The 285,558-nt window shown below is 39.2% G+C and overlaps 19 protein-coding genes, 1 long non-coding RNA gene and 4 pseudogenes across 33 annotated transcripts; 8 read left to right on the top strand and 16 right to left on the bottom strand.

Moving 5' to 3' along the window:
- Positions 1–12,462: 12,462 nt before the first annotated feature.
- Positions 12,463–17,744, bottom strand: LOC143851970 (LRR receptor-like serine/threonine-protein kinase EFR). 2 transcript variants are annotated; one of them, XM_077361485.1, is made up of 2 exons: positions 14,998–17,744; positions 12,463–13,134 (listed from the first exon to the last, which is right to left on the bottom strand). In XM_077361485.1, exons 1-2 carry the CDS (start codon positions 17,681–17,683, stop codon positions 12,887–12,889), a joined length of 2,934 nt encoding a protein of 977 aa, XP_077217600.1. In that variant the 5' UTR covers positions 17,684–17,744; the 3' UTR covers positions 12,463–12,886. The 2 variants fall into 2 exon arrangements, with proteins under 2 accessions (XP_077217600.1, XP_077217601.1); XM_077361486.1 differs by having other exon boundaries at positions 12,882–13,175.
- A 948-nt stretch (positions 17,745–18,692) lies between these two features.
- Positions 18,693–27,401, top strand: LOC143851147 (uncharacterized). The gene is made up of 2 exons (XR_013236224.1): positions 18,693–19,375; positions 26,829–27,401. It is a non-coding gene; the product is annotated as an uncharacterized LOC143851147 (long non-coding RNA).
- Positions 27,402–34,121: 6,720 nt separating this feature from the next.
- Positions 34,122–43,703, bottom strand: LOC143851781 (receptor kinase-like protein Xa21). The gene is made up of 2 exons (XM_077361263.1): positions 40,971–43,703; positions 34,122–34,784 (listed from the first exon to the last, which is right to left on the bottom strand). The coding sequence occupies exons 1-2, from the start codon at positions 43,657–43,659 to the stop codon at positions 34,339–34,341; spliced, it is 3,135 nt and encodes a 1,044-aa protein (XP_077217378.1). The 5' UTR covers positions 43,660–43,703; the 3' UTR covers positions 34,122–34,338.
- Positions 43,704–52,898: 9,195 nt separating this feature from the next.
- LOC143850020 (putative receptor-like protein kinase At3g47110) lies at positions 52,899–82,801 on the bottom strand. The gene is made up of 5 exons (XM_077359355.1): positions 80,139–82,801; positions 77,536–77,976; positions 56,546–57,349; positions 55,093–56,070; positions 52,899–53,389 (listed from the first exon to the last, which is right to left on the bottom strand). The coding sequence occupies exons 1-5, from the start codon at positions 82,738–82,740 to the stop codon at positions 52,953–52,955; spliced, it is 5,262 nt and encodes a 1,753-aa protein (XP_077215470.1). The 5' UTR covers positions 82,741–82,801; the 3' UTR covers positions 52,899–52,952.
- LOC143851507 (putative germin-like protein 2-2) lies at positions 63,842–65,118 on the top strand. The gene has a single exon (XM_077360965.1). The coding sequence runs from the start codon at positions 64,346–64,348 to the stop codon at positions 64,877–64,879; it is 534 nt and encodes a 177-aa protein (XP_077217080.1). The 5' UTR covers positions 63,842–64,345; the 3' UTR covers positions 64,880–65,118.
- A 15,579-nt stretch (positions 82,802–98,380) lies between the features above and the next one.
- On the bottom strand, positions 98,381–104,458 carry LOC143850019 (LRR receptor-like serine/threonine-protein kinase EFR pseudogene; annotated as a pseudogene).
- Positions 104,459–114,869: 10,411 nt separating this feature from the next.
- Positions 114,870–115,839, top strand: LOC143850006 (pleckstrin homology domain-containing protein 1 pseudogene; annotated as a pseudogene).
- A 7,459-nt stretch (positions 115,840–123,298) lies between these two features.
- On the bottom strand, positions 123,299–129,425 carry LOC143851602 (putative receptor-like protein kinase At3g47110). 2 transcript variants are annotated; one of them, XM_077361079.1, is made up of 3 exons: positions 128,496–129,425; positions 126,726–128,366; positions 123,299–123,953 (listed from the first exon to the last, which is right to left on the bottom strand). In XM_077361079.1, exons 1-3 carry the CDS (start codon positions 129,253–129,255, stop codon positions 123,508–123,510), a joined length of 2,847 nt encoding a protein of 948 aa, XP_077217194.1. In that variant the 5' UTR covers positions 129,256–129,425; the 3' UTR covers positions 123,299–123,507. The 2 variants fall into 2 exon arrangements, with proteins under 2 accessions (XP_077217194.1, XP_077217193.1); XM_077361078.1 differs by having other exon boundaries at positions 126,726–129,425.
- Positions 129,426–143,976: 14,551 nt separating this feature from the next.
- On the bottom strand, positions 143,977–149,267 carry LOC143851208 (putative receptor-like protein kinase At3g47110). Of its 3 annotated transcripts, none has more exons than XM_077360554.1 (3): positions 148,406–149,267; positions 146,501–148,273; positions 143,977–144,624 (listed from the first exon to the last, which is right to left on the bottom strand). In XM_077360554.1, exons 1-3 carry the CDS (start codon positions 149,163–149,165, stop codon positions 144,179–144,181), a joined length of 2,979 nt encoding a protein of 992 aa, XP_077216669.1. In that variant the 5' UTR covers positions 149,166–149,267; the 3' UTR covers positions 143,977–144,178. The 3 variants fall into 3 exon arrangements, with proteins under 3 accessions (XP_077216669.1, XP_077216670.1, XP_077216668.1); XM_077360555.1 differs by having other exon boundaries at positions 146,501–148,258; XM_077360553.1 differs by having other exon boundaries at positions 146,501–149,266.
- Positions 149,268–151,117: 1,850 nt separating this feature from the next.
- LOC143849936 (uncharacterized) lies at positions 151,118–155,763 on the top strand. 2 transcript variants are annotated; one of them, XM_077359242.1, is made up of 5 exons: positions 151,118–151,432; positions 153,175–153,214; positions 153,309–153,469; positions 153,552–154,016; positions 154,772–155,763. In XM_077359242.1, the coding sequence occupies exons 1-5, from the start codon at positions 151,205–151,207 to the stop codon at positions 155,369–155,371; spliced, it is 1,494 nt and encodes a 497-aa protein (XP_077215357.1). In that variant the 5' UTR covers positions 151,118–151,204; the 3' UTR covers positions 155,372–155,763. The 2 variants fall into 2 exon arrangements, with proteins under 2 accessions (XP_077215357.1, XP_077215358.1); XM_077359243.1 differs by having other exon boundaries at positions 151,356–151,432; positions 153,162–153,214.
- Positions 153,045–165,944, bottom strand: LOC143849937 (cold-responsive protein kinase 1-like). Of its 5 annotated transcripts, XR_013235913.1 has the most exons (11): positions 165,504–165,944; positions 164,984–165,135; positions 163,365–163,477; positions 162,616–162,826; positions 162,138–162,375; positions 161,491–161,641; positions 160,689–161,050; positions 159,885–159,943; positions 159,121–159,217; positions 154,736–157,628; positions 153,061–154,224 (listed from the first exon to the last, which is right to left on the bottom strand). XR_013235913.1 is itself a non-coding variant. In XM_077359244.1 (8 exons), exons 2-8 carry the CDS (start codon positions 165,054–165,056, stop codon positions 159,901–159,903), a joined length of 1,191 nt encoding a protein of 396 aa, XP_077215359.1. In that variant the 5' UTR covers positions 165,057–165,135; positions 165,504–165,944; the 3' UTR covers positions 159,647–159,900. The 5 variants fall into 5 exon arrangements, 2 of the variants coding, with proteins under 2 accessions (XP_077215359.1, XP_077215360.1); XR_013235912.1 differs by having other exon boundaries at positions 153,045–154,224; positions 154,736–159,267; XR_013235911.1 differs by having other exon boundaries at positions 153,045–154,224; positions 154,736–159,217.
- On the top strand, positions 156,156–159,136 carry LOC143849938 (clathrin light chain 2-like). Of its 2 annotated transcripts, none has more exons than XM_077359247.1 (2): positions 156,156–156,295; positions 158,543–159,134. In XM_077359247.1, the coding sequence occupies exons 1-2, from the start codon at positions 156,287–156,289 to the stop codon at positions 158,876–158,878; spliced, it is 345 nt and encodes a 114-aa protein (XP_077215362.1). In that variant the 5' UTR covers positions 156,156–156,286; the 3' UTR covers positions 158,879–159,134. The 2 variants fall into 2 exon arrangements, with proteins under 2 accessions (XP_077215362.1, XP_077215361.1); XM_077359246.1 differs by lacking the exon at positions 156,156–156,295 and adding an exon at positions 156,299–158,081 and having other exon boundaries at positions 158,543–159,136.
- Positions 165,945–180,585: 14,641 nt separating the features above from the next.
- LOC143851193 (uncharacterized) lies at positions 180,586–190,935 on the bottom strand. Its single transcript, XM_077360540.1, has 5 exons — positions 190,188–190,935; positions 189,287–189,395; positions 183,450–183,564; positions 181,225–182,169; positions 180,586–181,121 (listed from the first exon to the last, which is right to left on the bottom strand). Exons 1-5 carry the CDS (start codon positions 190,369–190,371, stop codon positions 180,795–180,797), a joined length of 1,680 nt encoding a protein of 559 aa, XP_077216655.1. The 5' UTR covers positions 190,372–190,935; the 3' UTR covers positions 180,586–180,794.
- Positions 190,936–199,978: 9,043 nt separating this feature from the next.
- Positions 199,979–206,604, bottom strand: LOC143849431 (protein yippee-like). 2 transcript variants are annotated; one of them, XM_077358430.1, is made up of 5 exons: positions 206,407–206,604; positions 201,222–201,265; positions 200,429–200,537; positions 200,287–200,342; positions 199,979–200,195 (listed from the first exon to the last, which is right to left on the bottom strand). In XM_077358430.1, exons 1-5 carry the CDS (start codon positions 206,500–206,502, stop codon positions 200,111–200,113), a joined length of 390 nt encoding a protein of 129 aa, XP_077214545.1. In that variant the 5' UTR covers positions 206,503–206,604; the 3' UTR covers positions 199,979–200,110. The 2 variants fall into 2 exon arrangements, with proteins under 2 accessions (XP_077214545.1, XP_077214546.1); XM_077358431.1 differs by lacking the exon at positions 201,222–201,265 and having other exon boundaries at positions 206,407–206,561.
- Positions 206,605–207,962: 1,358 nt separating this feature from the next.
- On the top strand, positions 207,963–214,195 carry LOC143849430 (Ribosomal protein S5 domain 2-like superfamily protein). Its single transcript, XM_077358429.1, has 4 exons — positions 207,963–208,698; positions 212,691–213,131; positions 213,284–213,364; positions 213,807–214,195. The coding sequence occupies exons 1-4, from the start codon at positions 207,981–207,983 to the stop codon at positions 213,896–213,898; spliced, it is 1,332 nt and encodes a 443-aa protein (XP_077214544.1). The 5' UTR covers positions 207,963–207,980; the 3' UTR covers positions 213,899–214,195.
- A 1,794-nt stretch (positions 214,196–215,989) lies between these two features.
- LOC143851731 (Peptidase S24/S26A/S26B/S26C family protein) lies at positions 215,990–226,688 on the bottom strand. The gene is made up of 5 exons (XM_077361218.1): positions 226,361–226,688; positions 220,230–220,445; positions 220,055–220,127; positions 219,589–219,754; positions 215,990–216,477 (listed from the first exon to the last, which is right to left on the bottom strand). The coding sequence occupies exons 2-5, from the start codon at positions 220,393–220,395 to the stop codon at positions 216,370–216,372; spliced, it is 513 nt and encodes a 170-aa protein (XP_077217333.1). The 5' UTR covers positions 220,396–220,445; positions 226,361–226,688; the 3' UTR covers positions 215,990–216,369.
- A 5,595-nt stretch (positions 226,689–232,283) lies between these two features.
- LOC143849924 (E3 ubiquitin-protein ligase AIRP2-like) lies at positions 232,284–236,131 on the bottom strand. The gene is made up of 5 exons (XM_077359225.1): positions 235,898–236,131; positions 234,040–234,190; positions 233,849–233,915; positions 233,305–233,539; positions 232,284–232,702 (listed from the first exon to the last, which is right to left on the bottom strand). The coding sequence occupies exons 1-5, from the start codon at positions 235,960–235,962 to the stop codon at positions 232,507–232,509; spliced, it is 714 nt and encodes a 237-aa protein (XP_077215340.1). The 5' UTR covers positions 235,963–236,131; the 3' UTR covers positions 232,284–232,506.
- Positions 236,132–239,798: 3,667 nt separating this feature from the next.
- LOC143851578 (vacuolar cation/proton exchanger 1a-like) lies at positions 239,799–244,563 on the bottom strand. Of its 3 annotated transcripts, none has more exons than XM_077361052.1 (11): positions 244,274–244,563; positions 243,385–243,452; positions 243,243–243,271; positions 242,764–242,960; positions 242,467–242,679; positions 241,757–241,885; positions 241,536–241,652; positions 241,400–241,453; positions 241,204–241,320; positions 240,535–240,625; positions 239,799–240,422 (listed from the first exon to the last, which is right to left on the bottom strand). In XM_077361052.1, exons 1-11 carry the CDS (start codon positions 244,421–244,423, stop codon positions 240,367–240,369), a joined length of 1,221 nt encoding a protein of 406 aa, XP_077217167.1. In that variant the 5' UTR covers positions 244,424–244,563; the 3' UTR covers positions 239,799–240,366. The 3 variants fall into 3 exon arrangements, with proteins under 3 accessions (XP_077217167.1, XP_077217166.1, XP_077217168.1); XM_077361051.1 differs by having other exon boundaries at positions 239,799–240,417; XM_077361053.1 differs by having other exon boundaries at positions 239,799–240,417; positions 242,554–242,679.
- Positions 244,564–246,278: 1,715 nt separating this feature from the next.
- On the bottom strand, positions 246,279–251,722 carry LOC143850017 (vacuolar cation/proton exchanger 1a-like). The gene is made up of 7 exons (XM_077359354.1): positions 251,716–251,722; positions 248,256–248,482; positions 248,044–248,160; positions 247,908–247,961; positions 247,706–247,822; positions 246,738–246,828; positions 246,279–246,614 (listed from the first exon to the last, which is right to left on the bottom strand). Exons 1-6 carry the CDS (start codon positions 251,720–251,722, stop codon positions 246,748–246,750), a joined length of 603 nt encoding a protein of 200 aa, XP_077215469.1. The 3' UTR covers positions 246,279–246,614; positions 246,738–246,747.
- A 331-nt stretch (positions 251,723–252,053) lies between these two features.
- On the top strand, positions 252,054–267,826 carry ATH9 (ABC2 homolog 9). Its single transcript, XM_077358896.1, has 13 exons — positions 252,054–252,184; positions 252,305–252,496; positions 254,903–255,057; positions 255,876–256,001; positions 256,294–256,389; positions 261,044–261,144; positions 261,349–261,385; positions 262,844–263,062; positions 263,490–263,601; positions 264,325–264,416; positions 264,521–264,700; positions 266,427–266,540; positions 267,388–267,826. The coding sequence occupies exons 2-13, from the start codon at positions 252,313–252,315 to the stop codon at positions 267,580–267,582; spliced, it is 1,611 nt and encodes a 536-aa protein (XP_077215011.1). The 5' UTR covers positions 252,054–252,184; positions 252,305–252,312; the 3' UTR covers positions 267,583–267,826.
- Positions 267,827–270,000: 2,174 nt separating this feature from the next.
- On the bottom strand, positions 270,001–275,737 carry MIK (pfkB-like carbohydrate kinase family protein). Its single transcript, XM_077361113.1, has 2 exons — positions 274,393–275,737; positions 270,001–270,558 (listed from the first exon to the last, which is right to left on the bottom strand). Exons 1-2 carry the CDS (start codon positions 275,248–275,250, stop codon positions 270,235–270,237), a joined length of 1,182 nt encoding a protein of 393 aa, XP_077217228.1. The 5' UTR covers positions 275,251–275,737; the 3' UTR covers positions 270,001–270,234.
- Positions 275,634–276,221, top strand: LOC143850016 (pentatricopeptide repeat-containing protein At3g26782, mitochondrial pseudogene; annotated as a pseudogene).
- Positions 276,222–276,268: 47 nt separating this feature from the next.
- Positions 276,269–277,574, bottom strand: LOC143851637 (pentatricopeptide repeat-containing protein At4g16470 pseudogene; annotated as a pseudogene).
- A 592-nt stretch (positions 277,575–278,166) lies between these two features.
- LOC143851636 (putative ABC1 protein At2g40090) lies at positions 278,167–284,602 on the bottom strand. Its single transcript, XM_077361114.1, has 8 exons — positions 284,496–284,602; positions 284,257–284,293; positions 282,579–282,797; positions 282,040–282,151; positions 281,225–281,316; positions 280,941–281,120; positions 279,494–279,607; positions 278,167–278,644 (listed from the first exon to the last, which is right to left on the bottom strand). Exons 1-8 carry the CDS (start codon positions 284,579–284,581, stop codon positions 278,450–278,452), a joined length of 1,035 nt encoding a protein of 344 aa, XP_077217229.1. The 5' UTR covers positions 284,582–284,602; the 3' UTR covers positions 278,167–278,449.
- Between the last annotated feature and the right edge of the window lie 956 nt (positions 284,603–285,558).

The raw sequence follows: 285,558 nt of genomic DNA, 5'->3' as shown, positions 1-285,558 counted from the left end.
GCTACGCGTCGTCAAACATTAGTAGGGCTTCCCTACTAGGCTTCATTGTATCTTGGAGGCAATTCGCGGATCCCCTTGGCACACTACTAGTGGGGGCGAATCTTGTCTTAAGGAAAGTGATATCACTCCTTGAAGCAACAAGTTTCTGTTTTCTATCAACAACAGTACACTAAATTTTTTCCAACAATCTTAAGATAAGATTATCTACTGTTGTTTCAATGGCACTTTATTTGGTTCATCAAATGACCGTTGGAGATGAAACGGTTTTGCAACTTTAATAGGTGTTGCCATTATAAAAAAAAATGTTTAGCAATTAATGGGATAAAATGGAAACCGTTTTGGGCATTAAAAATATTTTTTTTTTCATTTAAACCCAAAAAAACACTCAAAAGTCACTAGCTTTTGAAATAAGAGGGAAACCAAATTTTGAATCTTTTCCTCTAAATTTTAAAGACAAGGCAAAAGCAGTTTTGATTTTTCAAATTCTTTAAAATTTCCGACACATAATACATGAGATGATCTCACAATTGCCGTGAATCTCGCACTAATACTCACTCTTCTTGCCCAGATAAAGTTGTCGTCTCTCAAACCTTTCAGTGTAGGGTTTATTTTATCCTTGAATAGGCTTGTTATAATCGGTTTATATCCGGAACAACCCCAGTGGGTAGTGTGTAGTGTTTACTGTACAAGTGGGGCAGCCAATCCCAAAGGTTTTTTCAAGATAAGAGTTATCCAAGAATAGTGGTCAATCCAAAAACTTATCCAAGGATTTCTATCCCCATGGAGAACAAGCCCAAAATTATATCATGACATAGTACATGAGATGATCATACAATTGCCGTGAATCTCGCACGAAACTCCCTCGTCTTCTCGCCCAAATAAACTAGTTTTCTCGCAAACCTTTCAGTCTATCTTCGTTAAAGTCAAGATGCCATGCTTTAATGCCGTCCAATATCTTCCACCACACCATTTAAACTGAGAGTCCCACTAGTCCCCATAGTCCAAATTGAATGAACTACAGTGACTGATTGTCACTGGTCATTTTGGTGAGGACCAGAATGGAGAGCCATTTGATGAACTTTGGGTATCTTGGATTTTTCCAGGCTAACTCATTTTCCATGGAAACGTTTTTGAAAATCAGCTAATTTTACTGTTTTCAAAGACAATTGCAACCGGGTTACCAACCAGGTTTGGGATTGAGCCTCTAGGTCAAAGGTAAAGGCTTTGCTCTTCAACCTAGAGGTCGTAGGTTCAATCCCAGCTTACCTTCCAATAAATAAATAAATAAATAAAGATTGCAACCATGTTAGACCCCTTAATCCCTTTTTCCATGGAATAACTTTTCCATAGAAAATAAAATTTCACCAAGTTTTTTTCAACCTTTAGATCCAAACAGCCCCTTCGTGTGCAACCCACTTAGGGTGGCCATTGGACTGTACTCAAAACATTCATTTCTCTAATAAAAGAATGGGCATAAATCCAACACAAGTTTGTGCCGATTGGATGGATAGAATCTTCTAGTTTATAATAGTTTATCTGTATGGTAGTCGAGGTTAGAAATCTTATTTGTTTTTCCTAACATGAATGAAATCCTATTTGTTTTTCCTAACATGAAAGATGGACACCTAAATATTACAAAGAGTCGTAAAATGCTAAACGGATTAATGGGCTCAAATTTAAACTTACCAATAATAGGTTTGGCGCTCACAATCGGTTGTCGTAATCTTAAATGAATAGGGCCTTAGGTCCTGTTCGACCAACCGATCGGGAGTCCAAAACCAGTTATTGGACTCAATTTTATGTTTAATTTTGAGTCCAATAATTGGTTTTGGACTCACGATCGATTGTCATAATCTCAAATGAACAGGGCCTTAGTCTTACGATTATGATACAATTTTTGATGAGATTTAAATGGATTATTGAGTAAGTTACAACTGGTTAGGCTTTACGAATTAGGATACCTTCAGGACTTTTCTAAGCCTAGGACAGACTTCTATGGCTGGAAGTCATAATTTTACGTGAGGAAATCTACCTTTGGGTCCCAAGACCAGCAAAGGGGCAATATCTAGATTCTTTTCGATATTTTTTTTTGAAATAGCGATTTGTATTAAATGAGAAGGCAGCACCCAAGAAGGGACAACCCAGAGAACAAAAACAAGAAAGAAGAAACAAGAACAACAAAAATTACAATATTATACTACGGGGGAAGATGATCGAACCAGAGATTCTTTTAGATTTTTCTTTCCTCCAACATCATCCAATGTATATGCTTAACATAGGGCCAAGAACAACACTCCCTGCTTTGGCTCATACGACAAGCCACGTCAAAAAAAAAAGCTAGAACCACCGGTTTATGACACAATTTTTAACATTTTAGTTTCACCACAGGTTTATGATGCAATTTTTGACAAGATTTAAGTAGTTATTGATTAAGTTTAATATGGTTAGGCTTAAAGAATTAGGATGCCTTTCCGGACTTTTCTATACGTAGGTCAATTTATGGCTGGAAGTAGTCATTTTACGTGTGGAAATCTACATTCATTGTGATGGGACATAAATACGGCGTTACTCTCAGATCTCGCCACGTGTCGTCCATGCACCAATAAAGCCTAACCATCATAAAGAAAGGCGTTGGGAAATGGCAAGACCATACGATCACGACGCGTGTCGCTCTCTCGCCGTCCAGGCCTCATCATCACAAGTTATGGAGGGAAATATCCGGCAAAGCCACGCGCACCGGCGGAGCAGGGGAACAGCCCAATCCTACAAATGAAGGTTTTCTCTCCATAATGATGAAAAGGTCCGCGCGCCTCCCTTTAAAAGGGAGGGAAGGGAAGAAGAGAGGGATCCACGACGTCTTTGAAAAGACATCATTTTTCTCAGCTCCCGCATAACAACCAGAAAAAGAGGCGAGGCAACAACAGAGGAGACTAGGAACTTAATCCCACTCTCCCTGCTAGTCCCCTCCGACCCACTCATCCGCACACCCAGAAAAGAACCCGTGCCTTGGTCCTGGTAAACCTGATCGAACCCCCTCCTCTTCTCGCTGTCCTTTATATTGATTGGTCAAAGGATCTGACTTGGGTGTCGAAGTGGTCGTCCGGGACCCACCCCGGACCCCCTGACCCCCTTTGTTTGTGATTGCAAACCCCGCGGAGGCCCTCTACCGACCGCGCGATCGTAGACCCGGATTCAGACGCCATCATATTGGCGCCATCTGTGGGACTCGTCGAGTACTGAACGTCTTATGGCGATGAGAAACCACACCCAACAGCAAGAAATAGGGGTAATGACCAGGAGCCAGGCTCAACGCGCACCAACCCACACCTCAAGCTCCTGGGAGCCCAACTCACCGCTCTCGGGCCGACACCAGCCCTCCTCCAGCACACCGCAGATGGTCCCCACCATGAAAATGTTCAACGAACTCCGCCGAGAACTACTCCAATGCTTGCCTCCGCCGAGAACTACTCCAACGCTTGCCTCCGCCGGAACCTTCCGCCCCGGGGAGGCCCCTGACAACGCAGGACCAGACGGAAGCCTACGACGAAAGTGACGAGGAACAGCCGGGGAGCGTCATCCCAGGCGAAGACGAGCACCGGCCCGCCGGACGCCGTCCCCATCGGCAAATAGCCCTTTGCCCCCCACAGCTAGGGGACACCAGCGAGACGACGGAAAGCAAGCTACGCTAAGCCGAACTCCCCCTGTCTGGGCTGCTCGTTTCTAGGAACCGCCCCCAGCTCGGGCGGAGGAGGTAGCAGCCTCAGCGCAACCCCCCAGTATGGATCCGATAGCCGACCTGCAAAGACAAATCCGAGAAGTAAAACTGGAAATGAAAAAGCCCTATGCCAACGGCATCCTCGACGAATGGGAGAGGGAAACGACATCCCCGTTCACCTCTGAAGTCTTAAAAACCCTAGTAGAAGCGGGAATAGACCTCTCCCGTTTCGGTCTGTACGATGGAAGCACAGACCCCCTCGAGTTCCTCCAAACTTTCAATAGGGTAATGACGCTCCGGGGCACGTCGGACGGATTTATGTGCAGAGCCTTTGCCTCCCTATTAAGAAAGACCGCTAACGACTGGTACATGAGATTGGAGCCCGACTCTATCGTATCCTTCCACGAATTCGGAAGGAAGTTCAGCGCAAGGTTCGCCAACAACCGCCTCCGCCACGATCCAGCGGACGCCCTCTTAGCCCTCCGACAAAGAAGAAACGAGACCCTAAGAGACTTCAAGTTAAAATTCAACGCCGAATTGGCCCAGCTTTCTAACATAGACGTCCAAATAGCGGTCGCAACACTGAAGCATGCCACCACCGACCCAAATCTCAAGCTGCATCTTACCCTCAAGCCACCACGGGACCTGCAGGAACTTGAATCCAAGGCTGACAAGTTCGTACGAGCAGAAGAAGCCTGCGCCCAAGAGCAGGGCCAAGCTAGCCCTGATGAAAGAAAAAGCAACGACGGCCGAAGGGCCATGAGGCCACGGGCCGAGGAAAAACAGGCGAGCCGGAACCCCGTCCCCGTCTTCGAAAGACTGGGAAGTGCCCCACTGAAGGTTCCCCTCTCCCATGTCCTGCTAGCTATCAGAGATCAAGGTCTCCTGACCCCCCCAAGAGAATGGCCACGGACCCAAAGAAGCGGTCCACAAAAAAGTTCTGCGAATTCCACGGGGACCATGGCCACGAAACTGACCATTGTTTCCACCTCCACCTCCAGCTAGAAAAGCTGGCCGAGGAAGGGCACCTAAATCAATATCTCAAGAGCCATGGTGAAAACTTGCACGCGGCCCAACATCCGCCTGACGAACCCAGAGGTAGGCGTCAGTCACACAGTAGGCGCCGGTCCAGCAGCCGCCGCCGATCCACAAGCCGACACCGATCCCCGAGCAGGCATCACTCCCGAAGCAGACGTCGATCCCGCAACAGACACGACACACGCCGCCACCAGCGTCCCAAGAGAGAAGAGCCCCCCTGAACAGTCGCAGGCCCGCGAACAGCCGCCTACCATTATAGGGAAAATCAATATCATCACGGGCGGGCCGGCGGCGGGAGGGTCGACAACAGCTGGTCAGCGGGCGTATGCAGAGCGGGTGTTTTCCATGGAAATGCCTTCTAAAAAGGCCCGGACGGATCCGCCCCATGAAGATTAGGTAGGGGTGGCAACGGGGCGGGGCGGGGACGGATGTTGGGGTCCCCTTCCCCTTCCCCTCTGCGGGGAATTTTCCCCCTCCCCTTCCCCTTCCCCTCTGCGGGGATGGTAGGGAATCCCCCTCCCCTCCCCGCGGGGAATATCTAATCCCCTTCCCCTTCCCCTCCCCGCATCCTTCGGGGACAAAATCCCCGCCCTGCCCCCTCTTTGGAACCCAATCAAACCAGCAAACAGAGCTTCTTTCTTCTACGTCCATTACAGACAATATTGTGATGAATGCTATGATTCTATTCATGTGTGCAACAAACAGATGGACAAAATCAGAAATGCATGGATGAGACAACAAACATAAATAACAACAGGACCTCATCTTTCAGCAATTTTCTGCATAAATTATGGAATGATAAATAGGAAATGAGCACCAGGATTACCTTCATTAACAGACAGCCAATGTGCAAAAAGTAACTATTTCAGTAGTCACAATGAACTTTAAAAGTCCATAAGTGGGCGCTCACACACGCAAAATAATGTTCATTAGTTCATTCTGTATAGCATGTTAACCCCCAGATGAGCATGAGAAATGAGAATGGAGAAGAGAACAAAATCAACAAATGACTTATTTCTTTAACTGCAATTCAGTCTAGTGCTGACATGAAACAAATTTCTAGTAGCTAAATTTTTCTTGTTGAAAATTAAAACCTGCAATCCAACCCTAAAATTTTGTTGGCACTACGATTTTTTGATAATTGCATACACTCAGCGTCTCAGGCTCTCAGCTTGTCTTTATTATTTCAACATCTGTGAAAAGGTTATTATAGTTCCCAAAATGCTCTCAGAAGCTAATTAAAAGGAAAAGACAAGCTAAGTTTATGTTTGGGGGAATCTTGTAGCCGATCCACAGAGTTTCTAGTAGTTTTCCTTAAAAAAAACACTTAAAAATTTACAAAAAATGGCATTGATTAGCGGGGCGGGGCGGGGCGGGGCGGGGACAACTCCATCCCCTTCCCCTTCCCCTCCCCGCACCGGGGAATTTTTATAATCCCCTTCCCCTTCCCCTTCCCCTTTCAAATCGGGGAATCCCCTCCCCAAACGGGGCGGGGCGGGGCGGATCCCCGCTTTTTCGGGTGAAATTGCCAGCCCTAAGATTAGGTCATCACTTTCTCCCACGAAGACCTTGACGGACTACAAATCCCGCATGACGATGCACTGGTCGTCAAGCTAGTCGTCGCCAACTTCGACATAGGAAAAATCCTAGTTGACACGGGAAGCTCCGTCAATGTGTTACACCTCAGAACCTTCGAAGAGATGAAACTGGGCAAAGAGAGGCTAGGACCTGCGGAGTATTCCATCTACGGGTTCTCCGGGGTATCCGTACTGGTCAATGGCAAAATCGACTTACCCGTGACCTTTGGGACGTACCCCATCCAAAAAACCATCCTGACCACCTTCATGGTCGTAGACATACCTTTCACCTATAGCGCCATCATAGGGCGCCCCGCTCTAAGAGACTTGGGAGCGGTAGTCTCCACCCCCCACCTCAAGATGAAATTCCCCACTCCAACCGGAGTAGGGGAAGTCCGGGGGAGCAGATGATAGCACGCCAGTGCTACGCGGCAAGCCTAAGAGGAACCAATGCCCCGGCCGAGAACTTCACGATCGGTAGTGAAGACCCCCGGCAGCTGGCCCGCACGATCAGAGGAGAGCCCGCCGAGGAGCTAGACTCCATCCCCATAGCCCCAGATCAGCCGGAGAGACAAGTCCGGATTAGTTCCCTGCTAAAAGGCACCTTGCGAGACCAAATGATCGACTTCCTCAGAACCAACAAAGACGTGTTCGCATGGTCCGCTAAGGACATGCCCGGGATACCCAAGGAATTGGCCGTTCACAGGCTAAACGTGAATCCAACCCTGAAACCCGTCCGACAGAAAAAGAGAAACTTCGCGGTAGAACGACAAGCTCACATAAAAGCCGAAGTGGAGAAACTGCTACAAGCCGGATTTATCAGAGAGATCCGGTACCCCGAGTGGCTATCAAATATGGTCATGGTCAAAAAAGCCAGTGGGGGCTGGCGAGCCTGTATAGACTTCACAGACCTAAACCGGGCCTGCCCAAAGGACCCCTACCCCCTCCCGCGCATAGATCAGCTCATCGACGCCACATCTGGGCACGAGCTCCTCACCTTCTTGGATGCCTTCTCGGGTTACAATCAGGTGAAAATGCATGAACCAGACATCCCGAAAACAGTGTTCATCACCGATCAGGGCGTCTACTGTTACACCGTCATGCCCTTCGGGTTAAAAAATACGGGGGCCACCTACCAGTGGCTCGTAAACAAGCTAATTTGAGCACAGATCGGAAGAAACGTGGAGGTGTATGTCGACGACATGCTAGTAAAAAGCTTGGAAGCCTCCAAACACATCTCTGACCTTCACGAAACCTTTGACACCCTGCGACGAGCCCGGATGAAGCTGAACCCCGCAAAATGCGCCTTCGGGGTGCCTTCGGGGTGACTTCTGGGAAGTTCTTAGGGTTCATGGTTAGCCAGAGAGGCATCGAGGCCAACCTCGAAAAAATCCAGGCCATCCTGGACATGGAGCCCCCGACAACAGCGATAGAGGTGCAGAGGCTTGCAGGGAGAATCACCGCCCTCAGCCGTTTCATGCCCAAGTCGGTCGAGAAATGTCAGCCCTTCTTCAAATAGCTAAAGAACATACGAGAATTCGAGTGGACCCCGGCCTGCCAGGAAGCCTTCGACGCCTTGAAACAATAGCTTCAGACACCGCCCGTACTAGCCAAACCTGAGCCGGGGGAAGAACTATTTTTATATCTGGCCATCAGCCCGACGGCGGTAAGTGCAGTATTGGCCAAGCAAAGCGACAAGAAGGAACACCCGGTGTATTATGTGAGCAAGACTCTCCACGGTGCGGAGGTCCGGTACCTAAACATAGAGAAATTCGCCCTCGCAGTCGTCAGCGCTGCCTGGAAACTCCGCCCCTACTTCCAGGCCCACCCCATAGTGCGTCTGATTGACCAGCCCCTGAGGAGAATTCTCTAAAAACCGGAGACCTCGGGCAGGATGGTAAGCTGGGCCGTCGAGTTGGGAGAGTTTGACATACAGGTCCGACCGAGGCCGGCCATTAAATCCCAGGCCCTCGCCGACTTTATAGTGGAATCTATAGCCCCTGCCACTGAACCAACAATAATGGAAAATGACAGGGGCTCCACTGAACAGACGGCTCGCGAAGACATAAGGCCAGGCTCGGCGGAACAGAGCAGTGAGATTCACTGGACCCTGCACGTTGATGGCTCAGCAGGTAAAATGGGGCACGAGGCGGGAGTGGTCCTCCACGGCCCCGAAGGATTCACACTAGAATACGCCCTCCGGCTAGATTTCAAAGCCTCCAACAACGAGGCTGAATACGAGGCCCTACTAGCAGGACTAAGCCTAGCCACGAAGCTCGGCGCAGAAAAATTAAAAATCTATAGCGATTCCTAGCTCGTCGTCAATCAAGTAAACGGGACATACGAGGCCAAGGGCCCCAGGATGAAGCGATACCTCCAGAAGGTAAAAGAAAAGCTGCAGAGAATGAGGGAAGTCGAGATCCTCCAGGTACCGTGAGACATGAATAACCGAGCAGATGCATTGTCAAAAATGGCCTCCGAGGAAACTCATGACTTCGGCAGCGTGCTCACAGAGATACTGTCCCACCCCAGCATCGATGAGGTACAAGTCTTGGAAATTCCGCCAGGACCAAACTGGATGGATCCCATCATGCGATACCTGAAAGATGGGATACTACCCGAAGACAAGCTGGAAGCCCGACGCCTAACCGCAAGAGCCGCCTACTATGTGGTCTACGGACCCAGGCTGTACAAACGGTCATACACATGGCCGTACCTCCGATGAATGGTACCCTCCGAATCAGAATATGCACTACGAGAGGTACATGAAGGGATCTGCGGAGACCACGGAGGCGGCAGGATCCTAGCTTAGAAAATCGTAAGGCACGGCTACTTTTGGCCTACGATCCTCAGGGACGCCAAGAAGTTCGTCAAGAAATGCAGCCCGTGCCAGAGGTACGCAACCACCCCCCGTCAACCGGCCACACCATACACCGCGATGGCAGGGCCCCTGCCTTTCGCCATGTGAGGCATGGACCTGCTCGGACCATTCCCAAAAGCCCCCAGGGGGCACACCAAGCCCTAGTAGATTGGAGAGATTCTGAGCTAAATTAATCTTGCTGGGGTCAATGTTCTCCTTCTTTAACTCTTCGAAACAGGTTTCTGCAGGTGTGTCCTTGAACAGAAATGTTAAATCCGGTGCCCGAGTGACTACCCTAGCTGCCATCCATTAACAGTTTGAACACCCTGTTTCTGTGGCTGGAATCCTAGGTAGAAAGAATCAACAAACATCAAAGATGATGGGCTTTGAAGAGGCTCTCTATGGATACAAATTCTCGATGGCCGAATGAACTCGTGAAATTCACATCATGAAGAACCGGACCTTGCACTTGCCCCCGACCCAATTCTTGCTGTGAATCGCCGTGTCTGGTCGAATGAATACACTTGTGGAATTCACATGAAGAACCGGACCTTGCACTTTCCACCAATCCAATTCTTGCACTCGCTGACAAGTGTAGGGAGGCAAAACCGAAGGGATTGAGGAAAATAGAGAGGAGGGTTTTTTTTTTTTTTTTTTTGTGAGTGGGCAGGTGGCGTGGGCCATAGACTGGCCAGCTGCTATTGAGGAAGAAATCAGACGTCTAAAACTCCTCCCAAGGCTCCCCTCTTTTGGTTTTTATAGGGAGGGTAAAGGGCTTTTAAGTAGTTTGCAAAAGTATGTTCATATTTTTAAGGGAATTGCTAGCGTCAGGCATTTCGTGGCTGGTCGGTCTGTTGCACGTCAGACCAGCCACCTCTTGAATGGAGACAGCTTTGCGGTGGAGTAGCAAATCCCTATTTTTAATTAGTTATGTGTAGGTCCTAGGTGATGCAGATAAACCCACATCTATACTAAAAATGCATCAATAATAGAAATAAATCCTAACTGATCAAGTCTCTCAAAACAAGCTAAATCAACTATAGTGGCCGGATCACATCAAGGAGGAAGGAGAAACCAGCCAAACAACCTTTGGAGAAGAGGGATTAGTTAAACTTGTAAGGGTGAGAGCAAAACAAGAGATGTGAGAATATACAAGACTAGAGCTTGAGAAGAGCTTTCACATGGAAGGATCGAGAAGGAATGGAGAAATTTGGAGGGTTATCTTTATTACCCGGTTCTGTTTCGTGATGGGGACCAAATATCAGTATCCAAAGGTAGTGGAATTAAAGAAAGAGGCAGAGCCATGAGATAAGAAATAGGAATTGGTTTGGAAGAAAAATGGTTATTTTTATTCATTTATTATTCAAGATGGGGAGCGATGACTGTTCGTTAATGGTGTCAGAGACATAAGATCACCTGATTCGTTTTTTCTTTCTAACGTGGATTGTGGATCAGATTCAGAGTTGGTGGATACACTTACAAAGAGGGAGATTCCTGGCGACACTACCCATGGTTCTTGACACTACCCATGGTTCGTGGCGGTCGACCAGATGCATTGACTACTGGGCAGTGGCCGTTCGAACTTCTCATGGTCGATCGGACCAGTAACATTTTCCAAACTTGTTAAAGGTCTTTGCTGTATTTGGGGGACTCCTTGTCCCCTTGTACTGGTTGTGTTTGCATTAATAAAATCTTGTCATCTTATCAATTTTTTTTTAAAAAAAATTGAAATGATTGGGCGGGGTGAAGTTTTTTCGACCCCGCCCAAGGTCAGTGGAGTTCAACCGGACAGGGGCCTGTGCTTCGCATTCCGCCAGGGCAATTTTGGTCTCTTTGAAATTTGGGCGTTTTGAAACTGGTTTAGCTGGATTTTTTTGGCTACTTTTCCATGTAAAATGCTTTCTTTGAGGGTCCTCTAAGGTCTTTGGGTCATCACCTTCCGCTCTGGATTCAAGAAGCACGATTGGACTCATCATCGGAGTGCCAGGATTGTGTTCGGTCTAGGGGTGCAACTCGGGTTGGGTTGGGTCGGTTGAGGCCAACCCGACCCAACCCGAGGAACCCGTTTTCCCTCAACCCAACCCGAGTTTCAACCCGGCGGGGTTCAACCCGACCCAATCTAAGGAACAATTTCCTCAACCCGACCGACCCCATTTCCATATTGAATCGTGTTTAGACCATCTAAATATGTTGGCTCCACTTGTACTTTTGCTTCCAGTATGCTTCCTCATAAAATATGAACGGATGTCATATAATTCATCTAATTAAGACACTAATGGATCAAATATAGAAAGTTAGAAATGACAGGTCAATGATATAGTGATGCACTAGTTTCTAGTTAAGACACTAATGAGCTCAATATAGAAAGTTAGAAATTAGGTGCATAATTGTAGATAGAACACTACCGAGAGTGCAAGTGGCATTCTGTAATTTAAAAGTCTAAAACCGTAAATATTACTAAATTTTGAAAAAAAAAAAAAAAAAACTTAGCAGAAAATGGTAGGGGTTACAATTCGGGTTGGGTTGCCCGATACCCCAACCCGACCCGACCCAATTTTCAGTCGGGTTATAAATTCCCAACCCGCAACCCAACCCACCCAAAAATTGGATTGAACCCATTGGGTTTGGGTTGAACCCGACATGAGTTGCACCCCTAGTTCGGTCGCATCCCATGCGAAATGAGATGTCAACTGAATCCCTTCTTTTTTACATACCACTCGACCTTGCATGAGTGTGATCTACTTAGTTCATTCAATATTCAAAAGAATTCTAAAAAACCCGAGGCCGTGGTGCCTTAAGAAGCATCACTTTTGCAGTTTTGCTTGCTGGGGACCGTGAAGGAAAGGATTGACGCCGCTGAGTAAATCATTAACAGAATCTCTCTAGTGTTAATCCCATCCTAATTATTTGCTCTTTCTCAGAAATAGTAGAAAAGCTTCCTAGTATTCCTTCAAATTGTATATAATCATAAAAAAAATAACATAAAAACTGTCTTCATTTCATATGGCTTTGTTGTTTTTTCCTACTTGGCTTTTCTCTTTTGTTGAAACTCCAATTCTTTATAAAGAAACCATCACCATAGGTCATCAAGTGAGTTCAACAATATTTTGTGAATGCCATTTATCAATAATAAGATGCAAAGATAGGTGTAGTGTATAGAGGAGGCCCAGTCTCGGGAATGAGCCGACACTCAGAACAAGCTTGGCATGTAAATAGGAGGCAAAGATACAAATTTGAGAAAACTAGAATATTATTGAATGGATGGATGCATATATGAGTAAAATACAAATGACCATTCCAAAAAAAGAAGAAGAGTAAAATACAAATGTTGCAGATCCACAACACAAATCTAACTTCGCATTACATTACAAGCTTACAACACAAACTTAAAAAAAAATTTACTTATTTTTTCACAGATATACATGAAAGTTATCACACATATGGGTATTCCATAGAAAGCATCACACTAGTGAAATGTATATTTTTCAAGATGTATACCAGTAATTAGTGAGATAAGAGGAACCTTCACCGAGTGGTGAGGCCCTATTTCTTCTCTCCTTGGATCCTAAAACCAAGATATACGTCTCTAATTGCATTCATTTCCTTTGCAACATCTCCCATATTCATTCGTTCTCTTGGCAATTCTGCATAACACAGAACTCCAATCCTCACAATAGATGCTAAACTCTCTTGTAATCAACTTTTCTTATCTGTGTTGTTTCTAAAGCTGGTGGTAGCTATTTCTTCCTCGTCTCCTAAAAGAAGTAGTGGGTCAACAGCCTCCATCAGTCGTTCAAACGAAGCCATCTTAGCAAATTTGTGAAGGGTTAGTCCATCCATAAACATGTCATCTGTGGGGCTCTTTCCAGTGAATATCTCCAATAAAAGAATCCCAAAACTATACACATCTCCTGCCATGGACACATGACTACCTGTCCCATATTCTGCAGTTTCACACATCTCTTAAGCGTGTGAAAATGAAGCCCTGATTTTTAAAAAGAAAAAGGGAAATTTTACTTGATAAAATGAGAAACAATTGAATGATCTCTAAAAACCTTGGTAGCATGGAAATAGTTTGGTATTGAGAGAAACATTTATGCCCTGGTCGTTTCATATTGTCACAACCAATGGTGAGGGCCCCAACTGATTATTGGCCCAAAATTAAGCTAATAAAGATTAAACACAATGGAAAACCTTTGACCATTCATGCAATGGAAACACCATGGAGTCGCCATGTCCGAATACTTTCTCATCTAAAATAATAGTCCATGCTTTACGAAGGGTAAAATAGGTAGTAAAATATTTCAGGTCACTATTGATTTTTGTAAGGGCAGTGATAAATTCACCCTCTAAATTCCTCCATTCACCCCTTTAAACTGTGACAGCCAAGTGGATTACTCCCTGAGGTAAGCAGTCGGTAATCCTTAGACATATTTTAAAGTTAAAAGTTCTTCTTATAATCCTCATGCACCCACACTCCTTGCTAAAACCGTGCATTGTAAAATTAATGGAGGAACAAATCTCTTTTTCATTATATACACAATTCATCCATATTGGCTTGTATTGTGAGTTGGATGCATTGTTTCGATCAAGTGTTATGGACTGGTAAAGAGATGAAGGAATGTGGCAGTTACATTTTTTTTTTTTTTTTTTTTTGTGAATGTTTGAGTTTCATGGTCTTAAAAGAGGATGGAAAAAAGATTCTAGTTGGAAGGATTACGTGGTTGCGAGAAAGTGTTGAGTTTTCTTGTGTTAAGATGCATTTTATTTGAGTGAAATTTTAACGGGCTTCAAGTTTTTGTTGGAATTTGTAGATGTTTGTTGTTTTGTGAGAAGTCGTGGTGATGTTCTAGGGTAGTTATTATGTATTGAAAATGGAGAAGCAAGAGAGAAGAAGTTGTAGAGATATAGAAAGAAGATGAATGCCAAGTCTGTTGTAAGTGTTATAATATATAAAAGTTTATGTTTTGGTGTTTATCTACATGGGCTTTTGACCAGGTATCTTCTCCCTAGCTCCCTTACCTTGTTCTTATGAATTACAACGCTGCATAATCGATCCATTCAATCTGGCCCAACAAAGTGTAAAGAACATATATGAAATATCAATTGCCTCTACCTTCGAAGGTAATCCACTTGCCCATCACCGTTTAGAGGGGAAAATGAGGAAATTTAGGGGCTGAATTTACCAGCTACTTTTAGTAATTACCCAAATTTGCTGGTTTTTCACGAAGAAATTTTAATAAGGGGGTTTTGCTAATTTTCCTTATATTTTATGTATTTTTTACCCCAAAATATCTCAATTATTTTTATAATACAAAAGAGTTTATGGAGTCTTTGAATAATTATCTCACCATATTTTTTCCAATTCCAAATTTTGTAAGTATTTACATTACTCCCATATAGAAATAGTTTCATGGATACACAAATATTTATATATTTTTAAGGTGACTTGATGATCTTCATACGCAAGTCTACGTTTTGCATTACGTGGATAAAACTCTTATCTTTGAGATTTTTAGAGTAATGTTTACATTTTGACAAATGTACAACTATTTATCAATTGATTATTTTGGTTGGAAGTTGTGACCCTGCCCATTTTGAGTTTTTAGATTTGATTTTGTGTCCAAAACTAACTATTGGGCTCAAAACTAAATGCAATTTAGAGTCCAATAATCAATTTTAGAATCAAATCAATTCCTCAAGTCCAAAATCTTTAGGTTTGTCGTACTACCGTGCCATTTTAAATTATGAAATATAAATACTCATCTGAAAGTAAAAAAGGTGAAGAAAACTGTTGATAATATTACCTGGAGCGATGTAACCAACAGTTCCCTTTAACCTAGCCGTGCTGCTTTGACCTTCAGAGGAGTTACGAACGTTCCTTGAATGGAAACTGGCCAACCCAAAATCACCTACATGGGCATTCATGTCTTCATCAAGAAGAATGTTGCTTGGCTTTACATCACAATGAGCGATCGGTGTATGACAGTGATGGTGAAGATAATCCAACGCAGAAGCAATGTTGATTGCTATGTTTAGTCTCTTAATGAAGCTCAAACTATTCAACTGATGTTTCCCATGTACGTTTGAATGCAACCACTTCTCTAGACTCCCATTCGGCATGAACTCAAATACGAGAGCTTTGAAATCATTACCTTCAAAATCCGTACTTGAGCAAGAAGTTATGATCTTGACAAGATTTCGATGACGAGTGTTTTTCAATGCTGCGCATTCAGCCATGAAACTCTTGGAAGCTTGACGTAATTGAAGGTTGAGGACCTTCACAGCAACAACATTCTTATCGCGCCCAAGAATTCCCTTATATACCGATCCATAACTTCCTTCACCTATCAAATTGGCTGGAGAGAAAGCATCGGTTGCTTTATAGAGCTCTACGTAAGAAACCTTTAAGTGTCGACCCTCAGTAGAAGTCGCAGAAGATGGATTCTCCCGTGAATATCTTATCCAATAAAGAAAGGCAATGACACAGAACAAGAAGATCAAACATAAAGCTGAACTTATTGTCGGGATGATTACTCCAGAAACAAGAGATTTTCCTTGTTTGTCATTAGCTAAAATGGGGCATGCAGGTAATTGTAATTCCGGGATTCCGCCGCAAAGATTGACATTTCCAGCGATTGAAATAGCACTTGCATTTCTAAAGACACCTTGTTTTGGTACTTCACCTTCGAAATTATTGAAAGACAAGTTAAGATATTTCAAAAATTGGAACCTCTCTAGATATTTTGGAATCTTCCCTGAGAAGTTATTGTTTGAAAGATCCAGAGCTTCAACTGCTGTTAAAGAAGTGAAAACAGGAGGAATAGTTCCATCAAAGATGTTACCTTGCATATAAAGTCCTACCAAGCCCCTACAGTTTCCAAGGGCGGTTGGAATTTCACCTGATAATTTGTTCTTAGAAACATCGAGTATCCCTAAATTTTCTAACATGCCCACTTCCAAAGGGAGGGGTCCAGTCAAGAAATTTAGAGATAAGTTGAGTAATATTGATAGGGAAGAAAGGCTGATAACTTGTTTTGGTATAGTTCCATGAAGGCTATTTTGAGCAAACGACAATAATATAATATTTTGATAGTTGCCAAGGGTTGAAGGTATGCTTCCTTGCAGGTTGTTTTGTTCTAACCAGAGTTCACTTAATTGGGTAATATTGCCGATGGAGGATGGGATTTGCCCCGACAACATATTTGAGCTCAAGTTGAACTGCTGCAATCTCCAAAGTTTCCCAATTGAATCAGGAATCGTACCCGTGATGTAGTTGAATTCCAAACCCAATGCCTGTAGATTGAAGAGATTCCCAATCTCACTAGGTATGTTTCCAACAATTTGATTTTCTCCCATTGAGAGCGTACTCAATTGAGTCGAAAGATTGACTATGGATCTGGGCAATACTCCTCCAAAATGATTTGTGTGTACCCCCAACTTTTTTAGATGACTACAATTGGTCAAAGAAGTGATAAAGCCCAAGTCATCATCTCTCCCAGTTCCCAATTGATTACCCCATATTCCAAGTCGATCCAAATCCTTTAGACTTCCAAGATTTGAAGGCACCGATCCACTAAAGTAGTTATGTGCTAACACAAGTATTTTCAGCTGTGTAGCGTTGGATAATGACTCTGGAAAGTGTCCTGTAAATTGATTGTATGCTAAAAATATATTTTGCAGATTAGGAAGAGAGAGTCCTATGTCATTTGGAAGGGTCCCATATAGTTTGTTTTCATATATGGTAATTGTCTCAATAGACGAGAGGTTATAAAGAGAGGGAGGAACCACACCTGATAGATTATTTGTAGAAAAACCAAAGTATTTCAAGCTCTCGATTTGGGTGATGGAATCAGGGATGCTTCCCTCCAAATGATTTCTACTTAGAGAAAGACGGGTGAGAGATGAAAGGTTCCCCAAAGAAGGTGGGATTTGTTCAGTAATATCATTAACATCTAGATTCAACCATTGGAGCTTCGAAAGAGTGCTAAGTTCGTCAGGAACTTTCCCTGTCAGTTCATTGTACTCCAAATCAATAACTAGGAGATCCCTACAACTGGTGAGATTGGCTAGAACATCCCCTCCAAGGCTATTGTGGCTCATATTAAGATATCGTAGTCTGAATAGAAGACCGATTTCTTGTGATATTTGGCCGTTGAAGCTATTTTCTTGGAGGTGTATTTCCCTGACGAAGGTGAGGTTGGATATGGAGGGAGACAAAGAGCCCTCCAATTCCTGCTTACTAAGGTCCAATACAGTGACCCTATGATGTATGTGACTGCATGTGACTCCTTTCCACTCGCAGAAATGAAGAGTATGATTCCATGAATTCAAGGCTCCAAGAGGATCGATTTTTATATCAGCCTTGAATGCGAGCAAAGCCATTCGATCAGTTTCGTTTCCTAGTACAGAGGCAGTTGAGGAGGTGCAAAAGATGAGATTTGCAGAGAGAATGAATGACCAAAACACACAAAGAGAACACGGTAACTCCATCTGTGCTGGTGCTCTTCTTGCCGAGAGAATGCACGGTTTCGTACTCAGAATTTCATTTCATTTTCCCCCTCCTTATTCATATATAGAAATAAATGGACATGCAGTTCCTCAATCCCTATCAGTTGTCACTTGAGCTGTCGTGTGAGCCAGGGCAAATAGTGTTGATATTTGTGATATGTTGTCATGCATAAATTGGAGGATGTTGAGGAGAGAAAAATCTGAGGGAGTCTAAATGCTTGAAAATTGACCCTTTATTTGGCAAATATATGTAATTGGCACAAACTGTTGGGGGGTTCCACGGACAGCAAAATAGTCCCACATCGGAAAAGTATAACGATGTGGATGGGCTTATAAGGGAATGGGTTCCCTGCCCTTAACAGCTAGCTTTTGAGGGCGAGTTCTACCCGGGTCCCAACACAAACTTTGTTGGATTTAAGCACATTCTTTTATTAGGAAAATGAATGTTTTGAGCAAATAACCCCGCTAAATGGGTTCCAAACGAATGGGCTTGTTTGGAAGGGGTTAAAAAAAAAAAAAAAAAAGCTTGGTGAAATTTTATTTTCAATGGAAAATGTTCTCGAATGGAAAAGGGATTCAGGGGTCTAGCAAGTTCACAATTGTCTATGAAACTATAAAAAAAAAATTGCGGATTTTGGAAAATTTTTCCATCAAATATGAGTAAGCAAATGTTGGAAAACTCATTTTCCATGGAAAAAGAAAATCCAAGATAAAATACCCCCACATCCCAAAGTTCATCAAGTGACCCTCTGTTCTGGGCATCTGTGGACTATGCAGATTGGTGTCACTCTCATCTTTAATGGAAGACATCGGAATGCATTATGACATGTCATCTTGACTTTATCACAGATATAGACTGAAAGGTTTGCCAAAGGACAAAGTTTATTTGGACCCTCCCTCAGCTTCCATCTACTTCATTAATTTCATCCTGGATTTACTTGTTTGCTCAGGGTGTTCGTGTGAGATTCACAGCAACTGCATGATTATCTCATTTATTATATTTTGACCTAATTTTGGGCATGTTCTCCACAGGGATAGATATCCTTGGATGGGTTTTTCTAGAGATTAGCCATCCTGCTTGGATAATTCTATCTCGAAGTCTCTTTGTTGGCCATCAATATTCAACAAACGCCCACCCTGATCTCACCTTTATGGTTAGTAGGGGTGCAACTTGGGTCTGGTCGGATTGAACTTTTGCTAAAAATGAATTGAAATCAACCTGAACCCCGACCCAATTTTATGATAAAAGCTCAATTAACCCGAATTGTCAAGAATCGACCAGAGTTGCATCCCTAGTTGATGCAATGTGTTAGCACATGCACCCTTAACCTAGTTCTTTGGTTTGTTCAAGGAATTTTACTTATGTAGAGAAGACAGGGTGAGGCCCATATAAATGAGGACCATAGATATGGAGAGGCCCATCTAAAATAACTCACAAATAAAATAAGGAGAGAGAGAGAGAGAGAGAGAGAGAGAGAGAGAGAGAGAGAGAGAGAGAGAGAGAGAGAGAGAGAGCTCTCCCTCTCAAGTCCGACGATCTTACTGCTGGTGTCTGAGTTCTGCTCCATTGTTCAGCACTCTCCTTCCGTTACCGAAGTGAAAGTAAGAGAGGAATCGGATGCATTCGGGATGGTCGGGTTTCTCTGATTCCGGTCGGATCGGTCTGTATATTAGGTATGCATCGTCTTGTCCATCTTTGTATCTACTTAGGGAGAAATTATATGATGGGTGGCCGTGAAAACACGTGAAGTCTAAAAAAAGTAGGTACGGCCCACTTTTTTTGATGATCCAAACCGTTCATCTGTTTGGGCACAACTTAAATAGGTTGTGCCTAAAAATTCATTTACATAGGATGATCCTAGCCCTCCGATCTGTAGAAGACTCCATAAATGATTTTTGGAAATCTCCATTTTCAGATCATTTCAGATCGGAGGGTTAGGTTCATCCTATAGAAATGATTTTTGGGGTACTACCTATCTACGTTGTGCGCAAACATATGAACGGCTTGGATTATCAAAAAAAGTGGGCCGTACCTACTTTTTTAGACTTCACGTGTTTTCACGGCCACCCATCATATAAATTCTCCTAATTAAGGATTTCTTTTACTTGTCATTGTTTTTATGATTTTCTTTTGTTATCCCTCCATATTTTTAGATCTGTAGAGAGGGCTGCTTTAGTAATTTCATTCCGATGTTTATACAACTCTGTTTTCTGTGGTTCTTTATTTTATTTTATTTTTCATTATTTTCTACGTTTTTTAAAGACTTTGCTTACTTGTCAGCCTCCTATTTGCGTCTCACCTTGAGAGAAAAAAAGATCTCTGCCAGATATTTTAGAGATTTTCTTTCGATATTTTCTCTCTCTTTCTCTCTCGATATTTTCATTTTACCATATAATACACATAGGTTTTACAAATGCTAATTTCACACGTGTGTTTGGCATACCGTTTGAAATAGCATTTAAAACGCCGTTTTGCAAAACGGTGTTTTGGTTCAAAACGGAATTTTGCCAAACAGCGTTTTCATGTTTGGTTCGCCAGATCAAATCGACATTTTAAACGGCAAATGGAGGTATTGTGTGTTTGGTTGCAAATGCATCAAAACGGAGTTTTAGTGGTAAAATGACCAAAAATGGCATTGTTTGGTTGGCCTCAATGTAACTCAACTACTCTCTCATTAGGTTCAATATTAAAAGGTCATTAGGATCTCATTCAAACACTATGTGTATTAAAAGGTCATTATGACATGGAGCGTCGTTGCCAAAAAAAAAGAAGAGGCTATACCTTTGGGGTTCTTCTCCTTCTTCTTCTTAACGGCCGGATTTGATGGATGAGTGGAGGCGCTGAGGCAGTGAGGCAGACGAGTGAGTTTGTTTGCAAAGTAGATGAAGAAAGTAAGAAACTAGGGTTTCTTTTAATTCTTTTGTCTTTAAAAAATCAAAATTAAAAGATCATATAATGATATCAGCAGCCCCATTGTTTTGAATTAAATATTAACAATTTAACAAATTTGTGTCCCCAAGAATGATATTAATACCCCCACTTTTTGGTATTTGACGTAACGCATAGAGTCGCACGCATAAATGTAAAAATGGGTTTTGGTGAGGGCAAACACGTAAAAACCCACAGCTCAAAAACTCCGTTCAAAACGGCGTTTTGCAAACACACCTCCCCCCTCCATTTGCAAAAAGCCGTTTTGAGGGTTCAAAACGGTGTTTCAAACGGTGGCTGCGCACCCAAACACTCCCAAACCGCCGTTTGGCCTCAAAACGGTATTTCAAACGCCAAATGGTGTTTTAAACGGTACGCCAAACAAGCACTAAGTCTAAACAATTCTACCTAAGAGACTTCCAGCAAATGACACTTTTGCCCGTTCCTAAAGACTTCTGCTTCTTTACAAATGTACACTCTAGTTAGGGCATAACCCAAATACCGATCAATGTATATAAAATAAATGAATAAGACAAATAAACATCTCAGAATCTTTTTTTTTTTTTGTATTAGTGAATCTTTATTACCACGACTAAGATAGTCATTGATCAAAGATCAAATACAAGATCTCAGTCATGGCCTACAGATTCTGTAGGTAATGTTTTTGGCTGACAAAAGTCTTTGAAAAACACTCTTTTGTCAATGAGTTAGGTTCACCAATTTTGGAGGGATTCACTAGTATCACATGCTCTCTGGCCCATGCTAAACTGAGTCTTAAATGATATTTTAATTTAAAAATATTTTTACTTTTAATATAAAAAATATGAAGTTGACTCAAAATACAATTGTTAGGTAAAAAGTTTTTTTTTTTATTATTCAAAAGGCACTTGTTTTACATGAAAGGGTGTTTTCATAAATTTTTATTTTCTATGAAAGATTGAAAGGAGACTAAGGATCTCATTTCAAATAATAATTTTAATTTTCTATAAAAGAAGACTTAGAATCTCATTTCAAATAATCATTTAGAATTGTCTAGGATTTCTAATATATGTTGTGTCATGCCTCGTCCCCTTCGTTCCATCAAAGTGTGGGTACACCAGTTTGCTATTGAACATGGAAAACAGACCTAGATACACAAGTTGAGGGCATTGTAATCTCAAGACCTTATTTTCATGTAGCCAAATGCATAAGTGGGAAAATGAAAGTTTTTAAGATAAAGCCATAATTTGCTTGCCTTGCCCAATTTTCTTATATTCTATCTTATTTTTCATTATTTCATTATGTATCCTATCTTTAATCAGTTTGCATCTCCATGATTTGATCATTCATATAGTACAAAGTTGGGCCAACATGTCCACTATTTTCCAAGTCCTCGTCGCCATAAAGTCTATAATTGGACTCGATCACAAGCAACAAAAAAGCACAACACAATGACTAGTTGTTTTTTTATTTGATTGATAACTTTTATAGATTTATATTTGTGGCTAACCCAATTCCTTATTCAACTCCAGTGGGACCTATCATGGATTGGCCATAACCCAAAAATCACATAGAATAAGTATTCAACCAGCTGGCTTTCTCGTAAAGAATTCTAACCCACTCTATAATCATCATATACCTTTCAAATATATGGATAAGACCTATTAATCAGTTGATTTTTTGGCAGTGGTCTGTCTTACAGTAGAGCTCACAAGATAAGGTCCTGTTCGTTTAAGATTATGACAACCGATTGTGAGTGTGGAGCCAATTATTGGACTCAAAATTCTGTCTTATTTGATTTAAAGTGCATTCTATAGAGGAACGCCATGGCCTTCATTCAAAGGTACTGCCTAGCTGAGAGAGAGAGAGAGAGAGAGAGAGAGAGAGAGAGAGAGAGAGAGAGAGAGAGAGAGTCTTGCACGTAAGCTCTTATTAGAGAGCATTGTCTTTCACATAAGCTCGCATTTAATGTAAGACCCTTTTTTCCACTTAAGCTCTACCCGCAAGAAAACTCTCATTCAAAAGGTAGATAAAATGATTTCTTTTTGGGGTTGGGCCTATACCCCAATGGTTGAGGCTTTTATCTCAACCTTGAGGTCGCAGGTTCGACACCAGCTTACCTACCAGAAAAGGAATGACTTGTTTATAATAAAAGAAGAGTTAATAATAAAAGAGGTAAACACAATATGCAATAATAAAATCGAATGTCACACTTGACACAACACAAAAACGTGTCCACACAGCCAAATTAAGTCTAACACTTATAGCAGTACATTTAAAAGTGTCCAAAGGAGTGTCGACATAGGTGGACATGCGTGTCGTGTCGGACACGGCAGGACACGTGTGTCGGCAATAAATTCGAAGTGTAGACTAAATCATAGCATATGTATAACTCAATAAGTGGCAGGTATTTTTTGGACCCTTCAATTTTCATAAGATTCGTTTTCTTTTCATGGACCCTTATGTCTTGGTGACAAAAAAGTCTTATGTCTTAAGGATAACTATAAAAAAGTGCCCTTGGGTAAAACTTTTCAACAACAAACCCCAAAATTTTTAGATAAATATCAAAATCACTGGTCATTTTCATAAAATTATTCTACTTTTCTTACCCTTAGTAACAATAAAGACCCAAAATATAGAAGCCAATAAGATTAAACAATATTGGAATACCCTTTGATAAAATAGAAATGTTACTATTTTTTTATAATACAGTCACCGGAATATCCATTTCTCAAATAGTGAAGCTAAAGTTTACACTAACGCAAGATTTCCAAACAAGTAGAGGAAGAACAAACACCAACAAGATGTACTCTAATATATGATAAAAGAACAATACTACAAGATTGTTTAAAGATCAGAACAATCGAAAAAAAATTTCAAACTCAACTCAACTCAATTCAACAAAGCCTTTGTCCCAAACTAGTTGGGGTCGGCTAAATGAATCCTTTAGAAAAATTTAATGAAGAAGGTGAAAAAAAAACCTTATGGATAAAATTGGACAGGTTGGCTCTTTGCTTCAAATCACAAGCTTGCATACAATGGAGCTTAAATAAAGGTTGTTGAAAATCTCTACAAAAATCGTCCAGGTAAATGGATACAGGATTAGCCAATGAAAAATAGAGTAAATGCCTTACAGAAGTGGCGGTGGGTATAAAAAAGTGGAGACTTAATTGTTTAGTGAAGTAGTAGTGGCTTTAGAGTTTCAAGTAGTCTGGATTTGAAATAGGAAGGAAGTGGAAAGATTGAGGAAAAGATGGAGCAAATATATGGGACACACATGTGCAAGCTAAGCAAACAAAATGCCCTTGGATACAAGAATTACATTTTTATCCTCACTACATCTTTCAAAACTAAAATAAAATAAAACTGAACTGAACAAAATTAACTTCCAAAAAATACGCCTTAAAATTTAACAAGATTTGCCTTTGTCTAGTGTTCCACTAGTACTTTGGTCCTTTGCCACCACTGTGTTTGAATGAACATGTCATTGATCTATACCTTAATCAAATTATCATATCAAGGTGAGGCCAAAGCCAATATGCCATACTAGTGTTGGTCCACAAAAACATTGAACATCATCCCCAGGAAGTGCCCCATGTACGGTGTGTTTGTTAACGAAAAAAAAGGCAATATAATTTTTCACCACTAGCAACCCTGTTTGTTAAACAACTATGTATCGATTCACTAATTTTCCAGTAGCCACAAGCCACTGACGAAAGCACTTTTGGAAACAATATTTGGATGTGGGCCCAGATTTGTTTGCAATATATTTGGGAAATATATTCTAGTTTTATTTTTTTGATGGCGTGGTAACCAGAAAATGCTTAGTCTTCTTGTGTCAAGGTGCATTTTATTCCAGTAAACATCGCAGAATTATCGGTTGCTTACCTCCTATGGCAATTCACTTAGGCAGCACCGTGTAGAGGGGCAGATGGTGAAATTTAGGGGGCGAATTTATCCTGGCCTTTTTAGTGATTACCCAAATTTTGGTGGTTTTTTCATAGAAAAATTTCATTCAAGAGGGTTTTAATAATTTTCCTTTTATGTTCCTAATTTTTCTTTTCAAAATTTCTCAATTATTTTAACATTACCAAATACTTCATTAATTATTTGAATAATTCTCTCAATTGATTTTTTCCAAATTCAAACTTTGTAACTATTTGCATAACTTGCAAATAGAAATTGTTGTCATAGATACCAAAAAAGTTGCATATTTGTTAGGTTTACACCAATGGTCGTCATATGCAAGTCTACTTAGCACTCCTATCATTGAAATTTTTCGAATTATGCGTGCAGTTTGACAAATGCACAACCACTTATCAACTGATTAATTATTTTGTCTGAAAGCTATGGTCCTGTTCATTTTGGATTTCAAAATTAATTTTAGTCCAAAGATGATTATTGGACTCAAAATTAAACACAATATTAAGTCCAATAATCAACTTTGGACAAAAAATCAAAATCTCAAAATAAAAAACATTTAGGGATATTTGTTTATTAAATTGCTTTTTTAAATATGATTCAGATACTCACGAAAAAGTAAAAAAGAAGAGAAAAAACTAGTAAAGCTATTACCTGAGCGATGTACCCAATAGTTCCCTTTAACCCAATCGTGCTGCTTTGATCTTTAGAGTAGGTACGAACAATCCTTGAATGGAACCTTGCTAACCCAAAATCACCCAAGCAGGTATTCATGTCATCATGAAGAAGAATGTTGCTTGGCTTTAGATCGCAGTGAGTGATCAGTGTATGGCAATGATGGTGAAGATAATCCCACGCAGAAGCCACATCAATTGCTATGTTTAGTCTCTTTATAAGGTTTAAATTGTTCAATTATGTTGTCCATTCATGTTTGGATGCAACCACTTCTCTAGACTTCCATTCGGCATAAACTCAAACACGAGAGCTTTGAAATCATTTCCCCTAAAATCAATACTTGAGCAAGAAGTAATGATCTTGACAAGATTTCAGTGATGAATGTTTCTCAATGCTTCGTATTCAGCAATGAAACTCTTGGAGGCTCTACGTAATTGAAGGTTTAGGACCTTCACAGCAACAACATTCTCATCGGGCCCCAGAATCCCCTTATATACTGATCCATAGGTTCCTGCACCTATCAAATTGACTGAAGAGAACCCATCTGTTGCTTTAAAGAGCTCTGCGTAAGAAACCTTTAAATGCCGACCCTCCATAGAGGATGTGGTAGATGGTTTTTTCTTTGAATTTCTTATCCAATAAAGAGTGGCAATGACACACAACAAGAAAATCAAACATAAAGCCGAACTTATTGGGATGATCACTCTAGAAGCAAGAGATTTTCCTTGTTTCTCATTACTTAGGATCGGGCAATCGGGTAAATTTAATTCTGGGATACCACCACAAAGCTTGTCATTTCTGATATCCGAAATTACACTTGCATTTCTAAACACACCTTGGTTTGTTACTTCACCCTCGAGATTATTGAAAGACAAGTTAAGATATTTCAAAAGGTGAAACCTCTCTAGGTATTTTGGAATCTTCCCAGAGAACTTATTGTTTGAAAGATCAAGAATTTCAATAGCGGTTAAAGAACTTAAAGGAGGAGGAATAGTTCCTTCAAATATGTTCCCTTGCACATAAAGTTCTGTCAAGCTCCGACAGTTTCCAAGAGTAGTTGAAATTTCACCTAACAATTTGTTCTAAATAACGTCCAGTATCCCTAAATTTTCTAACTTATCCACTTCCAAAGGGATGGGTCCAGTTAATGAATTTTGAGATAAGTTAGAGTAATATTGATAGGGAAGAAATGTTGATAACTTGTTTTGGTATCGTCCCAGTCCAGTTAATGAATTTTGAGATAAGTTAGAGTTATATTGATATGGAAGAAATGTTGATAACTTGTTTTGGTATCGTCCCATGAAGATTATTTTGAGCATGTTAAAATATGTGGGATCCAACGGTTGGATTGGGTTAAGATCTCACCGTTGGATCATCTTGGAGGTAGATTGGGTATGTGGCTAAATGAAGCAACTAGATAAATTAGCCAAGTGGATTAGAAGAGGCAAGCAAGAGAGATTAGGAAAGTAGATTTGATTAGGTTAGATTAGAATATTCTTGTGTTATCTCTTTCCATTTGTCTTGATTTATTTCTATGTTTATTATGTAAGTGCTCTATAAAAGCACCAAATAGATTCTCTTTGTAAGCATCCAAGATTAATATAATTTTCTATTATTTTACAGAGCAAGCGACATAAATAGAAGATTTTGACAATTTCCAATGGTTGAAGTCATGCTTCCTTGCAGGTTGTTATTGTCTATCCAAATTATACTTAATTGGGTTATATTGCCGATGGAGGATGAGATATTCCCTGACAATCTATTATTGGCCAAGGCTAACTGGTGCAATCTCCGAAGTTTCCCAATTGAAGTGGGAATTGTACCTGTGATGAAGTTGGAGTCCATCCCTAATAACTCTATGTTGAAGAGATTGCCAATGTCATTAGGGATGCTTCCAAAAATTTGGTTTTCTCCAATAGAAAGCCATACCAGGTGAGTGGAGAGATTGACTATGGATCTGGGCAATACTCCTCCTAAATGATTTATGCCCGATTGCAAAACGTTTAGATGACTACAATTGGTCAATGATGTGATAAATCCTAAGTCATCATGTTTGCCCGTTCCCAGTTGATTACCCCATATTAAAAGCCGTTTCAAATCCTTTAGGGTTCCAAGATTTGTAGGCACTAATCCGCTGAAATAGTTTTCTGATAAAGCAAGTAATTTAAGTCTTGAAGCATTGGATATTGACTCGAATGCATTCGTCCTATAAATTGATTGCCTCCTAAGGATATAGCTTGAAGATAAGGGTATCAATTTTGGATCGGGCTCAGAAGCTCGCTCGAGCTCAGCTTGGTAAAAGCTCGGCTCGAATCCTTACCGAGCAGAGCTGAGCTAGTTGGCTAGGCTCGGCACGGCTCATTAAGGCTCGTTAAGGATTTAATATACTGAAATATATATTATATGTTAATATATACACTAAAAGGGTTGTCTAGGGAGTTAAAGGAGGAGGCAAAATATGTCACTTCTTTTTTGGAACTCCATTTGTTACTTGGACCACCCCCTGAGGTGTAAAAAGAGTAGTCAAATTACACTAGATAGGGGTGTCCAGGGAAGTTGAGGGGTGTGAATATATCATTGCCCTTAATATAACCCGAGCTCGGTAAGGCTCGCGAGCCTGGCCGAGCCGAGCCCGAGCCGAGCTTTTGAGCTTAACGAGCCGAGCTGGGCCAAGCTCAGCTCGTCTCGGCTCGTTTACACCCCTACTTGGAGATTAGGAAGAGAGAGTCCTATGTCAGGGGGGAGCCTCCCAGTTATCCGTCATGAAAATAGACATACTAGATGCGAGGTTATAAAGAGAGGGAGGAACCCGTACCTGTCAATTTATTTAAAGAAAAACGAAGGTCTTTCAAGCTCTCAATTTGGGTTATGGTATCAGTGATGCTTCCCTCTAAATGATTTCTAGTTAGAGTAAGCACGATGAGAGATGAAAGGTTCCCCAACGAAGGTGGGATTTGTCCTGTAATATCATTGACATCCAGATTTAACCGTTGGAGCTTCGACAGAGTGCCAAGCTTGTCAGGAATCTTCCCTGTCAGTCAGTTTGTTGAACTGCAAATCGATGGCTAGAAGGTCCATACAGAAGGTGAGATTGGGTAGAATATCCCCTCGAAGGGAATTATAGCTTGTGACTCCTTTCCACTCACAGAACTGAAGAGTATGGTTCCATGAACTCAAGGCTCCAAGAGGATCGCTTCTTATCCCATCCTTGAAGGCCAGCAAAGCGATTTGATCAGTTTTGTAGATAGAAAAATGACCTGAAAACGCAGAGAATCGTAGCTGGTAGCTCCATTTGGGCTGGAACTCTTCCTGTGACAAATAAATACATCAATGTCTTACTCTCAATTTAGTTTCATGCCTATCTTCCTTTAATCATATAAATGAGCACGCATTTCCTCCTTACGCGGATCCTTGCGGCACAAAGAAACCAGTGTCTCTTTTGTCTTGACTTGGGTTGTTGTGTGAGCCAAAGCAGGGAGTGTTGTTCTTCGCCATATGGAGGAAAGCAAAGTCTAATTGAATCTAGATATTGTCCCTCGTCAATAGTCTGTCCTGCGCATAGAAAATCCCGAAAGGTATCCCTAATTCTTAATTCCTAACTAACTTAATCAATAAGCAACATGAACCGTTGGTGGGCCCAACAATGAATTTGTTGAAATCTCGAACAAGGTAGGCCCTACACATAGGATGATCCAAACCGTCTAGGGCCACAACATAAATAGGTTGCGCCCCAAAATATCATTTCCATAGGATGATCCTTGCCCTCCGATCTAAAGAGAAACTGCATGGAATCCTCTATGAATTGGAGGGTTGCGATCATCCTATGGAAATGATTTTTGGGGCACAACCTATTTACATTGTGGCCCATCAAATGGATGGTTTGGATCATCCTATGGTGTGGGTCGTACAGTAACATCAAGGCCCAATTGTAGTACCCACCCATATTTTTTGAAAACTGTACGATCCACACCATAGGATGATCCAAGATGTCCATTTGATGGGCCAAAACTTAAATAGGTTGTTGCCCCAAAATCATTTCCATAGGATGGTGTGGACCCCGATCCCGAGGACGGTGGGCGAGGGACACGAGATCCCACGCCGGTCCTCTAAGATCTCCACAATGTGAAGGAGAGCTCTACCAAGGAACTCTCGAAATGATGCAACTCACAGCATGGGTGGCGATATAAATGAGATACCTCTCGATTCAAGGACCAGCCCGGAACCAAGATGTACCTATAACAAAGAAGAGTCACCATGCGAGGAAGTAGGCCCTGGATCCCATGAAATACTCTGTTGCAACGGATAACCACAGATACAAAAGTTCGTGCTTGATGACGAATGGGGAAGGTATTAAGCGCCCCCAATTCGCCCAAGTGCAAGCACCTGGTCTCTTATGCCATTTTAAATTAATTTTGAAGAGTTTTGGGCTAAAATCAAGTGAAATGGGAACGAGTATCCCCGAAGAAACGTCTATCTAAGCATGCATGACCCGGGGATGGGCAAAAGAAAATAAACATCCAAATCCTAACTCACCGCATCTACTCATAACCCATCACATCTAGGAAAGCAATAACCTCCGCATGCACAGCTACAGCTAAGCAAGTAATAGCAGATATGATAAGCAGAAAAGCAGTAAATATCTACAGCTAAGCATGTGAAACTAAACATACAAGGAATAAGCAAGCTGAAAGTAAACACACAAGGAACCAAAGACAAACACACAATAAACTAAAAAATGCGAGGGAAGAAAGGAATCAGAAAATAGACGGTATGAGTAAACCCAAAATGCAAGGGAAAAGAAAATGGGACATACGATAAACTCAGGGAGTGATTCTAAAGGAATCGAGCTCAGTGATCCTGATCCGCTAAAGATCGGACAAGTCTCGCGATCGTCATAGCCTATCGTTGGGCTCAGCGAGGACAATCTCTGTTAAGGGGCCACGCTACGTCGTCGCCCATCCCAAAACCCGATAAAACGTCAGAAAATCGATAAAACCGGCAAACCATGGTCAAAATCGGAAATGAAATGAAAAGAAGGCTCCGAGTGACCTGGCAATCACCATCTTTGCCCATTTTGGTTTTTGTATTTTTGGGAAAAGCTTGAAAGATATTTTTAGATGCTGAAATGATTTTTTTGAAGGGTTTATATGATTTTATTGAAAAGTTTGACTGAACTTGGGATGAGAATCCCAAGCTGCCTACGTACCCTGTGGAAAGGGATCAAGCCAATGTAGTTCGAAACGGCTTTTCGAAAAACATTTTGTTGTTTTTTTATGTTTTTGTTGTTTTTGGATTTTTATGTATTTTTTATCCCTTTTGATTGAAAGGGGGGTTTTGGCTCAAGAGGTTGCCGTCCGTCATCGCCTAAACCCGACGAGAGTGTTCCTGTAATCGAGGGAATCCCGAAGCTCGAAAAGGATCTCGAGAAACATAAGGAGAATGACTCTGAATGCAAAAGAAACCCGAGAAAATGCCCCTTATAGAAGACAAGGTAGAGCTGCAATTAGCTAGATACAATTGGTTTGATATCACAGGTTAGATTCATCCAAGAAATGTTAATGCTACAGTTCTCCCAAAACTGCCCCAACTCAACCTGTCTTTTATCACAACAGTTGTGTATAACCAATACCATCTAAGAGGAATGGGGATTAGGCAAACTGAGTTAATGCAATTCACAGAACATGGTTAACATCTCAGGCTAACATAAACCATATGACTGCATGGCATCCACAAATAATAAAACAGGAGGAAGGGAATCACCTTGGTTATTGACAGATATTGACAGAGTTTTTTTTATTCGAGGTGAATTCCAAAGCCGCGGCCAATGAATTGTAGCCGAAGAAAATGGCGCTGCTGGTCGGAAATTGCCGGATTCCGCGGAGTTGCCAGAAATGATTTGCTGAAGATGTAATATCTCACGCCAAGGCTTGGGTTGCAGATAATTAGAATTGGGCTTAAGAGGGTTTAAAATGGTTCAGATATGTTCCAATGGGTAAAAATAAGTGGGTTTGAGATCTTGGGAAGAAGGGCTGTAGAGACGATGGAATGGGTTTTAAGAGGAGGGAATGATAGTGGCTGAGGTTAATTAGAGGTGGTGATGGTTTGGCTGAATTTTGACCGCCGGAGAAGATGGAAGTTGAGATGGGTTTGGGTCGACGGCAAGGTGGGGTCGAGCTTTAAAGGTGGCCGGAGTCCTTAGTGATGGAGATGACTAATGTGGGTTTTGATGGTTGTTGTGGTGGGGTTGCTGAAATTACAGAGCAAGGTGAAGGTGGCTGGTAATAGAGGTAATGGTGTTAGGGTGGTCGGATTGCAAAGAGGGTTTGGTGATGGTTTGAATGAAGAAGAAGGTGGGTTTGGATTATAAAATGGTGGCTGTGAAGAAGAGGGAATGGTGGAAATGGGTTCGGTTTTGGAGGTGGTGGTTGGAGAAGGGTGGAAGAGGAAGAGGGTTTGGGTTGGTTTGGTCGGATTCCGATGGGGTTGGGTTTGGTCGGATTCCGGCAAGTTTGCCGGAATCAATGGAGATGGTGGCGGAGATGAAGAAATGGTGGTGGTAAAGGAGATTGTGATGGTGGAGGCAATGGAGGGGGTTATGGTGGCCGGTGGTGATGGTCTTGGGCTCGCCGGATTCCGGCAAGGTTGCCGGAATCAATGGAAAAGGGAAGAAAAAATGGGAAGTGGGAAAAGAAGGTGGGATGGGGTTAGAGTTGGGGAAGAGATGGGTATGGTCGGTGGGGAAGTGGCCTCTCCTCTCCCTCTCCCTTTTTTTAATTTTATTTTATTAGCTGCCTATGGGGCTCCCCTGTTGGTAGAAAAAAAATGAAGAAAACCCCTTTTCTTGCTCTCCCCTCTTTCCCCCTCTTGCGGTTGTCCATCCGGCTCCCTTAAGCCCTAATTCATTTCGCACTTAAGAGGGGAAATGAATAAATTCGCGCCCCTATTCTTGCCTTGAACAGCCCCTACAAGTGTGTTGCTCACTCTCTTTGCAAAGTGGGGTGGGCTGTCCCTAGAAATAAAAGGGGGCGAATGTATTATTCTCTTTGTATATATAGGGCTTTGATATTGGCACTCTTTATCTCGCTATACCACACCCCTTGTCCTTGTCTAGCTAGAAAAATGAAATTAACACCTCCAAGCTTGGTTTTTGCATGGTCTTTTCTTCACTTTGTAACAAGATACAGTTAACCATCTTGTAACAAGATACAGTTAACCATCTTCAGTGATCTTACCAAAGAAAGGTGTATTGCCTATGACTGATCGATCCATCGCTCCATCCTGAGTATATATCGGCCGATCAAGAGCAAACACACCACACGGAACGGAATGAACCACTCCTTTTTCCTCATAGAAATCGAAATTCTTCCTTATCTCCCCCTTATTATATAGTACGCGACCGGCTTCGGTCGGTGAGGAAGATGAGACTTAGGGGGGAATAAGAAATTCTATCTCATAGGCCCTATTGAGTAAATGCAAGTGGAGCCCCCCCTACCTATATTAAGCGTAAAGACTTGACCGAATCGGGCCAATGCTTTCTTTCTTTCTTGTATTGGGTAGAGCGTGCTTCCTTACCCACCTACTCGCAGATCAAGCTTTGGCCTGAGTGTACCGGTCCACGGCCATCATTAACCGGTGTCCCAACGGTGTGGGGCTCGAAGGCACCCGGATCCGAATCAATTACACTCTGATCCAGCATCGAACCCCGCAGGCGGACTGTTTTCACAACAAATTCGTGTGCAAATGAACATCGGGACTCACATAAAGGGGTGTTAATACCAAAGTTTTGGGCATTTTGTAATTTTTCTCAATTTCTTGCAAAAAATGAACAAAACTGAGGTAACTAAATAGGGAGACCTAATGAGGTTTGGGAGGCACTTGGGCTTCCAAAAGATTTCAAAATGATATGCGAATGGGCATTTTCGGGCTCTTTTGCATTTTAGGACTCGATTCTTCGGGAATTTTTGGGATTCGGTTTCGGAACTTTATTCGGTTTTCGGGAATTTATTCGATTTTGGGAATTAGGGTCTGGTCAAAATGGGGTGTCTACAGATGGTCGCAACCCTCCAATTTTAGTTTTGAATCTAAATAATTGAGAAATATTTGACATTGGAATCTTATAAATATCTTATTGTCCTGCTCAACTGTTTTTAAGGCAATAACCTCAGGGCTTTAGTTTTTGAGTTCATCAAGAGAAGTTGTTGTGTCATCCACAAGTGGATGGGATGCACAGTGTCGCGGAGTTTGTCCCTTACTCATAGGTTAACAAAACCATTGATGTGCCTTATGCAATTTTTTACCTTCATGATTGTTTTCAAAAGCCAATTGCTATACTAGTTACGCTTGTTTTTCAACTTGATGATAATTTTGTATAGCTTGCATATAATGGTAGAAGCTTATTTTAATTTTGCCAATCAAATAAAATGAAATAATATTCAATGGACCAATTAAAAAATGTTCACATGTAAAAATAAAAAAGAAATAAAATCTCAAACAAGAGGAAGCTAACATGATGCAAATACTATACTCAACTCAACTCAACTCAACTCAACTACGCCTTTGTCCCAAACTAGTTGGGGCAAATACTATGATTAAGTGTATTATAATTATTGAGGGAAATATCACCAACATATATATTAACAAAATGTAAGCTTCTGGGGTGTGACGAAGTTATGGAAAACACTTTTCATAAAAATATTCTTTTCCTTTTTCCCAAAGCTCAAATATCCTTTTTGTTCTTAAGAATCTGAACTATTTCTTTCTTTGCCATCTCTGTGTTTCTTGAGGTGCACCGGTGGTGGCTACCAGATGGGTCCAAGAAGACACGGCATCAAGATCAAGGAGGCTAAGATAAAATTGAGAAAACAAAAATATTTTTTGAATGGTTACATCCATTCATCATTTTTAAGATTTGAGAAGAATGTTGTAATGATAGGTGTAATAGCATTAACCACAATAGAAATATAATCTCATATTAAGTCACAAACAACACAAACTTAAAAATAAAACTGCTAATTGTTTTACAGAAATACAGGAAAGATGTCATGCATGTAGGCATTCCATGGAAAGAATCACCCCAATACAAAACAAAAGAAAATTATACACTAATAAAAAACAGTTTGTTTCAATAATTATCTCAATAACCAGAGAGGTAAGATGGACCTTCACCGAGCAGTGACACCCTATTTCGTCTCTCCCCTTGGATCTGACCAGCAAGATATATGTCTCTAATCGCATTCATTTCCTTTGCAACATCTCCCATCTTCATTCTTTCTCTTGGTGATTCTGCAGAACACACAATTCCAATCCTCAATATAGACATCAAACACTCCTGCAATCGACTTATCTTATCTCCGTCATTTCCAGCACTACTTGTAGCTCTTTCTTCCTCATCTTTTAAAAGGAGTGGGTCAACAACCTCCATTTGCCGTTCAAGCAAAGCCGTCTTAACAAATTTGTGAAGGGTTAGGCCATCCTTAAACATATCATCTGTGGGGCGCTTTCTAGTGAATATCTCCAATAAAAGAATCCCAAAACTATAAACGTCTCCTTCCATAGACACACGACCACCTGTCCCATATTCTGCAATTTCACACATCTCTTATACTTCTGTTATGAAAAAGGAAGATTTGAATTTGGAAAGAAAAATGGGACATTTTCCTCAAGACAACTGATTGTATGTTCTCTTCATATTTAGAAATCTTGGTAGCATGCAAAGAGCTGGAGAATGAGCAAACTCAGACTAAACAGAACCGATTCAGCTCAATAAAACAAAAGCCAATATTTATTGTCAATCAATTATTAGATGGACAAGGTTTCATTACACTGAAGTGCAATTTAATTTCATTGCTCTGACCAAGAATTCAGTTCATCAAGGGAAGACCAAGCATATTGAGATTTGTTATCATTTCATTATACAACTAAAGAAAAAGTGGATATAAAGCATTGCAATATTGAAGATCAACTGGCGAATATTTTCACAAAAGAATTGCCGGAAGAAAAATTAAAGAAATTCCGTTACATGATGGGAGTATAGCCATCCAGACAACTTGAATTAAGGCGGAATGTTACAACACATAATTCAAATGTGCAGGGCCCATCCCAAGTTAATCTTTATCTTTTTAGTCTTACAGAGGCTATTTTGTTTTCGGTGTGTGAAGGGCTGCAAGATTATTCATATCCTTTTAGTTTGTTCTATTTTTGTTTTTTCTCTTAAAAATATTTAGAGAGGGGCGTTGATCACGATGAAACATAAAGGAGGTGAAGGAAGAGACTCTAACATTTTGCTTTAGAAAAATTAGATTTATTTTGACTAAATTATTAATGCAAACAGGGGATTTGCTAGGGACCATCACAAGGAAGAGAAAAAAATTAGATTTATTTTGACTAAATTATTAACACAACTAAGGGATTTGCTAGGGACCATCACAAGGAAGAGACTGACATACCGCCCTTGATATTCGACCAACAGCAGACCACATTTTAAGAGGCTGTTGTTGGATCAAATATCAAGGATGGTACTTCCATCGTACCACCTACAAGGGACTTGACGGTAGGCCACCATATAATTTCTCCAACTTTTCATACCCTCTCCTCAGGAAGAGACCCAAAATATAGAAGCCAATAATGGAAAACCTTTTGGTAAAATAAAAATGCTACTACTTTTTTTTTCTCCTACCATTGTATTGTCGGCGGGCAGGGATCAACTTCACCCAGTAGCAGTGTATCATGACTGCAGAGGGGCTGATGTACTTCACATCAGAAGGATTCAACGGATTTGATTGCCACGTACACTACAGTTGGGTGTCCCATGTGATGTAAAAGGGCGCATCTATCATTTCCCTAAATTTAGGGGGCAAATTAAGTTCTCAATGCCTTTTAATAATAACCCAAATTTTTGTGTATTTTTGTAAAATAAATTTTAATCAAGGGAGGTGTTTGATAATTTTCCTTATGTGTTCTCAATGTTTCTTCAAAATTTCTCAATTACTTTAACAATACAAAAAGGGAAATGTTATCAGCACTACTGTATTTTGATGAGGGCACTCCTCATTTTATTAAAAGTATGGTATAGCCCGCATCATAGGATGATCCAAACCATCCATTAGATGGGCCACAGCCTAAATAGGTTGTGCCCCAAAAATCATTTCCATAGGTTGATCCTAACCCTCCGATTTGAATGTTAGAGGGTTGACCCTAACCGTCTATAGATCGGAGGGTTAGGATCAACCTATGAAAATATTTTTTGGGGCACAACCTATTTAGGCTGTGGCCCATCTAATGGACCTTTTGGATCATCCTATGGGGCGGGCCATACCGTACTTTTAATAAAGTGAGGAGTGCCCTCATCAAAATACAGTAGTGCTGATAACATTTCCCTACAAAAAAACTTTATTGATTCTTGGAAAAATTGTTAGAAAAATGCAAAGTTTTGGTTAAATTGTCAAGTAAGGGTACGTTCTTTTTATTTGTGAAATAGGGGCTGTCAGTGAAAGAAGATGGCTTTTAGGACAAATATACCCCTCCTACCTCTTTTTTCTTTCCACCTTTTTGCACCTATCCCTATGCACTTATTACCTTCTCACCTACCACCTTCTTCTTCCTCAAGACTTTTCTAACGTGGAAAACTCCATGGAAGGGTTTGAAGGTTGCCATTTACAACAGGGTTTGGTAATCATGAGAGAGAGAGAGAGAGAGAGAGAGAGAGAGAGAGAGAGAGAGAGAGAGAGAGAGAGAGAGAGAGAGAGTTGGACTCTTGGAACAGGGTTTGGTAATCATGAAGGTTGCCATTTACAACAGGGTTTGGTAATCCATTTTCTTTGCATTTTTTTATTCTAAAACATCAAAATAAAGCTTCAATTTATAGTTGCCTGCATGACACTAAGATCACAATGTATATCCCTATTATCCTTCGAATTTTTACTCAATTTGAAAATAAAAAAATTTGGAACTATCCCTATTCTATTGGCTTCCGTCGTAAGTCCGAACAAAACTTCGGACTTCCGAATGGAAGCCAGTATACATAACCAAAATATGCGTTCCATTCGGAAGTCTGAAGGTTTGTTCGGACTTCCGAGTCGAACTTTTGAATAAACGTTCGGACTTTTGACGGAAGACAGTCAAACTTTATAGTTCGGTAATTGTCATATGTAAGTGCATCCTTTTGGTATTTTTTTCGTAATTTTTAATACGTTGCTTCCATTTTTTCGTAATTTTTCATTTAAAACTTAGCACTTCAGCCACAAATCCGTAATGATTACTATTTTTTTGCAAGTAATGATTACTATTTTTTGCAATTATGCTTTTGCTAGCCACCTTTGCACCCATATTACTTCTGCCAATCTTTGCATCAAAGGATGGGCCACAAGTCGAGAAGTTGCCTCGGCAAAGGTGGCTAGCAAATTTCCATACAAAAAAAGGGAAATGTTATCCACACTACTGTGTTTTGATGAGGGCACTCCTCATTTAATTAAAAGTACGGTATGGCCCCCCATAGGATGATCCAAAGCGTCAATTAGATGGGCCACAGCCTAAATTGGTTGTGTCCCAAAAATCATTTCCATAGGTTTATCCTAACCCTCCGATCGATAGAGGGTTAGGATAAACCTACGGAAAGGCTTTTTGGGGCACAACCTATTTAGGCTGTGGCCCATCTAATGAACGGTTTGGATCATCCTATGGTGCGGGCCATACCGTACTTTTAATAAAGTGAGGAGTGTCCTCATCAAAATACGATAGTGCGGATAACATTTCCCAAAAACATCTTAAAAAATACGGCAAAAATCTGGGTGACACGCGGGTCGACCCGGCCCGTACGGGCCCGGCGTGGGAACCACATTTTCTACCCCGGAACCACTAGGGAACCAAATTTTATACCTCGGAACCAATAGGGAACCACATTTTATACCCCGGAACCACTAGGGAACCACATTTTCTACCCTGGAACCACTAGAGAACCACATTTTATACGCCGGAACCACTAGGGAACCACATTTTATACCTCGGAACCACTATGGAACCACATTTTATACCTCAAAACCATTACATAACCACATTTTATAACTCGAAACTATTATGGAACCACATTTTATACCACGGAACCACTAGGGAACCACATTTTATACCCTCGAACCACTATCGAACCACATTTTATGCCTCAGAACCACTAGGGAACCACATTTTCTACTCCGGAACAACTATGGAACCACATTTTCTACTCCAAGACCACTAGGGAACCACATTTTCTACCCCGGAACCACTAGGGAACCACATTTTATACCTCAGAACCACTAAGGAACCACATTTTATACCTTGGAACCACTACGGAACTACATTCTATACTCCGGAACCACTACAGAACCACATTTTATACCCCGGAACCACTAGGGAACCACATTTTATACCCCGGAACTATTAGGGAACCACATTTTATACCCCGGAACCATTACGGAACCACAATTTATACGCCGAAAACACTAGGGAACCACATTTTCTACCCCGGAACCACTACGGAACCACATTTTATACCCCGGAACCACTACGAAACCACATTTTATACCTCAGAACCACTAAGGAACCACATTTTATAACCTGAAACCACTAGAGAACCACATTTTCTACTCCGGAACCACTAGGGAACCACATTTTATACTCCGGAACCACTAGGGAACCACATTTTATACCCCGACACTACTAGGGAACCACATTTTCTACCCCGGAACCACTACGGAACCACATTTTATACCTTGGAACCACTAGGGAACCACATTTTATACCCCGGAACTATTAGGGAATCACATTTTATACCCCGGAACCACTAGGGAACCACACTTTATACATAGCAACCACTAGCGAACCACATTTTATACCTCAGAACAGCTAGGGAACCACATTTTATACCCCGGAACCACTAGGGAACCACATTTTATACCCCAGAACCACTACGGAACCAGATTTTATACCCCAGAACCACTACAGAACCACATTTTATACCTCATAACCACTAGGGAACCAGATTTTCTACCCCGAAACCACTACAGAACCACATTTTATACCTCGAAACCACTAGGGAACAAGATTTTCTATCCCGGAACCACTACAGAACCACATTTTCTACCCCTGAACCACTATAGAACCACATTTTCTACCACAGAATCACTAGGAAACCACATTTTATACCTCGGAACCACTAGGGAACCACTAGGGAACCACAATTTCTACCCCGTAACCACTTGGGAACCACATTTTATACTAGGGAACCACATTTTATACCTCAAAACCACTAGAGAACCACATTTTATACCCTAGAACCACTATGGAAGCACCATTTATACCTCGGAACCACTAGGGAACCCCATTTACACCCCGGAACCACCAGGGAATCACATTTTATACCTCGGAACCACTAGGGAACCACATTTTATTCTCCGGAACCACTAGGGAACCACATTTTATACCCCGGAACCACTACGGAACCGCATTTTATACCTCAGAACCACTACGGAACCACATTTTATATCCCGGAACCATTACGGAACCACATTTTCTACCACAGAACCACTAGGGAACCACATTTTATACCTCGGAACCACTAGGGAACCACAATTTCTACCTCGGAACCACTTGGGAACCACATTTTATACCTCGGAACCACTAGGGAACCACATTTAATACCCTAGAACCACTATGGAAGCACCATTTATACCTCAGAACCACTAGGGAACCCCATTTACACCCCGGAACCACCAGGGAATCACATTTTATACCTCGGAACCACTAGGGAACCACATTTTATTCCCCGGAACCACTAGGGAACCACATTTTATACCCCGGAACCACTACGAAACCACATTTTATACCCCAGAACCACTACGGAACCACATTTTATACCCTGGAACTACTACGGAACCACATTTTCTACCACAGAACCACTAGGGAACCACATTTTATACCTCGGAACCACTAGGGAACCACAATTTGTACCCCAGAACCACTTGGGAACCACATTTTATACTAGGGAACCACATTTTATACCTCAGAACCACTAGGGAACCACATTTTATACCCTAGAACCACTATTGAACCACCATTTACACCTTGGAACCACTAGGGAACCCCATTTACACCCCGGAACCACTAGGGAACCACATTTTATACCCCGGAACCACTAGGGAACCACATTTTATACCCCGGAACCGTTAGGGAAGTGAGCTAAAAAGGTGATAGGGTAGGTGAAAATGCATAGGGAAGGGAGCTAAAATGGTAAAGGGAAAAAGAGAAGAAAGGGTATTCTTGTCCTTTGGGCTTTCTAAAAGCACTGACAGCACCTATTTCATAAATAAAAAGAAAGTACCCTTACTTGACAATTTAACCAAAAATTTTCATTTTTCTAACAATTTTTCCTTGATTCTTTGAAAAATTATCTTACCAGATTTATTTCAAGTCTAAACTTTGTAAGTATTTGAAATGCTCACAAATACTTACAAATTTTGAGTCCAATAATCAATATGGGACTCAAAATAAATAAAAAACATTTAGGAATATTTTCCACTGGGCGATGATATTTTCACCCCCTGCAGTACACATTCGCCCCCCTTTAACATAATTTGACGTCAAAAAGCGTTAAAGTTGCCCACTGTTCACATTATAAGCGGGGCGAATGCGTACTTCGGGGGTGAAAATATCATCGCCCTTTCCATTTTAAATTGTGAAATATTTCACAGTCATCTGAAAGTGAAAGGCATGAAAAAGGATTAGTAAAACAATTACCTGGAGCGATGTAGCCAATGGTTCCCTTTAATCCAATCGTGCTACTTTGTTCTTTGGAGGACTCGGGAACGATCCTTGAATGGAATCTGGCTAACCCAAAATCACCCACGTGGGCATTCATGTCTTCATCAAGAAGAATGTTGCCTGGCTTCAGATCACAGTGAGCAATTGGCATATGACAATAATGGTGAAGATAATCGAACGCAGAAGCCACGCCAATTGCTATGTTTAGTCTCCTAGTGAGATTTAAGCGGTTCAATCGACGTTGTCTATTCATGTTTGGATGCAACCACTTCTCTAGACTCCCATTCTTCATGAACTCAAACACGAGAGCTTTGAAATCATTTCCTCTAAAATCCTTACTTGAACAACAAGTTATGATCTTGACAAGATTTCGATGACGAATGTTTCTTAATGCTTCACATTCGGCCATGAAACTCTTGGAAGATCTACGTAATTGAAGGTTGAAGACCTTCACAGCAACAACATTCTCATCGGGCCCAAGAATTCCCTTATACACTGATCCGCAGCTTCCTGCACCTTTCAAATTGGCTAAAGAGAACCCATCAGTTGCTTCAAAGAGCTCTGCATAAGAAACCTTCAAATGCCGACCCTCCATAGAAGATGTGGGAGATGGTTTCTTCCTTGAATTTCTTATCCAATAAAGAGCGGAAATGGAACACAAGAAGAAAATCAAACATAACGCTGAACTCATTATTGGGATGATAACTCTAGAAACAAGAGATTTTTCTTGTTTCTCATTAGCTAGGATGGGGCATGCAGGTAATTTTAATTCTGGGATACCACCACAAAGATTGCCATTTCCGATGACTGAAAAAAAACTTGCATGGCTAAAGATACCTTGTTTTGGTACTTCACCTTCAAGATTATTCAAAGACAAGTTAAGATATTTTAAAAACAGAAACCCCTGTAGATAATTTGGAATGTTCCCTGAAAAGTTATTGTTTGAAAGATCAAGAACTTCAATAGCAGTTAAGGAACTCAAAAATGGAGGAATAGTTCCTTCAAATTTGTTCCCTTGCATATAAAGTTCTGCCAAGGTTTGACACTTTCCAAGAGTAATTGGAATTTCACCGGACAATTTGTTCTCAGAAACATCCAGTATCCCTAAAATGTGAATATCACCCTTTTCCCAAGGGAGGTATCCAGGAAAGGAATTTTGAGATGGGTTGGGTAATTCTGGTAAAGAAGAAAGGCAGATAACTTCCGTTGGTATCGTTCCATTAAGGTTATTTTGAGCAAGCATCAACTGCTTAAGATTCTGGCAGTTACCAAGGTTTGCAGGTATGCTTCCTTGCAGGTTGTTTTGTTCTAACGAGAGTACGATTAATTGAGTCAAATTGGCGATGGAGGATGGGATTTGCCCTGACAACATATTTATGCTCAAGTATAACTGTAGCAACCTACAAAGTTCACCAATTGAATGAGGAATTGTGCCTGTGATGTAGTTGTATCCCAAACCCAATCGCTGTAGGTTGAAGAGATTACCAATCTGACTAGGTATGCTTCCAACAATTTGGTTCTGTCCTAAACTGAGCATACTAAGGTCAGTCGAGAGATTAACTATTGATCTAGGCAGTACTCCAAAACCATTTTGGCTCGCAACCAACCATGTCAGATGACTACAATTGGTCAAAGAAGTGATAAAGCCCAAGTCATCATCTGTACCAGTGCCCAATTGATTACCCCATATTTCAAGTCCTTGCAAATACTCTAGACTTCCAAGATTTGAAGGCATCGGTCCCCTAAAGTCGTTTATTGTGAAATTAAGTATTTTGAGCCGTGAAGAATTGGATATTGACTCTGGAAAGCGTCTTGTAAATTGATTGTCTGCTAATAATATAGATTGGAGATTAGGAAGAAAGAGTTCTATGTTGGAGGGAAGGCTCCCATATAATTGGTTAACCGCCATGGTAATTACCTTAATAGATGAGAGGTTATAAAGAGAGGGAGGAACCGCACCTGATAGTTTATTTATAGAAAGAAGGAAATATTCCAAGCCCTCAATTCGGGTGATGGCATCCGGGATGCTTCCTTCCAAATTATTTTTCCTTAGAACAAGATGGGTGAGAGATGAAAGGTTCCCCAACGAAGGTGGGATTCGTCCTGTAATATCATTAGTATTCAGATTCAACCGGAGGAGCTTGGACAGAGTGCTGAGCTCTTCAGGAATTTTTCCTGTCAGTTGGTTGTACTCCAAATCAATGACTAAGAGGTTCGAACAACGGCTGAGATTGACTGGAATATGGCCTCCAAGGCTATTGTGGCTCATATTAAGAAATCGTAGTCTGAATAGACGACCGATTTCTTGCGATATTTCACTATTGAAGCTATTTTCTTGGAGGTGAATTTCCCTAAGGAAGGTGAGGTTGGATATAAAGGGAGACAGAGAGCCCTCCAACTTCTGCTTACTAAGGTCCAATACAGTGACCCTTTGATGTATGTGACTGCATGTGACTCCTTCCCACTCGCAGAAATGGAGAGTATGATTCCATGAATTCAAGGCTCCAAGAGGATCGCTTTTTATATCAGCCTTGAAGGCCAGCAAAGCCATTCGATCAGTTTCATTTCCTAGTACAGAGGCAGTTGTGGTGGTGCAAAATATGAGATTTGCAGAAAGAATAAATGACCAAAACACACAAAGAGTGGTGGTACACGGTAGCTCCATCTGTGCTAGAGCTCTTCTTGCTGAGAGAATGCTCGGTTTCTTACTTAGAATTTCATTTCATTTTACCCCTCAATCATATATATAGAAATAAATGTACATGCAGTTCCTCAATCCCTATCAGTTGTCACCTGAGTTGTCGTGTGAGCCAAGGCAAAAAGTGTTGATATTTGTGATATGTCGTTATGCATAAATTGGAGGATCTTGAGGAAAGAAAAATCTGAGGGAGTTTAAATGTGAAAATTGACCCTTTATTTGGCAAATATATGTTTTTTAGTACAATCTAATAGGCACAAACTGTGTTGGATTTAGGCATATTCTTTTATTAGGAAAATGAAGTGAACGAGTCACCACCGACTCGCTTTGAGAGTTTTTGTTTTTTTTTTTAATTTGGTTTTCCGGAACCGTTGTGGATAGCTATTAGGGAGTTGTGATTATGTTGGACTACTAGTAGCTTAGGTTAAAAGACTTGTTATCTATCTAATCGAGATTTTATATGGTGTCAGGGTTTACAACAATAAGGTAGGGGTACCGCCCTTGATATTTGATCCAACAGCAGATCACTTATTGAGTTTTTTGAGGAGCTGCTGTTGGATCAAATGTCAAGGTGGTACTTCCACCGTACGGCCTTGTTGCTGTAAGCCCTTACACCATATAATTTCTCCTATCTAGGATATTTAGATGATTTCTCTTTATCTAGGATAGGTAGAAGGAGTTCGAGAAGCATAGGATAACTAGGTTGGAGTTATCTGACGAAACTACTTTTTCTTTATATATTGTAACCCTGGTTTAAAATTTCGACCGAAATCCGAAATTTCGGTTACCGGTGGGGACCAAAACCAGAATTTTCCGAAATTCCATTTTTCGCCCTTTATTTCGGATTTCGGTAATTTCGGTTTAATGAAATTATTTATTAAAAAAAAAGTGTTACAAAATTTCGGCTGAAATTTCGAAATTTGGGTCTGGAATTTGGAACCAAATTACCAAATTTCGGCTTTTGGTGAGGTCTGAAACGGTTACCGAAACCGAAATTTTAAACCTTGATTGTAACTATATATAAAAAGTAGATGTGTGAATAGAAGTTGGTTTTTCCACGTTATTTTTCAGAAGTGCTTTCAGTGCTTTACTGCTTTACATATGGTGTGTTGCATGGTTTTTATATAGCAGTTAGTACCTCTCTTTTGTTAATCCTAACATCATATTTCTTCCTAAACACCAAAGAAGGTTTACAAGTGGTATCAGAGCAGGTGTTCGATCGGAATACTGATTTTAAAAGATCCCACATCGGAAAGGGAGGAAAAGTTACTGGGCTATATATGTGGATTTCCTCTTCCCTTTCTAGACGCGTTTTCTGTGGAAAAACAAAACCGAGGAGGGCTGCGGCCTAGAACCGGACAATATCTACATGGTGGCATTGGCGTTACAAATATGGTATCAGTGCCGTATCTCCTCTAGTACGGTATGCCGGCGAGGACGCTGGGCCCTAAGGGGGGTGGATTATGAGATCCGACATCGGAAATGGAGGAAAAGTTACTGGGCTATATATGTGGATTTCTCCTCTCCCTATGTAGACGTGTTTTCTGCAGAAAAACAAAATCGGGGAGGGTTGGACCCAGAACCGGACGATATCTACACAGCGGGGCCGGGGCATGACATAATGGTATCAGAGCGGGACCTCCCATCCAGAACGGTGTACCAGCGAGGAAGCTGGGCCCTAAGGGGGGGTGGATTGATAGATCCCACAGCGGAAAGGGAGGAAAAGTTACTGGGCTATATATATATATATATATATATATATATATATATGTGGATTTCTCCTCTCCCTATGTAGACGTGTTTGCAGCATCTCCAAGGGGCGAGTCCTGCGGAGTGGGTCGTGCACGGTTAGTACTGCTGGAAAACAAAACCGAGGAGGGTAGATGACCCAGAACCTGACAATATCTACACAGTGAGGTCGGGACGTGATATAATGGTATCAGAGCGGGACCTCCCATCCAGTACAGTGTGCCAGCAAGGACGCTGGGCTCTAAGGAGGGTGGATTGAAAGATCCCATATCGGAAAGGGAGGAAAAGCTACTGGGCTATATATGTGGATTTCCCCTTCCCTTTGTAGATGCGGGCGGGCCCCGTGGAGTGGGTCGGGCACGGTTAGTGTTGCTGGAAAACAAAACAGGGGAGGGTAGATGACCCAGAATCAGACAATATCTACACAGTGGGGTCGGGGCGTGACAGGTTTGTTCTTGAGTTTGCTTCGAGGGGATATCGAAGTGGGAATACCGGTTTGTTCTTTGGTTGCTTCGAGGTGATATCGACGTTGATTATCCGTGGTTTGAGGCTTGAGTTTAGCGGTTTTATTACTGCTATTCGTGGTTGGTCAACGCAACTCTCTCTCCTAGAGTTGGAGTATCTCTTGATTAATCAAGAGATGTTGGCAAGGCAGATGACCGGATTGTCTGTGAAAGAAAGTGAGGAAGCGCTTGCGGTGAATAGCAAGCGGAAGTGGCAGAAAAATAAGAAGCGAAAGGATGGCGATAAGAAAGCTAATCGGGCTAATAATAATGAAAAATCACAAGAAAAATGTGATTTTTATTGTTATGGATGTGGCAAGCTGGTCATATTAGAAGAAATTGTCGGGCTAGGATTGAGACCAATACTGGGAATTTTATCGTCGAATCCAAAGAGAAGGAGGATGATAAGGATGGTGAATGGGATATGCAAGCTTCTTTTGCTTGTGATGTGGCAGTAGAAGAGACTGCTACGGAACTTGACTTTGAGGGGGAGACTTCTTTTGCACTGGATGTTACAGAATCCCCTATTATGAAAAGTCAAGTGTGTGCAACAAGTTCTTTGAGAAGGAAGACTATTGATTATGAGAACGATTGATTGATTGATTCTGGATGTTCGCACCACATGACGAAAAATCGAAATAAGTTTGTGGTTGCGAAAATATGATGGAAATCATGCGGTTGTCACGGCGGATAATTCTGTCCATAATATGACGGTTGGCTCACGGTGTGGTGAGGGAAATAACATCCTCAAAGATGTATATCACGTACAGGGTATGGCGAAGAATATAGTGTCGGTAGCGCAGATCACATCAGCGGGCAGATATGTGCTATTTGGACCTGATGATGTAAAGGTGTTCGAGAAAGTGGATGTTTCTGGCAATCCGATCATGCATGGGAAACGTATGGAGACGATGTATGTATTATCACCAGGAACATCATATGTTGATAAAGCTCGCTGTAATGAAACTCCAGAGTTGTGGCATGCGTGCTTTGCTCATGTCGCATATGACAAGTTAAAAATTATGGCGAAACGAAACCTTGTCAGAGGTTTACCACTTCTCGAGAATGGCGGAGATACGGTTTGTGCTGGATGTCCGTTTGGAAAAGCACATCGTCAACCTTTTCCTCGATCAGAGTTTCTCTCAAAACGACCAATGGAGTTGGTTCACTCTGATGTGTGCGGTCCAATGAAGCAGAAATATGTAAGTGGAAACCATTATTTTCTTATATTCGTTGATGATTTTTCGAGATACGTGTGGGTGTATTTTCTACAGGAGAAATCTGAAGTCTTTGAAAAGATCAAATATTTTTGTGCACGTGTAGAAGCTGAAACGGGATTTAAGATCAGTTGTTTGAGAACCAATAATGGTGGAGAATACACTTCTCAGATTCTTTCCACCTATTTGAGGGATCACAAAATTAAAAGGCAATTTACTTGTCATGGAACTCCACAGTAGAACGGAGTTGCAGAAAGGAAGAACAGGCACTTAGTTGAGACGTGTCGGAGTATGTTACATGGGAGGAATGGTCGTCCTCAACGTTGGGTGGAGTGTATACGCGCGGCCGTATATGTACCTAATCGTCTTCCGCAACACCGACTTGGTTATGAGTCGCCTTACCAAAAGCTCACCGGAAAAAAAGGCTGTCAGTTAGACACTTTAAAGTGTTTGGTTGTGTTTGCTATATGCTTGTACCAAAGCAAATGAGGACAAAGATAGAGAAAACGGCGGTTCGAGCTATGTTCATTGGTTATGATGAACAAAGGAAAGGGTGGAGATGCTTGGATCCATGTACGAAAAGGGTCTATGTGTCAAGAGATGTGGTGTTCAATGAAACGTCATCTTGGTGGTCCATGGAAAACATCGCAATGCCGGACTCAACAGATTTGATTGGTAGTTTGAAAGAGAGATTGGATTCGATTGTGCTACCATAGGAAAATTATGGTGTAGCAACTCCGGATTCGATCCAAAGGGTGAAAAGCACGGTTGATCTCTCACAGATGAATGGAGATGTGTTAGAGTCAGAACAGGAGGCGTCGCGTCAAAGTTCGACTGCAACCCCACAAAATGGCAGTTCGACGAGCAAGAGCTCTAGTCCATGGAGGACTGGAAAAAGTCCATCGCGTGAAAAAGATGTTCCAGCTTCACCAGAAGAGTTGCGACCATCGCAACTTGAAGATTTTGAGGAGCGTGAGTTTAGTGCATCTAAGCCATGGAGATCGACGCGTATTCCAAAGGCGAATCCAAAGTACACAAATTTGGCGTGTTTTTGTAAGGTGGAGGATTCAGCATATTTTGATGATACAAAAGACGTCAAGGAGTGGCGAATTGATAGATCGCGAAAATTTTCTCGGAAGGAACTTAGTGTGACTAGTGAAGAGTTACCGATGAAGGGGAGTGCTAGAGTCACACTGATTCATGCACGGTGTCGAAGGGGTCGGGCCGACGGGGTTGATTCATAATGGGTGTGAGTAGTTTGGCGAGTCGGTGTTGAGGGGGAGAATTGTGAACGTGTCACCACCAACTCTCTTTGAGAGTTTTTTTTTTTTTTTTTTTAATTAGGTTTTCCGGAACCGTTGTGGATAGCTATTAAGGAGTTGTGATTATGTTGGACTTCTAGTAGCTTAGGTTAAAAGACTTGTTATCTATCTAGGATATTTAGATGATTTCTCTTTATCTAGGATAGCTACGAGGAGCTCGAGAAGCATAGGATAGCTAGGTTAGAGTTAACTGACGAAACTACTTCTTCTTTATATATTGTAACTATATATAAAAAGTAGACGTGTGAATAGAAGTTGGTTTTTCCACGTTATTTTTCAGAAGTGCTTTCACATATGGTGTGTTGCACGGTTTTGATATAGCAGTTAGTACCTCTCTTTTGTTATTCCTAACCATGGTTTAAAATTTCGATTTCTGTAACCGGTTTCAGACATTCGGAAACTGAAATTTCGACCGAAATTCTGAAATTTCCGTCGAAATTTGGTACTCCGGTTCGAAATTCCGGACAGAAATTTTAAATTTTGGACCGAAATTTTGTAACCTTTTTTAAAAATAAAAAATAAAAAATGCATTTTCTTGAAATTAGATTTCGGACCGAAATTACCGAAATTCCGAAATTTGGTAAATGGCGAAATATTTAATTTCGCCAAATACCGGTTTCGGTCCCACCGAAATCCGGATTTCGGTCGAAATTTTAAACCATGATCCTAACATCATATTTCTTCCTAAACACCAAAGAGGTTTACAAATGAATGTTTTGAGCACAGTTCAATGAACCCCCTAAATGGGTTGCCAACGAATGGGCTGGTTTGGAAGGTAAACAAAAAAAAAAAAAAAAAATTGGTGAAATTTTATTTTCGGTGGAAAATGTTCTCAAAGGGAAAAGGGATTCAGGGGTCTAGCAAGTTCGCAATTGTCTATAAAATAGAAAAAAAAATTGCGGATTTTGGAAAAATTTTCCATCAAATTTGAGTTAGCAAATGTTGGAAAACTCATTTTCCATGGAAAAAGAAAATCCACATCCCAAAGTTCATCAAGTGACCCTCTGTTCTGGCCTCTGGGCATCTGTGGACTATGCAGATTGGTGTCACTCTCATCTTTAATGGTAATAGAAGACATCGGATGGCATTACGACATGTCAACTTGACTTTATCACAGAGATAAGGTTTGCCAGAGGACAAAGTTTATTTGGACCCTCAACTTCCATCTACTTCATTAATTTCATCCTGGATTTACTTGTTTGCTCAGGGTGTTCGTGTGAGATTCACAGCAACTGCATGAATATCTCATTTATTATGTTTTGACCAAATTTTTGGCATGTTCTCCACGGGGATAGATATCATTGGATGGTTTTTTCTAAAGATTAGCCATCCTGCTTGGATAATTCTATATTGAATAAATCTTTGGGATTGGTTGCCCTACTTGTATAGCAAACGCTAGATAGCATGCTATTCAAGGATAAAATAAACCCCATCTTGCTAATGCCCAGGAGAACAATCCCTTTGGCTGTGTTTTGATAGCCGGCAACAGGAATTGGAATCGGTGTCCAAAGTAATGGTTCAGTGTATAAGGGAATTATTAATCCTCTTGTCAAAACAATGATTCCAGTGAAGTCACCTAACCTTCAATGTGGTTCTTTAGTTTTGAATCTAAATAATTGAGAAATATTTGCCATTGGAATCTTGTCAACATCTTATTGTCCTGCTCAACTGTTGATTTTTAAGCCAATAACATCAGGGCTTTAGTTTTTGAGTTCATATCTAACTGAAGGATAGGGAAACTGTTGCATCATCCACAAGTGGAGGGGATACACTGTGTCGAGGAGTTTTTCCCTTACTCATAGGTTAGCAAAGCCATTGATGTGCCTACACAATTTTTTATCTTCACATTTTTTTTTTCAAAAGCCAATCACTATACCTTTGGTGTGCCTTACACAATGGTAGATTTCTTGTTCGATGACATAGGGTATCACCATCCCAATTTTTAGGGCGAGACCACCACCCCAATTTTTAGGGCGGGACTATCCCCTACGGATGCGCGCAATCACTCCAAAATCACTCCAAAACCACGCGCATCGGGTAAGCCTAGGGAATTCGAACTCACGTTAATGTGGAGCATTCCCATGACTTTAAGCAAAAGAGCCACACCTGTACGGGTTTTTTTTTTTCCAATCAAATAAAATGAAACAATATTCAATGGACCAATTAAAATATGTTCATAAGTACAAAAAGGAAAAAAAAAAATCTCAAACAAGAGGAAGCTTACATGATGCTAATACCACGAGTAAGTGCATTATAATTATTAAGAGAAATTACGCCAATGTATATTAACAAAAGTAAGCTTCTTGGTTGTGACGAAATTATGGAACACACTTTTCATAAAAATATTCTTTTTCTTTGTCCCAAAGCTCAAATCTCCTTTCTTTGCTGTAATTAGATTCTGAGTTATTACTTTCTTTGCCATTTCTGTGTTTCTTGAAGTGCACCAGTGGACCAGTGGTGGGTACTGCATGGGTCCAAGAAAACACAACATGGAGGAGGCTAAGATAAAAATATGAGAAAGCCAAAATATTTTTTGAATGGTTACATCCATTCATCAGTTTTAAGTTCTGAGAAGGATGCTGTAAGAGGAGAAATATAGATATGAGTAATATGCAACAGTAATTAGTAATAGCACTAACGACAACAGAAACAAAATCTCACATTAAGTCAAACTTACAATACAAAATTAAAAGAAAACTGCTAATTGTTTTGTAGAAATACACGAAAGATATCACACATGTAGGTAAGGGTGTCAATTTTGGCTCGGGCTCGGAGGCTCGCTCGAGCTCGGCTCGAATCCTTAACGAGCCGAGCCCAATTTAGGCCAGGCTCGGCTCGGCTCGGTTCGTTAAGGCTCGTTAAGAATTTAATATATTTAAATATATATATATATATATATATATATATATATATATATATATATAAAATATATTAATCTATACATTTAAAGGGTTGTCCAGGGAGTGAAAGGGGGGGGGCAAAATATGTCACTTCATTTTTGGAACCCCATTTGTTACTAGGACCACCTCCCATAGTGTAAAAAAAGTAGTCAAATTACACTAGTAGGGCTGTCCACGGAAGATGAGGGGTGTGAACACAATATAACCCGAGCTCGGTAAGGCTCGCGAGCCTGGCCGAGCCGAGCCGAGCTTTTGAGCTTAACGAGCCGAGCCGAGCTTGGCCAAGCTCGGCTCGGCTCGGCTCGTTTACACCCCTACATGTAGGCATTCCATGGAAAGGATTACCCCAATGAGAAACAAAAGAAAACTGTACAGTATGTTAAATTTTAAAGTGTATTTTTTGGGTAGCTTTATTTTATTTTTATTTTGAGTGATGTAGTGAGGACAAAATTGTACTTTTGTGTCCATGGGCATGTTGGCCTTTTTGCCTAACTTGCACATGTGTGAGCCACACATGTTTGCTATAACTTTTTCCACTACCTACCTATTTCAAATTCAAACCATTACTTGGAACTCCAAACCCACTACTTCCCTAAGCATTTAAGACAGCACTTTCCCATACCTACTACCACCTACCAAAGCTATTACTTCTCTTTACTTTCCTTGACCAAGCCTATTCTCATTATTTCACTTTTGTAGAGATTCTCCACTACCTAGACCTCCATTGAAGCTATTGAAGCTCTCTTGTGTGCTAGCTAGTGTTTGAAGCTTTCTTATCTCTTTTTGTTCTTGTCTTGTATTGTGTTCTTCCATCATATATATTGGATTACATCTTGTTTGGGCATTGTTCTTCTTGTACTTTGGTTGTTGATTTTGGGCTAGTGTAAACTTTGGTTTCACTATTTGAGGAGAGGATTTTCCGGTGTTGCGAAATCCGTCTTTCTCTATACAGTATTAGAAAAACATTTTGTTTCAATAATTATTTTATTAATTAGTGAGGTAAGACGGACCTTCACCAAGTAGTGAGGCCCTATTTCATCTCTCTCCTTGTATCCGAACACCGAGATCGTGCAATTCTTAGAGATTGACGGTGCGTCAGGCTGTTGCATTCTAGGGTGAATGTGGCCAGTAATATGCTGCATTAGAATGAGTTTCCACAGATGCGAAATTCAGCTTAAAGAGAGCGACATAGTCTGTGCCTCATCTCGCCGCATTGAAAAAGGTTTTCGTATCTCATCTATTTTTTGTTTTTCACAAAAATCAGTTACGCCATATTTCATTTTGGGGGAAAAATCATCAACAAGAAGAATGTTATAATAATAGGAAAAGAGAATACATATATGAGTAAAATGCAACAATTGAAAGTAATAGCACTAACGGGAACAAAAATATATTCTCACATTAAGTCACGTGCTTACAACACAAGCTTTGAAAGAAAACTGCTAATTGTTTTAATTATAGAAATACAGGAAAGACATCACAAATGTAGGCATTCTATAGAAAGTATCACCCTAATGAGAAACAGAAAAATTTGCACACTACTGAAAAGCATTTTCTTCAATAATTATGTCAGTAATTACTGAGGTGAGATGGACCGTCACCGATATTTCGCCTCTCTCCTTGGATACGTACACCAAGATATATGTCTCTAATCACATTCATTTCCTTTACAACATCTCCCATCTTCATTCGTTCTCTTGGTGATTCGGCAGAACACACAACTCCAATCCTCAATATAGACATCAAACACTCATGAAATCGACTTATCTTATCTCTGCCATTTCTAGCACTAGTTGTAGCTCTTTCTTCCTCATCTTCTAAAAGTAGTAGTAGGTTAACAATCTCTATCAATTGTTCAAGCAAAGCCATCTCAGCAAATTTGTGAAGGGTTAGGCCATCCTTAAACATGTCATCTGTAGGGCTCTTTCCCGTGAATATCTCCAATAAAAGAATCCCAAATCTATACACATCTCCTTCCACAGACACGTGACCACCTGTCCCATATTCTGCAATTTCACACATCTCTTATACTTTTGTTATGAATAATTAAGGAAGACCTTATTTTGAAAAAGAAAAGGGATAAATTTTCCTCGAGACAACTGAATGTTCTCTTCATATTTAAAAACCTTGGTAGCATGGAGAGAGCCAGAGAATGCACAAACTATGGACTAAAAAGAACTGATTTACCCTAATCAAACAAAAGCCAATATTTATTGCCCATCAATTATTAGATGGCCAAGGTTTCATGACACTAAAGTGCAATTTAATTCCATTGGTTTGACCAAGAATTAAGTTCATCAAGGGGGGACCAAGCATATTGAGATTTGTCATCATTTCATTAAAGAAATCCCAGCTAAAGTAAAAATGGATACAAAGCATTGCGACACTAAAGAAAAATTCAAGAAATTTCGTTACATGATGGCAGTACAGCCAGCCAAACAACTTCAATTAAGGGGGAATGTTACAACACGTAATTCAAATGTGTAGATCCCACCCCGGGTTATTCATTATCTTTTGTCTTTTAGAAGGTATTTGGTTTTGGATGTGTTGAAGGCTGCTAGATTATCAATATTCTTTTTAGTTTGCTTTGTTTTGCTTTTTTCTTCTTCTTAAAAACCAGCAAAGATGTGGGTTGATCACAATGAAATAAAAAGGTGAGAGAAGAAACACTGAGGCCATGTCTGGCAGCCATGATATATTTTTTTTCATGATAAATTATTTCTCCAAGTGGTAAGAGAGGGGTAGGATACGTGGGTGGGAGAAGGAGACTCGAGAGGGAACGATGAGTTGAGGGTTAGAGTGGGAGGGAACGATGAGTTGAGGGTTAGAGGGGGCTGAAAAATCAGGAAAAAGTCGATCAAATTTTGAGTGGAGTTTTGTTTCCTGGTTTTTCAGGCTTTTCTTGCTTTCTGCCCACTCAGTCCCTCTCATGTCTATTCCACTCCCACTGTCCCTCACCATTGGATAAGCTAATATTCCAGGAAAAGTTATTTGTGCCCTCTTAACAATTACCCAAAATTTTGTGATTTTGTGTAAAGAAATTTTAATCAAGGTGATGTTTGGTAATTTTCGTAATATGTTCTCAAATTTTTTTTTGAAAGATAACAGCAACTTTATTCCAATTATCGAAGATTACAGGAGGGGACACGTGGTCCCCATAAGTAAAACGATAACAAGCTAGGGTATAACACCCCCCAAAACCGAATATGTTCTTAATTTTTATTTCAAAATTTCTCAATTATTTTAACAGAGATTTTATATGGTGCCCGAATGTGAAGTCGAATGTAGGCAGTGTAGACAGTACTGCCCTTGATATTTGATCCAACAGCAACCCACTTTTTAAGAGGTGTTGGGTCAAATATTAAGGGTAGTCCTTTTGTCGTAAGGCTTACACTCAACTTCACGCTCGGGCACCATATAATCTCATTTTAACAATACCAAAGACTTTATTTTATTTTTTGAAATGGCAATAACAAAGACTTTATTGATTCTTTGAAAACTATCTGACCGGATTTTTCTCGAAACCAATCTTTGTAAGTATTTGGAATACTTACAGATACTTAAAAATTTGAGTCCAATAACCAGTATTGGACTCGGAATAATCTCAAAATCCAAAACATTTTGGAATATTTTCCATTTTAAAGTGTGAAATATTTCACACTCATCTGAAAGTAAAAGGCATGAAAAAAAAATCTGGTAAATCTGTTACCTGGAGCGATGTAACCAATAGTTCCCTTTAACCCAATCGTGTTGCTTTGATTATTGGAGGCGTTATGAACGATCCTTGACTGGAACCTGGCTAACCCAAAATCACCCACGTGGGCATTCATGTCTTCATCAAGAAGAATGTTGCTTGGCTTTAGATCACAGTGAGAGATTGGCATATGGTAATGATGGTGAAGATAATCCAACGCAGAAGCCACGTCAATTGCTATGTTTAGTCTCTTAATGAAGTTTAAACTGTTCAGTTGATGTTGTCGATTCATGTTTAGATGCAACCACTTCTCTAGACTTCCATTCGGCATGAACTCAAACACCAGTGCTTTGAAATCATTACCACTAAAGTCCATACTTGAGCAAGAAGTTATGATCTTGACAAGATTTCGATGCCGAATGTTTCTCAATGCTTCGCATTCAGCCATGAAACTCTTGGAGGCTCTACGTAATTGAAGGTTGCGGACCTTCACAGCAATAACATTCTCATCAGGCCCAAGAATTCCCTTATACACCGATCCATAAGTTCCTGTACCTATTAGATTGGCCGGAGAGAACCCATCTGTTGCTTTAAATAGCTCTGGGAAAGAAACCTTTAAAAGCTGGCCCTCCATTGTAGATGTGTGAGATGGTTTCTTCCTTGAATTTCTTATCCAATAAAGAGCGGCAATGACACACAACAAGAAAATCAAACATAAGGTTGAACTTATTACTCTAGAAACAGCAGATTTTCTTTGTTTCCTCTTAGCTGGGATAGGGCATGCAGGTAAATGTAATTCTGGGATACCACCACAAAGATTGTCATTTCCGATCACTAAAATAGCACTTGCATTTCTAAAAATACCTTGTTTTGGTACTTCACCTTCGAGATTATTGAAAGACAAGTTAAGATATTTTAAGAACTGAAACGTCTCTAGGTATTTTGGAATCTTCCCTGAGAAGTTATTAATTGAAAGGTCATGAGCATCAATAGCTGTCAAAGAACTGAAAAGAGAAGGAATAGTTCCTTCAAAGATGTTCCCTTGCATATAAAGGCTTACCAGACTGCAACAGTTTCCAAGAGTAGTCGGAATTTCCCCCGACAGATTGTTCATTGAAACATACAGGCACCCTAAATTTTCCAAGTTATCCACTTCCCTTGCATATAATGGGAGGGATCCACTCAAGGAATTTTGATTCAAGTCGAGTTTTAGTGATAGGGAGGAAATTTTGAAAATTTGTTTTGGTATTGTTCCATGAAGGTTACTTTGATCAAGTCTCAACGCTTGAAGATTTTGACAATTTCCAAGTGTTGAAGGTATGCTTCCTTGCAGGTTATTTCTTTGTAACGAGTGTGTTTAATTGTGTAATATTGCCGATGGAGGATGGGATTTGTCCTGACAATCTATTTGAGCCCAAGTATAATTGTTGCAATCTCATAAGCTTCCCAATTGAAGTCGGAATTATACCTGTCGTGAAGTTGACTTCCAAACCAAAACTCTGTAAGTTAAAAAGATTCCTAATTTGACTCGGTATGCTTCCAACAATTTGGTTTTGTCCTGTTGCGAGGAAACTCAGCTCAGTGGAGAGATTGACTATGGATCTGGGCAATACTCCTCCAAAACCATTTATGCTTGCATCCAATGTTCTCAGATGACTGCAATTGGTCAAAGAGGTGATAAAGCCCAAGTCATCTTCTTTTCCAGCTCCCAGTTGATTACCCCATATATTAAGTAGTTCCAAATTCTTTAGGTTTCCAGGATTTACAGGCACCGATCCGATCAAGTAGTTAGCATCTAAATCAAGACTGTTAAGCTGTGAAGCATTGGATAATGACACCGGAATGCGTCCCCCAAATAGATTTTGTCCTAGATATAAACCTTGGATGTTGGGAACAAAGACACCCATGTCAGGGGGAAGGGTCCCATATAATAGGTTATCCGTTAACTCAATTATCTCATTAGACGAGAGGTTATAAAGAGAGGGAGGAACCATACCTGATAGATTATTTGTATAAAGAATTAAGTATTTCAAGCTCTCGATTTGGGTGATGGTATCAGGGATGCTTCCCTCTAGATGATTTCTATTTAGAGAAAGAAGGGTGTGAGATGAAATGTTCCCCAAAGAAGGTGGGATTTGCCCTGTAATATCATTGACATTCAAATTCAACCAGAAGAGCTTCGGCAGAGTGCTAAGCTCTTCAGGAATCTTCCCTGTCAGTTTGTTGTAGTTAAAATCGATGGCTAGAAGGTCCATACATCGAGTGAGATTGGCTAGAAGGTCCATACATCGAGGGAATTATAGCTCATATTAAGATGCTGCAATCTGAATATACGGCCGATTTCTTGGGGTATTTGACCGTTGAAGTTGTTTTCTTGGAGGTGTATTTCCCTAAGAAAGGTGAGGCAAACCCCCTCTACTCGTCAGGCCCAAGACCCTTCTCTTACTACATCCCCAACCAAGGCCCAAACCCCTTCACAAAATTCAAACGGCAGCCCCATTGCCCCCAGTGAAATTAAGCCTTCTTCTTCTGGACCTGGTACCCAACCTCAGCCATTTAACCCTCTTCCCAGACCAAACAGCTCCCAACCCCCAGCCCCCATCACGGATAATCATGATGTCTCTGGTGGATTGCCAGTCCCAGCCGATTCGAGGTCTGAGAAGGAACAAAGTGAACCTTGTCATAGTAAGGAGGAGGCAATTAGGCCTGAAACAGAGTACTCCTTCAAAGAAGAGTCGGAAATGAAAGCTGATGAAGAACACCCCCATGTGAAGAAAAAAGAAACCCTCCATCAAAGGAAAACTAAATCTTCTAAGGTTCAGAAGCTGAGGAAGAGCCAGAGACCAAGGTATTTTAGCTAGAAGATGAAAGACGCCTTGGATCATTAGTGGCTTAATCATGAGGACCGGCTCTAGATTTCACATGTTTTCTCTGTTCTCTTTCTTGTTTTGTTATCAAGGGTATTATTATCTTTGTTGTTTCCCCCTCCCTTAGTCATTGTTCTCAGGATTGGGGAGTGGTCTTGTTTCTTTCATTGTAATGTCTTTCTTTTATTAATACACTGGTAGGGGTCCGCCTATCCCCAGCTTACCGATAAAAAAAAAAGAAAAAAAGAAAAAAAAGAAGGGTGAGGTTCGAAATGGCGGGAGATATAGAACCCTCCAATTCCTGCCCACTAAGGTTCAATCTGGTGACCCTTTGATGCCGGCGTCCGCATTTGACTCCTTTCCACTTGCAGAAATGAAGAGTATGGTTCCATGAACTCAAGGCTCCAAGAGGATCGCTTCTTATCCTGCCCTTGAAGTCGAACAAAGCCATTCGATCAGTTTCATTTCCTAGTAAGGAGGCAGTACTGCAAAAGATGAGATTTGCAGACGGAATAAATGAGCAAACCATGCAAAGAATCATAGCGCGTGGCTCCATTTGGCTTGGAGTTCTTTTTTTTTTTTTTTTGATGCCATAGGGTATCCCCACCCCACTTCGTGGGGCGGGACTAGTCCCTAGGGATGCACGCAGGCACTCGGTAGACCACGCGCATCAGTTGAACAAGGGGGGATTCGAACGCTTGTCACTGGGGAGCATACCCATGACTTTACGCCAAAGAGCCACACCCTCCCGAGTTCTTTTGCCAAGTAAATACACGAATTTCTTACTCTCAATTTTGTTCCATCTCACTCTTCCTTTAATCATACATATATATATGGAAAGAAAGCGCGTGCATTTCCTCCTCGATCATTCCTATCCCAACGGCACAAGAACCAGTAGTCCTTGCTTTCTCTTGACTTTAGTTGTCGCGTGAGTAGAGGCAGGGACTGTTTTTCCATCTGCAGGTCTTGTTCAATGAAAGTCAGTCCCCACAACGTAGAAAAGTCCTGCTTAAGTAGAATTAAACAAGATTTCACTTTACTGTGATTCTCTAAAAGCGGAAAGTCAAACGATTCTATCGAGGTAATCTTCTAACCTCGACTATATTGGAAAAAGGAATCCATGGAAAACAGGATTCACGGGTCTAGCAAGGTTGCAATTGTCTTTGAAAACATAAAAAACGATGAAGATTTTCTCATTTTCCGTGGAAAAAATAGAAGAAAACTTACCCCCACATCCCAAAGTTCATCAAATGGGACTCAGCTTAAAATGCATGGGTTTAAAACGGGATCCCGTTTTAGAAGTGTTTTCCATAAGAGGAGTGCTAGACTGAGGGAGCCCTTGAAGGGCTCCCCCATTGGCTGCACGTCACTCTAAAAGGTTATTATAGTTCTCCAAAAGCTCTTTGAAGCCAATTAAAAAGAGAAGACAAGCTGAGTTTGTGCAATTTTCAGAACATGGTTGTGCCAATATCAATGGCCTTCTTTTACGGAGTAAAATGAATTTTTTGAGTACAATCCAAGGACTCCTTTGAATGAATGTTTTGAGATGAATTTATCAGTGGAGATGTGGATCCAATGGAGATGCCCTTTCATCCCCTTTTTGCAAGGGTGCCCCTCAGTTTAGCATTCCTCATGTTTTAAAACTTGGAATTTATCAATTTTGGAAAACCCATTTTCCATGGAAAAAGTTCCAGATAAATTTCACCCTGCATCCAAAAGTTCATAAAATAGCCCCCCATTTTGAGGCTCACTGTAATTCATGCAATTGGGACTATGCAGATTGGTGGGACTCTTAGTTTTAATGTACTGGAAGATATTAATTGGGCGGCATTAAGCCAGGCGACTTGACTTCAAGATATAGAGTGAAAGGTTTGCCAAGCGAAAAGTTTATCAGTTGACTTGACTTCATTGACCTCATCATGACTTCTTGTGCAAGAAGAGGACCGCCATTGCATGATCATGTCACCTAATGTGTTTGGACTGAAGGGTGCAACTTGGGTCGAGTCGGGTTGAGCTTTTACTAAAAGATGAATAGGAATCAACCTGAACCCGACCCGATTTCAAGGTAAAAGCTCAACCTGAATTCCAAAAAATCGACCCAAGTTGCACCCCTAGTTTGGCAGGATTTGCAAGGCAATTTCGCGAAAAGCCATTTCACGGCTGACATTTGCATGAGAGAACTGCCAGACAAGCCTGCTTTTTAATTAGAAGATTTTGTCTTTCATCTAAGGTGGAAGTTTTCTCATGCAAAAGTCAGCCGTGAAATGGCTTTAGGCAAGATTGCATAACAAATCTCATGTTTTTGTTTCATTTTGGGCTTGTTGTCCATGGGATTGGCTACCCCACTAGTAAACCCTGCCCAATGGGGTTGTTCTCAATACCAGTGGAGGATAGCAAGCTATTCAAGAATAAAATAAACCCCAGCTTTCTGTCCCCATGGAGAACAATCCTTTATGTTATATAACATGGCTCACTCGAGCCTTAGATAGATTTGATTGTCTATCCCTTGGCATCGGTTTAATGCCATAGAAAAAATATAAATTCTTATCCTTTTGTCATATCTTATTCATATTTTTGGAGACTTGGAGCTTCTATTTTGAATAGATTCATTCATTGATAGACTCACCTATAGCATGTGAATGTGATATTGGAAGAGAATGACTTCAATGGTTTTCTTTTGAGAATTCTATGTATAAATCTGTTTTGAGTGGCCGAAATTGAGACAATGGCATCATCAGAGCTACTAGTAGAATGATCTTTTCCGGTGGGTGGGTCATTGTAAATAGGTGGTCTGGGGATGGGCTTGCAATTGTTTGATCACGGTGACCAGTTCTTCATGTTGCTGTGCTTGAGTAAGACGTCATTCGTTGAGTTGTTGCTGGTGGAGCTTGAATTGCTCGTCGATTTTGGATTGTGCGCGAGTATTATCAGCCATTGTAACTGATAGAGGACTCAATGAAAGTGCCAATGATACACCTCAAGAACTGAGAGGGAGAGTTCCAGCAAGTTGCAGAGAAAAATGGGAAGAGAAGAGGGAGAAGAGGAAGAAGAAGACGAGAGAAAAGGAAGAAAAGAGATATTTCATTCGTTGATTCTTTTTGGTAGTGCTGACCCTATAAAAAAGGAATAAGTCACCATCAGTTTGGTAGCGCATGGGGATCAATACTAGCATTATTACTAACTGGTGCAGAACAGTTATAAACAAACAACAGAAATCTGAAATATTATTGCTGGCATTGATTCAAATAAAAAGGGATTTGGAATACAGATATTGATGTCCTATTGTAGGACAGTTGTAATACTTTCAAGGTCTACTGTGGCCAGGTCATTTCAGGGCAAGCATCATTTAGCATAAAGAGGATGAGCTTCAAGAGAATGATTCAGAGTTATTGTAGAGTGGAACCATAAAGAGGATGAGCTTCAAGAGATTTATACGGATGGAAAAAGATGTTGATGCTAAGGAGATACCCAATCAAGAATTTGATTGCTATGGAGATATGGCATCCCCTATCGCTTCCTTCAATCTTCGTGCTAGGAATTTAGCTAAGATTTTATAAAGGCTATGCACTAGGCTAATAGGTTGGAAGTCCTTGATTTCAATGGCTCCTTTTTTGGGTATTAATGTAATAAAGGCCAAGTTTGTTTTCTTTCCCCATTTTCTCCCCTCATAGAAGTCCTTAAAGACCATTACTATTTCATCCTTAATTTATTCCAATAACTTTTGGTAAAATACCATCGAAAAATATCTAGGTCGAGAGCCATATCTCTCTTAATGCTAAACACCTCTTGACGTATCTCACTTTCATCAAATTCTTTTTCTAATCATTCCTTCTCTTTGGCTTGCATCACTTTGGGCTCCAATGCTTCTCTTCAGCATATGGTGTTTTGAAATAATGCGTAATGGCCACCTTAATTTCCTCTTTTTCTTCCAACATGAGCCCCCCATTGTTGGATGCAATCAATTGCATTAATCCCTCTTGCATTTCCCATTCTACGACGGAATGCCCTGTTTTTATCTCTGTCTTTGAGCCATATCAATGTTCGTCTCCAGGTAATACCTCTAGTGGAGAAACAGAGTAGAAGATAGTATTAACAAGGCTCCGACATCGCACCAAAGTATCCTGGGGCATTCAAAAGAAATCAGGGATTTGGTAAAAGTAATTCGTCCCAAAATTACTCACAGGAGGCGACCTGCAAACGAAAAGGCAGATGCTTTGGGTAAAGAAGGAGTCTTTATTGAGTCGATGGCTTTAGTCACACCATCTGTGGTGCGAGAGGGGCTGTAGTATGTTCAATGTATTTCCTGTCACCATGATGTACTATGAATATTACTCCGGGGGACATCTTGCCCCTATGGATGTATTATCATAGGACAAGTGGATCCTCATGAGATTCTCCTTCTGTAAGATCAACACCCACAAAAATCAACCGTTTAGATTCTTTTGATGGCCTTCGAAAGTGGCCTTATTTGCTCAGCCCCTGTTTGTTTTGGGTTTTAAAACTCAATTGAGTTCAAAACTGATTATTGGACTCAAAATAAAAAGGGCCTTAAGGTTATTTTATAATTTAATTATGGTGGAGCAACTGGAATATTCTACAATTTGGTTATCTAAGGCCCTGTTTCTTTTTTGATTTTGAGAACCGATAGTTGAGTCCAAAACTGATTATTGGACTTAAATTTACATTTAATTGAGAATCACAGTCGGTTCTCAAAATCCAAAGGCACTGATTGGTTTAGATTTTGAGAACCGATTGTTGAGTCCAAAGTTGATTACTGGACTCAAATTTACATTTAATTGTGCGTCCAACTGTCAACTTATGGAGTCACAATCGGTTCTCAAAATCGAAAGGCCCAGTTTGGTTTAGATTTTGGGAAGCAATTGTGAGTCCAAAACTGATTATTGGACAAGTCCAATAATCAGTTTTGGACTCAACAATCGGTTCTCAAAACTCATTATCAAAACATGGGAGTGTCGGATTACATTTCCAAGGTATAGATTATAAGTAAGTCATTTTAAAGGGAAACTGATATTTCCACCCTTTCCGGGCTTCTATTCCCTTGTTTGTGTCTTGCGGAAAATGTCTTCACTTTCTCACGCGTTTCCTTGTCATTTTTACAAAAAAACAAACAAACAGAGATGCAAATGCTCTGAAAAGGATGTAGATATCATTTCCCTAATCATAAATTTAGAAGATAATAGTAAAGACAAGCATTTTAGACAAGTTGTGTTGGCTTTAGCATAAACTACATAGATTTATTAACATAAATACATTACAGTTGGAGGTGGCTAAAGTATTCATTTAAGAAATTAAACCAAGGAGATCCCATGTGTCAAAAGAGTAAGCCAATTGAAGTAGAGTATGGCCGTCCTGAAGTACTACTTGGAAACTATGAATGAAGAAAGAAAGAGACCCTTTCAACGGATTGGACGGCAAAATATCCGGTCTTGTATTTCATTAGCATTCTCACATGAATATGAGAAAAGTACTTACTCCCTCTAATCTCTATATATATGGAAATCTAGCCATGCATGTTTCATAACTCGACATACTTCAAGTATTCAGCTATTTAGCTCTTTCTTGTTTTCTATTAGTAGAGACTTTTAAAGGTAGGGTTTTAGGATGGCCACCCCAATTTTCCAATTAGTTCTCCTTGCTCTCATTTTCTCTATTGCTTTACCCTCTCATGCAAGTACTTTGCAAGACTTTTGTGTGGCCAACCCCACCACCCAAGGTACTAATTCTCTCTCTCTCTCTCTCTCTCTCTCTCTCTCTCTCTCTCTCTCTCTCTCTCTCTCTCTCTCAAGTTTTCTAAAAGTGAGAAATTTGAAAATGAACAAGAGAAAGAAACTCTGTTTTATTTATTTTCTCAAAACCCTTCATTGCTAAGGAGTATCTCTCCCCTCCAGATATGCTTTGTCTATTCCCTTTTTGGTCTTTTCCTTTTTTGTTTCTCATTTTTTCTGGGCTACCCCTTGTAGTGTAAAAAGAGTAGTCATTGATACCGAGGAAGAAGTGGGGGAGAATTTGTCACTTCCCTTTTCCTTTTTGTATCACATTTTCCTTTTTGCCACTTTTGGTTGTTGATAACATTCATTAAGTTCAAGCAAAATAGATGTTTTTCAAATTCTCCTCTTTGATGAAATTTTAATTGTAGATAGTGCTAAATCCTGAAGAAAAAAATATTCATAAATCAGACCCTTCTCCTCCCATTTCTCCAACCACTGGGTCAGACCATGTGTAGCCTATGGCTCGAAAATCACACAAATTTGACAATCCAAACCTTTTGGTCAATGAACTTCTTATTCCAAATACTAGTCATTGCTACCTACTACTACTCTACATAATATTACCATGGAAACCCATTCCCTCATTTGATTTGTAATCTGTTTGCAGGGCTAATGAATGGTGATGCCTGCAAGGATCTCAAGCTTGTTGAAGCAAACGATTTCTTCTTCACGGGGCTTCACCTAGCGGGCAACACATCAAACCCACTCGGATCCAAAGTCACCCCAGTCTTTGTGGACCAGTTACCAGGACTCAACACCCTTGGCATCTCTGTGGCCCGGCTAGACTATGCACCAAGGGGTCTCAACCCTCCCCACACCCACCCTCGGGCCTCCGAGATCTTCACCGTCATAGAGGGTACCTTCTACGTCGGCTTCGTAACCTCGAACCCTGAAAATCGCCTAGTTTCAAAGATGCTTTACAAGGGTGATGTCTTTGTCTTCCCTCAAGGTCTCATCCACTTCGAATACAATATGGGACCATACAACGCCATTGCTATGGCCGCTTTGAGTAGTGAGAACCCTGGTGTCATTGTCATGGCTAGTGCTCTCTTTGGATCGAAACCGCCCATCTCTGGTGATGTTCTTGCTAAGGCCTTCCAAGTGGACAACAAAGTAGTCCAGGGTCTCCAGTATAAGTTCTATTGAGGTATGCAACAATATATAAGAGGAGAAAGGCAGAGGTTAAAGACATGAAGAAAACCTTCTGTCTAATGACTGGAGCATTTGTTATATTAGTTCCTTTTGCAGTGCAAGAGTCTAAATGATTTGTCATTGTGTGATTTGGAATGTGGTGTGATTGTGTTTGATCGTTGTGCGATTTCATTTTTTCTTTATGAACTTTGTGTCTCGCAGTTGTTTGTTACTCCTTGTTATTCATTATTAATTGAATTTTAAGAGTTGTGTTTGACAATCAACATCTCATCGTTTGATATTTTGGAGTGTTACTCTCTCTCTCTCTCTCTCTCTCTCTCTCTCTGGTTAAAGATATATTAGGCTTATTATTCACCAAAGTAGACTATAAAAAAAACATTGTTATGCTTTTTTAACCAGCAGGCAAAAGCTGGTACAAATCCCAAGAAAGCTCTCTGCAGCCAATTTGTAAAACTATGAGATTCCTTCCGTTTTGAAAACATGGTCGGTCATCATATAAGTTCTCAAACTATTGAAGTAAAAATGATTAAATAACACCACCTCCAACAGCTTAAGCTTTTGTAATAATTAGTTGTTTTCACATGGTATCATCAGGGCATGTCTTGGGTTCTAATAAAGGGTCTGTGATCGTTAGAATTGAAGAGATGTAAAGCTTATGATATGTTTAATGTTCAATGTTGCCTGAGAAAACAATTTTAGATGGCATGTTTTCAATGCAAAAAGTTGATTTTCCAATGCAATGGTCATTGGATTTAGGTAGAAATTAGACTAAGAGGACCCCTACACCTGTGTTTGGTGAGATGCATGTCTATTAAGTTTGTTTGTCATGTGACCTAAGACTCGTTTATTACGTTCCAATTTTACTGCTGACACGTTTTCTTTCCTTTATTACGTTCCAATTTTAGTTTCTTTTATTACGTTCTATTAATTTTTTTCGATTCTGATGATTTCTGTGCTTGTTCATCTATTGTAATGTTTTACTATTGCATATGTTTCTGTTTCTTCTTCTTTTGTTAGCTGTGGTTGGAAGTTGTGAGTTGGAAATATTTTATTCGAGGAAAATAATGAAAAAATAAATAGGGCAATGATAAATCGCACCCCCAGTAGGATTATTCGCACCCCTGCTAACGTGATTTGACATTAAAAAGCGTTCAAAAGTCTGCCTCAATTTACATCAAAAGGGGTGCGAATCATCCTACAGGGGGTGCGAATTTATCATTGCCCAATAAATAGTAGTAACAGTCATATGAAATGGTGACATAACAATGAGAGGTAAGTGGTGTAGGATGTGATAAAGTAACAACCATAATTGAAAGTTTTCTCTCTTCTAGGAGTAAAAAAATAGGACAAGTGATCTTTGAAAACAGAACATTTAGCCTTAATATGGGTTAATTTGAATTTTATGTTGATGTTCATATGTACTCCATTCATTTCATCTTTTCTTCAACATGAATATCAAAGGATTTGTTTCTTTCTATTTTATGTTTATTGTCAAAGCATTTTATTTTTCTTTTGTCTTCTGTCTTCTTTTTAATTTCTTGAGATTGTTAAGACTATCATGAGCAGTAAATAAATTGACTTTTACAAAAATCTAGAACAAGTAGAATCTCATCAAGTGTATCACAATCCAAAAATATGTTAAATTTAAATGGATGCCTCGGCTCCTAAGGCACTACCTCATATTATTCATTCTCATTTAGCATCAGGCATATTCGTTCTTTTTATATTATGTAAGGCTCAGGCGTGTTCTTAAATTACGGAATTTTGATAGAAAACTAATTAGTTCGAGAAAAAAGACTAAATAACTAACATCATGCCATGAACTAAAGGGCTCGGAGGTCATGCCTAACATGAAGCTGAATAGTGTAGTGTCTGATGCAAGCGCTCATCCTGATGCCAGCAATCCCGTGATGGTGTTCACATAATGATGTCCTTGATAATGATCTACACGTGCCAGTATATGTACCATTTTAAGCCGTTTTTGGCATTTTTTTAATGTTTTTATATCATTCATGTGTGATATTCGAGAAATGTTTACCTAGATCCATTTGTGTAGGTTTATTCTGTCTGTTTTATAATTTGTTCTTTTTTACTCATATTTTTACTATTGAACATATTAGTTCTTGTGCATTTTATGTTAGTGTTTTGCCCATAGTTTCAAAACTCCTTTGCCCATTTTATGTTAGTGTTTTGGCCCGAGTCTGTATTTTTCCCAACAAAGTCAATCAAAACTCCTTTGACTCTCCCGAGTTATGACCGCGTCAAGTGAGTACTCAGCCACATTGACCGAGTACTTGGCGGCGCTGCGCCGAGTTGACTAGGGTTTACTTTGGCCGCATTTGGCCATCATACGCGTCTTAAAACACTGGTTTTGCTTGCTTTTATTGTTTATTTGATCATTTCTTTAGTTTAAATACTTGTTTTACAATGTTTGTTAAAAGTAGCAACAAAAAAAACCTTAACAAACAGGAAAACATCCGGGAAACAGATATTCTTGGCAGTATACTCAACTCAACTCAACTAAGCCTTTGTCCCAAACTAGTTGAGGTCAGCATGCTTGGCAGTGTAATACCAAGATTTAAAAAATAATGTTAAAATTATCCGGTAATAGTTTATATTTGAAGTAAATATGCAAAATATTATAAAAAATAAAATACTCACCAAAAGGTGGCTGATAATTGCTATAGATCTGACTGATACACACTATTGATACGGCCGATACATATCGTTTTTTACTTCTGCCGATATGTTGATAGCTTATTCTTATCAATGGTAGGCTTGTATGTTTTACTCCAGCAAACTCTTTTTTCCATCTCCTGCTGTTATCATTTCTTTGTTTTTCCGGTTTGGAAGAGGACCCCATCCGAGATTCTCATATAGTGATGGGAGGCCACACAACCTTTTGTAAAGTGCCGGACAAAACAATAGTTCATCGTAGAAGTTGAGGAGTATGATTAACCATCCCGGGTTTTCATTTTTTTTCCTTTCATACATAATGGTCACAGACACAGGATATCTCCAATGTGAATAAAGTAGGCAACTAGCGCAGCTTGTAGTAAATGACATATCCACTATTGAAGATTGTGAAGATGCCAAGTCCCTTTGTTTCGTTGTAATGATGGGCCGTATATGATTGTGATTTTGTTTCAAAGGGGACTATGGTCACCCACAAAAATTTTGTCATATATGCAATACGTTGTGAGCTGCACTATGTTGCCCAGCATTATAGCTTCATTGCATGGTCTTGTAATGAGGTGATAATTGATGCGAAGAAACATGATGACTAACACATTGCCACTGATTCTCTACAGCCTATCTCTCTTACGATTCTATGAAAATACATAGGTCATTTAACCCAAAATTGTCAATGGAAGGATGACGTTTGAAGAAAGAATTTTTTTTTTATGAATTTTAAATAATTTTTGTTTAATTTTAGAAAGTCCATGTTTTAGGATAAGATGGGGTTGTTTGAAAGTTGTAGAGTTTTTATTTTGAATTGAGTAGGTTAAAGTTGAAGTAGGAATTCCCCCATGGAAAACGTGATGGAACCTCGTTTTCCCTTAGAGGCCCTATCCTGCAATGTGATCATTACATCAGCACACATCCCCCTCTGTGGTTGTGCCCTCTCCTGCCACAGACCTTACTCTAGGATTAGGGGACGGTGTTGAAGGTAGGGTTGCAACTCGGGTCGGGTTGAGGCCAACCCTAACCCTACCCGAGATAGCATTCGCTCAACCCTAACCCAACCCAACCCGAGCCTCGGGTTGAGGATGGTCAACCCTAACCCAACCCGCCTCCAAAGCGGGTCGGTTGAGTCGGGTTGGGTTCGGGTTCATCTAGCGCCAAATAGAAAAATACAAGAAAAAATAGCATAATCCTGGTAGATCATGTGAAAATTGTAGGACGAAGATCGGGTTCAGGTCGGTTCAGGTTGCCAAGGCCTCAACCCTAACCCAACACAAACAACATCCACCCCTTCACAACCTTATCAAATTTGAGCTGTATGATGTATTTCGTCAAAGCCCCACAACTCTAAAGACTCATCTAATAATCTTGTGTGTTAACCGTAATCTATTCCCAATGCTTCCTTGCAACTGTCCTATTGTGTGCAAGTTCTGTACACCATAAAGGCCTGTATGTTTGACCTCTTTGGTCTTTGCGTACATCATGGGCTTCACTTGCAATTGGATCTCTCTCTCGATATCCAGTCTCTCAAGATCTCCCTGTTTAATACTTGACTACTTGTGGTAATTATTCTTTTGAAGGTTGTGGCTGGTTTCAAGTTCTTCAAACCCTTCATTATCTGCATGTTCTTGGCTTCTTGCAAATGGTGGATAAGAAGATTTCACCGATTTCACTGATATCGATGCATCTTTAAGATCAATTTTCTGCTTAGAATCTCCTTGCCAAGGAGTCGACTACCTCATTAGCTGCCTTTAATTCGTGATTGTAGGACACATCTTTAAGATCAATTATCTCACGAAGAATGTGGATTAATCTCTGGGTCTCTACTCTTGAAACATAGGAAACCATATTAGATCCACGCTGACCATTAACTTATGGGAAAGACTTCCCGAAAGATCTTAAGTCCCTATCAAAAGAGCTCTAGCCTCGGATTCTCAATATCATTGAACTGCTAATGGAACTGAGAATATCTTCCCGTTATCTCCTTTAATTTATTTTGTAACTACTACCTATCCCATCTAGCTAAGTTTCCAATTGACATCCCATCAAAAGTAAAATATACTATATCCGTTAGTGGTTAGGGCTGCAACTCGAGCCGGGTTTTACCCGACCCGCATCGACCCGACCCGAAAATAGCTTGGCCGGGTTGGGTTCAGGTTTCATGGGTTTCGGGTCGAGCCGGGTTGAGCATTCAAAAGCCCGCATGAATCTCGGGTCGAGCCGGGTTTGAAGGGGCCCGACCCGATCCAAGTTACATAAGTTATAGTATGTACATTTTTTTTCTATTGTTAGTTAAAAGTTAAAAGTGAAAACCCACGCACCCACTGTTATTGTATGTGAGTGTAATTTCTGCTTCTATGAGTTGAGTTGATTCAAGTGTTTGATTCAGTATTGTTTGATTGTAATTACAACATTGTTTGATTATAGCCTTGTTTGATTCAGGTGTAATGTGAGTGTAATTACATCATTGTTTGATTCAAGTGTAATGTGAGTGTAATTTCTGCTTCTATGAGTTGAGTTGCCTTGCCAAACAAGAATATTCCTTAAAAAATTGCGTCAACGTGAAAAAACCCGACCCGACCCGACCCGAGATTTATCATGGGTAGGGCCGGGTTTGGGAATCGTGGGTTTTCCGAAAAAAAACCCAACCCGACCCGACCTGAGATATTTCTCGAGTAGGGTTGGGTTCTCCAAAACCTAACCCGCCCGACCCGAGTTGCAGCCCTATTAGTGGTGTAACCCATCCTGCTACTATTTTATTAATTTATTTTTGTAAAATCTAAGTGAGAAAATTTGTGGTACATTTTTGAAAAAATGACAATCCTTACCTTATCATACGAGTATAAGATTGTCATTTTTTTATTGGTGATTTTTTATTTATTGTCTTGAGTTGCCCACTTCTCCTATTTATGACTAAAAACAAAAAGTGAAACAGTAACCATGTAATCAATTGGAAAGGTGGGATGCTTCCAGTAAGACCATTAGCACCAAGAGCCAAAAGAATGACCTAGACAAATAGCTAAGCTCGACAGGTACAAGATTGCTATTAGCTAAACCGATGACTCTAAGGTGGAAGCAGGAGGTAAGATTAGCTGGAATTTCCCCTTCCAATGAATTCCATCTCAGATTGAGATGTTGAAGTTGGAAAAAAGGACCGATATCTTTGCAGATTCCTCAATGGAAGCTCTGTTGTTTCGGAAATTGATCATCTCAAGGAAGGTGAGATTTGCTATAAGGGAGAAGTGGAACTTTCCAAGCTCTTCGAAGTCCAGTTCAAAGAAGAAGAAAAAAAAGCCAAGCTCTTCAAAGTTGGGTCTAAAACCATGACCCTTCTGTGCCGGAGACTGCACGGTGTTCTTTGGCACGGGCAGAAATGAAGAGTATCTTCAGTTATGAGGTCTAGGTGCCAAGAGTGTCATCAGTTATTTGATTCTTGGAGGCAAGCAAAGTGAATTGATCAATTTAAATAAGTAATCATTTGTCATCCTAATGTGTCAAAGAAACTCGATTTTGGCTTGATCTCACCAATCAATTTAACGTAAAATCATTGACATAATAGGTTTTGACAATATTGATTAAAACAAACCCACCGAGGCGTTGGCTCTTCGGCATAAAGTCATGGGTTTGCTCCCTGTTGACGAGTGTTCGAATCTCGCCCCCAACTTACCTGAGACACGTGGTGAGTGGGTCGTTGCGTGTATCCGTAGGGACTAGTCCTACTCCCGAAGGGGGTGGGGACATCCTACGTCATAAAAAATAATAATAATAATAAAAAAATTTGATTAAAACAATTCCAATCAATTAATTGTATAGTCAATTTAAAAATTATTCACTCAATTAATGCTATAGTCAACCATGTCATGATAAAGAAGCTCCCACTATTCTAAAGAATGACCCGATGATCTAAATCTAGTGTGTATGATTAGTGCACAACTTAGTTGGATGTGATTTGTTTTCTATGTGATCCAACTATCTTGTTGTGTAATCCGAGGGCTCTAGTCTAATTCAATAGTATACACTCAATCTTGATAAAGATCACATTTTCATACAAATGTACTGAATTAGAATGAGACATGTACTTGAAATCAAGACCGTTGATCTTTTAGAACATAATGAGACAGCCCACATGGCCTTTGTCCCATCCTAAGAGACATCTCATTCTTAAGATAATGGTCTACAAAAATCAACTGTTTCACTTTTCTTGTGGTGCCCTAAATAAGGATTGGTCTCAAGGTCGAAGGATTTTTAGGACCGTAACAGGATCACCCAATCAATTGTGTTCTCAATGTTGTTTTGCCACACATGTATTTAGTTCCGATAAATGGACCAATCATGTACAAGCAAGGCAGTTATAATAACTATCTTCTTAGGGTAGTAAACCAATCGCCAGTTTAAACATATCAAAGAAAGTGTACTTTTTAATCTTATGGCAGAGGAAGCACTTGCACAGGTCTAGCAACACCGCCATTGAAGGATTTCATATTCTGGCCCATATGCTGCTAAAGCATGGAATTAGTGACACAATAAATATTGTACCAAGGATCTTAAGTTTCCAACTTGAATTTCTACATCACCCAGGTTTTTAGAAGGCCTTAGTTACAGAACCAAAGGTCAAATGTGATACAGATTCTCGGTGACACAGAGAAGTGAGGATTTAAACCTTTAGTTTAGGAAGAAAAATAATAAGCCGGAGATAATGACGAAGATTACATTAACAACACAATTTTTTTTTTTTTTGAGGATAGCATATGTAGAAATGAAGTGAAACTTCTCGCAGCATATATAATGACATTTATGTGGGCCTTATGTGAAGTCTAATTCCATGTACAGGTTAACCGATGGCCATGGCCTTCACCAACTCTGACCGGGATTTTACAAATGTTGTCTCCCTTTTTCTTAAGGGAAAAAAAAAACAGTTACTGTTTCTTTTTAATATGTCTTTACAACCGTTTTGGAACATGGAAGGTCGCAACCCACCATGGTGCCCTTTGAAATTTGAATAATGTGTAATTGTATTTATACTAGTTGCAGTCCCGTGCGATGCACAGGGCGGCCAAAAAAATTAAATTAATAATAAAATTTATTAAAAGCATATAGGAGTGCAAGAAGAAAATGAACAAATTGCTTAATGAATACCATAATGAAACATGGAAATGTTGGAAAGCTAAGAGATGTTTCAGAAGAAAACTATTGGATTATCCCTATGTGGCACCACCACAGCTTAGATTAATTTGCCTTATTGATGTTATTTTTTATTATAGAGGAAAAATAGGCATTAAAGGGTTAGAGGAAATAGGCGTAGAATAGAGATTCATTAGGCAAGGAAAATGAAAAATTCGGTTTAGTTTTTTTTTAGTCGGTACGTTTGGACCATATGAAATAACAAAAGGGAAATGAAAAAATAAATAAATTACCTGGCAATAATTTGTTGTGGGAAGAGAGATTTAGGGCAACGAAGAGTGAAAGAGAGATTTTAGGAATATTTGTGATACGTTTTGGATTTCTTTCTATCTATATAAAGACTCTTTATTTACATTCTAAACATTGGAATAGAACGTTTGTGACGTTTTGGATTTATGATATGTTTGTGACGTTTGAAATCGGTAACCGAATAAAACGGTTATTAGAAACTTGGTTGAATGCGTAAGAAAAATAAGGGCTGAATGCGGTTTGCAAAGGGGGTGCCACGTGGCACACCCTCAGTGTACCACATCCAGCTTTATATAGATAGTATAGATAGATATGCATGCCCTCATTTGTATATTTTTCAGTTTTGATGAGGGGTTGTATGCAACGGTCATCTTATCCAAAGACACCTTTGAGTTTTTTTTTCAGGTTTGAGGAATATATAGGAAACTTCAATTTTCCTTGCTACTTTAAACCAGACAAAAATGTTCCCAGAAGGCTCTCTTTGAAAACAGACCACTAAATCTATATTGATTATAATCATATGGACTGGATGATTTTTGGGTTTTTCATCATGAAAGAGGCTTGCTTCATTTGGAATCATAGAATAGTGTGTCGTTACAGGTCAAAGATGGTTAACCTCTATTCATTGGTTAACCATATCAGAATTCGTAACATGCATTCGGTTAGATTTATTGCTATTCTAAATTATTATAATAGTATCTACTACTAAGGAAACAAGATATAGAAGACGCAAGCACAAGGCTTAACATAGATAAAAACAATCATCAATTAACATAGCTTGTAGGAACTTTAGAGGATTGAAAACACAAAAAAGATATACGGAAATAATTGCGTACCTCTTTTATCAGATTCTAGCAAAAAAATCTCGAAGCCAATTTGATCTGATTACTCACATACTTGATTAAGCGTGTTGATCACAGCTTTGCACCGAAATACACAATGTATCCCCCAAATAGAGAATGATAAAAAATCTTTAAATTGTTGGAAGAATTGGTATAATGAATGATCATATGGTATGGAGATTCAAATGATCAAATAGGAACACAACATGATTATGAAAAAGAACACAACATGGACAGTCCGAATCCGAACCTTAATAAATGGGATCTAGGCACATGAGAAGGATCCATGGACATATTATGTATCATCTTCGTAAGATCCGAAAATTTTTGGAACGTGATCAAGACATGGCAGAAAAATTCGATGGATAGTCACGATCCGAAATCTTTTACTAAAATACCCTCAAAATATTTCTTATATTAATACTTAAAGGAGGGGTATTTTCATAAAAATGAACTAAATATTACTTGGCCTACAACTTTCAACTTCCCCCTTTTCCAGGCATATTTTTCTCTTCCTATGCTCAATCGTTTTTTCTTCCTGTAAACTTGCCACTCACCTTCAACAAGGATTAGCTACTCAAAAGTTTGATCATCGCGCAGCCTTGAACATTGGAGTTCTTTTCAACAATAAATCCTATTCTTCATTAAAATCATGGGTTATTATTAGATATAGTGACTAATTCTTTTCTGAATTGAGGAAGATTAAGAGTTCATTTCAAATGAAGAAGGCTGAGATTTTTTGTTGTTTTGTAAGTAGTATCTACTAGGACACTCCAATGGACTGTTCGATTTGAAATTGATCGTGACCGGGACACAAGAAGTAGGATCCAATGAACACTCCGAATCCGATCTGACCGATAAGGGATTTGAATGGATCGTGACTAGGACATAGGTGGATCCGATCCGAAGTGGATCCGTTGACACCCCTAAATTTGAACCATTGTATGGGATTTCTCTTCGACGGTTGATATCACCCACAATGAGGAGCGACGTAAGACAAAAGTAATGCTCTTGAGACTTGAACCCATGACCTTTAATAGAAAATCAAAATACTAACTAATATACCCAATCATTTTTTTCTTGAATAAATCAGGCAATACTTGTAATTTTAAAATGATATTTTTGAATATACCCCAACAATTTTATCCCATCCTTGAAGGCGAGCAAAGACATTCGATCAGTTTAGTTTTGTTTCCTAGCAAGGATGCAGTACTGCAAAAGATGAGATTTGCAGAGAGGATAAATGACGAGAAGACATAAAGAATCTTAGCTGGTAGCTCCATTTGGGCTGGAGCTCTTCCCATGACAAATGAATTCACCAATTTCTTACTCTCAATTTCATTTCATGTCTATCTTCCTCTAATCATATACATGCAAAGAAAAGAGCACGCATTTCCTCCTCATGCAGATCCTTATGGACTTGGGTTGTCGTGTCAGCCAAAGCAGTGAGTGTTGTTCTTGGTCATATGGCATTGCATACGTTGGACGATGTCGGAGGAAAGCAAAATCTAATGGAATCTAGATATTGTCCCTCTGTTACTCTTGGTCAATAGTCTGTCCTACGCATAGAAAATACCAAAAGGTATCCTAATTTTTAAAAGGGAAATGCTATCCCCCCACCCTAAACGGATACCCCGCCTCCTTTAACAGTTTGTTTGGTTGCTTGTAGATGGCTGGGAGATTAGGAGGAGAAGTTAAAGAGAAGTAGACAAGCATGGAAGATGGGAAGAAGATTAGGGGAAAGATTTGTGAGTAGTGTTTGGTTGCGCAAGAAGATTTGTGGAAGATGTAGGGTGTCGTTACCAAAATATAGGGCGGAAGGGAGAGAAAGAGAGAAAAAGAATAAGACGAGAATCTTCTCCTAATTCCCCACACAAATTTCACCATTTTGGTGAAAAAAGGAGGGAAGATTAGGGGGAGAAACATTGCCACCACATAAGAAAAAAAGTAATAATGATGTCTAGAAGTTATCTTGGGCATATCTTTGGAAGATCATCTTCCGATGATCTCCCCAAAATAAGCAACTAACCAGGCCATTAACAAATGACATTCGGGGGGGGGGGGGGGGGGGGGGGGGGGGGGTGTATTTTATCCGTCACAGGAGGAAAATATCATTTCCCTTCTTAAATCTTAACCAAACCTAACTTAATCAATAAGCCATTTAAATCGGGCAACATAAACAACTCGTGGGTCCAACAATTAATTTGTTGATATCTTTGAACAAGGTAGGCCCTACATCCAAACCATCCAGGGCAACAACGTAAATAGTTTGTGCCCCAAATTATCATTTCCATAGGATGATCCTAGCCCTCCGTTCTAAAGAGAACCTGTATAGATTGGAGGGTTGTGATCATCCTATGGAAATGATTTTTGGGGCACAACCTATTTAGGTTGTGGCCCATCAAATGGATGGTTTGGATCATCCTATGGTGTGGGTCGTACAGTAACATTAAGGCCCAATTTTAGTCCCTCCCATATTTATCGAAAAGTGTACGGTCCACACCATGGGATGATCCAAGATGTCCATTTGATGGGCAACAACGTAAATAGGTTGTTTCCCCAAAATAATTTCCATAGGATGATGGCAACCCTCCTATCTATAGAGGATTCCTTTTAAGTCACATAACCTTCGAGGTTCTTTAGTTTTGAATCTAAATAATTGAGAAATATTTGACATTGGAATCTTAAATATATCTTATTGTCCTGCTCAACTGTTTTTAAGGCAATAACCTCAGGGCTATAGTTTTTGAGTTCATAAAGAGAAGAAGCTGCATCATCCACAAGTGGATGGGATGCACAGTGTCGAGGAGTTTGTCCGCGTCATAGGTTAACAAAACCATTGATGTGCCTTATGCAATTTTTTACCTTCATGATTGTTTTCAAAAGCCAATCACTGTACTATTTGCGCTTGTTTTTCAACATGATGATAATTTTGTATAGCTTGCATATAATGGTAGAAGCTTATTTTAATTTTGCCAATCAAATAAAATGAAATAATATTCAATGGACCAATTAAAAAATGTCCACATGTAAAAATAAAAAAGAAATAAAATCTCAAACAAGAGGATGCTAACATGATGCAAATACTAAACTCAACTCAACTAAGCCTTCGTCCCAAACTAGTTGGGGCAAATACTATGATTAAGTGTATCATAATTATTAAGTGAAATTGCACCAACATATATTAACAAAAGGTAAGCTTCTGGGTTGTGACAATATTATGGAAAACACTTTTCATAAAAAATTTCTTTTTCTTTGTCCCAAAGCTCAAATATCCTTTTTGTGCTTAAGAATCTGAACTATTTCTTTCTTTGCCATCTCTGTGTTTCTTGAGGTGCACCGGTGGTGGCTACCAGATGGGTCCAAGAAGACACGGCATGCAGATCAAGGTGGCTAAGATGAAATTGAGAAAACCAAACTATTTTTTGAATCAGTTTTAAGATTTGAGAAGAGTTTTAAGATTTGAGAAGAATGTTCTTATGATAGGTGTAATAGCATTAACCACAATAGAAATATAATCTCATATTAAGTCACAAAATTACAACTCAAACTTTAAAAAAAACTGCTAATTGTCTTAAAGAAATACAGGAAAGATATCATCATGTAGGCATTCTATGGAAAGAATCACCCCAATAAGAACAAAAGAAAATTATACACTATTAAAAAACATTTTGTTTCAATAATTATCTCAATAATTAGAGAAGTAAGATGGACCTTCACCGAGCAGTGACACCCTATTTCGTCTCTCCCCTTGGATCCGAACAGCAAGATATATGTCTCTAATCACATTCATTTCCTTTGCAACATCTCCCATCTCCATTCTTTCTCTTGGTGATTCCGCGGAACACACAACTCCAATCCTCAATATAGACGTCAAACACTCTTGCAATCGACTTATCTTATCTCCGTCATTTCCAGCACTACTTGTAGCTCTTTCTTCCTCATCTTTTAAAAGGAGTGGGTCAACAACCTCCATTTGCCGTTCAGGCAAAGCCGTCTCAACAAATTTGTGAAGGGTTAGGCCATCCTTAAACATATCATCAATCGGGCGCTTTCCAGTGAATATCTCCAATAAAAGAATCCCAAAACTATACACGTCTCCTTCCATAGACACGCGACCACCTGTCCCATATTCTGCAATTTCACACATCTCTTATACTATTGTTATGAAAAAGGAAGATTTGATTTTGGAAAGAAAAAGCGGAAATTTTCCTCAAGACAACTGAATGTTCTCTTTATATTTAGAAATCTTGGTAGCATGGAGAGAGCTGGAGAATGAACAAACTATGGACTAAATAGAACCGATTCAGCTTAATAAAACAAAAGCCAATATTTATTGTCTATCAATTATTAGATGGACAAGGTTTCATTACACTGAAGTGCAATTGAATTTCATTGCTTTGACCGCTAATTCAGTTAATCAAGGGAGGACCAAGCATATTGAGATTTGTTATCATTTCATTCAAGAAATCACAACTAAAGAAAAATTGGATAAAAAGCATTGCAATACTGAAAATCAACTGGCGAATATTTTCACAAAAGAATTGCCGGAAGAAAAATTAAAGAAATTTCGTTACATGATGGGAGTATAGCCAGCCAGACAACTTGAATTAAGGCGGAATGTTACAACACATAATTCAATTGTGCAGGGCCCATCCCAAGTTAATCTTCAACTTTTTAGTCTTATAGATGTTATTTGGTTTTAGGTGTGTGAAGGGCTGCTAGATTATTCATATCCTTTTTAATTTGTTCTGTTTTGTTTTTATCTTAAAAATAAGTAGAGACGTAGGTTGATCGCGATGAAACAAAAAGGAGGTGAAGAAAGAGACTCTAAAATTTTGCTTTAAAAAAATTAGATTTATTTTGACTAAATTATTAATACAAACATGGGCTTTGCTAGGGACCATCACAATGAAGAGACTCTAACTTTTTCCTTTAAAAAATTAGATTAATTTTGACTAAATTATTAATACAAACAAGGGATTTGCTAGGGAACATCACTGAAGGCATTTCACGGACCGGCTGTTGCATGTGAGAGCAGTCACCTCAGTTGAATTAAATAAATAAGACAGAATCAGCTGAAAAGTGAAAAGTGAGCAGTAACTTCACTTTTCAACATAATTTTTCTTATTCATTTAATTCAGTTAAGGTGACTGCTCTACATGGAAAGCCAGCCGCGAAATGCCATCCTGCAAAAGTCCGTAGCAAATCCCATTTCAAATAAATACTAAAATCACCCGTCATTTTCATATAATTATTAAAAATATTCACATTTCGAGTTTTTATACGGTGTACGAACGGTCATATACCACGGTAGCGGTACCGCTCTTGATATTTGATCCAATAGCAGACCACATCTTAAGAGGCTGCTGTTGGATCGAATATCAAGGATGGTACTTCCATCGTACCACCTACAAGGGACTTGACGGTCGGCCACCATATAATTTCTCCTACTTTTCTTACCCTCTCCTTAGTACACTAAGACCCAAAATATAGAAGCCAATAAAGATTAAACAATGGACAACATTTTGGTAAAATAGAAATGCTACTATTGTTTATTTTATAATAGGGTCTAGTCCATCTTAAATAATAAATATGACACTTCGTGGTGAGTTGTGCGTTGTGCGTTGATCTGGTGTGAAACTATTATTTTGGACGGACCAAAAGCCAACAGGCCATACAAGTGGTGTTCCACCAAAATGGTGGAACTCCATCCCCACAAAGTGCCTCATGTAAGGTGCGCGTTAAGAAAAAAGAAAAGAAAAAGGGAACACAACTTTGCCCTACTAGCAACCCTGTTAAACAATTATGGATCACCTTATTATTGGGTTTCTCTCCTACCATTGTATTGTCGGCAAGCAGGGATCAACGAGTGCAGTGTAAGAAATGACAATTTGAGAGTGGGCCCAGTTTCAATTTCATATATCGTCCAACAGTAGATGGGCATCTAACGACGACGGATAAATTTAGGGGGCAAATTAAGCTACAATGCCTTTATAATAATAACCCAATTTTTTGTGTTTTTTTCTAAAAGAAATTTTAATCAAGGGAGGTGTTAGGTAATTTTCCTTATAGGTTCTCAATTTTTCTTCAAAATTTCTCAATTATTTTGAGAAATTTCGTAAGTATTTGAAGTACTCTCAAATACTAACAAATTTTGAGTCCAATAATCAGTATGGGACTCAAAATAATCACAAAATCCAAAACATTTAGGAATATTTTCCATTTTAAATTGTGAAATATTTCACACTCATCTGAAAGTAAAAGGCATGAAAAAAGACTAGTAAAACTATTACCTGGAGCGATGTAGCCAATAGTTCCCTTTAATCCAATCGTGCTACTTTGTTCTTTGGAGGACTCAGGAACGATCCTTGAATGGAATCTGGCTAACCCAAAATCAGCCACGTGGGCATTCATGTCTTCATCAAGAAGAATGTTGCCTGGCTTCAGATCACAGTGAGCAATTGGCATATGACAATGATGGTGAAGATAATCCAACGCAGAAGCCACGTCAATTGCTATGTTTAGTCTCTTAATGAAATTTAAGTGGTTCAATCGACGTTGTCGATTCATCTTTGGATGCAACCACTTCTCTAGACTCCCATTCTTCATCAACTCAAACACGAGAGCTTTGAAATCATTTCCTCTAAAATCGATACTTGAACAACAAGTTATGATCTTGACAAGATTCCGATGACGAATGTTTCTTAATGCTTCACATTCGGCCATGAAACTCTTGGAAGATCTACGTAATTGAAGGTTGAAGACCTTCACAGCAACAACATTCTCATCGGGCCCAAGAATTCCCTTATACACTGATCCGTAACTTCCTGCACCTATCAAATTTGCTGAAGAGAACCCATCGGTTGCTTCAAAGAGCTCTGCATAAGAAACCTTCAAATGCCGACCGTCCATAGAAGATGTGGGAGATGGCTTCTTCCTTGAATTTCTTATCCAATAAAGAGCGAAAATGGAACACAACAAGAAAATCAAACATAAAGCTGAACTCATTATTGGGATGATTACTCTAGAAACAAGAGATTTTTCTTGTTTCTCATTAGCTAGGATGGGGCATGCAGGTAATTGTAATTTTGGGATACCACCACAAAGATTGTCATTTCCGATGACTGAAAAAGCACTAGCATCTCTAAAGATACCTTGTTTAGGTACTTCACCTTCAAGATTATTGAAAGACAAGTTAAGATAAGTCAAAGAATGAAACCCCTGTAGATAATTTGGAATGTTCCCTGAGAAGTTATTGTTTGAAAGATCAAGAACTTCAATAGCTGTTAAGGAACTAAAAAATGGAGGAATAGTTCCTTCAAATTTGTTCCCTTGCATATAAAGTTCTGCCAAGGTTTGACACTTTCCAAGAGTAATTGGAATTTCACCGGACAATTTGTTCTCAGAAACATCCAGCATCCCTAATTTGTCTGAATAACTCACTTCCCAAGGGAGATATCCAGGCAAGGAATTTTGAGATGGGTTGGGTAATTTTGGTAAGGAAGAAAGGCAGATAACTTCCTTTGGTATCGTTCCATTAAGGTTATTTTGAGCAAGCATCAACAGTGTAAGATTTTGGCAGTTACCAAGGGTTGAAGGAATGCTACCTTGCAGGTTGTTTTGTCCTAACCCGAGTTGGCTTAATTGAGTAAGATTGCCGATTGAATCAGGAATTGTGCCTGTGATGTTGTTGAATCCCAAACTCAATATTTGTAGGTTGAAGAGATTACCAATCTGACTAGGTATGCTTCCAACAATTTGGTTATGTCCTAAACTGAGAATACGAAGTTGAGTCGAGAGATTGACTATTGATCTAGGCAGTACTCCTCCAAAACGATTTTGCCTCGCAACCAACAATGTCAGATGACTACAATTGGTCAATGAAGTGATAAAGCCCAAGTCATCATCTTTGCCAGTTCCCAATTGATTACCCCATACTCCAAGTCTTTGCAAATACACTAGACTTCCAAGATTTGCAGGCATCGGTCCCGTGAAATTGTTCATTGCGAAATTGAGCATTTTGAGCCGTGAAGCATTGGATAATGACTCTGGAAAGCGTCCTGTAAATTGATTGTCTGCTAATAATATATGTTGGAGATTAGGAAGAAAGAGTCCTATGTTGGAGGGAAGGCTCCCATATAATTGGTTACCCGTCATGGCAATTACCTTAATAGATGAGACGTTATAAAGAGAGGGAGGAACCGTACCTGATAATTTATTTAAAGAAAGATCAAAATATTCCAAGCCCTCAATTCGGGTGATGGCATCCGGAATGCTTCCTTCCAAATTATTTTCCATTAGAACAAGATGGGTGAGAGATGAAAGGTTCCCCAACGAAGGTGGGATGCGTCCTGTAATATCATTAGTTTTCAGATTTAACCAGAGAAGCTTCGACAGCGTGCTAAGCTCTTCAGGAATTTTTCCTGTCAGTTGGTTGTCCTCCAAATCAATGACTATGAGGTTCGAACAACGGGTGAGATTGACTGGAACATGGCCTCCAAGGAGATTATAGCTCATATTAAGATGGCTCAATCTGAATAGACGGCTGATTTCTTGGGGTATTTGGCCGCTGAAGCTGTTTTCTTGGAGGTGTATTTCCCTAAGGAAGGAGAGGTTGGATATGGCAGGAGATATAGAACCCTCCACTTGCTGCCCACTAAGGTCCAATACAGTGACCCTTTTATGCCGGCGACCGCATCTGACTCCTTTCCACTCGCACAAATGAAGAGTACGGTTCCATGAGCTCAAGGCTCCAAGAGGATCGCTGCTTATCCCGCCCTTGAAGGTGAACAAAGCCATTCGATCAGTTTCTAAGGAGGCAGTACTGCAAAAGATGAGATTTGCAGATAGAATAAATGAGCATACCACGCAAAGAATCGTAGCTGCTAGCTCCATTTGGGCTAGAGTTGTTCTTGTGGCAAGTAGACACAGAATTTCTTAGTATCAATTTCGTTTCATCTCATCCTTCGTTTAATCATTATATATATGGAAAGAAAATCTAGGAATCTAGTCCTTCGCGATTCCCTTTTCTGGACTTGGTCAATGAAAGCCAGACCCAATAATGAGTTAGATTTCCACCCGTAAAATGACTGACTTCCAGCCATACATTAGTCTGTCCTAATTTTTAAAGAGTAACCAAATCTAACTTAATCAATTAGCCATTTAAATCTGGTAAAAAATTGTATCATAATCCTCTGGTAAAACTAAGCCCCACTTCGTGTAAGATTACGACACCAGATTGTGAGTGCCAAACCTATTATTGGTAGGTTTAAATTCGAGTGCAATAATCCGTTTAGCATTTTACATCTCTTTGTAATAATTAGGTGTACATCATTCATGTACGGAGAAACAAATAGGTTTTCACTTTACTGTATTATCTATTCTATTATATTATAGCAGGATGGCAGTTTCACTGTTCACGCTGATGTGGACAGTCCCCCCATCCGGCTTAAGATCCTATTATATTATAGCAGGATGGGGTTTCACTGTTCACGCTGATGTGGACAGTCCCCAATCCGGCTTGAGATCCTACGTGGCATCCCTTAAAATGCCAAAAATAAACCCTAAAAAATTTTATAAACCGTATTGGTCTCATATGCTATTTTATCTCTCTCCAAAAATTTCCCAAGTTTGAAAATGTAGATAAAATCTTCATGATTCCCATTTCCAAAAAATTACTCCACTACCTATTAGGGGTGGACATGGTTCCGGTTCGAACCGAGGAACCGAACCGAACCGGCACATATGGTTCGGTCCGGTTCGGTTCCATAGTTATATGGTTCGGTTCCGGTTCTAATAACCTGGAACCGATGGAAATTCGGTTCGGTTCTGGGTTTGGGATCCCGGAACCGAGAACCGACCCACCTTAAAACCCTTAAATATGCTTGTTTTTACTTGGATTTGGTGAAGGACTGAGTCGTAGTCCCCTTTCGATCAAGAGTCAAATATCATGTAATCCATGTCTTGATGACAAATGAGAAAAAAGTGAAAGATAGCATTCTACCAATCAAAAGCATGTTTTAAAAATCTCATGTATAACGCCCCCACAAAGTAATATTCATCAGCTCATTACAGACTTTTGTGCTCTGCTTTTCCCATCAATGATAGGCTGGAAACAAAAAGTTATTCTATCTCAAGAAAAAAAAACCGAACATTCAAACACAAGGAGGGAAACTGTTGTGAATAAATTCCGTTGATTTGGTGAAGGTCGGGTAAACCCAGAACCGAACCGAACCGAACCGATTATATATGGTTCTGGTTCGGTTCCAAACATATATGGTTCTGGTTCGGTTCCAATTTTAGGGAACCGATTATATATGGTTCGGTTCTGGGTATACCCCAAAACCGAACCGAACCGAACCATGTCCACCCCTACTACCTATCCCGACTTTTCATCCTTCCTATGTATAAAAATTTCCCATTGGTCGTTTCTAAAATCTTCTCCATAGGATGATACTAACCGTATGTATGATAGAAACCTCCATGGAATGGAGGATTAGGATCATCTGATGGAGAAAAAAACTGGGTCATAGCCCATCAAATAAATGATTTAGATCACCCAAGGAGTGTTTTCCTATTGCCCAAAAATCCAACAATGCAATCTCAACATCTACGGAAGGAGGAATGCTTTATTAGCGTGGGGGCTTGAATACAATCTAACGTGGAGCACAGATTAGTAGGTCCCACAATCAATTGATCTGATCCGTCTATTTGATGGGCCATGCTTTGGATATCCTGTGACTTGAAAATCACGTCAATCATCTAATCCTAACCTTTCAATCACATGTGCTTTTTATTATATTGAAATGGAGGGCCAAAAAAGCATATAGACAAGGATCCACAGACAGTATTAGAGGATATAATTTGTTGAAAAGAATGTCCCCCTTACAAAAATGAATGGCTAATTTGACATTTGTGGTGGTATTCATCCTAATCTCGCTTTTACTACGTACAGTGATCTGAATATTCTTTTATCAGTACGAAAATCCTTCAACCAAAGTCTTCGTTTTTATGAGTCTGATGGATCTTTAAATAAATAATCTTTGGGAAATTGCATTCAAGTATCTAAGGGTGCAACTAGGGTTGGGTTGGATCAGGTTGATGCCAACCGTAATCCAACAACCGTTAGATTCCATCAAATATAACCCGGCCAAACCTGAGGTTCGGGTCAAGGATGGTCAACCCCAATCAAACTTACCTCTAAATCTCTCAACACTATACCAACCAGTCTAACCTGTTCTTTCCAAATCCAGTTGGGTTGGGTTCGCATTAACCAAAGTCAAAAAACACAAAAAAATAAAATAAATCATGATATTTATATGTAAATGTCATATGTTTTGTGTTATTTCAGTTTTGTTGAAAACTAGTAAAAATGCACGTGCGATGCACGTCCTATCCATTTAAATTATTCATTTAAAATTGTACAGACCACATCATAGGTTGATCTAAACCATCCATGTGATGAAACACAACATCAATCGGTTATGCCCGTAAAATCATTTCCATAGGTTGATCCTAGCCCTCTGATTTATAGAGGTTTTCATGATTGTTGTTCCTCTCAAGGTACCCAGAATTCGTCAATATTTTTACAGGTGTCTTGCATTCGTAATATCAACATTTCTGTAATTTGACCCGCACATAGTGAATAAGGAAAAGTAGTTTTTTCGTCATCGTTAGGGGTGCAACTTGGGTGGCAACCCGACCCAGTTCGGGTTGGGTTGGGTCGGGCTGACCTGATTTGATATGGTACAAATTGTTGACCACCTCAACTCAAGCCGGGTTGTTTTGAATTTTGAGAACCAATAACGAGTCACCAATAATCAGTTTTTAACTCACAATCGGTTCTCAAAATCCAAACCAAACAGGGACTAACTATTAACAAAGGGAAATATTATCCGCACTACTATATTTTGATGATCAGACTCACTTTATTCAAGTACGGTATGGCCCGCACCATAGGATGATCCAAACCGTCCATTGTGGATTGTGGAGACTATTTCAATGTTGAAAAAGAAAAACACAAATATACAGAACTTCTTCAGATGGAACCCAAATTCGGGATTCGGGTCGAGTCGAGTTGCCCGACAGCCCAACCTGATTTCCAATTGGGGTTGATTTTCCCCAACCCAACCCAACCTGATTTGCGAAAAAGCTTAACCCGACCCAACCCAAATTCGGGTTGAACCCAACCTGCGTGGGAACATCCAAGTAACAACGACGGTTTGAAATTATATATAGTGCTAATGTCCTCACTACCATATTTTATAATGGCACTATTCACCGTATTTTGATGATCGTACTCCTCTCTATTAAATTGTACAGTATGGCCCGTACCCTGTGTCGGTACTTTTCGTATGTAGATTACGATTTTACCATGAAATAATTTCTCATAGAGATAGATGTTAGATATCAGCAAAGGGGTTAATGGTAAAAGAGTAATGCTGATGTGTAAATCCCAGATAAAAAGAAAAGAAATTTCTTTTGGATGTGCCACTTCCTACATAGGTTGTGCTTCAAAAATAATTTTCATACGTTGATCCGAACCCTCCAATCTATAGAGGGTTATAGGTTGATCTAAACCGTCCATGTGATGGAACACAACATCAATCGGTTGTACCCATAAAACCATTTCCATAGGTTGATCCTAGCCCTCCAATCGATATAGGCTGATCCTAGCCCTCCAATAGATATGGGTTTTCATAATTGTTGTTCCTCTTTAGGTGCCCTGAATCCATCAATATTTTGCAAGTGTCCTGCATGAGTAATATAAAGTAGTTCTTTCGTCATTGTCATATGTCTTTACCTCTTCTTAGTAGTTTTTTGCCGTAATTGTCATAGACAGGTACCCTGTGTTGGTACTTTTCGTATGTAGATTATGATTTTACCCTCAAATAATTTCTCATAGAGACAAATGTTAGATATCAGCAAAGGGGTTAATGATAAAAGAGTAATGCTGACGTGTGGATCAAAAGGTGGGACACAAGCGAAAATAACGGCAAATGACACAAATGCCCTTACATGTGGGATACAATTGAAATTATGGCAGTGGGACGCAAGTGAAAATAACGGCAAAGGGTGGAACACATTAACCCATCATTTTGCCTTTATATATATAATAGTTAGATAGATTAGGTTAGATTGGGACTCTGTTGATTTACGATTGACCGAGCACGATAATGACTCAATTGTTATATTATTTGTTCATCTTTGTGTATCCTGCCAATGTCATGTCATGTCACATCATGTTTATAACTTTATATGTCATGTCATGGCTTTTCAATGTCTTTGATTGTTTTATGAAAATTCGAAGACAGACTTGAGAAAGAAAAACCTCGACTTAGACTTAGTCTGTTATTGATTGTGTCTAACTTTCCTAGCAACAATTAAGTTCTTTTTTTGTTATTTTTGTGGTCTATGACAATAATTCCTTATCAAATTACCATGGGATTTAAGGACTTTTTTTCTTTGATGTTTTCTATTATGTCTGAGGTATATCAATCTCAACTGTACTCTATCTATCAAAAGCTTCGGTAAAGAATTGAAATCTGTCATTTTAGGCTTTTGTGATTAACATACTAAGTTCGAACACTACCATTTTAAGCTCCTTTTTGAAACGTCTATAAATTATCTATCAAATTTATAGAAAGGATGCCAAGATGCAGCTGAATAGATGATAGGCTCCTAATTTCCTCAACCATATAAGCTTGTGAAAGTAGTCGAGAATTGACTCCACCACCTTATTCGAGTACATAAAGAAAATATCAACCTAAGCTACTAGCCTGATAGCCTTACCTGACATTTATTCTTATTGATATTTTATAAGTAAAGATTTTCTCTTTTTCATTTTATTTTTCTTTAATTCTGTATTCTCAATAAATTTCTTTTGATTGTTGTTGCCAATGCCAAGGACTTTTTGACCCTTAAGTTGTTTATTATTATTATTTTGCGTTATCCATGTTATATTTTCTCAAAGCTAACAAGAGTCTATTAGAATATGTCAATGTTAATCATAAAATCTTCTTTCTGAACTTTAATTTTTACCATTGACCCCCTCTTTATTTTCTTTGCTCTGTGCATCGCACAGGTTGTCACACTAGTTACTCTTAAGTGGAAAAGGATGGTAATCTTCTAGCCTCGACTACCATACATATGATAATTATAAACTAGAAGATTATATCCATCCAATCGACAAAAACTGTGTTGGACTCGGGCCCATTCTTTTTTTAGGAAATGAATGTTTTGAGTACAGTCCAGTGGTCACCTGATGCAGGTGCATCTCGATGGATTGCACGATCACTAGATCAACGGCTAACGTTATTTTAGGAGTTTCAATTTGTATAGGATTTTAGAAGATTGAGTTGGACAAATCTTAATATCTTTTAGGGGTGAGTTCTACCCGTTTAAATTCCCTACAAAAACAAATCTTCACACCAAAAATCTCTAAATTTATGTCGTCAAGTGTGTAAATTTGGATACTTCATATTTTGTATTTGGATTTGTAATTGACTTTTTGAATACAAAAAGAATAGATCCGGCAGCTCATGTTGAGGGAGACAGAGAAGGAAGGGGGTACTTCCTAGTAGAGGGGAGAGGTTGAGGAGCAAAGAGGGTGAACGAAACTGCCAGATCTGTGGATTTCCAATTATATTTCTTATTTCCACAGCAAATTTGGAAATCTGATATTTTTACTGCCGGTCGCTGATTTGGAAATCAAAGGATTTGATCCGGATCCAAATCAAAACACAAAAAAGGGCTATAAATGTGAGAAATCCAAATCAAAATCTTGTCGGCATCCAAACGGGCCCTAAATGTTTTTTCTCTAATGCACTGTTTTGTTAATTCAGCGATGTTCTTTCCTTTTTCTTGTCCAATTTACTATGTTTTTATCTATGTATCGAGATTTGACAATGGAGATTTGGTGAGTGTCTGCTTGCATGTTACTATGTTTCTTGGTCGCTTCTACTTTTTTATCTAATATTCTATGGACCAACTAGAATTTGTTCATATGTAAAAAATAAAAAAGAAAAAAAATTCCCAAACAAGAGAGAGCTAGCATGATGCTAATACTAACAGAAGTTACGATTCTTGGCTGTGACCAAATTATTGAACACACTTTTCATAAAAATATTCTTTTTTCTTTATCCCAAAAGGTATCCTAATTCTTAAAGCCTAACCAAATCTAACTTAATCAATAAGCCTTTTAAATCTTGTCAAAATTTGTATCATAAACCAGTGGTAAAACTAAAATGTTAGTACTTTCACGTTGTAATACAAAGCTGTGGTAAAACTAAAAAATTGTCTCATAAACCTCTGGTTCTAGCTTTTCTTTGACTTGGGTTGTCGTATGAGTTAATGCAGGGAGTGTTGTTCTTGTCCTTATGTTATGCATACATTGGATGATGTTGGTGGAAAGAAAAATCTAAAGGAATCTAGATATTGTCCCTTTGGTCTTCGTTAATGAAAGCCAGACCCAACAATGAAGGTAGATTTACACGTAAAATTATGACTTCGAGACTGGTGGGACTCTCAATTTAAATGGTAGTGAAAGATATTGGACGGCATTACAGCATGGCATCTTGACTTTAATGAAGATAAACTGAAAGGTTTGCGAGACGGCAAGTTTATTTGGGCAAGAAGCTGAAGATCTCTTGTATTTATGTCAGGATATTATATACTAGTAAAAAACCCGTGCGATGCACGGGCCGACAAAGAACCGTACGGACCACGTCATAGGTTGATCCAAACCCTCCATGTGATGGAACACAACATAAATAGGTTGTGCCCCAAAAATCATTTCCATAGGCTGATCCTAGCCCTCCAATCTATATTCCTCTTAAATCGGATGGTTAAGATCACGTTATAGATTTTTTATTAAAAAACCATAAATGAGGGGGGTAAGATTGAAATTATAGGCTTTAATGGGTGCCTTTGTTAACACTATAAATGAGGGGTAGGATTGAAATTATATGAGTTGAATGGGTGCGTTTGTTCAAAAAATCAAAAAATATGACGTGTAATTCTCATGTAATTTTCAAAAAAATGAAAAAAACTCTCTCTTTTCATCCCAGCTTATTGTATTAGATGTATTAGATTAGATATATTTTGCCTCCGTTAGTATTGGTCGATGAAAGCAAAACCCAATAGTGAAGATAGATTTCCACACTTATAATTATGACTTCCAGCCGTACATGTCTGTCCTACCCTTTCTTCTGTCTCTCTCACATCCTCTGTCTCTCTCACACATCTCAATCCCTCTTTCGTCACAGTAAGAAAGAACGTACTGGCTGGCTCACCAAACAGGGCGAGCTCATCAAAACATTGCAGCAAACGTCACAGAAAGCATTTCGTGAGCCGGCAGTTGTATGAGGTTGCAACCACCTCAAATAAATTAAATGAATAAGACAAAAGCGTTTGAAAAGTGAGCCCGCGATAAATGCTTTCTGGAATGGTCCCTAGCAAATCCCTTGACATTGGTTTAATGCCATAGAAAAATCTAAGTTCTTATTCTTTGGCCATATCGCGCTCATATTTTTCGAGACTTTGAAGTTTGAATGTATAGACTCATTCATTGATAGACTCAATAGCATGGTGCATGTGATATTGGATGAGAAGAGTTCAATAGTTTTCGTGTAAAAAATCTACATAGATTTATCTTGACATGAGATTTTTCGTCAAAATAAGTAGTTTCTTCTCCCTTTTTTATTCTTCGAGTAGTTTCAAATAAGTTAGATCTCTGGTGGGTCTTTGATGATGGGATATGTGTGGAAGCAGGTCACTTTCTTTGAGAGAAGTGACCATTGGGCACTCCAATATTATTTAGCCTATAATCTTGGACCCAAGACTTCTTTATTTTACGACGTACTCTCCTTCCTTCTTAATTAGAGGCATTTTCAGGCTATGATTTTCTTCATTAGCCTATGCATGTGAGTTGAATAATCAAGCTAAAGGTTTAGAGAACCATCTATCATGGCGAGATCCCTTGATACTCTTGGAAGTTGTCTTGACTTTAAAGTAAACCTAAACCTTATGTCATGAGTACCACATCATAATAGTGCAACTAATAAGTATATAATCCTCTTAGATTTGTGTTAAGGACACTAGATGAATTTAACGTTCTTTTAAAGTATTGAGGATAGTGAGAGTGCATAAGGTTCCATATTTTCTCGTCTTCTCTTAAAAAATATATATATGATCTATTATGTCTGTTAGTCTAATATGTACTTTTCTTAGAGATGTCGCTGAGTATAGACCTAGTTAAAACTGAGATTATGTCTCAGTGTGAGCTTCCATGTATTTTCTAATAAAATCTCTTTGTTAGTGTGAGTGTCTCTTATTGTTGACATTAGTAAGAGAGTTCTACCATTAGTAAGAGACACGGTTGAAATAGTTGTCTAGAACTTGCGAACGAACAAGCCCTTAATGCTCATTCTCCAACTCAAAAGAATTCAGGGTATGTTTGGTTGCACAAATGCTCGGCATTCATTGGAATTTCAAATGCCAGTGAATGCCGATTCCTTGTTTGGTTGCCAAAATTGCAATGAGATTCTACTTGACCCCTCAACATACGTGGCACTTATGTGGCGATGTCCCCCTACTCATCTTACAACCAAATTCTATCAAAATGGTAAAATTTTGGTAGAAGAATAGTGGAAAAGATTGTCTTTTCTTTCTTCCTTCTTTCTCTCTTTTCTGATCTCTCTTCACTCTCTAGATTGGTAATAACCCCCTGCTTTATCTACTACTCTCCGAGAAGACTAGCGCACAACCAAACAATACTTACCACTATTCCACTATTCTCCGGGTGGCAATTCTAGACATCTTCTATACTTGTCTCTTCTCTTTTGACTTCTTATTCCACTACTCTCTGAGCCACCCCGCACAACCGAACATAGCCCAGTAAAGGAGAGTAGGGTGAAAAAAGGATAAGAATGTATTCTTTCTCTTCATCCCAATGATGGAAGTATTTTTGTTTTTTTTGGAAAAAAAGTGCCACTACTGCTAAGCAAGCATGAAAATCTTTAAATGAGATTTAAAAAGTAGAAGCCGTAAAGAACGTGTCTTCAAACTAAGGGTGCAATTTGAAAGTTTAGAGATGTCTGATTTAGAAAGTGTAGATGATTAGTTAATTATACAATATTCAATGAATTAAAATTGAATGGCGAAATAATTGGAAGTTGAAAAGAGTCCTAGAAGTCTGTCTGGTCATTTTGATCATAATGACTGTGCACCTTTTGACGATCTCACATCCCGAAGTCTCTTTGTTGGCCATCAATATTCAAAACACGCTCCCCTTGATCTCACCTTTATGCTTAGTATGGGTGCAACTTGGGTCAGGTTGGGTTTTAACTTTTGCTAAAAATGAATTGAAATCAACCCAAACCCACCCGATTTGATGGTTCAAGCTCAACCCGTAGAATCAGCCCGAGTTGCATCCCTAATTAATACAATGTGTTAGCACATGCACCCTTAACCTATTTCTTCAGTTTGTTCAAGGAACTTTTCTTATGTATAGAGGAGATAGAGTGAGGCCCATATAAATGAGGACCATATAAAATGAGCAGATATAGAGGCCCATCTAAAATGACACACAAATGAGAGAGAGAGAGAGAGAGGTCCATCTAAGATGAGGCTCATATTAAATGAGGAGACCGAAAAATAAGAGGCCCATGTAAATGGGGAGTGATGCTGGCCCATCTAAAATGAGAGCCACATATAGGGGTGTAAACGAGCCGAGTCGAGCTTGGCCAGGCTCGGCTCGGCTCGTTAAGCTCAAAAACTCGGCTCGGGCTCGAACCAGGCTCGGGCTCGGCTCGGCTCGCGAGCCTTACCGAGCTCAGGTTATATTAAGTTCACACCCCTCATCTTCCCTGGACAGCCCTATCTAGTGTAATTTGACTACTTTTTTCACACTATGGGGGGTGGTCCAAGTAACAAATGGCGTTCCAAAAATGAAGTGACATATTTTGCCTTCCCCTTTCACTCACTGGACAACCCTTTTAGTGTATATATTAATATATAATATATATATTTAAATATATTAAATTCGTAACGAACTTTAACGAGCCGAACCGAGCCGAGCCTGGCCTAAATCGGGCTCGGCTCGTTAAGCTTAACGAGCCTGGTGAGCCGGCTCGGCTCGGCTCGTTAAGGATTCGAGCCGAGCTTGAGCCGAGCTTTTTTCGCCCGAGCCAAAATTGACACCCTTAGCCACATACACATACAGTGGGGCCCATCTCGTGACCAATCCATTCACTCGTCTACCGGTTTCCGCTCTACCCTTCTGTCTGACAACGCACCCAACGCACCTTAGCAAAACCCAGAAAACAGACACAAATAGTTACTTTCCCCCAATTTCCCAAATGCTCCAAAACTACCACAACCCCGCGAAACGTACCGGCAAAACAACAATTGCAAGCGATTTTACCGCTGGTTCTGCTCCATTGTTCAGCACTCTCCTTCCGTTGCCGATTCCGAAGTCGTCGATTACTGAGAGCAAGAGAGGAATCGGATGGATTTGGGATGGTCAGGTTTTTCTGATTCCTGTCGGATCGGTCTGTATATTCTGTATGCATCGTCTTGTTGATCTTTGATCTTTGTATCTAATTAGGGATTTCTTGTACTTGTAATTGTTTTATGATGTTCTTTGTCATCACTCTATAATTTTAGATCTGTCGACAAGGCTGATTTAGTAATCTTAATTCCGATGTTTATACAACTCTGTTTTCTTTGAATCTTTATTTTATTTTTCATTATTTTCCATATAGTTTTGGATCCCTTTAAACTTTCTAGAAGTACACCATAATATGTGTAACATACTACACATATTCTAGCCCATTACCTACATATACAGGATCCATCCATGTTCTTGTTATCACACGGTAAGCGAGTCTTGCACCCTCAGCAATCCTTCACCTTGATAGAGAGAGAGAGAGAGAGAGTTAAACTTTGGTGATCTCTACCTTTTTTTTTTTGATAGGCAAACTGGGGTTAGGCCACGCCCCTACCGGAATGAATAAGAAAACATAAAACATAAGAAAACATAAGTGTGTATAGGTTAAGATAGGTTGAGAGTTTTATTCCTAGTCGGAGTTTACATTAGAAGTTTGAGTTGGTAAAGAATTCAAAGAAGGAACACTTTCGAGGTAGTATACTAAACTTACATTGAATTGTTGGATAATATTGAGTTTATGATTTTTCTCTTTATCTTTCCCTCGTGGACTCAAGGTTTGCTCCAAGGTATAGACATTGATTTCTTTTTCTTCAGCTTCGTCAGAGGAAATCACTTTCGAGGCTTCCATTAGAGGATCAATAATCTAAAGATTTTTTATGTGGAGATCCTTGAAGCCTTTGATGACTTCTTTTCAACTAATTTGATGGTGTCCACAAAAGTTATGGTACGGTGTAGAAGGGAATTATTAATCATCTTAGCAAAACAATGATTACAGTGAAGTCACTTAAGCTTCAAAGAGGTTCTTTTGTTTTGAATCTAAATAATTGAGGAATATGACATCAGAATCTTGTACCATTCCAAAAAAAAAAAAAAAAAGAAATCAGAATCTTGTCAATATCTTATTGTCCTGTTCAACCGTGTATTTTTAAGGCAATAACTTCAAGGCTCTAGCTTTTCTAGCTTTTTAGTTCACCTAAATGGAGGATTGAGAAGTTGTTCTATAATCCACAGGTGGAGGGAATACATTGTGTCAAGGAGTTTGTCCCTTGCTCATAGTTTAAGAAAGCCATTGATGTGCGTAATGCAATTTTTTTGTGATCGAAACGGCCTAATATTATTTATCCTACAATCTTGGACCTAAGACTTCCTTCTTTTATGGCCGAATGGCGTACCCTCTTTTCTTCTTAATTAGCTGGAATTTTGAGGGGGAAGTGATATATCCGCCCCTTTTGATTACTAGGGACACCCAGCTCCAGTGTACATGGCAATCAGGCCCATTAAATTCTTCTGACATCAAGTACATCAGCCCCACTTTAGTCATTGATACACCGGCTCTGGGTGGCCCTGGTAATCCAAAGGGGTGGATATATCACTTTAGGCTATGATTTTCTTCAGTAGCCTATGCATGTGAGTTGAATAATCAAGCTACAGGTTTAGAGAACCATCTATCATCGATACTCTTAGAAGATGTCTCGACTTTAAAGTAAACCTAAACCTTAGGTCATGATTACCACTAGACCTGGCAAAAGTGACCCGTGCCCGCGGGTTGACCCGGCCCACCCGCAAATTTGCGGGCACAAAAATCAACCCGCGGGTGACCCAACCCGCAAAAACACGGGTCGGGTCGGGTCAACCCGTGGGCACCCGCATTTTTACAGTATGTTTAAATTTTTGTGAGAATGTTATCGTCACTCACGCTGTTTGTTTTTTTATGAGGGAACTCCTCACTTTATAAAAAGTACGGTATGTCCGGCACCCTAGGATTATCCAAACCGTCCATTAGATGGGCCGTACCCTAAATAGGTTATGCTCCAAAATTATTTCCATCGGTTGATTCTAACCCTCCGATCTATAGAGGGTTAGGATCAACCCTCTAACATCAAGATTGGAGGGATAGGATCATCCTATGGAAATGATTTTTGGAGCATAACCTATTTAGGCTATGGCCCATCTAATGGACGGTTTGGATCATCCTATGGTGTGGGCCATACCATACTTTTAATAAAGTGAGAGTGCCCAGTAGTGTTGTTAACATTTCAATGTGATTTTTATTTTATTATAATTTGCTATCAAGCTTCTCTTTTGGCAATTTCTCGGCAAGTGGGCATTGTGGGTGCACATATACGCTCATCGAAAATGTTGGTAGCAAATGTAAAAAGGTAAAAAAAAGTAATCAACACGAGAAAAAAGTAAAATAGCGAAACTATAAAGTGTTAAATGAAAAATTATGTAGAAATGGTGATAGATTGTAAAATTACCAAAAAAATACAAATAACCTGTAGAATGTTATGACAATTACAGGAAAATTATATGCTGTCAAATCAAAATAGTGATTACAATCCCATATTTGCGGCATATTCGCGCGGGTCACGAGAATTTTGACCCGCAAAAATGCGGGTCATTTGATAACCCGACCCGTATGACCCGCACCCGCATCACCCGCGGGTTGACCCGGCCAGGCCCACCCGTTTGCCAGGTCTAATTACCACATCATAATAGTGCAGCTAATAAGTATATAATCCTCTTAGATTTGTGTTTTGGACACTAGATGAATTTGACGTTCTTTTGAAGTATTGAGAATAATGAGAGTGCCTAATGTTCCATATTTTCTACTAAGAGACACTGTTAAAATAGTTGTCTAGAACTTGCAAATGAACAAGCTGTTAATGCTCATTCTCCAACTCAAAATAATTCAGGGTATGTTTGGTTGCACAAATGCTGGGCATTCATTGGAATTTCAAATGCCGGTGAATGCCAATTCCTTGTTTGGTTGCCAAAATTGCAATAAAATTCTACTTGACTCTTCATCATGTTTGAGACATCATAATTGCTTTTTTCCCCATGTGACGCATAGGTTGCACTAATGTCCCCTTACTCATCTTACAACCAAATTCTATCAAAATGGTAAAATTTTGGTAGAAGAATAGGAAAAGATTTTGTCTTTTCTCTCTTCTCCCTATCTCTCTCTTCACTCTCTATATATTGGTAATGACACCCTACTTTTTCTACTACTGTCCGAGAAGACTAGTGCGCAACCAAACACTACTTACCGCTATTCCACTATTCTCCGGGTGGCAATTCTAGACATCTTCTATGTTTGTTGCCTCTCTTTTGACTTCTGATCCCACTACTCTCCGAGCCACCCGCACAACCAAACATAGCCAGTAATGGAGAGTAGGGTGGAAAAAGATAAGAATGCATTCTTTCTCTTCAACCCAAACCCACCCGATTTTATGGTAAAAGCTCAACCCGAATTCCCAAGAATCAGCCCGAGTTGCATCCCTAATTAATACAATGTGTTAGCACATGCAAGGTGACCGAAATCCGAAATTTCGGATTTCGGTCAAGAACGAAACCGAAATCACATATAGTCGAAACGGTATTAAATTTTGAAATTTCGTCTTCCCAAAAATTTCGGCCTAAATTTAAGGGATTTCGACCAAAAATCTGGTTTATTTATTTATTTATTTATTGTTATCCTGAAATTTCAGCCGAAATTTCAGAAATTTCGATCGAAATAAAATACGAGGAAAAATAGCTGTTTTAGATCGCTTTGAACTTTCTAGAAGTTATGGATCTTTAGATTATTTTTCTAGTGTTCTGACGTAATCAAGTGACACATAGTTTTAGATCGCTTTGAACTTTCTAGAAGTACACCAATAATGTGTTTAACATACTACACATATTCTAGCCCATTGTTCTCTTCTCTTTCCCTTGTGGACTCAACGTTTGCTCCAAGGTAAAGACATTGATCTTTCTTTTTCTTCAGCTTCATCAGAGGAAATCACTTTCTAGGTTTACATTAGAGGATCAATAATCTAAAGATTTCTTATCTGGAGATCCTTAAAGCCTTTGATGAGTTCTTTCAACTAATTAAATGGTGTCCAAAGTTATGGTCCGGTGTAGAAGGGAATTATTAATCATCTTAGCAAAACAATGATTGCAATGAAGTCACTTAGCCTTCAAAGAGCTTCTTTGGTTTGTCCTTTACTCGTAGGTTAAGAAAGCCATTGATGTGCCTTGTGCAATTTTTAATCTTCATGATTTTTTTCCCAGAAGCCAATCATTATACTATTTAAGGCTATTTTTTCAACTAGATGATAATTCTGTGTAGCTCGCAAATAATGGTTCAAGCTTATTTTTATATTTCCAATCAAATAAAATGAATCATTAATATTCTATGGATCAATTAGAATTTATCCATATGTAAAAATTAAAAAGGAAAAGCATCCTCAAACAAGAGTGAGGTAACATGATGCATATACTATGAGCAAGCGTATTATAATTATTAAGAGAATTTGCACCAACATATCCTAACAGAAGTTTAGATTCTTGGTTGTGACCAAATTATGGGACATACTTTTCAAAAAAATGTTCTTTTTCTTTTTTCCAAGGCTCAAATCTTCTTTTTTTCTCTTTAGAATTTGAACTATTTCTTTCTTTGCCATATCTATATTTCTTGAGGTGTACCAGTGGTGGCCAGTACATGGGTCCAAGAAGACACGACTACATGGGTCCAAGAAGACACAACACAGAGGAGGTGGCTAGGATGAAAATATGAGAAAACCAAAATATTCTTTGGATACTTACATCCATTCATCAGTTTTAAGATATAAGAAGAATGATGTAATAATAAGAAGGGAGAATATACAGATATGAGTAAAATGCAACAGTTGAAAGTAATAGCACTAACGATGACAGGAATATAATCTCACAGCAGTAAGTCACGAGCATACAACACAAGCTTTCCAAAGGAAAGCTGCTAATTGTTTTATAGAAATACAGATAAGCCATCACAAATGTAGGCATTCTATAGAAACTATCACCCTGCACACTAGTGAAAAGCATTTTGCTTCAATAATTATCTCAGTAATTAGTGAGGTAAGATGGACCTTCACCGATATCTCGCCTCTCTCGTCGGATCTGAACTCCAAGATATATGTCTCTAATCACATTCATTTCCTTTGCAACGTCTTCCATGTTCATTCGATCTCTTGGTGATTCGGCAGAACACACAACTCCAATCCTCAATACAGACAACAAACACTCCTGCAATCGAATTATCTTATCTTCGTCATTTCTGGCACTAGTTTTATCTATTTCTTCCTCATCTTCTAAAAGAAGTAGTGGGTCAACAACCTCCATTAGTCGTTCAAGCAAAGCCATCTCAGTAAATTTGTGAAGGGTTAGGCCATCCTTAAACATGTCATCTGTGGGGCTCCTTCCAGTGAATATCTCCAATAAAAGAATCCCAAAACTATACACATCTCCTTCCACAGACACGCGACCCGCGACCGCCTGTCCCATATTCTGCAATTTCACAGATATCTTATACTTTTGTAATGAAAAAGGAAGATTTGATTTTGAAAAAGAAAAAGGGAAAATTTTCCTCAATAAAATGACAGTCAACTGAATGATCTCTACATATTTAGAATCCTTTGAAGCTTGGAGAGAATTTAATATTGAGAGAAACATATAATAAGTAGGGTTGCAACTCGAGTTGGGCGGGTCGGGTTTTCAAGAACCCAAGCCTACCCGATAAACTATCTCGGGTCGGATTTATTTTTGGAACCCACAATTCATAAGCCCAGCCCTACCGGTCGGGCCGGGTCAGGTTTTTCCACATTGTCGCCTTAGCTACGTTTATTTCTTCTCTGGAATTAGCAGACCCTAAAATGGAATATTAAATCTGTCACAAGCACAATCAGACATTATCCCTAGCTACACTCAATTCATTTAATAAATTCTTATTTGTTGATCACTAAGATAAATAAAAAAATAGACTAAGTTCCTGTTTTTTTACAAACGAGAATAGGTGAATATCGAAGTAAAAACTATCCCTCCTGATAACCCAAACAACAAAGTTGTAAATGTGCCAAAAAAAAAAAACATATCGGTCATCCAGTCACTTAGATCGATATCAACAGTAGATGCTTATGTTTTATGTGAAACATTTACATACCTCAAACTAACACAGAACATGTAATCAGTAGAAGCAGATTAATAATAAGTGGTTTAGACATTAGAACATCAACAGTACCCAAACACAATCAAAATTTAATCACCCTGTATTTTTATATGAAGTAGCACTCCACTTATCAGGATTAGAAAAACTGGAGTTGCAACTCGGGTTGGGCGGGTCAAGTTTTCCAAAACCCCACCCCATACTAGAAGCTATCTCGGGTTGGGTTGGTTTTTTTTGTAAAAACTCAAGATTCCTAAACCCGGCCCATGGTTTTTTTGGGTCTGGTCGATACGGGTTGATGCAGGTCGGGTAAAACCCGACCCAAGTTGCAACCCTAATAATAAGGCCTAAGCATGCGCAAACTATGAAGTACAAAGAAATGATTTAGCTCAATAAAACAAAAGCTAATATTTACTACCAATTAATGAGTAGATGGCCAAGGTTTCATGACATTGAAGTGGAATTTAATTTAGCTGAAAAAGAACATTTCATCCAAGTACCTTTTAATCATTGAATATTTATAGAGCCTTCAAAATTTTAGATTTTTATAATAAAATTCTAATGTGCATTCTGTAGCGTGTCTAATCCCATCCTGCTAATCCTAATCTCACATCCAGCTTTGAGAAAGAGGTTCCAATTTCCATTAGAAGGCCCTCATCATGATTTTGTGTGTATGTGCGTCATGCAGGGAGGGAGGGAAATGGTGGTGGGTGGTGGGTTTAGAGTTTCAAGTAGAGTTTGATTTTGAAATAGGACGGTAGTGGGAAGATTAAGGAAAAGATGGAGCAACAATTAACTTCCAAAATATAAAATTAAAATAAACTGAACAAAATTAAAATTAACTTCCAAAATTACATTTTTATCCTCCCTACATCTCTCAAAAATAAAATAAAATAAAATAAAACTAAAATGAACAAAATTAACTTCCAAAAAATACACCGTAAAATTTAACAAGATGTGCATTTATCTAGTGTTCCACACGTACTTTGGTCCATTGCCTTCGGTACCACTGTATTTGTCTGAATATGTCAAGGTTAGGCCAAATCCAATAGGCGATACTAGTGGTGGCCCACAAACTTCAGGCCAAAGCCTGGCCATACTAGCGGTGGCCCACAAACATCGAACACCATCCCCACTAAGTGCCCTCTGTACAGGGTGTGTTAACAAAAAAAAATGGTAATATAATTTTTCCCCACTAGAAACCCTGTTACACAACTATGTATCAATTCACTAAATTTCCAGTAGCCACAAGCCACTGACAAGAAAAGTAGGAAACAATATTTGGGTGTGCGCCCAGATTTGTTGAGTTCGAGTCCTCTTGGAGTTACCCCTCGGGTGATTGCATGTATCCATAGTGATTAGTCTCACCCTATGTCATAAAAAAAAAAAAATTTGGAAAATAGATTTTTATTTTTTTTATTTTTTTTGAAATGGCGAAAATATATCATAAAATAGATTCTAGTTTTATTTTTTGACGACGCTGTACCCAGAAAATGGCCACTCTTCTTGTGTCAAGGTGCATTTTATTTCAGTAAAGTTTACAGTGATGTAACTTTTGTAAACATCGAAGAATTATCAGTTGCTTACCATTGACGGTAATCCACTTGGTAATCACCATTTAGAGGAGAGGAAGGGATTTTATTTTTTTTACATGGGGGGGGGGGGGGGGGGGGGGGGGGGGGGGTTGAATTTAACAACGCCTTTTTAATCAAGTAGGGTTTTTTATAGTTTTCCTTATTGTTCTAAATTTTTCTTTTATAGTTTTCTCAAATATTTTTAACAATACCAATAATTCATTAATTCTTGGAATAATTTTTTTTTGAAAATGAAATTCTTGGAATAATTATCACATTGGATTTTTTCCACATCCAAATTTTTTTTTTCCAAATCCAAAATAGAAATTGTTGTCATAGATATGTGCAAGACTACTTTTTGCACTAGGTGGATAGCACTCCTATATTTGAGATTTTTCGAATTATGCGTGCAGCATGACAAATACACAACCACTTATCAACTAATTATTTTGGTTGAAAGCTATGTCCGTGGTCGTTTTGGATTTTCAAATTTGATTTTGAATCCAAAGATGATTATTGGACTCAAAATTAATGCAATTTTGAGTCCAATAGTCAGTTTTGAACTACAAATCAATCACAAAAACCAAAACATTTTTGAATATTTGTTGTACTGACTTACCATTTTAAACTGTGTTTCACATACTGACCATAAATTTAAAAGGATTAAAAACTAGTAAAATATTACCTGGAGCGATGTACCCAATAGTTCCCTTTAACCAAATCGTGCTGCTTTGATCTTTGGAGGAGTTACGAACAACCCTTGAATGGAACCTGGCTAACCCAAAATCACCCACGTGGGCATTCATGTCTTCATCAAGAAGAATGTTGCTTGGCTTTAGATCACAATGAGCTATTGGCGTATGACAATGATGGTGAAGATAATCCAAGGCAGAAGCCACGTCAATTGATATGTTTAGTCTTCTAATGAGGTTTAAATTGTTCAATTGATGTTGTACATTAATGTTTGGATGCAACCACTTCTCTAGACTCCCATTCGGCATGAACTCAAACACAAGAGCTTTGAATTCATTTCGTCTGAAATCCATACTTGAGCAAGAAGTTATAATCTTGACAAGATTTCGATGACGAATGTTTCTTAATGCTTTGCATTCAGCCGTGAAACTCTTGAAAGCTCTACTTAATTGAAGGTTGAGCACCTTCACAGCAACAACATTCTCATCGGACCCAAGAATCCCCTTATACACTGATCCGTAGCTTCCTGCACCTATCAAATTGGCTGGAGAGAACCCATCCGTTGCTTTAAAGAGCTGTGCATAAGAAACCTTGAAATGCTGACCCTCCATAGAAGATGAGGGAGATGATTTCTTCCTTGAATTTCTTATCCAATAAAGAGCAGCAATGACACACAACAAAAAAATCAAACATAATGCCGAACTTATAATTAGGATGATTAATCTAGAAACATGAGATTTTCCTTGTTTCTCATTAGCTGGGATGGGGCATGCTGGCAATTGTAATTCTGGGATACCACCACAAAGATTGGCATTTCCTATGACGGAAATAGTACTTGCACTTCTGAAGACACCTTGTTTTGGTACTTCACCTTCGAGATTGTTGAAAGACAAGTTAAGATATTTCAAAAACAGAATCCTCTCTAGATATTTTGGAATCGCCCCTGAGAAGTTATTGTTTCAAAGGTCAAGAGCTTCAATAGCTGTTAAAGAACTGAAAAGAGGCGGAATTGTTCCTTCAAAGATGTTCCCTTGCATATAAAGTCTTTCCAAACTGCGACAGTTTCCAAGAGTAGTTGGAATTTCCCCTAACAATTTGTTCTCAGAAACATCCAGTATCTCTAAATATACCAGCTTACCCACTTCCAATGGGACGGATCCAGTCAAGGAATTTCGAGATAAGTCAAGGAATATTGAAAGGGAAGAAATGTTGAGAACTTGTTTTGGTATCGTTCCACGAAGGTTATTTTGAGAAAGGCTTAATAATTGAAGATTTTGACAGTTTCCAAGGGTTGAAGGTATGCTTCCTTGCAGGTTGTTTTCTGCTAACCAGAGTATGTTTAATTGTGTAATATTGCCGAAGGAGGATGGGATTTGCCCTGACAATCTATTTGAGTTCAAGAATATCTCTTGCAATCTCCAAAGTTTCACTATTGAAGTGGGAATTGTACTCGTCATGAAGTTGTTTGCCAAATTCAATACTTGTAAGTTAAAGAGATTCCCAATCTCACTGGGGATGCTTCCAACAATTTGGTTTCGTCCGATTGCAAGGATAGTCAGCTGAGTCGAGAGATTGACTATGGATCTGGGCAATACTCCACCAAAACCATTTTGGCTCGCATCCAACCAATTCAGATGACTACAATTGGTCAAAGAAGCGATAAAGCCCAAGTCATCATCTTTGCCAGCTCCCAGCTGATTACCCCATATATTAAGTCCCTCCAAATCCTTTAGGCTTCCAAGATTTGTAGGCACCGATCCGCTCAAGTAGTTTTTAGCTAAATCAAGACGTATAAGCTGTGAAGCATTGGATATGAACACTGGAAAGCGTCCTCTAAATAGATTTTTTCCTAAATATAGATGTCGGATAATAGGAAGAAAGACTCCCATGTCAGGTGGAAGGCTCCCATATAATTGGTTATCCGTTATGGACATTATCTCAATAGAGGAGAGGTTATAAAGAGAGGGAGGAACAGTACCTGATAGATTATTTGAAGAAAGATCAAAAAGTTGCATGCTCTCAATTCGGGTGATGGCATTCGGAATGCTTCCCTCTAAATGATTTCTAGTTATAGAAAGACTGGTAAGAGATGAAAGGTTCCCCAACGAAGGTGGGATTCGTCCTGTAATATCATTGACACCCAGATTCAACAAGAGGAGCTTCGACAGAATGCTAAGCTCTTCAGGAATTTTCCCTGTCAGTTGGTTGTGCTCCAAATCAACTACCAAAAGTTCCATACATTGGGTGAGATTGGCTAGGATATCCCCTCCAAGGGAATTATGGCTCATATTAAGGCGCCGCAGTCTGAAGAGACGACCTATTTCTTGAGATATTTGGCCGTTTAAGCTGTTTTCTTGTAGGTATAATCTCCTAAGGAATGTGAGGTTGGATATGGCGGGAGACAGAGAACCCTCCAATTTCTGTCCTCTAAGGTCCAATATGGTGACCCTTTGATGCCTGCGACCACATGTGACTCCTTTCCACTGGCAGAAATGAAGAGTCTGGTTCCACGAACTCAAGGCTTCAAGAGGATCACTTCTTATCGCATCCTTGAAGGCGAGCAAAGCCATTCGATCAGTTTCATTTCCGAGTAAGGAGGCAGTACTGCAAACGATTAGATTTGCTGATAGAATAAATGAGCAAATGGAGCAAAGGATCATAGCTGGTTGCTCCATTAATTGGGGTTGAGTTCTTGAGCCAAGTAAATTTACGAATTTCTTATTCTCAATAATGTTTCAGCTCATTCTTCCTTCAATCATATGTATGGAAAGAATAGCGCGTGCATTTCCCTACAGCGTATGAGAACACCATGCTTTTCTCTTGACTTAATTGGCAGGGAGTTTTGTTCCCTTTGCTTGTCTTGGTCGATTAAAGCCAGACATAACGAATCAACATCGAAGGTAGATTTTCACACTTACAGAGGGTTAAACCATTCTATCGAGGTAATCTTCAAACTTCAGAGGGCACAATTTAGATGCGCGATGTTTCCAAATTATTAAAAGTAGAAGATTCTATCAATCAAATCGGCAAGGTTGCAAATTGTCTTTGATAATAAAAAACTCACATTTCCATAGAAAAAATAGAAGATAAGTCACCCCCACATCCCAGAGTTCACCAGATGGTATTCAGCTTAAAACGCATGGGCGTAAAACGGGATCCCGTGCTGAAAAAAGTTCGATGTCCTCTTTATATTGGCACTACTATGTTTTGGTAATTGCACAAACTTATCTTGTCGTTTATTATTTAAACTATTGCTAAAGGTTTATAGTTCCCAAAAAGCTCTCCGAAGCTAATTAAAAACAAAAGACAGGTTCAGTTCGTGAAATTACCAAAATGGTTGTGCCAATATCAGTAGCATTTCTTTTACTGGGTAAAATGAATGTTTTGAGTACAATCCATGGTCTCCTTTAAATGAATGTTTTGAAAACTTGGAAACTTGTCAATTTTGGAAAAGTTTCTACCCAAAATAAGTTGGCCAAATGCAGGAAAACTATTTTCCATGGAAAAAGTTCCCAAATAAATTGCACCATGCATGCAGAAGTTCATAAAAATAAAAAAATAGCCCTCCATATTGGGACTGACTGTAATTCATCCATGCAATTTGTGTTGGGACCCGGGTAGAACTCACCCTTAAAAGCTAGCTGTTAAGGGGAGGGCGTCCAAGCCCTTATAAACCCATCTACATCCTTTACCTAATCCGATGGGGGATCTTTTGCTTTTGTGTGGAACCCTTGGGGGATTTTCTATCCTAGGAAGCACAACGGGGTTACCAAGATCTTCCCCGAGGGACTTTCACCGTCCTCGGAGGCGCACACCAAGGTTACCATGCCCCTGCTCTGATATCACTTGTTAGGACTCGGGTAGAACTCACCCTTAAAAGCTAGCCGTTAAGGAGGGGTTGCCCAAAACCTTATAAACCCATCCACATCCTTTACCTTAACCGATGTGGGATAATTTGCTTTTGCGTGGAACCCCCAACCATTTGGACTATGTGGATTGGAGGGACTCTCACTTTTAATGTAGTGGAAGATATTGGACGGCATTAAGCCACGGCCACTTGACTTTAAACAAAGAGATGAGAGTGGCGCGCTTGCCAGTCGAAAAGTTTAAATGGGCCCTTTACCCACATCTTTGTAAATAAATATCAGTGGTCTTGACTTAATTGGCCTCATCATGCCTTTACTTGTTTATTGTGCATGAAGAGGACCGCCATTGCGTGATCATGTCACCTAATTTGTTTTGAGGGATTTGCTAGATAATTTGGCGGAAGGATTTGCTACTGCCCATCGCACAAGGCATTCAACGATGGGCTATTGCATGTGAGAGCTTGTACACATGCTCACTTTTCAGCAGATTCTGTCTTCATTAACGAGGTGGCCATGGTCCTCAGTCCTCACCTCGTTAGTGAAGGAGGAATTGTGCCTGTGATGGAGTTGGATTCCAAATCCAATACCTGTAAGTTGAAGAGATTCCCAATATCACTAGGGCAAACTTGATGGACCAATACCTGTAATCTTTTTTTTGAAAAGGGCAACAGATTATATATATATATATATATGTAAAAACAGAACCGAGGTGGTCCTGAAGGAACAAAGATAATACAAAGATAGCAGTACAATAATTCAAGGAGGTAGATAGTCAAAGCACTCAAACGCGGCCCGAAAGACTCCTTTCTTGGCAAGGGAGTCTGCTTCCGCATTGGCTGATCTCCTGACATGGCGAAAAACTATTGAGGAGCCCTTAGCCCTGTCCTCTATTTCCTCTAAGAGAGGCAAAAATCGCCAAGGGGGAGAAGCGTTACCCGAAAGCCAGCGAATAACATTTAAGGAATCCCCTTCGACGATAATTTTGTCGCACTCTAGACGAGGCATCGAGAGAAGCCCGCTATGAACGGCTCGTACCTCTGCCTCGTTTGAGTCTGCCACTCCGATAGGTCCCGAGTAGACCCAGAGGACTTCCCCTTTGTGGTTTCTACATAACCCCCCTACTCCTGCCATTCCTGGATTGCCGATAGACGATCCGTCAAAGTTAAGTTTCAGGGATCCCGGAGGAGGAGGAATCCAGGAGGGGAGGATTTTCACTTTGGTAGCCGATTCCAAGCATATGATTGACCATCCTTCCCAGAGGTCGAAAGCTGAAACAAAACGAAACAGAGGAAGGCTTCGAGCCCAGGATATGACCGCAGCTATCAACTGAATATAAATCCAATAGGGAGATCTAGCCTTCCCTTCAAAGATACGAGCATTCCTCTCTTTCCACAAGAACCACCATGAGGCCAGGAGACACATCTTCCACAGCGTTCTGCCTTTCCTTTTCCAAGGAGTCCAGGCCCAACTCTGAATGAATTCAGCCATAGAGTTGGAGGGGACCAAACTGATTCCAAAACGAGAAAAAATAAGACCCCAAATATGGCGAGCAACCTTACAGTGTATGAAAAGGTGGTCAATGGATTCCCCAGCGGATAAACATAGAGGACAGTGATCTACCAACCACATTCCTCGTTTCCTCAAAAAATCCATAGTTTGAATGCGGCCCCAGCTAACCGACCACCCAAAGAAAGCAACTCTCGGAGGGCAAGATTGTCTCCAAAACGAGGAGGACACATGCTCCACTGAAGAAGGGATCAGATGGTTATAAAAAGATTTGACTGAAAATATCCCCGAAGGATTCCAAATCCAAATCCGACGATCTACGCCCGAAGACTTGATGAAGCAAGAATCCAATAAGGAGAGGAGGGCGTTGTAAGAGTTTAACTCCCTAACAAAGAAGTCTCTGCGAAACTTAAGAGACCAAGCCACCTTCCCATGTTCCCTTACAAAACATTCCGACACCCAGACCTCTTTCTGAGATGAAACGATGAATAAGTCAGGAAACATCACTTGAAGAGGATCGTCCGAACACCAAGGATCCTGCCAGAACCGAATCCGATCCCCCCTATATACTCTGAATCGGACGCCAGGAGCAAATAACGACTTCAACTTCAAGATGTCCCTCCAAGCCGTGAGACCTTTGAGTTTAAAATTATCAACAGAGTCCCAATGCCCATGATCTGAACCATACTTACTTCCAATGACCCGGACCCACAAAGAGGATTGTTCTTCGCCAAATCTCCACAGCCACTTGCCCATAAGGGCCTGGTTAAAACTCTGAACCCTCCTGATACCCAAACCTCCATTTTTAGTAGGCAAGCAGACCATACTCCATTTAATCAGGGAGACCCCCTTGGAAGACCCTGATCCGCCCCACAGGAAGCGTCTCTGAATTTGTTCGATGCGTTTAGCAACCGAGGCGGGACATTGAAAAAGAGATAGAAAATATATCGGCATATTGGATAGAACGGCCTTTATAAGCACCAATCTACCTCCTTTGGAAACCAACCGGCGCTTCCAGGTGGCCAAACGTCGCTCAATCCTTTGAATAATAGGAGCCCATAGGTTGTGTTTCGGTCGACCCACACCAAGAGGAAGACCCAGATAGGTTGCTGGAAAGACATCTAAATCACACCCCATAATTCCGGCGAAAAAGGATGCATCGTTCTCAGAAACGTTGATCGCGAACAACCGAGATTTTGCGAAATTAGATCTTTGACCCGAAACCATCTCATAACAACGAAGCATAGCTTTAAGGTTAAGAATCTGGGATATGACCGGAGAACAGAACAGAAGAGTGTCATCCGCAAACTGAAGAAGCGATACTTCCACCTTGCTCTCGCCAATAAGGAACCCTTGATATAGCCCCAACTCACTTCCTTTTTTCAGCAGTCTGCACAGTGATTCGGCCACAATCAGGAAAAGAAAAGGAGAGAGAGGATCGCCCTGCCGCAATCCTCTAGAAGATTTGAAGAATCCTTTTGCTGATCCGTTGATGAGGACAGAAAACCAGGCGGACGATAAGCAGTTCCGGATCCACCCTCTCCACCTTCCCCCAAAGCCCATACGACCCATGAGAAAATCTAATGCTGCCCAATCCACTCGGTCATATGCCTTCTCCATGTCAAGCTTGCATAGAATGCCGCCTTCCCCCTTCCTCCGATAATAGTCAATGGCTTCATTGGCTGTTAAAGAACAATCAAGAATTTGCCGGTTGCTTATGAAGGCACTTTGACAGACCGATATAATTGAAGGAAGAACCACTTTGATACGATCCGCCAGAACCTTTGCGAGGACTTTGTAAAGGCTGCCCACCAAGCTAATCGGGCGAAAATCCGAGCTTTTTGTTGCTCCTTCAATTTTTGGAATGAGGACGAGAAAAGTTGCACCTGTCCCTTTGTCAAGGATGGCTCCCTCAAAAAATTCTATGAAGAATCGAAGAATATCCGATTTTACTGTTTCCCAACAAGTTTGAAAGAAAGCCAAACAAAAACCATCGGGTCCAGGGGCTTTATCTTTTGCCAGAGAAAATAGTGCTGATCGGATTTCCACCTCAGAGAAAGGGATTTCCAATCCGGCTGAGGCTTCCAGGCTTAAGCTAGCAAAACAAATGTCTTGAGGAATTGGGCGTAACATCCCATCAGCTGAGTATAAAGATCTGTAGAATTCAATAATTTCTTCAATAATTCGCTCCTTGTCAGATACAATCTCCCCCTCCACTTCTAAGGATTCAATTCTGTTCCTTCTTCTGCGAGCACTAGCCATGGCATGGAAGAAGGCTGTGTTTTTATCTCCCTCCAACAACCACTTGACTCGAGATCTTTGGCGCCAAGAGATTTCTTTAAGCATCAACAACTCTTTATGCTCTTGAATTAATCTTCCTTGTTGCTCATAATCCTCCGCCGAGGCCAAACCACTCTCTGCCAATGTATTTATCTCCATCAATCTGTCCTCAAGAATCCTCTTCCTGCCTTGGTCCACTTCTTTCTGCTCCTTATCCCACTCTTTTAATTTCCCCTTAATGAAGCGTAATTTTTTGCCTATAACTACGTCCCCTGGACCTTCAAAGACGCTTTCAGACCACCATCGGACTAAGAGAGCCTCCATTTGGGGATTTTCCAGCCAAGCTAATTCAAATCTGAAGGGGGGCGGGCCCCAGAACTCCATTTTAGGAGACAAAAGGAGAGGGCAATGGTCGGAAACTGAATGGGGTAAAGCCTGCTGATAGACTTCAGAAAGAATTGCCAACCAGTCACCCGAGAGAAGAAATCGGTCAAGCCGACTCCGGTTCGAACCTCTGGCCCAGGTGAAAGAGGAGCCACCCAAAGGTAAATCTGCGAGCTCGTTGATTGCGATGAAATCAGCGAAAGATCTCATGCCCGCAGTGACTCGCTGACCCCCAAGTCGATCTCTTGATCCTAGAACTTCATTGAAATCCCCCCCGATACACCAAGGAGCGGAACATAGGCGACGCGTCTGATTTAATTCTTCCCAAAAAAGACACTTCTCAGAGGATGACAAAGGACCATAGACACCTGAGAAGAACCAGACTGAATTATCATTGCATTTACGGAAAGCAACGGAGAGAGAGAAAACTCCACGCCAAACATCTGTGCTGGCCCACAAGACTGAATCCCAAGCCACCAAGATGCCCCCTGAAGCTCCTTTGGATGCTAAGAAAGCAAAATTCCAGTCAGTATTGAACCCCATGCTTCTCATATCTATGTTACGGATTTGCTCCATCTTTGTTTCCTGGAGACAAACAACCTCAGGGCGCCGATGTTTAACTAATGCTTTGATTTGAATTCTTTTCTCCAGAGAGCCCAAGCCGTTTATATTCCAGGATAAAATCTTCATTAACAACTATATTCCGATGAATTCCTCCCCGCCCTGATACCAGACTTTCTTCCTTTTTTCTGGGATGTGAGACCTTTGCTATGCGATCCAGAATCATAATTGATATCCGATTGAAGTCTCACCAATTCGCGCTCCGTGCGTTTCAGGTTTACTTCGGATATGGAGACTGGAGATGACACTCCAGCGACCTCTCGTAGTTCTGCCTCCTTTATGCTAGACCTATATTCCTCAACGGGACCCGGAAATATTAGACCCAGATGAGAACTAATGTGCATGGTATGATCCACCATCAATTCAAGCACCTGTTGGGAAGAAACCAAGCCCGAGTCATTCCGTGGAGGGACATAAGATAGTTCTGAGTCACAAGGCAGGAGCTGAAAATCCGCCTTGCTACACCATCTCAGTGGACAAAGATGGGAGAAACTTCCAAGCGATACCCTGACGAGCGAGCGAAAAGACCACTCCCTAACTTCACCAGAGAATAAATGCTTTATACCTCCCAAACCACTATAATCAATGATCACCTTCCTTTGCCCCACCCGGCACTGAATGAAGAAACGGTCATCACGAGAGATAAGGATACATCTACTCTTGTGACTTTGCAGACTATGCCCCCACACCCGGTTGTCACCGAGCTCCTCCTCAGTCTCAGAATACGTGAGAGTAGCGCCCATTGTGCTTGAGTCGTGGATGAGGCTCTCCTCCTGGTTCCCAGGACTCGCCAGTGGAGAAGCCCAAAGGTCCTCTGAAGCAACTTCTCTTTCAGAAAATTCCATTGGACCCGAATCGGGCACGTAGATTACATCTACTCGAGGAGAGTCGCTGTGGTGCGGAGGGGATAAGGCTGAGATAATATCTTCAAAGCTGTTGACCTTAGAGTAAGGAGTAGCTGTTGCTGATGAGTCTTGAATAGGACCAGCTCCACTGGACCACCTGTATGCATGTGAGGGACCCTCTTTTTGAAATTCAGCATTTTTGCCAGGTGAGATGCTGCTAACCGGTGCCGCTTTCTGCGCACAATAGGCTGAATGTGAAGGAATCTCCGACTCCACCAACCCGACGACCCCAGCATTTATCTCCGGCACCGACAGCAATGATGAGGTTTCATTGATGGCATTGAAGACATCATAGATTGCAGTTATGGGATGGTGAACTACTTCAGCTTCACTTACCCCTTCAGTAGGAATATTTAAAGGAAGACCCAACTCTTCTTCGGAAACCATCTGCCCAGCCGGAGAAGGAGAGGAGATTTTTGCAAAGTCGTCGTCAACTCTTTCCCGGGAGGCTAGAATCCAACGAATTGTGCCATCGATAGAGCTTTGGAGAGATAGTTCACTTCCGGGGCGTCCTTCAGACATGATCAGCATCCTACCCACTTCATATCCGAAACCCGCATAACACGACAAATCTACCTCCACCACCTGGCCTATTTTCCTCCCTATACGCTGAAAATTATCGGCGCACCATGCTTCAGGCGGAACTCCTTCTATTTTCCACCAGGAAGGCTTCCCCGCCTTAGGAAATTTTGTATCCCACTTCTGTAGATCTTCCAGAGGAGAATGGGATGGAGAGCACCAATCTCTGATTAAGTGGGATCGATTAGCGCCCGCTGGGATGGAAATTTGGATTTCTAAAGGAGCAATTTTATACACCACAGCTTTAGTCCTGTTATTGCGAGAGAGCCAGTCTTCCAGCGCATCCAGATCACCATCCCACCCTTCCTTCATCTTCCCCCATAAGCCTAAGTCTGCATTACTAATAGACTTAAGGGGGACTACTTCAAGGTTGAAAGCTACACCTTCCGAAGTTGCAGGAAGCAACGGCTCCATTCTAACATTCTCTGCTTGAGGCGCTGTTGGTTTAGGAACAAGCCCCCTCCTCACCATCGGATCCGCTGACTGTTCTTGGTGCCCTGGAAAATTGAAGTCCGAACTGGACCAGACTTTATGACACTTCCAACATCTAACCCTCCTTCGAAAATTCCTGAAAGCACATCTGCAACATCTCCAATCTCCCAGTTCTCTATTCTTTCTTTTGTGGAAGGCACTCTCCATTCGTCTTCCCTTCTTGCTTCGGACGGGTAGCCACTCCTCCTCTTCATATCGGTGAGGCCAATTTCTCTGCCCAACTGCCGGCTCAGAGCCAAACTTCTTCCAACCTCCTACAGAATCGCCCAAAAGGCCTGCTTCGGGGTTGATCCGCCGGACCCCAAGAGGGATCAAATTCGCCCCACTGGCCCATCTAGGGCGATCTCCCCCAACACCTCTCACCCCGACGGAGGTCATAATTGTCACGGAATCCTCCTCCGCTCTGCAAAATGTGCCGACCACCGAGCCGTGAGAATCCACCGGATTCTGGATCGGAAACCCACGCGGAGACCGAGATGGAGGAAGACACCGAATCTGAAGGAGCTGAAGAAGAAGAGGTAGAGGATACAGATGAGAAGAAGATCCCTCTCCCTGCAAAATTATCCTTGTGCGAGAATCTTTCTGTAGATGGCGACCAGATTTAATGTCGTGAGGTCCACCTGGCCGGGTGCATAGTTACTTGTATGCTGTGACTATCGTCCAGCATACGAACTATGTCCGTTTTACACACAAGGTGTCCAGGTGTTGAGATACTAACGGTGCGGTGGCACTAGAAGGCGGGTATAGCCCTCACGGCTCCTACTTATAGTATCTCTCCGAGAGTAACTTGTATTGATTGATTCCTGAATGACCGTCGACAATCCGTGGTGCAATCGGCTGAGATTGGTGATGATGAATGGGCTATATAAAGACCGAAAATGGAAGAGATTATATGGGTTTACGCTATGCCCCTTCGCAATATAGTTCGCATAGACGTTTCTTCAAACACCCGGTGGGCATCACTGCTGGAATGTCCCTGCAAACAATAGTTGGCAAGTCTCTTTGAGGCATTTCATCGAACATCAAGGAGGCGTAATTGCAAGAGCATTTCGGCAACTAAACTGCCAAAGAGACCTATACCACAGAACCGTGCCCTTCACGAATGGTCTCTGCAAAGAGACCTATACCACAGAACCACAAAATTGATTCCCAACAAAGACCCAAAACCTCAAAGTTTTCACATACCCCAACTCAAACCCACTTACAGAAAAGTAGAAGCAGAGGGAGAAAGCACCTGTTCCCAAACTCCAAAAGGGCAAGAAATAAAGCTATCCTTCAAAAACCCCCAAAACCCATCTCAACCGATCTGGTGTTGCAATTGAAATATCTTTGAGCGGAGAAAACTGAACATTCTGTACATCTCCTTTTGGGGCTTCAAGAAACTATCTAGAGAAGAAGGGTACTTCTTTTTTCAAGAAACTATCTAGAGAAGAAGGGTACTTCTTTTTTCGGATAAGATTGTGCCATCGTATTTCTCAATATTCAACCCAATTGGAGTCAGATCTTCCTTCCACTGCAACCAGATCTCCCTTTTCACAAATCGATCATCATCGTCACTGGTTCTGCTGTGAGAAACGGGAACTAGAAGAAACGCAGATCGATGCCCCTGAAACGGCAGCCATTAAAGATCTGATAAAATTCGAAACCCTAAAACAGATCTGGAGAGAGCTGAGGCTCCCACTTCTATATGGAAGAAGAGATGAATCGTCCACAACCTTTTTCAGCAATATACCTGTAATCTTGTACTCTAGACTTCTCTATTTTTTGATGTACCCTCTTCTCTTCTTCATTTGCTAAGGCTATGAGTACCCTCTTCTCTTCTTCATTTGCTATGATGTACCCTCTTCTCTTCTTCATTTGCTAAGGCATAAGGTTCCATGTTTTCTTGTCTTCTTTAAAAAAAAATATGACCTATTGTGTCAGTGAGTCTAATTTGTACTTTTCTTAGAGATGTCTTTGAATTTACAGATAGTTAAAAATGAGATTGTGTCTCCGTTTGAGCTTCCATGTATTTTCTATACAAAATTTCTTTGTTAATAATTGATTCCTACCGAATATGCCAATGGATGGTGGGAGTGTTCCACTAGTTGCTAGTAATAGTGGTAAAGAACGTGTATTCTAACTCTATGAATACAATTTGGAAGTTTCGAGATGTCTAATTTAGAAAGTGTAGGTGATTAGTTCAAGCATATTTATACAATATTCAATGAATTAAAGGTAAATGATAAAACAATTGAAGTTCGAAATCTAGTTGAAAAGATTCTTAGCCATTAATATTTAACACTTGTTCACTCTGATCTTACCTTCATGGTTAATACAATGTGTTAGCACATGCATAAATTTCGGCCCGGTCATCTTCACACTGTTAACCTAGTTCTTTGGTTTGTTTGAGGAACTCTTCATATGTAGAGGAGACACTGAGGCTCATACTAAATGAGGAGACAGAGAGAGGGAGAGGCCCATGCAAAATGAGGAGAGAGAAATAAGAGGCCCATGTAAATAGGGAGAGATACTGGCCCATCTAAAATGAGACCCACATACAATGGAACCTTCTGTCGACAACGCACCCAGCGCACCTTAGCAAAACCCAGAAAACCACCACAACCCCAGAAAACCCAGCAGCAAAACATCAACAGCAAGCGACAAAAACGAAACGAAACGAACAAAAAAATCTCTCTTTTACTCCCCCTCTCCTATTTTAATCTGTCTCGACAAGTATGATGGCTAGCCTCTGGCAAGCCGCGGTGGGGACCACCGCCACCGACGATCTAACCGCCGGGGTCGAGTTCTGGTCGAACCCAGAACGCACCGGGTGGCTCACCAAACAAGGCGAATACATCAAAACATGGAGACGCCGTTGGTTCGTTCTCAAACAAGGCAAGCTCTTCTGGTTCAAGGAATCCCACATCACACGTGCTTCCAAGCCACGTGGCGTCATCCCTGTGGGCACGTGCCTCACCGTCAAAGGAGCCGATGACGTCCTCAACAAGCAATTCGCTTTCGAGCTCTCCACCAGCACCGACACCTTGTATTTCATCGCTGATTCCGAAAAGGAGAAGGAGGAATGGATTAATTCCATCGGACGCTCCATCGTTCAGCATTCTCGTTCCGTTACCGATTCCGAAGTCGTCGATTACTGATTGATTTGGATCTGGCGAGAGGTTTGATTTATTTATCTCAGATCTGATGTTTATTCAACTCTGTTTTTCTGTGGATCTTTATATGAGCTTTTGCTTTTTCTTGTATTTTTAATTATTTCTAGGGTTCTGCTTTGATCTTTGTTGTGTTGTTGTGGTTTAATTCTGGTTCCGTTGTATGTTGATTCATAACTAGGGTTTTAAGCATGTGTAATCTTTTCACTGTGATTATAATTGGTGAGGATTCCAATCACATGGTTTGCATTCTCATCATCCTGAGGTTAGTTGAGGAGAATTGCGTCTGTGAATGTGATTTATTACTTGCATCTCAAATTATTTCTTATCTACATGATGTATTGCATTGATTTTTCTTTTTTTAGAATGATGCAGACCATTCTACACATAACTTATCAATAAAACGAATTTGATCTTCCAATCCTCCACGATATCGAGCCTGTTCATCTTATGGTTGATTGTGCTGTGCTCAACTGTAGAAATGAATTCTCATCCAACTCATTTTGATGCCCATTGGTTCTTCTTAGTGCTTTGCCTTTTTCACCTCTTTAGCGTTTCCAGCTTTGGATGCTTCTGGTCTACTTTCTCCTGCTGTGTTTCTGTTCATAGGTTGATCTCAATGCTAGGTATTGGATTTTTTTTTTAAAGGTAACGAATTAAATTAGAAATCAGGGGACAAGATGTCCCACAAGTTGAAACACTACAGAGTGCATGGGCACCAAATGGCCCCAAAATCATACTGAATTACATCGCATTCTCATCCGCAGAAGGGTATACTACCCTTGGCTCCGTTAAGAAAACTCCCGCCTTAGCCAAAGCATCTGCGTTTGAGTTTGCAGATCGGTGCTTGTGGTTAAGCAGCGGTTTTAAAACCCGAATCAAATCTCTAATTTCGTCTATAATCTGATATAGACGCCATGGACCGCCACATCTCCCTTGTGCCCATGCGATGACATTGCTGGAATCGCCCTCGATCATCAGCGGCCCAAGATTGTTCATTGCAAACCACTTTCATCCAAATAGGAGGCCCTTCGCTTCAGCTTCATTTGCGTCGCAAATCCCCGCCGAACTCGCATACGTCATTATGGTTCTACCATCCGGGTCTCTGATTATCCCGCCAAAACCCGCCAATCCCGGATTGCCTAACAAACTACCGTCGAAATTAAGCTTTAGCCATCCGCAGGGGGGAGGGGACCGCATAGGTTTGATACAAGAATTACTTTTTTTTTCGGACATCACCTGATTCCAGTTTCTAAGGATGATGCTAACCGGATAGGGAAGTCCACCCTTAGCCTTTATCCAAGCAATCAGTGAAAGTTTTACTTCTAACGCGATATGATAGAATCCCCTACTTTTGTTTAAGAAGATTCGGTTGTTCCTCTCCCTCCATAAGTGCCACAATACAGCTATAGGGATTGTCTTCCATAAAGATTGACCCAAACAACCATTAAGACTACCACGCCAATTCAGCACTATATCGCATATGCTTCCTTGGAACACCCAACAGCATCCGAACGATCTCATGATGCCCATCCACAATCTATAATCATACGGGCACCAAATAAATAGATGATCGATGCATTCATCCGCCTTATTGCATAAGACGCACCTACTCGCCATCTGGATTCCCCTTCTTTTCAATCTTTCAGAAGTGTTAATACAACCAGATACCACGGTCCACGCAAATGCAGCAACTCTAGGAGGGACCGTTGTGAGCCATACACGTGCCTTCTTAGATTGATTGTCACTGCCTTCGTTCATCGATTTAAAAAAGGAGCGAACCGAGAATACCCCATCAGCATCAGGGATCCATATCCACACGTCCTCGTGGAAAGGAGATAAGTAACATTTTGACAAGGTGCTCAGTAAGCTTGCGAAATGGACGATTTCATCATCTTTTAAATTCCGACGCATTCTGATATCCCAGAATATTTTAGAGGAGCCAATATCACGCACCACATAATCAGCAATTGCTGCATTTGGATTAACGGCCAATCGGAACAAATTCGAATATTCCTCCAATAGAAGACGCTCCACACACCATAGATCACACCAGAATCTAACCTTGGTGCCAATACCCACTTTAAATCTGAAGTTTCTGTGGAATTGATCCCGCGAAGAGGTGATAGATTTCCAAGCTCCTGAGCCCTTCCCCGCCACCGCACTATTACAGTTCCATTCTCCCCAACTACAACCGTATTTTTCTTTTATTAATTGGTGCCATAGCGCTTTCTTCTCCACCTCAAATCTCCACAGCCATTTACCGAGTAGGGCTATATTACGACACCTAATCTTTCCAATGCCCAGCCTCCCATTCCGACGAGCTCTACATACCTTTTCCCACTTCAATAAGTGCTTCAATCTATTTCCCTGCTCCTTTCCTTCCCAAAGAAAATCTCTCTGAAGCTTTTCAATTCTTCTAGCAATCTTAACCGGAATTCTGAAGATAGACATAAAGTATACCGGCATATTGCTTAGGGCTGCCTTGATGAGGGTGATTCTTCCCCCAAAGGATAAGTATTGTTTTTTCCAAGTGCTAAGCTTTTTCTTCACCCTTTCCACAACAGAATCCCACAATGATGCTTTTGGAATACCGAGACCCAGGGGCAGCCCCAGGTATTTAATAGGTAAATCAACATGCAAACAACCCATCACTGAGACATATTCATTAATACGACCCGGGTCCATATTGATACCTGCCACACCACTTTTTTTTAAGTTGATCTTCAATCCCGATATAATCTCGAACCACCAAAAAATTCTTCTGATATTAACTATCTGCTCAGGTCCATCCTCCATTAATAAGATGGTGTCATCAGCAAATTGAAGATGAGATATTGAGGAGACATTTGTGCATGGTTTGAGGCCCTTGATATAGCCCTTCAATTCAGCACAAGATATGAGGAGGCTTAACACTTCAGTGATCATGATGAATAAGTACGGTGATAACGGGTCTCCCTGTCTTAAACCACGGGAACTTTGGAAAAACCCGCCGGAGATCCATTAATTAGTATAGAGAAAGCTGCCGACGAGATGCACCCCTTCATCCACATACGCCATCGCTCCCCAAATCCCATCCTTCCCAGCACGTAACCCCAATCGACATGGTCATATGCCTTTTCCAAGTCCACCCGCACAATTAATCCGTTCAAACCATTTCTTTTTGAAGAGTCCAGCACTTCGTTGGCGATAAGAATTCCGTCGAGGATTTGGCGATTGTTGACGAAGGCACCTTGGAATTTAGATATAATGTCCCCCATGACAGAAGATAATCTACGAGCCAATATCTTGGACAGCAACTTATACATACCGTGGATCAAACTGATAGGACGGAAATCCTTGATTTCAACCGCTCCATCGATCTTAGGAATAAGTGTAATGAAGGTAGTATTGGCCTCCTTATTGATTACACCTCTCTCGTAGAATTCAGCGATGAAGTCCGCCACATCGTTTTTTATAACATCCCAATGTTGCACATAGAATGCAACCGGAAAACCATCCGGGCCAGGTGCTTTATCCTTTTTAAGGTCTTTCAGGGCCTCTTCAATTTCTTCCAATGTAAAGGCACGTTCCAACCATTCCTTCCTATCAGCAGATAGAGTCTTGAATTGGATTCCATTAATTTTCGGCCTCCAAGAATCAGACTTTGAGTAGAGCTTCTTGTAGTACTCCACAATGATTTCCTTGATGCGATCCGGTTCTTCCACCAGAGACTCCTCCACCCGAAGACAATTAATCTGATTCGTCTGCCTCCTAGCACTCGCCATTCGATGGAAGAATTTCGTATTATTGTCTCCTTCATTTGGCCACACGGCACGGGATTTCTGTCTCCAGGAGATTTCCTCCCGCGTAATGATATCCTCAAGTTCCGTTTTTAACTCTGCCCTTTGTTGTTGATTCTCTTCCCCCAATACACTTTCCTCTTCCATTGCCTCCAATTCACCCAGTTTCGACATTATTTCCTCCTTTCTTTTAGCTTTAGATATCCTTGATGCCTTTACCCATTCACGGATTTTTTCCTTTAACAATTTCAGCTTGCGACAGAGGATAAATCCCTTCCATCCAGATACAGCAAACTCCTTCCACCATAGACCAATCTTATCATTAAGATCAGATTCGTCACTCCAGGCCATGTCAAACTTGAACGGTTTCGGTCCTCCCTTCAAATCAGAAAGCTGTAACATGATTGGATTGTGATCCGATATCGGTCTAGGAAGAGCACGCTGGAAAATGAGAGGGAATAAGTCTCCCCAATCCTTAGAGATAAGAGCCCGGTCCAATCTACTCAAAACCAATCAATCCTGTTGATTTGTCCATGTGTATTTAGCACCCAATGGCAATCTACTCAAAACCAATGCTAGGTATTGGATTTCTATGTCAGTCTACAATATTTTGGACCAAATCCAATGGCAATCCATCACTTTGCTTCTGTTTCACCAACACTACTGCATTCTTACAATTGTTGACAGCCATAGAGTTGAAATGCAATTGGTGTAGCCCATGGGGATCAGAACTAGCATTATTACCAAATGGTGCAGAAAAGTTATCAACAAACCGCAGCAATCTGAAATATTTTGCTGGATTAATTCAAATAAAAAATAATCTGGGGTACAGAGATGGAAAATGTCCTATTGTAGGACAGTTGTAATCCTTTCAAGTTCTACAACCACATATAAAAATAAAATCTGTTCCTAATTCCAGCAAAAAGACAATATACACCTCCCCAAAACCTAAAATTAAGAAGTGGGTCAGGGCTGGAATAGTGGTGCACATTCCTAACAAGTTCCAAACAGATTTGCTTACGTTTGAGGTAGCACCCCCACTTAATGATTGGTCTGCTAGTTCACACAAATCCAAAGAAGTCATCACCGATGAGCCACATGCAAGGAAACTTGTAATCTATTTGATTGTATCGAAAGGCCCAATGAATGGGGATTTCCCTACTGGGGCCAGGTCATTTCAGGGCAAGCATCATTTATCATAAAGAGGATGAGCTTCAGGAGAATGACTCGGAGTTATTGCAACGTCGATCGATGCGTATCAAACACGAGATAGATCTTGATAAAGGATCCCCTTGTTGAATCCCTACAGAACTACTAAAAAACCCTGTCAGTAGGCCATTTTTAAGGATGTAAAAAGATGTTAATAAAAGCAGCCCTCATCCATTGTCTACACTCTACACACTGTTCAGAACCCCATCTTGTCTTTAAGGAGATCCAAGAGATCCCACTACATGGTCATTATCCTTCTCCATGTTTTTCTTACAAATTATGCCCTGGTTACCATTCCTCTTTCTAGTGTCCAAACATTCATCTGCTATCAATACCCATCCAGAATTTGCTTTCCTTTTACAAAAGTTCCGTGCTTTGGAGATTTGACATCCCCTATTACTTCCTTCATTGTTCATATTCGGAATTTAGCTAATATTCACAAAGGCTACACAGTAGGCTAATAGTTTGGAGGTCTTTGATTTCAATGGCTCCTTTTTTGGGTATAAATGTAATAAATGTCGAATTTGTTTTCTTTCCCCATTTCCCTATCATACAAGTCCTTGAAGACCATTACTATTTCATCCTTAAATTATTCCAAAAACTGTTGGTAAAATAACATCGAAAACCATCCAGATCGAGGGCCTTTTCTCTCTTAATGCTAAACTCCTCCTGACGCATCTCCTTTTCATCAAATTCTTTTTCTAATCATTCATTCGTTTTCTCTTGCATTACTTTGAAAGAGAGACTATCCAATTTTGGATTCCAATGCTTCTCTTTAGTGTATAGTGTTTTGAAATAATGCCTAATGGCCACCTTAATTTCCTCTTTTTCTTCCGACAAAAGCCCCTCTTGTTGGATGCAATGAATTGCATTAATCCTCATCGCATTTTCCATTTCATGAAGGAATATCCTGTTTTTTTTATCTCCTCCTTTGAGACATATCGATGTTTGTCTCCAGCTTATTTCCTCCCATTTTAGTATTGTTTTCATACTCATTCTTCCTTCACATTTTTCAAGAGTTGGCTCTTCATCCAAAGGCTCCACCTCCTCCCTTTTATCAATTTCTTAAAGTTTTTAAAGTAGCTCCTCTTCTTTCTATGTTTTGCTCTTCCACATGGGACGTTTTCAAGTCCATTTTTTACTTCACTTCTTTTAACTTCCTGTTGAATTGAAAACCCTTCCGCTCCTCTACCTTTCCCTCCCGTCATCACTTTTTTTTTTGGTGGGTAAGCTGGCTTGAACCCGCCACTCATGGTTTCCACCCAAAGGACCTTTCAACTGAGATATGGATCACTCCATAACTTCCTCCAAAATATCCTCACTTCTCTGGGGAAACCTGGGACTTATAGCCATGCTAAATCCATTCTAAATGCTTGTGGACCCTCGTCCAGCTTGATGATTCCAGAATTAGTGTGTTTTTATCTGAAATCAGTTTTGGGAGGGCGCTGCTTGGTTGTCTTCCCAATCTTTGGAGATCAAGAACCTATCAAGTCTTCAGAGATTAAAGAACCTATCAACTTTGGATAGTGCTTCTCCCAATCTTTGGAGATTAAGAACCTATCAAGTTCTGTCACGATTAGGCGCTGCTTGGTTGTTTTCCCATTTATATTTAATAGATCTTGTAATTGTAGATCCATAAGTTTCACAAGAATCCTAACTTTGGATAAAGCCTGAAAATCTCCGCATGCTGGGCCATCAAATGGATGGTTTGGATCATCCTATGGTGTGGGTCGAACGAAAACATTAAGGCCCAATTTCAGTCCCCACCCATAATTTTCAAAATGATGTGTATGGTCCACACCATAGGATGATCCAAGCTGTCCATTTGATGAGCCACAACGTAAATAGGTTGTTCCCCCAAAATCATTTCCATAGGATGATCGCAACCCTCCGATCTATAAAGGATTCCTTTTAAGTCAGTTAACCTTCAATGAGGTTCTTTAGTTTTGAATCTAAATAATTGAGAAATATTTGACATTGGAATCTTTTCAATATCTTATTGTCCTGCTCAACTGTTTTTAAGGCAATAACCTCAGGGCTTTAGTTTTTGAGTTCATAAATAGAAGTTGTTGCATCATCCACAAGTGGATGGGATGCACAGTGTCGAGGGGTTTGTCCCTTACTCATAGGTTAACAAAACCATTGATGTTCCTTATGCAATTTTTTACCTTCATAATTGTTTTCAAAAGCCAATCACTATACTATTTAAGCTTGTTTTTCAACTTGATGATAATTTTGTATAGCTTGCATATAATGGTATAAGCTTATTTTAATTTTGCCAATCAAATAAAATGAAATAATATTCATTGGACCAATTAAAAGTTGTTCACATGTAAAAATAAAAAAAGGAATAAAATCTCAAACAAGAGGATGCTAACATGATGCAAATACTCAACTCAACTCAACTAAGCCTTTGTCCTAAACTAGTTGGGGCAAATTCTATGATTAAGTGTAAAATAATTATTAAGGGAAATTGCACCAACATATATATTAACAAAAGGCAAGCTTCTGGGTTGTGACCAAATTATGGAAAACCCTTTTCATAAAAATATTCTTTTTCTTTGTCCCAAAGCTCAAATATCCTTTTAGTTCTTAAGAATTTGAACTATTTCTTTCGTTGCCATCTCTGTGTTTCTTGAGGTGCACCGGTGGTGGCTACCATATCGGTCCAAGAAGTCACGGCATGCAGATCAAGGAGGCTAAGATAAAACTGAGATAACCAAATATTTTTTGAATGGTTACATCCATTCATCAGTTTTAAGATTTGAGAAGAATGTTGTTATGATAGGTGTAATAGCATTAACCACAATAGAAATATAATCTCATATTAAGTCACAAACTTACAACTCAAACTTTAAAATAAAACTGCTAATTGTCTTATAGAAATACAGGAAAGCTATGATGCATTGTATGGAAAGAATCACCCAAATAAGAAACGAAAAAAAATTATAAACTATTAAAAAACATATTGTTTCCATAATTATTTTAATAATTAGAGAGGTAAGATGGACCTTCACCGAGCAGTGACACCCTATTTCGTCTCTCCCCTTGGATCCGAACAGCAAGATATATGTCTCTAATCGCATTCATTTCCTTTGCAACATCTCCCATCTCCATTCTTTCTTTTGGTGATTCCGCAGAACACACAACTCCAATCCTCAATATAGACATCAAACACTCCTGCAATCGACTTATCTTATCTTCGTCATTTCCAGCACTACTTGCAGCTCTTTCTTCCTCATCTTTTAAAAGGAGTGGGTCAACAACCTCCATTTGCCGTTCAATCAAAGCCATCTCAACAAATTTGCGAAGGGTTAGGCCATCCTTAAACATATTATCTGTGGGGCGCTTTCTAGTGAATATCTCCAATAAAAGAATCCCAAAACTATACACGTCTCCTTCCATAGACACACGACCACCTGTCCCATATTCTGCAATTTCACACATCTCTTATACTTTTGTTATGAAAAAGGAAGATTTAATTTTGGAAAGAAAAATGGGAAATTTTTCTCAAGACAACTAAATGTTCTCTTCATATTTAGAAATCTTGGTAGCATGGAGAGAGCTGGAGAATGAACAAACTATGGACTAAATAGAACCGATTCAGCTCAATAAAACGAAAGCTAAAAATTTATTGTGAATCAATTATAAGATGGACAAGGTTTCATTACACTGGAGTGCAATTTAATTTTATTGCTTTGACCAATAATGTAGTTCATCAAGGGAGGACCAAGCATATTGAGATTTGTTATCATTTCATTAAATAAATCACAACTAAAGAAAAAGTGGATATAAAGCATTCCAATACTAAAGATCAACCGGCTAATATTTCCACAAAAGAATTGCGGGAAGAAAAATTAAAGAAATTTCGTTACATCATGGGAGTATAGCCAGCCAGACAACTTGAATTAAGGCAGAATGTAACAACTTCTAATTCAAATGTGTAGGTCCCATCCCAAGTTAATCATTATCTTTTTAGTCTTACAGAGGTTATTTGGTTTTATGTGTGTGAAGGGCTGCTACATTATTCATATTCTTTTTAGTTTGTTCTGTTTTTGTTTATTCTCTTAAAAATAAGTAGAGAGGTGGGTTGATCATGATGAAACAAAAAAAAGGTGTAGGAAGAGACTCTAACATTTTGCTTTAAAAAAAATAGATTTATTCTGACTAAATTATTAATACAAACAAGGGATTTGCTAGAGACCATCACAAGGAAGAGAAAAAAAATAGATTTATTCTGACTAAATTATTAATACAAACAAGGAATTTGCTAGGGACCATCACAAGGAAGGGACTCCAACATTTTGCTTTAAAATTTTAGATTTATTTTGACTAAATTAAGGAGGTGAAGGAAGAGACTAAAATTTTGCTTTCAAAAAATTAGATTTATTTTGACTAAATTATTAATACAAGGGATTTGCTAGGGACCATCACAAGGAAGAGACTCTTACATTTTGCTTTAAAAATTACATTTATTTTCCATTTCAAAAAAAAAAAAAAATTAGATTTATTTTGACTAAATTATTAGGGAAATGATATTTCCCCCACGCCTCCTAACGGTCGGTTTCTATTAGAATGGTTCACTGCTTTGAGGATAAATTCAACACCCCCTTTAACGTTTTTCTTTCCCTTTAAAACTTAACAAATAACATTAAAAGGGGGTATTTTATCTGCGCGCGCAGGGGGGGGGGGTGTATCAGTCCCCAATTATTGATACAAGGAAAAATTGCCGATGGAGGACACAAAAAAGCTGGGATTGCCAACGCGGGACACAATTTTGAAAAATTGTTAAAGAGGGTAGATAACCTCCTTTTGAGAGTTTGATAACCCCATTTAGCGTGTTGATAACCCTTGTAGGGACTTGATGACCCCCATTTCGTCCCTCTGTAACATTTTTCAAAATTGTGTCCCCCTTTGTCTATTCTCATATTTTGGTGTCCCCCATTAGCAATTTTTCCTTAATACAAACAAGGAATTTGCTAGGGAACATTGCAGAAGGCATTTCATAGACTGGCTGTTGCATGTGAGAGCAGTCACCTCAGTTGAATTAAATTAAGACAAAATCAGCCGAAAAGTGAAAAGCGACTGCTCTACTTGCAACAGCCAGAAGCGAAGGCAAAAGTCTGTAGTAAATCCCATTTCAAATAAGGGCGATGATATTGTCACCCCCCCTGCGTACGCATTCGCCCCCCTTATTAATGCTTTTTGACGTCAAATCAAGCCAAAAGGGGAGCGAATGCGTAATTTAGGGGGGGTGACAATATCATCGCCCTTCAAATAAATAGTAAAATCACCCGTCATTTTCATATACTCATTAAAATTATGCTACTTTTCGAGTTTTTATATGGTGCCGAACCGTCATGTACCGTGCTAGCGATACCGCCCTTGATATTCGATCCAACAGCAGACCACATTTTAAGAAGCTGCTGTTGGATCAAATATCAAGGATGGTAATTCCCTCGTACCACCTACAAGGGACTTGACGGTAGGCCACCATATAATTTCTCTTCACTACACTAAAACCCAAAATATAGAAGCCAATAAAGATTAAAGAACAGAAAACCTTTTGTTAAACTAGTATTTTGGACGGACCAAAAGCCAACAGGCCACTCAAGTGGTGGGTCACCAAAACATTGGAACTCCATCCCCACAAAGTGCTTCATGTGATGAAAAAGGGGGCAAATTAAGTTATCAACGCCTTTTTAATAATAACCCAAATTTTTCTGTATTTTTGTAAAAGAAATTTTAATCAAGGGAGGTGTTTGGTAATTTTCCTTATATGTTCTCAATTTTTCTTCAAAATTTCTCAATTATTTTAACAATACAAAAAACTTTATTTATTCTTTGAATAATTATCTTACCGGATTTATTTCAAGTCTAAACTTTGTAAGTATTTGTAAGTATTTGAAATACTTACAAATTTTGAGTCGAATAATCAATATGGGACTCAAAATCCAAAACATTTAGAAATATTTTCCACTGGGCGATGATATTTTCACCCCCTGCAGTACACATGCGCCCCCCTTTTAACATAATTTGACGTCAAAAACCGTTAAAATTGCCCACTGTTGACGTTATAAGCGAGGCGAATGCGTACTTCGAGGGGGTGTGGAAATGTCATCCCCGTATCCATTTTAAATTGTGAAATATTTCACACTCATCTGAAAGTGAAAGGCATGAAAAAGGACTAGTAAAACAATTACCCGGAGCGATGTAGCCAATGGTTCCCTTTAATCCAATCGTGCTACTTTGTTCTTTGGAGGACTCGGGAACGATCCTTGAATGGAATCTGGCTAACCCAAAATCAGCTACGTGGGGATTCATGTCTTCATCAAGAAGAATGTTGCCTGGCTTCAGATCACAGTGAGCAATTGGCATATTGCAATGATGGTGAAGATAATCCAACGCAGAAGCCACGCCAATTGCTATGTTTAGTCTCTTAATGAAATTTAAGCGGTTCAATCGACGTTGTCGATTCATGTTTGGATGCAACCACTTCTCTAGACTCCCATTCTTCATGAACTCAAACACGAGAGCTTTGAAATCATTTCCTCTAAAATCCATACTTGAACAACAAGTTATGATCTTGACAAGATTTCGATGACGGATGTTTCTTAATGCTTCACATTCGGCCATGAAACTCTTGGAAGATCTACGTAACTGAAGGTTGAAGACCTTCACGGCAACAACATTCTCATCGGGCCCAAGAATTCCCTTATACACTGATCCGTAACTTCCTGCACCTATCAAATTTGCTGAAGAGAACCCATCGGTTGCTTCAAAGAGCTCTGCATAAGAAACCTTCAAATGCCGACCCTCCATAGAAGATGTGGGAGATGGTTTCTTCCTTGACTTTCTTATCCAATATAGAGCGGAAATGGAACACAACAAGAAAATCAAACATAAAGCTGAACTCATTATTGGGATGATTACTCTAGAAACAAGAGATTTTTCTTGTTTCCCATTAGCTAGGGTGGAGCATGCATGTAATTTTAATTCTGAGATACCACCACAAAGATTGTCATTTCCGATGACTGAAAAATCACTTGCATTTCTAAAGATACCTTGTCTTGGTACTTCACCTTCAAGATTATTGAAAGACAAGTTAAGATAATTCAAAGAATGAAACCCCTGTAGATAATTTGGAATCTTCCCTGAGAAGTTATTGTTTGAAAGATCGAGAGCTTCAATAGCTGTTAAGGAACTAAAAAATGGAGGAATAGTTCCTTCAAATTTGTTCCCTTGCATATAAAGTTCTCGCAAGCCTGGACAATTTCCAAGATTAATTGGAATTTCTCCGGACAATTTGTTCTCAGAAACATCCAGTGTCCCTAATTTACCTGAATCACTCGCTTCCCAAGAGAGGTATCCAGGCAAGGAATTTTGAGATGGGTTGGGTAATTTTGGTAAGGAAGAAAGGCAAATAACTTCCTTTGGTATCGGTCCATTAAGGTTATTTTGAGCAAGCATCAACAGTAAAAGATTTTGGCAGTTACCAAGGGTCGAAGGTATGCTACCTTGCAGGTTGTTTTGATCTAACCAGAGTTTGCTTAATTGAGTAAGATTGCCGATTGAGTTAGGAATTGTGCCTGTGATGTAGTTGAATCCCAAACTCAATATTTGTAGATTGAAGAGATTACCAATCTGACTAGGTAAGCTTCCAACAATTTGGTTCTGTCCTAAACTGAGAGTACGAAGTTCAGTCGAGAGATTGACTATTGATCTAGGCAGTACTCCTCCAAAACGATTTCCGCTCGCAGCCAACCATGTCAGATCACTACAATTGGTCAATGAAGTGATAAAGTCCAAGTCATCATCTTTGCCAGTTCCCAATTGATTGTCTCCTAATAATATATATTGGAGATTAGGAAGTAAGAGTCCTATGTTGGAGGGAAGGCTCCCATATAATTGGTTAGCCGCCATGGCAATTGCCTCAATAGATGAGAGGTTATAAAGAGAGAGAGGAACCGTACCTGATAGTTTATTTACAGAAAGAACAAAAAATCTCAAGCCCTCAATTCGGGTGATGGCATCCGGGATGCTTCCTTCCAAATTATTTCGACTAAGAGAAAGATGGGTGAGAGATGAAAGGTTCCCCAACGAAGGTGGGATTCGTCCTGTAATATCATTACCACCCAGATACAACAAGAAGAGCTTGGACAGAGTGCTAAGCTCTTCAGGAATTTTTCCTGTCAGTTGGTTGTACGCCAAATGAATCACTAAGAGGTTGGAACAACGGGTGATATTGACTAGAAAATGGCCTCCAAGGAGATTATAGCTCATATTAAGATGCCGCAATCTGAATAGACGGCCGATTTCTTGGGGTATTTGAGCGTTGAAGCTGTTTTCTTGGAGGTGTATTTCCCTAAGGAAGGTGAGGTTGGATATGGCAGGAGATATAGAACCCTCCAATTGCTGCCCATTAAGGTCTAATACGGTGACCCTTTGATGCCGGCGACCGCAAGTGACTCCTTCCCACTCGCAGAAATGAAGAGTATGGTTCCATGAGCTCAAGGCTCCAAGAGGATCGTTTCTTATCCCGCGCTTGAAGGTGAGCAAGGCCATTCGATCAGTTTCGTTTCCTAGTAAGGAGGCAGTACTGGAAAAGATAAGATTTGCACATAGAATAAATGAGCAAACCAAGCAAAGACTCGTAGCTAATAGCTCCATTTGGGCTGGAGTTCTTCGTGTGCCAAGCAAATACACGAATTTCTTATTCTCAATGTCATTCATCTCACCATTCCTTTAATCATATCATATATGTATATATGGAAAGAAAAGTGCATACAGTTCTTCCGTACCCCTATCCTTTCGGCACAAGAACGAATAGCCCTCCAGCTTTTCTCTTGACTTGGGTCGTCGTGTGAGTTAAAGCAGGGTGTGCTGTTCTTGGCCATATGTCATGCATACATTGGATGATGTTGGAGGAAAGATGATTCGTCATGATATTTTGCCTCTAATTATTACCATGACTTCCAGCCGTACACATGGAAAATTCCAGCCGGTCGTGAAAAACGGAAAAACAAAAAACTGAAACTACTCTCCAGACGAGCCAACACAAGTATGATGGCGAGCCTCTGGCACGCCGCGGTGGGGACCACCTCCACCGACGATCTAATCGAACCGGGGTCGAGTTCTGGTCCAATGACTTTTGGTAAAATACCATTACTATTTCATCTAGATCGAGGGCCATGTCTCTCTTAATCCTAAACACTTCTTGACGTATCTCCTTTTCATCAGATTCTTTTTCTAATCATTCCTTCCCTTTGGCTTGCATCACTTTGAAAGTGAGACTGTCCAATTTTGGGCTACAATGCTTCTCTTTAGTGTATGGTGTTTTGAAATAATGCGTAATGTCCACTTAATTTCCTCTTTTTCTTCCAACAAGAGCCCCCCATTGTTGGATGCAATGAATTGCATTAATCCTTCTTGCATTTACCATTCTACAACGGAATTCCTTGTTTTTATCTGTCTCTGAGCTATATCAATGTTCGTCTCCAGCTAATTTCCTCCCCTTTTAGTATTTTTTTGTACTCATTCTTTACTTTACATTTTTTCAAGAGTTGGCTCTTAATCCAAAGGCTCCACCTCCTCCCTTTTCTAAATTTCTTCAAGTTTCAAAAGTAGCTCCTCTTCTTTTTTGCTCTTCCACATGGGACTTTTTCAACTCCATTTTTTGCTTCACTTCTTTTAGCTTCTTGTTGAATTGAAAACCCTTCCGCTCCCCTACCTTTGCCTCCCTTCACCATCTCCTATTTCTGAGGAGGTAAGCTGGTCTGAACTCGCATTCTCATGCAAATGAAGCTTGCAAATCTAGATCTCATCAAATTTTCCATGGATGGTCAAAAATGCCTCGCATAGCCCGGGGGGCTGCAAGATGCGACACTAATGGTTTTCCAAATATTCGCCCAAGCAAATGATCGAAGCAGGTGGTGTTGTGTAGGGTCTTTGGTACCCCTTTGTTTGTCGCGGTCTAGAGGGCTGGTTGTTTGCCCTCCTCTTGTATTGTGCCTTCAATAAATAATATGCAGAGGCCCGCCCCGGGGTCGAATTCCTTTCCGGGTTAAAAAAAAAAAAAAAAAAAAACTCGCATTCTCGTGGTTTCCACCCAAAGGACCTTTCAACTGAGATATGGATCACTCCATTACTTCCTCCACAACATCCTCTCTTCATTGGAGAAATCTGGGACTTACACCCATGCTAAATCCATTCTAAACGGTTATGAATTAGTGGGTTATGATCCGAAATCAGTTTTTGGAGGGCCCTGCTTAGTTGTTTTCCTAATCTTTGGAGATTAAGAACCGATCAAATAAATAAATAAAAAAGAACGTATCATGTCTTCGGAGACCAAGAACTTATAAACTTTGGATATTGCTCGGCCCAATCTTTGGAGATTAATAACCTATCAAGTCTTCTCATAATTAGCGTCGCTTGGTTGTTTTCCCATTTATATTTATCGTGTAATTGTAGATCCATAAGTTTCAAAAGAATCACTACTTAGGATAAAGCCTGAATATCTCTGCTTGCTGGTCGTGATTCTTCCACTGCGATTCTTCTCACGCGGATGTCTATTGTCTAATAGTATTGAAATCACCCCTGGCTACCATGGACCATTCCAATCATTTTCTACATCCTTTAGTTTCTGCCATAATCGTGTTAACCTTGTATTTATTGGGCTATATACCCATTAACATCAATCTGGAACTGTCTTCAAAATTCATCTACTCCAATGACAGAGAGAACTCCCCTCTGCATATTCAATCACATCTAATGTGTCTTTCATCATCATCCCTCCTGCTGTGCCTTTTGCTTGAAGAAAACCCCAATCTCTTCCACTATGCTCCCCTGATCTGAGTGAGTGATCTCACTATCCGAAACCTCTGCCAGATTTGATTCCGTAATGAAAAGAATGTCTGGCATTTTCCCTGTTACCTGGTGGAGGATTGCTTGCTTATTCCCATTCATTCTAAGCCCCCTTATATTCCAAGTGATTATCTTCATGGATTAAGGGTTAACTATCCCCACCCGCCCTCCGGTAGCTTCATCTCTAACAGTCTCCTATTTTTCATTTTTCAGAGGTAAGTTATGTTGGAAAATTTGTTGAGGGTACTGTTGATGATAGAAAACAGAAACTTGTTGCTTCAAAGCGTGATATCACTTTCCTTAAGACAAGATTCGCCCCCACTAGTAGTGTGCAAAGGGGATCCGCGAATTGCCTCCAAGATACAATGAAGCCTAGTAGGGAAGCCCTACTAATGTTTAATAACGCGTAGCACTAGCGGAATCAAACACGAAATGCCCTTCCGAAATCTCAAGCCTTAGAGAAATCTCTAGATTCTGTTTCTGCAGAAAAACAGTATCTAGAACAGTAAACAAAAGAAAAACAGTATGTAGAAATACTTGGGGATTTTTGTAGGAGTGTAGAAGAGAGTGTAAAATCAGTCAGAATTGCCAATTCGATTTCTATTTTAAATGACTGAAGTTTGCACATATTTTATAGACCATCTGGTGTCTTTTCAGTGTGAAAAACACCTCTACAGGGCACCTTTCCAGAATGTTTGAAATCTGACCGTTAGATCGCACCCATTGATATTGAATGGTCCTGATCGATTCTAGAGGTGACTGTTGGTTTGAGTAAAACCTCTCTCCAACCCAGTCATCGTTAGATCAACCATCTATGGTGTGGATCGCACCCCCTTGGCACATGACCGTTGGGGGAAGGGACACAACCCATTTGATCACACCCTTTGACCGTTGGAGTCATGGGCCCGTTGGGCCGACCGTTAGGCCCGAACCGAAGCCCAACCCAACTGAACCATTCGGCTTGATGGGCCTGCGAACCATTTGACCGATCCACCTTCATCTTGATCCAACGGTGCAGATCAAAGTGCGCCTAAAAAAGCGCCACTATGCGCCCTATAGCCCATTGCCCACGCCGCCCGCGCGTGCGCGTGTGCGAACGGTGCGTTGCACCGTCCCGCGGGTCCAACCATGGGTTCAACCCAATGTGCAATTAACAAGAGTTAGAAAAGGTAGTGCTTTATAAGTCCTTCTCTTTCTTTTCTCTCATCCGATGTGGAACTATCTTTTCAACTACACTTCTACATCCTTTTGTAAAAGCAAATATTTCCAAGAAAACATTTTCTTTTTCCCAAACGCTTTTGATAAAACATTTTCCAAAACACTAAAACATGTAATATACATGATTTTGAAAATGCAAAATCACTAACAATCCCCCACCATTTTCAAAATCAAAGAAAATTTTCTCATCAGGCTTGGAAATCTTATGCATAGATGAAGGTATCTCTCGATTTGAACCTTCACTTAGTGAGGACATATCAAAGTTAACCAGAATTGCATAGTAGACGTATCTTTGAACTAGCTATTCTATATGATTAACCGGATACGTCTCACACACAAGATTTCACCTCTTTGGGCAATTTCTAAAACCGACACATGAACTGGCCTTGTGTCTATATCTTGGTTTCATGAGCGCTCTAGAGACTAGCCAGGTCTCATAGGAAGCGGCACCACTCCCACACTCACATAGGTAGGCTTATCAAGAGTGCCCCTGTAACTAAGACACTCCAACATTATGTTATAAGCCTATTACGAGTTTAAATACTCAGCCTTCTCCTTTTAAACATTACAGGTACCAAGCACTTTACCTTGGGATGGCAAATAATACAGATTATAGTGCTTGCAATCACTCCATATGATGTACTTGGACTCATTGAACTCAAGACTTGATGTTTATTCAAGTGTTGAGTTGATGTTCCATCATTGGTGACTATTGGTTAATGGCTTTAACCCCATCCCTAATGATGTTTTACACACCAGATCTCTTGCAAGAGCTTTAGTGAATGGATCGGCCAAGTTTTGGCTCGATCTCACAAAATCAATAGTTACTACTCCATTAGTAAGTAACTCTCTTATAGCACTATGTCTAAGTCCTATATGTCTGGACTTACCATTATAAACATGATTATATGCCCTTGATAGTGTGGCCTGACTATCACAATGGACATAAATCGAAGGCATTGGTTTAGACCATAACGAAATTTCCAATAACAAATTCCGAAGCCATTCCGCCTCTTTACAGCATGCTGCCAGAGCTATAAACTCTGCTTCCATAGTTGAAGTTGTTATGCATGTCTGTTTCTTAGAGGCCCAGGAGACTGCTCCCCCACCAAGGGTGAAAATCCACCCACTGGTTGATAAATGGTCTATACGCTCAGTTATCCAACTAGCATCAGAGTATCCTTCTATTACAGTTGGATACCCACTATAACATAAACCATAGTCTATAGTTTTCTTTAAATATTTTAAAACTCTATAGACTGCATTCCAATGAGAAAAACTAGGATTACTGGTAAACCTACTAAGTTTACCTACAGCATATGCTATGTCTGGCCTAGTACAAGTCATAGCATACATAAGACTACCAATTACACTAGCATACCCTAGTTGAGAGATAGTCCTACCAGTATTAAGATACAACTTTATATTTGAGTCAAAAGGTGTTGAAATTGGTGAACATTCAAAATGGTTAAACTTTTTAAGAACTTTCTCAATATAATGTGATTGTGTTAGAATAAGACCATTGCCCTGTCTTATGATTCTAATACCCAAAATCACATCAGCTTCACCCATATCTTTCATATCAAAGTTTTGAGAAAGATATGATTTAGTACTTTGAATGTTTTCAATATCGGTACTAAAAATTAACATGTCATCAACATATAAACAAATAACAACACCTTTGCCACCCTTAAATTTACTGTATATACATTTATCTGACTCATGTATCTTATAACCATTTGACACTAAGACTTTATCAAATCTTTCATGCCATTGTTTAGGGGCTTGCTTAAGCCCATACAAAGATTTGATAAGCTTACATACTTTATGCTCTTGGCCTGGCAGAATAAATCCCTCAGGTTGTTCCATATACACTTCTTCATCAAGTTCACCATTTAAGAATGCGGTTTCAACATCCATCTGGTGAATGTGAAGTTTGTATATGGAAGCAAGGGCAATCAACACTCTAATGGTAGAAATCCTAGCAACAGGTGCATATGTGTCAAAGAAATCAATACCGGGTTTTTGAGTAAACCCTTTGGCAACTAACCTTGCCTTAAACTTTTCTATGGTCCCATCTACTTTGATCTTCTTCTTGAAGATCCATTTACATCCTATAGGTTTAGACCCAGGTGGTAGATCAACCAAAATCCAAGTTTTATTACCCATGATAGAATCCATTTCGTCATTAATTGCTTCTTTCCAAAAAGCAGCATCTTGTGACTTTATGGCTTCTCCATAGGTTTGAGGGTCACTTTCTATGCTAAAGTTTAACAAGACAGAACCTTGGAGTTTTTCCCTTGTCCCTTCTACCAGGTAAGTTACAAAGTCAGGGCCAAAACTCCTATCCCTTCTATCTCTTGAACTTCTTCTTATTTTACTAGGTTGTACACTAGGTTCACCAACTTCTGTTTGTGATTCTAAAGGATGATCTACAGAAGTTGTAGGTTCAATTTCTTTAGGAATTGAAGTGAACCTATTTTCATAGAAAAAGGCATCTCTAGATTCAATTATGGTATTGACATCTATGAAATCATTAGGTTCTATAACTAAGAACCTATAGGCCTTACTGTGACTAGCATATCCCAAAAAGATACACTCAATACCCTTTTCACCTAATTTTCTTAACTTAGGTTTAGGGACTTTAACTATAGATCTACAACCCCAAACTTTAAGGTAACTTAAGTTTGGTTTCCTTTTCTTCCACAATTCATAAGGGGTTATATTAGATTTCTTACTTGGTACCCTATTCAAAATGTGACAAGCTGTAAGTAAGGCTTCACCCCAAAAACTTTTATTTAAACCAGAATTAACAAGCATAGCATTAATCATTTCAGTAAGTGTCCTATTCTTCCTTTCTGCTACACCATTTTGTTGTAGTGTATAAGGGGCAGAAGTTTCGTGGACTATGCCTACTGATTCACAGAAATGAGGAAAGTGATATTCACCACCTCTATCTGATCTGAGACATTTAATGCTTGTTATACATTGGTTTTCTACTTCAGTTTTATAAATCTTAAATTTTTCTAAAACCTCATCTTTATGACTAAGTAGATAAACATAACAGTACTTAGAATAATCATCAATAAATGTAACAAAATACTTTTTACCTCCCTTTGTGGGAACACTATGTATGTCACATACATCACTATGAATTAAATCTAACAAGTTAGAAGTTCTATCTACTTTAGGAAATGACTTAGTGATTATCTTGGTTTGCATGCATGTTTTACATCTATCTACTAAGTCATTTTCATATTTAGGAATTAAGGTTAACTTAACCATATCATTCATTTTCCTAGTATTTACATGTCCTAAACGAGCCTCCGCCAAAGTTTCATTTTCATTTGCTGACGGCTTTAGAGTAGTGAGAACATGGACCACTTTGAGTGATGTCAAAATGAAGTGCAACTTCTTCTGCCAGCGCTTGAAATTTCCTTTGTCGAAACGTTCGAGTTTGACAAAGTCTTGGGTCATTTGACGAACTGAATAAAGTGCCATTGAAACAACAGTAGAAAAATCTTGTCTTAAGATTGTTGGAAAATTTGTTGAGGGTACTGTTGATGATAGAAAACAGAAACTTGTTGCTTCAAGGCGTGATATCACTTTTCTTAAGACAAGATTCGCCCCCACTAGTAGTATGCAAAGGGGATCCGCGAATTGCCTCCAAGATACAATGAAGCCTAGTAGGGAAGCCCTACTAATGTTTGATGACGCGTAGCACTAGCGGAATCAAACCCGAAATGCCCTTCCGAAATCTCAAGCCTTAGAGAAATCTCTAGATTCTGTTTCTGCAGAAAAACAGTATCTAGAACAGTAAACAAAAGAAAAACAGTATGTAGAAATACTTGGGGATTTTTGTAGGAGTGTAGAAGAGTGTAAAATCAGTCAGAATTGCCAATTCGATTTCTATTTTAAATGACTGAAATTTGCACATATTTTATAAACCATCTGGTGTCTTTTCAGTGTGAAAAACACCTCTACAGGGCACCTAAAAAAGCGCCAATAAAGCGCCACTATGCGCGCCCTATAGCCCATTGCCCACGCCGCGCGCGCGTGCGCGTGCGCGTTGCACCGTCCCGCGGGTCCAACCATGGGTTCAACCCAATGTGCAATTAACAAGAGTTAGAAAAGGTAGTGCTTTATAAGCCCATCTCTTTCTTTTCTCTCATCCGATGTGGAACTATCTTTTCAACTACACTTCTACATCCTTTTGTAAAAGCAAATATTTCCAAGAAAACATTTTCTTTTTCCCAAACGCTTTTGATAAAACATTTTCCAAAACACTAAAACATGTAATATACATGATTTTGAAAATGCAAAATCACTAACAACATCATACTTCTCTGTTTCTTAACCCAGTTCTAACTGTGGATTTAGGATCAAGGTTTTTTTTCTTGAAAGTTGCCAAAAAACTTTAGAAACAGTCCTCACAGAAAACAGATTTTTTGATGGTTGATATGATTGGAAAAAAGATGCCCGTCGGCGGCATCGCACCAAAGTATCCTAGGGCATTGCACCACTAGGTTTGATCAAGGCATCACACCAAAATTGCAGGGGAGGGTATCACATCTATGATTTTTTATTTTTTTTATTTTCTTTACATGGCAGTATCACTTTTATGGTTGTAATCACAACCTTTAATTTTTCATTAATACGCATCCTGCATAGGGAATTGCTAGCCTCCATCGCAAAAGGCATTTCACAGCTAGTCTGTCGCATGTCAGACCCGCCCCCTCCTGAATGGAGACAAAAGCTGTTGTCTTCATTCAAATGGTGTCTGGTCTCACATGCGACAGACCAGCCGCAAAATGCCTTCTCCGATGGACCCTAGCAAATCCCCCCTGCATAACACATATAGACTCAATTCTAAAGACTTTCTTTTGACATGTGCGGGAGTTTCCTTCCCAAATTGGAAGCCAAATTCCATGCAAATCTTGAGTTGCCAACTTCTCCAATTTATGACTCAAAAACAAAAGTGAAACAGTAACCATGTAATCAATTGGGAAGGTGGAATGCTTCATGTAAGAACATTAGCACCAAGAGCCAAAAGAATGACCTAGACAAAGAGCTAAGATCGACAGTTACAAGATTGTTATTAGCTAAACCGATGGCTCTAAGGTCCAAGCAGGAGGTAAGATTAGCTGGAATTTCCCCTTCCAATGAATTCCATCTCAGATTGAGATATTGAAGTTGGAAAAAAGGACCGATATCTTTGCAGATTCCTCCATGGAAGCTGTGTTGTTTCGGAAATCGATAATCTTAAGGAAGGTGAGATTTGCTATAAAGGAGAAGTGGAACCTTCCAAGCTCTTCGAAGTCCAGTTCATAAAATTAAGAGAAAAAAAAGCCAAGCTCTTCGAAGTTGGTTCTAAAACCATGACCCTTTTGTGCAGACTACACGTTGTTCCTTGGCACGGGCAGAAATGAAAGTGTCATCAGTTATTTGATTATTGAAGGCAAGCAAAGCGAGTTGATCATTTTTGTTCCCAAGGGGGTGGAAGATTGTGGAATTTTCATACTTGAGAGAGGGAAACATGGAAGATATATGAGCAAAAAACCCTTATATGTGAGAGCTACATTGGGCTGTTCAAACTTGCCTGAAGTTATGTATTATTGGGGTGTCGCTCTACTCAGGCCCTGTTTGTTTTAGATTTTGAGATTGGATTGTGAGTGCAAAAATGGTTATTGGACTTAAGATTCAATGTAAATGTGAGTCCATGAATCAGTTTTAGACTCACATTCGGCTCTCAAAAACCAAAACAAACCGCCTATGGATCGGAGTTTAAGCAGTCGAGTTTGTCAGCAACACATTTTTCTGTTGAAATTTCCAAATTGGTCTACCTATGAAACTATCATGATCAGAGTCAAAGGTGCCTTACAGGTTACATGGGGTTTTCTTTTGGATGTTCAATTGAGGGGAGTCCACGGGTGCAAACCTTTTTACATTTGATTTTATAAAAGAGTAGTCCGGATATTGATTACTTAAGAGATTTTGTCAGCTTTGGCATATGACATAAAAAGGTTGGCTTTTAATTTTTTTTATTACGGAAATTACCCAAAACCACCACATTGACAAAGCTTAATTGGAAAAGGTGATTTAAAGAATGGGAAACTGATATCCTCATTTCCATTTCTTGATAATGGAACTCCTCTTTTTGTTTTACAGTTTCTTTTTAGTTATAGGATTTTCAATTCACCATATGCTACGAACAACGAAGGTGTTTAATAAAATTTAGGAATCTTGTTATCAAAGCAAAGGAGTGTTCTTGGGGTTCGTCTGCAGTCCCTAAAATTAATAGGTTGGGTTTCTTCCATGACGGGTTGAACCTTCCTTTCCTCTGATCTCTCCACCATTTCCAAGAGTTCTGGCTACGAACAACCAAAGTGTTTAACAAAGTTTAGGAGTGTTGTTATGAAAGCAAAGGAGTGGTGCTACCATTTTCCTAAAATAATAAGGGATTTACTAGCATCCATCGCAGAAGGCATTTCAAGGATGGCTTGTTGCTTATGAAAGCAGCCACACCAGTGCACTTTTCAGCAAATTTTGTCTTCACGAAATGCCTTCTGCAATGGACGCTAGCCAATCCCAAAGAATAATAATTAAAATTGCGGACTTTTTGGGCACTCTTGGTATCGGAAACAAAAAACGCTATGTTGGGTATATAGTATAACCCTATATATGTTCTAATATAAGCCCAATAAGATAACGGACCGGTGTAGTGGGCCTACATGGGCTAGAGTCCGTTAACCAGTCAATAACCCTTGTGTATCTCTATATATAGGGGCTGGAGGCAGCAAACTAGGTATTCCAAACTAGATATCTAGGGTGTAATGCTTCAAGCAACCTTGCTTGAATTAACACTATACTCATAATCCGATCAACTTTTTGTAATTTTTAGCCACTTCTCACCCTCATCTCAATCAAGCCTCTCAAATGTCTCTCCTTCTCCCACCCGCCCATCCCTGCTTTCATCACTTGGAGACATTAATTTATCAAGGGAAAAAAAAATTCCTGGCAGAGAATTTTTTGTTTGTTTTAGTTTCTCGTAAGAGATGGGTGGGAGAAGGAGGGATTTGGGAGGGCACGATTGAGATGAGATGTAGGTGAGAAGTGGCTAAAACTCATGGAAAAGTCAAATCCTGTTTTGAGTAGACTTCTCACCACTTTGAGAAGCTAGTTTACTGATTTTTAGCCACTTCACTTGCTCTACCCGTCTCTCACCACTTGGAGACACCAGCTTATCATGAAAAAGAAAATTAATGGTAGCCAAACATGCCCTTAAGGTTTTTTTTTTCAGATTTGTTAGAACATTGTGTTTCCATGTGGTCTTTCTCTATTTTCAATGAATATTTTCTCTAGCCAAAAAAAAAAAAAAAACAAATTCAGAGTCGTACTCTCATTTACTAAGGCCTTATTTGTTTGTTTTTGTTTCGTGTAGGTGTTGGGGTTCCACGCAAAAGCAAATAGTCCCACATCGGTAAAGTGATGGGGATGGGGCTGGGTTATAAGGGAATGGGCACCCTCCCTCTAACGGCTAGCTTTTAGGGGTGAGTTGTACCCGGTAAAGTGATGGGGATGGGGCTGGGTTATAAGGGAATGGGCACCCTCCCTCTAACGGCTAGCTTTTAGGGGTGAGTTCTACCCGGTAAAGTGATGAGGATGGGGCTGGGTTATAAGGGAATGAGCACCCTCCCTCTAACGGCTAGATTTTAGGAGTGAGTTCTACCCGGTTAGATTCCCTGCAAATGGTATCAGAGCTGGGGCATGGTAACTCCTGGGAAGATCTCGAGGTAAAGTGATGGGCATGTGTTATAAGGGAATGGGCACCCTCCCTCTAACTGCAGGGAATCTAACCGCCCATTCCCTTATAACCTAACCCCGTCCATTTCCCTTATCCGATGTGGGACTATTTGCTTTTGCATGGAACCCCAACATTTAGGCCTGTTCGTTTTAGATTGTGGCAACCAATTGTAAGCCCCAAACCAGTTATTGGACTCAAAATTAAACGTAATTCTAAGTCCAATATTCTGTTCGGAGCTTACAGTCGGTTGTAAGTTGTAACAATCTAAAACGAAAAGTTCCATAGGATTTTGAGAATCCATTTTGAGCCCAAAACTGATTTAGTAGACTCAAAATCAGAATCGATTCTCAAAATCCAATTGGATTAATAGTTATGATGATGAGATGGAGGTGCACAAAATCGTTTAAAACATCTGATTTAGTAAGCTACCGAATGGAAGCGAATTACAAGGTATTTCGTATTTGAATTCATTAGCTATGAATTTCTAGGGTGCTTGTTACCATTCAAGGTGAACGTATGAATCTTTAAAGACTAAAACAAAAGCTAATATTTCATGCCAATCAATGAGTGGATGGCCGAGTTTTCATGACACTGGAGTGCAATTTAATTTAGGTGAAAAAGATCAGTTCAACAAAGAACCATTTAATCATTGCATATTTATGGAGCTTTCAATCATGAGAAAAGTACGGAATGAAGGCTGATGTTTAGTGAAAATACGGATTGCGGGCACCTTTTAAAACAAGAACAAAAAAGGGCTAAACTTCGAAATCGGGTGGTCAAAAGACCCTGATACCCTTCTGACATCGACAGAGTCCTCCTTTTTCATTACTGCCTCTTAAATTGGCCCGATTCACGAGGCTTCTTTTGGTTCATTTAAATGTGTATTTGAACCGAGAGAACCTTGGGTTCGTTTCTATCTTGGCTGTCGGAAATAACTAGAGACAGATGGATCTTGACACATGTTGGAAAACTTTTTGGAACCCCGACGTTATTGTACTTTTTGCAACACTGACGTTATCTTTTCTCACTTATCTTTTGGCTTATAACGGTAGACGTTATCTTTTCTCACTTATCTTTTCATCACATGTCAGGCATCCATCCGTCTCTAGGTATCTCCGACGGCCAAGATAGAAATAATTGGTACGCCAGCGGAAAATAATTGGTTCGCCGATGGAAATAATAGTTACAGAGAGGGAAATAATGGGTACACTGGCGAAAATAATGTGTATGCCGATGGAAATAATGGTTATAGAGAGGAAAATAATGGGTACGCCGGCGGAAATAATGGTTACAAAGAGGGGAATAATGGAAATAATTGGTACGCCGATGGAAATAATGGTTACAGAGAGGGGAATAATGGGTACCCCGGCAGAAATAATGGGTACAGAGAGTGGAATAGGAATAGTACGCCGAAGGAAATAATGGTTATAGAGAGGGGAATAATGGGTACGCCGGCGGAAATAATGAGTATGCCGATGGAAATAATGGTTAGAGAGAGGGGAATAGAAATAATGGGTATGCCGGCGGAAATAATGGGTACGCCTGCGGAAATAATCGGTACGCCGATGGAAATAATGGTTACAGAAAAGGGAATAATTGTTACAGAAAAGGGTATTATTAGAAGACGCCACCGTTTTATATTGATGTCCACGTGTCGTGGATCCGACCGTCTGTTCATATTGCCGACGGCCTAGATTTAAAGGAACCCAAGACTCTGGGTTCACAGAAAGATTTCAATCCAAACCAAACCGACTGTGTATAAAGCCGCTAGCATTCCAAAAAGTTTTTCAACACGTGTCAAGCATCCATCCGTCTCTAGGTATTTCCGACGGCCAAGATAGAAACGAACCTAAGGTTCTGTGACTTCTGTCGGTTCAAATACCAGACGAACCAAAAGAACCTCGTGAAACACGCCAGTAATGAAAAAGGAGGCTGAATGACATTTCCGTTGATGTCAGAAGGGTATCAGGGTCTTTTTCCAACCCGATTTTGAAGATTAACCCGTTTTTTGTTCTTATTTTAAAAGGAGCCCGCAATCCGTATTTTCACTGAACATCGGCCCTCATTCCGTACTTTTCTCTTCAATCATGTAGCTTTTTTTAACTAAAACTTTATTCTAATGGGCATTCTGTAACATGTCTAATTCCATCATGCTCAAAAAGAGGTTCCAATTTCCAAGAGAAGGCCCTCATCATGATTTTGTGTGTTTGTTGGTCCGAGAGAGATAGAGACAGATGTGGGTTGATCATGATGAAAGAAAAAGAAGATGACAGAAGAAACTTTACTGTTTTACTTTGAAATTTTCATTTATTTTATGCCCAAATTATTAATACAAACATTTAGGTGATCTAAGAACTGATTGCATTCTACATATGCATCACTTGATAAGTGGTAGGTCTTTTTGGACCCTTCAATTTTCATTAGATTCTTTTTCTTGCGGAACTTTCGTGTCACGGCGACAAAAAAATCATGTCTTAAGGATAAGTATAAAATATGCCCCCGAGTGAAACTTTTTAACAACAAAACCCTAAAAATTTTAGATGAGTACCAAAATCACTAGTCATTATCATAAAATTAGGGAAATGTTATCAGCACTACTGTATTTTGATGAGGGCACTCCTCACTTTATTAAAAGTACGGTATGGCCCGCACCATATGATGATCCAAACCGTCCATTAGATGGGCCACAGCCTAAATAGGTTGTGCCCCAAAACTTATTTCCATAGGTTGATCCTAACCCTCCAATCTATAGAGCGTTAGGATCAACCCTCTAACATTCAGATCATAGGGCTTATTGTTCTTTAGTTTTGAATCTAAATAATTGAGAAATACTTGACATTGGAATCTTATCAAGATCTTATTGTCCTGCTCAGCTGTTTTTAAGGCAATGACGTCAAGGCTTTAGTTTTTTAGTTCATAAAGAGAAATTGTTCCATCATCCACAAGCGGATGGAATGCACAGTGTCGAGGAGTTTGTCCCTTACTCAGGTTAACAAAACCATTGATGTGTTTTTACCTTCATGATTGTTTTCAAAAGCCAATCACTATACTATTTACGCTTGTTTTTCAACTTCTTCATAATTTTGTATAGCTTGCATATAATGGTAGAAGCTTATTTTAATTTTGCCTATCAAATAAAATGAAATAATATTCAACGGACCAATTAAAATATGTTCACATGTAAAAATAAAAAAGAAATAAAATCTCAAACAAGAGGAACCTAACATGATGCAAATACTATGATTAAGTGTACGTTTATAATTATTAAGAGAAATTGCACCAACATATTAACAACAGGTAAGCTTCTGGGTTGTGACCAAATTATGGAAAACACTTTTCATAAAAATATTCTTTTCTTTGTGCCAAAGCTCAAATATCCTTTTTGTTCTTAAGAATATGAACTATTTCTGTGTTTCTTGAGGTGCACCAGTGGTGGCTACCAAATGGGTCCAAGAACACACGGCATGCAGAAGGAGGCTAAGATAAAAATGAGAAAAGCAAAAATATTTTTTGAATGGTTACATCCATTCATCATTTTTAAGATTTGAGAAGAATGGGTCCAATAGGTGTAACAGCATTAACCACAATAGAAATATAATCGCATGCTAAGTCACAAACTTACAACACAAACTTTAAAATAAAACTGCTAATTGTTTTATAGAAATATAGGAAAGGTATCATGTATGTAGGCATTCTATGGAATGAATCACCCCAATAAGAAACAAAAGAAAATTGTAAACTATTAAAAAACATTTTGTTTCAATAATTATCTCAATAATTAGAGAGGTAAGATGGACCTTCACCGAGCAGTGACACCCTATTTCGTCTCTCCCCTTGGATCCGAACAGCAAGATATATGTCTCTAATCGCATTCATTTCATTTGCAACATCTCCCATCTTCATTCTTTCTCTTGGTGATTCCGCAGAACACACAACTCCAATCCTCAATATAGACATCAAACACTCCTGCAATAGACTTATCTTATCTCCATCAGTTCCAGCACTACTTGTAGCTCTTTCTTCCTCATCTTTTAAAAGGAGTGGGTCAACAACCTCCATTTGCCGTTCAAGCAAAGCCTTCTCAACAAATTTGTGAAGGGTCAGGCCATCCTTAAACATATCATCTGTTGGGCACTTTCTAGTGAATATCTCCAATAAAAGAATCCCAAAACTATACACGTCTCCTTCCATAGACACGCGACCACCTGTCCCATATTCTGCAATTTCACACATCTCTTATACTTTTGTTACGAAAAAAGAAGATTTGATTTTGAAAAGAAAAAGGGGAAATTTTCCTCAAGACAACTGAATGTTCTTTTCATATTTAGAAATCTTGGTAGCATGGAGAGAGCTAGAGGGAACAAACTATGGACTAAATAGAATCGATTCAGCTCAATAAAACAAAGCCAATATTTATTGCCAATCAATTATTAGATGGACAGGGTTTCATTACACTGAAGTGCAATTTAATTTCATTGCTATGACCCAGAATTCAGTTCATCAGGGGAGGGCCAAGCATATTGAGATTTGTTATCATTTCATTAAAGAAATCACAACTAAAGAAAAATTGGATATAAAGCATTGCAATACTGAAGATAAACTGGCGAATATTTTCACAAAAGAATTGCCGGAAGAAAAATTAAAGAAATTTCTTTACATGATGGGAGTACAGCCAGCCAGACAACTTGAATTAAGGCGGAATGTTACAACACATAATTCAAATGTGCAAGGCCCATCCCAAGTTAATCTTCATCTTTTTAGTCTTACAGAGGTTATTTGGTTTTAGGTGTGAGAAGGGCTGCTAGATTATTCATAAGTTGAGACTGGGTTGATCACGATGAAACAAAAAGGAGGTGAAGAAAGAGACTCTAACATTTTGCTTTAAAAAAAATTAGATTTATTTTTACCAAATTATTAATACAAAGGATTTGCTAAGGACCATCTCAAGGAAGAGACTCAACATTTTGCTTTAAAAAATTAGATTTATTTTGACTAAATTATGAATACAAACAAGGGATTTGCTAGGGAACATCACAGAAGGCATTTCACGGACCGTTTTTTTTTTTCTTTTTTTTACATATCAAAAAAATAATCAGCTGAAAAGTGAAAAGTAAGCAGTAACTTCACTTTTCAACATATTTTTTCTTATTCATCTAAGGTGACTGCTCTACATGCAACAGCCAGCCGCGAAATGCCATCCTGCAAAACTCGGTAGCAAACCCCATTTCAAATAAATACTAAAATCACCCGTCATTTTCATATAGTTATTAAAATTATTCTACTTTTCGAGTTTTTATATGGTGCCCGAACCATCTAGCGGTACAGACCTTGATATTTGATCCAACGGCAGACCAGATTTTAAGAGGCTGCAGTTGAATCAAATATCAAGGATGGTACTTCCATCGTACCACCTACAAGGGACTTGACGTTCGGCCACCATATACTTTCTCTTACTTTTCTTACCCTCTCCTTAGTACACTAAGACCCAAAATATAGAAGCCAATAAAGACTAAACAATGGAAAACCTTTTGGTAAAATAGAATTGCTACAATTGTGTTTTTATATTAGGGTCTGGTCCATCTTAAATATGAAACTTCGTGGTGAGTTGTGTGTTGATCTGGTGTGAAACTTACCATTTTGGACGGACCAAAAGCCAACAGGGGAAACCACCAAAAAGTTGGAACTCCATCCCCACAAAGGGCCAAGTTTCAATTCCGTATATCGTCCAACAGTAGATGGGCATCTAAGGACGATGGATAAATTTAGGGGGCAAATTAAGCTATCAACGCCTTTATAATAATAACCCAATTTTTTGTGTTTTTTGTAAAAGAAATTTTAATCAAGGGGGGTGTTTGGTAATTTTTCCTTATTTGTTCTCAATTTTTCTTCAAAATTTCTCAATTATTTTGTGAAATTTCGTAAGTACTTGAAATACTCACAAATACTTACAAATTTTGAGTCCAATAGTCAGTATGGGACTCAAAATAATCTCAAAATCCAAAACATTTAGGAATATTTTCCATTTTAAATTGCGAAATATTTCACACTCATCTGAAAGTAAAAGGCATGAAAAAAGACTAGTAAAACTATTACCTGGAGCGATGTAGCCAATAGTTCCCTTTAATCCAATCGTGCTACTTTGTTCTTTGGAGGACTCAGGAACGATCCTTGAATGGAATCTGGCTAACCCAAAATCAGCCACGTGGGCATTCATGTCTTCATCAAGAAGAATGTTGCCTGGCTTCAGATCACAGTGAGCAATTGGCATATGACAATGATGGTGAAGATAATCCAACGCAGAAGCCACGTCAATTGCTATGTTTAGTCTCTTAATGAAATTTAAGTGGTTCAATCGACGTTGTCGATTCATGTTTGGATGCAACCACTTCTCTAGACTCCCATTCTTCATCAACTCAAACACGAGAGCTTTGAAATCATTTCCTCTAAAATCGATACTTGAACAACAAGTTATGATCTTGACAAGATTCCGATGACGAATGTTTCTTAATGCTTCACATTCGGCCATGAAACTCTTGGAAGATCTACGTAATTGAAGGTTGAAGACCTTCACAGCAACAACATTCTCATCGGGCCCAAGAATTCCCTTATACACTGATCCGTAACTTCCTGCACCTATCAAATTTGCTGAAGAGAACCCATCGGTTGCTTCAAAGAGCTCTGCATAAGAAACCTTCAAATGCCGACCGTCCATAGAAGATGTGGGAGATGGCTTCTTCCTTGAATTTCTTATCCAATAAAGAGCGAAAATGGAACACAACAAGAAAATCAAACATAAAGCTGAACTCATTATTAGGATGATTACTCTAGAAACAAGAGATTTTTCTTGTTTCTCATTAGCTAGGATGGGGCATGCAGGTAATTGTAATTCTGGGATACCACCACAAAGATTGTCATTTCCGATGACTGAAAAAGCACTAGCATCTCTAAAGATACCTTGTTTAGGTACTTCACCTTCAAGATTATTGAAAGACAAGTTAAGATAAGTCAAAGAAAGAAACTGTCGATAATTTGGAATGTTCCCTGAGAAGTTATTGTTTGAAAGATCAAGAACTTCAATAGCTGTTAAGCTAAAAAATGGAGGATTAGTTCCTTCAAATTTGTTCCCTTGCATATAAAGTTCTGCCAAGGTTTGACACTTTCCAAGAATTGGAATTTCACCGGACAATTTGTTCTCAGAAACATCCAGCATCCCTAATTTGTCTGAATAACTCACTTCCCAAGGGAGGTATCCAGGCAAGGAATTTTGAGATGGGTTGGGTAATTTTGGAAAGGAAGAAAGGCAGATAACTTCCTTTGGTATCGTTCCATTAAGGTTATTTTGAGCAAGCATCAACAGTGTAAGATTTTGGCAGTTACCAAGGGTTGAAGGTATGCTACCTTGCAGGTTGTTTTGTTCTAACCCGAGTTGGCTTAATTGAGTAAGATTGCCGATTGAATCAGGAATTGTGCCTGTGATGTTGTTGAATCCCAAACTCAATATTTGTAGGTTGAAGAGATTACCAATCTGACTAGGTATGCTTCCAACAATTTGGTTCTGTTCTAAACTGAGAATACGAAGTTCAGTCGAGAGATTGACTATTGATCTAGGCAGTACTCCCCCAAAACGATTTTGCCTCGCAACCAACAATGTCAGATGACTACAATTGGTCAATGAAGTGATAAAGCCCAAGTCATCATCTTTGCCAGTTCCCAATTGATTACCCCATATTCCAAGTCTTTGCAAATACACTAGACTTCCAAGATTTGCAGGCATCGGTCCCGTGAAATTGTTCATTGCGAAATTGAGCATTTTGAGCCGTGAAGCATTGGATAATGACTCTGGAAAGCGTCCTGTAAATTGATTGTCTGCTAATAATATATGTTGGAGATTAGGAAGAAAGAGTCCTATGTTGGAGGGAAGGCTCCCATATAATTGGTTACCCGTCATGGCAATTACCTTAATAGATGAGACGTTATAAAGAGAGGGAGGAACCGTACCTGATAGTTTATTTAAAGAAAGATCAAAATATTCCAAGCCCTCAATTCGGGTGATGGCATCCGGAATGCTTCCTTCCAAATTATTTTCCATTAGAGAAAGATGGGTGAGGGCTGAAAGGTTCCCCAACGAAGATGGGATTAGTCCTGTAATAGAATTAAAACCCAGATTCAACAAAAGGAGCTTGGACAGAGTGCTAAGCTCTTCAGGAATTTTTCCTGTCAGTTGGTTGTACGCCAAATGAATCACTAAGAGGTTGGAACAACGGGTGATATTGACTGGAACATGGCCTCCAAGAGAATTATGGCTCATATTAAGATGCCGCAATTTGAATAGACGGCCGATTTCTTGGGGTATTTGACCGTTGAAGCTGTTTTCTTGGAGGTGTATTTCCCTAAGGAAGGTGAGGTTGGATATGGCAGGAGATATAGAACCCTCCAATTGCTGCCCCCTAAGGTCCAATACGGTGACCCTTTTATGCCAGCGACCGCAATTGACTCCTTCCCACTCGCAGAAATGAAGAGTATCGTCCCATGAGCTCAAGGCTCCAAGAGGAACGTTTCTTATCCCGCGCTTGAAGGCGAACAAGGCCATTTGATCAGTTTCATTTCCTAGTAAAGAGGCAGTACTGGAAAAGATAAGATTTGCAGATAGAATAAATGAGCAAACCAAGCAAAGGATCGTAGCTAATAGCTCCATTTGGGCTGGAGTTCTTCGTGTGCCAAGCAAATACACGAATTTCTTATTCTCAATGTCGTTCATCTCACCATTCCTGTAATAATATATGGAAAGAAAAGTGCATACAGTTCTTCCTTACCCCTATCCCTACGGCACAAGAACGAATAGCCCTCTAGCTTTTCTCTTGACTTGGGTCGTCGCGTGAGTTAATTCTTGGCCATATGTCATGCATACATTGGATGATGTTGGAGGAATGACGAATCGCCTTGATATTTTGCCTCTCTTAGTCTTGGTCAATGAAAGGCATGGAAAATTCCAGCCGTACACATGAAAAAAACCCGCATGAATCTCAGGTCGAGCCGGGTTTGAAGGCCCGACCCGACCCGAGTTACTTAAGTTATACTATGTATTTTTTTTTCTAAAATTTTGTTACTTTAAAAGTGAAAACTTAAAAGTAAAACTCACACATGCACGCAATCACAGGGACTCTTTCCATCTTTTGTTCGTTTCCCTCCTTTAGCTCTAGGGTTTCAAGTTTCAACTAAATAATAATGCACTAAATAGTTTGTTGTTTATCTCATATGAATATAATCATTTTCATTTGGTAATGCATCAATTTATTCTCTCTGGACTAGTTATTAGTTAATGCACTAAAGAGTTTACAATGCTCGAGTTTTTTTACTTTTATGAGTTGAGTTGCCTTGCCAAACAAGAGTTTTTCTTAAAAAATTGCGTCAACATAAAAAAACCCGACCCGACCCGAGATTTATCATGGGCAGGGCTGGATTTAGGAATCGTGGGTTTTTCGGAAAAAAAACCCGACCCAAGATATTTCTCAGGTAGGGTTGGGTTCTTCAAAACCCGACCGCCCAACCCGAGTTGCAGCCCTACACAAAATCCTTTCAAACATCTGATTTAGTAAGCTACCGAATGGAAGCAAATTACAAGGTATCTCGTATTTGTATGCATTCGCTATGAATTTGTAGGGTGCTTGTTACCATTCAAGGTGAACGTATGAATCTTTGAAGAGTTGTTTAGAACTTTGGTCTTGGAATTCTAAAATACTTGTACTTACGTGTGACATAATAATTTTGTATCTGGACATTTGATTTGGAAAGAAATTATTTCAATTTGGAGCCATTAAGATGAGACATCTATCCATGATTCTTTTTTTCTCATTCTAATTGTTCGTTTAGAAGTTACGATGGAGATGGAGTATAATATAATAATAATAAAAATCTGTCAGACTAAAGTGTTTACTTAATAAGGTATTTAATAGTAAAAAATGCATGGACTTTGACCTTGGTAATTTGAAACACTTGCAATCATCCAATCACCATAGCATTTTGATCCAGTCATCCGATTAAGGCAAATTTTCAATTAATTTTGGGCTTCTCAAGATGACACGCCCATTCATAAACTTTTTTTCCCAATCCTACCGTTGGATTAAAGATACGATGCAGATAAAGGTCCAGCAAAACTTTTTTTTAAAAAAGTTGTACTATTCGGTAATCTATTGGATATAGTTGCTTATAACATAAGAGCCTGTTTGGATGCCGAAAAGATTTTGATTTGGATTTCTCACATTTGCAGCCGTTTTTGCATTGTAATTTGGATCGGGTCAAGTTCTTGGATTTCTAATTCAACAGCTGACAGTGGAAAAAAATCAGATTTCTAAATTTGCTGTGGAAATAAGAAATTGGAAATCCACAGATCTGGGAGTTTCCTTCACCCTCTTAGCTCCTCAACCTCTCCCCTCCACTAGGAAGTACCCCCTTCCCTCTCTGTCTCCCTCTACATGAGCTGCCGGATCTAATCATTTTCTATTCAAAACTCAATTCCAAATCCAAATCCAAATACAAAATGGGAGGTATCCAAACGGGCCCTTAGGGTATTTACTAGTTACTACGTACTCCCGAGATACTCTCTCCAAACCCAATAGAAATCCACGCGTCACGACCTAATGTCTCCATTTCCAAATCCCCAGGTCGATTTGGATAGACAGGTGCCGCAATCCATGAGAACCACCAGTATCCGATATACATACACTTTTAGAGAGAGAGAGAGAGAGATTATAAAGTTGTTAAAAGTTGAAATTTTTGGAATTTTCATTTGGAAGCTTGATGGATGCCCTAGCGAGTCCTTGCTCGAACAAGATTTTGGCAGAGAGTTGCAGAACCAGAGATTTGTCCTCTTCTTCTTCTTCTTCTTCTTCTTCTTCGAGAGCTCTTCTTCTCAGACCTTCCATTCGCTTTCTCCGATCGTCGAAGCTCGATTCTGGTTTCTCCATTCGGAAACAGAAATCTGCTTTTCTATTGATCTTAACTTCGTCTCTGTCAACACAATCGGAGGTAGATTCTTCTTTTTTTCTTCCTTTTATTTTCAAATTTGGAGCTTCATTCTGCTGTTTCTTGTCTCTAATTTCATGTTCTTGCGTTGTCAATATCAATCTATAGGTCGGGATTTTAGACTGTTCTTTTTTCTTCTGTTCTTTATCTGTTTTTTTTATTGGCGCTGTTCTTCATCTGTTTAGTTTGTTTATAACGTTTCAGTAATTTCTGGTTTTGTTAAATCCCATTTATCGCTCTTTCTACTACTCCCATTTTCATCTGTATTTTCTGATTCTTGCATTGTACTGTTTTAGTACTTTAGCATCTGACTTTTTTTTTAGTTTTGGTTCTTCATCTCATCCTATCTTTCTTTAGTGACTCATTTCATTGCTTCGGTTTTTATTATCATTTCTCCATTTCTTGGATTTGGTTTCCAGTTCTGGCTTTTGATACCCCGTTTCTAATTTGTCTATTTTCCCGCTCGCTAGTTTGTGTGATTTCTGCTTTTTCCTTTTTAGTTTCTTTCCTCGCTCTGACCTTTTGAACGTTTTGCTCTGTGTTTCTGAATCTACTGTAAGTTTATTTTAACAATCTTTGGTATATTTGTTTCTGTTCTTGATTCTGTTGCTTCCCTTTCTGCCCATGATCTTATTAGTTTTAGTTTTACGGTTTCAGCTCTGATCTCATTAACAATCTTTGGTATCTTTCCTTCTTCTGTTCTTGATTCTGTTGCTTCCCTTTCTGCCCATGATCTCATTAGTTTTAGTTTTAGGGTTTCAGTTCTGATATTCCTCTCTTCCTTTTTTTCTTTTTTTTTAAGCTTTGATATTCCTGTTTTTTTTCCCATTGGTTGCTCTTCTTGCCCTCTCATTTTACCGTTTTAATTCTGTGATTTTTTTCAGTCTCTCTTTTTTATCTTTATTTCTGCTCAGTTCGTTTTTGCCCTTTTTTCCCTGTTCTAATCCATTGCAGGGTTTGTTTTGTGGTATCTTCTCTGTAATTTCTGTTTTGGGTTTGTCTCTTCTCCTTATCTCAAAATATAAATATTTCTGTTATTGTTTTCATTGCTTCTTATTATATTAATACAGTCATTTTCTTTTGTTCTTGATCTCATTTATTTGTTTTGCACTTTTTGGTCATGTAAATCCAGTTTCGTTGTTGCAGGCGTATTTGATTTCATTGCTTCATTGCAGTGATTTGGTTATGCTTTTTCTTGGTTTTGGTTAGCAATTTCTGTATGATTAGAGAAGGAAAGGGAGTAAAGGAAATGCTCAGAGTCAGTTGGATTTTATTAGAGATTAAGACTGAGGCCCTGTTTGTTTAGATTATGACAACCGATTGTGGCGCCTCCAATCGATTATTGGACCGAAAATTGCACTAAATTGAGACCAATAATAGGTTGGGGACTCCACAATCGGTTGTCATAATCTAAAACAAACAGGCCCTGAATCTCTGATTTGAAAGAAAAAAATACCTTATTTGTTCTGCCTGAGCAGACTAACCAGCTACTGTGGCATATTAGCCATATTCCTAAATAAGTTGTTTCAATTATCGGCATTCTATTAATTGAAGAAATAACTCAATCACACATGACTAGAAATCAGGAATGATGTGGTGAAGTTAAGTTCATAAGAAGTTTATTCTGTTTGAGATCTCAAAGAAGTTTTTTTTCTCTCTTCACATAAATATGGTCTTGAACGGAATTATTTTGTTTACCAAATTAATTATTTACCAAGTGACCTTGTAAAAGTCAAACAATGCAGGCAGATGCAGAGACAATAGACACCCAGCTCCAAGCAACATGTATGCTTAATCATCATCTCATCTTTCCATTTAATTGATGTTTCACTTATTGATTCGATTCTAATGCCATGTTATCATTCACTGCTGATTTCAGATGAATCAAACACTGTTCATGTGAAATTCAAATTGCAGAAGGCATGTGTCTTCGGTCAGCAATTTCTCCTTGTTGGGGAAGATCCCATTTTTGGGTTGTGGGACCCATTGAAAGCAATACCGTTGGATTGGTCAGAAGGCCATGTTTGGGCACTTGAACTGGTGAGAAGGAATTCGTGGATGTGACAGAAATTTACATCATTTTACTGGTAGTTCTGATATTTTGGCTTGGTGTTTTGAATAGGATATACCTGTTGGAAAAACAATTCAATTCAAGTTCATACTCAAAGGCATTAGAGGAGAGATTGAATGGCAGCCAGGCCCAGATCGGATTCTACAGCCTTGGGAAACCAAGAACACTATTATCATTTTCGAAGATTGGGAAAATGCAGAACTTCAGAAGATAACGGAGGAATCAATTGCTAAACAAACAGAGAATTTGGTGTCTAATCTTACAAATGAATCAACCATTGCAGAGGATGAAGTAGGAAGCTATGGAAGTTCTGTTACCACTGAGAGCCCAATAAGTGTGAACAATAAAGAAAACTGGAGTATCAATGAAGGAACTGCTGTTTTGGTTCCTGGATTGGCTCCTGTGCCTCCGACGATGTCCGCAACTGAGAAAGTGTTCATAAATGAAGTCACTAAAAACATAGTCTCCAATGCTTCTGTTGCAGCTGAGGACATAGATGATCCCAATACACACAAGGTAACCGTCTGATGAGACATAATTTTCATTTTCTGTTCATTTCCCTAATCAGTAGTTGACTCTCCATATGTTTTGTTTTGTCTGTCTGGTTCAGAACCTTTAAAGCTTTATAATTTCCATATTTCCCTTCCTGCTGCCTCTTAAAATAATATGACTTGCCATTGTCTCAAACCAAATCTAGGTTTCCCAGATAAAACTGTGTAGTTACCTGCAAAACGAAAAATATATGGCTTTGAAATCACAACAAAACAAAAAACCTACAGCTTTTATACCTGGTGGACATCCAAGTATTGGATCTGTTACATATTTTGAATTAATCGTTTCATAGATAAAAGTAAAACTATCCTCATCAGCAGGACATATGACATTTTCAGTTTTCTTCTTTCCATCCTGAGTTACAATCAATTAGAAACTCCAATATCTCCGGACATTACAGATTGAAGTTTCTTCAGCATCTCCCAATGGATTGTAACTAAGTTCTCTTCATCTAGTGGTGCACCAATCAGATTAGAAGAAATTTCAGTTATCTTCATCTGGTCTCACAACAATCAGATTAGAAGAAAACTACCATTTTCAAGCACTTTATTTACTGATGAAGTGAGAAAACGTTGTTGGGTTTAAATATATTAATGAGCTCTAAGTTGAGTTGTGCACTTAATAATCAATCCATCCATAACAGCAGTATGCATTCAATTAACAGCAAGTTTAGATATTGACACCTTATTTTTGTTGCTTCTTCATGTATTGCATAACAGAGTCAACTATCTGGGGAGCAAGAAAGTGAGACATTCTACCGAAAACTAGGGTCTGAAGGGAAAGCTGTGGTGAAGCGTGGTTATGACCCTGAAGAAAGAATGTGTGATGACGGACCTGAGGGAACAGTTTCTAATAATGATCAAGGAGTGCCCCATAAAAGTCCTGAAGAAAATCCTTACCCCGCTGACGGACCTGAAGGAACAGTTTCTAATAATGATCGAGGAGTGCCCCATAAAAGTCCTGAAGAAAATCTTTACCCAGCTGACGGACCTGAAGGAACAGTTTCTAATAATGATCAAGGAGTGCCCCATAAAAGTGCTGAAGAAAATCCTTACCCAGCAGACGGACCTGAAGGAACAGTTTCTAATAATGATCAAGGAGTGCCCGATAAAAGTCCTGAAGAAATTCCTTACCCAGCTGACGGACCTGAAGGAACAGTTTCTAATAATGATCAAGGAGTGCCCCATAGAAGTCCTGAAGAAATTCCTTACCCAGCAGAAGGGGCCGACGGTGAACAACGTCATGTTGCTGTCTTCAGAAATGACATTCGACGGGGCTACGAAATGCTGCGCAACTTTTTCTTGTACCTGTTTCCATAACAACCAACTTAGCTCAACTGTACAACAATAAAAAAATACCACTCCTACATTAATTCACCTGCTGGCTTCGCAAACAGAACGGAGGCATTCATCTTCCATCCCTTTTGCAATCTTTTACTATTACTGGATATTGGGGACATGGGAACTCACAGAGTTTTGCAATTTCTTCAGCAGTGTATATAGTAACATCGAGATTTCATTTTACTGTTGAAGATGTTGTTGGTGTTGTGTGTGCCTTGTGTGATTAAATCTGATGACCGTTTACACATTAGTAAGGCGTAAATGTGATTGTTTAGATAATTTTTCAAGCATTTGCGTCTCTGAATTATTGCCAAATCAGGACTTTGTAACAATGGTGGTAATTCTATTGGAAGAGATGGCGTGATATGGGACATTTTTGTTATGTTGGAATTGAGTATTGTAGTTTTGGAGGAGTTAACATAGAGTGCAATTCTGTACTTTAGAAAGAAGATTGCTGTCTTTTAAACAGGATAGCAATTTTGGATTAGTTTTCCATTGGTCAGCTGACCACTTTTCACCAGGGTGACTCTCCTTTGACACCGTATTGGCAGAGCGTCTGTCACTTCATGTGGACAGAGATCTGTAAACACTTCATTCGCACCCTGTTACCGGATAGTCGTGTCAGAGAGAAGAAACTCCCAAGATGTCGGCATTTCCCGACTCGGACGAGTCGAGACCCGCCGAGACAACTCGCCCTTTCGACGACGTTTTTACGGCGCAACCGATTCCGGAGATTCCATTCCCGCCGCCGATGCACGGAAGCAGAGGAGGTGCATTCCATTCAGATCCTGATGATCTCTCACCGGAATTGAACGGAATGGCTTACGATGGGGTTTTTGCCACGTCGGACGGTCCGATCCTTCAGCCGCCAGAGGAGGGTTTTGTAGTCCGGGAATGGAGACGGTGACTTTTCCTCCCCCTTCTTAATCTCGATTTGGTTGATTTTTGTAGTTCATCTGTTTATGTGTTGTCTATCGATTGATATTCTTTGGGATGTTTTCTTCCATCCTTATCTCTTATTTTTTAACTCTAATGAATAGTGTGATTATCGATTGATATTCGGGCAGCTCAAATGAGTTTTTTATTGACTCTGTTAGATCCAAAATCAATCAGACTCAAGCAATTGGATGTTTAATGAACTCTGATTATTCTTATCATCATAGGAAGGCAGTTCAAGAGTTGAATGTTGAAGCATTGCTAATTTTTTTTAATGGCTTGAAGCATTGCTATTTAATGAACTAACTTATTTTATGTATGGTTGAGGCCATATTGGGCATTGTTTTCAACATGTTTTCTCATTTGGTTGAGGCCATAATGAACTAAATTATTCAGTAGTAGATTAAGAAACATAACAAAAACAAACCATTATAACATTTGATTGAGTTTGAGCTGTTCTCTCTTGATAAATACATTACTTGTGTTGACATTAACAATTATACAATTTTTTCTCATCAACAATGAAACATCGCCAACCGAGTTTCCCTTTTTGTTTAGTTTTTGGAGTCAGTATTTTGAATAGAGAGCTTGATACTGTGGACAGGTTTATGACGACATTGGATTTGCTCTTCATCAGAAGACAGGGTGAGAACAAATAGATTTGGTCGGGGAGTGCCGATGGGAAGTTCACGGTCAGATCTTTTTTTTTTTTTTTTTTTTGATCAGTTGGCTCTGTCCATTTGATGTCTCTTGCCTCAGTGTGGTTGCCCCTTTCGTTGGACGGCCTGTATGGATAAGAGTCTTACGATTGACCACTTGTGTAATTGTAAGAAGATCATTATCAGCAGATGTGTATGGTGTGGTGGTGGGGGACTGTATTCCATCTTTTCATCCACTATAGTTTTGTCATAGAGATATAGTTCTTCATTCTTGGTTTATTCGTGTCATTTGGGACTTTCCAAATCATTTAGCGGATCTTGTGGAGGGATGGGTCTTTGCACCGTGACTCATCACAGGTAGGCTGTGGAATCCTTATCTCCAAGCTATCTTGTGGCTGATTTGTAAGGAGATGAATAGAAGGATATTCAAGGGGACCATCAGAGGACTGCAGAGTATCTAGCAACAAGTTCTCTCTCATGTGGTTCGTTGGTCCGCCATTCTTCAGAAATTCAAAGGCTGCTCGAAACCCTCCATCCAATTCTTGTGGGATGGGATTCATTTGAGTGCGGGTAGCTCCATTCATCCCCTGCTTAGGTTTCCTCTTATTAGCCTTGCTGATGTCTTAGGATTGGGGCATGCTCTGGAAAAAAAAACAGAATCTTACATGTGGTACAGTTGTGATGCAAGGAACCTTTGATGTCTTGGTTAATCCATGTTTTGGCAGTGTGGGGTATGGATCGGAAGATGCTGTAATATTTTCTTGGAGAGCTGCTTATTGTTTTACTGAAAAGAGAGTTTAAATTGTTTCAATGCATGTAAGGAGATTATGAACTAAAGTATTCTCCATTTTAGTTCATTCATCTTGCATTGATTTGTGACCTGAAATCAGTTTCTTGTAGTTTCTACGTAGCAGTTCATTGGTCATGAATCACAATTATTTAACCACTCCCTTGGTTGATCAAGAACGAGGGGATCAGAAGAAAGTGAAACCGATAACAGCTTGAATCTTGAATCAAAAGAATGTTCGCAAGTCATTTTGTAATAAACGATGGAAATCCATGGTTCTATGACATCAAGCACTTTCTCGAGAAGGGTGAGATCCCGTAACGAGTAGATAATTCCGCAGGAGCATAATCGATTTTGTGGTTAAATACATGACGAGACGTCTTCCACTGATGAAGAGGGACATATTCATCCATCATACTCTTTATACGCTTATGTTAGTTGACCCAACGAACGAACCCAACCTTCGATTTCATATAGATAGACAAGCAAATCACCTTACTGTATAGGACCTGAATAAGTGAAATATAAAATGCAGCTAATCATGCTGCAACCATTCCTTTTTTTGGAAAATCTGAAATGGTTCAGGTTATCAAGTGTTCTATTTAGGCTCTGTTAGTTTTGGGTGTTGAAAATTGATTTTGATTCGAAAACTGATTATTGGACTCGAAATTAATTCTCAAAATCCAAAACGAATGGGGCCCTTAATGCAAGGATAATTCCTTACAAGAGCAAAAATTCATTATTACTGACTTGTGTTTCCTGTATCAGCTCTTTCTGGCTAATCAGAAAAAATATTGGAAGGCAATTGCGGAGCTGATTCCAACTGAAGTGCCAACTATAGAGAAGAAAAGAGGAAAGAAGGACAAGGACAAAAATCCTTCGACTGTTGTAATCCAAGGGCCAAAACCTGGAAAGCCAACTGATCTCTCAAGAATGCGCAACATACTCTTGAAGCTCAAGCACACTCCACCACCCCACATGAAGCCTCCTCCCCCACCAGCTCCAGCTCCATCTCACCCTCCCAAAGAGGCTAAAAATGCCACTGCCCCACCTCCCAAGGCGGCAGGGGTGACTACCGCTCCTGAGGCTGTGGCTGTGGCTTGAAGAGAATGGCGCTCCTTTCTGGGTCTGCCAGTTTTTGTATGTTTGAAGCAGTCGGCTGCCCCAAACCATATCAAAGTTTGTTTAAATATTTAGCAGTAATCATAACCATGGCTACATGGGGTCGATATACCTGAGTGTCGTAGTTATATATCTTCCTTTTTGCTGTTGAATCTTTGATTTGGTTGATGTTGAAAACATATAGGTTGGTGGGTTAATTTCCCTTTTCTACTAACTGAACTTACCTCTTGATAAGTGTGCTTGTGAAAGAAAGGATGAAGCAGAGAGCTGTCTTCCGGGCCCAATATTTTGCAGAGAGCCAGTCCTCATAGCCAAGCATAACTGTGACCAAGAATCAAGTGTCTGTCAACATTTATGGATAGTCTCCGATTCTGCGAGGTTTCACAGACAGAAAGGGTGTATTGATCAAGGTAAAAATAAAACTGCTTAATTATAGCCATATTTTTAAGGGATGCCAAATCCCAAAGACAATTTCATCATCTCCACACTCAACCCTGTGGCTGTTAATGTTAGGAAAATGGTGCAAAGACAAGTCCTGTGGGTTTGTTCGGAAAGGAAACATAAAAAAGATAAAAGATAAATTTAGTTTAGTTGTGGTTCAAAATTAGACTTTGATCAGTTAGGGTTCAAAATTAGATTATTGATGGGTTGATTTAGGCCATTTCAACAGTCATGAGACTTTGCAGAAGCTTGAACAAGGCATAGTAATTTATGCTAGCCTCAGCATATCATCAGAGATAATTTAGCTACAGCTTAAAACCATTTTATTGTTAGTTATCCGGGACTTCATCATCATCATCCAATAGATAAAACATCATTCTAATTCGACTTTCTGCTTTCAGCATTTCTGTGGAGCAATTTTGTAGGATCCATTTTGCGGCTCACTTTTTAGCAAATTGTTTCTTCATTTAATTCTTCTGAGGTGGCTGTTGGAATGTGCTAGGCAATTTCGCTACAGGCCATTTAGAAGGAGAAAATCTGAACTGACCTGAGAGGGCTGAATTTTATTGCATGATTATTGACGCTTCCATAGGAAGTCCTTGCAAGCTGGAAAAAAAAAAGAAAAAAGAAATGTCTTGTATTTTTCAATAAATTTTTTCTTAAATGATTAAAATCAACTTACAGAGAAACAGAGAGGGGATTATGCTCTGGGGGAGAGAGATGAGGGTTTATGCTCTCTCTCACTCTCATGTTCAAAAAGAAAGATAGTACAGAAATCTCCACGAATCAAAGGGTTAGGATCATCCCGTGAGGATGATTTTTAGGGCGCTACCTATCTAGAGCAGGACCAACAAATGAATGGTGCAGATCAACCAAATAAGTGCGCCCCACTGCACTTTTTTTTTTCACCACTCAAACTACGACATTATTTCTCCTTGGACAATTGCATCACTTGTACATTCACCATCCCATTTTTTTTTAAAAATATGGGCATCCATCATGTAATAACGCATATATGTATATACTAGAAGGCTCTAAAATTAGTATATTTAGCAAATAGAAAATATAGAATTTCACATACAGAATAAACGCACCGAAAAGATCTCTCATGGAGGAGATGATTTACATCCAAACTAGCTGGAATGACATTTTATACAAGGCCCAGGTGATTTTGTTTTCCTCCAAATGCTAAATCTAATCTGTATCAACTAAAAGCTTAGGTAGCAAAAGGCAGACCAGCGTCTCAGTTAGTCTTAGCCCACCCCCCCACCCCCCAAAAAAAATAAAAATAAAAAAAATTGAAGATTATCAGGCTTAGTCAGACCATCAAAAGAAATAGCTAGTCTCTCACCTGGGTTGCATCTGTGTCATGGTTATAGGAGTCATGTTTAAATTTGTTGAAGTAATTAATGTGGATCTGTTCGTTCTCCATTTGCCTTTGCGTGGCTGGGAGCTCTGTGAACCACTACCCGAGTCTCTGGAATTGTGGCTTTTGTTCTTGAGGAGTCCTGGCTGGGTTAGCACTTCCTCGTCGAGGCCAATTCCTTCAGACAGCATCTCCACCACCTGCCTCATCGATGGTCTTTGCTGGGATGCTTCTTGAGTGCAAAAGAGTGCAACTTTGATGAAGCGCAACACTTCCTCCTCTGGGTACTCGGCCGTTTCTGGATCCACAATTTCCAATAGTCTGTTTTCTTGTCGCAGTTTCCATGCCTATCACATCATACATATTCAATCAGCATAGGCGAAATCGGATTATCCTTTTTTTTAAACAGTAACTTTTATTTTTTTTCATTTGAATATTTTTGGATGTGCTCGGGGTAATTTAGATCTTATGGTCTTCTTCAGGGTAACTTTTATTGATTCCATAAATTTGGCAGATCGGAGCAAACATATAGGAGACAAGGATAATCCTTTCTACTAGTTGCCACTCCTTTGGTCGGTTTTTATTGAATTTTATGATTGATTGGTTTCAATCATGGCTTATTTGAAATGGTTAGAAGAGGAAAAAGATCTCTGACGGTTGGTATTTGTTCCTATGATGTATCGGTGCAGAACAGGTAAAGGTACAGTGAACTAGATTATAGATTATTAATGGCTTTAAGTCATATCAGAAGGAAAGATATCTGTACTACCTAGAATAAAAGCATTACCCATTCCAGTATCATCATCATATCCTCTCCCCATAGTGCCTTAGTGCTACTTCTGCCGCTTATTATTTCAAGCATAAGCACACCAAAACTATAAATATCAGCCTTTTTTGTTAACTGTCCTAACAAGGCATATTCTGGTGCCAAATAACCCCTGCACATGTAAACAAGGCAACTAAAAATCGGCAGGAGATGCATAACACATTAAACCTCATAAATATAATACAAATAATAAGAAAATAGTAGATTGATGTCTCCTCTATCCGAAAAACCCAATCTCCTTCTACTTCCAGAGAAAAAAAAAATCCCCAATCAAACTCAAATAATAACCGTTAAACCCCAGCGTACCCATCAAAAAAAAAAATAGTAGATTGAGATTTCATTCTAATATTTGTGTCAAGGCCTGTTCTGATGTATTCATTAAATAACAACAAAATAATTTCCTCCTGACAGTTCCAGTCTTTCAAAATAGCACTATCTACCAAAGGATCTACCATAGTTTCAGTTCTGCAAAATTCCTAGTTAACATCGCCCATATATAAATACAGTAAGGACATACTATTTCAAGACTGATGCAAGTGTTCATAGAACTTTGAAATTACTTTTACTGGCCACAAAAAAAAAGCCATACAATGAAAAAGTATGCTTACATTGTTCCTGCTACTCGTGTGCTAATGTGAGTGACATTATCTGGAAAAAGTTTCGCTAGCCCAAAATCTCCAATTTTAGGGACAAGGTATTTGTCAAGAAGAACATTACTAGCCTTGATGTCTCGGTGGATAATAGGTGGTTCAGCTTCCTCGTGAAGAAATACAAGACCATGAGCCACACCCATACAGATAGCAGCTCTTCTAGGCCAATCCAGAGGAATTTGTTTCCTCTTTGGACCTGACAAGACAGAGGTTTGCTGTTAGAATCTAAGCAACATTTATTAGAATTAATATTTGCTATTTAGAATTGACAGCGAGAGCTCAACAATTGAGGCACCAAGAAGAAACTGTTGCATAGTGAGTGAACTTTGCTGCTTATTTCATTAACATGTATTTCCTAATTGATTAAATTAGTTGGCCCCAAAGGCTAAGAAATAGCATGATTTTCAATAAAACCAAAGATGTTCTAAATGATTACCAAGTAAGGCATTTGCAAGGCTGTTGTTCTCGAGATACTCATACACTAACATCCGACTGCTACCCTCGATACAACACCCAATCAGCTGAACAAGGTTTGGATGTCTAATATTTGATATCATATCAATCTCAGTCAAAAACTCACGCAATCCTTGATTTGATTCGGCAGAGAGAGACTTTATGGCGACTTGGGTTTCATCCCTCAAGGTACCCTGCAATCAGAGACAGCAAAGACACCTAACTTAATAAACAAATTTGGCCAGACATCCAAATGCATATGTGAAAGTAATCGAATTTTATCATGAACTTATATATGTAGCCGTAGCTCCATATATGTGTGATATACTTTTATCATAAACCAGCTGAATCTCAATACAATGTGTCTGTACGTGTGTGAAAGTACATAATTGTTATAAACCATGGTTTTAAATTTCGACCGAAATCCGAAGACCGACACCGAAATCAATAATACCCGAAATGGTATTTTATTTCGTCCGAAATTTCGACCGAAATTACTGAAATTTCAGAAATGTCAGTAATTTCGGCCGAAATTTTATACTAAATAAAATAGTGTTGTTTTGGTTTCGCCAGATTTCGGCCGAAATTCGATTTCGGTGGGGTCCGAAACAGGTAGAAACCGAAATTTAAAACCATGTTATAAACAACCATGCCAGATAAAAAAGGGCAGCCTAGTGCCAGATAAACAACCATGCCAGTTAATAAATGGAAAAATATAAGTCTATAACTTACTTTATAGACTACACCAAAGCCGCCTCTACCAATTCTGTTTGTCTCACCAAAGTTTCCTGTAGCAGATCTCAGCTCGTTGTAGGAAAAGAGCCTCACATTGGCATCAGATGTCTCTGTCCGGCCACAAATAGAAGTAACAGATAAGCATATCAGTGTGCAACTTGCATAAGTCCCAATGAATGGACGTAATAAAAACCAGTAAATAGTCAGCTCAACAAACACTCACGATTATAAAACTATCAACCGACTCCAATTCATGGATCCTACTTGGAGCACTGATGAGTCAATCAACTATCTTATTAAATCTTATTTAATTAATGGTAACCTTTTCAAAAAAAAAGAAGAAGAAGAAAACAAATACATGTTACCCAATTAAGATGGGTGCCGTGCAACAATTGCAGAATTTGAGGAAAATCAAGTCCTGTGCTCAACAAAGATACGGAATACATTACCACGCCAAACCTAGTTGACATGGTCAAATAACTAGAACCTAGATGCCATTCAAAAAAAAAAACACCATTAGAACCTAGGCTGATGGAAGAAGCTTACTGCAGCTATGAAAGAACTTTAAGTTCGATAACTAGATCAGTGAAGAACGTGCAAGCTTGCAGCACTTGAGGAAAATCAAGCCCTGCAGTCTGCTGACCCATGCTATACATAAGGTGGAACATTAGTTAAGTTCTATCTCAGGAAGTGGATGTAAATTTTTGCAGCGTTTGAAGAAAATCAAATCTTGCACTCTACAAATAGGTCAGGGAAACCAAGTCTTGCATTCTCCAAATAGGCCCGGGAAACCAAGTCTCTCATTCTCCAAATAGGCGCAAGCCAGGGTAACATACATTAGAGAAATGGAACCTAGATAGCTCGAAGAAGCTTATTGCAGTTACGGAGAGAACTTAAGTGCAACCAAGGAAAGGCAGAGAAAAATTGCAGCATTGGAGGGCAACTGAGTCTTGCATTCTACGCATATTGAAGAGGGAACCAGTGCCGTACCTTGGGTAGCATACAGTGGCGGAGTTAGGATTTATACATAAGGGGGGCAGGCTTCAAATTTTTAAGGGGGCTTGGCCCAATTGAGTTGGGCCCATAAGGAGTTTGGCCCAACTCAACAGGGGCAGCTGCCCCCCTTTTTCAACATGTAGCTCCACCCCTGGTAGCATAGGTCAAAGAAGTAGAAGTTTAAAACGTAGACTGCTGGAAAAACCTAATTCAACCATTTTGGGGTTGGGCCTGTAGCTCAATGATTGAGGCATTGTATCTCAACCTTGAGGTCGCAGGTTCGATCCCAGCTTACCTACGAAAAAAAAAAAAAAAAACTGATGCAACTATATGAAGAACTTAAAATTCTTCAGAAGAGAGCATAAATTTTGCACATTTGAGGGGAAACTACACATAATTAAAAAGAAAAGGAATGAACAGGTAAAGGTTTACTTGAACTAATCACCAATCCGATAGGATTCCTAAAGTTTAAGAGCAAAATGAATATCAGATAAAGTTATCAGGCATCCAATTCAGCTCTAAGTTCAAATAAGATAATAATACAGAGTGGCTTGTGCACTCCACATTAATCACAGAAAAAACAGATAAAAAGATGGTTGAGCGATCGATGGAGATGGTACCTTCTGTGTCTCTTCCAGAATGACCATTATTATTTCTCCTTGATTTGAAGGCACCAAAGCAGCAAAGACTCATCTCTGTCCAATTAGTCTGTCACCAACTAAATCCTGACAAAAAATTTCTATTCTTTTCCTTCCAAACATTAGTGACCAATCTGCCACAGTATAACAAAAACTCATTACCTCAAATAATCACCCTAATAGGAATCAAGGAAACTATGGCAGAAACAGAGCAAGAACTCAATTCCTGTCAAAGAAAAACTTCATGAAGAAATGCAACTCCGAAAATCCTCATTGATAAACCATTATTTGGAAGTAAAAACAAAATCCAAAATCTCGAAATTGAGTATTTGTAAAGAAATCATTTCCCGGAGAAATTCTTTTTTTTTTTCATTCACTCAAAGCAACAATCCTCGATCTCTCGAAAGTCAATAAAAACAAATATAATTAGACACGAAAACCAAAGATTTAAACGATACCTAAGAGAACTTGGAAAGATTAGAAAAACAAAAGCAACAATTACCATTTCCATGAAAGAAGAATTGGAAGAGGTTGAAGAGTTAGTAAGAGATGGATTCGAATTATATAGGCGATGAGAAAAACCCTAGAAAGAAGTGGGAAGGGGTTCCGTAGTCCAAAAAGGTGCACGTAGGTGATTGGGCCATGTTTTTCGACAAAAGGAAAATCTTCCTTCTTCTTATTTTTCGTACTCATCTTACTTATTCTGTCTGTCTAAATCGACTATGTACTGTGTGCGTATCACAATCGTTTTCTTGTGCCATTGTTTGGCAGTGAAAACTACAGACGCCAAACCCTCGATTTATTTATTTATTTCTTCTCTTCTACAGCCGAGTCCACATAAACAAAATTAAAAGTAGACTCTCATTTTGACATTTTCTTTTTGCAGTGAGAGACGCGTGAGCGCAAAAGGAATCGCGTTGGAAAGGAAGGCTTTTTGAGAAATGAAGGAACGGCCACACGTTCGGCCTCTTATTCCTTCGTTTAACAAATGCTTGAGGCCCTCTTTGGATTGCATGAATTTTCCAGAAAAGTTTGGAAACCGACCCTCTTAAATTTTATTTAGTGGGACTTTCAATTTATGATGCCATCCCTCTAAATTAACTACAATTAGGGCCCGTTTCGATGCCGAGAAGATTTTGATTTGCATTTCTCACATTTGCAGCCCTTTTTGTACTGTAATTTGGATCGGATCAAATTCTTGGATTTCTAATTCAGCAGCTGACAGTGAAAAAAATTAGATTTCTAAATTTTCTATGGAAATAAGAAATTGGAAATTCATAGATGTGGCAGTTTCCTTCACCCTCTTTGCTCCTCAACCTCTCCCCTGCACGAAGTACCCCCTTCCCTCTCTGTCTCCCTCTGCATGAGCTGCCGGATCTATTCAATTTGTATTCAAAACTCAATTGCAAATCCAAATACAAAATGGGAGGTATCCAAATGGACCCTTATATCATTTTCCTCTAAATTGTTGAAAGGAAATAAATTCCAAGAAAAAATTTCCCCAGGAAATGTTTTTTTCTCGAGGGAAATGTTTTTTTCTTGAAAAAAAAAATCTTCATAAAATTAAACTTTTCTTGGCTAAATCGTGATTTTTAATTAGTGACACTATATGCCTTCCCTATTTAGTTGAAACAGGTTAGGTGGTCCGTAGTCCCATGGACTAAATGTGTGTTGATTAGAGCAGCGGTAGGTTTCATCCACCTCTCATAGACAGGGGTTTGTGTCCACATGAAACATTTGCCTTTCCTACGAATAAGAGGCCTAGTATAGTCACACATAAAATTGGGAGATGATTTTTTCGACCCCCCCTCCCCCCCGGCCACTGTAGAATTATACGCCCCCCTTTTAGCGTGTATGTGGGCAGACTTTAACGCTTTTTGACGTCAAATCACGTTACAAGGGGGGCACATAATCCTATGGAGGTTGAAAAAATCATCTCCCATAAAATTAGGCAACTTTGTAAACTCTCTCAGGCAACTCTGTGATCTCTCTCTCTCTCTCTCTCTCTCTCTCTCAACTGATCGGTCAAGGCTTAATTCTCCATTCCCTTATCTGATAATGACCCTTCTCTCGGGGTTGAGCCTCTAGCTCAACCGGTCAAGGCTTAATTTGTTCTTTAATCAACCTTGAGGTCGGAGGTTCAGTCTCAAGTCCCAACTTACCTACCACTCCTCTCTTTATTATATAGTTGTTATTTAATAGATTTTGGGCAGTGATATTTTCCCGCCCTCTGATGGCTATCCCCCCTCCTTTAACAGTTTTCGTTAACTTTTATATGAAGGGGTGGAGAAACAACCGTTAACTCCAGAAGCATAAAAGTCAAACGATTTATGTTATGAAGAGGGGAAAATATCCATCCACGTGTGATATTTAGAAGGGTTTTGCTCACTTGTTAAGCAGCATTTAAAGCACCTATTTTCGTGTACCCACACTTTTATCCGCAAAACACATTTATTATTAGAGAACCGTTTACCACAATTTCATTTCTATTACGAGAAAATAACAAGAATACCCCTGTGTCATAAAAGATAATAGCCAAAGTACCTTAACCCATTTTCCATGAGATTGAAATATTTTATTATTTTATATGAGATAAGTTTTTTTTGTCATTTTCATGAGATAGTGTATTTTGTCATTTTTATAAGATAGTGTATTTTATTCATAGGATCGATGATCCTAACCTTCCGATCTATGCATTTTTTTTTATTGTGGTGTCCATTTTAAACTTCCTCAAATCAAAGGGTTAAGATCATTCTATGGAGAAGATTTTACGGGCCCACACTATCTACATTAGGGCCCAACAAATGAATGGTTGGATCACCCACCCAAACAATGTCGGCACACGTATTTTTTTCATTTATTGGGGGTGTGCCCAGAAAATATTTTTCAATCCTAACCCCGATCTATATTGCGGTGTCCATTTTAAACCTTCTCAAATCAAAGGGTTAAGATCATTCTATGGAGAAGATTTTATTAGAGAATAAAATTAGATCTGAATTAGAGAATAAAATCCGGGCCTAACAAAATGAATGGTTGGATCACCAAAAAAATGCGGCCACCAGTATTTTTTCGGGTTGCACGTAAGTGCAGAGCTATCCACCATGTAAATTGTCTTGCATTAGATAGGTCTTTTTTATTATTTTCTATGAGATATAAGTGTATTGGTCATTTTTTATGAGTGAGTGGTACTTTGATAATTTTCTATGAGATAGGGTCTTTTTATTTTCCATGATATATGAGTTTTTTTTTTTTTTTTTTGAAGAGATAGGTGTATTTAACACTTTCTATGAGATATAAGTATTTTTGTCATTTTTCATGAGATTTAAGTAGGGATATTTTCGTTTTCTTTTATGAGATAAGGGTATTCTTGTTATTTTGTCCTGGTGGGGGTATTTTTGTAAAAACCAAACCCAAGCCTCTTTTGTTGAAATTGTAATTATGAAAATAAAATCTCGACTACAATCGTTGCTCCAGTAATAAATGTGTTTGAGGATATATGCGTGGGGGTGCATGAAAATAAGTGCTTTAAATGCTCCTTAACGAGTGCCTGCAAAACCCTATTTAGAAATAGGTGCTTTGAGGAGACGATTTCTGTAATAAAGAGGGGTAAAATATCCATCAACGGGGGGTGGGTGCGTGGGGTGGTGGTGGTGGTGGTGGTGGTGGTGGAAGATATCACTACCCCAGATATTTAGAAGTGCTTTTATTGAATGTACAAAAGAGGAGATTGAGTATGGTGGTAGAGACTAGAGAGGGCGGGGGGGGGGGGGGGGGACTTATTTTAAAGATTAATGTTTACAGGAATTTGCTAGGTAATTTCGCAGAAGCCATATTTGTGACTCACTTTGCAGGACAGGACAGCGACAGGCTCACTTCTTAGCAAATTTTGTGCTCAAAAAATCATTTCGATAGGATGATCCTAGCCCTTTGATCCAAACCGAAATATTAATTTTTTCTCTTTTTCTCCCTCTATTCTGTTATTCGGTTATAACCGAATTTTTAATCGGTTCGATTTTTGGAAATTTTGGTTCGGTTTTGGTTATCGAAATTTGATAACCGAAATTATGTCGGTTATCAAATTTTGGTCTATTCGGTTCGGTTATAACCAAACAAACACCTCTAGCAGTGGGCGACTTTAAAGCTTTTTGGAGTCAAATCACGTTAAAAGGGGGGCGAATGCGTACTACCGGGGGTGAAAATATCATCGCCCTTTTAAAGGCTAATGATATTGGCATAGTCTGTGTCTTGATAAAGGAAGTGATATATCCGCCCCTTCTGACTAATTGGGACACCTAGCAGCAGTGTACGTGGCAGAACCATTGAATCTTTCTGACGTGAAGTACATCAGCCTCTCTGCAGTCACTAATACACTGCTGCTAGGTGTCCCAAATAATCAAAGGTGGGGGTATATCACTTCCCTTTGATAATTGCACTCAATATTCTTGCAAGAGCTTTTTTGTGAATTGGAATAACCTTTGACAGCTGGTTAAATAGGAAAAGACAAGGTGGTTTAGTGCAATCATCAAAACATGGTAGTGCCAATATCATTAACCTTTTCGAATTGGTCATATACCATTCTTCCCAACAATAACTGAATAAACCATTGGTGGGCCACAGTGAGTAATAACATCGTACATATGTTATTAGGCAGATGGAATGACGAACATCTCCATAAATATATTGAACCTCTCACTGAGACAGCGAGTCATCGTACCCCGAATAAAACGCAATTAGCTTCATACAATTTATGATGAGCAATCAGTGTAGCCCAACATTTTCCAATTTCTTATTAACAGGGTAGATATTTCCCCCCCATTATTCGCAGTTCCTTCGCTGTCCTTGCAAAAATAAGCTGCAAGGGGCACCCATTTTAAATGGATAATCATAGTGGGTCCAATGGGGCGTCCTTGCGGCTTATCTTTGCAAGGGCGCCCTTCACTGTAGCATTCCTCTTAGTAAGGACTTTTGTCTCTGGTATACAGTATTTATGACCAGAATCTCACCTACTACTGAAGGATGATGTATAGATAGTACATGTGGTACGTACGGTGATCGAGATTGTTTATTTAAGGCCAACTGGTTTAAGAATAGGATCAATTACTGTTACATGCTGGATAGTTGAAAAAATGATGAGAAAATGTTGAGTTTTGAAAAAACACTAAAAAATGCTACTTTATTAAAAGAAATGTTGCTAGGGACGAAAATACCCCTCAACTTACTTTAATCTTTCTCTTCTTGGTTTTACCATTTTACTCTTTTACTTGCAGGTTTTACACTCTTTCATTTCTAGGTTTTATTCCAACGCATTTTGTGTGAAACATCGAGATTTTCCGGCGATAAAAGCCTTCTTCTCCGGCGAAACATCTCATTTCTCTGGCAGCAGATGCTCCTCTGTCCTGAGGGATTCTGAAGATCAACAACTATGCCTTTCTTGAAAGCCAAGAGCACTGATCTATCAGTGTTTATATCGTCATGTGAACAGAGGAATAAAATAGAATGGGAAGATGAGAAGGAGAAATTGGATTATGGACATGTTGAGAAACCCCATTTGATAATTTTTTTGTTGTGTTATTGTGGCTAATGGAAAACTCCACTACCTCTCTTAACTTCTAAACTTGTAAAAGAGATGCTATGGCAAAGTCATATGTTCATCATTTTCGTGCTATCCAATGGATATCAAATGATTAGTTATTTTCAGAGATTTCCCCCTCTTCTTCTCAACGCAAAAACAGGTACTCGAAGCCAAAACAGGATATTCGAAGCCAAAATTTACTTGGTCGAAGCCAAAAATTACTTGGTCGAAGTGAAAAATGTGTTTCCTGTAACATTCGCCGTTGTGTTTTTCGCTTCGACTAAAGTTTTTTAGGCTTCGAATAACTGGTTTTTTTGCTTCGACTAACATTTTTTGGTTGCGACTAAAACTTTTAAATTCCAGTAACATTTGGAACTTTTTTCGTCTTTAACTAATATATTTTAGCTTCGAGAAATATTTGTTAGCTTCGACTATCATTTTTTTTTGCTTCGACTATTATTTTTTGGATTCGACTATCATTTTTGGCTTGGAGCAACTTTTTTTTGGCTTCAACTAGCATTTTTTGGGCTTCGACTATCATTTTTGCCTAATTTACATTTTGCTTCGAGTACCATTTTGGCTTCCACTACCCTTTTGCCAAGTGAAAGCTCTTTGGGCAACTGATTTTGGCTACAGCCACTAGAAAAGAGGAAATACTTCCAAAGATAATGAGATTTTGGATATTTGGAGAAAGAAAAATAAAATGAGAAAGGGGCGTCTCTAGAGAACTCCTTCTAACCTCTCAAGACAAATGAGCATATGCCGGAGAAATGAAGATGTTTCGCCGGAGAAGAAGGCTTTTATCGCCGGAGAAGATAAAGTGTAAAAACAAAGAAGAGAAAGATAAAGTAAGGTTAGGGGTATTTTCGTCCTAAAAAGTTCTTTTTTAATAAAGTAGCATTTGTTAGTGTTTTTTCAAAACTCAACATTTTCTCGTCATTTTTTCAACTCTCCAGCATGCAACAGTAATTGATCCTTAAGAATATGGCAACCGATTGTGAGTCCAAGACCAATATTGGATTCATGGCACAAAACCAATTATTGAACTCAAAATTAAACGAGTCCAATAATTGGTTTTGGACTCACGGTCGTTTGTCACAATGTTAATCAAAGGCCCTATTTGTTTTGGATTTTGAGAACCGATTGGGAGTCACAACTGATTATATATGTTGAATAGACCCAAGTATATTCAATGCAACAAATGCATATATGTATTATGACTCTTTATGACATCACTCGCATGTGAAGCATCTTTTGATTTCTAACTTTCACTTGAAGTAGTTAAAGATTAAAAAAAAAAAATTGTTGATGCAAAACTTTGATATAAAAGATCTTGAGCAAGTAAGGGGAGTGATAAATCGACTCCCCAAATTGATGAATTGACTCCCCATGTGTCTTTCTCTCTCCTCTAGGTTAGAGAGAGAAAGAGGAGAGAGATAGACACATGGGGAGTTGATTTATCCATTAGGGGAGTCGATTTATCACTGCCCGCAAGTAAATGTGATTTAGAGAATGAAGTCACTATAATTGAAAATGGCATATCTTTGAGTTAATCTCATTACATAGAAAGTACAAATACTTTGACTACAAACTTATAGTTACTTCTTTGATCATAAATAATAGATTGAATAATAATAATATGACAGTGTTAGTCAAAAAACAATTTCTAACACAATTTGTAGTTGGAGATATTATACTAATAAAGTATAAATTGTACATACAATAGAATTTTATGTAGATATATATACTAGGTGGACTAGTATATAGCAATGAAATATTATAAGTCGTGTTGGAAAGTTGCCTTATTTCCCACTGTGAACATGGGAGGCAAAATGGATAGTGATTTTTTATTTTTTATTTTGGCAAAACCTAAGTATTAAAAGGCTATTGTTTTGATCTCTTGGATGTTGCGGCAAGAAGACTTGGGCAAGGGGTGTGTAGGCTGCCTCTTGGCTAGAGAAAGAGAGAAGGTAAGAGAGAGAGAGAGAGAGAGAGAGAAGAAGAAGAAGAAGAAGAAGAAGAAGAGAAGTAGGTTTCTTCCTCCAGGTTTCTTCTTAGGTCTTTTCTTTGGTTCTCTTGGGGTTTTCTCTTGGGTCACTCTCTTGTATGGTCTTGGGTTTGAGAAGCAAGGAAAGGGTCGTGGATTTTGGGTTTGGTTTAATCCATTGTAATCCTTGTATATTGTTTTTCTCACAGTAGAAGATCGTGTTTCTCGCTCGTGGAGTAGGCTTGTCCGAACCACGTAAAATCTTAATGTTAATCTTGTGGCTTGTTTGTTACTTTTATTTTTTTCTCCGTTTAATTTCTGCACGATCGGATTGTTTTGCCTGGCGGATTTTCTCAACAAGTGGTATCAGAGATGTGGTTAGAGTGATCGTCGATGTCGGGTGGAGTGATCATGGGTGTTGTGGTTGGATCACGGTTAGAACGGTATTTGGGAGTGGAAAGATTGTCCAAGAAGATTCTTGTTCGAGGTGGAGCGCTACACCGAGAAGTGCGAAGTAATCTGAGATGGCGGTAAAATTAAGTTCTACTCAATTCAACATCGACAGATTTGACGGAAAAGATAGTTTCTCCCTATGGCAGATGAGAGTGAAGGACATCCTCGTTCAACAGGAATTGGCTAAGGCGTTGAAGGGAAAGGATGGAAAGCGAGGAAGATAACGAATGCCGAGTGAGAAGATATTGAGTCGAATGCGGTCAGCACAATTCGACTATGTCTGGCAGATAGCGTTATGTTTAACGTTATGGAAAAAGATGTGCCTAAATTTTTGAAGAAGTTGAAAAAGCTTACATGTCAAAAAGCTTGGCCAACTGGTTGTATCTTAAGCGGCAATTGTACTAGCTGAAGATGTAGGAAGGCGGAAATCTTTTGGAACACATCACGGTGTTCAACGGACTTGTGGATCAACTTCACAAGGTTGATAAAAAGTTGAAGGAAGAAGACAAGGCCCTTTTGCTTCTTACTTCGCTCCTGGTGAAGACTTTATTGTTCGGTAAGGACACAATAAAGTTGGAGGAAGTCACGGCGTCGCTCTTATCGAATGAGATGCGGAAGAAACATGTTCTTGGTGGAAGTGAACAATATGGGTTGGTTGTTCATGGTGGGAATCAAAGAGGAAGGTCGTCTAATAGGGAATCGAGAAAAGGCAGGTCAAGATCCAGGGTCGATGGAAAGGGCGTGCAATGTTATCATTGCAAGGAATATGGCCACATCAAGCGAGATTATCCAAAGCATGCTGACAAGGCAAACAATGGTGCTATGAATACGGCGGTGACGGTAACGGATAAGCAGGGTGAAGAGTTTGGAGATGTTCTCACAGTCTCCATAGTTAATTACACATCTCCTCGTGATGAGTGGATTTTAGATTCAGGGTGCTCTATTCAAGTATTCTTCTGGAGGAAATATTTTGATATGTTCCAGGAGACAAGGGCGGGTGTAGTGTCCTTGGGTGACAGGTCTACTTGTGAAGTCACGGGAGTTGGGACGGTGAAGATCAAGATATTTGATAGAGTAGTTTTATACTTTGAGTGGTGGGGCGTATGTCCCAAATATGCGAAGGAATCTAGTGTCACTTAGCCGATTGGACTCCAGTGGTTGCAAGTTTTCAGCTGCAGGTGGAGTCATGAAAATCACACGCTGTTGTATGGTTCTGATGAAAGGAGAGAAGTGTGGGGGATTAGATCATCTGGTCATGGACACGGTGACTAATGTTCCTAAGATCTCGATTGCTAGTTGGAAACGGAGTACTAGCACGTGCACGCATAGGGTTTCTTTCGTAGTTGGTACAGAGGTGGGTTTCCAGGTTGCAGATGATGGTGAGAATGTGATAGTACCTGCGTTGGGGAGGATGGATCGAGATCCCTTTCCAAGGTTGACTGGGTTAGTCAACGGGTTTGCAACTACACATGTGCATTGGCCGTGTTGATTGAATTGTGAGGAATCATAACTAGGATGATTCGAGGAGTATGTAGCTGGTACTTCAGAAGGCCAATGGTGGTTTGCGGTGATAGCGAACCGGTGACGACATCAACGGAAAATCTTCAGGTGGCTAGGAAATAAGCCAAGGTGGAGATTGTTGGAAAGTTGCCTTATTTCCCACTGTGCACGTGGGAGGCAAAACAGGAAGTGTCTTTTTTTGGTTTGGGAAAACCTAAGTATTAAAAGGCTATTGTTTTGTTCTCTTGCATGTTGCGACAAGAAGACTTGGGCAAGGGGTGTGTCAGCTACCTCATGGCTAGAGAGAGAGAAAGAGAGAGAAAGAGAGAAGGTGAGAGAGAGAAGAGAAGTGGGTTTCTTCCTCCGGATTTCTTCTTGGGTCTTTTCTTCAGTTCACTTGGGGTTTTCTCTTGGGTCAATCTCTTGTATGCTCTTGGGTTTGAGAAGCAAGGAAAGGGTTGTGGATTTTGGGTTTGGTTTAATCCGTTGTAATCCTTGTATATTCTTTTTCTCATATTGGAAGATCGTGTTTCTTGCCAGTGAAGTAGGCTTGGCCGAACCACGTAAAATCTTGGTGTTCATCTTGTGGCTTGTTTGTTACTTTTATTTTTTCAGTTTAATTTGTGCCCGGTCGGATTGTTTTGCCCGACGGATTTTCTCAACAATTTGTATTATTAGATATCTTGAACACAAATGTTATGAGATTTAGTATCAGGGATTTCTCACTATTCAAGAAAAAATTATCAAAGCTAAATCTAAATCACTATATCAGAGGATTCTAGAGTCATTAATGATTATATATTTTACCATAAGTGGGAGTGTGACTTGAGGGCTATTTGGATTTGCGGATTTTAGAATCTTGGATTTCCTCAAAATCATAAATGAGAGACAAGAGTAGGAGACCGCCGTTGTTTTCTGATTTCTCACCCTTCTTTCTGTCAGCAAGAGATTTCTTAAAGCTGGATTTGTGACTAAAAAACCAAGATTCTAAAGAGAAGCGAAACAGAGGTCTCATTCCTCTCTTGTCTCCCATCCAGGATTTTGAGGAAATCCAAGATTCTAAAATCTGCATATCGAAACGGCGGCTTGAATATCTAAGAAATAAACTATGAGGGCTTGTGGAATTTGTCAATTTGAGCTCGTTACACTAACATTTACCCATAAAGAAGTAAGTCGTTTGACTTTTACAAATGACAAACTCAATCGTGGAAACAATGTAACTAAACGTATGGAGTCTATTTTTCTTATGAACTGCATTAGAGAAGATATAGCTTGCATCATTCTTACATCATTAATTACATCATTCTTGCATCATTCTTACATCAGTTAATTGTTACAATTAAATGATTGACTTGGTTTTTGTGCTAAAGAAGATTCAAAGCAGAGTCTATCAAGTAGATGGTCCCTATCGATAAACCAGTGGTGGTTCCCACGGTATTACAATGTGGTCATGCCCTACTGAAGGATCACTCTTTTTAACAAATATTAGGTTTGCGGCGAATAAAAAAAGACGGATTAGCATCTAGCTAAACACCAAGCCACTCTTTCCTATTAAATATGGGCAAAAATAGCAAATAATAAGATGATACTGTAGCCATGATGGATTGTGGTCATGCAGTAGCCGCTAGTGCTTAACAAATAACAACCCTGTCGTGTTGACAAAACACAGCTTGCAGTTAAATAGCATAGATTAGGAGATTGTTCTTTTTCTAGAAGGTAATCCAAGACTACTATGGCAGGGTTGTTTGGATGTATAATTTTATTTTCATTGGGTAAACTTAATTTCCATGGAAATGTATTTTCCAAAATCAAAAATTTCCTGTTTTCAAGGAAAATCTCAAACCAATTAGACCGTGGACCTTTTTCATGGAATATTATTTTCCATGGAATTTATTTCCTAGATCCAAACGCCCCCCTAGGTCCTGTTTGGATTGCAAAAATTTTGTGGAAATGTTTGGAAAAGTATTCTTTTCCAGAATTTCTTAATTTTCCATTGTTAGTGTTGACAAAACAGATCCAATCGTGCACAAATTAAACAGAAAAATAAAATAAACCAAACAAGCCACAATATGAACACCGAGATTTTACGTGGTTCGGCCAAGCCTACTCCATAGGCGAGAAACACGATCTTCCACTATGAGAAAAACAATATACAAGGATTACAATAGATTAAACCCAAGCCCAAAACCCAAAACCCTTTCCTTGCTTCCCAAACCTAAGAGCGTACGCCGAGAGAAACCCCAGAGAATAACCTAAGAAGAAAACCGAGAGAAAACCCTCTATTATTATTCTTCTTCTTCTCTCCCTCTCTTCCTCTCTTCCTCTCTCTTCCTTTGGTAGCCAACACACCAAAAACTTCTAGTTTTTCTACAGCCCACAATAGAGAAAACCCTATCTCACATCATTTTTGGTTTTCCCCAACACCGTCAAAGGTAATTTCTATTTTGCCTTTGACGCTGCCTTTTCCACCGAGTGGTGAAAATAAGGCAACTTTCCCAACAGTTAGATTACAAGTGAAAAAAGTAATTTAAACCACTGCCGTTCAATTTTTATCTAGATAGACCTTCAATTTATAATAATATCCCTCTAAATAAGCCACAACGATATCATTTCCAATGTTTGATTACAAAAATCTTGACCACTTAATCTAGACTTGTTGAACTACAACAAGACTGGTTCAACAAAAATGTTGAAATTTTTTTACAAAATAAAAAAATTTCCACTGTTTTCAAGGAAAATTGGAAACCTATAAGACCCTCGAATTTTTTCGCTATGGAATTTTTTCCCATATTTTTCTCCCAATATCCCAACACCCCTTTAGGTCTTCCTATTCTAATGAGTAGTCAACGTAGTTTACCAAAATCTCGACCACCAAGTTGCCTCTTTAACTACACAAGACTGGTTCAACTAAAAATGCTTGGAAGTATGCAGGGTTTAGTCATGCAAAGGGGCTAAATCTCCCCGTGGCGAAGAACAATTCTTTGAAAGCTAAGTAGAGGTTGGTGATCGGGATTAATATGTAATGTACTAAGAAGTTGGAAATGGTAAACATAGTCAATAAATGAAGAGGGTTAGGTCAGAAAGTGGGAATAGAATTTGGGAATTTATCACATCCCTAGACCTTTTATTTTTCATTCTGTAGCAAGGCTCTTTAGCTGTTAAGGAATGGAGGATGGGCCATAGCGCTCCCATTTACTGACCATTTCCTATGACCTATTGGATATTTTCATCCCTTTTGTTTCTCTTTTCCTGAAAATACTCCATTCTCACTAAAGACAAACAGGGGGTGAAATGCAGGAAAAGTTGGTGGAAATAGTAATAGTTTAATGAATTATATTGATGAAAAATATAGGGAAATGTTATCAGCACAACCATACTTTGATATTTGCACAAAGCCCGCTGTCTTTTCTTCTTTAATTGGCTTGTGAGATCTTTTTGGGATATGTAATGACATTTTCACCGCTCTTTAAACACTAAAAGACAAGATGGTTTGTGAAAATATCAAAACATGGTTGTGCTGATATCATTTCCTTTGGGAAATGATATATCCGCCCCTTTTGATCACCCGGAACACCTCCTGTCAGTGTATCAATGACTAAAGAGGGGTTGTTGTACTTTTGTCAAAAGAATTCAATGCCCCTGATTGCCACAAACACTGACAGGGGGTGTTCCTGGTGATCAAAAGGGGCGGATATATCACTTCCCTTTCCGAAAATATATAGTACAAAATGAAAATATAAAATAAGGAGGTCAAGGAAAGAATGCAACATAACTGCCAAGGCATGGTGTGCTATGCAAAGCCAAAATCAAATAAAAATAATCATCTCAACTAAATTATTTTAAGGTAATCGTATTTTTTCCCTTGCCCTGTTTGGGTTGCAGGAAAATCATTTCTTGAGGAAAATAGTTTTATGGGAATTTTTATTATTTTTTTTTGTTTCCACAATTTAGAGGGAAATAATATGGTTATAGCTTGTTTACAAGTATGTTAGTATAAATTGAAGGTTCCTTTAAATAAAACTTGAACTGCTGTGGTTCAAGTTGGCTTTTTTTCATGTGAAATCTAACATTAGAAAAGCACGAAATTCTGGAAAAGTCTTTCTTTTTCAAACTTTTCCAGATAATTTTATAAGTTGAAGGTCATCTAAATAAAATTTTAACTTCTGTGATACAAATTCTTTTCCAATAAAGAATTTTGGTTGGCCTCTTAATTCCCCGTTTTAAAAAAGAAAATATCGGTGTCAGGATATTCCATCAGTTCGATTTTGGCCCATGGCCCATCCGAGGTGGGCCAATTCTCTTTACCTGTTCCGATCAACAACACGTGTCATCCCATGCAGGGACATGTGTGTAATCAAGGCCGTTGATCTTGGGGAGCATTATGAGGCAACGCAGAGAACTTTGGTCCTACGACGAATAGACATCATATCAGTAAGACTAAGGCCTACTAAAAAACAACACTTCACAAATGACCTGACCTGGACCCACCCGTATGGGCCGGGTCGACCCGTGGGTCACCTAGATTCTTTTTTTCTTTTCTTTTTTTTATTCCCACGCTATAGGATGATCCAAACCGTCAAACTTGATGGTCATTTTCCAATAATCACATCGATCGATGAATGATGAGTGCAGTAGTTAAAGTTGCCGTGAGATTGTCAGCTTTTCATGAGAAATTATACGGTGGCCGACCGTCAAATCTGCAAGGGCTAAGTGGCAAACTTGATGGCTAACCACCTAGCCCTTGTTACTTTGACGGTGGGGCAATCATCACATGCCTAAACGATCATAAATGTTCCTAAATAGATCCAAAACGGATAGTCTGTGAAGGGATCCGAATGAATTGTGACCGAGACATAGGTGAATCCGATCCAAGGTAGATCCTTGGACTTGACCCCAGGTAAGAGTTCTCTGCCGTTGCATTGTTTGGAACATTTGATGGAGTGAAAAATTCATGTGTGTTAATTTCTTGGAAATGCAAGATCTATAGTAATGAAGTTCTATTTTTTTTCCTTTTCTTGGAATAAAGTTTATTAAACATAATTTTCTTTAATTTGTGATTCCTTGGAAATTGTAGACTTCCTGCTCCCAGTGGTGAAAGTATCCTCGTGCTCACTGAACAAATCTTATGATGATCTCACAATTTTGCATATCAAAGTGTTATTTTTAAAAAAATCTAATCCCATTACATTAAAACTAACTCGACTAAGCCTTTGTCCCAAACTACTGAGGTCGGCTAATGAATCCTTTAGAAAATTTTCATGAAGAAGAAGAAGAAAGAATCTACCCGGCTCAAATTGATTAAGTCTAATTCTAATTGGGTTCGTCTACATAGATCATTTTCTCCCGTTCTCTTCTATCCAAGGTCATGTTCCTTGTCATGTCCTCTCGGATTACACGACCATGAGTTCCATATACAAAAAATAAAACCCCACTGATATGATATGGACACTCCTTTTCAATGATTCAAACTTGATGATCTGCCACTTATCCTTATAGGGGGCTATTTTGAGAAATTCTTTTTGAAAAAAGTACTATAGAAAAGAGAGGTAAGTTCAAATTGAGCCCAAAATCCACCAGTCACCACTCTTGGGTGGGTAAAGTTCGACTTCGATGGAAGCTCAAAAGGCTATCTGAGGGCAAGCCGGAATTGGAAGAGTAATAAAATTTGTTAGCTTTCTCGACAAAAGGAATTAAGATGAACACTTACAAGACCCCCCAAAATAACACGTGGAAGCAGGAAAGAGGGTGGCTGAATCATTCCTCAAGATAAAAACAACATAATGGAAATTCAGAAAATAAGATGGCTGAGTGAGGCGGGAATATGAAATTGCATTAATGGTAGTTAACGCCTCAAACTAGGAAATGAAGATCCAGTGGACTTGAGATTGTAACCGGGAACCGGTTTCAGTAGATATCTAAAGTTCAAGATGAACGGGATACAGTACAATCTTGCAAGGTTTTAGATAAAATCTGTCATCATAAAGACTTAAAAAGAGTACTTCAATGGAAGAAGAAGCAATCAAGTGTGCAGTGATTTCAGCTTTGGATGCGCTCCGAATGAAATCAAAATGTAAGATCAGAAGCAAACGGTCAGAGATTTGAACTTTTTTATGGAAGCAAGTTCATAATTAGCCATGGTATAAAGTCTTGGAACATACCTAACAGCGTGACTGGTTTTGCTAATTGCTAATACAATAAAAGGCCAGACAATGTAGCAACCAACCTCTCAAGTAAAGATTAAAAAATTCTACAAGCGTGGACAATGTTTCCGCCTTCCATTTCTAACCCACCTTCTCAATTTCATACGTACTTTCAGAGTGCAAAAAATCAGTCAACGGAGATGATTGTCTCCCAAGCTGGCTTGCAGGGGAGGAACGGCCTCCTCTCTCACTGCCAAGATCATCTTCAATTTCGCTTCCATCCAGATAGAGGATATTGTTATTAACACTCTGCTCAGAACTGCAATTGCTTCTCGTGGCAATAGGAGAGACAGAAACACTAGTTGTCCTGCTGCTTCTCACGGGCCCTGATCTCACACTGTACATAGAAGAAGCTGGAATGTTTGCCATCAATGGCCGTAGATTACCGGGAATGGTCCGCCTGATATCCTGTTGAAAAGAAAAGAACCAGAATTCAATATATGGAAAAGAAAGTAAGTTTGTAAGGTGTTTCTGAGATGGGATGAGCTCTCGGGAAAGAGAAGGGATATACCATATGCCTCATAGCCATATCTAAAGACTTCTTTGAAAGAGTTCTTCCAAAGCCCGTGCTATCAGGTGATGATGATGATTTTCCAGCAGGGTTATTATGGGTAGACCGTTGATCGTCTTGCTTTGGAGGTGCCAATCTTCTCTGGTTTATTACCCTTTCGACCATCTTGTTTCCAATTAGAACAGGGCTCACACTGTCATTACCATTGGAATGCGATCTCCTTGCTCCCGGAATTGAGCTTCCACTGCTATGAATGCTACCATTTGGAGGCCTTCCTCTTGAAGGAGAGCATGACTGCCGCCGTGGCCTGCCATTTGGAACTGCCTCAACAGAGGATGATCGAGAGCTAGGTGCTCCCGGTCTACCCCTAGAAGCCGATGCTGGCCGTTCAGGCAATGATGTCCTTAAATTAGGTGGAGCATCGAGTGAGAAACCAGGCATCTCTGAAGGCTTCCATGGTCTGGATTTTACTGTAGGAGAAGTGCCACGTGATGGTACTGGATTTCTTGATGTCGGAGGGGCTGATTTGGTAACTGAAGAAGACCGACCAGGGGGGGCAGAACTGATGGGTACACTAGAGGGGGTTGATGGGCGTCTTGTTGGCGTGGCTGATCTTGATGCTGGCTTGGATGCCGGTATAGAGGGCCGGGCCGTTGGTGTAGAAGATCTAGGAGGAGGTGCTGATGATCTTGATGAAGGTGGCATGGGCTTTGATGAGGGTATGGTGGCCCGTGAAGTAGGTGTGGCAGGTCTGGAAGGTCTAGATGTGGAAGGTAATGTGGGCCGTCCGGTTGGTGTTGCTGGTCGAGATGCAGATGAACCTGGGCCTCCTGATGATGAGGGCCTCCGCATCCCAGAGTTGGAAGAGTTCAAGCCAGAATACAAGGTTGACTGCCTAGATACTAAGCTTCCTCTTGAAGCAGGTTCTATCTGAGGATTCGCCAACTGCACACAAAATATACAAGAATGTTTATCAACTTATCACAGCATAGTGTCTGAGTATCACTCTATTAAAAAGAAAAGGTAGTTCAAAAAGTTGTCAGAACGATTATTCAATAAACAAACGGAATCACAAACAAACCCAGGCAAACAACTAACTAAATACTTCATTAGGAGATCAACAGTGAGCAGTCTAATGGGGTGTTCATTACTGCGAAATAGATAAATGGAGTGATCCTGTAAAATATAACACTAAGAAACTTCAAAACACCGGTGTTGATGCTAATGGTTCAAAGCAAGCTGATTATCATAACTGACAGCATCAACAAAACACTCAACCAATTACACAATGTGAAGATTGAACTTCATATTCCTTCATTGTATCAAGAGTATAGTCATGCTCATCCAAGAAACTATACCTATAGAAAAAACCTGTTGAAACAATGTAAATCCGCTTGGATCTGGAATTTATACGAGAAAGAAAACCATGTAATAGGAAATATGCCCAAAGACAAAGCAGCATTATCTGCTGAATGTAAGCATTGACTTATACGATGAAAAACAGTCAACTGATAAGAAACCAGTTAACATATAATTTTTTCCCTGGACAATAGCAGCAACATATTAATCAAAACATTTCGGGCAGATGAAAAGAAATAAAGTGTTATGCAATCATATTGTCACAAAATGTAAACAGCAAAAAAAAAGTGCTAATGATAATGATAAAGAGACTCAGATATACCTTCCTCACGAATTGAATTTACAAGAACCAAAATCATCTAAGCTTATGGGGGTGACGCAAGGCCTGGCATTGACAAAGCTTTGAAATCTAGTTGTACAGACAGATCAACATTTTCTTTACATGTAAGTGACAAAATGACAGACTGTTCTAGTTAAAACACAATGTCTATAGCTAGCACGCACGTGCACGCATATATGACAACTTTTTTTTTTTTTTTTTTTTTTTTTTTTGAATGGTTATATTTGAGAAAATTGGACTCAAGTGATTTCTGTAATTTCATACCCACGCACAAGCATTTCTGTAATTTTTCCTACTGTTAAATGTTCAACCACGTAAAAAATACCCAAGTGCAGAACAAATCAAGTGCAGATGAAACAGTTGCATGAAAACAAAGAAAAAAAACATCCAAGGCATATTTCATAAGAGATGGACCAATGTCTATCTTTTATTAATAGGTTGTTGCATGTAACACTGAAATGATTCCACAATCTGCATTCCAAGGATCGGTAACAAAGCAAAAGTTAAGTACAAGCAAAATACTCACCCTAGACTTCAGTGCAGTGGGTCGTGCCTTGGGAGTTCCAATCTGAACTAAAGTGGATTTGTTTGCCTCCATTTCCAAAGAAGGAAAAAGAGGAGTACCAGGAGGTGTGAGAAGCCTGAAAACAAAAGAGAATTCCCTGTTAGAGTCCTGATGCACAAAGATATATCTATTCCCACATAATTCATACCAAGCACAAGCCCAAAACACAAATCTCAAGATACCCCAAAGAAAATAAGAAATAAAATCCATTTGCAATGCAGATGTACTTCGAATGAGGACAGCAGTTACTGGCCAAACAAGAAATGCAAAAAGGCTAACTACGAAACACATCGTGGACTATATTTTCCATCTCATAAGGGAGTAATCTTTTGCTCTACAGAAAGTAAGCTCTTAATTGCTCAATTAACTTCAGAACTGTTATCTACCTTTTTTTTTGAAAGATAACTATAATTTCATAAGAGCAAACAGCCAACATAATACATAGAGCAGGGACAAGAGGTCCGGCAGTGTATACAGCAGCTAATCCCAAAAGTTCAGAACAGTATCTTCAGATGAAGATAGTGAACATTTAGCATTGATAATTACATGATGTACTTATCAAGTCTAAGCTAACTAAACAAATGTTGATGAAAACAATCGATGCCGTCAAGTTTCCATGCAGATTAAAAACAGCCTGTTGATTATGCAACCCATTCCCTCTAGGTAACCTTCTTGATCTCTTCACTTTGGTACTCTCCTTAATTGGTAAGTTTCAAGATAACAATGTCCTTGTCCCATCAGTTGTAAAATTCATATAACTCGTTCCAGCAGTTCTATACATTCTGTATGCTGAAATAGAAATCCATTGATCATGGCTTATCTATCATTTTGAGTACCAGCATTCCTAACATCTACGCTTACCTAAGTTATCAATTCCATTCTGTTCCCCGTTCCGTTTGCCCTGCTGGAATGGAACATTCCAGTTTTACGGCCATTCCAGGAAAGGCAATACAACAGTGGGAATTTTATTCTAACTAAATTGCAAAAAAAGAGAGAAACATTTAAAAAATATATAAGAAACCATTACATCAAAAAAAAAAAAAAAGAATGCAATAGAAGAAGAGGTTGCATGAGAAAATGTTGACAAATCCAAGTCTTCATGCTCCAAGAACAGATTTAGGGGAGATATAGAATCTCAAATGTGTGAACATGGCTTCTGAGATCGAATCAAACAAGTGCACGCCCTTCCATTCGTTTCTGAAGGTTAAAAGACACCAAATGCCCTCAAACGGCTATAAAGCAGCCACTAACAAGGTGTAAAAATGGAAACCAGCAAAAAATAGTGCATAAATTGCAAAATTGGAAACAGATCAGAATTTTTTGCACAGTTCCAAACAAAATGGCCAGATTATCCGAAATAGACCAGAATTTTGCCTGGATCCATTCATATCCATTTTTGTTCCATTTTCCGTTTCGAAACAGTGCTCTGGCAATTTTGGCTGGAACGGAATGGAATGGAATTGATGTTAACCCAACCTATGCTTAAAAACACATTCCTCTTATTAGCATAAGAGGAAAAACCCTACTTATCAGTTTAAAAAAACCAATGGAATCAAAAGTAAGCCTTATTAGTAATTAATTATGCTACTCTGATATACCAAAGGAACCAACATCCACATCCATCAAAGAAAGCAATTAGCTTTCGACCATTTTCTACACGCATTATTCACATATTGGAACTCCTTGAAGACCCACTAACTACTTCACAAAACCAGACAAAAAACAGATATAATATGGCTCATGCCTTTGCACAAAGTGTCGAAGGTCACTAAAAGGTAACAAAACCTCTATGCTACTAATGTAAATGGATGACGTGTTCCAATAGGCGTAATGTAAATGTAGTTAGAGCATAGGCTAGTAATCCATAGGATGGTAGCCACCAGTACCTATGTCCAGTGTTTAAAAACTCGTTGACTCGACTCGGAACTCCCCCAAGTCGACTCCCTTTTACCTTGGCCGCGTTGCACCGCATCCGTATTCTGTGTGTTGCCCTATAGAGTCAATAAAAACTCCTTTGACTCTACCGAGTTATGAGCGTGTCAAGCCCGTTCTTGGCCGCGTCCAGGCCGAGTTGACAAGGATTTTTCTTTGCCGCGTTCCATGTCACATCCGCGTTTTTAAACACTGCCTATGTCCGGGTATAAGGGAAAAGAAGTTTCAAAAGAGAGTGGAAAGAAGAAAAATAAAAGTATCAGTGGGGGGTTGAAAGCATTTTTTGCAACAAGAACGACCCCTAGAGCCCAGCCAAAAATCAAAAATTTGTTGTCAAGGAAAGAAACAATTGGCAGGGCTGACATGGCAATTGGCATGCTTTGTTATGATGCCAAGCCCCCTTTCAATGTTGTCAAGTCCCCATATAGGGCACCTTCTTATCATGACTTAAGAGGGTCATTATTAAAGAAAAATGTAGATGAAATACACAAATATTGGTTGACGTCGGGTTTTAATGGAAATTCACTGGCTATAGCATTATGACCAATCGATGGATAGATACTAAACGACATTCATTAATAAACTTTTTAGTCTTTTGCCTTGTTTTCCTTAAATCTATAGATGCATCCGTCAAAGTGAAGAATGTTGATATATTGATTAATATTTTTGATACCATAGTTTTAGTAGGTCCAGACAATGTTGTGAAGTTAATAACTGATGGTGAGCCTAGTTATAAAGCTGCAAAAAAAAAAGTTAGAAATTAAATATGAAACCTTCAACTAGACTCCATGCGTGGTCTATTGTATAGAGCTTATAGTAGAGCATCTCGCCAAACCGAACGTATTTCCTGTCATATCAAACACGGTTGAGAGAACCCGATAGATAACAACCATGGAGCATTGTTGCACATGATGAGAAAGAAATTTACAAAAGAGAGACATTGGTCATCCTGCGTGAACGAAATTTGCAATAAATTTCCTAACCATATAGACTCATATGTCACATAGGAAAGCCCATCAACAAATGTTTGTGTCCTACGAATATCGGTTCTAGTAAGTATGCCAGACATTCATTGAGTGAAAAATTTATTAAACCCCTCTTGGAAAATTCTTTTTTGTTCAACTATAGATTCATTTCGAATGTAAGTAAGCATTTAGTGGGAGTGCTTCGCTTGGTAGACTACCAAGACAAACCAGTAATGGAATATTTGTACGAGGCCATGGATAGGACCAAAAATTGGAGTATATGCCAATCTGGAAAGTTATTGATTGTTCGAAGGGTATTTTAGTCATTGTCATCTTATGTAATCCTAATCATATATATCGTATTATGTGAGAGGATACATCACACACTCCCATGTTTGGCCGTCTCTCTTTCTCATGCCTCTCTCTCAACTTTTCTCCTTCATCATCGACCGGGTATCAGAGCCCTAGGGTTTTTACGTTCTCATTCACTTTTTATTTTCTCCCACTTTGTCTTTCTTTTCTTCAAAACTTTAAAAAAAAAAAATAATGTTTGCGTGGACAATACGTCAGTACCGCATGAACAGTACCGCTACAGTACTGTGTAGCGTAGGGATTTCAAATCCAAGCACACATTACACCTTCCCGTGAAAAAGATGCATAGTACCAACATTCAAAATTTCATATTGATATCAAGATGTTTTAATTGTTTGACTTCGGAAAATTCTACACATTAGGGCAAACGCCAACTGTAGCTTGCAAGACAATTGTAGCTTGCACTTTTATAAGAAGTTCAAACACATCAATTTGAATGGGCTCTGTCCTTGTAACTTTGATCAACAATTGAGCTTTGAAAAACTACATTTAACTTTCCAATCAGGAAATCTTCCATGCTAGCAATCTAATAAACAAATACTTCAAGATTCATCTTCATGTAATAATCTGGCACTTCTAATCTCAATCCTCCCTTTGACCCATGACATGCATGATCAACATGGCCACTCTCTCTGTAGTAGATCATGGGCTGATGTCCATCTAATTCTACTGGTCATATAGGTGCATGTTCAAGTAGCTAGTCGGCCCTTTTTCTCAACCCCTCTAGTAACCTACTCTAAATTCAACCTATAACATCAAAGTTCAAAATGAATAGGATCTCTGTTCCCCCAACTCTATTGGTTGGATTCGAGCATCTAGCCATTCCATGTTAAAAATTTAGTATTGTTGCTTAATTCCCTTTTCATACTATATACAGCTAGAGTTAGCCTATACATTTCTTCAAAAAAGAGTTAGCCTATCAATATGCTGTGTTTTTCATTATTGTTTCTCAACATGACTAAAGAATAACCTTTCTTTTAGATTTGATTAATTTTCCCATAGACTCGAGCTCATCTGTCGTTGTTTTGTTGAAATTCTGCAGAAATCATGGATCTTGGATGGTTATAATGGCCTTCACATGATCAAGTGTTGTTCATTGAAATTTAGTAGATGGAATGAATCAGAATTTGCACTGACACCAATTTTGATTCACAAAAACTAATCTCCAGCGATATATCTTCCTCGACACCCAATCAATGTCCCCTTTTCTCCCAATATCTCTCTCAGACACGCAGAAATTCACATGAAAATCCATAGAAATTCCAGAATAATATGATTTGAAAGAACAGAAATCCAGTAATATATCTAGCAAAAGAGGTCAAATTACTCTTACTCTAGTCATAAAGAAATTGGGAATATGAAATTTCTAGCAGTGAATAAGAGATCTTGATAAATAGATTGAATAGCATCACACCATCAAGATCCTAGTCCATACTGGAGCCAATTTCAACCATCTATACTTCTAAAGATGCATGCTTCCCAAAGTCAACTCCTAACCCACGCACCCCCACGCACCCACCCCAAAAATAAAATAAATCAGTTTGACAACCCAAAACCATTTGAAAAGATTTAAATGGAAATTTGAACAACCCAAACCTTATAGCTGGAGGGGATTTCCACTAAATCAGGAAGAAGTACATTATTGTATATTCTCTATCAGGGAGATTTGTAAGTGATTGTAACCAGGTTTCCAAAATTGCAACAAGATTCATAAGTGGTTATTCCATCTCTCGTGGTACACTGCCATTGCAAGCGTAGGATGGTCAAAACCAGGTTTTCAAAATTCAGACTTGGACAAGAAAGTGCCTAGGATAAAAAGGAGTCAACTCAAGCAAGTCAATGATTGGTGTGGTTAATTTTACATTAACTCAGGCGAATCAAAGGAGTTTTGATTGATATAATAGAGCAACACTAAGACATAGGTGAGAACTTGGGCAAGGTAAAAGGGAGTCGTCTTGGGTGAGTCGATGATTCACAAGGGCAGTTTTTAAACAGCAGTCAAAACAAGTTGAGCCACATCTAAGAGTGCAAAACTCAGACAGAGGTGATAACTTGGGCAAGTTTAAAGGGAGTCGACTTGGGTGAGTCGATGAATGACAAGGGGACTTTTTAAACAGCAGTCAAAACAAGTTGAGCCACATCTAAGAGCCCCATATAGTTTGCATCATTAATCAGAACTAGCTTTTCTAGCTGTCAGATACTCAGCTCCTAAGAGCTGGCATTTGCTATTTTCTCTCTTCAACATGTATATCTCCTTGAGTGGACATCCTTCATCCTTGGACTTCTATGTATTGCCTCGTTTCTTAACCAAAATACTGTTTTATAAACAAAAAAGCTCAACAACAAACAAAACGACTAATCATAAAATTCAAACTAATAAACATATTGGTTCAACACCTCTAACTAAGCATACATACAATACAACAAAAACATGTAACCCACTTGTTGGAGACAACCTATATTGAACTACTAATTTTAAAATAATTCTCAACAAACTATCAACAAAAAAACAAGAAGTGACCACATTACCAATCATAATCATTTTTTTCACCCTCTGAATTTAGGAAGTCATCTGAAGCAGCCTTGCGTGGTGCCGATGACACTATCTTGAATATGGGAGAACTACCCGGTTTGGATCCTGTGATGCTGAAATATCAATAAGCTGGAAAATAAAGCGGAAAAGTCTAACATTTAAAGAAGCAACTCCAGTCCAACAAGACTGATAAGCTTATCAAAGATGCAAAGTGTTGTGCAATGCTTATAGAAAAAAAGAGGGAAATATCATCACAAAAATGGAAATGAAAATGAAGGTGGAATCAAATTTCCATGAAATTCAAAAAGAAGCAAACGAGAAATAATGAAAGAAAGAAACAAAATCTCTTCTAGAGATACTTACAGGGACTACTAAACAAGATACAAGTCTGATAATATGAACGGAGATTCAACATTTTCTAAAATTTTCTAAAGGCAGGAAATTTCGCCAATGCACTCTCAAAGATGAAAATGATAAAAAAAAAAAAACGAAACAGAAGACTCAACATACCAACAATATATCTAATTACGAACGAAAAAGAGCAACAAGAACTAAGGGGCCGTTTGGATACAATGATTTTATAATCCAGGATTGTAAACTCTTGGATTATACAAGCTAAAAGTTGGGTTCTCTAAGTTAAAACCTAGATTTTATAAGATAAAACCTTGATTGTACATTATCAATGTTGAAAAATTCAAGTTTTAGCATATAAAATCCATGTTTTAACTTAAAAAACCCAAGTTTTAGCTTGTGAAATCTAGGATTGTACTCCTGGATTATAAAATCCATGTATCCAAACCGCTCCTATTGACAAGATTTTTAAACCTAAAACTTCCGAAATGAACTAATCTAACCTCAAGAATCAGAAACCACCAAAGTAACAAATAAAAGCCGTACCTAAAGAAGGATCAAAATCGTCAGGACTGTGCATAAGCAAGAGACTGTTCCGCTCCTTCTCGCGTTTTCGCATCTCTAAAAACAAGGCGAGCTCCTCTTCCTTCTCCTTCATCACCGCTCCAAAATTTCTCCCTTGCCTCTGCTTCACAGAGGCTTGCTCCTGAGCCCTAAAACTACGATTCATAGCTAAATCTATGAATGCAACCTCTAAAACCCCTAAAACGAAAAGAAAAACGCAAAAAGCTTCAGATCTCCGACCTAAAACCTAAATCTCTCTACTCCTCCAAACGACACCATCTCGACAAGCAAACTCCGTAGATTTCATCAAAACGAGAAAATGTACAAATAGATCTGAAATCGAGCTCAAAAGATATGAAAACCGGAGGCGAAAGAATCGGCATTTCGCGTTTTTCTCCAAAATCAAAGCTTTAAAGCGAAAAGAAAGAAATCTAACCGATCTCCGACATGAAAACCTAACTCTCATCCACCTTCTACAAACGGAATCCGTTTCTACATAAATAAACTCCGTTAGATTTGATCGAAACCGTTCGCCATTACTGTTGCATAGTGATGGATCTGAAATCGAGCTTTCAAGAGCTTGAATTTGGAGGGGGAAATGCTGTAGCAGGTTCTCCTTTTTATTTTTGTTCTCGTGAGTTTCTGTTTTCGTCCAAACAGTAGAACCGAGCGAGAGAATAAGGGGGAAAAGAGATTAAGAACTCGTTTCTTCTGATTTTCTTTCCCTCTACCTCTTTCCCTCTCTTTAAAGCTAAGTTTTCACTGGAGTGTGAAAGGAGACAAAACAAGGAACTGAGGGGCGATCAATTGCCCTTGGTCGGGTGGATAATTACGAAAATGTAACCTCTCCCTCTCTTAAAAGCAACGTTTTCTGGATTGCGAAAAGGAAAATAAAAAAACAGAACAGAGGGGCGATTAAGGAGGGGAATCAAATGCCCAGGGTCCTTTCGATAATTGCGAAAATGTCACTTCGGCGCTTTCTATCTGAATCTTAGGCTTTTTTGTCCTTACCTGTTTTCAAAGGGGAATTGATGTATTTGCCCCTTTTTCTTCCTTGGAATAGCCCCTTGAAGTGTAAAAGGGTATCATAAATATACTGGAGGGGACTGTCCTGATGAAAAAAGGGAACAAATATATATCTCTTCCCTTTTCAAACTGGAGAAAAGAATCGGGAAGAAAAACGGACACGGTCTTTCAGATAATTGCGGAGATGCCTAGAAAATTTGGACGACTTTATTTCTTGCTTTGTCCCGAAATGATTATTCTATTTTTCCTAAGTGCAAAATTTTCAAGAAAGCAGGAAAAATCGGCAAAAAAAAAAGGATAAAAAGGTGAACCTTTACGCCCTATTTTTTAGGAGATTTTAGAATAAGATTGGCAACTATGAAAAGATATTCCTTGGAATATTAGTAGGGTGAGTTGTAAATTGTAAGACAGAGTTGAGAGTGAGCAAGAGGAGCATGAAAACTGAAAAGCCTCTGAAAATAGAGGGAAAATTCAATTTCTAAATTCTGTATTTTTTAACTATTTTTTAGGGATTTCTCATGCTCTGCCCGCTAGTGCCCTCTCAAATCTCTCCACCTCCCTAGTTCTCAGCTCCTCATTCACAAATGGGCAAGCAAAATTTCATGGAATAATTTTTCATGGTTGCCCTTACCAGAAAACTGTTTCTCGAGAATTCCTTTTGTTTCCACGATTTTTTGGCATATGACTTGACGAGTTTTTATATGATGCCCGACCGTGAGAATTATAAGGGCTAGGTGGCAAACCGGCAAACCACCTAGCCCTTGATTTTTTATCTTGTCAAAACACTCAAAAAAGGTGTTTTGACCGGATCAAAAATCACCTAGCCCTTGTTCCTTTGACGGTCGGCCACCATATAAAATCTCATGACTTGACTATAGCTTATTTATAGGAATATCGTTATAAATTGAAGACCCTGTAATTAAAACCTGGATTGTGGTAATAAAAGCAATTTTTCACATGTGTAATCGCATAATAGAAAAGTAGAAAATTCTTTTTCCCAAAAATTTCCTACAATCCAAAGTCCAAACAAAGCCCTTCGTAAATACATCTTTTCTCATCTTAAATATAGTTTTAGACAAACATCACTTTTTTAAGAAAAATCCATTGTTTTTACTTTTGCAAATGAAATCTCCATTTGGATGAATAGAGTTGAAACTACCAACCATCCGTAGAACTCAAATGTAATTACCTCATCTTTTGCCCAACGAAAAAAACTAACACCATGTATCCTTATATGATCAACCTCTATGATTTTAACTTTTTTTTTTGGGCTATGCCAGCTTCCTTGTGTATTTTATCAAGATAAAAAATGTAATATGGGTCCAATTTCTCTTTATTTCTCTTATTAGGTATTTTTGAGTTTTTTCTATATTTTTTTGGTGTTCAGTAGGTAGCCTGGTCCAAGTTCTAGGGTTCAATTGCCCCATTCTCTTGATAGTAAAACTCAACTAAATTTGATAAATCTTTTGGTAAAAGGGAATGATATTTCGTCCTCTTTCTCATCATTTCACTCCATTTGTTTGTCGTCCCTAAAAAATGACTTCGTTTTTCTGGAAAAAGAAAACGAGAAAGAGGTTGAAAATGCAGTTATTTTTAGCAAAAGACAAACAAGAGGGTGGAAATATTATTTCACTCTGTGCACCTCTGGCTACTATGAATTTGTTTTGATGATAAATGGGTGTCTACAAGTGGAGATGAGGGTGAAGTGGTTAAAAATCATGAAATAAAAAATAGGAAACAAGTGTCTCCGGGGATGAGAAGTTTTAAAAAAATCAAGAAACACTCGATCAGATTATGAGTAAGGTTTTTGTTTTCCTGATTTTTAACCTCTTCCCCAAATTCATCATGAAAAATAAAATAAAATAAAAATTACTGTAGCCAAACGGTTTCTGCAAACAAGACATACCTCATTTTTGGGACTTAATTACTTGTTGATTTTTTAGATAAATTTCTTTTGACTTTTTGTGAGAAACGTATGACCGACCACAAATTGTGACAGTAATAATCACCAGCATTTAAATCGCTCCATTTTAGACATGCAGTCCACGTGTTAGAATTTTATGGCCAGGGGTCCTAAGATCAGTTAAATTAAGGGCAGTGATAAATTCGCCCCCTTCTATTACCTTATTCATCCCACATTTGCAAAATGGACTGTACAGACCACACCATAGGAAGATCCGTATTGTCCATTTGATGGGACACAATGTAAATAGGTTGTGCCCCAAAAATCATTTCCATAGGATGAACCTAGCCCTCCTATCTATAGAGAAACTCCATATAATTAAACCTCTATAGATCGGAGGGTTAGGATCATCCTATGGAAATGGTTTTTGGGGCACAACCTATTTACATTGTGGCTCATCAAATGTATGGTTTGGATCACCCTATGGTGTTGGTTGTACTGTCCATTTTGGAAAAAAGGGGGTGAATATGGTAATAGAAGGGGGTGAATTTATCACTGCCCTAAATTAAAGGGTTTTTGCAAGATCACAAGTTTGCAAATCTTGTCACGCCATTAATTTGTGACCAAAATACCCACGGTAGATTTTTATTTTTTATTTTACTTGGGAAAGACCAAAATATCCTTGTATGTGAAGACAAAAATGCCCTAATAATATCATTTTTATGAGGAATGCTAATATCAAGGGCTCCCTTGCAGAAATAGGATGAAAGGATGCCCCATTGGTCAAACGCTACCAAAGTTCATTTATAATGTGTAAAAGTCTAACAACATTAATTGCACTTTGGTGATGCTCAACCAATGGGGCGCCCTTTGGAATGATTTCTGCAAGGGCGCCCCCGAGTTCAGCAATCCTCCATTTTTATTTATGCTAGCATTCTTAGTGCATGTTATGCTTGGGCGTAGAAAAATGGGCCCCACCCCATTAAAACATGAGGGTAGCCGGTAGGGCTCGAAACAGCGCGGGCCAGATGTTGCATTCCCCGTCCCCGCTCAAAGCAGGGAATCCCAGTCCCAAGCTCGGTGGGGGAGATACTCGCCTCTTTTTTTTTTGGGCCAGCCCTCTCTAGTGTATTTATGACTACTCTTTTAGTACAAGCGGGTGCCCCAGGGAAGCAAAGGGGTGATTATATCATTTTCAAAACATGAGGTAAAATGGTGGGTCACAAGCTATGTATGGGTTTGAGTTGAGTTGGTGGGACCCACCCTATCAAAACATATCATGACCCACCCGATTCATGAGCTTGAGTGGGTTGGTGGGACCCACTCTATTAAAACATATCACTAAACAGGTATTTTACTCATTTTACAAGATTATTTTTGTCTTTTCACATATAAGGACATTTTCCAGCAAAGGTATTTCGGTCACAAATTGATTGCATGGACTGATGGACTCAAATGTGACGACTCTATTTGCAAATAGACGAAAACTAGAAGGCTGTGTTTGCAAATAGGTGGAAGATTTCTTTTACAAATGGAAAATATCGCTAGAGATTTGCCGATTTGGTTCTCTAGATGGGGGCTATTTTTGTAATTTTCTCCAAGATCAAGGGGTATTTGTTCATTCACATGCGCTCGAGTCTCGACTCTCCGCGGTGAAAGTTCTCTGCAAATTCAAAAACAGCTTTTGGGCAGTTTCAGTTCCTCAACCGTCAGATCTCTCTTTTTTTCATCCGACGGTGGAGGTTAGATGAGCATAAGCTAGTGTTATTTATAGTCGTGTCCTCGGGAATGGTGTGATTTGAATTGGGGCGGCGTAAGCTTCCTACGAAATCCCCCTTGGTTGGGTGTAAAATTACGGTAATGGTCTATCCGGTGAGGGAGATTTCAGTGTTAGCTTCTACTCTTTTTCTAGCATTACTCTTTTTCTAGCTTTTACTCAGTTTTCAAGTAAAATTGTTCAATGGAATTTTTTTTTCTAAGAAAAAAATAGAAAATTTTCCTTCCATTCAATGAAAACTGCAAACTTTCTTGGCCTTGGAATTTTTTATCTGAAATATTATTTCCATGGATCTTTTCTCTATGAAATATTATTTCCATGGATCTTTTCTCTATGAAATATTATTTCCATGGAAATTCTTTCCTTTCTTGATTTTTTTTCCCTCGATACAAACACCTTGCCTTTCTCTAACAGCTAAGCTTTTGGACAAGTTGGTAAGTTAACAGCCTGATCATGGCTGTTAGAGCTATGGTTAAAAAATAAAAGAGCAACATAAAGAAGGTTCATCATAAAAGCCATGACAAATTGGCTTAGCCTTTGGATGATCCAATTCCACCAGAGGTAGGGCCTACGAAAGCGATCCATGCATGCCTCATTTTGTCAATTTGTATGTCATTGGTGGGCCCACCTTTGGCATCTGTTTTGTAAAACCTACCTAGACCCCATATCGCCAAGAATCATGCTATGCGATATTTAATGTCCAATCCAATGTATCTCAGCGGTAGAATGTTTTGCCATTAATTAAATGCTTTAATTTTTCATTTTAGGGCGAGCCTTGGCACAGCGGTAAGGGTGGACACGGGTTCGAGTCACGGAAACAACCTCTCTGCAAAACAGCAATAAGGCTCCGTACATCTAGCCCTCCCCAGACCTTGCAATGGCGGGAGCCTCGTGCTCTTGGCCGCCCTTTTTAATTTTTCATTTAAGGCTCTTAACAAGATAGTATCATCAAATTAGTGAGATTTTGGGCGGACGAGGCCTACGAAGTGGATAATAGAGGTGGATTTCAAAGGTACTCAACATTTGATACAAGCATGTCTAATTCTGTTTCATTGTTCGATCATTTCTAACCATTTCCTTTTAACAACGAGTTACGATAGCATCTCATTAATGGTACGTTTGGCTACCATGAATTTGTTTTCTTGGGATATTAACTTACACAAAGGCGAGGATGGGTGTGAGAGGATTTGTTTTCCTAGAATGCGAGAGGGACTCATTGAGTACAGGGTAGGAAAAGCCTGAAAACCATGAAACAAAAAACTGTACTCAACTTTTTCCTGATTTTTCCTGACCCCCTACTCAATCATCCCCTCTGATGTCTCTCCTCCCACCCGCCCTACGCTCTCTCATCACTATGAGAAATTAATTTATCATGAAAAAAAATTCCAGGTTGCCCGACATTGTTAGAATATGTGAGATCTCACCGTTGGACTGGGTTGAAATCTCACCGTTGGATTGTCTTGGTAGTAGATTAAGCAAGTTGCTTAGATGTAGTAAAGTAGAAAGATTAGGATTGGGACATTAGATTAGGATAGTTTCCTTCCATAATTATCTTGATTTAATTATATGTTTATTATGTGAGTTCTTTCAATGTCAACTCAACTCAACAAAGCCTCTGTCCCAAACTAGTTGGGGTCGGCTAGATGAATCCTTTAGAAAAAATTAATGAGAAGGTAAAACGAATCTACCCGGCTTTAATCCGGGTTCTAGTTGGGTTCTTCTACATGGATCATTATCTTCCATTCTATCCTATTCAAGGTCATATTCTCTGTTATGTTCCTAGCTATCAAGTCTTTCATCACTATTTCTACCCAAGTTGTTTTCGCTCTACCTCTATTTTTTTTTATTCTATCAATTTGGCACAAGTCGCCTCTTCTCACTAGAGCATCCAAAGGCATACGTTGGATATATTCAAACCATCTTAAGCGGTGCGATCTCATCTTCTCCTCAATTGGTGCCACCACCACCTTTTTATGAATGTCTGAAATAGAAATAAAACAACTTTTTCGCTATTCTTCCTACTTAAAATGGACATAAAACTTGTTTCACAACCACTTTACATCGAAAGAAACGGAGTAAAAAAACATGTCGAGAAAAAAGTGGAAGAAAATATTTAACAAAGTGACAAAAATAGATATATTTTAATTGTTACTTTTCAAAACAATGGAAAAACTATGCAAAATCCAGCAGACCAATACAAGTCAGACCAATACTGAAGAGAGTAGAGGGAGCAATGCATCAATTTTCATTTTTATTTTTTAAATCAATCCCTAACTAAAAGGGTATTTTTGTCATTTTACCTTCTAAGAAATGCTGAAATGGATAGCTTGAAAAGAGGGTTTCTTCGTCAACCAATTTCCCCTCCATGTGGATTTAAAAGAATATTCCCTTCTAAAATCACAGTTTTCTTCTTCCTCTCACACAAAAATCATTTCCAATCGCCCGTTTCTTTAGAAACCGTGTTTCATTTTCAGCGACTACACATGATTTCCCACTTTAATTTTTCCACGATAAGAAGAAACCATGAAAAGCAATGCAAGGAAAATTCTAGACTCAGTAGCACTACTTTTTGTCAACTTCCTCATTCATGTTACTTGTGCAGGTGATGGGGCCCATCTTGTGATGCAGACATCGCTAATGGGTCCTACTTAAATGATGTTTCTGATGACATTAGCATCTATATCGTAAAACACGTGGTACACCGTATGGACGGAATCCGAGAAAAAACACAAATTATCTATCCCCGTTTGTTTTGGATTTTGAGAACAGATTGTGAGTCCAAAACTGATTATTGGACTCAAAATCAAGCCCCTGTTTGTTTTGGATTTTGACACCAAAATTAAACATGATATTGAGTCCAATAATCAGCTTTGGACTCAAAATCAATTTTCAAACGGGGCTTAAGTGTAAATTTGAGTCCAATAATCAGTTTTAAAATCCAAATCAAAGAGGGTGTAAACTTAAATTTGATTCTAATAATCAGTTTTGAGCAATTGAATCTTAAAATCCAAAATTAGAGTCAAATAATCAGTTTTGAACTCACAATCGATTCTCAAAATCTAAAACAACCACGGCACTAATATTCCAAGCCTCGTTTAGAGTTTGGCTAGAAAAAAGTCATATTATATACAATTAGAGTCCTTTTCTATATGAGATGTCTGTTTCTGCATGGGACCAAGACCATGTGGGTGACCTCATGATGTTCTACGAGATCAACAGACTCAACTTTTGCCCAAGTGGGACCTAAAAATTGATCATTTGCATTGTTCCTGAATTGTCTATCTTGTCATTCTCGTCAAAGAATGTCATCGTATATACTCGCAAAGGGTATGCCCAGTTTGAGTCTGCGATGAGACGGGTGGGAATGGGAGAATTAGAATTTGCCCGAATTAAATCTGCGTCGAGCAGGATCTTTCAGGGCCCGTTTGGATACCTCTCATTTTGTATTTAGATTTGGAATTGAGTTTTGAATACAAATTGAATAGATCTGGTAGGTCATGTAGAGGGAGACGGAGAGGGAAGGGGGTACTTCCTAGTGGACGGGAGAGGTTGAGGAGCAAAGAGGGTGAAGGAAACTGCCTGATCTGTGGTTTTTCAATTTGTTATTTCCACAGCAAATTTAGAAATCTGATTTTTTTCACTGTCAGTGTCAGCTGCTGAATTAGAAGTCCAAGAATTTGATCCGATCCAAATTATAATGCAAAAAGGGCTGTAGATGTGAGAAATCCAAATCAAAATCTTCTAAAACACATGTTTTTTTAATCTCACCTCTTTGCAAGAAAGTGAAAGGCTTACTGTTGTGAGGCCTTACACCGTATAATTTCTCCTTTTCTTGATAGGTAAATTGGGATTGAACCTGAAATTAATAAACACCACTTGACGACTCACTTTTTCGCAGAAAGCCATTTCATGGCTCACTTTTTAAAGAGGGAACAGCCACCTGGAAGAAGATTTTGTTCTTATTCATGTAATTCATTTGAGGCTGAGGTCGCTGTTCTCTTATAAAAAGCGAGCCGAGAAATAGCTTTCTGTGAAATTACCGAGCAAGACTCTATCATAATCAATTTACCAAAATTATCCTTTTCTTTTTACCCATGATTTCCAACAACAGGTATGAAGCTTATGCCGCTTATATGAAAAAAACGGGCTCCTGACTAAATTTTTATGAGGACTTGCTAGGTAATTTCACAGAAAGCCATTTCGCGGCTCACTGCTACAAAAGTGAGCCATGAAATAGCTTCCGGCAAAATCGCCTAGCTATAGATGATTTATATATAGTAGAGATTATTTAATGGCTGGACTCATGACCTAAGATCTGACTCTCGTTGCCAACGTTATATAAAATCTGCCAAAGTCTTCCCTCTAACCACCCCGTTTGTTTTGAATTTTTGGAATCGATTTTGAGTCCAATAATCAGTTTTATACTGAAAAATCAATCATCAAAATTCAATCTACAGCCGTCTCCTGAGTATTGAAAAATACATTTGATGATGTCTTTATGAAATGAATGCGAAAACAGAAAAAATGAAAGCCAAGTTCAATGTATTGGAGAATGGCAATTAAGAACATCCGGGGCCTATACTTTATTTACTTGAACGGAAGGCAAAAGAAGACTGAACTCTCTCAAAGTTTGGTCATGGTACTCCACACTTTCTTCTGATATCGACATTGAAATTGACTTCAAAAAAAATTTGAGGTAGATTTGTTGGGATTAATGAAATTGATTGAAGGATTAAAATTGAAGGTAGATTTATAATTTTAAAAATAATAACAAGAAAATAATAGGCGTGGTTTTGCTTTAGGATGATACACAATTAAACCCTAGAACAGGTTTTCAAAACACGGATGCAGGTCAAAAAACAGCCAAAGCAAATCCTAGTTGACTCGGCACGACCCTATCGAGTACTTTGTTGAAGCAGTCATAACTCGAAAGAGTTGAATGAATTATGATTTAAGTTTGTAGAGCAGAATGTAGACTCAACAAGAACACAACCTCGAATGAAGGGTCAGAATGCTGAAGAGACATATTGCATAGTCAGTGGAAATGGGCACCAAGAACATACACAATGAGCAAGGGAATGCAGAACTATATTATTTGGGAAACTTGCAAGAGGTGAAAAGTATAAATTTTCATAATCCACAGTTGAACAAGAACAGAGGAGAGAATGTGCAGTTATGCGCCTCCAAGCTCATAGCTGGTCAAGGATCATCAGCATCACTCCCACCAATCCGAGCATCATGGCTGATCCAGTAGTTGGTTCCGTCTGGACCCGTCACTTTAAACCTGCCAAGAAAAAACCCACCTCAACAACTCACTTATCAATGTTGCCATTACCAGGAATCTGATCCAATCGGCCCAGGAACCCAGTATCTACCTCTCCAGGATGAACTTCCCTTCCTTGTACTTCTGGCTTTTCTCATAGGCAGCCTCCTGAAAGCAAACCTCCCAAGTCACCAAACATTGCTGTAAGATAATACTTAGACTACAATTCTAAAGACCTCGCCTCCTTATCTTACATATTTCCATCCGACAATCGATCCGCAGCAGACACAAAATATGTCAGAGACAGTGTGCATTCCAGTCATCATCATCCGCTCTTCTTTCACTCCAACTGAGACATTGACACTGAAAACATGGGACGAGAAGAAAGAAATAAATCATTCACAGCCATGAGAAGAGTAAATTGGTGGTGATGTTTTGAATAGATGCAAACCCATACTTTGTGGCCAAGTTAGCATAGGCATGGTTGATTTTCAAAATTAAACTCCCCAATTTTTTCTACTGGGAATAAGCTAAACTCATCAACAAAAGTAAAAATAAAGCAGATGGGTAGGACTGTGGTTACCACAAGTCATGGGAAGCTTGCCTGGCAATAAAAATTAGAAAAACATGAAGAGCATATTATCACAAGATTCTGGAGCAATGGACAGCCTAAGTAGATGATCCATGCAACAATAAAATACTCTGACAGGGTTTTAAATCTTTGGAACCATGGAATGAGGAAGCACTAGGGAAAAAGATAACAGGCATCAGATAAAATTCATTGATCACTCAGCTCATACAGAATTAAATATCTTTTTTTAACCCACAAACAGGTTTGCGTTGGGATTTGGACAGAACTAAATATCTTTCATCAGAAAGAATGAACTGGCCAAATAATCCACCTAATAAAAGAAAAACATGAAAGCAACAATGCATAGGTAAGAAAAATTCTAGTTCTTCTCAAGGAGAAAAGGATAACTGAGCATTAAAATATTTAATTTACAAAATAACGGGTACATAAAAAGAGTAGACAATCAGGAAACTTACACCTTATCGAAGAGATAAGCCTTCCCATGCCTGCAATGGAAAGACTGAATAAAAGAACACAGACAAAATCTGAGTCAGAATGTTTGCCCCCCACACAATACTAACTTGCAAATGTTAAAGACACTGATTACTTGAAAACTTTCCAGAAAAAAAATCTAGCCTTCAAGATGCAGAAAAAGTAATTTGGTTTATATCTTCACTGTCAGTCATATCATTCCTAGTACTTCTAGATCATAAGTTCAGTAACCAATTCCATATTCAATGGTTTCTATCTGCAAACATAATTTTGAGGGCTGGTATTGCCATCCTTAACTTTTTTGTGAGTAAAAGATAACTATATTAAGAGTAAAAATAAGAGATTACAGATTCACGTCATTGGGGAGAGAAGTTCCAAAGTAAAAAGAGTCCCTAAGTGCCCCGGATTTAGCAAGGTGATCCGCTAAATCACTGGCACTCCTAGGGACATGAACAAAAGAGAGAAAACTGTTGTTAATCATACAACTAATCTCATCCAAAAACTTTGCTAATCTCCATGGACCAATGCTCTTGCCTTGAACCCAAGAAATAACATTTGAAGAAACCCCTTCTACTTCCAGCTTGCCTTCCATTTGATCCCTAAATAAGCTCATGTCGACGTGAAGAGCACGAACACCCGCTTCGGTAGAGTCCGTTGTTCCAATCGGCCAGGAGAAGACGTATATGATGGCTCCATGGCTATCTCTAAAAACCCCTAAATTCCCGCTTTGCCGGGGTTGCCAAGGGAGCAACCATCGACGTTGAGCTTCAAAGCGTTAGGTGGAGGGGGTCTCCAAATTGCTATCCTCTTCTCCTTTGGAATGGAACCCACCATGATCGCCTTCCATTTCCTTAAATTGCAATCCGTAAAGTAGCCCCTAAATTTGATCTCCCAAGCTATCGTAGAGGAAGATGAGATTTTTTCCTCAAAAGTCCGAGCGTTCCTTTCCAACCAAATCTCCCACATTACCGTATGTAATGAGATGCCGAAGTGTTTTCCCCAATGAGCCAAGACCTGCCATGTTCGAACTCAATAAGATATTCTTAATGGATTCTGATGCTACCCACTGAATGCTAAACCAAAATACACATGAGACCATATACGGTGAGCCTCTTTACAATGGATGAATTTGTGGTTTATATATTCTTCCTCCATACAGCAAAGGATGCATCTGTTTGCTAGGGGAATATTGCGCCTTTTGAGTCTGTCCACCATATTGATTTTATTCAACACCGCCGTCCAACAAAAAGCTTGGATCCTAGTTGGCACTAGGGAATTCCAAACCTTAAGCCAAGGAAATGGGGAAGCCAAGGGTCAACCGAGAAACCTATGAAGGGATCTAACAGGAAAAAGGCCTCTCGCACCTGGGCCCAAATTCGACGATCATCTTTATCTTGAGAGATAAAACAATCTTCCAAGGATGAAAGTAAGTTAATAAAGCAATCAACATCATGGCCTCTAAGATTCCTATAAAAAACAATATCCAAAACTATTTTACTCCCCGCCCTTTTGTAACACTCAAATACATTCGCTTTTTCTTTTTTGTTGCAAGCATGGTTTAAAATTTTGGTTTCGGTACCGGTTTCGGACCCCACCGAAATCGAAATTTCGAAATTTTGGCAGAAATCCGGCGAAATCAGAAAAATATTATTTTATTCGATATAAAATTTCGGCCGAAATTTTGGTAATTTCAGTCGAAATTTCGGTAAAATATTAAAATAATTTTTTTAAAAAAAACAGGTTTTTGCTTGAAATTTCGGGGAAAAATGAAATTTCAACCGAAATTCCTAAATTTTGGACGAAATAAAATACCATTTCAGGTATTAATGATTTTGGTGTCGGTCTCCACCGAAATCTGAAATTTCGGATTTCGGTCGAAATTTAAAACCATGGTTGCAAGCCTACATAGACTCGGAAAGCATGGGATAACAGACATACTATTTCCATATTCCCGAGCCTGGCCTCTACCTAATCTACCCACCTCCCACCCCTCCCTGGATTCTCCATATTTACTGGAAACGATCTTTCTCTACAAAGCTTCCTTCTCTTCGCCGAAACGCAATAGCCACTTTCCCATAAGGGCTTTGTTCTTCCTAACCAAATTTCCAATCCCTAATCCTCCTTCTGATCTTGGTAGACAAGCTGTCTCCCAATTCATCAAATGTTTAAGCTTATAACCTTCCAACTTACCTTCCCATATAAAGTCCCTTTGAAGTTTCGCCAACTCCTTAGCTACACTCAGTGGCATCTTAAATAGAAAAGAAATAGGCACTTCCACCAATGTCAGTCTGTCCTATATATCTACCACCTCAGTGATTTTAAAAAAAGGACAAACCGCCATGGGTGGAAATCCCTGCACTTATGTGTGGCAAGCAAAACCCTTAAAATATATTCTTTGGACTATTCAAGATAGACTTTCCTACTCATTAGAAGACATGCATAAAATAACAAGTCTAAGAGAACATGATTCAAGTTTGGTAATTCAAATAGAACACAAATACAGAGTTTAATTATTTAGTGACTAATGACCTCTTTGGATAACTTTAAGAATTATTTGCCTATAATTTCATATGTAAATGGTTTAAAGTTTTTTTTTTCTAAAAGGAAAATGATTTCATTAAAACCCAAAAAAGCTTTCTAGATAGATACAGGCTGAGGGATGAGATATCCCAAACGCCTATCCAGCAGACGCCTCCCAAGCATATAGTATTCTTACTGTTCAACCCTCCCTACGTCTAGACCCCTCTTATGCTAGATTGTTCGTGTGTCCATTTGCAGACCTTAGCATGTGTTGAAACAAAGGCCATGTCTGGCAGTTTTTTTTTTCCATGATAAATTAGTGTCTCCATGTGGTGAGAGAGGGACAGGGCGGATGGGAGGAGGAGAGAGATTTGAGAGGGCACAATTGAGATGAGGGGTGAGAAGTGGCTAAAAATAAAGAAAAAGTCGATTCTATTTTGAGTAGAGCTTTTCGTTTCCTGATTTTTAGCCACTTCTCATCACTTGGAGAGACTCGTTTCCTGATTTTTAGCCACTTCACCCACCCTACCCCTCTCTCACCATTTGGAGACACTAGTTTGAAAGAAAAAAAAATCGTGGTAGCCAAATATGCCCTAAGGATCAGTCTTGCTACATAAGTCCCTGATTTCTGCTATCACGCCTGCTAATTTCCATGGGCTAGGATCTTTATTTGATGCCCATTCGATAACATTTGAAGAGTCTCCCTCAATGACTAGAGGAATATTCCTCGCTCACACTGCCATCTTCGCAACCCCCAAAGGAGTGATTTTTTATTAAAAAAAAGGTAAAAATGATTTCATTAAAACCCGAAAGTTTTCTAGATAGATAAAGGCAGAGGGATGTGATATCCCAAATGCCTATACAGCAGAAACCCTCCCAAACAAATCCTATTCCAATCAGTCAACCATGTGTTTAGAACCACACCGATAGTATCCACCACAGTTTTCCTTCTCCGCCCCTAATGCCAGATTGTCCGTGTGTCCATTTGCAGACATTAGCACGTGTTGAATCTGAGGACCATAACCGATAGCATTTGAAAAGTCTCCCTCGATGACTAGAGGAATATTCATCGCTTGCTCTGTCCAGCTCCACAACCTTCAATACAGTGCCATTGCTTCAGGCCTGTTAGCATCACACGTTCCCGCCGGATTTGAAAATGAGAGCAAGGTTTGACCCTCCGGATCTTGAAAAATCCTGGCAATTCCTGCGCGTCCTTTGTGTGTATCTACCCAAAGCCTCGTCCTCTCTCCCCTCCCCACTCTAAACCTAACTAAAGACTCGTAAATCGGGTACCACAAGTAGACTTCCATGCACCCGAACCTTTGCCTAAAGAAGGGTTCTTACTCTCCCAATCCCCCAACCCTACCCATACTTATCCCCCCAATAATTCTACGCCATAAAGTTTCTTTCTCCTCTCCATATCTCCATAAACATTTACCCAACAATGCTTTGTTCCTCAGTTTAAGTCTGTTGATGCCAATGCCTCATCTTCTGTTTGACTGGCATACGTTCTTCCAATTAATTAAGGGCTTGAGCTTCTCATTGGTCTCTCCTCCTTCCCACAGGAAATCCTTCAGTAGTTTTTAAAATAGCCCCGTGTCAATTGTACCTCACGAATGTGTTTTCCGTAACTGTAGCAACTCAAAAAATTCGAACGATATCAAATGTTACAGTCCATATTCCAAAATATTTTGGAAACTCAACTGTGTGTTTTTTCTAAATAGCAACAGACTTCATTAATCAGCGCGCGCGCGCACACACACACACACACGACACACACACTGAAAATTGTCAAAACAGAAGCAGAATCAGCTATAGCTAAATACAGCATCTAAAAGACTTGTGGCCTTCAATGATGGACTTTTAAATTCAAAGAGAATAATGTCTCGTAAGAAGAACAAAATACGGGTTTCTATTAGTCTTTCTCACTGATTTTTTCCGTCAAAAGCCATCTTGGGTACTGGTTGAAACAAAGAGCATCTGATGATAGAAGAAGCCATGTAAATTAAAATAAGATAAGCATCAAATAAAAGATACACACAACTTGGTTATCCATCAAGAACTTGTACTCGGCCCGAGATGAAATGTTGGTTATATGATTTATGCAGTGAAGCCGTCACAAAAAAATAGAAACCCACAAGAAAACTTAAGTTTCTTACCAGATTCTACAGAGAACATCTTATCATCCATGGAAGCTACGTAAAACAAAACACATCATAGAAATACAACCTGATTACCAGAGCAAAACAAAACAAGCAAAATTAACTAACTAAAAAAATTTAAAATTTTAACACATGAGGACAAAACCCCCAATGGAATTTCTTTATATTACTCGTCTGACAATGGGTTCCTCCAATTATTCGAAAAAATGTGACAAAACAAGCGATCTGGGTATCCGTGTGATTAATCATCCATCAAGAAATTATAGGAAAAATCATAATGAGCGGAAAGCATTAGTTAATAGAACCTAACGAGAAATTATAGAAGGATAAAGACCCAAATGGGTTATCTTCTGATCATAAGAGAAAGACATGTAAAACATGATGAACTTTCAATTTAAGATAAAAAGAACAACAACATAAGGAAGAGGATTAAAAAAGAAAAAACAACAGAAAGTAAAAGGAGTCAATATAACAAAGATCTAGATACCTTGGATAAGATATCTTGGCAAAGGGCGAGATGGGTTTGGCAGTGCTTGCAGGTATAGATCTTGCCATTGAGTTGAATCACATAAAGCCTACCCATATCCTCTCTTCAGAAAGTCCCCCTCTTCTCTCTTGGTTTTTTGCCTGCTTTGGGAATAAAGGCTACAGAGACGTTACATAAGCATTCTCCAACCATTGTAGAGAAATATTAAATACGCTTTCTTGAAGCCATGGTAAAGGAATATTTTCCGCACGCCCCTGTTTTGTTAACACCACTCTGCACTTTATTAAACGCTTTTCCATTTCACTGTTCGTAGCTTTTTGGAAAAAGGACGGGGCAGGTGGACGGTCACGCTAGGGAAACGTTATACGTAACCCTGTTTGGATTGCAAGAAAAACATTTCTGATAGAAAAGATTTTTTTGGAATATTTTTTCCCTGAATTTGGAGGAGAATGATATAATTTTGGTTAATTTAAAAGGATATTATGATAAATTAAGGGAAATGATATTTACGCCCCTTTTGATCACCAGGGACACTCAGTGCCAATGTACGAGGCAATTAAACCCACTGGATTTTCTAACCTCAAGTACATTAGCCCCCCTTTAGTCATTGATTCACTGACGCTGGGTGTCCGTAGTGATAAAAAGCGGCGTAAATATCACTTCCCTAAATTAAAGGTCCCCCGAATAAAAATTGAATACGGTCGGTTTGGGTTACTCAACTCAACTCAACTCAACTCAACTAAGCCTTTGTCCCAAACTAGTTTAGGTCGGCTAATGAATCATTTAGAAAATTTTCATGAAGGTGAAAATATCTACCCAGCTCAAATTGACTAAGTCTAATCCTGACACTAGTTAGGTTGATCTACATGGATCAATTTCTTCCATTCTATCCTATTGAAGGTCATGTTATTTGTTATATTCCTAGCCCTCAAGTCTTTTCTCACTGTTCTTACCCAAGTTGTTTTCGGTTTGTCCCTACCTCTTTTTACTCCATCAACTTGGCATGAGTCACTTATTCTCACCGGAGCATCCAAAGGTTTACGTTACTCGTGTGTAAAAAATAGTAAATTCTTTTTTGCCGACTAAAAAAAGGGAAATGATTTCAACACTATTATGTTACATGGGCTCATGTATCTTGTCTTTTACTAATTAATTGTCACGTATGTGCTTTTTGGGACCATAAAAACCCTTTTACAGCTCAATAAATATAGAAGACAAGAAACATGAGCTCGTGTATCAAAACATGTTAGTGTTGAAATCATTTCCCTAAAATCATATAGTAAATTTTAGAAATATTTTTCACTTCCTAACTTTTTCAGAAAATTCCAGCTCTCATTGGATTGCAAGAAAAACATTTTTTTATGGAAATTTTTTTCTTAGGAAATTTTTTTCTTTGGAGAAATAATATGATTATGGTTAGTTTAATTCAGTGGGACACCATCATAAATTGATATGGTTGCTTCATGTTATCTGTTTTTTTTTTTAAGGAAGGAAATTTCAGAAATAATTTTCCTTTCTAAACTTTTCCAAAATAAATTACTGCATTCCATACAAACTCCAAAAAGCCCCCAGGAATGAAAAACGATGCTCTAACTCTCTCTACTAAATTTCAAAACCCTAATATTTCCCACGGTTTTTCAGCCACCATCATGCTCTCACGTTTCATTTCCCGACCTTCAAACCTCCGTTTCCTAACCCTAATCTCTTATTCATACCCTCCTCTCTCATCTCTCCCATCTCCTCCTCTTCCTTCTCCCATTCTCCATCTCCCAAACCCTAATCTCATACCTTTCGAACCTTCTAGAACCTTCTCGAGCAATCGGAAGAACAACGGAGACAATACCGGCGATAATATCCCTTCGAACTGGAACTTCTCGCCGGAGAATGAGACCGACGATGTGGATTCAGTTTTCGGAACAGAGGAGGGGAGTCTTTCCGGGATCGCGGACGAGAGCTCTACGAGCGTTGGATCAGATTCGATCTTGACCGTTGGATCGGATGATGATTTATGGTCTAAGGATTCTTCAGAGAAAGAAGGTATATTTGAAGAGATTGATAAGGAGTTTGGATCAAGAAAGAGGGATGAAAATGGAGGTGAGGATTGGGAGACTGCGGAGGGTTACGAACCGTGGACTTTTGATAATGAAGGAGAGAGAGGAGAAGGGGAGGGAATTTTTGGGGGAGGGATCGAGGGTTTATCGAATGTAGGAGATGAGGGTTTAGAGACAGAGATGAATGAAGCAGATAAGAAGCTTCAAGAGGAAGAACAAGAGCTTTCAATTACATTGAAAGGTATAATTTGAAAGTTTACTGTTTCAATTCTGATGAAAATTTTAAATTTTTTTATTTTTTATGATAGCATTCACTAGGAATTATTTATAGTGATTTTTTTATGTGTTCACTAACTTTTTATACTATGTTATCTGATTTTATGTTTATTTGTCAATCTGAGTTAGTGTATTTGCTTGTACTAGAATGGAGTGACTTTTATTTTATGTTTATTTGTGAATTTGAGTTAGTGTATTTGTTTGTACTAGCATGGAGTGAGTAAAATCTTCAATTGGTTCCACTGCAAATTGTCTGACTTTTATTGAATATCTAGTGGGTGATAGTGAATAAGCATAGCCTCTATCGCGGAGTTGTTTATTCTACTTTCTTTGGAAGGTAAGATGGGATTGAGCTACAACCTCAAAATTGAGGCACAATGCCTCTTTTATGACTATTTTAGGTTACATTTGTATATAGTAAATTTATTTAGTTATTTTTGCGCTTTCAATACTTTATTCTAAGAACTAATAATTTTTATCAAAATATAAAAATTTTAAACCAATAAGTTCACATTAGATCATCTGTATTCAATACTGAGATATGTTATCACTGCATATTATCTTGTGGGTCTAATGCATATTGTATTCCCATACTTTTACCTTTGCCGAATTCCCATCCGTATTCAATCGTTGACTCATCCAGATCTCTCTCTTTTACCTTGGCTGAGTTCTCATCTGAGTTTCTGAAGAATTGGTAGTGCGTGACCTCGCTTAAAGGCACACATATCAACTGTCTATGGTATTTGGATGACTAATTTTAAGGTGCCTCATAAAGTGCCTTAATTGTCTGTCAGTTGAAATACAGTCATCCTCCGTATCACCCCCTATCTCTTTCCATGATGTTGTTGTCTTCCCTCAAAGCAAGCATGTTCTGCAATTCAAAGGGAAAGTGGCAATAAAAGTGAGAAGTCACCCTGAAATTTCCTTCAAAATGCACATGAAGCTCCTTATGATTCAATGCTCATGACACTCAACAATTATCGTGCTGTCAAGTGGTGGCAAAGTGTTTTAACGTTTCCCTGAAATGCCTTATCCATTTCTTCCATGGTTGACTAATCCGGGGATGAGTTCTTGCAAGTGCTCAAGAAATTCAACACTTATCGTCATGATGTCCAAGGAAGAGTTCCTACATTTACTAGAAATCAGTGTTCTCTTCATTGTATAATATGTCGAAAGGTAAATTGTGAAAATGTATTAATTTATTGAATGCATCTGCCCTATAACATATATACTTAGACGAAGAGGAATAAGATCTCAAGGATGGTTATCTTAGGTTGATAGCTCCTCTGTTATTGCACATTATTATTGAGGAAGCTCTAGCAGCATGAATTCATGGTGTGCTGATCTCTTGGATGACCCCAAAGGTGGATTCCTCTGGAAGCTCTACCTTTTAACCACTTATTATATATTGTTTTCTTTACAATTTTCTATTACTACAAATTTCTCCTCAATCTTAATAGTAGTTACTGTTCCTTTCTCTTTAGTCACTTTCTTCAATTTCATCATATCTCTTAATCCATATACAATTTCAGTCCATCCATTTTCCATTTGTTATTGTTTCCTAAATCTAACTAGGGTTTTCTTGAAACCGAACTGTACTTCAAGATTTGATTCCAATCTGCTGCGATCAGTTCTGTTTGCTTTAAATTCTTAATTGATTAGCGAAGATTCTGTTCTAATTGCAGGATTTTTTCGCACGGCTGACTGAGTCATTATTCAGTTTCTTGGAATTCCAAGTACAGGTTTCTTGATTCATTAGAATAATTCGCATTCTGAATTCTTTACGTTTCTATTTCTTTATCCTGAACCAGTCCTATACCCCTTTTCTGTAACTTGAAATCTATTTATTCATTTAAATCTTTTTTCCCATCTTTAGTATTCCATATATTTTATGCGAGTCTAAATCCTTCACCTGATCTGAGATTTTTTGTTCTATTTCCATTTTAGTGCTTTATTTATTAATTTGAATCCTATTTTCTGTTCCATCAGTGAATGAATTTAATTTCTGTTAGCCTTATTGTCTGTGTCTTTATCCAATGCTATTCTTCTCTAAACGAAATTAATCTTTTGTTTTACTACCTAGGCGACTTGTTCAATACAACATTCAGTTTAGTTTGGAGGTTCAATAAGTCATTTCAACCCGCACCAACAAATTCACCGGGGCATGCCTGATTCCTATTCAATATTAATCCAATGAAATCATATGATGTGGCTCGAATCCCTAGTCAATCCAATTTCTGGTAGGAGCATTTTCATGGGGTGGTTAGAGTATCATTGGTTGAACTATAACAAATCCAGGTAGAGTAACTGTGCGAAGTATAGGTTTTGGTTTGGCGTCCCATACCATGCCTAGAGGCTAGTAGCATCAGTTTAATCATTGTAAGGAATGAGTGGGTAAAGTGATCAGTGCACACTATTATTGTTGGTCTATAAAGCCCTTCTGCTCTAAATGAAATTAATCTGTAGACTGTAGTTTTAGTCCAGAGGTGGCTTACTTATAGCTGTCGAGAGAACTGTGTCAAGTATAGGTTCTTGCTTGCCCAAGTATCATATTCTTGGGTTCTTGCACAAAGTTCATGGCATGTTATAGGTCTATAACATAGTGACAAATATCTTTAAGATTTGAAAAATGTCCCAACATTTTCATGATACTTTAGGAAATGATATATTTTTGTCCATGTTTTTAAAACACAAAATCCTACCGAGATTTCCCAATATTTTTTCAATAATATTATGATATTATTCCAATATTTTTCACTAGTATTTATGTGCATAACTCGCAATGTTCTAAATTTCTTCTATTTATTTATTTTCTTTTTTGCATTATTTAATTATTGATTTATTTTTGCGAGATTTTCTCATTAATGTTGAGAGAAAGGCCAACATTTGAAAATATCTTCAGAAGCTATTGATGAAAAGTTCCCAAGACAAGATTTATCACTTTGGTATATGGCTTCATCAGCATGTTTGGCAAGAAACGCGGCTCCATGGAGTTGAGCACCTAATGGGTCATGATGCAAAAATTGCACCAGCCAGGTGGTTGTACCAATTTGATTGGGGGCTTGCTGACAAAAGCCTAGAACAACAATTCATCCTAAGATTGACCCGCTTGTTGCGGTCTCTTTTTTTTTTTTTTTGTCTCATTCGCACTGACACCCTTGGATAGATGGTCTAGATTATCAAACTATTGTACTTATTGTGGAACACAATTTGGGTTGTCCTCACGAGATTCTTTTAGAACTATGATAACATTAGAAGAAGCCAAGGAACGGTAGAGTAGAGTGCAATATAAATTCAAGACAATGATGCACATACACTATTATAGTATTATATAGTGGGCCCATCTTTTAGGTTGATACGAACAATCAACTTGATCCTCCGCCTTGCCGCTACCCAAAGAGGCCCGCCTTGCTCTGGCTCATGCTTTGGTTAACCCAGAACAGTACGAAGGAAGGTATGTCTTGAATATATGAGATGAAATAAGAGATGAAGAGAAGCAAGTATTGGGGAAGAAATGAGGGTATGCTTCACTCAATCTATTCAAATGAGGATTTGCAATTAATTTGTATAGTCTTACGTAAAATTTTCATAATTATCCTTTATGAGGGCTTAGGGTCTTTTCTAACTCTCCAATCCCCTTAAATCAAATGATTGTCAGATCTCAATATGCTTGGTTCTAGTGTAGAAGACAGGGTTCACTGATCCTCTCATCTATGTCTTTTCTGAGGATGTTTTCTGTGTGAACTTCTTTTACTTCTTCAGAACAGAAATTTGTTATATTTTGTCATGGGTTAGAAGTTAGAGGTCATATTTCCATAGGAAACACATTTGTAATACGAACGATAAATTCATGTTCTTTTATTAGTGGTTGTGGATAGATGCAAGCAGCATAGTAGACAACCTAGACATCCTAAATTCCTAATTGAATTTTATTTTACTTACATATTTATTCTGTAGGTCCAAATCGTGCATTTGGAGACCTGATTGCAATATCAGGAATAACAGAGGCAATGCTAGACAGTTTGATTGCTCTGAAGGACCTCGAAGGTGTAGAGGGGTTGCCCCCTTTAAGAGAAATAGAAGACATGCGCTTAGAGAAGAATGAGAGAAAATCCACTAGAGCTGAGATGGAGCGCAAAAAGCAGGAGGAAATTGCCAAAGCACGGGTGAGACAGGTTGACGAACAGGGAAGGGCATATGGAACAGGGAGAAGGAAATGCAGTATAGCTCGTGTCTGGATTCACCCTGGTGATGGAAAATTTATTGTCAATGACAAGGAGTTTGATGCTTATTTCCCAATTCTTGATCACCGTGCCGATCTCCTTCGTCCATTTGTTGAGACAAAGACTTTGGGTCTTTGGGATGTTAACTGCACTGTAAAAGGAGGTGGTGTCTCAGGTAAATCGTTAGTGATCTTTCCATGTATAGTCAATGAATTTTTGCCAATCTCGTCAAATTACCTTTTAAATGTTAGCCTTGCTTTGGTGCCTTGCTATTTTATTTTTCTCTTTCTTTTTGCTAAAAGCTTTTCTGGACCTTTTGTATTTTAGGTCAAGTTGGAGCAATTCGTTTAGGAATCAGCAGGGCGTTGCAGAACTGGGAACCTGGGCTCCGTCCGCCCCTCAGATCAGGTCAGGAACACGATAGCATGCTGAGTTCATGTTCAGAAGCCCTCATCATAAGAATTGCTTATTCTGTTATTATTCTCGTCTAAGGTTGGCTTTTTCTGTTGTGGAGAAAGAAAAAAAAAAAGGCCTTCGGTAAATCTGACCCATTCCGCCCATTTCTCCGATTTCGGAATCTCAAGCAGTATTCCGCTTGGATTTGTGCTGAATTCTCGGAGCGAAACAGAGTCACTCCAAGCGATTCTGTTACGACTGTTTCGCACATTCCGAAGATCGGAGAATGAGAAGTGCTGCAGAACACAGTCTAAGATACTCCTATATAACGTATAACAGATGTCAAATTTTGTATATTTATGTTTTTTAGCATGCCTGTAATTACAATTGCCTCCTGCATCAAGCATTGGTTGGGCATTTTTTGGGTCCACTGACATGTTTGTGTCTGATGCAGCTGGGTTCTTGACAAGGGACCCACGTGTTGTTGAAAGGAAAAAGCCTGGAAAAGCCAAAGCTAGGAAGAGCTTCCAATGGGTCAAACGATGAGCGACAGGTACTGAACCAAAGTTCTTTCATACTCAACCCAGTTTTGTATGGAACACATTTTTATGCTTGCTTGCGGCTATAAGCAACTCATTTCTTTTCTCTGAAATTCATTCTCGTTGTAATTTGAGTTGTAGTCTTCTAAAGTATAAACCAGGCTCTCAAAAATGGCTTAACTTGTCTAATAACTGGAAAGTTTGCTGAAATTGGCATCAGCAATATCTGTAAGTCTTTATAGGCTGCCAAGTCCAAAAGGAAGGAATATGAAATGAAAATCTTCTGGTTGCTCCCTTATGGTTACTCTTTTAGTGTTTTTTTACCACTATTTTACATGGCAATCAGTGGATGAGTGTGTGTGAGAGAGAGAGAGATTGTGTTGTGACTAACAGAAAGGGATGGAAATTGTTCTACAGCCTTTCGTTGACCCCATATATTTCTTATGAGGGCAAACACAAATACAACCATGTTAGATTTTGGATTGATTTTCGATATGGAACATCTGTGGATAAAATTTTGCAGTCTGGACTCTCCCTTGATGTCATATGAGTAGACTGATGATCGTTTGTATTATCCAATCACTGGTGAGGGCTTTTGTGGGGATGTCATTTATTCGAAAATTTAATCATTAGGCATGTCTGTAACTGATAATGTGTGCATGTGTGTTTGGAATTCATATTCGGATTCTTATTTTGATTCTCTTACAAATGGAATGGATTGCCAGAATCAGGGAGTGGAATCAGTATCCTATTTTGATTCCGAAGTTCAGCTAAGAAAAATGATCGTTAATTCGTTATCAAGGTGCAGAGGGAAAATGCTGGAATTTGTTTCCCATCCCAAGAGATGGTATCCTAATTCAGCCTTCGTCCGAATGATTTTTTATTGAAATTTTAATTACAATTTTCCATTCAATTCCAGCAATCAAAACATGGCCCTAGCCTAAGGGTAATTTTTGTCATTTTACTCGTTATTTTCATTACCAAAAGGAAAATGATATTGTGACCAGTACGACCAATGGGAGAGCCCGACAATGAGAAAGTGCCTGGTGTGCAAAAACAATATGCTTTTTGTTGATTTTCCCAAGGGCTCGCTTTGGTCACTTGTGAAGTTGTAGGGAGAAGGAGAACCCATTTGCTCGGTCCCCTGCTGGGTCTTACCCTTGGTCTCCTGCTCAGTCGACTCTTGGTCTCTCTAGCATCCTCTTACCATCAAAATGGAGCTCTCAGATTTGATGGAATTGTAAGAAGACATTTTTCTCCATAAAAAATTCACGTTGTATCAAGTCAGGCTTGTGTCAAGATCATTCCAAACATCTCTCTTGTCAGTGTAGTTTGTACTTTTGTCTATATTAAAAGAGATTACTAAGTGCTAAGTCAATGGGCAAAGATTGCCTAACATACAAGGAATCACGCAGTACCCCTGTTTGGCCTATCGATCAGGATGACCCCGCTTACAGTCTTACCTTCACCCGAAACATAGGTTTCTCGTGACAAAATAATTTCACACACAAACAATAAGCAATTTCACACTAAAAAACAATAAGCACTTGGAGCAATAAGGACTGTTACGAATATCCTTGACTAGAACATGTCATTAAAGCATAAGCAAAAGAATATGCTATCATTATGTCCAGTGTACAGTTCAAGTAAGCCGTTTTCCACAGTTTTTGTTGCAACAGGTTTTATTCAGATGAGGGCATGTTTGGCTACCTCGAAAAATTATTTCATGGAATATTGGTCGGCCCAACTGTGAAAGAAGAGCGGACTAGCTGAGGGAGACTTGAGATGGCAGGAGCAGAGAGAGCATGAGAAATCCCTGAAAAACAGTAAAAGAAATTAGAAAAATTACTTCAAATTGTTTTTTTTTTTTTTTGGGGTTTTACAGTGACTTTTCATGCTCCCGTGACCCCACTCTCGAGTCTCTCCCTCTCCATCCGTTAATATTCATTCCATAGAATCTTAGTCATGGTTGCCAGATATGCGCTAAAAGTAAGTAACTCCCACGCTAGGATTCAGTAAGCATCAGGCAGTAGTAAAGAAACTAAACATGAAAGATTGTAATTTTTGCAGTAACTGTTTACAGATATCAGCCCAGCTATATAGCAAATTAACTTATTGAAGTGTAAAATCCACACCCATGACTTTCAAGATGCACCAAGAGACTGCTATTTTAAAGCTCCAAGTACCATTTCTATTCCACACAAAAAAATTGTAAAATTTTCTTGAATTCATGGTGAAAAGACCCATCTAAATTCATTAACCAGAATATTCTTGAATTCTAAGAGAAGCAGATCTCAAAATTCGCCCAATAAGCTGAAAAGTTTGATTTTTTAGTTCTTGAAGTGAACCAAAATTTGCCACTTTCATTTCAATACTGCCGACCACTTTGAATTGAATATCAGAGGCTTGGCAGGCTCACAATGAATTAAACCTGATTGAAGGTAAGGTTTGCCAAAGAAAATATGTCAATGAAATAAATCAATAGTTAGAAATTCTCCCCGCTGGTATTCTTCTCTCTACTTTTCCCACTCTATTAGGAGGCCAAATTACATGGGTCACCCTCCCTTGAATTAAACCTAAAGGAATCTGCAATCAACAAAAACAAGTAGATGTCAGCTAACGGTCAGTCAGAATATCAAATAATGCTGAAATTGGGTTAATGGTCACTGTTAAGTATAATTAGTTTATATTTATGTTGGCTGTAATTCACTTGCGTTTATTTTACATTATTAGGATAGGGCAATCATGGATGATCCTAATGGCAGTCTGTAATTTAGTACTCAACTCAACTCAACTCAACTCAACTCAACTAAGCCTTTGTCCCAAACTAGTTGGGGTCGGCTAATGAATTCTTTAGAAATGTTTCATGAAACTGGTGAAAGGATCTACCTGGCTCAAATTGACCAAGTCTAATCGTGACACTAGTTGGGTTCGTCTACATGGATCATTTTCTTCCATTCTCTCCTATCCAAGGTCATGTTATGTTCCTAGCCCTCAAGTCTTTCCTAGGGGTGCAACTCGGGTCGGGTTCAACCCGAATTTGGGTTGGGTCGGGTTAAGCATTTTTGCAAATCGGGTTGGGTTGGGTTGGGAAAAGTCAACCCGATTTGGAAATCGGGTCGGGTGTTGGGCAACCCGACCCGAAACCCGACAATTCTTCCACTATTCTCGTATTCCGAATATATGTAGAAAACTAAAAAGGGCAAAAAGCCAAAAACGCGTGAATGACTGAATTTTGAATTTCTATATTTATCTAAAAAGTAAAAACATATTTTTTCAATATTTATCTAAAAATCTATAATATGTATAAAAAGTTTATAAAAACCCTAACCCGTTAAAAAGTGAAAACACCCTCGCCTCCATCGACGCTCTCTGGCTCGCCTCTCCCTTCCTCCATGACGAAACCTCTCCGGCTCGCCTCTCCCTTCCTCCATCGACGAACCCTCTCCGGCTCCCCTCCTTGCAGCCTTGCAGGTAAGATCTCTCTCTCTCTCTCTCTCTCTCTCTCTCTCTCTCTCTCTCTCTCTCTGTTTCATTTTTTTCTGGTTTTCTATCATTTGTTCAGTGATTTTAGAAGAGGGTTTGTTTTTTTTCCTATTTTTTTCCTTTTATTTCTGTGCTGGGTATGTCTTGTTTTATGGGTTTTGTTTATTTGTTAGGGTTTATCTAAAGATCTGTGGAGATGGGACACAATTTTTCTAGCGTTTTGATTTCTTAATGGGTTTATGCAACAAGCAGAAATTTCATTTTTTGTTTGCTCTTGGTTCTTTTTGTTTCGATAATCAAAATCTTTCTTAATCCCCCTTTCCTTTTTTCTGTAAAGGGTTTGTAAGATGCAAAGCTCTCTCTTCCACAGATATTATAGTAATAGCAGAAATTTCATGTTTTTTATGCTATTTTTGCCCTGTTAGGACTAGATGTAGACCTTCTTTTCCAAATCGGGTTGGGTCGGGTTGAGCCAAGCCGGGTTGGAAATCGGGTTGGGTCGGGTCGGGTTGGGAAAATGGGTTCCTCGGGTTGGGTCGGGTTGGCCTCAACCCGACCTGAGTTGCACCCCTAGTCTTTCCTCACCGTTTCTACCCAAGTTGTTTTCGGTCTGCCCCTACCTCTTTTTATTCCATCAACTTGGCACGAGTCACTTCTTCTCACTAGAGCATCCAAAGGCCTACGTTGGATATGCCCAAACCACCTTAAGTGGTGCTCTCTCATCTTCTCCTCAATTGATGCTACCCCCACCTTTCTGCGAATGTCTCCATTTTTAATTCGATCTAACCTAGGGTGGCTGCACATCCATATAAGCATTCGCATCTCCACTACACTCATCTTATGCACATGCTGCATCTTGGTGGCCCAACATTATGAGCCGTACAACATGGCTGGCCTCACAGCCGTCTTATAAAACTTTCCCTTTAACTTGGTAGGTCTTTTACAGTCGCACATCCTCTTCAATCTCTCCTTCCTTATGAATGATTGAACCAAGATAGAGAAAGATATCCCTCTTAGGTACCTCCCGTCCAGTCATATTTATTAATGGCAGTCTGTAATTTAGTGAAGAAGAATTATTATAAACCTTGTTATTTCGGGGTTTAACGCTTGTTATTGCGGGGTTGGGGAGTAAACCTTCACACAATGCTGCTTCTTATTCTCCATATTCTCCCATATAAAGTAGATGATAATGGCTTCCACACTTTAACATAGTATAAGAGCATAATTCAAGAAGATTCTTCCTCTGTTATCTTTATTTTTTTGTCATATGGTTCTCCCTTTGCTATCAGATCTATGACCTTAAATTTATTGCCTTCTCTGCTATCTGAGTCATTGCAATTTGGATTTTGGTCACAAACCCCATTTTTCTGAATGAAAGTTTGGGGTAGTCAAATGGTGGGGAGGATTATGAAATTTGGTATATATATATATATATATATATATATATATATATGAGAGAACGGTTCCTACACACATGTGTAGATAAGTTATCTACACACTAGCTTAAAATACAGTGGGGGCCACATTATTTGGGTGATCCAAACCATTCATTTTTAAGGCCCTCTCATAGATAGGGTGTCCACAAAAAATCAGATCCATAGGATCATCCTAACCATTCGAACTGTGGAGGCAAAAAATGGACTAATTTGTGAAGGTTTAAAGACATCCATTTTACCTCCACAAATCGTAGGGTTGGGATGATCCTATGGATCTGATTTTTTGTAGACACCCTATCTATGTGAGGGCCTTTAAAATGGATGGCTTGGATCACCCAAACAATGTGGGCCCCCACTGTATTTTAAGCTAGTGTGTAGAGAACTCTCTACACATATGTGTAGGAACCGTTTTTTCTCTCTCTCTCTCTCTCTCTCTCTCTATATATATATATATATATATATATATATATATATAATGGGATTTGCTAGGGACCATAGCAGAAGGCATTTCACGGCTTGCATGAGAAAACAACCACATAAGCTCACTTTTTTCTCATTCATTTAATTTGTCCTATGTGTCTGCTCTCTTATGCAACAGTCGTCCACGAAATGCCTTCTGCAATGGTTTCTAGGAAATCCCCACATATATATCTTGACAAAAAAATAATGATGTGTCAACATGTCACGTTTGATGGGTTCCAAAGTCTGAGTTTGAAACACATGTTCGTCCCTATGTCACAAATCACAATGGCATAAGGTGTTTGGAGTAACTTACTGGGCCAAAATATCTTGAATCTAAGCTATTTGCTGAATTGTCACCCTCAACCCAGCAACGCCCTTCTGGGATCTTCAATATCTCATATGAGTCAGGAATTTGGATCCAGTCACCTGGCAAGGCAATTAATCTCTTCACGAATGTCTCCTTGTGGTTATTTGGGGACCTGAAAATCATTGGAAAGAGTGTTGAGATAATGAAAAACAGATCAAATTTCAAGTTACCATCGCATGAACATTCATACACATTGGCATAAGGTGCCAAATCATCTATGACTTTCATACACATGAACATCATACACATTGGCATAAGGTGCCATGAACATATAGAAGCCAAATCATCCGCATTCATACATTATTGAGTGCAGAAGTAAATATATGAAGATTTAAAAACTATCAAGCTATCATTCTGAAAGATGATGCTTGACCAAGTAAAAAGCTATTCATAATGCTGGAAGTAGAGTTACCGAAAGATTATCACATCCCCATGTGAAAACTTGTAGTCTCTAAGGCAAAACTTCTCCACCAAAAGAAGGTCATCTGTGGTCAAACCATTAATCAATGAAGTGATTGTTGTGCCATCAAGGTATTATCAAATTCAGCTCTACATTAAATATGGCTAACTCAATAAGAAAATATCACCTGTCAATGATCCGGGAAAGGAATTGGTGCCCGAATGGAATGTTGGATGCATGGAGGCACCCTTCACATGAGTAATACTGGTATACAAGTCTGAAATGGTGACACCAATTAGTGCACTGGTTATCGTATTCTTTGTTAATAACGACAGAAAATTCCAGGTTCCCATACTCAAATTTCCGCCACAAGAGAAGAATGTCAAGAGAAAGATGTGGTCATCTGTACAAACCATTACCACCCATGAGGAGCAAAAGTGAGAAAATGTGGAGTTTAGCAAAAGAGAAGCATTGTGACTAATTGATCATATAATGTTCAAGGATGGGTCATAGGTACCCATATAATAGAAGAAGATTTCAGGTATGTTAACTACAACAAAGGTTCAAATGGCAAACATTTTTATCCAAAAAGTATAAAAAGTTATAAACTTATAAATTTGCCCCACTACAATATTAAAATAAAAAAAAGATTTCAGGTATGTATGTTAACTACAACAAAGGTTCAAATGGCAACATTTTTATCCAAAAAGTATAAAAAGTCATAAACTTTTAAATTTGCCCCACTACAATATTAAAATAAAAAGAAGATTTCAGGTATGTTAACTACAACAAAGGTTCAAATGGTAAACATTTTTATCCAAAAAGTATAAAAAGTTATAAACTTATAAATTTGCCCCACTACAATATTAAAATAAAAAAAAGAGAACAGTGTTTCTGCGCAACTGCGCATATAGAGGCTATCTCTGCTGTTACTAATACAATGATTTTCATTCGCTGATGGCAGTGGGTCCTGTGTACATTTTAACGTTTCAACAAAAGAAGAAAATGACACCCGAGCCCTCCTATGCTACCCAGAAACGAAAAAAATTCCACTCGAGTCCCCATCTAACAAGAATTTTGGACTCAAAATTATAATAAGCTGTCACAGTCTCCAACGATTTCAACTTGAAAATCAGACACCACTCTGCTCAAATTTCAACTTGAAAAATTCCCAATTTGGGATTGTATGCAATCTCAAAACTTTCTAATTGCACTAGAAAATCACTTGATTACAATTTCAGAAGTTTTTACTAGGCCAACATGGAGTCAAAAAATTCAGAGCTATTAAAACTGCAACTGGAAAATTTGCTATTAACAGAATTTAACACACAGATATGAACCCTAAAAAAAGAAAGAACAATCATGAAAAAAAAATAGATAGAAAAGCCCAAATACCAGAAATTGAATGAACAAACAGAACCCAATTGATGGGGGATTTTAGGCGCAAGGGTTCCACCGGATTAGGGTCTCTCGCGGAGAAGAAAAGGATGAAGAAATCAACCTTGAAGGATCTCGCAGAGAAGAAGAATCTATCTCATGGAGAAGACAATGTTATCAAGCCCTAGCTTTTGGGTTGCAGAAGGAGAAGAAATGTCGTGGTGAAGCCCTTCGCGGAGAAAAAACCTAAGCTCTCGTCGTTTGAAGGGTTGAGATTTTTCAAAACCCCACCTTTTGGGTTTCTGTCGGAGAAGAGGAGATTTTGCAGTTTACGATGGAGAGGGACTCGGCTGTCATTTCTCTTTTACTTGTATAAAAATCGAGGAGTCGACTGTCTTTTTAGTTAAATTTATAACTTAAAGCATTACATGAGGACCCACATACAACAGCCAATGAGAAACCACATATTAGTAACTGCGCAGATAGCGTCCCTGCAGGAACACTCCTCTCTAAAAAAAAAAATCCACTACGTAGAATATTAAGAAGGTGCAAATACATGGAGTTGTTTAAACATCCTAACACTAAATCATTAAATGAGATTAGAGATGTAACACGTCACTTAGAATTTCCTACTGCATAGCTTAATTTGAAGAGTACTCTTATCTTATAGGCAATTAAGATTGGGAAATGATAAATTCGCACCCCCTGTAGGATGATTCGCACCCCTTTTACACGTCAAAAAGAGTTAAAGTCTGCCACAATTCACATTAAAAGGGGTGTGAATCATCCTACTCAGGGTGCGAATTTATCATCGCCCTTAAGATTTCCTTAAACATTTGATGCCTCCAGATAAAGAGCATTTGAAGGAAACAAATCTATACTTACAGTTAATACGAAATAGAAGGCAGATTTGAACCATTTAAAAAGGGAAAAAAGAAAGAAAGAAAGCAGATTTGAATCAGGGGAGAAAAGATAGTTTCTTTGGAATCATTCTTGGCCTTATTAAAGTGATCATTCAAGTACAACTAGAAATGGTTGCCTTAACCATCCAAGATGACCAACATAGAATACCTATTGTATTTATCAATCTAATGTTGATGATTGAGTCAACATAGTAACAATCCAATTCTTATTCGTTGGGAATGGTGAAACACAAGCTACAGGGACCCCTCCCCATCCTAATTCCCTCATCGACTTTCCCAAGTGATTCCGAAATAAATCCCCAATGGATGCTGTACCCAGGTTTCCCATAGAAGCGCCATCAAAGTCAATCTTAAGTGTCCGTTCACTTGTTTTCCACGCAAAGGAAAAGAAAAGGAAAAGAATCTGACGTGGCAAAATGGAAAAGAAAAGAAAGAAACTGTGATGGGAAACCTGTTCTGTGGTCGTTCAGTTGCCCAGAAATCCTGAGAAACCCAGAGAAACTAAGCAGGAAAAAGGAAATTAAGTTGTTTACATGCATAGAAACCCATACAAACTAAACAGGGACTTCATAAACTTGATTTCAGAGCTCATCTGGAACCATATTTGTCTAAGGGCTACAAACAAAAGTTATGGCTCACGAGTGGGTCCAAATTAAGTTTGTTAGTCATGGGTTCAAAATATGAACTTAATTCCAGTCATCATCTAGAACCAAATTCTTCCGTTTACACATAGATTATTAGGCTCACAAGTGGGCAAAATAGATCTTTGGCAATATTAGGTTCATATTATGAAAATCACAATAATAAAAACAAGAACAATGGTTGTTATAAAAACCAATAGGAATATATTTAATCGCAACAAACCAGCAGCTTAAAGCAATCCAAGCATGATGTTAATACCAGCTGCAAGTCAAGGAAGGAGCTGCAATCAGTGACCAACACCAACTCTGAACTTCTGAACTTGAGAAATAGGACTGTTAGTTGAATGATATTCCTCTTCAATGGAGAACACAAACTTGCAATGTTATCCAACAGCAAAGGATTTTCGGCCATTAAACAGTTAACATTCAAGACAGGGCAAGCGTCTTTTGTACACTCGACAAAAATTTTTGTAGAAATTGTAGGTCTTCTTACCAAATCTAATAGCAGCTCAATTCGAAGCTTGCAAGAACAACTCTTAACCCAAGGAATCATGGGACATAGGCAAGCATCTAGATCTATAAGACGGAAAAAATGTTCCAAAACTGATATGGACGTCCAATAGCACAGAACGAACACAATTACAGTATGTGTGCTCTGAAATGAAAAATTCCAAAACAGATCTATAAGATAAAAGACAAGATCTAAAATGAAAATTTTGCTAGGACCCTGCATCTCTTCGACTGCATCTCGGGAGTTTGAACACCATCCCATTTCAACCAAAAAGACAACCCACCCGGTTGTCAAAGGTATCTAACCTTCCTTCCCCGCAAAAAGCTCTCCACACGAGAACACACTATAGATAGCTGCATGCTTTCCCCAGGGCGAGTTATGACAAGCTCTGGTGCCCCCAGTGGGCCCTCACGACACGGAATTGCCTCACGTGAGCAAGAGGCTTCGAGAAAACTAGTGTTTCCTGAAAGCGGAAGGAGAAGGACCTGCAACGGCAGAGACTACTGACCCTCTCCTTAGTTGACAAAGAACTTCGATTGTTCGAGTGAATAACCAATGTTTCATCTTCCTTGCCGCACAGGTAGCAGCAACTCAGAACTCTAATCCCACGTCTAGGAAAACAACAGATTCGATTGCACACACAAATACAAATGGTCCAGCACCTCACAAATAAAAAAACCCATTTAAAAAAAAAAAACATTTGCAGAGGAAAACTCCCTTTTTGCAGAAAAAAGGGGGGGTAGAGAGATAGAGATAGAACCCCCTCGGCAAACCCTTTTCGCAGAAAAATGGGGTTTGAAAACAGAGAGAGAGAGAGAGAGAGAGAGAGAGAGAGAGAGAGAGAGAGAGAGAGAGAGAGAGAGAGAGAGAGAGAGAGAGAACCTTCCTTTTTTGAGCGTCGGCGGGGATGGGATGTTGCCGGAGAGGAGACGGGAGTTCGCCAGAGAGATGAGAAAGGAGAGACGAGGGCGACTTTTCGACTTTGGCTTTGTTTTGCTACGTGGGAAGAGCTCGCCGGAGAAGACGAGCAAGGGAAGAGGGTAGGGTTTTCAGTCTTTTGAATTATGAGAAGAGGAGCCCGACGGCTTTTCTCGGGAAGTTTTGGCGAGAAAACAAATCGCGCATTTAGTGAGAAACCTCGTATTCCACATCATTTAAAAATATTTCCACGTAATATTTTACGGTTTCTCGAGAAGCCAAGAGAACAGTGGAAAAACGCATTTCTCAAGAAAAAAAGAGCTAGTTTCTTTTCTTTTCTAGGCTCTAGAAAGCAAGTGAACAGACACAGGGAATTAGGAGGTGGAGGGGTCCATGTAGCTTGTGTTTTACACAAGGTTTTAAAATTTCGGTCGAAATCCCTTAAATACCGTCAGCGGACATAAAATGGCTTCCATTATGCATACAATCACTGATTTAAATGAAAAAAGTAAACAAATACAGAGAAAACCAGAGCTTTATATCATGCTTGGCATTAATTCTAGGGTTCTATTTCAACTCCTTAAGTTTTTGTTCTTAGGCTATGTGACGCAGGGAGTGCGAGAGCGGCAATAACAAGATGGAGGCCAACACAAACAGCAACTAAAATAATCTCGTGGGGGTTTGAAGACCCATGCCACGGTTTGGAGAAAAACTCCAATATAACAAGTGAAAGGAGCAAAGCTCCTCCACTCACGTGAACGAGCCAATGCTCTCTTCACAAGAGATGTCCCAAAAAAAAAACTTTATTCAATCTTCCCTTCTTTGCTCATGCCATTACATTAAATAAAAAAGCCAAAACCTAAGAATAGCATCCCTAAATTCTTGCCTAACTATTATTCTCAATCTTCTAACTAAAGCAACATAAATAAAAGTAGAAACATGACTAAAACTTTCCTAAAATAGTAATCCCGCAATCTGCCTATACCATATCCGTAAAACGCCTTTAACTTAGTCAAATCAAGTCCAAATCGCATAATCTTGGGCTCTTTTGATAGGTAATCGAAAAACCTTTCTATAGATACCAAAATCATGCCAAAAGAACAAGATTTGATGCCCTAAAAAATACTACAAATAAAATGACGAAAATAGAAAATAAAAATAAAAGATTTGATCCACACCGCACGTTCTGCATCACTATGCCAGTATTTATGAACTTGATTAAGTACTCAAAAAACCGAAAAATAAAAATCCTTCATTAAGTACTCAAAAGACAGGATTGAGTGCATGAAAAACCCAATCATGTAATAAAAAATCTAGAAGGAAGACCTGAAAAATGGACAGTGCTAGAATAGTCAAAAGTTCATATTACAACACATTCTTTTTCGAATCATAGAAGTAAATTGAATACTCAGAGTTTCAAGTCCACTTGGACTTGGGTCCTCATAGAATTGGAGTCCATGATGCAAGTTATAACATCATGGTCTCCATTATTGACACAATATGAAAAACCAACTTTGAAAGACGTATCCCCGGAGCTAGGGTTTCTGCGTTAAAAATCCCGGATTCAATTGACCTTGCAATTTAAGAAATGCTCCATCAAACATAAACATAAACATAAACATAAACATGCAAGCAATTGAAAATAAAAACCCTCACAGTAAGCTCTTTACCATAAGAGCATGCAAGAAATCGACAAAAGTCCCCTACAAACTACAAAGAACCCATATAAAATCCCCACGCCCAAATCCTTTTTCATTCCACAACAGTAAGAATCTTAAAAGATCAAAAGACAAAACATAAACCAGAGAAAACCTGATTACACGCCCTCCGATTTAGACAAAACAGAAGCAGAGGCTTTTCTACTGAAAGGGAAAGGCAAAGAACATGAAAGGGCTCATGAATAATAGGGTTCTAGAATGGAAGAGACGAGGATGATTTAGAAGCATACCTGTAGATTTTGTGGAGTGTGGATGTATCTGGGTGGCAGATTCTTCAAAATCTCGGACCCTGTCGTCCTTATAACAGGATGGTTTTTTGGAGGGAGAGAGAGAGAGATTTCTATAAGAAGACTGCTACTCTGCTAGCAAGGGAGCCCTTCCAAAAATTGCAACGCCTGATCAGCCGAAGAGTACCGTAGGCCCACTGAGTGGATGGTCTAAACAATTCAATTTTTTGTTCCCCTTTGTAAATAGGCATTACCCCAGAAAGTGGGGTTATAGGATGATCCTATAGAAAACCTCTATGAATCGAAGGGGTCATATTCAATTGACCTAGCTGCATATGTTGTGTGCCCCTTCCAATTCCATAATGAAAGATCTAGGGAGTGGTCGGTCACCTTTGTGAGAGCAAAAATACATACAATTAGACAGGGAAGTTTGTGAGAGCAAATACCTACAATTAGACAGCTATAATCGAGCAAAAATCAAGAGGGAGATTACACACCTTTTTTATCTCCCGTTTCCGGGAATCAGAATACCACCCCCTTGCGAGGGTATCAAAAGACGCCTTGTATTCCCTCGTTTATTCCCTTCCGAGTCAAAAATCCTTTCCCATTCCATTTGGAAAATGCAACCAAACGGTGGAATCGCCCAAACCGGTATCAATTACCGATACCAATTCCCGATTCCAGTAATCCAAACGCACCCTGAGATCACTTCCACTTAGTCGATTAGGAAATGATAGGTACAAAATGCAAAGAAAATGAAGGGGTATCATCATTAAATGTCGTCATGATAAAGAAAAAATTGAAATAGGACACAGGGGCAAGCTTTGTTAAACTATAAAAGATTAAATAACACCATCTCCAACAGCTTAAGCTTTTGGAGTAATTGGTTCTTTATCATGGTATCAGAGCAAAGGTCGTGGGTTCAAAACTCCTTGATATTAGGCCGGATATAGCATTTGCAATGGGTAAACTTAGTAGGTTTATTAGTAGTCCTGGTTTTGCTCATTGGAATGTAATATTTAGAGTAATTAGATACTTAAAGAGGACTATGGATTATGGTTTATGTTATAGTAGGTACCCAACAGTGATAGAAAGATACACTGATGCCAGTTGGATAACTGAGCGTATAGACCATACATCGACCAGTGGATGGATTTTCACCCTTGGCGGGAGAGCTCTCTCCTTGGCCTCTAAAAAACAAACATGCATAACTACTTCTACTATGGAAGCAGAGTGGATAGCTTTGGCTGCATGTTGTAAAGAGGCAGAATGGCTTCATAATTTGTTATTAGAAATCTCATTATAGCCTAAACCAATGCCGTCGATTTATGTCCATTGTGATAGTCAGGCCAGACTATCAAGAGCATATAATCATGTTTATAATGGTAAGTCCAGACATATAGGAATTAGATACAGTATTCTAAGAGAGTTAATGACCAATGGGGTTGTAACTGTTGACTATGTAAGATCAAGCCAAAATTTGGCTGATCCTTTGAATAAAGCTTTTGCAAGAGACTTGATGTATAAGACATCAATATGGATGGGGTTAAAGCCATTAAGCAATAGTCACCAATGATGGAACATCGACTCAACACTTGAACAAACATCAAGTCTCGAGTTCTAGTCCAAGTACATCATATGGGATAATTGCAAGCACTATAATATGTTTTATTTGCCATCCCAAGGTAAAGTGCTTGGCACCTGTAATGTTTAAAAGTGAAAGGCTGAGCATTTGAGCTCTTAATAGACTTATAACATGATGTTAGAGTATTTTTAGTTACAGGGGCACTCTTAATAAGTTTACCTATATGTGTTGGCTTTTAGAAACTGCATAAAAAGATGAAATCTTATGTGTGAGATATGTTCGGCTAGCCGAATAGAATCGCTAGTTCAAGGACATGTCCACTATGCAATTCTGGCTAACTTTGATGTGTTTTCACTAACTGAAGGTTCAAATCGAGAGATTAAGGTTTCCAAGCCTGATAAGAAAAAGTTCTTTGATTTTGAAAATGGTGGAAAATTGTTAGAGATTTTCAAAACGATCTTGGAGAAAGTACAGTTTTGAAAAATGATTTTGTTATTTTTAAATAGAAAAGTTTTAAAGGGCCGGTCGACCGCGAGTGTTTGGTCGATTGTGGATTGGTTACTAGAAATATAATTGTTTTCAAGAAATGTATGGCCAGTCGACCGCGGTTCATTGGATCAGAAAAAATAAAAAATTCCAGATGCTTAAAGGTGGTCGACTGACCCTGTCTTGGTTGATCACGACTGCGAAAAATTCTATCCGTTGGGGCAAATTTGACAGGACTTTTCACTTCTAAGTTTGAATCTTTTCATGTCGTTTTGCTTCCTAACATACATGGATGATTTAAAAAGTAAGGGACACTTTGTGGTTGATCTGAACCGATTGTATTGCGAAGAGTTGCGATCAAACTACCATTATTCAAACCAATCTAATGGTTGCTTTGAAGGGATGCTTTTCACAATGAAAAGACATCAAAAGGTCCATAAAAAGAGCAGAAAATATATCCTTTGAACGACAGTTGCTGCTCTCTCTCTCTCTCTCTCTCTCTTAAAATCCCCTACCTACCTGTTTTTCTAACTTGAGTTTCTTAAAAACAGTGTTCTAAATATTGTTACTCCGCAGAAACAGTATTTAGAGATTTCTCTAAGGCTTGAAGTTCTAAAATGGCGTTTTGGGTTTGATTTTGCTTGTGCAAAAGTGTCATCAAACATTTGTAGGATCTTCTTACAAGGCTTCATTGTATCTTGGAGGCAATTCACGGATCCCCTTTACACACAACTAGTGGGGACGAAATTTGTCTTAAAGAAAATGATTACGCGCCTTGAAGCAACTCTGCTAAAACATAATATACAATATCCCCACCAACACCTACTGCATATTAAGGGTTGAAGCTTTAACAACTTGGTTGGCACCAAGAAACTTGCATGATTTTGTGCCAAAATTTAATCAAATCCTAATACCTTGTTGTATGTGCATGCCTTGTGTGGATGTATGTTGGAAAGGCTACTTTTTTCCACTTCACCATCCTCAGGAACAGAGGGGACCTCCTCTGTGTTTCCATTTTCTTCAAGATAAGGCAGTGGGACCAATATTCAATCTATGATCAAAGTCATAATCACTTTCTATACTTTGGATGGGTTTGGGATTGATTACATCCTCCCTTAAAAAGGGCCGTTAGTTTCTCCTAAATCTCCTCCTCTTCTTCTTCTTTTTTCCGTCATTCCATATATATATATATATAGCTACACCGCCGGCTTAAAATACAATGGGCCCACATTGTTTTGGTGATCCAAAGAATTCATTTGATTGGCCCTCACATAGATAGGGTGTCCACCAAAAATCAGCTCCATAGGATCATCCCAACCCTACGATTTGTGGAGGCAAAAATGAACGTGTAAAAACCTTCACAAATTTGTCCATTTTTGCCTCCATAGTTTGAAGGGTTAGGATGATCCTATGGAGCTGATTTTTGGTGGACACTCTATCTATGTGAGGGCCAATCAAATGAATGGTTTGGATCACCAAAACAATGTGGGCCCATTGTATTTTAAGCTGGCGGTGTAGCTAAGTTAGCTACACCGGTGGTGTAGCTTCACTTTCCTCTATATATATATATATGGAACAGAGACGATTTTACCCTTGCCAATGTCTACCACCTCCGCTTAACAGTAAGCCTATTTGAGTCAGGCAGGTTGGTTTTCCTAACAAGAATGTTATTAATATTTTATAAACCTACTTAAAGAAGAAAATTTATGAAGGAAACAAAGACTTCTCTCTCAAAGAGGAATATTATAATCATATTTAACTGTTTAAGCGGATTACTAAACAAGCCTTGGCAACTGAGCTATAAGCCTATAATATAGAATTGTACTCTATTGAATGAGGACATTTAGAGTTTTTTTTGAGAAGTATGGAAACTTGGGTTGTGTTAGCATCTCCATCCACATGCTCCCTGTGGTCCAGTTGCACCAAAAATAGGCTACCAAGTACCAACTAGGGGTGCAACTCGGGTGGGTTGGGTTCGAGTTGAGGCCAACCCGAACCCAACCCGAGATTTTAACCTTAAAAACTTAAAAAATTATTAAAAATTTTGGGTTGAACTCGGGTCGGGTTGCCCAAGCCCTCAACCCGAACCCGACCTGAACTCAACCCGGGTTGAGAAAACCCAAACCCGAACCCGACTTGAACTCAACCCAACCCGAGTTTTTTCCGGGTTGAACCCGCCCGAGTTGCACCCCTAGTACCAACCATACAAACAACTAAAAAGATTAGGAAAAGCTCTTAAAATAAGGTATGGATAAGCGAATCACATCATGTCCTCCCTTTTCTTTTAGGGTTCGCTTACGTTGTATGACCACCCCATATTCAGACACTTAAGAATCATGTTACAACATAATGTTTTTAGATACCGTCTCTTCTATTTTAATGCAAAAGCATTGTCACCATCCATTAGTATAAGGGCAATGATGCTATGAGATAGAACTTCGAGGGCTCCCACGCACTTGATTCATCATGATCTAGACCGTTCATCTAATCGTTGTTAGGCTCTTTCCCAACTATCACTTTTTCAGCACCACGAGTGTCATAAAGCTGCGATCAGGTCCGTTGATCTAATTAGCACCACAAGTCTGGCCCGTTGTCATTTTAACCACTCTAATCGGATGATCCTAGCCCCCTGATCTTTTAAGATTTGTTTAGGGTTTCGTTAAGAGAAGCTAAATTGTTGATTTTTGTAGGCCCCAGTCCTAGTAGGATGTCCTTTTAGCATGTGACCATGTAACAAAAGCGTTTAAATTATGGCCGGCCGAAAAACGGTTTAGACCATGTTTGGCAACCATGATTTTGTTTAAGGAATGTAATTTTACCAAGTGAGAGGTAGGGCAGGTGGGAGAGGGAAAGAATTGAGAGTCAAGAGTGAGAAGATGGTCTTAAGTGGCTGAAAAATAAAGAAAACAAAAACAACTAATTATTTTTATTAAGGGAATTGATAGCGTCCATTGCAAAAGGCATTTCGTAGATGGTAAGACCAGCCACAGAGGCTCACTATTCAATATCTTTTGTCTTCACTCATGAGGTGGCTGGTCTGACATGCAACATACCATCTGCGAAATGCCTTTTGCGATGATGCTAGCAATTCCCTTTTATTAAAGTTTTTTCTTTTACTTTATTCTTAGCCGCTTCTCTCCTGCATAAATGAGCTTCCCGCAGAATTGTCTAGCAAATCCTCTGCTCTATTATTTTATTTTGTTGGATGTTGAAATTATAAACCAAGAAAAAAATTGAAGATAACGTGAACTCAAGCCATACAGCAAAATTTAGAAATGACACCAAATCCTAAAACAATGGAATAAAATAACTTTGGAAACATCCACACAAAAGTCCAACAGTAATCCTCAAATTGTAGCCCCACCTGTAATTTCCAGTACAAAATCTTATCAGAAAGGTTCTTCCAAAATGGAATCTTTAGTACAAATCAAGGTGCATTTGTTCTTAATAGGAACGCCCTAATGCCCACAAAATTATTTGATTAATGCATCAATCCAAAACCGGGAATCCAGTTAGCTCTATAAAAATTGAAAATTGATCTTGAGAAAGCCTATGACAAACTCAAACGGAATTTTGTCGGATCGGCCTTCCTCGAGATACGAATGAGCTTGAGATCACAAATGAACAGATACATTGCTACAGAATTTTCAATTTTTCGAAAAAGCTAACCAATGCTATTCTATTGAATTCTCATTGAGAAAACATAAGAGTTATGTCTGAAACATTTGAGAACTTGCAGCCGGAACCCCAATCACAGAATCCTTTGTGAACCCAATGAAGAGATGAAGTAGTTAGCAAGAAATGCAACACATGTTGGTTAAAATATGATCTATATATAGTGCAGAAAGATCCACAAATCAGTAACAAAAATGTGATTCCTTTCAAGATATGAGCTAATCAGTATATAGCTATGTACAATTTTAACCGCGAGGAATGGATATTTATGTACAAGTGGTCCTCTCTCTGAAGATTGTTCTGAGCAATGTAATAATGCCGTCAAGAGAAATCCAATAATTAGAGAGCAAAACAAGCAGCTGCGATTAAGGTGAGACTCCCAAATACTCATCTGATGTGAGAACTAGTGGGGAACAAAAACGGAATCACGAAGGACAAGAGGCAACTTATCTATGTACATGAATAGTCGCTTTAAGTTCTCCCTCGAGATTAAGCTCATGTCAACAACTTCAAACTTATCTGTATAGATCCAAAGATCTGCTGAGTTCACCCTCTTGAGACTATCACGACAGAACGGGCACGACTGAGACCGTGTACGCCTGAAACACGCAGAAAATAGACCATCAGTTTCTCTTATACACTAAAAAGTCTTCAACACACCCTAACTAAAAAGCTATGCAGCATGGGTTCAGATACTGAGTGTCAGAATCCGACCAGGCTATCGAGTGTCGGATTTGGCGATTCGTAGATTCAGCTAATTTTAATCCTTTTAGATGATTATATGGTTATATATTGGAAATTTTGATAAATTAAGTAAAAAAAATATTTTATTTCCATGTAAAAAACTTACTATTAAGATAGATAAAACTCAAAACATTAATTGTAAATTTGCTGTATTTAGAAAAAAAAAACAGATTAAATACATCTAGAAGTGCCGCATTGAATCCCTAAGTATTGGAATCCAACATGTGTCCGACACGGGTAATTCTTCGATTCAGAAGAATCCATGTAAAATAGATAAAGACAGATTTGAGGAGTATAAATTTAAAATGTTATGAAGGCAAACCAACAATGCAACCATTCTTGTTTTTAATCCCAGTAGAATTCGCTGAACATTGTTCGAGAAGACAGGGAATACAACCAAAATTTGTAACAGAAAGAAGTAGATCAAAAGGATATTGCAGAGTCCATAGAGCCATACCAATCTTGGTAGCACTTCCTACACAATGCGTGACTGCAATTGGGCAAGACGACCTTACTATTCATTTCCATGCAAATCCCACACTCTTCTTCTCTCTCTAAGTCGAGTTCAGAAAGTTTGCCCTTCTCTTCTTCAACCTTTTTCTTATATTTCTCAAAGCAAATCTCTCTCTGTTTCCTTTCTTCCACATCAGTGATTCCTCTTTGAAGTTGTAGTAAAGAAGGAAATATTACAGCTGCCCATAGAGAAACCACACTACTATGTAAGCTAATGGCTGAACAACTGAATCTGGTCTTTTCAATCCCAGGAAACAAAAACATTTTTTTAGGTAGAAAAGGAAACAGTGAAAAGTAAATTGTGCCCAATTGCCCATAGAGAAACCAAACTACTAAGTAAGCTAATGGCTGAACAATTGAATCTGGTCTTTTCCATCCGAGGAAACAAAAACATTTTTTTAAGGTAGAAAAGGAAACAGTGATAAGTAAATTGTGGCCAGAGGAACATAATTTTACATGAAAGATGATATTCATTTCTTTCAGCTTACCATAAAATTCTCTAATACTAGCTTTCCTTTCATAAACAGACATAGTAGGTTTGCCATCCAGATAAACCTGCTTGAACAAACCAGATAAAATAGAAAAATGTTGTAGCAGATTAAAGGCAGGCATGAATTGCTTGTAGAAAAGAACAGAGACTTGGATAAACATGACAGATAGTTGATAAAGAGAAATTTACCTTGTAAATCAGGATTCTAAGCAGTCCAAGGGCACCAGCTAGGCTACAATCAGTCCATTGCACAAGAAAAAGAAATAAGTGAGCTGCCGAGCTATAAGATAGTTTCATCTGAAGGCAGGCACCATCACTTTCCCTTCGATACACAGAAGCCCTGATTTTACATCAAATGAAAAACAACACAGAATAAACCGATATTGCAGAGGTTGTACCAAAATAAGTAAAAGACTAAACAGCATAGAAGAAACATCTTTCAAATATTGGTCCCAACAAAAAAAAAATCATGTGAAGCAAAAAATTACTACCCATTGTACAGGAACAAGGTGTATTTTATAGGAACAAAGAGCGCCAGTACATAACTATATGAGTGAATACATTGCTATTATGTCAATTAACCAAAACACCCAAAAAAGACTTTGAAACTAACGAATGATTCTTCTTGAAATGCAACCGTCATAATGACAACAAAGAAAAAATGACAATTGTGTTTTTCTTGAAATGCTTGGAAAATAAATTCAGAGAATTCAGAGGAAATTAGCCGAGTTCCAAGCCTCGTTCAGAGTTTGGATCAAATTAAACAGGAAAAGATAATTTCCCCGTCACTAAAAAAAAAGTCCGAATCAGATCTATGCAGCTGATGGAGAACAAAAAAAAACCCCAACAAAAAAATCCCTGCACGTAATACTATCTGCATTGAGATAATTGACATTAGTAAGTCCTAATATCATGCTCAACTCAACTCAACTAAGCCTTTGTCCCAAACTCGTTGGGGTCGGCTAATGAATCCTTTAGACAATTTTCATGAAGAAGGTGAAAGAATCTACCCGGCTCAAATTTGACTAAGTCTAATCTTGACACTAGTTGGGTTCGTCTATCATTTTCTTCCATTCTCTCTTATCCAAGGTAATGTTCTCTGTTATGTTCCTAGCCATCAAGTCTTTCCTCACTGTTTCTACCCAAGTTGTTTTCGGTCTGCCCCTACCTCTTTTTACTCCATCATCAACTTGGCATGAGTCACTTCTTCTCACTGGAGCATCCAAAGGCTTACGTTGGATATGCCCAAACCATCTTAAGGGGATAATAATTCAACTAATAGCATGCGAAAAACAATAATAAGTCAAGTCCCATTACAGAGTTTGGATCAAATTAAAAAGGAAAACATAATTTCTCTAGCATTAAAAAAAAGTCCGAATCAGATCTATGCAGCTGATGGAGAATAAAAAAAAACTAATAAAAACGAAAAAAACGCATATAGTATCTGCATTGAAGCCTTTTCCTTTGAATGGTCTATCTGCATTGAAGCTTAATACCCTGAAAGATAATTGACATTAATAAGTCCTAATATTGCACAAAAAATAGATAAAAATTCAAACCAAACTATCCAAGGAACAATAACAGTATCCATCCATTGATATCTGAAGAAAACCCATCATATTCAGGGCAGGCAGAAGCATTATGAGGGAGGAGAAAAAGGACAGAAAATCAAAACTCATAAACTTCTTCTTCATCATTAGCTCTGGGATTTGTGTGTTCAAGCAAACAACTGCTTAGAAAAGTAACGATATAAACAATCCAATCAACAATAGTTCAAAATTTTCAAATTCACAAATCCAAGAGCTAATGATGAATAAGAAGTTAAAAAGAAAAAAGAAAAAAAAAGCAGAGATTCATAAATTTCGGATATTTAAAATAAAATCTCTCAAATCTAACAGAACTTATGCAATTTTAATAGGCTACAATAAATCCCTATGAAGTTCTGAAACGAAAACCATAATAAATACAAAAATCTCATAAAAAGGAAATCCCGGAATCAAACAGAAGAACACCCAATTCATAAAAAGAAACATGGGAAGAGAATTACAGAGCATTCGCGTGATGAATATCTGCTTCGAGTGTTTTGAGGGAATCCTTAAAAGACTTTCTCATGGCCGTATCTTCCTCTGCAACTAAATCCCATCTAACAACACAACGGACAGAAACAAGTTGAAAAACAGAGAAAAAAATAAAAAAAATATCCTCCTCCCTTGCCTTATTCTAACAAAATCTGTTATAAGCTCTTGAAATCTCCCACTCCTCTTTTACCACTGTATCTGTATCTGTGTCTGTATCTGTATCTGTATCTGTATCTGTTTCATATGAAACTACCGAAATAGGCTGGAATGACGTATATACCCTTCGTTCGAGATAAAATTGATATGAATAAATTAGAGGGATTTGCTAGGGACTTTCGCAGATAAGCATTTCGAGGATGGCTGCTGCATGAGAGAGGAGCCAACTCAAATGAATTAAATGAATACGACAAAATCTGCTGAAAAGTGGGCCGCAAGAAACCAAAAGTTCCCATATTTAGATTAAGTTAGAAATTAAATTCATATTTTTTTTAGAGAAAACGGTTCCTACACATATGTGTAGAGAGTTCTCTACACACTACCTTAAAATACAATGCGGGCCCACATTATTTGAGTGATCCAAGCCATCCATTTTAAAGGCCCTCACATACATAGGGTGTATCCAAAAAATCAGATCCATAGGATCACCCCAACCCTACGATTTGTGGAGGTAAAATGGATGTCTTTAAACCTTTACAAATTAGTCCATTTTTTGCCTCCACAGTTCGAATGGTTAGGATGATCCTATGGATCTGATTTTTTGTGGACACCCTATCTATGTGAGGGCCTTAAAAATGAATGGTTTGGATCACCCAAATAATGTGGGCCCTACTGTATTTTAAGCTAGTGTGTAGATAACTTATCTACACATATGTGTAGGAACCGTTTTCTCATTTTTTTTATGGTATATGATATAGAAGGAAACGTTACCCATCCAAAAAAGGAAACGAAGAAACCAAAATCGACAAGATTCCAAAATTAAATTAGAAATTGATAAGAATGTGCACGTCTTCTTTTTATGAATAAACTTTTTTGAGGTAAAAATAGAGCAACAGTTTAAAAAAGAAAGATGTATGTAAGGGCCCCTTTGGATACCTCTGCATTTGTATTTTAATTTGGATTTGGATTTCAGGTACAAACTACATCAATCATCTTCATGATCATGTTTTAAGAGAGAGAGAAAGAGAGAGAGAGAGAGAGAGGGAGGGAGGGAGGCATGTCTCGCTGCTGCTGGAGCATCGTGGAGGAGCAGCGACGGTGAAGGAAGTTGCCACAAATATTGATTTCCAAATAATGTCTTGCAGGATAGATTTCAAAATCGGAATTTTTTGCACTGTCGTAGCTGATTTGGAAATCTAAAGGATCTGATCCAGTTCATAATATGAACTAAATCCAAATCTTAATCTTGTGGGTATCCAAAAGTTTGTTGCCTCCAGCCGCCCCTATATATAGAGATACACTAGGGTTAATGACTGGTTTATGGATTCTAGCCCATGTATGCCCACTACACCGGTCGATTATCTTATTGGGATTATATTAGAACATACATGGTTTATATCATATACCCAACATGACACTCGTTGGAGTGATTGATTAGGGCCATTGATCATGTGGGCCACCATGAATTCTTGTCATAGTTCAAACAGCACAACAAAAGAAACATCCTAGTCCGATAATGTTACCTATGTTCATTAAACATGGATACCTTTTCAAATTGAATTGCACATGATCAATCAAATTGTCGGATCATGTCGATCACAAATCTACGGTCCAGATTGACTTCAGATCACGACTGTTGACTAGAGTAAAACCCTTGCATGCTCCAAAATCGTTATTTAACCATTGGATTTCGACTAATCACCTACCTGCCGTCCCCATCCGCAAGATCATCATAATCGATCAACTTTCACGTGCTAGCTATTAGTGAGTTTTAAATGTCATATAGAAAGTTAAGGCATGAGATGGGATTTTTTTCCTTCTTCGAAAGTTTTTTTACATGCAAACTCTAGTGTTAAACTTTTCTTTCTTTATAGCTTAGATGATGAAGGCATTTCGCGGTTGGCTGTTGCATGAGAGAGCAGCCACCTCAGATGAATTAAATGAATAAGACAAAATCTGCTCAAAAGTGAGCCTGTGTTGCTTCTTTCATGCAACACCCAGCCGCGAAATGCCTTTCTGTGAAAGTCGCTAGCAATCCCTTAAACAGGGTACTGATATCCCCCCTCTACGGATAAATCCCCCCTTTCACGTTATTCGTTAAGTTTTAAAGGTAGAGAAGAACGTTAAAGGGGTGAATTTATCCTCAAGAGTGAACCATTTTCACATAATTACAGAAACCATGGGGGCAGGGGGCGGGGGCGGGGGCGGATAACATTTCCCTAGTATTATTGTTGGATAAGATCATGTCACCTAGCTCTATCGTTAGCCTTCAGCCCTGAAATCTCTTTCTTTCCTTTTCCTTTCTTTTTGTCTTGGCTCTCTCACGTTAGCATCACAAGTGAGCCATCTTTTATTACGTATAGAAGTCTTCAACAAGGATTGATGGAATAACCCGTATGGGTTTGGCTCTGTAGCTTAAAGTCACGGGTATGCTCCCATTGACACAAGCATGGTTTTAAATTTCGACGGAAATCCAAAATTTCGGAATGAAATTTCGGATTTCGGTCGGGACAGACACGAGAGGGGTACAAAACCGAAATTTCCAAAATTTCCAAAATTTCGGTCGAAATAAAAGCTTAATTTTTATTATTTTATTACTTTACCAAATTTCGGCTGAAATTTCGGTTGGAAAAAACAGTATTTTGTGGGCCACTACCCAATTTCGACCGAAATTTCAGTTTCTGGAAACATCAAAATTTCAGCTGAAATCGAAATTTAAAACTTTGGACACACAAGTTCGAAGCCCCAGGCTAACTTGGTGCGCTTGTTTTAGGTTTAGGAGTGACATGTAGGGAATAGTCCCCCCCTAAAAATTGGAGTGGGGATACCCATGTCATGAAATAAAGGTATTGATGAAAAAATAATTAACAAACATACAACCCCTATTACCACGGTTATATGGTCTATGGATATTGTTGGCCATCACAAATCAGGTCGTTGGTAACTCTAATCAGATGATTTTAGACCATTGATCAAGCATGATGAAAAAAAGACATCTTTTGAAACGTCTTTTGGCGGTTATTTTTGCATGCCTCAATCTTGCAATGTGATCTCTCATCTCTGTTCAGCATTGGACCTGGACCCACGGGATCATCCTGTGGTTGAATATCAGGAGATTTCATATGGTGGCTGACCTTTACATGTAAAGGTCGGAGAGAGAGAGAAAACAACCCCTCCCTTGCTTTTAAATCCATCAAAAGCCCCTCTTTTTAACTTTTCTTTGGATCTAAAATGAAGGTGGAGGGTTTTCTCTCTGTCTGCCCGTGGTTTCACGGTCGGCTACCATATAATTTCTCGAATATCAGATCCAAGCACATATGCCACGTGTGCTTCGGGAATTATATGAATGAAGCCTAGATCATCCATCTACTATATATTTCATCAATCAACAGGCAATAGGTTCACGGCTCACTTTTGCATGTGACAATAGCCACAGAGGCTCACTTATTATCAGATTTTGTCTTATTCATTTAATTCATCTGAGGTGTTGTTTCATGCAAAAGCCGTGAAATGGCTTTCCGCAAAATTGTCTAGCAAACCCCTATGTATATACAATACGGATTAGGCTCTTTATTTGGCTGTAGTTATCTTGTAGATTAGTGGTATAAGCAGTACATAGGGAGGAAACAAATATTTGATTTACCTAGAATTTACCTCGTAGAATAGTGATAAGTAGTGTTTGGTTGCCAACCATGTAGAGTAGTGAAGGGGTGTCATTACCAATTTAGAAAGAGAGAGAGCAACATTCCACTTTTTTGGAGAAATTTGGCTTGGAAGGTATATGAAGGGTACATGGATGCCACATCGCCAGACATGCAATAATTACCTATAAAATTGGTCTCGTGGTTTCAACGGACCGCTATGCTACTTTGGCAATCAAATAAGAGATTTTACTGATGAGGCACCCAAATGCAAAGCAAAACCCCTAAACTATTGTAGTTTTTGGGCAACCAAACACACAAGAGATTTATATAGGGATGGATTTTGATCTTTTGGCAATGGATTTTGTCCATCACCAATGAGTGTGTTTCTTTTAGTGAAAGACGGAGAATTAGGGGGGACAAAATAGTCGTAGAGTCCATACGGTGCCCCTCCTCGGTCAATAGAGATGAAACTACCATCCATCCATAAATTCAGATTCTCTCGATATTTTTTGCCCAACAACTGAACTACTGGGTGCCTTGCTGCTGTCATTGCTTCTGACCCCACTATGGGAAGCAAGCAATTTTTGAGACGTTTGCTGGTTTTTCAATTGCATGGGAAACGAAGCTTGCCTGCTAAACTACAAAGATCGCTTGAGAGGATGATCGAAAGTTGATGACATTTGTGTGATCTGCCCTTAGAATTAAAAAAAAAAAAAGAGTGAAAGAAGTTAGGCACTGTACTACAAAACAATACGATTCTTTTAATATTCTTATTCACTGATCATGTTAGTAGGTTAAGTACTTACAAAGGGGAGTTCGGAGAACAAAAAAGCATGCCCCAATTACAAAGTAGCAAAGGAGGAGAACCAGTCCTTTCATGTAGTGGGAAGTACCATCCTGCAAAAGAATATCTTCAGCTTCAATTATATTGCCCATTCAAGGCCAAGCATCATATAATCTATAGGAAATTACATATAGCAAGGTGATATCTGCACCCTTTGTTTTGATAATGACATTCATTTCTGTAAACACTTTTCTGTTGGCCATAAATTAGGGGTGTGACCTAGGTCGAATTTTGGGAATTCGGGTTAACTTTTACTATAAAATTGGGTCTGGTTCAGATTATTCCAATTTATATTTTAGCAAGAGCTCAACCCAAACCAGAGCCAAGTTGCACCCTACTATTGACATTGATGGAGGAAAAAATCGTTGCCCAGTGAGAAGCTTACATGTGGCTCATGAATACTCAAAGGCAGTTAGGGAAAATGGTAATTTCACTAATTAGTACCCTTCAAGAAACTGTTTGAGACTAATCAGGCATCCTTGAAAGGAAAGATTATTTTAATGGCTTGGATTCTAGTCTACAAAAGGGTACGCATTCAATAAAATTTGTTATACAATTCTAGGAATTCTTTATTAGATTATCTTTCTGTTTAAGTTAATGAAGTTGGAGAAAGCGTGGATTAATTATACACCTGTAAAGTAAGAGTTGTTAGCAACACTGATATGAAAAATGATCCTGTCTGTAGGAGCTTGAAATCAAGATCCATATGGGTACCCATAATCCATGCAACGATTACACATAATGGAACCTGAATCACATTAGTAGAAAATTAGAAAATCTGAAAACTTTGAGAAGAATCGGTTAGCTAGGGATCCTTAAAATCTTACAACAAACATAGATAAATGAGTTGCAGACCCCAGGGCAACACCTAAAGTTATATCCTTCAAAAAATCCAGAATAATAATTAGTAAAATAAAAATAATAATTAAACCTAAATGTTGCTAAAATTTTCTTGATTCCTACCAACTTGTTCTTGAACGCAAATATGATGGTGCTCGCATGTTCGGCCGCATTTCCGACGATCGGAAGCAAAATTATGCTACTGAAGCTAACAGAAACACCCCAAGAGTCTGATGCAGACTGATTAAGGAAGTGAAATAGTGAAGTTTCCCATTTAATAATAATATGTGATTAGACATTAGTACTTGTAATGGAGAAGTTGCATAGAGAATTGATCACCATACCTCAATGGTCCCCACTACATACTCTGATAAGACAGCGATGACAACTGTCATGGCGGCCAACCACACCATTGCAGTAGGGAATCCTATTAGAGGCTCTTCCTCAGAGATGACATCATGATCTTCTTCTTCCTGATCAGCACCAGAGAGTGTTGGCATTATATGTAGTTTTTTTTTTTTTTTTTTTTTTTGGGGGGGGGAGGGGTGGTATTGCTACCATGTCGCATATGTTTGTCATATATGATATACGATATGTTATATACCACTTTCAAGGACAATTTAATTTCTATTCTTTTTTTGTGTGTGTGTGTGTTGGGGGGCGCATCGGATAAGTAAAATGGATGAGGATGGGTTATAAGGGAATGGGCACCCCCTCTCTGATAGCTAGCTTTTTCACAAAGGAAGGACTCCAAAAACTTAACCTATTAGAGTTGGTGTTTTTTAATCATTTATACTTCCACACCTCCCCTCATGTGTGACCCCTCTTTTCTTGGGTTGGGTGTACATGTGGCACATGTGCCTCTTTTGGGTTGGCCATATATGAGGATTTTAATATGAAGGAGTTGTTGGGTTTTGAACCCAAGAAAAGAGGGTGTTCTTTAATCATTTATACTTCAAATTTGATACCATGTGAAACAATCAGTTACTCCAAACGGTTAAGCTATTAGAGTCAGTGTTATTTTATCATTTATACTTCAACATTAAACACTCACCTCTTCTGCTTCAAAAATCCGGCAATGGGCCTTCAGTTGGAAGAAAAGAAAGGCAAAATACGCAAGAAGCATAACAATACTGCTCACCCTTGACAGTTGCAGAATGGGGTCGCCTATTTTCGCACCACTGCTCTCAGAATATCTAAAGATTAATGGCAGCATATGACATAACAAACCCAGAAAAATTAGGCTCAAATTCATGTCTGCTTGCTTCTGCAGATGGAATTAGAATCGGTAAGATCACAAGAAATAAGGGTTGATTCTTTTTAAAAAATTGGGTACAGATAATTGGCTTACTCTATCAAACTTCTGCTCCTTTTTTAGGTTGGCCAGTCCTCCACAGAAGAGAGAAGTTCCAAGAACAAGAAGCAGATTGGAGATAATTGAACCCAAAAGAGAGCACTTCAGCACCTCTATCTTCCCCTGAGTCAATGCAAAGAGTGCAATGACAAACTCTGTTGCATTCCCACAAGTTGCATTTAGAAGCCCTCCCACTGCAAATCCCAAGAATAAATTAAATTTAGGGAAATGTTATCAGCACTACCATATTTTGATTATCGCACTCCTCGCTTCATTAAAATGTACAGTATGGCCCGCGCCATAGGTTGATCCAAACTGTCCAATAAATGGGCCGCAACCAAAATAGGTTGTGCCCCAAAAAAACATTTCCATAGGTTGATCCTAACCCTCCGATCTATAGAGGGTTTGGATCAACTCTCTAAGATTCATTCCCTCTTAAAATAATTTGATAAAAAAAACATGTTCACAGAATATACCAGTTTGACCAGTATAATATGCAATTTGCCTGCAATTAAATTAAAAGATAGAAAAACCATTGTTAGTTAGAAAATGGTGTCTTTAAAATAAGAACAAATGCAAGAACTAAGCAACCCAAATTCCCAAATTCCAAGAACTTACTCTGTGAGAAAGCTCACACGCTCAGCAAGTATGGCAAGCCCAAGCGAGCTCAGAGCAAAAAGCCATGGCTATTATGACAAACAAAAGAAAGACCCACAACACGCACTTAATAAAAGCAAGAAAATGATAAGGAAAAAACAGTCGCACTTGATTTTGTGTCTAGAAACTGTTTATTGCTGGATAGATTTAAGGGAATGATATTCTCCCCCCACCCCCGAGACGGATAAAGTCCCCCCCTTTAAAGGTATGTGAGAATGGTTCACTGCTTGAGGATAAATTCACCCCTTCTAAGGTTTGTCTTTGCCTTTAAATTTAACAAATCACGTTAAAGGGGGTGATTTTATTCATCAGAGGGGGAGAAAATATCATTTCCCTAGATTTATCATTGATAAGACCTATCTTGGGTTGCCTTGATTTACAGGATAAGTTGTCCCTAAAAACATATTTTCTTTAAACAACAAGGATAAATGAAATTCCATCTTTTTTTTTTCTGGGATCAATTTATCCTTATTTTTAAGTTGAAGCGGTTTTCTTCGACAGACTTTTTTTGTAGGTAAGCTGAGATCGAACCTGAGACCTCAATGTTGAGATACAAAGCCTAAACCATTGACCTACAGGCCAAACCCCATTTCTTAGACAGACTTATCCTCAATAGTTGTGCAAAAAACAATGGCTAACGCAATCCTTTAATAGATTTTATCCAAGACAACCTATCCTGTAATCAAACAGTCTTTAATTGTGTTTTTATAGTGTTGGGGTTTCCATGCGAAAGCAAAAATCGCACGTCGGAAAAGCGAGTGGACGTGGATAGACGTACAAGGACTTAGGGAACCTCCCCTTTACTGCTAGCATTTTAGTCCCAATAAATAGAATACAACACAAAACTCACACTTCCAAATTTAAAGTAATTCGCGCCGATGGCCAATGGAATGGCGGGGAAGAGAATTGAAAGCTTGGAGCTTAACAAAACCTCCTGAAGATTGGCCAACACTTGCCTGGCAAGAGCGCAGCTCACGTTCCACAGAGACCAAGACGACATATTATGTGCCAAGCTAAATTCTATGAGTAGGGTCTATTCTCACTTTTGGTGGCGTGGGCAAAGGTAGTAGTTGAGTAATATAAAGAGAAGGGTTTGCTATGCAAGGAGAGAAGTTGTGTGTTGTTTTGTTTATTCGAGAATTTTCTGGGAAGCTTCATGGGTTGGTTTGTTAGTATCTACTAATATCTACTACCATCTACTATAAGCCGGGATAGAAAAGGCATAAATTCTGTGGTTTTTTCTATTATCAGACGTGTAAAAGCGTCCGTTCTTTTTTGCTTTTATTCTACTTTACCCATTCGCAAAATGGAAAATTCCTTCTTTGGTCCGCCTCGCCTCAATAGTCTGTTTTCTCATTGCGTACTTGATCTTTAACTATACATTTTTAAAGCTGAGAAACTCTTAATAGAAAGCCTTTTGGTTTATATTAAACTCCGTCTCTATTCACCTACGGTACTGTGTACTTTAGTTGGGCATTTTTTTCTTAGATTTAGGTAGGGTTATTTATTAGTAGACATGAAAGTCTTGGATTTGAAAAGGAAAATAATATGGATGCGTTTGGGAGTGATATCTTTCTCATACTATGCTTTGCTTCTGAAAATTTTCTAGAGATAGTTCTATGTTTCCTTTTCCTTATTTTTTTGTCAATGTTTGAATGCTGCGGATTTCCCCTTTTTTGGCTTCATTATGTTCAGCTCATTTATTTTCCTGAGGACAGATCATTTTTCTGAGCTAAGTGGTTTTTTATTAGGGAAAGACAACCAAAATGGGGTAGACAGTGGCTGAGCCAGGATTGTACATAAGGGGGGGCAGGCTTATGCATACATAGAGGGTCAGACTTCAAATTTTAAAGGGGCTAGGCCCAATTGAGTTGGGCCTATTAAGGAGCTTCGCCCAACTCAACAGGGGCAGCTGCCCTCCTTATGTTACACGTAGCTCCGCCCCGGGGGTAGAGATAGTTCTACATTTCCTTTGGGTCTTTCCATGCCCTCTAATTTGAAGTAGAGATATTTCGAAAGCTCCAAGAGCTCCAACCGAGTAGAGATATTTGAAGTAGAGATTTTTTTTTTCTCCCGAGTTATGACCGCATCAACCTAGATTTCAGCCGAGTCAACCGCGTTCTTGACCGCATCCGCACCAAGTCAACAAGGATTTTTCTTGGCCGCATTCCGCATCGTATCCGCATTTTTAAATACTGGTCTCATATTAAATTCTTCCTTGGTAAAGATGTATTTTAGACTCTTATGATCAATAAATATCTTGCATGTCTCTCCATAGAGGTAATGCCTCCAAATTTTTAGAGCAAATACCACTGCCACTAACTCCAAATCATGTGTGGGCTAATTTTCTTCGTAAGGTCCCAACTGGCGAGAGGCGTACGCCACTACTTTCCCATCTTGCATCAATATGCATCCGAGACCCTTTTTCGAAGCATCACTATATATAGTAAATCTTTGCCACTAACTGAAAAGATGAGAATTGGAGTAGACGCCTGTCGATGCTTCAGCTCTTGGACCCAGAAATCCTCAACATATCTCCTATGATATACTGCTAAACCCAGGAAGCTTCTGACTTCTGCTACGCTATCCTGCCGGTCCCACTATACAACGTCTTCGACCTTTTTCGGATCTACAGAAATGCCATCTTTTCTTTTTTATCATATATATGAAGTTGTTTTGCCTCTCTCTTTCACTCTCGTTTTCATCTCCATTTTCTTCTTTGCTCCATGCATTGCACAGGTTTCTTGCTAGTATAATATTATGGTTGGATAATATCATGACACTTAGCTCTATCCCTATTCCACCCTAAAATCTCTTTCGTTCCTTTTCCTTTCATTTTGTCTTGAAATATCACTTTGGCACTCACGTTAGCTTCACAAGTTAGCTGTTCGTTATTATGTAGGAAAAGTCTTTGACATGGATTGATGGAAAATAATTAACAAACATACAACACAGCTACCATCCATCCATAAATTCAGATTCTCTCTGTAATTACATGGTATTGTTTGCCCTACAATAAAACTACCGAGGGCCTTGCTTCGCTCAATGCTTCTTCCCTTACGATGGAAAGCAAGTATTTTTTAGGGCCGCCCGACGGTTTTTAAACTGCATGGGTAACTTAGCTTGCCTGCTAAGCTACAACGAACGCTCGAGAGCATGATCGAAAGTTGAGTTGATGACATTTGTGTGATCTGCCATTAGAATTCAAACAAAAAAAACAAAAAAAGAGGGAAGAAAGTTAGGCACAGTTAATACTACAAAACAAGACAGTTCTTTTAATGTTCACTGACCAGGTTAGTCGGGTAAGAACTTACAAAGGGGAGTTCAGAGAACAAAAAAGCACGCCCCGATTACAAAGTAGCAAAGGAGAAGAACCAATCCTTTCATGTAGTGTGAAGTGCCATCCTGTGAAGGAATATCTTCAGCTTCAATTATATATATTTGTCATCCAAGATGTTGGAAATTGTCAATCCAAATTAATGTGCATGGTTTTATGAAAAGTCATTTAAGTCTTCTAGGATAGTTATTATGTGTGGAAAATGCAAGTGTCTTTTATGTTTTATAGGGTCCTTACTATCTAGGCTAGAATATCAAAGAGTCAATGTGGATTTCCTATGCTATTGCTTAGAATTCCTAAAGGACTCATGGGGACTAACAAAGTGTTTAATGTTCACTATTTTATGAGTGCCTTGAGCTATAAGTATGGAGTCATTGCTGTAGAGACCGTAAGCTTAAAGAGCCTCAAGGGAAAGCTTAGAGAGAAGCTTCAAGGGAGAAGGAAGTGTAGAGATTTCTTGTAAGTTGTTTGAAGATATATAAAAGTTCTTTATATTTTGGTGTTACACTTGTGTTTTGGTGGAGCTCTGCACGAGCCCTTTGGCTATATATCTCCCAAGCTCCCTTACCTTGCTCTTATGATCACAACACGGCATTATTGATCCATTCAAAGTGGCAACAAGACCATGCAATATATCATCTATAGGCTATTATAGATAGTTAAATGATTCTGTACTACTCTGTTTTGATTATGGCATTTCTCATTTCATTAAGCACTTAATTATCTTATTGTCTATTGATATCTTTTTTGCTAATTGTAACAGCGTATCATAGCTTCTTAGAGAAGTGTAAAAGAAAGAATGGAGTGTAATTATCAAACAAGGGAGTGTGAATATCATTTACCTTGTAGATAATGTGAAAGAGAAAATAGAGTAACTAGGAATTTTTTTGTCAGATTATCTTTCTGTTTAAGTGAATGGAGTTGGAGAAAGTATGGAATCTACACCTGTAAAGTGAAGGTCGTTAGCAATACTGATATAAAAAATGATCCTGTCTCTAGGAGGTTGAAATCAAGATCCATATGGGTGCCCATAATCCATGCAACAATTACACATATAGGAACCTGAATCACATTAGAATAAAATTAGAAAACGTGAATACTTTGAGAAGAATCTATTATTGAATTTTAGGGACCCTTAAGATCTTACAACAAACATAGATATTTGAGTTGCAGAGCCCAGGGCAACACCTAAAGTTATATCCTGCAAAAAAATTGGAATAATACTCAGTTAAGTTAAAAAAAAAATTGAATCTGAATATTGTTAAAACTTTTTTGATTCGTACCAACTTGTTCTTGAAGGCAAATATTACTGTGCTCGCATGTTCGGCCGCGTTTCCGACAATCGGAAGCAAAATTATGCTACTGAAGCGAACAGAAATACCCCAAGAGTCTGATGCAGACTGATTAAGAAAGTGATATTTCTCATTTGATAACAATATGTGATTAGGCTGTAAGTAATAGAGAAGTTGCACATACAGAGAATTGAACACCACACCTCGATGGTCCGCACGACATACTCTGATAAGACGGCGATGACAAATGTCATGGCGGCCAACCACACTGTTGCAGCTGGGAATCCTATTACAGGCTCTTCCTCGGAGACAACGTCATCATCTTCTTCTTCCTGATCAGCACACACAACTCTTTTTAAACCCAGCGAATCCTCAGCAACGACTACTGGGTCCAAGAGATCATTCGTCCTAGGCAACGGACCTCTCCAATCTTAGTGTAGAGATCCGAGTGACAAACTTATAATTATTGATAATTTCAGCTTGACTGTATGTAGGATGGTTTCTAAGGTATTTTAGCCCTTCTAGAATTAGTATTCAGTTACTTGAGTTAAAAGTCTTTTAGTGTGAGTTATAGGTATGATATGAGCTGTGGTTTAGTGGAAGTAGGAGATGAAATTTGTTTAGAAATTATAGTTTTAATAGGATTAGGAGATAGAGTTGGTTTAGAAGTCAAGAGCTTAAAACTCTATAAATATTTGATGTGTGATTTGCAAAAGGCACTTAAAAGGCTGGTCCTCACCGAAATCGGTCGAAATTTAAAACCATGAATCATAGTGCTGCTCTTCATATTTGATCCAATGAAGGCTGGTTTTCTTCTGAGGTTGTCATTGGATCAAATATCAAGGTTGTTACCTATGTTGTACCCTATTAAGCAAAGCAACGTGCGAACACCATATAATTTCACCTAGAAAACTATTTGACTTTGGAATAGAAAAAAATTAAGGGAGCTGATATCTTCCCCCCCTTGGAGGGGTCATATTCCACCTCTCTCTCTCTCTCTCCCAACGGGAACAGTTGATGGGCCCCCAAAATTCTCCTCCTTGGTGTCCAAATCCAACCCACTATGACAGTGTACCGTCCAGACCATAGGATGATCTGAGCCGTAAATTTGATAGGTCACATCATAAATAGGTTGTGTCCCAAAAAACCATTTCCATATGATGATCCTAGCCCTCAGATATAAAGAGAAATTGCTTATTATGGAAACCTCTATAGATTGGAGGGTTTTGTTCATCCTATGCAAATGATTTTGGGGGCACAACCCATTTACGCTATGGCCCATCAAATGGACGGCTCGGATCATCCTATAGTCTGGACAGTACACTTCATTTTCAAAAATATGGGTGGGGCCGAAATTGGGCCTTAATGTTACTGTACAAACCACACCATAGGATGATCCAAACCATGGACGGCTTGGATCATCCTATGTTGTGGACGGTACACTTCAATTTGCAAAATATCGGTGGGGCCTACAATTGGGCCTTAATGTTAATGTACGACCAACTCCATAGGATTATCCAAACCATGGACGGCTTGGATCATCCTATGTTATGGATGGGCCTTAATGTTACTGTACCACCAACTCCACAGGATTATCCAAACCATTCATTTGAAGGGCCACAATGTAAACAGGTTGTGCCCAAAAAATCATTTCCATTGGATGATCACAACCCTACAATCTATAGAGGTTGCATAAAATGTAGTTTCTATGTAGATCGGAGGGCTAGGATCAACCTATGGAAATGATATTTTGGGACGCAACCTATTTACGTTTATGGCCCATCAAATGGACGGTTTGGATTATTCTATGGTGTGGCGTTCATTCTGAAAAGTACGGGTGGAGCCTACGTTGTTCAAATATGGGCCCACCAATTGTTTATGTTGTGTGTGGAGAGAGAGAAGTCAAATGGTGGGAAACGTGACATACACGTTAAAGTCTAACGTTCAAAGTTAGCCAGCCGTCAAGAGGGGGGAAAATAACCTCCAGAGGGAATATCACCGCCCAAAATTAAATGACTATGAGGGGACAAAACGTTAGGACGACAAGCGTTTTCCGTTCAGGTTCCAGAACGCTTTTAGTGAGAAACATCAGCCGTCCCAAGGTTGCATCCTGGGATGATTTTATCACCACCGTAGTATTATGCGCCCCCCCCCTGTAATGTGAATTGTGGGCAGACTTTTAACTCTTTTTTATGTCAAAATCACGTTAAGAGGGGAGTGCACAATCCTACAGGGGGTGAAAAAACTAATCTCCCTTTTTTTTCTATCTTTTTTACATTATTGTCGTTTAAAATTTTTGTCATTTAATAATATTTATCATCATTAGATTCATTGTCATTTAGTTTCTTGAGCTGCAAGTTCGTTTCTCATGATCCGCCACCAGATAATTGAACACAAAGGCCATTTAGCCTATGCAACTCCGTCAAAGAGCCAAGCATGTCCTTGGCACGCATAAATTTGCCAACTCTACTGACCCGGTTTGGTAGTTCAAAAACAAAGCAAATTGGAAACATTAACTGTTGATTGTGAAATCATAAGGATTAATTTGGATCTTTAATCATGTCGGTCATGAATTTATGAATGGCTCTTACATTTCGATCTTCAACTTGTTTCCTTTATATGACAAGGAATGTAAATGACGAGTCAATAACAAAATTTTCATTGATTATAAAATAAAAAGGCAAACATGTCTATGATCAAGATAAATTATGATGGCCGTAAGGGGCGGAGCCAGGAATTTACACGGGGGGGGGGACTAGATTAGACTTCACCTACACAGGACTTGGCATTTATGAACGACAGTAAATGTAATACCCCTTTTAAGCGACCCATATGAATTGTAGGGTGTAGAATGGATATTTCAAGTCATTGGGGGGCCATGGTCCCCCTCATGCTATATGTGGCTCCACCCCGAATGGTCGTTATTGATCATCTCGATCGCTGGAGCCTTTCTGTCTTTTTATTTATTAATTCATTGCCATTAAAAAAGAGATTTGCTAGCGTCCATTGCAAAAGGCATTTCGGGGCTGGTCTGTTGCATGTCACACCACCCACCTCGTGAATGGAGACAAAAGTTGTTGTCTAGTCTGACATGCAACAGACCAACTGCGGAATGCCTTTTGCGATGGACCCTAGCAAATCCCTAAAAAAATAGGGAACTAATATATCATCTCCTTTTGATTACTTGGGACACCTAGCAGCAGTGTATCAATGACTGGAGGGTCTGATGTACTTCACGTCAAAAGGATTCAATGGGGTTGATGTTGATTGCCACGTACACTGTTGCTGGGTGTCCCTAGTAATCAAAAGGGGTGGATATATCACTTCCAAAAAAATATCAATAATGATGGCTAATGGTTAAATCGTATATTAGATTGAATATGGGGTGTGTGGTGTTTTTGTTATGTGTGATCTCACCATTGGATTGGGTTAGATGTTTCACTCAGGACTAGAAGGTCCAAAATTGGAAAATTAATGAGATTTGTTTAGCTAAAGACAAAAGAAGGGTGTGTGGATGATGACACGAGGGAGTGCTATCTCCACAACTTTCCATCCTACAGCCATCAACTTTCCTTCTTTAACTAATCTATCTAGTAGCCTGCTTATGCAAGAGCTCTACGTAAGCACACTTTTGAAACGTATGTTGATTGTCAATCCACATACAACTCATGTTAGAATATGTGAGATCTCACCGTTGGATTAAATCGAGATCTCATCACCATCAGATCGTTGTGGTGGTGGATTAGGCAAGTAGGTTAGAAAAGGTAACCTTGAGAAATTAGGATGGTAGGCTTATTAGAAAATTAGATTAGATTATGATCTTTTTATCTTTCTCTTAACCTAGATAGATTAGGCAACTAGATTGGATTAGAATAGTCTCTTTCCATATTTATCAAGTTGCCTCCGACACTGAGATCTTAACCCAATCCAATGGTGAGATCATACATCCTATGATGTGGTCCGTACAGTACTTTTTGAAAAACTAGAAAACAAAATCCTCATTTCCACCAGAATGGTCCGAACCGAGACTGAAATTTGAAACCTTTATATCATAATTGGGTGCACCGAGTCAAATCACGTACTTGGACCCGGCGAGTCGTATTGGATTCCAACATCGCGAGGGATGCGCCTGGTAAGTAGTGTCTACCCCCGCATGGCCGCATTCATTTCCTGAATCTGTTCCTCTCCCGCGTTACAATTATCAATAAATACCATCTCTCTCTTCCTCTCTCTCTCTCTCTCTCTCGTCTAGGGTTTGCCATGGTGTTCAGGTCCTTGTGGCGGGCCCGCTCTAAGCTGGCGATTACCGCCACCATCCTCGGCGGCGGAGGTGTTGCAGCGGCGTTCGCAGCCTCCGACGATCCTTCCACCGCCTTGAAGATTTGCAGGGCGGTTCCTCTTCGCCTCCTCCGTGATTCTTACACTGCTGCCCTCATTGCCTTTGGTCAGTTCCTAAAATAATCGTCTTTTCTGATTCAATTCCCTACAACCAGTTTTATCTTAATCAATCTGTCTTTTTCTGTTGTAATTCTTATATTTCATTTGAGCTTAGATTTTAGGTTTTGGGACGCGTGTAGATATTTTATGTGTTTGTCCTTTTCTGATGTAGTTCCCTACAACCAGTTATTTTTTTAATTAATCCGTCTTTTTCTGCTATAATTCTCGTATTTCATTTGAGCTTAGATTTTAGGTTATCTAGGGTTTAATTTCTGAACAGAAATTTAAAAGGAATGAGGGATTTGGATTCAATAATTCGTTCCGAGTTTAGGTTGGATTGAAGATTCCTCTCTCCGGTCTGTTTTGTTGCTTCATGGCATACAAATGCTCTAAGGATGTTAAAGTATGCTCCTAAAAGATCGAGTCCTGACTTACACGGAAATTCACCATTCCATAATTGTCTTGGACCAGATCTCAGTTTCTTTTTGTGATAATTGAACTTCATCTTCATAAACAATGCACCTTCGGCCGTTGCATAATAAGATGCTGTCAATTGATCAAATAGAAAACTAGTAGGGATCTTTGAGACTTAACATGGACAGATAAATTGTTTGGACTGAAAATAGGACAAGGAGAAGCTCATAGATTTTCTTTGCCTGAACAGTGAATACTTTTGCAATTGAATGGAGACATTGCCATCACGAACTAAGACTCAATATAAGTAGCACAGTGGAGAATAAGGATAAACACCCTTCATAATAGTCTGAAGAGCTAAATATGATTTAGCAATGCCAAAAAGGTTGCCAAAGATACTAGAGAAATCTGTCGCTAAGAAACAGGCATCCCTCAATGATGCAACAAGAAAATGAAAGAAAAGGGCAAGTAAGAGGGGTAGATGCAGACAGTGATTCTTCCTGTAACAGACCAGGAGGAGTAGAATCCAACACCTGAAATATATCTCGCTCAAAATAAATATAGGCCTCCTGTTTCTTAATGCAAGCATAACATTTGGTAACGAGGATTTCTTAAGTGGAGGGCTGAAAGAGTATAACCATTCTGTTTATAAATATTACTATATTAGTAAAGCCTATATGGATAAATTAAATGTATCTTATAGCTACATATACAACGGTTAAAAGTGCAAGAAAAAATGAAACGGTTTGTCACGATAGGTATATTGACAAGTCTCATACATGTATCTGGCTTGGTAATTTCTTTTTTCCTTTTTAACTTTAAATCTGTTCATTTTTTGTTCTTTTCTTTCTTTGGGGTTGATTTTTGGTGTTTAGAAAAGGAAAAAGAGGAAGTGCATCAAGAGGAAGAGATGAAAAACAATAAAGTTAGAATAATTGGATTTGTGTCCTAATCAACATAGCTGATCTCGAAACACCTTCCTCAGCGGGAGCATCCTAATTGCGAGTATGGTGGGAAGATTTGTCAAGTTCACTATTTGAAAACCATATTACCCAAAAATATGGTGTAAAGATATGTCAACATCACTATGGGAAGCTGTGTTGACACAACTTTGGCCCTACTCGGTTGATCAAAAACCCCTTTGACTCGTCCAAGTTAATGGGTAGCTGACTACATCAAGCATTGACTTGCTGAAGTCGATTCGGTTTTACTTTTACCTTGGTCAAGTTATTGTCCGAGTACAATTTTTTGAACACTGATCAAAATTCAAGAACTTTGCATATGCCATCTAAGATCTTCTATAAAAAATTTGCTATCTCCATGAGTATTTGGGTACACTTCGCTTCTACCAATACATCAAAGGACATTTTCTCCCTTTAAACCACATCTGGACTGGAGAATAAAGTAATTGAGGATCGTAAGCCGTAACCTTGAAAGAGGACTCACGCCTCAGCCTCCGCCTCCGCCTCCGCCTCCGCCTCGTTTGAATCTAGTACCAATTGGCCCTGAAAAATCCATTGTTATCCAGCCAAAAACATAGATAAGGGTCCCACACTTGCCGTACTTGGTTTCTCAGAGGAGCCATAATCAAATTTGATATTAAGAACCTTGTCTCGAAGTGGCTCCATCTTATTTAACCTCCAATTTTCACAATTGATCTCCAACTTCTTTCCAAGTCATATCCTTCAAGAAAAATGTTTTATAAACCAATGCCAAAAAACCGATAAGGCCATTTAGGCTCTCCATCACACATCCAATGTTTTTTCCGAACAAGTGAATTTTAATAAAAAAAAGGAAAGACTACTACAGGCAAAAAATTAGAAGAACCTAAAAGAAAAAAATTACAATATGGGCATCTCATGCCACACCTCTAATATTATTTGATTTTTGCTTTGACTATACAAGCACTGATGAACCAGAATTCTGTTTGGATTTTTTTTTAATAATAGATATCCATTTCTTCAGTGTCCACTTAGTTTTCTCTTGTGTTTGTTATCAGATTATGAATATTCATTGTGGGGACTTCCAGAAGGAAGTGTTGAAAGGTCAATAGCCAAACATAAAGTTCACACTCGATGTGCACGTAGGCTTCAAGAACTATGTTTCCAGAATGGGGGAATATATATCAAGCTTGGTCAACACATTGGTCAGCTGGTATCTTTCTATTTGCATCTTTAATTCCTGAGTAAAATTGAACATTGTTCTCTATTTAAGTTTCATAAGTATGTTGATTGTCGAGAAAACTTCAAAATAACTAGCTTGGCATGCATATTGTTGTAATAATCAGTGATGCCATTTCTGTGGTGCTGTGCTGTCTTGATTTTTTGAGGAAAGCTCAATAATTCTTACTTGGGAGACAGAAAAATTCCATGTGTGCTAATATTTTGGAGCCACAATGGGGTCTAACATGTGCTACTATGCACTCTGACCTATTAAACATGGTTTATATCCTTGAAATGGTATCACTATTGCATAGTTTGAGTTTATTTATTTTGGGGTTGATTTGATGGGTTTTTTGTCCCTTTATCATCTTCATTTGTCCTTTGACTCCTTTCATATTAAAGTTGTATAACTATATAAACGTATAAGGATGTTGTTAAAAGTTAGTATGCTCAGTCACCTTTGAAGGTAGAGACAGCATCTTGAAATTAAATTTTTGAAATTGGAAGAAGCTATTAATATCTCAAAACTCTATGTTTTCAGTATGATAGCCTAATGCATACGTTTGTAATTTGTGCTTTGCTGATTTAATTATTACAAGGTACTGAGTATAGCTTGCCACATCTTGATCGACATGATATGGACTGTCATAATAGCTAACCAGATTTTCGTGACTATACGATTGACAGTGTGGTGTTCTATTTTTTGTTTTATACTTAGGAATCATCCTGTGAAATTGTATAGTGAGAGTAGCTTATCAATCTGAATGCCATTCCTCATTTTACTGCTCTGAATATTGTTGTCTCATGTAGGAATATTTAGTTCCTCAAGAGTATGTTCAGACTATGAGGGCTTCTATGCTGAATAAATGTCCAGTTTCTTCGTATGATCAAGTGTGTGAAGTATTCATGAAAGAGCTTGGAAGGATGCCAAATGAAGTATGTTCTCTTCCTTTCATTGGTTTGGCAAATTCTTATTCAGATTATATGACTACATGAGGAAACACCATTCAAAAAAAAAAAGCGAGTGCATAAGAAATTCTTTAGTAATAAATGCATATTTACAGTCTCCTGCTTTTTTTCAATTTTTTGATGTGGAGCTCAGAAGTGATAGTTTATTTCTCTTACTTTGATTATGTTCTAATTTTCGTCAAGAACAGATTATGGACCGATTTAATGCTTGATTCGATGCAATACTTATCTACTTAACCAAGCAATTCTCAATGGACAGATTTTTGTTGAATTTGATCCCGTTCCATTGGCAAGTGCATCCCTGGCACAAGTTCATGCTGCTCGCACACATGATGGCAAAAGAGTTGCTGTAAAGGTAATTGTTTACACAGTTTTTCCATTTGCATGGGCAACAGGTACCTTTCCTCAGTTTGAAAGTGTTGGTTGGTTGGGTTTCTAATTCCCATTGGTAGTTCGAATTGCTAGATGTATCTTCTTTTTTTTCTGAAACCGTGGATGAATATAGGTTTAAATGCAATCCTTAGATTAGACAATAAGATCATTTACATTTGGGGTTTGGTTCAAAAGCATTTGAAAAGCTCTAGATCTCTAAGTGCAGGAAACCCTCAAGGCCTTTCACTCTTTGTCGATGTCTTGAAGCATCCTCTTAAAGTCTTCTACTCTAGAACTCTAAACCCAACAGAGCTTCATGAAATTTTCATAGTTGGGGACTTAATGGGAGAGGGAGAGTACTTATATTTATCAGCCACAGAATCTCAATTTAGAGCAACTTCAAAGAGGTAGCAACATTGTGAGATGCTTGGACCATATTCAACTTACTGGGAAATCCCAGCATTGCCCCCAAAGTGAAAGAGAAGGTCCTATGAACTTTCATCCTTGCTAGTACTTTCTCAACAAGCTTGTCCATTCCTGTTAGGTATTTGCTTTTAGATCCCTCTCCACTCCCTTATTTCGTTCTATGGAGGGCCTGCCACTGTAGTGCTCCATGAATTGTCTCGTGAGACTCGATCGGATCAAGGTTGGTCTGATTTTGAAAACCGTTCAAAATAAACACCTAGTATTACTTTTGGAAAACCAATGAATAGCTTGATATCAAGAGGTGGGGCTGGGCTGCTTTTAAATTGGCCAACTTAATAATTTCTGAACCATGCAAATAAGGCAACATGACAAGAAAATTGTGGGCATCCTTTATTGGCAGACTGTGAGCCTTGCAATGAATTATTTCGATGACAGAGAACACCGCAGTATTTTCCTTAGTCGAGGTTACATGTTTGATGAAACAAAGCCACCAAAAAACTAATCCAGGGCAACATAGAACCTTCGGGCCTAATGATTTTAGCAACCTTGACAGAGGGAATCTAGTAATCCCTGTATGATAGTGAGGGTGAGAGCATGATCAACCCTATATCCCAAAAATGTGAATGCACCAAGTCACACCCATGTGTGGACTGAGATTTCGTCTCTAATGACTTCAGATCATGGTGCTATGCACAATCATCACACACATGACAATCATATGGACCATGAGCTGTCCTTACTTAACTTGGTTTATCTCATTTTATGGCCTACACAGACTAGAGAATCATATCTGATGCACACGCCCTGCCACAATACCAGCTCTCCTACTGTATTTCCAAAGGGCACAATCTCAATCCTTAGAGGGAGTGACCCATTTTTCCATATATCACATGCACAAAATGATTCCATGTAAAATCGTACTCAATAAGCAAATATATCTGCAAGGGTAAAAGCCAATTAAGTGTATTACAAAGTGATGGCTTTGGTTTTCCAATGCTACATTGTACAAACGGCAAGCCTATGTGTTAGAATTGATACTTGTCATTTTGAATGTTACTGATGCAAGTATAGTTCTAAACATTCACAAAACTTAGAAACTCGCTAGAGAATGAAATGATTACAGAAGCAATAACTTGACGGTGTGGAGGGATATTTTGAAACATAAGCATAAGTTCCTTGAAGACAATTGTTTTAGAGTTTACAAAGGTGATAGAGTGAGGTTTTTGCAAGATAAGTGTTCGGAGACTGCGTTAGTTGATTTGTTCCCTGATCTCTTTGGTGACCAATAAATTAGTGTGGGTTCAAGATTGTTATAAGAGAGAAGATGGTCGGATTTCCTTGAAGATAAATTTTTGACGAACCTTTTTGACAGGGAGTTGAATAGATGAAGCAATCTGTTAGCTATTTTGGATTGTATATTTATTTGGAATAGTGGTAGAGATAAAATGGTTTGGATCTTGACATCATCTGGGAAGTTCAGTGTAAAGTCCTTTTACCTTCATAGCTCATCTAGCCTCCCATCATCACTTCTAGCCAGGGGCGATGCCAGAAATTTTGCACAAGGGGGGCAAAAATTATAGTAATTTTTTTTCTCCAAACAAATGAAAGCAATATTATAGTTTCCAAAAATGGGGTAAGTATAAAAATGGTAAAATTAAAATTTTAAACTTATTTTCTGTCTTAGGGATGATTGGAAAGGGGGGCATTTTTAAAAAAAAGGGGGTAAGTATAAAAAAATATTAAAAAATAAAGGTATATTTTTTTTCCCAAAAAATTAAGGGGGGCAATTGTCCCTCTTCCCTTTCAAGTGCCATCACCCCTTCTTCTAGCCACAGTCTGGAGCATTCGTGCACCACCTAGAGTGTGTGCGTTTGGATGGACTACTTCCCAGGATAAGATCCTAACTGTGGGCCATTTGTGCAACCATAAGATGTTGATAATTGATCATAGGCGACTCTGTCGACCACTTGCTAATTCATTACAGGTTTGCCACAGAGGTATGTAGTCGTGTCCTTGGTAGATTTGTCATGTCATGGGTATTTCCGCATTGTCTTTCTGACCTCCTGGATAGTTAGTATTTTGTGCCTTTGCCTAGGAAAGGTAGAATCCTATGAAAGGTTGCGTTGTTAGCCTCTATATGGGTACAACAGAAGGGGAGGAATGCTCTAATATTTATGAACAATGTTAAAATTCCCTATTTCGTCTACATAATGATTATATCGATCATCATATCCTGGGTGGGGATTTAACCTTGCTTTGGGTTATACTCTATTTTGGATATCAGATGCTGTTGGAAGGAGATTTGTTCTAGCTCGGTAAGGGAGGAGCCTATTGCTCCTAGATGGACTCCCCTTGATCCAGGATGTCTGAAACTTAACTTTGATGGATTTGACATTGGAAATCTTGGCACGACAGGAGTAGGGTGATTCTTAGAGATGTGCTGGGTCTGATCAGATGGGCTTAATGTGGTGTTATTGAGGTTAAGTATTCTAACAAGGCTGAAGTTAGGGCTGTGCTGCAGGAAATCCAGATCATCAACATTTCTGACTTGGGCCATCTCATTGTGGGGGGAGACTCCCTCAATGTTATGAGGTGGATGACGGTCCCCACTCCTCCCGTGGAGGTTTGATGTTTTTTTTTATGAGATCAAGGATTGGCAGAGTGATTATCCTGTTTGTTCCAGCATGAGCAGAGATTAACTAATGGAGAAACGGATCGTCTTGATCAATCAGGGGTCAACCAGAAGAGTTTGGACATTTTTGACAACCACCCCACGCAAACCCACACACATCCACTCTCTATCTCTCTATTTTTTCTGCTATTTCTTTTGTTTTTGCCCTGTAGTTGTCTTGTTGTATCCTGTTTGGTTCCAGCATGTGCAGAGATTAACTAATGGAGAAACAGATCGACTTGATCGATCAGGGGTCAACCAGAAGAGTTTGGAGATTTTTGACAATTCCCCACCCACACCAACGCCAACACCCACCCACACCCACTCTCTCTCTAGTTTTTCTGCTATTTCTTTTATTTTTGCCTTGTAGTTGTCTTGTTGTATCTCCTACCACCTCAGCCGCGGGGCCTTGCTCTTTTCTTTCTAATAAAAGCTCATCTTTAAAATAAAAAATAAAAAAAATTGAACAATCACAAAAATAATCCCATAGATCTTCACAAACTGTACAAGTGATGTAAAATGAATATTGAACAATCACAAAAATAATCCCATATATCTTCACAAACAGTATGAGTGATATAAAACGGAAATAGATTTGATCAAAATATGATCAAGATGAACTCAAAATCGAATAAGGAAGGTCATAAGTATTAATTAAAGTTCTGAAAATACATCAGACACACAGTAGACTTTACTCTAGTTTAATCCTAAACATTGGTATATGATCAATTTTAGCACTTCGATCAATCTAAATAAAGCCTAATTTCTATTTTAAAGCAGTACAAAGTAAAATAGAGATGTTTTACATATTGCTGTCAAGAAAACCTAAAACAACAAATCCTAAAACTTTAGAATTTCTAAAATTAGGCATTCCACTTGCTAAACTCAATTAAGAACTCCTTACCCTCTTATAAGTCGCTTATCCTAGCCCAAATATATCACCTTCTCAACTTGAAAACTTTCAAAATTAGAAAGACTCCAAATTCTGACCTAAAAATGCTGTTTCTGTTTTCTTTCCTGTGGGTCTGCCAAATCCTACTTAAAATTTGCCCAAAAATTAAATAAAACTAAAAAGGGAGATGGATTTTTTCACCCCCCCTGCATGAGGGATGCACTCCACTTTAACGTGAATTGTGGGGAACTTTAATGCTTTTGACATCAAATCATGCTAAAAGGGGGGCGCATCCCTCATACACGGGGGGGGGGGGGGGGGGGGGGGGGGGGGGGGGGGTCGTCGGGGTGGGGGGGCGTGGGTGTTGTGAAAAAATCATCTCCCAACTATAAATCATTATAAATCATAATGACAGTCTGCCAAATGTCGTGACAATCGGCGCTCGTAGGCCCGCCAACTATTGATGTTAGGTTATTAGCATGATGTGATGTTTCGGTCACCTTTCAAACTGAGGGTTGAGCAGAGCACTTGGGCCTCTTCTCTCAAATCATCATTGCTTAGTTACGGAATTGTTACAATGCTTATAATGAAATTACTATTTTTTGTGATCTATCTGTATGTTTCATAAATAAATTTCTTGATATCCAGGTTCAGCATGCTCACATGACAGATACAGTCACTGTAGATTGTGCCTCTGTAGGATTGATTGTGAATACCCTGCACTGGTGCTTCCCTTCATTTGATTATAGGTAGTTTTAGATGATTCCGTTCTTGAATCTTATTTCTTCTTTTAGTTTTCCTAAATGCATAGGGAGCATCCATTGGGGTTTTGGGTATGGGAGCAATACATACATACATACGTAAATCATACATATATGGTTGCTTTCCTCTCTCTGTGTGTATATTTTTAAGCACCTTTCTGCAACTGAAGTTTTCTTGGATTGTAAACACAGGTGGTTGATTGATGAAATACACGAAAGTTTACCAAAGGCAAGTAGTTGGCTTTAATATCTTTTAATTATTACTGTTTTTTCACCCTTGGCTTTTACTATGTCTCATACCAGGTATCCATATCCGTACATAGTCTTATACTTCTAGATAGATTGTGTTAATGCTTCACATTTGTTACATATTTATTTCTAAGGTGAAATCATACCCATGTCCATAATGTTCCTATCATTGCATCCTATTACATCATAACTGCTGGGGCAAAAGGCTCAACCCCAAGCTCTTGTTTCCAGTCTGTACCGATTAGTCTCTTTGGGACTCTCTTTGTATTTTAGGCATCATAGTGGTATGATAAATGCATACTCCTTAGAGTACTAATGAGACATGCTCACTCTCGACTTTGTGCCGTTGCTATCATATGAAGCTCTGATTTATATCTGCATCCTATTACATCATAACTGCTGGGGAAAAAGGCTCAACCCCAAGCTCTTGTTTCCAGTCTGTATTGATTAGCCTCTTTGGGACTCTCTTTGTATTTTAGTCATCATAGTGGTATAATAAATGCATACTCCTTAGGCTGCTAATGAGACATGCAGTGCTAATGAGACATGCTTACTTTCGACTATGTGCCATTGCTATCATATGAAGTTCTGATTTATATTTGCCATTCAATCTACATAAATCTGATTCCTTTCACCTTCTTCAAATTTTTTCTAAAGGATTCATTTAGCCGACCCCAACTAGTTTGGGACAAAGGCTTTGTTGAGTTGAGTTGAGTTGGGTTGAATTCAATCTACAAAAATCTCAAATCTATTGTGATCTTTTCAATGGAATTGGAGACTTTCAATAAGGATTTTGCGATTCATAACTAGGTGGAGCCGTGGAGCTTCTTCCTTAAGCCGTCTAATGAATTTTGGATTTTATCAGGGAAATTTTAACTACCCTCCCTTGTTTAATAATGTCACGCCAAAAAGTCCCCCTTAACCTAAACCATTCTCCCCCTTAACCCAATCCATTAAGCTGTGGAAACATTGTAATGAGTATGACTCTGCTTAACAAAGCAAGGCCTTTTGTTTGAGATGTTTCAATTCTGATTTAGCCTTCGAAAGTAAGGATGACATTTCCCTTTCTTTCCGATAACATATTGCTGTTTTAGCCTTTGGGGCTAACTCACATTGTTTTACACTTTTTAATTGGCTGGGAATTGTTATAGCCTTTGACAGCTGGCTAAACAATGTAAAACTAGGCGAGTTCACCCCATTTTATATCAGTTGCCTATAATTAATGTACTTTACATGCATTCACAGGGCATACAGTTCAGGTCTATTTGAGTTTAATTTGTATTACTACTCAATCACCTTGTACTTCCTAATGTGACATCATTTCGTTTTAAATATCTGTGCATTTTTGTTTTCTGTATGCAGTTCACACTGCCTGAACTAGGGTAATCCAATGTGTTATGTAAAGGAATCTGATCAGTTATACGATTGTGGCTATCAGGAATTAGATTTCTTGTGTGAGGCTAAGCATAGCGAGAGGTGTTTGGATAACTTTAAGAGGTTATCTCCTCACATTGCAGACTACGTATATGCCCCAAAGGTTTTTTGGAATTTAAGTACCTCAAAACTTTTGACTATGGAGTTTATGGATGGCGCGGGAATAACTGACGTGAATGCAATTCGAAGACTTGGAATTCAACCAAAAGAAGTTGCGAAATTAGTAAGTTATATCACTGCATCTTAATTGATACCTGTTCTTATCATACTGGCAATTATGTAGGGGGGACAACTTTTTTTGCATACTCATTCTGAAGTGAGTGGAAAGCTGGAAACATCATCCAGTGGGATGCTCCATTGATGGGCCAAGGTCCATAAGCTATACCGAATGTACAACCCTAACTGCATGATCAGTGACATAGAAAAGGATGTTTAGAGTTTAGACTAATAAACAATAGTTCACACTCAGTGGCCAAAAGCCCATTGGTCAGATGGTTACGCGTTGCTCACTCTGCTCGAGTGGGATCAACGTATACATAGCCACATTTACAGTATAAGTTCCGCGAAAAACACTAGGTTTCCCTTTCCCTTTTTTATTCTTGAAAGAAGTATACATCATCTGTCGCTAAGTTTTCTCCCAAAATACGCAGATTAGCCAAGCTTTTGCAGAGATGACTTTTAAACATGGATTTGTGCATTGTGACCCGCATGCTGCCAACATGCTGGTTCGGCCTATGCCATCTAGCAAATGGAACATTTTAGGTAAGAATTCTATTTGTAATGAGTGTTTTTTAACAATGTTGAATATCCCCATTTTGTAACATGCCATCTGAATATTTATATTATAATATTTTCTATAGTTTCTACAGATTCATACGGGAAAACCATTGCGATTCTATTCTACCTGTCACCACTGTATGGCTAAAAAACATCTCAATCATGTAATCCCATGCATAACTTATGAAGCTGCATTCTGAGAACTTTCTTGAAGAGTGTGTGGTCTAGTTGTTTTTGTCCATTCATTTCTACATTCTGCCACATCAGCCTGTTGGCTTTTCCTGTCCTTGAAGCTATGTAATGAAGTAGAAGAGCTTTGAAGCATTTATTACTTGGAAAGGCTATGATTCTCATCAAACATTCCGAGTTCAACTGTGAGGGTTAAATAGCTCTTAGATGCCAAACTGTAGGATCATAGGAATACTGGTTGCCTTTCTGCCTCATGCTCTGATACTTGTGTGTGGACATGTGTAAAGTCTTTCCCTGGTGTGCAACAAAGTGACCTATACCCTAAGAGTTCTCAAATTGTAAATCATCGCCTCATGTACCTCATCTGGTCTGCACATTTCATGAGTCCTGACTTATTCTTGTCCGTTAACTTGGATTCTCGGTTTGGTATTGAAGTCTTCAGTCTCACTTGAATTCCGATATGTATATCCATATGTATGTTTTTCTTTGAGTACCTGTATTTCTTGTTCTCACATACAGGCAAGAGAAAACCACAGTTGATACTGCTTGACCATGGTCTATACAAGGATCTTGATTTTCCAACACGAACAAACTATGCTGCACTGTGGAAGGTACTTCCATTTCTTGATTGCTGAAGGATTTACTCTTCCATGCTTGCAAGGCTCTTATTGTTCATTTATTAATAACATCTCTCATTGTTTGATATTGGTTGCAGGCTTTAGTGTTTGCTGATGCTAAAGCAATAAAAGAAAATTGTGTGAAATTTGGTGCTGGAGAGGATCTCTATGCACTATTTGCTGGGATTCTTACGATGAGGCCGTGGGATAGGGTCATCGATCCATCTGTTGATCATTTGTTTATAAAAGGCAATGATGAAGATCGTTCAAAACTCCAGGTGATTTCTGATTTTTTTGTGAATATTTCAGCGATTTTTTTTTTTTTCAATTTTTTTCAGATCCATCCACAAATTTAGGTTGAGTGGGGATTCATACTGTTACGGGTGCTTTCCTTTACATGGATAAATTTACTGTCAACTTTTTACTAGTGTTGAGGAATTTTCTTGCATTTTCCATTCGCATTGGATTTGGTTTCCACATATTCTCAAATCTAAACCTCATGTAGCTGCCAGTCTCCTTTCCCTAAAACACTCTCACGGTCCTAACTAGCAATGAATAGCCGAAACCACTGTTACATTTGTTTTACCTTAGACCGACTTTTGAACTTTGGTAGCTTCTCATTAGTTGGTTTCCTTGTCTTGGAACTCTTGCACATTCTCATGTAGTTTTCATCTCAAAGATTTTCCTCTTTTCACCATTCTAATACTACATAAAGTGCCACATACTCTTTTAGAAAGCTTATGCAGTAGATCGTGAAGAGTTATATGGACACCGGCCACAAAAATGGCCATGTTTTATTGTGCAGATAGTCGTACTGGTGAGGAACGCTGTTGAATGATTCGAACTATTCATCTGGGTGGCCACATAATTTATGCGCCCTTTTTCCATTTTTTTTTCTGGAGAAATTACAGAATCTTTATTCAATGGGAAAGAGATAAATAATAAAAGGGCACATGCAAAAAAAAGAAAAAAGAAAAATAAGTCCTGTTGAATAGGCCATGCCAGAAAAACTTCCCTGGCCCAACCATCCAGTCAATGGACATGTTTCTACTGAACTGGGAAGTTGGTTTTTCTTTTTTTCATAGGCTTCCCGTTTGTAGGGCAGTATGTAACTGTTAGCATCATTACAATAGGGAGAATTCTTGGGTGTGGCCCATCCATGATGGGGACCACCAGTTAGGAAAACTGAGTGGTGGTTCCACCTGTGAAACGTATGGAATACCTGCCCACAATGACATGGCTGCCTTTTGTGCTCAGTGACCATATAGTTCCTCCTATAAAAAATAGCTATCCCCCTGTACAACTGCATAAGGTCACCATTAGGCATGCATTTGGCTCTAATCCCCCATCCTGCCCTAACTGTTTGCAGCTGCATCTTTGATTCTTGGGATTTCATTGAATGAATTGTTGCACCATCTGGTTTTGCCTTGTGTCTTTCCTTCTCAACTGATCTAATCCCTCCGGGCATGAGCTGACCATAAGCACGGACATATGGTCAGCTAATGCCCTGATCAGAATGGTGTGAACATGATCCTACTGCTGAAAGCTCTTGTATGCATATTTATGTCTGGGTACCTGGACACTTTAAATAGGTATTGTTGCCAGGGAACTCATATTGAACAAAAAGGACACCTATGTTCTTTCTTTTATCTTCTTTTTCTTGCTATTAGGATTTCTTTTTTTCAAACAAGTTCATTAGCAAATATTTCTATTTTCATTTCTGTACTTTTGAAATGGAGGTATAATTTCGATGTTAAAAAAGGGCTTATCTGTTCCTTACAGTAAATCGTTTTTTTGTTTGTCTCTCAAGCCTCTGGCTCCAAAGACAAATAACCATCTTCTAACATCATGGCATTTTATTTGTCAAAAGAATAACATTATGACCTTTTGTCTTGCTATGTTGCAAATTGGGCAGTCTGCATTCTATTTCTGCTAATTTGGATAAGTCGGCTTCTTTTAGAGATTTTTTATGCTTAGCTCAATATCATCACTCTCTTTTGCCAGATGTATGCTTCGCAGTATTTCACTCAGATCTCAGAGCTGCTAAGGAGACTCCCGCGTGTAATTTTATTAATGCTCAAGACAAATGACTGCTTACGGGCTGTAAATAATTCTTTGGTAAGCCATATGGCCCATATGTCTATTTTATATTTTAGAAGAAAGTAAGCCCTCAACATGACATTGTTATGTGGATTGTCAGATGCTTGTAATGCATGAAGTTTAATATGATGCTGTGAAACCTTTTTTTTTCTTCTTGAATAGCAGTGATGCTGTAGAACTTCTTGGTCACAATATATAGTTTCCTTCTATAACATCTATAGGGGTTTTTCGTGACTATTTTCTGCTGTTGATGATCTTCTTATGCAGTTGATATAGATTATAGAGTAGTGTAAACTGATTGTAATATCTTTCTCATTTTAATAAACCAGTAGGGGTCCCTGCCAAACCCCAGCTTACCTATAAAAAAAAAGGATTATAGAGTAGTGTAAGGTACATATTTGTCCATGGGAACTTAGTCATCTCACAGCCTCGGTTCAATTGACACCGATTGTAGATCAATTTTTTTGGAGTCATCCCAATTGTTGGATTTCAAGTTTGAGGTCTGAGTTGCCAAACCAACTTATAAAAAACCGACTTACTTTAATTGATCGGTAAAAAATTCATAAAAGATCCATTCATTGCATTAGAAATCATTTACTGTGACATGCAACCAGTGAGGCCATTTTCAAGAGTGATCCTTCATTTGGAAGCTATTGCACATCTCTCACATAAAATGCCATATAACAGCATCCAGTGGCAAAATTTACTTGTAATTACAAAAATCTACATTTATTCCATCAGAACATGCCATGTAGGTATTATTTAAGTAACCAGTGGGATTGACAGCATATAGACTCTTAAAGAAATTCCTAGTTTTTTGTTTGCTTTCATTAGATTTCTCTGAAGCTGTATTCTGCAATTGCAGGGATCTTCTCTCGACATGTTCTTGATCATCGGAAGAGTCTCGTCAGAAGCGGTTGCTGAGACAAAGATGTTGCAAAAGAAATCCTTTTTGATGGGGCTGAGCATATTGTTGGAGGAGATATTGCTGGAAGCCCGATTTCTTGGTATGAAAATTGCCTTGTGGCTTCTACAGCTCAGGAAAGCTCTGTCAGGGTGAAACCCAAATCCACAAATGTCAGCTTTTCTCCTCCCAATTTTCTAAACCTCAGATTTATCTCCTCTGAAGCACAATAAGTCCATGGATTTGCCTGCAAGTCGTGTGAGTTCGGATCGATGTGATGATTATTTTTTGTTTTCTTGGCAAAAAATGTTGTATTTTTTTAAATATGTATAACAATGTCACATTTACAGGGATATGGCATATTCAAAACCCCATGAATGGGGGGAAAAGTTGGAAACAATTTTATTTTTTTTGAAAGGTAACATTTTATTTCATAATTCGAAGACATACAAGTTGGAAACAAAATCAATTTTAGCAGATGATGAAAATTAATGAAAGATTCGATTGCGTACACAACTGATTTCTTTGGTGTGTTTTTGTGGATTAATTGGCTGTGTATGATTTTTCCACCATGAACTCATTTGATGCATGGCTTGGAAACTTGTTTGGTGAATTTGCCAATTGCCCCAACTTGCCTCACTGAGTCTACAATGGAGCCAATTTTGGCCTTTGGCTTGTTTAGTTCTAACTTTTCTGAAGAGAACTCGTTTAGGAACAGCATAACAAGACTGGTTCACACCAGTCTGACTGATTTACCAGTTCTTGCATTTTCAAACCATGGATGTCACGGCAGACTCGAGAACATTTCTGTACTTTACTGTTGTAATATGAGATCGTTTGTGTCCTTAATTACAGCTCTTTCTCATTTTCTTTTGGGAAATGAGTTCTGCGGTCCACTGTTTTGACAAACATGCGCTCCAGTTTTTGTCGTGTAGTATTTAAAGGGCTGTCCGAGGAATATTTCGGTTCTCAAAAAGCTCTTAAAGCCCTTAAAATACTACACGACAAACATGTGGAGCTCCGCCAAGAGCTGTTGAATAGAGTCTTATTCAATCATTTGAGAACCGAATGAGCAGTAGATGAGTTTATAACAGAACAAAGAAGCCATCTCATCTAGTCTTCTCTTCAGCCAAGAGAGGAATCAATAATAGGTGGTTTCATTAGAAGCCAGGGCACGGAGCCCGCTCCGCACGTTTATCAAAACATGGAGCGCTGAAATCATCTCCCTTTCTTTTGCTCCTCAAAACAACAAACCCAAATAACAAGTTAAGATGCCCCTACAAGCACGGTGACCCAATTGGATCCCGTCATCATGTTATTAAGGTGTATTTATTATTATTTTACCTTTACATGTTGCAGTGCTATTAGAAATGCACCTTGTTGCACCCCTACATATCATACGGTTAAGATCATCTTATGGAAATGATTTTCGAGGTATGGTCAAATGGAAAACGTATGTAATTTTCGAGGTATGGTCAAATGGAAAACGTCACATACGTTAAAGCCTAACGTGTCTAACGTTAGCCAGCCGTGAGCATGGGCGGGGGTGTGTGTGTGGATATATCAACTTACTACCTTATTTTTGGTTTGTAAAACCAAAACCAAACCCAAAAAACGATTTTAACACAAATTTGGTGCAACCGAATTTTTTTCTTTTGGCAACCGAAACCGAACCCGATCAACCGAAATTTTAGCTCTTGTAAACCGAACCCGAACCAATCCACCCCGGAACCGAACCGAATTGACCGACCGAATTCGGTTCGGTCGGTTAATTCGGTTTTAACCGATTAATGCCACCCCTAATCACAGGTGCCATTCATGTTACTATGTTAGCATTCCTCTCAAGGCAAGTACCATACCCAAGTAGCTGTCCTCTCCGAGCCAAGCTCGCAAAACTCAGAATTCTCCGAGCTTTAAGTGATCTAGGCCATTCATCTGGTAAACCCTACCAGGCTACCATGGATAAATGCTCACCCATTTTCCAGTTGGATGATTATGATGTCTTTTTTCCATCATCACTCACCCCAACTGGCCAACTCCTGGAAAAAGATTATGTCCCTATTGCAGTCATGGTTCCATTGGTAGTTCAAGTCTGAGAGGCCCTCTTGAGTCTTCCTCTAGTGATGGCATCATCCCTGCTTGTGACGATAAAGAGGAGGATTTAGATTTAGAATTCACTCTTTGACCGCCTTGAATCAAGGGGGAATACACCGCCACATCTCACCAACTTGCAATTGATAGCCCAATAATGTATGGCTTAACATGCACATAAGATCAATCCACATTCAACAGAAATGGTCCACATCAGATGACTTTGTACGATGGAAAAGCTTTACAAGGGAAGGCCTTTCCATGGCGGGGCGCAGCTGATAATAGACCTACATGACTACATCATCATCAAATAGGCATCTACCTATATGGTTGGCGCGTGAGCTGCCTGGCCAAACGTGTATTTTTTTATTTTTTGAATGGCAATTTTGAAAAGTTAAAAAGAACATTCTGTAACTCCTGCAAATCCAATGCCTCTGCAAGTAGTGGGCACTTCAAACTGTCCATTTCTTCCACAAAACAGTCTGGGCGCAAAAATCATGCACTCTTATTTGTTTAAACCTTATACAAGCAGAAGAAATGAACATGCTGAAAATATAACATAATTGCAGCAGAAAGCTTTACTAACCTGGGTCACATTTATCAAAAGTTGGGGAAGCAATGGCTCGTATTCCAGAGGCTGGACTAAAGTCATATAACTTCACAATTTATAACTTAGGATAATACAAATGAAACTCTGCATTACCACTATCTCTCAATTTAATGAAGAGAATCATGCTGATTAATTGGGTTGCTCTTGTTATGGTCTTCGCCTGGCTGCACGACTTCATAAGCAGAACTTAGTAGTTTTGGCTGACAGCCGTTGTTGTCTTGGTGATCTCTCTGCTCTGTCACTTGTGGAGATCTTTGCATGTCAAAGTAGCCATTAGGGATCTGTTCAGAGGTTTGCAGCTTAGCTGCCTCAACAAGGGAAAGATAAAATTCTCCATGCTCTAACGGCTTCTTAAAATCAGCTTCAATCTCTCTTCTTTCACAACACCCATTGCATTGTATTGCCCTCCGCTCCAACTCCTCCCTCACTTTCTGAGATGAATGAGTAAAGAAAATTAAATTCCACAGAGATGATATCCATACTACCAGATTTTGATAATGGGCACCACCCACATTGTTTTACAGGTTTTTAATTAGCTTTTACGGGCTGTTACAGTGCTCAAGATGCTATCAACATCCACTCAAAGAAGTGTAAAACAATGTGGGTATTGCCATTATCAAAATATGGTAGTGTGGATACCCGCTGCCTAGTTCAAATATGGAGTAAGATTGAATATGCTTAAAAAAAAGGGCCTTAATAAACTATGCATAAGCATCAAGGGACCCTAGGTTTAAATGGCAGAGATAATAAGTTAAAATTTTTCGATGTTTTCTCTTAATTTCAGCGCAGTTTATGTACTTTGGCAATTTATGTATTTTCTTTTTAATTACTTGAAGGTTGTATAAGTTGGAGCACACAAGCTAACATCCCATTCTCTCTTTCAAATTAATATGGTGGCTAAGCCATGCTGCTCGTGAAAAGCTAAAGTTGGCAACCTTTGAATGGTTTATCATGAGCATGACCTCAGTGACCATTATCATGTTTGTGAAAAACAGAGACTCTTAGCATCTACATTGTTTGTATGCAAATGTATTTCAATAACTTTGGTCTGTTCTAGGTGGTAGCGCTTTTTGTTAAATCTTTATTGGAGCTCTAGATGATCACCAAAAGGAGAAACCATCAATGTCCACCATAAGAGAGCTTGTCCACCATAAGAGAGCCGAAAAAACAGATCTAACTGAAAAGATACCTTTTTAATGGTAAGCAAGGATTGAAATTTCGGTTTCGGCCTTAGCCAAAAACGAATCCACCGAAATTTCGGTGAAAATCATATATTTTTCAGCCAAAATTTTTAAATTTTGCTTTTGGTTTTAAATTTCGGTCCTCGCCGAAATACGAAATTTCAGTATTTCGGCCGAAATTTAAAACCACAATAGTAAGCACACATAGTTAAAGCACCAAAGAATAAGAGAAACACCAAGCCTAAGGAGGCCTCAAAAAGATGCAAAGCAATAGACTAAGCAGAAAAAGAAGAGCAGCAAAACAAAAAATAACCAATAACACCACAAAGGACTCAAGGAGGAAGCTAATCAAACGAATAGATCTCATCTCTGTCGATTCCATAGTGCGCAAGCTGATCATCCTCACCATTAGCACAACGCCAAACGTGCCGAATTTCAGTATTATGATCCTCAATCATGTCAAACTGAAAAGAGATTTTTGGAATCAAAAGCCGAATCACTCCTATCCTCTTGAGAACAATAGACGGACTCCTCAAGATTACTAAGTAACAGTGGAATACACTCAAATTCATAATTTTTCAGATCACGACAAGAGGCCTACTCCAGAGCTACCCTACAACCCACCCTCTCATAATATTCCAACACCTGAACTCCCCACTTTTTCACTAACTTGTAGAGACCCGAAAATGTGTGGCACACTATGATGCCTACATATAGACCTGGCAAACGGGTGGGTCGGGCCGGGTCAACCCGCGGGTGGTGCGGGTGCGGGTCACACGGGTCAGAATTTTGGTGACCCGCATTTTTGCGGGTCAGAAATTTGATGACCCGCGCGGCCCGCGGGTGGGCCGGGTTAACCCGCGGGTCACCCGCAATTATAAGCAAATATAATATGGGATTTAAATTCTCCTGATTTGACGTGATTTGACCGCACCCAAGTTTTTCCCGTAATTGTAATAACTCTACACATGTTTGTCGTATTTTTCTCGTTATTTTATAATTACATAACCATTTATCCGTAATTTTTCATCAAAAACTTTATAACTCACTTATTTACTTTTCTTTTGTGTAATGATTACGTTTTTTTTACTTTTTCTTTTGCTAGAAACCTTCGCCCTCTGTCCGCATCTTTGCACAGCGTTAAAAAAAAAAAAAACGAAATGTTACCAACACTGCTGAGGGCACTCTCACTTTTTTAAAGGTATGGTATGGCCCACACCATCGGATGATCCAAACCGTCCATTAGATGGGCCATAGGCAAAATAGGTTATACTCCAAAAATCATTTACATCTGATGATTTTCCAAGAGCTGATAACATTCTCCAATAAATTCTTAAAAATTACTTTAAAATGCGGGTGCCCGCGGGTACCCGCGGGTTGACCCGGCCCAACCCATGTTTTTGCGGGTTGGGTTGCCCGCGGGTCAAATTTTGGCGGGTCACTAAAACCCAGACCCGTGCCCGCAAATTTGCGGGTGGGCCGGGTCAACCCGCGGGCATGGGTCGGTTTTGCCAGGTCTACCTACATATAGATATGGATACAGACATAGAGTTCCCAGAGATACGAAATGAATCATCACTTTCTAAATTCTAGGCTGTGAATACAGATATGGGTAACCCATAAAATGAGATCAGACTTAACTAGCTTTAACTTAGAAGATGGAGCTAATAGTAAATTTAAAATAACATCTATAAGACTCACACATTTAAATTTATATTTGCAAATATGTTATTTTTTACCAACAACAAATATCAATGAAGTATAATGAATAACTGAGTACGAGTACCAGTATCGTGCTGTATCGGACGCAGCACGTTGGACCTACACAAGTACCTGAGTATTATAGATGGCACGAAGAAATCTCCACCATAATGTCTCACAAAACCTAAATCTATTCCTCCTTTCCACTCTTAACAGATCCCCCAAATTACAATTTGACTAGAGTGACACAATGGACCGCAATGCTACTAATCTTGTCCTCCGAGTGACATGTTTCAAACATTAATCGATTACTTAGCAGCGTCAACCGAGTACTCGGCCGTGCCGCATTGAGTCGACTAGGATTCTCTTCGACAGCGTTTTGACCCGCATCCGCATTTTGAAACGCTTCGTAAGAGGGGAGGATATGTGGAGACCAAAGAAGTTTGGAGGATAGTAATCCTAATTCTCTACTAGGGCGGGAAGCTCAACAGCTAAATTCTTCTCGCTTAGAGGAAGTGCGTTTCTAGTATGCTTCCACTTAATCAAGAGTATGCTACCTATTTAGGAGATTATTTTTTTTTCTAAAGGGTTGTTATTTCCATAGTTTTAAAACTTCCCCGCGTCATCGTGCACTCCCCCAAGTCGACTCTCTTTTCCCTTGGCCGTGTTCCGCATTTTGCCTAACTCTTGATTAAGTGGCACCTCCAGAGAGCCTTGGAGTTAAAGGGGACCAAGGCTCAAAGGTATGGATCATGAAACCATTCTCTTGCTTTTGACGAGCCTCTAGAGAGCTCAGCCTTCGTATCTGTTGTTGTTGTTGCTAACTTAAGCATCGGAGGGCCTCCTTACAGTCCAAACTCCGAGAAATTTTCTGACGTTCGTTCGTGCGCGCAGGTTGCAGATATTTGTCCCGGGAGCTATCTCAACGACATCCGGATTTCAATGGCAACACTTTCAATTCGTAGCTGGGGTAGAACTTTAAATAAGTTTGGTAACTGTAATTAGGTGGTTCGAATAGAGTGGAGGAGGGGGCAATGTCCCCTCGATAGAAGTAAATTTCCAAATCCTAAAATGAAGGCTTCAATTTACCATGTTCATTCAATATAGGTAGGGTTTTTCACATATCCTAATGGCTTCAAGGATAAGTTGGCATGTCTAACATTTAGTTAATGCACGCTTTGTTCTCTTCCAGTAGATACATTTATCATAAATTTTCTTAATTCAAGGAAAGAAAAAAAGATCATAATAACTTAGTTTCTCAAACAAATAACATTTTTCAAGCCAAAACACAGAAGAGGGTGGCTAGAAGTTCCAAAGCGAACATGGAATAGAAATGAATTGCAGAACTTTATAAATGAGAAGGAAATACGTGAAGGAACGAACCTGCAACGTCCTCTTGTTGAACTTGGGAACCCCAATCTGGCCAACGGTGAGCGATCCAAAGAAATTCCCCAAAAGAGCAGCATCAGGCACAGCTAAACCCCTCACCAATCCAGCAACAAATCCCGCTAAGAAACTATCCCCAGCACCAGTAGGATCAATCTGCACCGTCCGAAACGGCCCAATCTGCAATTCCCCATCCTTCCAATAAACCCTACACCCTTCTTCCCCTTCAGTAACCACAACACAACACAATTTCCTCACCTCCTCCACATCTACAAACGGCGCCTCTTCAGCAGACGCCTTGAGGAATCCGATCCGCGGGAGAAGATGATAAAACCCGCTTTCTCTCAGCGAGACGAGTCTCACCGTACCGTCTACGGGATCAAAGGTACGGATCAAAGATTGGGCATCTACAAAGATGAGGTGGCAAAGGTCAAGCATGCGAATTAGGGTTTCGGGAGAGATCTCTCCGGCGACTCCGACGGCAAGGCCGAAGGAGAATTTCGGACCGGAGGGGAGATCGGAAGGGGAAATTGGATCGCAGGTGGAGATCCGACGAAGGATACGATCTTGATTTTGATTGGAGAAATGGGCGTGGAAGAGAGTGGTTTTGGAAGAAGAGATGGTGATGGGAGGGTGAGTGAGGGAGTAGGCAAAATTAGGGCCCACTTTGGAGATATAGGAGGAGGAGGAGAGATCGAGGCCGTCGAATACGTTTGAAACAAATGAGGTGGCTCCGCCTAGGCTCTCGCCGATGACGTGGCCGTCTCGGATCAGAACGTCGTGGCAGTAATTTCCGACCACTAGGCCCCGGCGAGTGGCCGGAGATTCTTCTTCGTTTTCTTGTTGAACGACCATGGTTTGTAGTAGGGCTGCCGTTACTAAAAGTGGCAGCTACTTTTTTTTTGTTGGGAGGAGAAGAAACGAGGGTAGTGCTTTTCTTTTCCTGCTTCTTCTTCTCCTCTTTTTTCTTCTGTTTGTCGTGTGGGAGGATTGATATATTTGGAACATGAGGGATGGCGGGTTTTTGAAAGGTTGGAGTGAGGAGGGAAGGGCATGTGTAAAGACGGGTCGCAGACTCGCAGCAGGTAGCGGCATATGAACGCGTTTTTAATTCTCGTGAAAATGGAGTGTATTTATAAAAAAGGGAAGATGATTGCTTTGAAGTGCGGACCCCAACATTTATGCCAAAGGCGCTATAAACCAAGCCCCAAAAAAGACATATTTGTATGCACTTATAAATGAACTTTGTTGAAATGGATCAAAGAGGTGCACTTGCAGCTGGTTTTTGCAAGAGCGCCTTTCATTTTATCATTACTAACATTTTATCATTACTCAATTCTCTCATATCTATGTATGCGAAATCTGGGGATTTGAATTCTGCACGCAAAGTGTTCGACGAAATGCCTGAGAGAAATACGGTCACATGGTCGGCCATGATTGCCGGGTACGGCACGCACTGGTACTCCGGCGAGGCTTTCCGGCTATTTGGCCGGATGTTGGACGCCAGAGTGTCTCCGGACGGGGTCACTTTTACGGCGGTGCTGACGGCATGCAGTCACGGAGGGTTGACGGAATTGGGACGGAGGTATTTTGAGATGATGGAGGAGAGGTTTGGGATACGGGCGGGGTTGGAGCATTACAAGTGTATGGTGGATCTTTTGGGGAGGGCGAGACACGTGGAGGAAGCGGAGTTGTTGATTGGGAAGATAGATGGGAAGCCTGATGAGGTGTTATGGGGTGCGCTGTTGGGGGCTTGTAGGATTCATGGGAAGGGTTGGGCTAGGGTTTTGCAAAACCCGACCCAACCGACCCTCTGGCAGCCCTAAATGATGGTTTAGCAAAAAAAAATTAATTTATTGAAAAATTTATGAGAGAAGAAAAATGCAGCCCTTTCAAGGCATAAAACATCCCGATCAGATAATTAGATCTCCACCACAACATAAACTTCTAAACTCAATCCACACCGTTCGTTCCGTAAGCTCTCTCCACCAACCTCTCCGCAACCTCCACCTTCCCATGAATCCTACAAGCCCCCAACAGCGCACCCCATAACACCTCATCAGGCTTCCCATCCACCTTCCCAATCAACGACTCCGCTTCCTCCACGTGTCCTGCCCTCCCCAAAAGATCCACCATACACGTGTAATGCTCCAACCCCGCCCGTATCCCAAACCTCTCCTCCATCATCTCAAAATACCTTCGTCCCAATTCCGTCAACCCTCCGTGACTGCATGCCGTTAGCACCGCCGTAAAAGTGACCCCGTCCGGAGACACTCCGGCGTCCAACATCTGGTCAAATAGCCGGAAAGCCTCGCCGGAGTACCCGTGCGTGCCGTACCCGGCAATCATGGCCGACCACGTGATCGTATTTCTCTCAGGCATTTCGTCGAACACTTTGCGTGCAGAATTCAAATCCCCAGATTTTGCATACATAGATACGAGAGAATTGGATGTTGCCACGTCGGATGAGAAGCCGTTGACGAGGACTGCCACGTGGGCCTGGCGGCCAACGTGGAGGGAGGAGAGGCCGGCACAGGATCGGAGGACGGATGCTAACGTGCGCTGGTCGGGTAGTTTGCTGGAGAAGCGCATGTGGTGGTAGATTTGGAGGGATTTTTGGAAGAGGAAGAGGGAGTTATAGCCTTTGATCAGGGAGTTGTAGAGGAAGGTGGTTTGTCGGTTTGTGAGGGAGAAAATGTGTGAGGCTTCGAACATACGTGCGCAGTTGGCATAGGATGAGATGAGCTTGGCTCGGAGGAAATCATGATGGGATATTCCAACGGTTAGGATTCGAGCGTGGATCTTTCTTAGAGTGATTAAGTCTTTGGTGGACGAACAGGATTCGATGAAGGATGCGTAGAAGGGTATGTCGTAGGGGGTGCGCATGATAAGATGTCTCTAGGTAAAAAACTAAGGCGGGGTTTAAGAGCTCGTTGGCTTACGGCGAATCAAAGCTTTTGGACCACAAGAAGTGGACATTAACACCCTCCACCATTCGTTCTCAATTGTGTGGGAGTGAAGAGGGTGTTAATGTAAAGACGGGTCGCAGACTCACAGCAGGTAGCGGCATATGAAGGCGTTTTTAATTCTCGTGAAAATGGAGTGTAGTGTATTTATAAAAAAGGGAAGATGATTGCTTTCAAGTGCGGACCCAAGCCAAAAAAGACAAACATTTATGCAAAAGGCGCTCTAAACCAAGCCCCAATAGCGCAACGGTTCCACAATCCACAAGAAATTATACGGATAGCATTTCATATTCCGGGAAATGCAAATGCCGAGCCGTCTTCCAAGTTTTTCTATAAATACACTTTGATGACGTGGATCCAATCTAGGTGCCCTTGAATGAGAAAGACCTGTAATTAAGGACACAAACGATCTCATGTTACAACAGTAAAGTACAGAAATGTTCTCAAGTCTGCCGTGACATCCATGGTTTGAAAATGCAAGAACTGGTAAATCAGTCAGACTGGTGTGAACCAGTCTTGTTATGCTGTTCCTAAACGAGTTCTCTTCAGAAAAGTTAGAACTAAACAAGCCAAAGGCCAAAATTGGCTCCATTCTAGACTCAGTGAGGCAAGTTGGGGCAATTGGCAAATTCACCAAACAAGTTTCCAAGCCATGCATCAAATGAGTTCATGGTGGAAAAATCATACACAGCCAATTAATTCACAAAAACACACCAAAGAAATCAGTTGTGTACGCAATCGAATCTTTCATTAATTTTCATCATCTGCTAAAATTGATTTTGTTTCCAACTTGTATGTCTTCGAATTATGAAATAAAATGTTACCTTTCAAAAAAAAAAAAAAATTGTTTCCAACTTTTCCCCCCATTCATGGGGTTTTGAATATGCCATATCCCTGTAAATGTGACATTCTTATACATATTTAAAAAAATACAACATTTTTTGCCAAGAAAATAAAAAATAATCATCACATCGATCCGAACTCACACGACTTGCAGGCAAATCCATGGACTTATTGTGCTTCAGAGGAGATAAATCTGAGGTTTAGAAAATTGGGAGGAGAAAAGCTGACATTTGTGGATTTGGGTTTCACCCTGACAGAGCTTTCCTGAGCTGTAGAAGCCACAAGGCAATTTTCATACCAAGAAATCGGGCTTCCAGCAATATCTCCTCCAACAATATGCTCAGCCCCATCAAAAAGGATTTCTTTTGCAACATCTTTGTCTCAGCAACCGCTTCTGACGAGACTCTTCCGATGATCAAGAACATGTCGAGAGAAGATCCCTGCAATTGCAGAATACAGCTTCAGAGAAATCTAATGAAAGCAAACAAAAAACTAGGAATTTCTTTAAGAGTCTATATGCTGTCAATCCCACTGGTTACTTAAATAATACCTACATGGCATGTTCTGATGGAATAAATGTAGATTTTTGTAATTACAAGTAAATTTTGCCACTGGATGCTGTTATATGGCATTTTATGTGAGAGATGTGCAATAGCTTCCAAATGAAGGATCACTCTTGAAAATGGCCTCACTGGTTGCATGTCACAGTAAATGATTTCTAATGCAATGAATGGATCTTTTATGAATTTTTTACCGATCAATTAAAGTAAGTCGGTTTTTTATAAGTTGGTTTGGCAACTCAGACCTCAAACTTGAAATCCAACAATTGGGATGACTCCAAAAAAATTGATCTACAATCGGTGTCAATTAAACACAATTGAACCGAGGCTGTGAGATGACTAAGTTCCCATGGACAAATATGTACCTTACACTACTCTATAATCCTTTTTTTTTTATAGGTAAGCTGGGGTTTGGCAGGGACCCCTACTGGTTTATTAAAATGAGAAAGATATTACAATCAGTTTATACTACTCTATAATCTATATCAACTGCATAAGAAGATCATCAACAGCAGAAAATAGTCACGAAAAACCCCTATAGATGTTATAGAAGGAAACTATATATTGTGACCAAGAAGTTCTACAGCATCACTGCTATTCAAGAAGAAAAAAAAAGGTTTCACAGCATCATATTAAACTTCATGCATTACAAGCATCTGACAATCCACATAACAATGTCATGTTGAGGGCTTACTTTCTTCTAAAATATAAAATAGACATATGGCTTACCAAAGAATTATTTACAGCCCGTAAGCAGTCATTTGTCTTGAGCATTAATAAAATTACACGCGGGAGTCTCCTTAGCAGCTCTGAGATCTGAGTGAAATACTGCGAAGCATACATCTGGCAAAAGAGAGTGATGATATTGAGCTAAGCATAAAAAATCTCTAAAAGAAGCCGACTTATCCAAATTAGCAGAAATAGAATGCAGACTGCCCAGTTTGCAACATAGCAAGACAAAAGGTCATAATGTTATTCTTTTGACAAATAAAATGCCATGATGTTAGAAGATGGTTATTTGTCTTTGGAGCCAAAGGCTTGAGAGACAAACAAAAAAACGATTTACTGTAAGGAACAGATAAGCCCTTTTTTAACATCGAAATTATACCTCCATTTCAAAAGTACAGAAATGAAAATAGATATTTGCTAATGAACTTGTTTGAAAAAAAAAAATGCTAATAGCAAGAAAAAGAAGATAAAAGAAAGAACATATATGGTCACTGAGCACAAAAGGCAGCCATGTCATTGTGGGCAGGTATTCCATACGTTTCACAGGTGGAACCACCACTCAGTTTTCCTAACTGGTGGTCCCCATCATGGATGGGCCACACCCAAGAATTCTCCCTATTGTAGTGATCCTAACAGTTACATACTGCCCTACAAACCGGAAGCCTATGAAAAAAAGAAAAACCAACTTCCCAGTTCAGTAGAAACATGTCCATTGACTGGATGGTTGGGCCAGGGAAGTTTTTGTGGCATGGCCTATTCAACAGGACTTATTTTTCTTTTTTTTGCATGTGCCCTTTTATTATTTATCTCTTTCCCATTGAATAACGATTCTGTAATTTCTCCAGAAAAAAAAATGGAAAAAGGGCGCATAAATTATGTGGCCACCCAGATGAATAGTTGGAATCATTCAACAGCGTTCCTCACCAGTACGACTATCTGCACAATAAAACATGGCCATTTTTGTGGCCGGTGTCCATATAACTCTTCACGATCTACTGCATAAGCTTTCTAAAAGAGTATGTGGCACTTTATGTAGTATTAGAATGGTGAAAAGAGGAAAATCTTTGAGATAAAAACTACATCAGAATGTGCAAGAGTTCCAAGACAAGGAAACCAACTAATGAAAAGCTACCAAAGTTCAAAAGTCGGTCTAAGGTAAAACAAATGTAACAGTGGTTTCGGCTATTCATTGCTAGTTAGGACCGTGAGAGTGTTTTAGGGAAAGGAGACTGGCAGCTACATGAGGTTTAGATTTGAGAATATGTGGAAACCAAATCCAATGCGAATGGAAAATGCAAGAAAATTCCTCAACACTAGTAAAAAGTTGACAGTAAATTTATCTATGTAAAGGAAAGCACCCGTAACAGTATGAATCCCCACTCAACCTAAATTTGTGGATGGATCTGAAAAAAATCGCTGAAATATTCACAAAAAAATCAGAAATCACCTGGAGTTTTGAACGATCTTCATCATTGCCTTTTATAAACAAATGATCAACAGATGGATCGATGACCCTATCCCACGGCCTCATCGTAAGAATCCCAGCAAACAGTGCATAGAGATCCTCTCCAGCACCAAATTTCACACAATTTTCTTTTATTGCTTTAGCATCAGCAAACACTAAAGCCTGCAACCAATATCAAACAATGAGAGATGTTATTAATAAATGAACAATAAGAGCCTTGCAAGCATGGAAGAGTAAATCCTTCAGCAATCAAGAAATGGAAGTACCTTCCACAGTGCAGCATAGTTTGTTCGTGTTGGAAAATCAAGATCCTTGTACAGACCATGGTCAAGCAGTATCAACTGTGGTTTTCTCTTGCCTGTATGTGAGAACAAGAAATACAGGTACTCAAAGAAAAACATACATATGGATATACATATCGGAATTCAAGTGAGACTGAAGACTTCAATACCAAACCGAGAATCCAAGTTAACGGACAAGAATAAGTCACGACTCATGAAATGTGCAGACCAGATGAGGTACATGAGGCGATGATTTACAATTTGAGAACTCTTAGGGTATAGGTCACTTTGTTGCACACCAGGGAAAGACTTTACACATGTCCACAAACAAGTATCAGAGCATGAGGCAGAAAGGCAACCAGTATTCCTATGATCCTACAGTTTGGCATCTAAGAGCTATTTAACCCTCACAGTTGAACTCGGAATGTTTGATGAGAATCATAGCCTTTCCAAGTAATAAATGCTTCAAAGCTCTTCTACTTCATTACATAGCTTCAAGGACAGGAAAAGCCAACAGGCTGATGCGGCAGAATGTAGAAATGAATGGACAAAAACAGCTAGACCACACACTCTTCAAGAAAGTTCTCAGAATGCAGCTTCATAAGTTATGCATGGGATTACATGATTGAGATGTTTTTTAGCCATACAGTGGTGACAGGTAGAATAGAATCGCAATGGTTTTCCCGTATGAATCTGTAGAAACTATAGAAAATATTATAATATAAATATTCAGATGGCATGTTACAAAATGGGGATATTCAACATTGTTAAAAAACACTCATTACAAATAGAATTCTTACCTAAAATGTTCCATTTGCTAGATGGCATAGGCCGAACCAGCATGTTGGCAGCATGCGGGTCACAATGCACAAATCCATGTTTAAAAGTCATCTCTGCAAAAGCTTGGCTAATCTGCGTATTTTGGGAGAAAACTTAGCGACAGATGATGTATACTTCTTTCAAGAATAAAAAAGGGAAAGGGAAACCTAGTGTTTTTCGCGGAACTTATACTGTAAATGTGGCTATGTATACGTTGATCCCACTTGAGCAGAGTGAGCAACGCGTAACCATCTGGCCAATGGGCTTTTGGCCACTGAGTGTGAACTATTGTTTATTAGTCTAAACTCTAAACATCCTTTTCTATGTCACTGATCATGCAGTTAGGGTTGTACATTCGGTATAGCTTATGGACCTTGGCCCATCAATGGAGCATCCCACTGGATGATGTTTCCAGCTTTCCACTCACTTCAGAATGAGTATGCAAAAAAAGTTGTCCCCCCTACATAATTGCCAGTATGATAAGAACAGGTATCAATTAAGATGCAGTGATATAACTTACTAATTTCGCAACTTCTTTTGGTTGAATTCCAAGTCTTCGAATTGCATTCACGTCAGTTATTCCCGCGCCATCCATAAACTCCATAGTCAAAAGTTTTGAGGTACTTAAATTCCAAAAAACCTTTGGGCCATATACGTAGTCTGCAATGTGAGGAGATGACCTCTTAAAGTTATCCAAACACCTCTCGCTATGCTTAGCCTCACACAAGAAATCTAATTCCTGATAGCCACAATCGTATAACTGATCAGATTCCTTTACATAACACATTGGATTACCCTAGTTCAGGCAGTGTGAACTGCATACAGAAAACAAAAATGCACAGATATTTAAAACGAAATGATGTCACATTAGGAAGTACAAGGTGATTGAGTAGTAATACAAATTAAACTCAAATAGACCTGAACTGTATGCCCTGTGAATGCATGTAAAGTACATTAATTATAGGCAACTGATATAAAATGGGGTGAGGGTGAACTTGCCTAGTTTTACATTGTTTAGCCAGCTGTCAAAGGCTATAACAATTCCCAAAATGCTCTCAGCAGCCAATTAAAAAGTGTAAAACAATGTGAGTTAGCCCCAAAGGCTAAAACAGCAATATGTTATCGGAAAGAAAGGGAAATGTCATCCTTACTTTCGAAGGCTAAATCAGAATTGAAACATCTCAAACAAAAGGCCTTGCTTTGTTAAGCAGAGTCATACTCATTACAATGTTTCCACAGCTTAATGGATTGGGTTAAGGGGGAGAATGGTTTAGGTTAAGGGGGACTTTTTGGCGTGACATTATTAAACAAGGGAGGGTAGTTAAAATTTCCCTGATAAAATCCAAAATTCATTAGACGGCTTAAGGAAGAAGCTCCACGGCTCCACCTAGTTATGAATCGCAAAATCCTTATTGAAAGTCTCCAATTCCATTGAAAAGATCACAATAGATTTGAGATTTATGTAGATTGAATTCAACCCAACTCAACTCAACTCAACAAAGCCTTTGTCCCAAACTAGTTGGGGTCGGCTAATGAATCCTTTAGAAAAAAATTGAAGAAGGTGAAAGGAATCAGATTTATGTAGATTGAATGGCAAATATAAATCAGAACTTCATATGATAGCAATGGCACATAGTCGAAAGTAAGCATGTCTCATTAGCAGTCTAAGGAGTATGCATTTATTATACCACTATGATGACTAAAATACAAAGAGAGTCCCAAAGAGACTAATCAATACAGTCTGGAAACAAGAGCTTGGGGTTGAGCCTTTTTCCCCAGCAGTTATGATGTAATAGGATGCAGATATAAATCAGAGCTTCATATGATAGCAACGGCACAAAGTCGAGAGTGAGCATGTCTCATTAGTACTCTAAGGAGTATGCATTTATCATACCACTATGATGCCTAAAATACAAAGAGAGTCCCAAAGAGACTAATCGGTACAGACTGGAAACAAGAGCTTGGGGTTGAGCCTTTTGCCCCAGCAGTTATGATGTAATAGGATGCAATGATAGGAACATTATGGACATGGGTATGATTTCACCTTAGAAATAAATATGTAACAAATGTGAAGCATTAACACAATCTATCTAGAAGTATAAGACTATGTACGGATATGGATACCTGGTATGCGACATAGTAAAAGCCAAGGGTGAAAAAACAGTAATAATTAAAAGATATTAAAGCCAACTACTCGCCTTTGGTAAACTTTCGTGTATTTCATCAATCAACCACCTGTGTTTACAATCCAAGAAAACTTCAGTTGCAGAAAGGTGCTTAAAAATATACACACAGAGAGAGAGGAAAGCAACCATATATGTATGATTTACGTATGTATGTAATGCTCCCATACCCAAAACCCCAATGGATGCTCCCTATGCATTTAGGAAAACTAAAAGAAGAAATAAGATTCAAGAAAGGAATCATCTAAAACTACCTATAATCAAATGAAGGGAAGCACCAGTGCAGGGTATTCACAATCAATCCTACAGAGGCACAATCTACAGTGGCTGTATCTGTCATGTGAGCATGCTGAACCTGGATATCAAGAAATTTATTTATGAAACATACAGGTAGATCACAAAAAATAGTAATTTCATTATAAGCATTGTAACAATTCCGTAACTAAGCAATGATGATTTGAGAGAAGAGGCCCAAGTGCTCTGCTCAACCCTCAGTTTGAAAGGTGACCGAAACATCACATCATGCTAATAACCTAACATCAATAGTTGGCGGGCCTACGAGCTCCGATTGTCACGACATTTGGCAGACTGTCATTATGATTTATAATGATTTTTAGTTGGGAGATGATTTTTTCACCCCCCCCCCCCCCCCCCCGGCGTATGAGGGATGCGCCCCCCTTTTAGCATGATTTAATGTCAAAAGCATTAAAGTTCCCCACAATTCACGTTAAAGTGGAGTGCATCCCTCATAGGGGGGGGTGAAAAATTCATCTCCCTTTTTAGTTTTATTTAATTTTTGGGCAAAGTTTAAGTAGGATTTGGCGGACCCACAGGAAAGAAAACACAAACAGCTTTTTTAGGTCAGAATTTGGAGTCTTTCTAATTTTGAAAGTTTTCAAGTTGAGAAGGTGATATATTTGGGCTAGGATAAGCGACTTATAAGAGGGTAAGGAGTTCTTAATTGAGTTTAGCAAGTGGAATGCCTAATTTTAGAAATTCTAAAGTTTTAGGATTTGGTGTTTTAGGTTTTCTTGACAGCAATATGTAAAACATCTCTATTTTACTCTGTACTGCTTTAAAAGAGAAATTAGGCTTTATTTAGATTGATCGAAGTGCTAAAATTGATCATATACCAATGTTTAGGATTAAACTAGAGTAAAGTCTACTGTGTGTCTGATGTATTTTCAGAACTTTAATTAATACTTATGACCTTCCTTATTCGATTTTGAGTTCATCCTGATCATATTTTGATCAAATCTATTTCCGTTTTATATCACTCATACTGTTTGTGAAGATATATGGGATTATTTTTGTGAT

Source organism: Tasmannia lanceolata, unplaced genomic scaffold (genome assembly GCF_043159265.1).
Source record: "Tasmannia lanceolata isolate RefF3 unplaced genomic scaffold, GAP_Taslan_0.1 ptg000018l, whole genome shotgun sequence".
NCBI classification, from domain to species: domain Eukaryota; kingdom Viridiplantae; phylum Streptophyta; class Magnoliopsida; order Canellales; family Winteraceae; genus Tasmannia; species Tasmannia lanceolata.
Note: the sequence above shows the minus strand (reverse complement) of the source record. Positions and strands in the feature narration are given on the sequence as shown.

What these genes read in the sequence shown, in the direction of transcription:
- LOC143851970 (XM_077361485.1), bottom strand. Translation starts at nt 17,683, where the DNA reads ATGGAGTTACCGTGTTCTCTTTGTGTGTTTTGGTCATTCATTCTCTCT. An exon ending in TGTTGGTTACATCGCTCCAG is followed by an intron (nt 13,135 to 14,997) that starts GTAATATTATCA and finishes GTGAAACTGCAG; the next exon opens with AATATGGGACAGGTAGTCAT.
- LOC143851781 (XM_077361263.1), bottom strand. Translation starts at nt 43,659, where the DNA reads ATGGAGCTACCGTGTACCACCACTCTTTGTGTGTTTTGGTCATTTATT. An exon ending in CATTGGCTACATCGCTCCAG is followed by an intron (nt 34,785 to 40,970) that starts GTAATTGTTTTA and finishes GTGAAATTGCAG; the next exon opens with AATATGGGACAGGTGGTCGT.
- LOC143851507 (XM_077360965.1), top strand. Translation starts at nt 64,346, where the DNA reads ATGAATGGTGATGCCTGCAAGGATCTCAAGCTTGTTGAAGCAAACGAT.
- LOC143850020 (XM_077359355.1), bottom strand. Translation starts at nt 82,740, where the DNA reads ATGGAGCTAGCAGCTACGATTCTTTGCGTGGTATGCTCATTTATTCTA. An exon ending in TATTGGCTACATCGCTCCAG is followed by an intron (nt 77,977 to 80,138) that starts GTAATAGTTTTA and finishes GTGAAATTGCAG; the next exon opens with AATATGGGACAGGTGGTCGC. An exon ending in TCCATCTTACTTCTCTAATT is followed by an intron (nt 57,350 to 77,535) that starts ATTGAGATAATT and finishes TGGACCTTCTAG; the next exon opens with CCAATCTCACTCGATGTATG.
- LOC143851602 (XM_077361078.1), bottom strand. Translation starts at nt 129,255, where the DNA reads ATGAATGACATTGAGAATAAGAAATTCGTGTATTTGCTTGGCACACGA. An exon ending in CATTGGCTACATCGCTCCGG is followed by an intron (nt 123,954 to 126,725) that starts GTAATTGTTTTA and finishes GTGAAATTGCAG; the next exon opens with AATATGGGACAGGTGGTCGT.
- LOC143851208 (XM_077360553.1), bottom strand. Translation starts at nt 149,165, where the DNA reads ATGAACGACATTGAGAATAAGAAATTCGTGTATTTGCTTGGCACACGA. An exon ending in TATTGGCTACATCGCTCCAG is followed by an intron (nt 144,625 to 146,500) that starts GTAATAGTTTTA and finishes GTGAAATTGCAG; the next exon opens with AATATGGGACAGGTGGTCGC.
- LOC143849936 (XM_077359242.1), top strand. Translation starts at nt 151,205, where the DNA reads ATGGATGCCCTAGCGAGTCCTTGCTCGAACAAGATTTTGGCAGAGAGT. An exon ending in CACCCAGCTCCAAGCAACAT is followed by an intron (nt 153,215 to 153,308) that starts GTATGCTTAATC and finishes TGCTGATTTCAG; the next exon opens with ATGAATCAAACACTGTTCAT. An exon ending in ATGATCCCAATACACACAAG is followed by an intron (nt 154,017 to 154,771) that starts GTAACCGTCTGA and finishes ATTGCATAACAG; the next exon opens with AGTCAACTATCTGGGGAGCA.
- LOC143849938 (XM_077359246.1), top strand. Translation starts at nt 158,037, where the DNA reads ATGGAAATCCATGGTTCTATGACATCAAGCACTTTCTCGAGAAGG. An exon ending in CAAGCACTTTCTCGAGAAGG is followed by an intron (nt 158,082 to 158,542) that starts GTGAGATCCCGT and finishes TTCCTGTATCAG; the next exon opens with CTCTTTCTGGCTAATCAGAA.
- LOC143849937 (XM_077359244.1), bottom strand. Translation starts at nt 165,056, where the DNA reads ATGAGTCTTTGCTGCTTTGGTGCCTTCAAATCAAGGAGAAATAATAAT. An exon ending in CCTTGCAAATGCCTTACTTG is followed by an intron (nt 162,376 to 162,615) that starts GTAATCATTTAG and finishes CTGTCTTGTCAG; the next exon opens with GTCCAAAGAGGAAACAAATT. An exon ending in ATGACACAGATGCAACCCAG is followed by an intron (nt 159,944 to 160,688) that starts GTGAGAGACTAG and finishes TTTTTTTTCCAG; the next exon opens with CTTGCAAGGACTTCCTATGG.
- LOC143851193 (XM_077360540.1), bottom strand. Translation starts at nt 190,371, where the DNA reads ATGAATCGTAGTTTTAGGGCTCAGGAGCAAGCCTCTGTGAAGCAGAGG. An exon ending in GAAAAAAATGATTATGATTG is followed by an intron (nt 183,565 to 189,286) that starts GTAATGTGGTCA and finishes TTTTGTTTTCAG; the next exon opens with GCTTCTCACACCTCCTGGTA. An exon ending in ATATGGCTATGAGGCATATG is followed by an intron (nt 181,122 to 181,224) that starts GTATATCCCTTC and finishes TCTTTTCAACAG; the next exon opens with GATATCAGGCGGACCATTCC.
- LOC143849431 (XM_077358430.1), bottom strand. Translation starts at nt 206,502, where the DNA reads ATGGGTAGGCTTTATGTGATTCAACTCAATGGCAAGATCTATACCTGC. An exon ending in GCCAAGATATCTTATCCAAG is followed by an intron (nt 201,266 to 206,406) that starts GTATCTAGATCT and finishes TCTTTTATTCAG; the next exon opens with TCTTTCCATTGCAGGCATGG. An exon ending in GCTTATCTCTTCGATAAGGT is followed by an intron (nt 200,538 to 201,221) that starts GTAAGTTTCCTG and finishes CCATGTTTTCAG; the next exon opens with TGTCAATGTCTCAGTTGGAG.
- LOC143849430 (XM_077358429.1), top strand. Translation starts at nt 207,981, where the DNA reads ATGAAAAACGATGCTCTAACTCTCTCTACTAAATTTCAAAACCCTAAT. An exon ending in AAAAGGAGGTGGTGTCTCAG is followed by an intron (nt 213,132 to 213,283) that starts GTAAATCGTTAG and finishes TTTGTATTTTAG; the next exon opens with GTCAAGTTGGAGCAATTCGT. An exon ending in CCGTCCGCCCCTCAGATCAG is followed by an intron (nt 213,365 to 213,806) that starts GTCAGGAACACG and finishes TGTCTGATGCAG; the next exon opens with CTGGGTTCTTGACAAGGGAC.
- LOC143851731 (XM_077361218.1), bottom strand. Translation starts at nt 220,395, where the DNA reads ATGGGAACCTGGAATTTTCTGTCGTTATTAACAAAGAATACGATAACC. An exon ending in CTTTCCCGGATCATTGACAG is followed by an intron (nt 220,128 to 220,229) that starts GTGATATTTTCT and finishes GTTTGACCACAG; the next exon opens with ATGACCTTCTTTTGGTGGAG. An exon ending in GGGGATGTGATAATCTTTCG is followed by an intron (nt 219,755 to 220,054) that starts GTAACTCTACTT and finishes AATGATTTTCAG; the next exon opens with GTCCCCAAATAACCACAAGG.
- LOC143849924 (XM_077359225.1), bottom strand. Translation starts at nt 235,962, where the DNA reads ATGAGAAAGTCTTTTAAGGATTCCCTCAAAACACTCGAAGCAGATATT. An exon ending in ATTCATCACGCGAATGCTCT is followed by an intron (nt 234,191 to 235,897) that starts GTAATTCTCTTC and finishes ATGTAAAATCAG; the next exon opens with GGCTTCTGTGTATCGAAGGG. An exon ending in TAGTATTAGAGAATTTTATG is followed by an intron (nt 233,540 to 233,848) that starts GTAAGCTGAAAG and finishes CTCTATGGGCAG; the next exon opens with CTGTAATATTTCCTTCTTTA.
- LOC143851578 (XM_077361052.1), bottom strand. Translation starts at nt 244,423, where the DNA reads ATGTCGTCTTGGTCTCTGTGGAACGTGAGCTGCGCTCTTGCCAGGCAA. An exon ending in CGTGTGAGCTTTCTCACAGA is followed by an intron (nt 243,272 to 243,384) that starts GTAAGTTCTTGG and finishes ATTTAATTGCAG; the next exon opens with GCAAATTGCATATTATACTG. An exon ending in TAACAACTCTTACTTTACAG is followed by an intron (nt 240,626 to 241,203) that starts GTGTATAATTAA and finishes ATTCTTTTGCAG; the next exon opens with GATGGTACTTCCCACTACAT.
- LOC143850017 (XM_077359354.1), bottom strand. An exon ending in CTCAAATATCTATGTTTGTT is followed by an intron (nt 247,823 to 247,907) that starts GTAAGATCTTAA and finishes AATGTGATTCAG; the next exon opens with GTTCCTATATGTGTAATTGT. An exon ending in TAACGACCTTCACTTTACAG is followed by an intron (nt 246,829 to 247,705) that starts GTGTAGATTCCA and finishes ATTCCTTCACAG; the next exon opens with GATGGCACTTCACACTACAT.
- ATH9 (XM_077358896.1), top strand. Translation starts at nt 252,313, where the DNA reads ATGGTGTTCAGGTCCTTGTGGCGGGCCCGCTCTAAGCTGGCGATTACC. An exon ending in TACACGAAAGTTTACCAAAG is followed by an intron (nt 261,386 to 262,843) that starts GCAAGTAGTTGG and finishes TGTGGCTATCAG; the next exon opens with GAATTAGATTTCTTGTGTGA. An exon ending in CAAAAGAAGTTGCGAAATTA is followed by an intron (nt 263,063 to 263,489) that starts GTAAGTTATATC and finishes CAAAATACGCAG; the next exon opens with ATTAGCCAAGCTTTTGCAGA.
- MIK (XM_077361113.1), bottom strand. Translation starts at nt 275,250, where the DNA reads ATGGTCGTTCAACAAGAAAACGAAGAAGAATCTCCGGCCACTCGCCGG. An exon ending in TCAACAAGAGGACGTTGCAG is followed by an intron (nt 270,559 to 274,392) that starts GTTCGTTCCTTC and finishes CATTCATCTCAG; the next exon opens with AAAGTGAGGGAGGAGTTGGA.
- LOC143851636 (XM_077361114.1), bottom strand. Translation starts at nt 284,581, where the DNA reads ATGACAGATACAGCCACTGTAGATTGTGCCTCTGTAGGATTGATTGTG. An exon ending in CAAAAGAAGTTGCGAAATTA is followed by an intron (nt 282,152 to 282,578) that starts GTAAGTTATATC and finishes CAAAATACGCAG; the next exon opens with ATTAGCCAAGCTTTTGCAGA. An exon ending in GGGCTGTAAATAATTCTTTG is followed by an intron (nt 278,645 to 279,493) that starts GTAAGCCATATG and finishes CTGCAATTGCAG; the next exon opens with GGATCTTCTCTCGACATGTT.